This window comes from Eublepharis macularius, chromosome 7 (assembly GCF_028583425.1).
Source record: "Eublepharis macularius isolate TG4126 chromosome 7, MPM_Emac_v1.0, whole genome shotgun sequence".
NCBI lineage: Eukaryota > Metazoa > Chordata > Lepidosauria > Squamata > Eublepharidae > Eublepharis > Eublepharis macularius.
Window position 1 is genome coordinate 96,093,886 of NC_072796.1, and position 288,358 is coordinate 96,382,243.

Consider the following 288,358-nt stretch of genomic DNA (forward strand, 5'->3'; position numbering starts at 1 on the left):
TTTGGAGGTGGCACTCACTACCCCTCCCAAAAAATTCCAAAGGTGCCCACAGGCTCTAAAAGGTTTGAGAGCCCAGCTCTGGGCATTTTCCCTAATATGTATTATTAAGATCACAGAAACAGTGGGGATCCTAGAACATCACTATGGAGGCTGTTTTCTGGCAATTTTTTTGCCTACTCAATTTCTCAAGGGCAGAGGGCCTGGGGGGGGGGTAGAAGTTTATCTAGGTCTGTGAGGAAGCCAGTCTTAAACTCAACATCTAGGAACTGAGGTGTAACTTGCCAAAGCATACACAATGAGCCAGAACTGGGACTCAGTTTATTCTTTATTCGCTCCCATTTGAATTTCCAGTCACCACTCTTCCATGTACTTACAGTGCCCAAATCCCACAATCAAGTTGTAAAAATTTGGGATATTTTGTTTGTGTAGGATTTTCTTATGCCTGTGGCTGCTAATGGCAATGAAACATCTGTCTTTTGCCAAGAACCAAAGTTGAAATGTTCTGCATTGTGACTCAAACCCCAAACTTTAAGCTCATGGTGAACAATTTGGCTGACCCCATTCATCCAAAATAGGTAGCATTATGAGCACAGGAAAATGCACCGGCTCAGAGAAAGAAAATATGAATTCAAATGCACAACCGTCAGTTCAAACATGTGGGAAGCTGGCTATATGAACTAGGAGACCAGAGAAGCGACTTCTGTAGCATGACTGCACATTTTCTAACTACCACCTTCAGTCTCCATAACCTGACACTTATTTCTCTTCATAGTCGTTTCTCCTTGCAGTAAAATTAATGTGCAAATCAACCCTTAGGAATCTGCAATTTGACACCCCTGATCACATCAGCATTGGACTGGGGAGGCTCACTTGGCAGAATGATTTTCCTTGCTTAATGAACAGTTTGGCTTAATCAATATTTGTTTGCTGCATTATCTGTAGCTCACTAATCTCTTGGCTGTTTTCTTCTCTTCCATGGGGAGAATGCCTCTCCTTTCACTCCCCCCCCTCATTAAGTATAGTAGGACAAGGAGGGGCGGAAGGAAGAAAACAGCGGAACATTTGGTGACATGCCGGACTCAGTTAAAGGGCAACAGATGTCACTGGGCTGGCTTTTGTGGTGTCCTACTGGCCAGCCTGAGTTTTAGGGCCATATCACTCTATTGTCATTCATTTATCCCGGGTGGGGGTTCTTTGGTCTCCCTTTACAGCTCCACAAAACATTTCAGATTGCCATCAGCCTCTGGTTTGAATTTAGACCACCTCTCATTTAACATGTCCATGCAAAGCAATTAAATTAATTCCTTCTTTACGCTTAGATTCATTGAATTGTCCTTCTGCTGGCACTTTCTCTCACACTTTTTCTCTCTATTTCTTTGAACACTGAACACTGACTCAAAACCTGATGAGTGACAGTTTTGGGTGGGGAGCAAAACTTCAGTTTAAGTTGATAGAGAACAGGCTCACTCACCCCACTCATCAGGAACAACTGCCCATAATGCACACAAGAAAAGGCAGATGTGTGTTAATTTTGCAAGAGGCAAAACAAATATTCTGTGTGTGAAATGCATCCAGATTTCATAGAAATCCTGCAAATTTACTATAATTGGTTATCCAGTACCAAAGTTGCCTTACAATTCAATTGAATAGTGCCGAGCTAAAGCCGATTAGTAGCATCTTTAGTAGAAATGCAATACTGGGTAAATTCCCTCTTGACTCCAGTCAGGGACCAACATATCAATGAAAATGTAGCAAAGTACAAAACTGAAGATAGACCTCGAAACTGACTACAGGATCAGCCAACAAAGTTGCTAAACTGTGCTTGTGATCCCTTCCAAGCTCTCTGCTCTGCTGCTTCTGCTTCTGTGAGAAGAACTCATCACTTGAATTCACCAGCACAAGATTAGTGATGTCTGATTGGGGATGCTGTTCATTTAGGACCTATGAACAAATTACTGTGGCCATTTCAAATGGTGCCACTTCTTCTGGTATTGGAAATGACTACCCCTCCCTCTCCTGGGCCACCAGAGCATTTACATTTTTTTAAAGTACAAAAATATCACTATAGCATTGTAGCAATAGATGTAGCAGGTTCTCTGAATTCCCAGCTTTCATTTTCTAAAAAAAAAAAAAGACTCCAGTCCCTTGCAGAAGTATGAGGAAAAAGCATATCTCAGCAAGGGAAGGGGTTAGAGACTTACTTGCTAAGTGAAAGACGAGAATTCAGAAAACTTGCTACACCTATGTTACGAAGCTATAGAGCTATAGCACTAATCTATATACATTAAAAAAAAAGAACATGATGGAATTGGGCTGCAAAATAAAAAGGTGGCACTGTTGGAAGTGCTATGGACATTTCAACCAGTACTCTGCAGGAAATGGTAAAGGTACTGAAAACTTAAGCATGCAAAAAACATTTTTTAAATGCTCAACACTGCATTGCAAACCAAATACAAAGAGCTTTGCCAGAAAAGACTTTTTAAAGTTAGCAATTGGAAGCCAAAACAGTTGGAAACGACAGAAAGAATCTACTAGCAACCAGCAACCAAAATCATTTACAAAGACTGTGAAAAGGGTCAAAGCCATAGAGGATCAATGGAACCTCCATGTTCAGAGGCAAACTAACCCTGGATGCCAGTTGTTGGGAGGGATAATAGGAAGGCTTCGATCTTTGCATCCTGTTTGTGAGCCTTCAGAGGGCATCTGGCTGGACATTATGAGGAAACAGGATACTGGACTAGATAGACCACTGGTTGGACCCAGCATGGCTTCCCTTATGTTCTGGAATGGGTAACTAAACAGGCTGAACATATCCTTCCCTTTGTGTAAAAATTGTTGAACAAATGTACCCATCATATAGGGATGTCATACATTACAGAAAGCTTACAAAATCCATTGCTTGGTAGCACACATGGTTAGTAAAGAATTCAAGCTGTTTATAAATGTGATGCCTTTATGTTAGCGATCTCTTTGTATTTTAATAAAAAGGTAAACAATTAAATCAGATTTACTTCATTTTCAGTCACCTTTCTCATATCAAGCAGGGAGAAAAATACTCTGACTCTCTTCTAGAGATCAGAATCTTATATGTGAAACCCTTCACAATCTTCTCCTGCTGTTTTAAAAGGTTGATTTGATAGTACATTTCGCCATGGATTAACAGCTTAACAGCCATGGATTAAGTAAAAGGAAATAGAGAATAAGAATGGATGGATGGGTCTCACAATGGAGGGACCCGAGCAGTGGGGTCTCACAAGGATCAATGCATAGAGTGCAGAAAGTGGATACAGAGAGTTCCCCGCCACACACACACTTCCACAATACTAGAATTTAGGGCACCCAATGAAGTTGATGGGCAACAGATTCAGGACAGACAAATGGGAAAATGTTTTTGCTGAAATCAGGAATTCCCTGCCAGAAGCCAAGTAACGGCCAGAAACATAGATGGCTTAAAAGGGGGGTGGGCTAGGTGGATTCATATAAGACAAGTCCATCAATGGTTACTACCCCCAGTGACTCCAACAACACAACAACAACAACATTCGATTTATATACCGCCCTTCAGGACAACTTAACACCCACTCAGAGCAGTTTACAAAGTATGTCATTATTATCCCCACAACAATAATCACACTGTGAGGTGGGTGGGGCTGAGAGAGCCCGGAGAGCTGACAAAGAGAACTGTGATTCTCGAAAGCTCATGCTACAGTAAAGTTGGTTAGTCTTAAAGGTGCTACTGGACTCTTTTCGATTTTACTACTACAGACTAACACGGCTAACTCCTCTGGATCTATGACCCCGGAGAGCTGTGACTGACCCAAGGTCCCTGAGTTGGCTTCAAGCGGAGGAGGAGGGAATCTAATTCAGTTCTCCAGATCAGAGTCCTGCGCTCTTAACCACTACACCAAACTGGCTCTCCTCACCAAAATGAGCCTCTACACAAACCTGCAAACCTCTGAATTCCAGTGCTGGGAGGTGACATCAGCAGGAGGCCTCAGCCTCTTGTTGGCCTTCCAGAGTAACTGGTTGGCCACTGAGACAGGATGCTGCACCAGATGGGCCACAGCAGAGCTCTTCTTTACATTCTTAAGTATTAACTATGAAAAAAGAAAATTTCAAAGCCAAACACAATTCTGTTCACACCCTAGAAAAAAGGAAGCAGTTTTTATCCGATTGTTTACATACTTTGCAGATCATAACATTGAGAATTTCATACAATTTACAGTATTTTCACCATCAAAGCAGTAAAGACATCACTTACGAGATACAATAAATACAAAGTTTAGTGCAAGTAATTGGTAAAGCATGCCAACATATCAACAAAAACCACCAAATGCACTGCATTTCACAGCAGCCAAGAGTCATACCATACTTCAAAGGCAGTCCTCAAACCACCAGCATCAGCATTCTAATCCATATTTCTTACTCTTGTGCACAAAGCTTGTTGCACTTTTTAAAATGTGATTGAACACCATTTTATCCTATTTATCCTTTCCCACTCCTCTTAAAGTGCAATTATTTGGTAGAATTCATATGAAGACATTTGTCCAGGACTACTTAATCTTGGTATTACAAGACTGAACTTCACACTCTACAATTTTGTTTAGAAAATATGGATTTTACCCTTCCATAAATTCAAGGCAAAACCAAAAAAAATCAAAATCCATTTACCAGAAACTTCAGTAAAACCAATAAAACACAATAAAAAAATCACACTCCAATAACAAGAAACTGAAGACAAATACCTAACAATTATATACATGAACACATTATTATTATAAACATGTATTAGCTGCCTTTCCTCCAAAGGTGCTCAAGATGGCTCACAAAGTAAAACATAAAACAACATAAATATATCAAAGAACAACAATTAAAAACAGTTATAACAGAGTTACAATCCAGACCACATTACAAAGCTGTCCTAAACAAAACAGTGTTCAGCTGCCTCCTGAAGCTAGAGAATGAGGTGGCCAGGCCACCTCCCCCGAGAGAGAGAAAGAGACAGAGAGACAGAGACAGTTTCACAGTTGTGGGTCTGCCACTGGAAAGGCTCTCTTCTGTGTACCCACCAGATGGCCTTCAGTTGGTGGGGCAGTCAGGAAGGCCTCTCCCTGTGATCTTTTCCAACTTCCAGGCAGAAATATACGGGAGAACATGACCCTCCAGATACCCTGGTCCCATGCTGGGCTTTAAAGGATAGAACCAGCACCCTGAATTGGGCTTGGGAGTGGATCAATAGCTGGTGTAGTTGCTGAAATATTGGGGTCACATCTTCCTGAGAGCTGGACTCAACCAGTAGTCTAGCTGCAGAGTTCTTCAAGGATAGCCCCAAGTACAGTGCATTGCAATAGTCCAGTCGAAATGTTACTAAGGCCTGGATCGCTGTGACTAGATGAGACTGAACCAGGAATGGATACAACGGATGCACCTGCCAAAGCCAGGCAAAAGCCACATGGCTTTCTAAGGATCAAAGAGCAGGACTTGAGTCCAGCGGCACCTTAGAGACCAACGAGACCAGCTGAACTCCTTACTCGAGTTTTCTCGAGTAAGGAGGAGGGTGTAAACCTTTGAGTGTCTGAAGAAGGGAGCTCTGACTCTTAAAAACTTACACCCTGAAAATCTTGTTGGTCCCTAAGGTGTCACTGGACTCAAATTCTATTGTTTTACAGCAAACCAACACAGCTACCCACCTAGAGTTGTGTCAAGCAGTACTCCTAAGCTGCCTGCAAATCTGACTTTTCAGGGGGAGTGTAACCCCATCGAGAGAGGGGAGATCTCACATTGCTGGTCAGAGAACCTCTGTCTTGTCAGGATTTAGTTTCAACTTGTTCACCGTCATTCAGTATGAGTTCAGAACGTCAAACTGGACGAAGAAGAAAGGTAGAGCTGAGTATCCTCTGCATATTGGTGACACCGCAGCCCAGACTTCCTGATAAAATCAAGCCCTGTGGGACTCCATAGGCCAATGGCCACGGGCTAGACCCAGAGTCCTGCATTCAGGCAAGGAGTGTGGAGGGGGGAGCAGTTAAAAATGGGGAGGGCTGGCAATGCTCCCCCAGTGCCACCTTCTGAGACCAATCATATCATAGCACCCCTTAGTCCCAGGGTTGAAAGGAGACTCAGAAGGATACTGTGGTCAATGGTATTGAAGGCTGCTGAGATTCCAGCAGGACTAACAGGGACCCACACACTCCTCCTGCCTAGTTCTCCGTAGAGGTCATTAACCAAGGCAACCAGAGGGGTCTCTGTTCCAAATCCCAGCTGAAGCCAGATGGAAATGGATCCAGAAAATTAGTCCAAGCTTCAGCGGCTGAAGCTGAGATGCTGCCCTATATTGAAGCAGATCCTTATTCCACCAAGATCAATTATGTCTGCAAAGACTGACAGCAGCTGTCCAGGGTACCGGGTAGAAGGATTTCACATCACCTGCAGCTGGGTCCTTTTTAAAACTGCAGGTGCTGGAGCCTGGACCTTCTGCATGCCAAACAGATACTTTACCATTGAACCACTCACTCAAACCATATATAATTTGCTGACTGAAGGAATCTAGCTAGGAAAAACCACATACAGATACAGTTCTCTTGTGAGGGTTCCTTGCAGATGCTGCAGTTATGAACACTCCATATCAGAGGGTTTTAAAATAAAAAACTCACCCCAACTTTACAAAGCAGTTTCTGGGTTTGAAGTAAGTCCTGCCTCTCCTGTGCCCATTATTTCCCCCTCCTGCAAGTATCTGTATTCGCTGCATTCACACTAGCCCCTCAAACTGAATGTGGGCAGCAGCAATTAAGAACACCTAAAGAGCAAGCCTGGCCTCTGGCGTGGGAACTACCTGGTCGTATCCTACCCCTGTTCTACTACTCTACTGAGCAAAGCTTGTTTATTTAAAATATTTATATCCCACCTGTCCATTTGGCTCAGTGTCCCTCCAAGCTAAGGAGCCTTCCTCCAACTTACACAGCTCTTTCATTGGAGGAAGAGCTACTTAAGCTGGAGGAAGTGCCGAAAGAAGGCTACTTGAAAGATGGTTGGATGCATCCCACTGAAAGGAAATTGAAAAGCAGGCATTACTCTCTGATAACCAGCAGTACGGTGGTGGAAGAGTGCCATTAGGTCATATTTGACTTATAATGACCCCCGATGGGGTTTTCAAGGCAAGGACTAACAGGTTTGCCATTGCCTGCCTCTGCAACCCTGGTCTTCATTGGAAGTCTCCTGTCCAATTACTAACCAAGGCCAACCCTGCTTAGCTTCTGAGAGCTGATGAGATTGGGCTTGCCTGGGCTATCCAGGTCAGGGCCATTGAGAGATGGCAGAGAAAAGCACCGTACAAGAAGCACTGAAACATTCCTCCTAAGGATCAAACACAAAGGTCATCACAGTACAGCAGGCAATGCTGCCCCTAGGAATTTATCATCCTTTGATGTCTCCCTCTGCATCACACCCTAAGGAGTTGTACATATCCCACTATACATACATTCATATGTTTAGTAGATCGGATTCTAAAGATGCTGGACAGGAAGGACCACATTCAAACATATATACGGTACCATACAAATATATACAGAGTTGGTAAGGATCCTGCACGAGCTTGCTGGCTACAGAGCTGCATGGAACTTCATGTGAAAACGGAATTCTTCTGCCTCTAGGAATGTTTTGCCGCACACTGTACATGTGCGGCCTTTGTCCTTATTGCTGTGTGTGCGCCGCACGTGACTGTCATGGGCTGCATGGGAGGCAAATGCCTTGCCACAGTGTTTGCACTTAAATGGCTTCTCTCCTGAATGCTGGCGGATGTGAGTACGCAGGATACTGGAGGCGGTGAATGCCTGCGAGGAGGTGAGCAGAAGAGGAAAGAGACAGCAGTTAGACCCAAGAAGCAGCCCGGGGCCAGCCAGCTCTTTCCCTACAGGCAAGGGACTGGATTCAGCAGGTACAAAAAGCATTCAGACAAAAACTGGCGTAGCATAGCAAAGGATGGTGCACTCTTTCAAGAGCACAGCAGGAGCCTTACCTTGTTACAGTACACACACTTGTAGGGCCTTTCCCCAGAATGCACCCTCATGTGTTTGTTTAGACTAGAGGACTGAGAGAAGCTCTTCCCACATATAGAGCACTGAAGCAAGAAAGAGAAAGTTGTTGGTTATAGAAATGTTTTGTTCAAGATATGTGCATATTTAAGGTAAGACTATGATAGATGCAGGACACATAAGGCGATCTACTTATCACCTTATGTGATTAGGCATTGAACTAGGCACACTTTCTACATACACACATGACTTTCCACTTACATGTATTATACCACTTTATTGCATTTTAATTCACTTTTATTACATTGTTTTATATATTAATACCATTTTTTTGCATTGTGTTTATTTGTGTGATCTCTCTCGAGTCTCGGTAAGACAGGTGCACTATACGTAAAATCAAGCAGATGAAAATAGACAGTGGGCAGTGCCTTAAGCTGGTTGGAGAAGGCAGCAGAGCCATGCATGCAAACTCAAATAAGTAAAACATTCTCCAGGAGAGTGCAGAAATACTGTTGTAACATGTAAACATGAAGAACAGCAAATATATAAACAAACAGAAGCTTTATAGTATAGAACTCTCTCCAAGAATCACCGGATTAAATTTTAATGGCAAATAACATAAAAATAACAAATGATAAACAAAACTAAAATTAAGACTGAAATAAACAACGATATTTCAATTGGAAACAAACTACTTCTGAATATTTGGGGCAAAAGCTTATCAAGTATAATTTTCAAAAATAAAAACTTTTTTCAAAATTCAGAAATAGTGTGTTTCCAATGAAATATTCTGGGAATTGTTTTGTTTTCTCACAAATATTTGGTTACTTTTTATTGGAAAGATTATAGCCTTGAAAGACATTAGTCACCTTTAAAGAGGAACGTCTGAGTTCAAAGGATTTTTAAAAGTAAAAGGAGACCCTCTACTCTTCTTCCCTGCTGGGAGGGGGCTCTAAAATTATTAAAGCAAAACAGCTTCAATAAAATACCTCGCTAACGGACGTCTCCCCTGTATTCAACCAGCTCGAATTAAAACTTCAACAACTGTGAAATTCTAGAAAACTAGCGGCAAAGACAAGAGCAAGCCATAGTATTGATCTCTAAACCCGCATATTACTTAAAAACCTCAATCTTCCTATGTGAAATTCTGTTTCTAAACATGCGATGAAACGATTCAACGTGAAACAAAAGAATCACGTGTTACAACAATCCCCATCGTTACTTGCAAAGGGCTTACTTTTCGAAGCCGGGACAAGGAAGGGAAAAGGAGCGTCCAGCAACCCGCGGCCACCCGGTTTCCTTCTTAAAGGGACAGCGAGAAGCAGCCAAACGCCGCTCCCCGTTCCCACGTGTCCGTATCGCGCCTCGCTGCGGTGTCTCGGGCCGCCTCGGATGCCACCCGCCAGCGCCCCTCCGAAGCCCCGAAGGCGCGGCGCTTAAACGTGGGCGCTGCTGGCGATGCTGGCGCGGAGAAGCGCCCCTCGGCAGCCGCTGCGGCTGGACCCCCAAGGAGACGGAAGGGCCGCCGCCTTCTCGGGGCCTCCGGTCCGCACTTCGGGGGAGGGGCGGCGCTTGAACGGAGCAACGGCCTCCCGGCGGAGCGGCGGGCGGCTCACCTTGTGCGGGCGGTGCTTCTCGTGGACGTGGAGGACGTGGATGCGCAGGCGGTCCCGCTTCTCGAAGGAGCGCTGGCAGAGGTGGCAGGGGAACTTGCGGTCGCCCTGGTCCACGCAGCGCGTGTACTTCAGGTGCTTGTCGCGGTAGTACTTGTAGGCGAAGACTTTGCCGCAGCGCTCGCACTTGAAGCCTTCCAGGGACTCTACGCACGGGAAGGGCAAGTGAGAGGCCCGGAGGCAGGGAGGCAGCCGGGGCCTTCCTTCGGCAAGCTACGCTGGAAACGGCGCGTGCGAGCCGGATTCCTCGGTCAACTCCGCGGCTTTAAAAATCTACAGGGGCAAATCGCAAACAAGCGTCGCGCCCCCCCCCCTCCACCCAACATGTCCCCCCTGCAAGCTGCCAGTTCGGGAAAAGGGCGCCGCCTTTTGCGCCATATCATGCATTACCTGTCTGAAAGATCCAGAGGCGTCTGTAGTAGCAAAATAGTAGCGTCCAGTAGCACCTTTAAGACCAACCAACTTTACTGTAGCATAAGCACTCCAGAGCCACAGCTCTCTTCCTCAGAGTTGGCGGTTTCGAATACTTTCAAACGGCATCTGATACCTGGATCTAGGCATAGTAGATGCCCAGGGAAGCAAGCCTGAGCAGGTCTACTCAGTAGTAACGCCCACTTTATTTAGTAGGGGTTACTCCTGAGAAATTTCTTAGGGCTGCAGCCACAACTTGTTTCTGTGGACCCGCCGATTTCTGCGCACAGCCTGCCTTGCAGCATTAATCTCAAGTGGCAGGGGGAGCAAATAGCCTCTGGCATTTAAAAGTGGCTGCGGGGTCGCCTTACAGACTTTCGAGCAGTTGTTGGAGGACAAAGTAACTGGGCTGGAGCCTCCAGCATCAGATGCCTGGTGGTGTGACTCCGTTCGAGTCACACCTGTGTTGTTACACCTGACGTTTTCCCGCCTCGGCGTCACAGGCACCACAACTGCTGGTACTACTGAAAATTCTTGGGGACTGCCCTTGGGAGGGCCACCGCCTGCAAGAGAGTAGCTTGCCCCTGGCTTTCCTTATCAATTTTCTTATCGATACAAAGCCCAAGAACCTGGAGAGGTAGAGGATTCCCCGTCCTGATTCGGCGGTAAACCTGCCCAGAAAGTAGCCCCTCCAGCCAGAAACAGATTTGCATTGGTTCTTTGGAAGGGACATTTACAAACAGACAAATCAGACGTTGGCAAGAGAATCGACCCTGCAGGGTGAAACGCGACCCTGCCCTTCAAATAAGAGGAAGTGGAAGAGGGGTGGAGTGCCGAGGGAGGGAGCGGGCCCACCCCGGACCCTGTCACCTTCGCAGCTGTTTCCCACCCAGGGAAATGTACAGGCTTGCTTAGAGAGAGCGAGCGAGCTTTGATTTACTTGGGTTTGGGCGTGCCAGTTGATAGCCCTCTTAGTGAAAAAATACACAATCTCTGTACAGTCTTCACTTGATTTTTCCTTATCGGCGGATGAAGTAATTATCAGGTTACATTCAAGGCATGTACAGCCACATGTGTGATTGAAACCGCCCACTCATCCAGGCACTGGCCCTCGGTTTCATTCTTACAAAGGAATCTACCCATCTACATCCTGCAGGTATCTGCCTTCTCTGTAACATGTGAACAGGGCTGGTGTTTCAGAGCTATTAGATTAAAGCGGCCCGGTGTTATTGGAAGCTTTCAGTGTAAACCATGCATGTCTACTCGGAAGCAAGCTCCGCTCTAATCAATGAGAGCCCCTCCTCCCCAGTAAGCGGGTGCATAGAGTTGCAGCTGTAGCTGGGGGCTTTGCTATTGTCAGTTAAATGGAGGGAGTGCGAATGAGTGGAGAGAGACCGACGCCTAGAAGCCCCCGGTGGCTGAAGGGAGATGCCCAAGCAAGGCGGCGGTCGCCCGCCCTTCTTCGGGACCGCAAGGCTGCCGACTGACCTTCGCAGGGCTGCTGGGCTCGCTTCCCTTCGACGGGGCCCTTCAGGCTGATGGGGATGCCCAGGAACTGCAGGTAGCAGTCGCCGTACCAGACCAGCAGCTCCTGGCCCGGTGAGATCTCCTTGCAGCTCTCGTAGTAGATCTGGCCCTGGCACTGGAGCGCCGTCAGGTTCTGCTCCTCCGGGAAGCGAGCGCAGTTCACTAAGGACATCCAGTTACCGGAGGCGCCTTTGCCGTCGATGAAATGACTCAAGCGGCCGTCCTCGAAGATCTGCGCGGGCAGACAGGGGCACAAGTCCGCGAATGAAGAGGTCGGCAAGCCCAGGGCCTCGCCCCCGGCCAGGGACTCCCATCTCCTCCCCATTGACGCTGATGGGTAGATCTCTGCCCCAGAGAGCAACGCCACGGCTGCTGCGAGATCCTATGCTTTGGGGGTGCCTTCGCCTACGGAGAGCGCTCCCCGCGACGGTCTTGGGAAACAGCCCTGCCGCGGGGAGACGCCTCTCGACAGACGAATTCCGAACTCTTTCCTCTGCAGTTTTTTCGACTAGCGCGGCCCTCCCCCCCACGCCCAAAAGGGTGGGTGGCTGGCTGGAGCCAGGGCACGGCATCTAAAGGGACGGCTGCTGCGGCCAGCCCGAGTCTGCACTAAAGGCGCTGCACTCTGCACGTGCTCCGGGATGGGAACAAAAGGGGTCAAAGAGAACCGAGGTTGACCCCTCGGCCTCTGAGGGATGCGGTCCTTTGCTCGTAGCCTTTAGGGTTACTATCTGTGGCTCGGAGCAAACCCCACTGAAGTCATGCAGAAAGGTCAGACCCGGTCTCCTTGTGTGGATGCCAGCTTTCTGTTTGCTGAGAGTTTTTAACTCCGGAGAGCGCGTCCCAACAGGTCTGAGTTTGGAACGGTGCAATCCAGGCCCCCACGTCCGATCTCTGCCCGCTGACCCTGTCCCCTTCCAGAGAGCAAGCCCGGCTTCCCCACCCCCTTCCAGGGACCGCTGCAAACTGGCAAAGAACTTGGGGTACCTCCCACATCAAGGAGTTGTCATCGTAGGTCTTGATCTCGCTGGTGTTGACCACTTTGCCTTGGAAAGGGCCGAAGCGGACCCCCTTCGGGATGGCCTGGGTGCAAAAGACGCCCAGCTGGGGGCCGTCTAGGAACACCGTCTGCAGCACGGTAAGGCCTGCGGGCGGAGAAGGGGGGGAGACAGCGCTGCAGCCCCGCGGGGGACCCAGCGAAGCCACCCGAACGCCTGCCCAGCCCAGCCCAGCCCACCTACCTTCGGGGAGTTGCAGAGAAGACTTGTCGGGAAACAGCGGCTGACCTTCAACCGAGCCTCGAGGGAAGCAAAACGGGACAGCGGTTAGCCCGGAAGACTGGGGTGGGGGGCAGCGAAGCAAAGGTCGCCCTGATGTCCCGAACGCATCGATCCGGCCCGAGCGCCCTCGCTGCTTCTGCGTGCACAACCACTGGGGCAATGATAATAATAATAATATTCGATTTACATACCGCCCTTCAGGTTGACTTAACACCCACTCAGAGCTGTTTACAAAGTATGCCATTATTATCCCCACAACAAAACATCCTGTGAGGTGGGTGGGGCTGAGAAAGCTCCTAGAAACTGTGACTGACCCAAAGTCACCCAGCTGGCTTCAAGTGGAGGAGTGGGGAATCAAACCCAGCTCTCCAGATAAGAGTCCTGCGCTCTTAACCACTACACCAAACTGGCAAAGCTGGAAACCTACAGCTGCCCCCGGGCGAGTGTCGCGGCTGCGCCGGAATCGAATTCTTGCTGTATCAGAATTTGAGCCCCTCGGATTTTTGTGTACCAAAAGAATGAGCAAAGCAGGATCGAAGTTATCTAAAGCAAGATCAGAGTCATCTAATTGACTCATTTGAAACGGCTAAATACGCGGATTTGCTAATAAATCTCACACAACCCGCAGGTTTATTTCTGAGCAAAAGTGGTTGTGAATGTAGGATTTTTGGATTCTGGCAAAAGTTTTTGGAGACTTGGTGCAGTAGCGGACTCTGAAAGGAAGCGTTTAGGTTTAGATGCCTTCTGGGCATCTGGGGGGGGGGGCGTTTAAAAAGTAAGACCAGGGGGCATCGCTTGGGACATTCCGGTTTCCCACTCCCTCGCGATGCATTTTTGCCATCAGATTGTATAGGAGTTTTTAAAAGCAATTACTTCCACCGCATGAAATTAACACTACACTAATTTCGTAGAAACGACCTTGTGAAACCTCTTGAGCGGAGCTAACCAATAGGCATTTCTCTCAACTAAATTAATGCTGTCCAGTAGTTTAAAGAAGTTGTCAAGCTAAAGAGACGTCGTCGAATTGTTCACAATCCTCGACACAGGTCCAGAGCAAACTGCTCCGAATCTTCCAAAATCCATATTTAAAAGGAAGCTTTGATGGATGTTTCCCATTTCCAGCCTCAGCAGGTTTGCTCCCTTTTTACAGTGGTTCATCTTGTACCCCGCTTCATGCTTGGAGAGGAGCTCTGTGCGGCTTAAAAGCTTGCTACATTCCCCTTTCCACTGAAAACAACAGTCCGCTACATCCCGGCAAATCTCCACTAATCAAACCTTCTTGGAAACAAGTCCCGTTTTATCCAGTAGGGTTTACTTCCAAGAAATTGTTCTTAGGTTTGCAGCAGAAATCAGACTAAAGAAAGGGAGAGAAGCCATCCAACATTTCGCATCCTCAGCAGAGCGCAGGCAAAACTCCCTTCCAACCGGCCACCCTTTTCCACCTCCTCGCTCGACACGCAAAGGCGATCCTAAAAGTAAAATCCTAAGAAGAGTTACTCCAGTCTAAGCCCGTTGAAATCAATGGGCTTAAACGGGAGTGACTCTGCTTAGGATTTCACTGTAAACCAGTCATTCAGCGGAGGGCAGCCAGGCTTCCTCTCCAGGGACTGCAGGCTCAAACCGGCAGCAGCCCTCCGGGTTTGAGCCTAAGTTCCCCAGGTGCCCAGTCAGGGCCATCTGCACACGCTCAGAGGCAGCCTGGCCTGCAGATGTTCCGACTCCCGCGCCGGCGCCTTACCTGGGCTGTGGGGCTGGCGGGCGGCTGCCGGGAGAGCCCCGTACAGGACTGCGTGGAGCTCCTGGGCGGTGAAGCGGTAGCCGGGCTCCGGCGCCGGCGGGCTGCTCCTTCTCGGCAAGGCTCCGTCGGGGGGGCATGGCGCGGCCAGGAGCGGGAGCGGGCGGGGCAGAGCGGGCGGCGGGAAGGGGAAGGGCGCCAGGCGGGGAGAGCCTCCAGCCAGCCTACCCTCTGCGGCCGTCGGGGACGGGAAGGGAGCCGGCGGCGGAGCCTCCAGGAAGCGCGGCGGGGGCCCCACCGGGCGGAAGGACGAGAGCGGACAGCCCCGCAGCAGCAGCAGCAGCGACTCGCCTCCGCCGCCGGCCTCCTTGGCGCTTCCGGGCAGCGGAGAGGCCATCGCGGCCGGGCTGGCCTGGCCGGACCCGAGCGGACCCGCGGAAGGGACCTGCCGGGAGCCGCCGCAGCCCGTGAGCTCCAGGCAGGCGCCTCGGCGCAGCTGTCCGGCCCGGGCCAGCCCTCCGGCCCCCAGCGCGCCCCACATTTACCTCCGGGGGTGAGCTACGTCATCGGGGCAGGGCGAAGACAGCCGCCGGGCCCTCGGGGCCTCTCGTGCACGCGCGCGCGCCTCTCTTCAGCGACCTATAAAAGACACGTGTGCGTGAGTACACATGCAGCTGCCATCTGAGCGCACCCGGCGTGGAGTTTGACCGAGTGACGCACGAAATTTCTGTCGCAATGAATGGGGCTGCAACAGAGTGGGGGAGGGATCTTAGGTATGCTTCCCTAGGAGTAAGCGTTGCCGAACGACAAGGGACTTACTTCTGAGTAGACGTGCTTAGACTCGTGCTGCACCAGAGCTGACTCTCAGGGATCTTTCCTAAAGAGAGCTAGTCCCATCCCACCTACATCGACTGCTTGTTTGTCCCGTCAGTGAAGACGCTGCTGGCATGCTTGATGTCAACGCAGTCGCTCCGGGTTTGAACTACTGCAGGAGAACATTTCTCTCTGCATAGTTCTGTGTGCAAAGTATGCTGAGATTGTTCAATAGAAAAGAGTCCGGTAGCTCCTTTAAGACTAACCAACTTTACTGTAGCATAAGCTTTCGAGAATCACAGTTCTCTTGGTCAGATGACATTCTGAGATTGTCGAGCCTCACCGCTCCTTGCCCTTCCCGGGATCCCTTCAGTCCCCTCCACCCCATTAAGGGCCGCAGGACACCAAAGAACCGCGCGACCTTGGGACGCAGGAGCTCAGGGAGATTCCCCCGCGCAGGCAGCTGAGCACGTGCCAAGCGGGGCCCGGCGGTTCACTCGCCTCTCCGCCGCGTTTGCCGCTCTTGCCTCCTCCCCATTTCAAGGATCGGTTGTGGGTGGAGGGGAGGAAACTCCGCCCCCCGCTCGCCCTCAGAGGCAGCCCCGCCCCCTCCGAAGGGACCCTGGCAGGCGCTCTCTTGCGCTCTCTGACCTACATGAACAGCAGCACCGCGAAGCATCTCAGCTGCTTGCCAGCATCCCGCCTGGCGAAAGCCCCTTCCCCACCCCCAGACCTCTTCTGCTTGCCTTCCGAAGTCGGAGGATTCACTCCCCCTACAGATCTCAATGCGGTGCTTCAAAGGTTCTTTTCCCCCGCGCGGAAAAAGCGCAGGCAGAAAGACGAGGACCCTTGAAATGCCACATTGAAATCTGTAGGGGACTTAATCCTCCGAATTCGGAACGCAAGCGGAAGAGGTCTGGGGCCAAACGCGGCAAAAATCGCCCATGCAAAAGAAGCCCCTACAGTCCTCGGAATCGTCAACAAAAATATAACCTCTAAGAGCATATATTCAAGCTCGACCGATTCCCAGGCATTGCTTATCACTCAACGATAACCACGCCGTCATACAACCAGGACTTTCTGCTGCACGCTACTTCCAGGAAGAAACAGTTTCGCTAGATAATTCGCATTCGCGAATGCTGGAAAAAGTTTGTTCCCTTGATTGCCTCGAGAATCGCCTCCAACTAAAAGCGCTCCGGGCTGTTGGGTGGCGATACTCCCTAAAGCCCTTTCCCAAGGGAGGAGATCTGTAAGAATGCAACTGGCCCAAGTTACATTCCTGCCCCTTTTCTTCGAGGAATGATGTATGTACCAGTCCTTGCTCCCCAGTGCCTACGTATTATAACTTTCCCACTTCCAATTTTTTGAATTTCCTGTACAATTGAATCGTTGGGAAGTCAAATACAACATGCCAGAAACTCTGCTGCGGGAACCACCCGGAAATAAAGAGGGAAGGAAAGAGGAGCTGTATTTGCGTCTAACGAATTAGGCTAATGCTGGAAGAAAATTTTGTTAGTCTTTAAATTGTCTCTAGATTCCCGTCTATCTTTACAGAGCAGAAAATCATAGTGGCTTTAACAACAACAACAACAACAACAACATTCGATTTATATACGGCCCTTCAGGACAACTTAATGCCCAGTCAGAGCTGTTTACAAAGTATGCCATTATTATCCTCACAACAAAACACCCTGTGAGGTGGGTGGGGCTGAGAGAGCTCCTAGAAGCTGTGACTGATCCAAAGTCACCCAGCTGGCTTCAAGTGCAGGAGTGGGGACTCAAACCGGCTCACCAGATTATAGAGTCCCATGCTCTTAACCACTACATCAAACTTTGCTCTACAGCCAAAGAAGATCGCATGCATTTTTATTGTTATAGCCTACCTTTCTTCCCACTGAGGAGCCCAAACGGCTTACATCATTCTCCTTGTCTCCCGTCAACCCCCTGAGGTAGGCTAGGTTGAGAGTGGCCCAAGGTCACCCAGCCAGTTTCCATAGCAGAGCCGTGATTCAATCCTGGTTCTTCCATATACTAGCCCACGCCCTAACCACTACACCACCCTTTAAATGGTACTAGAGGAACCCCCCTTCCTTCAGTTCGCGTTGTTTCTGTTCATAGTTCGCTTTGCCCGCCTTTAAATGTACTGGAAGCGTTGTCAGTTTCTCCAATACCACGTTTCCAGAGTTCTCGGGAACTGACAAAGTCCTGCCAGTTTCTCTGGTGATCGTTTCAGCCCAGTCTTCTAAGACTAACAGGCACTTGAAGTTGAGGAGGCTTTCTCCAGACTTTGGACGGGGGCGGGGAGGGGTGCCTGTCCAGCTGCAGCTGCCCAGAACATGAAACTATGCTACAATAAGTTACCTGTATGTCCATGAAAGGAGGAAAGATGGAAAGGGGACAGGGGAATGGTTCCCAAAGCTGTAAGCTAAAAGCAAGTCCCGATTGATTGATTGGTTGGTTGATTGATTGTCCGCCTTTCTCATTGAGAACCAAGTAACATACAATATAATCAACAGATAGGACATTCACTGAGCAAAATGCAATAGTGATCGTTAGGACATTCCCTGAGGAGATCCAATAGGGTACGTAACAGAAAATTTGAAAACAGCCGATGAAACCCTTTTGAAACTAATTAACACGACATGTTTGCAATGTGGAAACTCCCCAGTATGAACACATCTCCATCAACAGACAGCAGTACCCAGTAGCATAGTCTATAGTCCCTATCCCTACCGAGGCTTCTCTGTGAGCTCTCTGTTATGACACGGCCCTATAATCTGAGTAGAAAGCCCTCCTGAGAGAAGCTGCCCTGGGGGAGGAAGGGCTTTGAATGGGATAGTCATGACCTTGAACTAATGGTAAGCCAGAGGAGTGACAGGCATGCTCAGTCTAGCTCCTGAGAGTAAACGCCCTGCAGCGTTCCGCACCAGCTGGAGTCTCCGAGTCGACTTTGAGGGGAGTCCAGCTCAGTGGGAGTTACTTTAGAGTAGGCAGGTTTAGGATTGTACTGTAAAACACCCTTCAGATATAACACTTGGAGTTCACAGGTGACACAAAACTGCAGTAGGCTTGAAACACCGTTGCGAATCTGCTTTCCCGCACAGCCCCTCGCACATCGATGCAAGAAGCATCTTTAAGGCTGCGCTTTTGTCTCGCACTCCGGCATCCAGCGCCGGCAGAGACGCAGGATAAGAAATGGAGCCATCTACTGCGGCTTTCCAAAACAGGACAACCTATTTCGCCACAAACCCGGCTGCTGAGGCTGTACCAGTTCAGTGGTATCCAATGATACTTCATTTTTTTAAAAAAATGCTTCTATGTCCTCTTTCCAAAAAGGATTACTAAGGTAGCTTAAGCCGCAGGCCCCCCCCCCCCCGCAAAACAAGAAGCCAGGGCAATTAAAAACAGGCTGATGAGATTGTATTGTTTTAAAATGTACTTGAGAAGTTCATATAGTAAGATATAAACACACACCACTGAACTCTTTATTGTCACATCACACCCTGCCTGATACTTTATTCGAAAGAAGGTCCCACTGGATTGCTTTTTTAAATTATCAGCTGCTCCATCAAAATAGCAAAGAGTCCAGTAGCACCTTTAAGACTAACCAACTTTATTGTAGCATAAGCTTTCGAGAGCCACAGCTATCTTCGTCAGATGCTACGTTGTGACTGGTGTATAAATCACGGCCAGTTGCACTCGTTTCTTAAATGGTAAACGAGACCAACACAAGAAGAGAGAACTGAGCAAAAGGAGCGCTTTGCCAACGGGACTTCCGCCCTTGACATGAAAATTGCACGCACCCTCGGGGGGGGCGGGGGCGGCGAGAACTAAGGTCCCGTCTCTTGGTTCTGGGGTTATCGATGAAGCTTTTGGTCGCCGGGGAGACAGGTTCTTGAGGCGGAAATCTTCTACAGACTCCGGCGGAGTCGCTAAGAGCTCTAGGCAGGCTCTCGAAGCGTCCCGAGCCCGAAGCCGCGAGCACCTTTTCAGCGCCGCATCGCAGTCCATGGATGGCCCGTTAATCGCGGCGGCTTCCTGGTTCCTCCAGCCTGGGCCTCGATGAACCTCCGGCTCGCTTCGAAGGAAATTCCGCTGAAATCAACGGATCAGCTGGAAGGAGGAAAGAGGAGCTCCCTTTGCAGGCTGGGGTTTGCCGGGCGGGGAGACGGCAGCGCTGCCTAAGCAGCCTCAGGACCGAATCCATCCCCGGAGACGCTCCGGCGCGACGGAGACCCGCAAGGAGGGGCTGCTGGCCCGCGTCCTCCTGGCAAGTCGCGCTCCGGCTGCGATCGCCAGGAACTCGGTTCACACCCGGGAGACTTTCGGCCGTGAGGCGGCAACGTCCCAGTCCCCTGCCAGGGGCCGGCGGGAGCCCTGGTAGGATCTGTACAGTGGAAACCTAAGCGGAGTCACTCCAGTCTAAACCCATTGAGCTGAATGGAGTGACTCTGCTTACGTTACTCTTTCGCCCGTGTGAACCGCTTTCGGGTGGGGAAAGGCAAGAATGTGGAGCGAAGTCAGGGCGGGTGGTTAAAGTGCCGCCCAGCCTTTGAGCTGCCGAGGGGTCCCGCGCGCTGCGGCGACCGCCCCGCCGAGGGGAAAGGCTCGCCTGAGCACACCCGGCGGGACTCCGCGGTCACCAGAGGGACCCCCCCCCCCAGTAGGTTAGGCTGAGAATGTGTGACTGGCCTAAGGTCACCTGGCAAGCTTCCGTGACGGACTTCAAGCCAGTTCTCCTCCTTTCTAGTTTCTAGGCAGGCAAGGATGAAAGTACTTCCCTTGTACCAGGAGGCTGAAGGCAGGAGGGTCACCTTCTCACCCTCCTAGCAGCCAGTGGGGGCTTGCCTCACCCCTGAAGGGAGAGTGAGGAGATCCCTTATTGGCACTGATGCCCTGAGGCTGTAGGGTCTTCGGACCAAACCAGCCATCTTTGAAGAACATCACAGCGTACTCTGGAAGCTGATGCCGGACGAGGACTGGCACAGGGCCCTAGGCTTGGAATCCCCAGCCTGCTACCATTCAGTGGACAAGAAAGAGCCAAGTTTTGTTTCCCTTCCATTTTCTTGATCTCTGCTGCCCCCGTGGCTTCCTGCAGTCTCTGCTGTATTTGTTTAGGGCCTTCATAATGACCAGCCCTCTTAGGACAAGTTATGATTTGGCTAGATTTCTTCTTTTTTGCATTTCAAATAGTTCTTAAATGGAGGTCTAAACCATTCCACCCCATCTCCTTTTCCGTTGTATGTGCAGCTGGAGTATAAATGCCAAACAAATTCTTGTGGTGTGCACAAGTCGCTCGTAGATCACACATGAAAGTTTCATTGCAACCCGGCCATTACAGAACACACACAGTTGTAGAGTTTTATGTTCAAAACCACTTGGTAAGCCAGAGAAGGAGTTCTACTGGATTAGACCCAAAGTTCATCTGGGCTAATGTTCCCTATCCAAGAGAAGCAAGGCAGACGCTTCAGTCTTTCAGTATATCCCCAGTATCTGGTATGCCTGAGATACTAGCTCTGATTGAGAAGGTCACATTTAGCTATCAGGGATCATAAACTTGTCCTCCTCTGAATATATACAATTGGCTTTTAATTCTCACCATATCATGTTGCAGTCAATTCTGTAAGTTAAGTGTGTATGCCAAGAAATTGCAGCACGGGTGGGATTCCCATCCGCACTGGTAGCTGTTTCCTGTCCTCTAGCTCTTCCCTCCCACCAGGTCTACCTGCCTTCTCCTTGCTGCTGCTTTCTCCTCTTCTCCTCCACCTACTCCTTACTTTAAGAATGGCTGGTTGTCTGAGGCTGGCTGGGCAACCCCACAATGCTGATTGCGATTGCGTAAGAGTCTAGACCTCGGTCAGCACTTGGTCTGAAGTTACAATGTGTGTGCAGGTGCACATACTGCTTCTTCATGAGTAACCTTCCCTTTTAACTTTTGGGTTTGCTTCAGGCTTAGAGAAACATTGGCCCTTTCTGTACATGACCCCACTGTGAAGATTTTTCATGCACCCTCTGCAGCCAAGTTCAGAAGAGAGATATGATAATGTACTTCTTGAACCTACTGGTGATAATTTGTTGAACAAATCAAGAACATGCAGTAAGCATGATAGTCCTGCAAACAAGCACAACAAAAGCAGCACATTTCAAGAGCCACTATGTTCCAGCAATTACTCAGAAAATAAAATATACAGGACATTATACACTCTAATATATCATTTTTCCTGCATCTCTTTGCAACCTCTTGTCATTTCTGTGCAGAAAGGTTCCCCCCGCCACTCCCCAAGCCGAGAGAACAGCATCAGTAGGGCTGTGATGGTTTAATAGGCGTGATTTCTGTGTGTAGGTAGTCTTTAGGCACTATAATGCTGTGAATTGGTGTCCTTGGTGTTTTGCAGTATCAGTTGCTGATGATTTGATAGAGTGAAAATCAACCCAAACTAATCAGATATGTTACAAGAAATACCAAACTAGATCTTACTAAATTGCGTAACTCAGTAAGGATCCAGCCAAAGATAAAGCTTGAGGAGAAACTCCCATTCTGCAGTCACTCCATTGGCTACCCATCAATTACCAGGCTCAATTCAAGGTTTCATCTGCCACATATAAAAACCTTCATGGTTTTGGTCCCGCAGATCTACAGGACTGCCTCTCCCCCTCTGCTCCACAGCAGCAGCTTCACTCATCAGAATGGGGCCTTCAGCAGGTGCCACCCTGGAAACAGACTAAATCAACCACTGCTTGTACGTGCACTTTCCTGCGGACCACTCCCTATACTGAATTTAGGAGGGCCTGCTGAGGTTCGGAGGGCTCCCACTCTCCTGGATTTCTGTGTACTATGCAAAACTGAGTTACACGGGGGCAGGGGTCTGTCCTATACAGGTAGAGTGCTGTACTGTAAGGAAATGGCTCAAAGAGAGGCATTGGGAAAAGGGCAGAGACTGTAGACTATCCTACTGTTGATGTAGGTATGTTCTTACTGGGTAGTTTCCAAATCATTTAATATGTCATGTAAAATTAATTTTGTTGTTTTAGTAATGTTTCATCTCTGTATTCAGTTATCCTTTCCCCCAAATTTATGCAATCCATATCCTATTGTATTGTTTATTGAATGCCCCAGACATTTATCCTCTTGACTTCCATCATAATTTGCCTGGAGTCTCAGTGAGAAGGGCAGACTCTATGGAAACCATGGAGTTTTAGCACCCTGGATGTGGGGGAAGTTATTGCCTTCAAGAGAGGGTGGGTGGAATGGAGGAAGGGATTCAGATGTAGCATGGAGGAGGCAGTGGAGAATGGGGCAGGAAGGGAGGTGTGGGTAAGTGGTCCTGTCCAGGGCCCAAGCATGGGGACAAGGGTACAGTTTACCCAGAGACAGGAATCCTGGCCAGCCCAGGCTTCAACCACATTACAATTGGGGGGGGGGGGGTAAATAGTAGATAATGCTTGAGGATACTTATGGAAATTTATTTCCCTGTATTTGTTACATGAGCATTTAAGAGTGTTTAGCAAGTCTTGTGAGATTTGCTGGTGCCCACTGGAAGCAAACGGTTCTCAACAACAAGCTACTCTCGCTGCTTTGTTCTGCATCAGGCCACAAGTATGAAGTAAGGAAACACAGAGGTGATAGGCAAGGAGGCAAGATTGGCCGGGGCAACAATGGCTGATGGGATCAGTTGTTAATTATCCAAAGACCAGATTTGACTCACAGGCTTCAGATGCATACACACGTACTGCATGTGCATGATAATGTTGAGTACTGGCTCAGTGGAAGCACACATGCTTCGCACACAGAGGATCAGGAAGTGGGTTCTGTGAAAGACCACTACCTGGTATCCTAGAGAGCTGCGGAAAGAGTAGACAGTAGTGACCTTGATAGATCAATCATCTGACTTAGTCCAAGGTAGCTTCACATGCTTTACTTTTATTGAAACTGAAGTTCAAGCCAGATACGATCCACGTACTGATGGATCGCCATGCTGAAGATGCTGTTGGGCTTCAGTCTACTCTTGGTGGGATGGCACTTCTTGTTAAGGAGCAGGGTTAGCAACTTGGGAATACATTTAGATTCAGCTTTGCAGATGAATATGTAGATTTCATGTGAGGTGGGTGATCACCAAGAAAGTACCTTCCATGTTGCAGTGCCTCACTTATTAGGTTCTCTCCCTCTGACATTTTCCTTATTCCTAACCCAGTAGCATTTTGGCACCAGGCTAAAGCTTTTCATATTCACCTAGACATTTGTAAGAGGTTAATTTATTTTTGGATAGTTTTTTAAGATTAGTCTGTTGTTATGTTAGTCTTGAAGCTTGATAATGTTACAGGTATGATGTATTCTGAGGATTAAAAACTTGTTGGCTTACCATTTTTTTTTAGTATATTTATATGGTTTTAATGTAAACCAATGCAGCTCCATGGTGCAGAGTGGTAAGCTGCAGTACTGCAGTCCAAGCTCTGCTCACAACTTGAGTTTGATCCTGGTGGAAGCCAGGTTCAGATATCCAGCTCAAGGTTGACTCAGCCTTCCATCCTTCCGAGGTCGGTAAAATGAGTACCCAGTTCCCTGGGGGTAAAGTGTAGATGACTGGGGAAGGCAATGGCAAACCACCCCATAAAAAGTCTGCCAAGTAAACCTTGTGATGTGGCATCCCCCCATGGGTCAGTAATGACTCGGTGCTTGCACAGGGGACTACCTTTACCTTAATGTAAACCAAACAGAATTCATTGTGTGTGGGGGAACAGTATAAAATGTTTTAAACAACACAAATAACTACTGAGGTCCAGAGTCCATTATTAGAAAAACCAAGCTTGCTGGCTCCAGAGAAAGAAAAGCAAAACTGAGGGTCAGTAAGGAAGACTAGGGATTCAGTTCAAGCCTTCCAGCTCCACACTACCCATTGGAGCGCTTTGATCTTTCTGTACCGCTGTGAATATACACACAGGCTCCATAAAGGAATTGTTGCTACGTCTAAAGCCATGTAAAACCCGAAGGCATTAAAATTTATTAAATGATGCAATAACAGAATTCTTTATTTACAATAGCATTATTTAACATCAAATAAGCAAATAGCATCAGCAAAGCAATATTAACTTGCATAAATGTATTTAAAATTTCTCTGAATATATCTACCTTTGCATAAACTGCTCACACTAGAAATACAAACATCAATGCAGGTGAACAAAGTGATGTTCAGAGTCAACTCAGTTTTGAAAATAAATCACAACCTGAAAACACTGTAAGCTTTCTCCTGAAGAACCATAGTTTATATATTGCTTAGTTTTACCCTCGTATAATCTTTTCATATACACACACTCATACACATCTCAGATGCAACTTCATGAAGAACTGTACAAATAAAACCCACAAATGACAAAGAAAAAAAATTAAATGAGAGTCAAATGTTTGAAGAAATGTGTCCATCATCTCTATTCAACGACTGAAAGCTAAGTGATGATGCGCTTATTCCAAAATTGTACACAATTCACTATACAAATATAATACATCAGACAGCTATGTAGGAATATACAAGACTTAAAAACAGATCTAAGGCATTATGCTAGATTTTAGCATTTTGAGGTTCTTGCACATAGCTTTACCTGTAGTAAGAAACTGAAAAGATTTTGTTTTAGTCTACAAAGAAACACCAGGGAGAAAATTCTAATTAAAAACCAAAGCCACTACAGTAATTTTTCTTTTGTGCAGAGAATGCTTTTGCTCTTAGGCAGCAATACTACCATACAAATACTAGAAAACTTCAAATTCACACCAACAATTAATGGCTTAAGTTGCATTTCAAAACTGATTGTGTATCTTTGGGTTTTGCAAGTAGAGCTGAACCACTCTTTTCATGTGTTAAGCCCATATGAACTCCATTTATTTTTAAAACACAGATTAAAAACACATTGTATAAATGGCAAAAACATTGTTTTCAGTTATTATAGACCAATAGAAAGAATGATGGGGGCTGATATTTTAAAACATTGAGTAACTTGTCACCTGTTAAAAATGTTACATTTCTTGATTTAAACTATCACCTCACCTGAACTCGATTGAAGGGAGCCCTGTGGCATGGAGCTGGCTGTGTACATGTACTTGTCTTACCACGTGCCTTTCACCTTCAAGACACTGATTATGTTTCAACAACATAAATCCCAGTGACTTTGTCTAACAACTCTATCATGTACTGAATAAGAAATACTGGTTTCAAAAAAGAATTGATTTGGCATCTTTTCCTCTTTCTTTCCAACGTCATGAACAGAATAAAAAAAATGCCTGAACTTGTTTTCTTTAATTCATTTCTTTAGATGAAACCAAATTTGTATAAATTTGAGAAATTTGTGATATACATGAATGCTTTCATTTTTCAACTGAACTGAAGAATCTAAGAAAGGTCCAGATTATCTTTGAAAATTACTTGTTTGACTATTTCCCAATATGTCTATTCAAAAATACTGGAAAAATAATAATTAAAAGCATTCAAAGATAAATTATTTTTAACTTAAACCAATGCAGAGTTCTAATTCCTCTAAATTTAGGTTAATTCTTGCATAACTTTGTCAGGCATATAAAAAAAGGTTTTTTCAATGTTATGGAGCTCAGGGCTGATATCTACTTTAGATTTCCACCAGATGGCTCAATGAGCTGAATAGCTTCCAATTTTAACCTACAAAGTGGTGAATGCCGAGAAAAGCATTTCTCCCTGTGTAAGACGAGATCACTCAACAGGAGAAAATAGTTGGAAATATTTTGTATATATTCTCTTCAGCATTCTATGCAAGTCAGATTCTTTGTCTATTTTAACCTTCATCACAAGCGAATGAGATTAAGGTAACAAACCTTCCACTCCCAAAGATATGAATGATGATCAAGATACTATAAAATGCATTGCATTTTAAAGAAGATCCAAAAGTTGAGTTCAGGTATGAAAGTGTGTGGATTGTGGGGACCAGAAACTGGACTGTGGGGTGAAAGAGAAACAGGAAGTTGAAAACAATCAGTTTCCTGATATTTCAAGTCCTTAGGAACTGGTGCCAGTTTATAACAACCACAGCAGGCAACAGTAAAACCACTTTGAGCAGTGGCTTGCTGAATAGCAGTTTCTCTAAGATTCATTTAGAAAGAATATAAACATACAAAAAAGTTGGCTCCTACAGTGGCTGCATATAATATAAGGTTAGATAAATGACTTTTATGAGCAGAATTGCAAGGTTTAGAAAACGAAGAGTCTCAAGCCTACAAATTAGGTCTAATCAAGGCATTGTGATCCTTTACAAAACACGTTTTCCCCCAGGAGACACACACAGCTATGAAGATATCTAATTTAATACTGAAGTACCTCATTTGGAAATCAACTCCACAACATGTATACCTCACAAAATTATACAATTAAAACACTAAAGTTTTCAACTTAAATTATTGCTTGTTTACATAGAAACTGGTTTTTATGTACCTTACAAAACTTCCTCATAGTCCACACTGCTTCAAAAATAATTAGAACACATGATGGTTAATTCTGTAGTGATATCTGTCATAGCTTAAGTCATTGCTTTTCCATTGTGGATACAGGAAAATGAAAAAAAATTAAATCAGATGCCTTTAGATCTGACATTATGCCTCAATCCTGCTACTTTCATCACCAATAGATGCACCCTCAATTTAAAGTCATTCTTCAGCAATTAGTTACCTCCACCCTAGAACACAAGTAACAGATCTAGGGATATGGAGTTGCTAATTTCTCTATCCTATTAGAAAAACAAACAGAGTAAGGGGCAAGTAAAAGCAGGAGGAAAGGGATGTTAACTTTATTTAGTTATTAGGATAAAATCACTTAAAATGGGAACTGAAATTGTGTTTTGATTCATGATTTGAGTCAAAGTAACCAACATGCTATATAAAACAGCCCTCTCAGAGGATATTTTAGTCCCTTTACAAATTTAAACGTATAGAAGACTGACAGGTTTTATTTTCTACCACAGTCTTATCTATTCACTAGATAACTTTCCCCCACACCCATTAGTTAGATGTCTACACTCTGTATTTTGCCACTCACCACTGAAGTCATCAACTATCTCATTCCTCCTGTACCAAAGTGGAGGACATATTACAAAACAATTGATTTCCAGATGGAATTGGATCCTTTGCACCAGACTGAGTAGCTAAGGAAAATTAAGAAAGATACCAGGAATCTAAAACCAAAAGAGCAGGAACAAAAGCATGGTTGTTTTTCTTTAAATACATACATTTAAATACATTCAGTCTGACATGGTTTATGAAAACTGGCTATCAACATTTACTTTGCAGGAGAGATCTAAGTTGCACTAAGGTGAATGCAGTGAACAGACTGAGCAACTGTCTGTACGCTAGCTTCAGACTGTCAAGGAGGAGGCTGCTCTTCCACCAACAACTGTGTTGTCTCCACTGAGAGTGGTCTTCTGTTTGCAGCACTATACTTTCTCCAGCAGAACTGGCTGGCAGAACAGTTGGGGCAAGACCAATATATGCAGCTCTTCAAACTACTACGTAGTTCAGGCTTGGGAGCCCAGTCAGTTGAAAAAAATCAGCAATCTTCAGGGTCAGCAATATTTCTGCAACACACACACACACACACACACACACAAAAAAGAGGCATCAATACCAGTACCGAACTAAGCACACACCTATTTAGCTCCTCTTCTGCAAACCTCAAAAACCCTGTAGAACGGAAAAGGAAACTTTCAAGTTTAGCTTCTCTAGATGCTTTTAAGTGAAAAAGCAGGAAGAGAAACAGTTTTCTAGATAAATAAATATATTAAAAACACAAAAACAGGTACAGAAACATGCATTTGAGGAAAAGAAATCACAAACTATGACCAAGCTAAGTAAATAAATGATAAAGTAATTTATCCAGGTGTTAAATTCAGGATCTGGGCATATAATCTGTCCAGCAAGAAAACCTGTGTCCTGTTTATTTTATTTATATCCTGCCTTTTCTTACCAATAGAGGTGGGCACAAACCAGGAAAAAAATGAACCATGTGGTTTGTGGTTCGTCCCGTTCCACAAACCATGAACTATGAACTTTCATGAACTTGCTCCAGTTCGTGAACCAGTTTGTGGTTAATGGGGTTTAAATACCCTTTTTCTGTGCTGCTGTGAAGTGACATGGAAAGGGGCATTTCACCCCCGCTGGTTTGATCAGCTGCTTGGCGGGAAGATCCCCAACAAGCAGCTGATCGGGGGATTTAAATGCCCTTTCTGTGCTGCTTTGCAGCAGCAGGGAATGCTCCTTTCTCTCCACTGGCTTGGATCAGCTGCTTGTCGGGGAGACCCTTGATGAGCAGCTGATCGGGGATTTAAATGCTCTCTTCCTTGCTGCTTCGCAGCAGCAAAGAAAGGGGTATTGGGCTTTTACATGAACCAAACAAACTGGCAGCCCAGTTAATGGAAGTTTGTGGAAAACGGGCTTCCACAAACCACTGGTTTGTGAAGCATGAACCGTCCCAGTTCGTGACGAACTTATTTCGTCTTGTAGTTCATGCCCATCTCTACTCACCAATGAGGAATCAAAGTGGCTTACATAATTCTCCTCTCCTCCATTTTATCCCTACAACAGACTTGTAATGGCTTGCTTAGTTTTGATACTACCCTGTAATGATTTGCTGTTTCTTTTTAAAACCTTTGGCTTTGGACCTTAAATTCAGCTCCTCCATATATCACTTTAAACTTATACTCCAGGAGGGCTCTGGTCACAGCCAACATACTTTTTAATTCCACTTCCAGAGAGGTTAGATGTTCTCTACTTTACCCAAGCTTATACCTTGCGAACACCTTCCCTGTTTTGTTTGTGTGGCTTATATATTATTGCCTCCCCAAAGGTTTTTACTGCTACCAAAGGCCTTAGATCTCTTCTGCTTAACTGTGGTACTACAGAAAGTCTTTGTTATAGATGGTAGTTTGACAGAATCGTCAGCACACGAGGGTGGCTGTGCAGTAAAAAAAGGATATTTTTTCTTCCTTAAACAAAAGTAGTATTTAATTGTAAGTACGTAAGCATGATGGTTGCAGAGTTTTGATAAGTGCGTTGGTTTCAGAACAGTTCTTAAACTTGATGGTTTCAAAAATATTATATCTTCTTAAAGGTATATTTACAGACTCGGGTCACCCAGAGTAATTTTCCACATAAGTGTTCACCAACAGAATAAACTCTCTTCACATCTACAGACATAGATTCACCCAGGCCTTTCCACACAGCTTGCCCAACCTAAATAGAATATTTTCTCTCTCAGATATACAAACACTGACCTAGGTGCACACACAGTTTGCCTAATGTAGACAAAATTTCTCAGAACACCCCACAGGTTCACTGAATTTGGCACACAGACACTCTCAGACTGCACATATCGCTTGTCTGTTTCGACCTGAATGAACACTTTTCTCTCAGGTCTTTGACTAAAACTGCAGTTCATTCTGCCTCCTAGGGCACTGCTACCGTCCAATCAGATTTTACTCACCCATCCAGCCACTCACCCATCCAACACCTCCCTTTCCTCAGAGGCCTATTTTTTAACTAACAGCAACAGCTTAAAAACCCCACATTAGTAAGCAGAAATACAATCTAAACTATTTAAATGCAGAACATTATAGTACATTAAGTCGAAAGAGTGTGAATGCTCCAAAACCACCCAGCAAACTTCAATGGCAGAGCAGGGATTTGAACCCAGATCCTAATTCAATTCTCCAGCCAACACACCAAACTGGCTCTGATTTTCAAGGACAATCCTGGGTATAGGAATTCATCTACCACACATTACTTGTGAATACAGAACATTATATCCATTCTTGTCTTTTTAAAAAAATTAATAAATTATGGTTGGAATGTGAATGGTTTCCTTACCCGTGATGCTTCTCCCTCCTGCTTTATCATATCCATTCCAGGAAGCTGGTTTGGAAAAAGATTGCCTCCTCTCATAGCAGGATCATTAACCTAAAGTTAATTTGAAAGCTAATCAGTGAAATACTTGTGCCCACAACCCAGTGAAATACTTGTGCCCACAACTCTTTGCTGTAAGAATGAAAGCAGCAAAATAAAGAGAGAAGTCTGGATAAGTGTATTTTAGAGTGCCATGCATTTGCTCAGCCCTCCTCCTTTCTCTTCGTACATCCTTGTGCCACCAGAAAGTTGCTAAAATATGAAACGTCAGTTGAGAAAATTACTTCTGTTGTACCTCCGCATTGATGAAGATTTTGCGCAACACCACTAGGGGGCAGCATTGACCAACTACATGTTAGTAGCAAAGGTGACTGGAGATTGGAGAAAAGCTATTTCTGAGACAGAAATGGTGCTTAGTTTTCACTTCCTGTTTTTGTGTCCACAGCCCAAAATCTCTGAGCAAACTCTCTTTTTGTAGGCTTAACCTCACATTACGTAACTGAGGCCTCAAGATTAGCACAAGTATGTCTGAACTACACTTCCTATCAGAATAACCAGCTCTACCACTCAGTTCCTCTTTGCTGCTGTGCCAGTCAACACTCTTGAGATGGAAACCCAAGTACACGTGAATGGCGACTGATTTGACTGATCTGTGGTGTCAATGTGATGGTTATTTGGGTACTACCATTGAAGTCTGCATTGAGTTAGCGAAGGGACAAGGCTCTCCTTCATTCAGGCACCTAACCAGAAGTCCTTACTTGTCTTCTCAAAACCAAGTAAGAAGAAGATGTCACTAAAAAAAGATTAAAAGGAATTTTTTCAGCCAAGGTCCCTGGTCTGATCATTCTCACCTGCTCAGGACCCAAGGAGGACAACCCTGACGTAGGCACAGAGGTTGCTGAGGTCATGCTGATCTGCCCTGTCATCTGGTTCATGTTGTTCATACCACTTGTGTTGGTCACCATGGATACATTGATGTTCATGTTGTTATTGTACATGCTGGTGTTTGCTTGCTGCCCAAAGTGTGGTGGAGATTGTTGTGAAAACATGCTACAGGATGAAAGACATCACCATGTCAGAACCAAAACAAATCTAGTTAGAAATAATTTGGCCTAGAATAATACTAAAAACTTTAAAGGATTAATAGATATGTATGGAACATTTTCAGTATCCAGAGTCTGATAGCAGTGCAAAAGCACATATTCTTTGCTTGCTTAACTAACAGGATTAGGTTTTTGCAAATCTAGGGGGGCAATTTTCAGGTGTTTTTGCTATTTCAAGTGTTTGCTGCATGGATATAATGCTTTTGTAAAAAGTACAGTTTGGAAGGAAAAATACCACCTTTTCTCCTTCAAGTCTTTTGTCATGCTGAAGTCACAAGAGCACTAGATTGATCTACTGTGCACTGATCATTTATGGGAAATAAAAGCACAGCTATAAAAGTGAGTGTGTGGAAAACTACTACAGACAGAAAGAAGTCTTTAAAAGATGGTCCTGGTAGACACAGTTGTCTAGTGTTCTTCCTAAAATGGCAACAAGAGTGCTCATGGAAACTCAAAACTGAGTGGAACACAGTCTTTAGAAGATGTCAGATCAGAATTAAAAATGGATGAACACTCTTAAAAACAGACTTCTTAACCAATGTTTTACCATAGTTTTATGCACATGGCTCTTAATTATAGATTGCATTTATTTTATTAAGGGATAATTCTTCAGAGACTGAGTCTTCCACAGTAATAAAGGTGAGTTTACTGGGAAAAGCCCACCACAAAATGAGAAATACATACAATTTTTCTGTGATTATGTGCCCATTTAAAAACCATTCCATCATGTTTTAATAGATACAATCATGGGCTGAAGAAAAATTAACAGCCTCTTTGCAGCTGTTTCTGGTTCACTACATGGCAGCTGCAGAAGCACTAATGGGGTTTCTAGCCTTGTGATGAGACTTTCCCTATAGCCATCAAGGAATAGAAGAACAATTGAGTTTCAGGATCCAGGACAGTGGGTGCAATTCATGGGAAATACTTCCTCATGTAAAAATCACATCTATTTTACGCTTAGGACTCCTTTTTTATTTTTGCCCTTGGTGTTTCTGACCGTGATTTTGCTACCAGTCTGCAAAAAGCGGTTTTGTTATATGAATACTTCACAATCAACACTATTCCTTAACCACCACAGAAAGCAGTGCAGAATGATTGCTGAATGAATGTACAGACAAGCTAAGTGATTATAGCCCAAACTGACATGCTGTGAGTTGAACTAATATATTCCCCCCCCGATAACATACCTGTTTCCACTCATATTTCCTTGTGCCCATCCATTCATCTCTGTAGAAGACTGGTAGGCAGGAGTGGCCTGAGACTGCTGAATCATGGGGCTCTGGGTATGGGCCATTCTTGGGGACATCAGAGGGCTTTGGGGAGTGGTAGCTCCAGTGAAGCCAGGATCAGGCTGCTGATTTATTCCTACAGGATTGAATATGTGTTTCAATCAAGCGGACACACGCGTTGTTCATCACCTCCCTCAATGTAACAGTGCCCATAGACTTCTATGCTGAACAAAAAGGGGCTGCAGTCGGGAAGACTGTTGAAATGGGATCTCCATGGCCTTCTACAAGAGGTCTTTTTTTTTGAGAGATCTGAGCCCACTCCACAATTCACCCAGGCAGAACTCAATGACCATCCAAATAAGCCCCCTTCCCACAGTTTTGTTTAAAATGGGAAACTGAACATGATAAAAAACACCATCTTAAAAATACAAAATTAAGCAAATACAAATTTATAAGCAAACATTAAGCTAATTTTAGCAGATCAGTGACAAAATTGGCTGACAAAATGAGCTAGTTTAATATTAATAGTGGAACTAATACATTATTTTTAGGGCTATTAGCTGTCTGAAGTATATTTTAAGTCAACTAAGCATTTGGCTATTAACACATTATACTGAAATAAGTTTGTATATTAAAGATTTTGTATCATTGCTTTATCTGAAGATACCAAAGAAACAAAATATGTTTGTGACTTGCAACTTTTTAATAGAACTATGATTTGGTCATTTCCCCAAAAAGATACTCCCAAAAAGCTCAAGCAGCCCCTAAACTCATAGAATGTTCATGGTTTTCAGTTGTGTGTGTGTTTGTGAAGTATCCTTAATTCACAACTGACTTATGGCAGCCCCAGCAAAGGTGCTTTCAAGGCTAGTGAGAAGAAGAAGTGGTTTGCCATTGCCTTCTTCTGCAGAGTCTTTCTTGGTGGTTACCCATCCAACTACTGATCCTGCTTAGCTTCCAAAATCTGACAAAATCAGGCTATACTGTCCCACCTTCCCTCCCCCGTTTCCAGTTAGCTAGGCTTATCTGGAAGTCATCCAAAGAACTGTCAGAGAAAGTAGTAATCCAGTAGTAGAAGATGTTAGGAAGTAAAAGGTGGTAAAAGGCACTCAAGGTTTAAGACGAATACCATAGTTTGGAGGAAAAGGAAACTGCTGCGCGTTTGCCTGGGGAATCCGTGGGTTGCTCATTGTTGCTGGTATGCCACCAGAGGCCACCATACTTGGTGTCATATTCATGCTTTGTCCTCGCATCATCAAGGTTCGCTGTTGTACTTGCTGCTGCATCTGCCTGTGCCTCAGATGCTGGCTCAATATCTCTCTCTGCCTCTGGGCCAGCATCTGTGCATTGATAGGTCCCTGAAGGGAAAACAAAAGCTGTATCAAAGCACGATTAAATAGAACTTTCCAGATGCCAACTAAGAGCAGAACCACAAGTGACAAAAGGCACAGATTGGACACTTGTCAGCTTCCCTCAAGTTTTGATGGGAAATGTAGGCAGCTTGGCAGAATGTTGGACAAGTGACAGTTGAAAAGTCCATTGGACAGCAGTCAGAGAGCCAAGCTGCAAGAGCAGGATGCCTACATTTCCCATATCACTGCAAAAATCAAATACATTGTCTCTGGATCTGTGAAATTCCAAAACAGATACATATTAACAGAGGTAGCTGAATCAAATTATTAAAATAAGGTGATGCCTAAATCAGATTTTGTTCTTCCCAAACTGTAAATTGAACAAACAGACCACACTGATTCGAATACTGATTCAAATTAAAAAGAGCTTTTCCACTTTCTTCACAAGTTACAATTATTTACAAGTGATGCTGTCCATATAAAAATCTGAGTATACTTGGACAACCTGTGCTTTGCACCTTACAGCTGGTCCATTTTTTTGTGTTCTTCTCCTTTACTACCACACTCTCCCGATTGAAAGGTCACAAGATCCCCTGGAGCAGAGACTTAGTTCAAAAATTTACTCAGCAAAAGACTGACATTTTGAGCTCTGCCTCAGCCTCCTGGAAACAAAGTTTGAAATCCCAAACAAAGTCGTACCAGCCCAGACGTACACAACTTAGGTTTAATTTTCTCTACCAAGTGAGAAGTTTAAAAGCGAGTTTTCAATTTGTCATCCTTAGTTCTCAGCAATTTGTAACATTTTAATATTAAAATTGATTTCTTGGGAGTTTAATACTTTCATATAGAAATGTTTAATCCTGATGTATATTATTTTATTTATCTTGAAGAACAGCTTTCATTGTAAGCCCTGTAATCTGTTTTAATGCAGCCTGCTTAGGAAGCATCTAAGCAACGTATGGAAACAAAGAACACTTACAAAAGGCTACACTGAAGCGTCTGTCAGGTACAGCAACCTACACTATCTGGTGAAAGATGTTGTCTAACTGCCCACTCAACATATAGCCATGCCTCTACAGTATTCCTGAACATGACTACAGAGGAAGAAGTGGAATTGGCAGCTTTGCACAATGTCAGAGTAGAGTGCTGTAGTGGCAGAGCACATAACCCAATTGCAGAGTCAATGCAATTTAATAATATTTAGAACACTAGAATAATAAAATAGAAAAATCTTCAATACCTGTTCCCTCACCTGTGTTGGTACTCCAGGTCTCAGAGGCATGTTCATATTGGGAACATTGCTGATCTGATTTATCAGTGGCTGACGATTCTAGAGAGGAAAAGTTAAGTTATTAAAACTATGTTTAATTCTCCCTCATTTTTTTTCTTGTTTATTTCCCAAGTAGAAAGTCTCCTCCTATACTATGGCTGCTACAGTTCTTCTCTCAGCATGTGTAGCTATGCTTCTATGCATTTAATTGTTTGGGAAGGGGCTGTACTTATCATTACAGTAAATGTAACTGTGAAAAACAAACACATAAGAAAGATAGCTGCAAGGACTGGCATTTGCAATCTTATATCTTTATCAAGGGATATTCAAATTTCTTCATATACTTGCTGAATACAATGGCATAAAGCACTGGAATTCACAACAGTTAAAATACCTTTATATATTATACCTATGAGAATTGTCTTCTAATAATTATATGTATAATCTATAAATGTGCCATGTGAGCTTTGTTGTATCTTCCGTGTGACTGCAAGTTACTGCAATAATCAATTTTAGTGAGTAGGTTTGTAAGGTAGTTTCAGGTGGGTAGCCGTGTTGGTCTGTAGTAGAAGAGTAAGATTTAGATCCAATAGCACCTTAAAGACCAACCAGGTTTCCAGGATATGAGCTTCTGAGTCGGAGGTCTCTTCATCAGATACAAGGAGTGGAAAAAGGAAGGGGTCCTTATAATCCGGCAGAGGGTGGGAAGGGTATTGTAAATCGGTGAGTCAGAAAGCTAGCTATATGTTGTAGTTAGCTTGATGGAGCCTGAGTGTGAAGTGCAGAATACACTGTCAAGCTAACTACTACATGTATTATAGCTAAGTTGTTGGGTTACGAATCAGCACTGAATCCCACTATTGCCATGAGCTCAGTAGGGGGCCTTGAGTAAGTCACTCTTAGCCCCAGCACCCTATAAGTGCAGTTATTAGTGAATACAGTATCTGTTTGGCATGCAAAAGGTCCCAGGTTCAGTCCTCAGTATCTGCAGTAAAAAGGATCAGGAAATAGGTGATGTGGAAGTAGGTGACGTGAAAGATGTCTCTGTGAACCCTGGAGAGCTGCTGCCAGTCTGAGCAGACAATACTGACCTTGGTGAACCCCATGATCTGATTCAGTGTAAGGCCTCTTCATGTGTGTACAAATATTTTTCTCATTCCTTTTTCCACTCCATGTATCTGATGAAGAGCACTCTGACTCTTGAAAACTCAGACCCTGGAAATCTAGTTGGTCTTTATAAAGGTTATCTGTGCAAATTCCCTCAATAAAAACAGTATTAGAAAGTACAGGGATGCAAATTCCTGCAGTTGTCATTTTTTGTGCATGGCTGTATTAATTGTTCCCTCTGCAGATTAATTATGAGAATTTAACTTGCTGCGAGTACAATCTAAGCCTGAATGCAGTTTCAATGGAGGCACCCAATGGGGAATACAAATGTCCACTGAAGACAATTGTTTCAGTGACAATTACAAAAAACCTTCTTTATGATTTCCTTCATTTTTTTGCTAGTCTTGTTAAAAGCAATAACTTTCTCCTGTTTGATATCTGGCCAAAGTATGGATATGTTGAAATATGCATGAAAATAGAAACATAGAAACATAGAGCTGGAAGGGATTTCAAGGGTCGTCTAGTCCAGCCCCCTGCACAACACAGGAAATTCACAGCTATTCTCACCCACCCCCTTCCCTCAGTGACCCCTGCTCTATGCCCAGAGGAAGGCAAAAAACCTCCAGGATTCCTGGCCAAACTAGCCTGGAGAAAAATTCCTTCCTGACCCCCAAGTGGCGACTGGCATTACCCTGGGCATGTAATAAAAGATCCCGAGAGCCAAGTACCAGCTCATCCCTTCAAGCACACCCTTTCCTGATCTATGCACATTCATATTAAGTCAGAGAATCATCTTCTATGCTCAGGGTGATCACTAAAATTTTATTTTACATTTCCCTAACTTTTCCTGACCAACTTTCATTGATTTCTCTGACCACCATTAAAAGATAACCGCAAGTTTAAAATGCACATTACATTACATAAAAGTTTTATTACATGGTTTGAAACAACACAAGTACTGAAATGCAGAAATATTCATCAAGATAAAAGCTTCAATACAATCTTCTTTAAATGCTGACCATTAACTGAAGAAATTCATCTGTTCTGAAATTACACTTAAAACTGTATCAAGATGAAAAGCTTGTGGGGAGAATGAGCTAGAAATCTAATAAATCAAATCAAAACTATGCTAAAGTTTTTTAAAAACTGCACATTATTTTAAAATGGCCTCAATCTAAAGCCTCAATCTAAAGCCTACAATCTAAAGCCTCAATCTAAAGCCTACAGTTTTGAAATTGCAATAAAAATAAGTTAGAAACTAGACTGCAAGTATTCTTTTTAAAAAGATTAAATAAAGATATGTAGCTATCACTTCTACAGTTTTCTCCTTTTGTTTTATATATATCTAAGTTTCTGATCAATTATTTCTTCTTTCATTTCAGCTTCTTTTCTCAGCCTTTTAAAAAGATGCATTTTAAGATGCTTAATTTCTCCTTCAAGTTTCTTTTCTTTCTTTCTTCTTGTTGCTTACAGTGTTTAACTTTCAAGTATTCTGCGCCTCATGTCTGAGCATGGCTCATTGACTCAACATGCTCTTATAAATTTCAAGAGATTTGAGTCCTTTAGAACTCAGAACAGCATCATAAACCCATCTCTGACCACAGTTTCTTCCTGCAAATTCTTTATTAACATAAAATTATTAACTGAAAATCCACTTTCAACCAAAGCATTACCATCATATAGGATAAATACATTTCGACAACATCCCACAGATCTGAGACATTCTTGCTGGCCGTCAAAATACCTGTAAATGTGTCCATTCCAACTCCATCAGTTTGTTTTGCCATGTATGCTTGAAACTGAGCTTTGAATTTATTGCGAGCAGCTGTTTAAAGTGGTGTATTGTCATTTTGTTTTTTCAGCTGTTCTCACTGATTGAATTTGCTGCATGTTGAAGTTCTAGTACAGTGACTATTCCAGTGATTCCAACGTTTGGCTTGTATGTAATGACAGTAGGATCTAATGCTGATAAGCCACTAACCATCCTGAACTTCAAAGGACTTCTCTCAACCAACTTTTCAACAAATTCTAAAAACATGCAGGTAAACTTGCAATTTAATGTTTGGGAGTTTTAGTTCTTCCACATATTACTTGATGTTGTCAGACAGGTAATATTCTCCAACAACCTAGTGGGGCCAAACTTCTGGGGAAATTGTGCACTTCCAGTCATAGCAGTGGTACAATGCTTGCCTAATTGAAAAATCTTTAAACAGATAATACCTGTTGCACAAAACTGAATTCAGGTACCATTTCACTGCATGCAATCCAGTTTTAAACAACCCCATACAACATGAAGGTGCATATTCCAAAGCTGATCATTTCTTTGCCTTCTCTTTCCCCGTCAGATTTGGTTTTCATTTCTTCATTCAGTTTTTTCAGAAAAAAAAGTAATTTCACAAATGGTAAAGACAACATGCCTTCTTGAAACTTACAAAGAAGTTTGAGGAAAAACATTGGTCAGATACCATGTCGAAACTTTTGAGCAATATTCATTCCAAAAATGAACCACTAAATCCATCTGCCCCTTTAGAACCATGGTATTCAAACGCTTCATCAAAACAGATAACAAATGTTCAGCACTGTTTAAGATGTTTCAGTTGAAGGTCAGTTTCCAAGGTGAAACTGCTGGGCTGTTTGGCTATCTGAGAACGTTTGTTTGAATAACGCACTGATGATGTTGCAAGAGTTAAATGACATCTTCCTCATCACTAGTTACAAAACTCACAAGCATTCTGCTGTCCTAACACAGTCTTTGATTTCATAGGCAGCCACATTGGTTTGTGAGGCAGGTAGTTCTTTTCATCACAGCTCAGAGGTTCTCTCTTCCTTCCCTGTGCTTCTACTACCTGAATGTGTATTTGGCTTTGAACCAAAACATATCATAATGGACTATTGACTCAATTTAAATTTCAGTTTCTTCTGATGTAATGTTCTCTGTGCATGAAACTGGACAACTTTAATTCCCATATTACTTAATTCAAAAGTTTTGTAGTCCACTCTACCATATTTGTATTTGTCTTCAGCAACTGGTGATATTTATATTTATTATTTATTTATGTCATTTATAGTCCACCTTTCTCACTAAGACTCAAGGCGGATTACACAGTGTGAGATTAGTACAGTCAGTTTCAAGGACATTTCCATAAACAATGCCATAGGGTAAATAAACACAATTTTACAAAGACATAGCATTAGTAAGAATCCAATACAGAATTGAAGAAATGCTGAAACAGAACATAAGCAATTCTACAGCCGTCATTAGACCACATGAAGCACAAGTAGCTCATAGGAGCATATATTTATGACAACAGGTAGTACATAAGGCAACATAGTGGTGAAGTCTACAGTCCATAACTCATTAGCGAAGCATCTGAGATCCCCTCCCTACAATATAAAAGCCTTTTTGAATAATTTAGTTCTGCATCGTTTGCAGAAAACTAGGAGAGTGGGGGCTCTCCTGACCTCAGGCAGGCTGTTCCACAGGGTAGGGGTCACCATGTACGGGCTGCTGTTGATTTCGCCCATGTGCATGGTGGCACCTGCAGGAGACCCTGTTCAGATAAGCGAAACTGCCTTGGAGGAACATAGGGAGGGAGGCGGTCCCATAGGTATGCCAGGCCAAGGCTGTGAAGAGCTTTGTATGTTATAACCAATACTTTGAACTGAGCATGGTAGCTGATACGTAGCCAATGGAGTGACTGCAGAAAGGGGGTGATGTTCATGCTCTTGCTTGCTCCTGATAGCAGTCACGCTGCAGCATTTTGCACCAATTGGAGTCTCCTAGTTAATTTGGATGGGAGACCTATGTATAGTGCATTACAATAGCCAAGTCTTGATGTTACCATAGCATGGATCCAGGTGGCCAGGTTGGCCATGTCGAGGTAAGAAGCCATCTTCCAGGCTAGAGTGAAATTGTAAAAGGCCTTTTTGCAGCTGCCTTTACTTGTTTTTCTGGTAGTAGTACTGGTCTTAATCACATCTGTGACGGTCAGATGAACTCCATCGAAAATGGGAAGTACAATGTCCTTCAAGAACTCTGCATTCCCAACAAGCATCATATCCATTTTGTCTGAGTTTGATTTCAATTTGTTTGTTTTTAGCCATTCCACCACAGCTGTCAGGCAGTGATCCAAGATTTCAACTGCATTCTGTGGGGACCTGGATAGTGAGATATAGAGTTGGGTGTCATCTGCATATTGGTGACATCCAACTCCATGGCTGCAAATGAGTTCTCCTGCAGGCTTTACATAGAGGTTGAATAACATGGGAGATAAGCTCCCATTCTGGAGACAGGTCCAAGATAGCTTCCATTCTGGAGACAGCGGATCTCCTACAGCAACCCTTTGAATCCGTCCCATGAGAAATGATTTAAACCAGTCCAAGGCACATCCTTTGATGCCCACTTCTGTCTCTAGATGCCTCAACAGGATGGCATGGTCGACTGTGTCAAAGGCTGCAGACAGATCCAGGAGGAGCAACAAGGAGGCATGGCCTTTATTTAGCTGGAGATCATCCACTAACACTACTACTGCTGTCTCTGCCCCATGTTCTGGTCTGAATCCAGACTGGAAAGGGTCTGGGCATGAAGTCTGATATCTAGCCATTCTCTGTTTTAAAAAAACTGTCTTCGTAAAAACTGTCCTCTAATAATGTAGTCCCACAGAATGTAATAACGTAGTTCACAGAAGCACTTGCCTCTCACCAACATATTGCGGATTTGTTTATCTGGGAAGTAGGAACTTTCCAGGGTTGGAGCTTTCTGAATTACAGAACATGTAACTGGCAGATCAGCAGCAGGGAAGGTGTTATATGGCCCAGTAGCCCCTAGTAAAGACCAGCATGGGCATCCCTAAAGCACCTTCAATCAACAAAGGATCCCAAAAGGCAGGGTACGCTCCCTCTACATCTCTCAGAGTGTACTAAATTAGGAGTGTGGGATTGAGTTTCAGAGGCCCCATGAACTCTTGGCCACTGATACCAGCTGCCAGGATAGGATTCCTCTTCTCCAGCCATAAAACTGGTCTATTGATCAAAGGTTCCTCCATAGCAGGCATTCATGCAGTACAGCCACACACAACTTGAATGCCACAGGAAAATATCTGTTCCAAACCGCTCAGATGCAGAGCTCAACCAAATCATTCTAGCTAAAAAATACAACCCATGTTTGACTAGAAAAATAACTAAAGGTATAGGGAATTTCCTTTTCATAAGCAATCTCAGGGCAATACAATCTTTAACTCAAAAAGAACCATTTGGCCATCACTTGGATATAATCAGTCAACACCGACACTTACCCAACTGCACCAGCTGGGAAGCACCACAAAGCTGACAGAAAGCAAATCTCCCTGATTTTGACCAATTTCCTTCTCTCCCTGCAATACATACCGATTTCCATTTCCCTGACTTTCCAGAAAGTGACAACACCATTCCTAGGTATTTGGAAAAAGTAAGAAGAGTGCTACTTCAGCCTGCAAGACCAAAATGGAGACCGGAGGATCACTTATTGCTCTGAACAAATGAAACTAGCCTGGATATCCTGTATGAAGCTGCATATGTAAAGTCAGGAAAACAGACAGCCTCAATGGTACTTTATTTCATACTTTAAATCATGTATCTTGAGAGTCATTTATACCCAAGACTGTTGCTGCAAAGTTGAATGTTGGTGACAGAAAGCATAAAAGTATGAAATACCTGCTGTGCTTGAAGTCTATGCTGCAACTGTAGCCTCAGCTGATTTGGTGGGTTCTGTACTAGGCCAGCAGGCCTCAGACCTGGTCTAGGTTGCATACGTAGTGCGGCGTAACCTGGTCGCTGGGCCATTGGGTGGAAGTTTGGGTCCTGCATTGGTGTGTAGTTGCCCTGGGCCATCTGAGCCTGAGAGGCATACTGCTGTGTGAAGACAGGTGCCTTTTGTTCTAGGATGATGTTTGATTCCTGGCTTGAGAATGACTCCGGATCTACAGCTTGGCTCTGCTGAGGAACACACATGGATGGACAGACACACACAATTAATGAACGTTGATAGGTAAGGATATGTACTTTTGTGTTTATAAAGCACTACAAATAGGTAGCAGTATGTAATGATGTTTATTTTCTCCAACTCATTCTACATTTATTAGTAATAATCCCTGAGAAACTTTACACACTGGAAGTTGCCTATCATACATTAAAGGATTTATAGTCATGTCTTCTGATGGCTCTAATTTGTACAGTTCCAAAGAGGCCTGAGGAGGGAAGTCATGCACCTCGTCAAGTATAAAGCCCTTCTCTGCTTATGCGGAAGGGTAAAATGGCTTGCTCGGAAAGGGTATGAGTGTCTTGAATGTGACAGAAAGCTTTTCTTGGCAGGTCTGTACAACATCTATTGTGGGACTCTATAAAGGCCAAAAAGATGGACCTATAATTCTTAATATGAGGTAGGATACATACATCTAAGAGTGATATAGAACACGTAGGGCTATGCTTCTTACAGAAGCAGCTAATGAACATGTATATTGCTTGTTTGCCTAGTCTGAAGCCTTGGCTGTGTCCATTTACTGAGATGGACCTTAACCTCCCATTCTTTGCAGTGTCACTAATATTAAATGTCTTCTATTATGGTGTCAATGGGACAGGGCACTACCAGGCAGTCTCTTAGCAATGCAATTGGAAGCAACACTGAACTGCAGGTGACCCAGATTTTGTCCCAATGTCTCCCACCACAAGAAGGGCAGGACAGCACTGCTTCAACCTTTTCAAGCTATATTTATTTTAAAAATTGTTAATAATCCACTCACCTTTCCTATTCAGTGTGCAGAGAGAGATGTGATGACAACATAATGCAGCATAGTGGCAGTTAACAAGTTGTCACCAAGGTGTTATGGTCTATCACATACAGACTCGCACTTGTCAAATGAACAGCCCAAAGACTCAGAAGAGGAGGCAACTGGACAGAGAACACCCCTGCAGAAGGAGGCAGTGGGACACCTACAGGAGTCTCCTTTGATGTGCAAGAGAAGCCCCAAGAATCTGAGTCAGTCTCCTCACCCTGGGAAACAGCCCTGACTTCAGACATGGGCCCTGAACCCTCCACCTCAGTGCCTGCTGCTGAATCAAAGGTCTCTCCCCAAACTGATCCCTCAAGTCTCTCAAAGCCCTGAATCACCTCAGTCCCATTGCAGTACTCGCCACTGTAACCAACAAGGCATTAGTGCTGGCAATCTGCTCCAGGAGGGGAGGGCCCTGTATCGCCACCTTCTTGCAAGGTCAAGTTCATCCTCAGCCTTTACTAGAGCAACGTCCATGATACGGTCCTGTTGCCTCGAGCACCTCCTGGAACTCAACCTTGAGCAGGGCACGAGGCTCTCTCTGTCTCTCTCACACCCACAAGGAAATGTGCTCTGGGACTAGAAGTGAGACTAAATGCAGGACACGTTCAAACTAAATGAAGGATCTCTTTAGTGAGGAAGTAACCACCATGTTAATATATGGGAAATTTTTTAGTTTTATTATCATCCAGTTAGCATTTAAAAGGGTTTATCACAGAGAAATGTTTGTTACATCTGAAATACCTTGATACATTTCCAGAAATGTTTTAATGCTAGCAATACCTGGCTGACTAGTTCTGGTATCCCGAGAGCTCTGTCAATTTCTTCTAGACCATCAAAATTTCTTAGCGCCATATAAAGCTGATCGAGAAGAGCTCCCTCGTCACTTGGTGACTCTGATGCAGGATGCTGACACAGCAATTCATCGGGAGAACTTCCAAATGGTGGCCTGGAAGGAAAGAGCACGCAGTTTGGTAAGCTAGTACTGGGATTGCTTCTCCTGAATCTCCCCAGAAATGTAGGGAATATGTTGTGGGATTCTGTTGGGCAAATATCTCTGAACAGAAATAAATTTATTTTACAGACTCTGCCTATAGCATGGAAACACACTTTCTGTATTTATCACTTTTAGCCCCATCAACATCAACATCAACCTAGAGACATAAAACTCTTCCTAAATTTGCTACTGCCACAAAATGGAATGCACTTTTATCGAGAGTACAAAGAGGCAGCTATTTCTCTAAGTCATATTATTTCTTTATCTTAGCTCACATTGTATCTTTACCACATTGTGGTTTTAGCTGCTAAATGCTATCAGTCTGAGAAATGGAATTACTAAATCACTGTAGATGTCAACACCAATGAATTTTGTTCTTATCCAGAATAACATATTCTATTCTGACAACTTAATTTTATAACAAGCTGTATGACTACTGATAACACTAATCATATAGTTTAAATTAGGAACGCAGAAACTGACACTTCTCTCATTTTGTACCAGAAGATCACTGCCTGTTCCCGACAACACACAGCCATAAGATGGTGAAATCAAACATACTTTATCATTACAAGATGATGAAACCAAGCCACCCTGGTGCCAGGAGACTGACAAATAATAAAAAGTAAATTGCTGAGCTTATTCCAGCATGCAATCTCTCCCCAAACAGAATTATTATTTGGTTTTTAGATTAATTAGAGCAATATGAACAAGAATTATAACAAATGCATGATGGGAAACAATTTACAGTAGCAACAGGCAAAATCAGCACAAAAACATTTGCCTACCCTTTATTTATAGCAAACGCTAAACGTACCAAAAATAATGTGGCTTGGCTGCGCATAACATCTAACCCTGCCTTTATGTTATATGAACAAGGCTTGGGCTCATGCGCTCCTTTCTCACCTACTATGCTCCAGTTACCTTCCTTTCAAGGCAAAACATAGTTTGCCATTACTTTCAAGCCAGCAAACAAAAATTGGAAATCATGCCCAAACCTTGACAAGTTTAAGTCATAGCTTGCTAGTTTTGACATAAGGCAAGTTATGGTTTACTGTGAAAGGAAGGAAAATGGAGAGTCCAAGAGGTCAAAAGAAGGGGAGAGGAGAGTATGCAAGTCGGAGGCTAAGAACCATGAGTTTGGCTGTTGCACTGGAACTGGATCAACGCAAGCTAAAATTCACAGATCATTGTATAAAATAATGAAATTGTTGGAATGAAGCAGCAGCCAAATTGTCATCAGCATTGTCTTTGTATCAACTGCCTCATAACCTTGAAGGTACAGAACAGAATCTTCTCATTTATGGACTCTATAGATTGGGGCCAAACTAGATATTTTGAGATATTTCCTGTTCCCAAGCCCATATTTGCCGTCAGATCTCAAACATCTGCTGGGCAGGACAGACAGGAAACCTACTATTGCCTGCTGTTTTTGTCCTGCAACCACCTCCCCAGTTGCTTTCCCTCATAATGTGCCAAACATGTGTCCAGAAGAGAGTGGAAGGTCAAAAGTGACACCAGAAAGGCTCAGATCCTCCTCTTCCCCCATCTCTATTGCAAACTGTATCCTCTTCCTGAAGCTTTTCAGCAGCAAACTGCATTCCCACTTCTTTATTTCTTTCCTGCCATTCCTAGTTAAGATGTTCGTGTTCACCCAGGACTTTCAGTTAATCTCCTATCTGGTCTGGAGTTATTTTTGTGTGTGGTTAATATTTTATTTTGCTATTGTTAAATTTAGATTTTTAAAAACAGTGTTTTGATTTTAAATTTTATGCTGCCAAAAACAATCTAATTGCAAAAGCTGCGTATAAATAATGCAGCCAGATGCATCTATAGGTAATACATGGTAACAAAGATGTTTGCAAGATTTATTCCTGACAGTCTTGCTGTTAAGAACTCAGCGAGTAATTCAGCTCTCTAATTTCAATGATGAAATTAAAGTGACTCCACTTCATTGTTTTCATTTCTCTAAAATACACCTACGGCACAATTCATGATGCTATCCTCTTTCTGAAGTTTTGATTTCAAAAGAGAAAGCAAGGCACCAGAAGTTAAATATCACATGATATATAGTTACAGTGATCTTCAGCAGCTTCAGACAGTCCCACAAGATGTAAAATAAACAGTATTGAAATCGTGTTAGGATATGCGTTATGATTGAGATGTCAAGTATTTGTCAAGGGGATCCCAATTCTTTATGTTCCTATCTCCCCACAGATTGATGAAAGGAATTTATAGCCCTATTCTAATTGTACAAACATTGCATGCCTGAGAGCCCTGTGAAGAAATTTCTTCTTTCCTTGAGCCATGCGACAAACAACTGAGGTTAGCAAAAGTATTAAAGCAGAATCTCTATTGATATGCATCAGTAAAAGCAGCTGGGTGTTGCTCTTCCTGCTTGATCTTAAATAGGTCAAATAAAATGGCCAACAGGTAACACAGAAAATGTCTGCATTATACCTTGCTACCAAGGACTAAAATGAGGACAGTCAATATCATAAGTGAAAGACCTGTTGATCTTCCCCTGATGTATTCAACAATGAACTTTCTTACTTGATAGTGTTGCCTCTGAAATTATGCTAAGCAGTATTTAAGCATATGGCCACTATGACTAAGAAAATATAGTAAAAGACATAAAATGAGCAATGAAGACTATACAAGTTATTATTACAAACAAGTCTCAAAATACTAGTTTCAAGCAAATAAAAACTTGTATCAGTTCACACTTAATGATTGCATATTATTTCTGCCTGGCAAATGCCCAACTGCTGATTTTGATGTTGTTTTAAAATTCAGTTACAGATCCATCAGTTACAGATCCATTCACATTTTAAGAGTACTCATTTGCTTTTTCAGAATATTTTACAAGAATTTTAAAGTACAGTATTCTATCCATAAATTTCTGTAAATTTATGTAAATTATTAAGACACACAAAAATTAATATTAATGCAGGTTTCATAAAGATTTGGCATACTTAAACACAATTCAATTGGGATTACAATTATAGCTCCAACTGGAATTTACCTTCGTAAACAAACCTAGATTGGTTATCATACCATAAGGGATAACCATCTACCAAGGTCATAATAGGACACAACTTTTTCCCCTCTAAGCAAGTCTAATAGATATTGCCTACATTTACTCAATTCAGCCCATTTCTGAACAGTAATGCTGGCCAAAGATGGGCAACTTAATTAGCAAATGAACTAATTAGCAAGTGAGCTAGAAGCCGCAGTAAATAAGAACAATTATCTGGACATAGTGCATAAATTTTTTGAAAACACTCTCCTTTCTCAAGATGTATAAACATATACTGGTTTCTAAATACATATAACAATCTTACCGGTTCTGATTGCCAAAAGATGTCTGGTCTATGGGCAAGATACTATCTGGCCATGGAGCCGTCTGATTTGGAGGAGCTTGCTGCTGGCTATACTGAGGACCTCCCATATTCATTTCAAGTTCAGAAGCTCCTAAGAGAGGAAAACCAGTTGCAATTCAAATCTTACTGGCATTGGTAATACAGTTTCCCTAAGGGCAACATCACCGAAAGGCTGGCTATATATAATACTTTGTTCTTAGGCATTTCTGCTATCTTACAATTTTTAAAATGTAATCTCACTCATAAACAGGTCCTCCAATTTGTTCTCAGATGCAATCTATATAAAAAGTGATCCATATATATAGTGATCTATAAAAGTGATCCAAATAAGTATCCCAACTGCAGGACCTTGGTTTGTGAACATGCCAAGTGTTTGTAGGTTTGAAAATATTATGAAAGTTGCACATTTTTTTGGAAACTATAACAATATCACCACATTGTGTACTTCCCCATTTAAGAACCCTGTACTTACATACCATGCGTCTGATCTAGCTGTACCACAGATGAAATGGGTTTCTCACAGGGCACAACAAAATCTTGATTTCTCCCTTCCAGCTATGGCAAACATATGTGTTCATCATGTCAAGCCATTGCAACAAATGAGAAATCTCTGCTCACTTCCCAGTTCTCCATCCAGCCCTCCAATCATTCAAATAATGAAACTTGGGGCCATTTCTTTGAGTGGTAGTAGTTGAGATGCTGGATGGGGACAAAAGCTGCATGCGCAGGCCTCATAGTCCTTGTAAGGTCTGGCAGAGAACATGTACCAAAGATAGAAAAACAGGAATCCCTTCACTCTATCCACACTGGAACCAGAGCCCAGTTCAAATATCACACAATTGTGGAAGAACTGGAATAACAAGCTGCCAGTTCAAAAGTACAAAACTGTCAGAATAAAGCTTGCTACACACAATATTTTTGTTGCCACAATGAATACGGTGAGTAGTTGTATTTACATCTATTTGAAACATCTATTTACATCTATTATCACCCACTAGCTCAGTGGTTCTCAAACTCCAGCAACTCAAATTTTGATTCAGTTTTTTTATATGGGCCCCTATGGTCAGAGGTCATGGCTGTTGCCTTGTTATTTCTGCTCAGCTGCCACCATGCCTACTCCTCTCTGATCCCATGGTATTCAGGGTCCAAGTGAGGGAGACTGTCTTGAATTTTAACAAAAAAGCAAGTACTGTAGCTCTAGGATGGCAAGGGGCCCCAGGGGAGGTGCAGGTCGCTGGGGGGCAGTGGGGTGCCTACCACCTTCATGCAAGCACAGCATGCACACACTTCCATGCTACTTGCCATGCTAGAAAATGATGTCATGGCACAATGGAGCAGCTGCCTGAAGCTGAGCTCAGTAGAAATTGCATTTGGAGGTGATTTCTACTGAGCTTGGCTTCAGGGCACCCTGTGACTCTCCTATCATGCCAGAAAATGAGCAATACAGAATAATAACAACAACATTTGATTTATATACCATCCTTCAGGACAACTTACCGCCAACTCAGAGCAGTTTACAAAATATATCATTATTATTCCCACAACAGCCATCTCCCTGTGAGGTGGGTGGGCCTGAGAGAGCTCCTAAAAGCTGCGACTGAGCCAAGGTCACTCAGCTGGCTTCAAGTGCACCTGGTTCTCCAGATTAGAGTCCTGTGCTCTTAATCACTACACCGAACTACACCTTTAGCCATGGAAGAGTCCCAGGGTGCTCTGAAGCCGAGTTCAGTAGAAATCACCTCCAAATGAGCAATTTCTACGGAGCTCAGCTTCAACATGCCCAGAGACTTCTCCATCATCGGCATGACAGGGGAGTGCAGGAGCACGTGCACACACTTCTTTTCCCCATGCCTCCTTCCCACTGCCAACCATGTGAGCAGGCTTGGGGCAGCAGGTGGGGGCAGGGGTTCCCCTGCTCCAGGCAGTTGGATGGCAAGCCTACGTAGCACCTTAAAGAGTAAGAGATTTTCTCTCCCCACAGCCAATCACAGGAGTAGTTGTGTCTTACAGTCTGGAAATATAAGAGGTGGCAGAATAAAAACGTATTTCCATTGACTATGAAAAAGGGAGTTTGTTTTTTGCTCCTCAGAAGTTTAACTGTTTTTAACATAGTCCAGGCATTGCTAAGGGAGTGAGGAGTCAGGGGGAGAGATACAAAGGCGGGAATGTTGTTAAAGGCTGTTTCATGGGCTATTCTGGGCACCCTCTTCCTACCCTATGCTAGGAAATTGACCTGACCTCTCCTCTTTTATTTACCTCTTTAAGGTGTGAAAGGGGGCGAATAAACTCCTCATTCTATCAGCTCCATTGCCAGTGCTGTGACAACCAACTACACTGTGTAATTTTTGCCTCATGCATTCTTTTGCCAACTGTCACAGATATGGATGCCTGGAATAGGTTGGGAGGAAAAGAGAAGTCTATAGCCCCCCCCCCCATCTCCAACCATTTCATTGTTCTAGTTGATGATATAACTTCCATAAAAAGGAATAACTGGCTTACCAATATTCATGACTTGAGACTGAAGCATCTGTCTTGGACCAGAGAGACTATTGGGTCTCACAGGAATGCTGGATGTTGGGTTACGTATCATGCCTCCTTGGATTGGCCTGTTCATGGCACTTGTTGTGGTAGCACAAGTTACCCTCACAGCAGCACCCTGGGCTCCCCAGTCCCCTGATGGCATGGTGGGCCGAGGGGCATTACTGCTCATCATCCCTATTAAAAACAGACACATCAAAAGGCTAAATAATCTCTTTAAAAGAGCTCTAAATTCGGTTTAAATAACTTATTTCCTTTAGCATATTTTGGAGAAAGAGTAGATGATGGAATATTGTATTGTGTCCTGACTATTTACATGTGATGAATTCTGTACCCTGACAGCACACAGAGATGAATACCAATTTTAATTCAGATCACTGTAATGACATAAGTCTCTAACAGTTCAGATAAATTGGGTAAAATATCCACACTGACCCAGAAATGCTCTCATAGCAACGATCTGGAGGGAGACCTTCTGACGTTCTTGTAATGATAGATAATATATTCCAGAGGCTTTACGAACACTGCATCTCTTACATTTCTGAAGATTTTAAAAATCTTTTAGAAAGAATTATCAGCACACCTGACTCATAATAAATCCTGGTTATTTCATTGGGGTATTTCCAAGGAAGCGTGCTTAGGATTGCAACCAATGGCAGTTCTACGCACAGTTACATAGGAGGTAAGCCCCTCTGAACTGCTTTCTTTCAGACAAACAAACACAGGATTAGTCTCCTGAAGCACTATTCATCACAGATTCAGCATCTTTGATGCCTGCTTCCACTTACTGCTGCTGAATTCCATTCCTCATCCTATACTTTTATTTTTCCAGCTGTCATCATTCAGAAGTCACGCTCCACCCATGAATTACCGGTCATGGTCTGAGGAACATCCCAAAATACAGTAGTCCTTCCTTACCTGGGCTACTATTCCCTAGATTTCCTTGACTTCCCATCATTCCTTGATTGCCCATCATTCCGGGCTGAGGTATCACTGAATATGGACTGTTGTTTCTTATGGGTGGGAAAGATCCAGCACCTGGTGAGCTTTGCAAAGTGATGTCAAGTGGTAAATTCTGGTTTGGTAACATCCTTCCCAACTGTGCTGATCGTGAGTTAGTAAAAGCTAAACAGAGAAGAAAATGAAAAACAAAAATGATTTTGAGCAGATACTTCTAAACAGTACTTGCAACTCTAACTTCCTGAAATATACTCTAATTCAGCATAGTTTTTAGGAGAAGATGTGAACCAAGATCCCAATTCTAATTTTTATTGGCCATGAATTCACTAGTAGCCATACATACTTTCCCCTTCCCCTTAAGCCTTCAGCTGCATTACAGGAACAATGGTGCTCTTCTGTTTTACAAGGCGCCAGCAAGGATAATTGGGGCAATGTATGTGAAGTACCCTGAACATTCAGAAGTGCTACATGAATGCTAAATAATATTATTCTAATTGTAATTCAAACATATGACAACTGAGTCTATTTTCTGACTTTTCTGTCATGGTACTAAGGGCTTAGTTGCTTCTTTCTCTCTGCATAATTTGTTTACCATTTCAACAATATTTCATAACTAGATTAATGTGATCATTAAAAACTAGTGTGAGACCTTTCCTGGAAGGAACATGGTATAGTTGGATATTGCTGAAGGCATAGCTTATCATGGGCCACTAGCTGCCTACTGCTGCTATAGTGAAACACCTGATGTACTTAATATTAATAGTCCTTAGAGGATGTTACATTAAAAAGATATTTCACACATTTCTTTGACAGATAAAACAATGCTTGGGGGGAAACTCCTTAAATGGTGGTGGAGCTAGATACTATTTAATAAAAATGATCCTCATTTACCCCATGGTGCACACTTTCTTTAAAACATAAGCAAAGCTAAAGTTAATCCATGGGCAGTTTTCTTCCCTTTTCCCTCTCTCTAGAGAGAGGGGCAATAATATCTGAGAAAGATCAGACAATTCTTGTGGGTGCTACAAAAAAGGAGGAGACCTCATTGTGGCAAATGTGAATGGGAAGAAAGGCAGCTGCAGGAAGTATAAGTAAGCAGGAGCAGTGCTTAAGCCTTCTATAGACTCTATACTAAGGTGAATGCCCCATAATTTTTGGCTTCTATCTACATAACAAATATAATAATGTTATGTTTAGGAAAAAAGAGAGGCCACTCTTTTGAGATATGTGGATTTTAATGTAGAAGTAATAGCCAGAAAGCATGTATAAAGAATTCTCCAGCTTGACATACTATACATTTAAAGGAACAATGTCTGGAGTATCTGTGGTCAGACAAAAATTAAACATTTAAAACAAGGGTTTTTAATAAGACTTACCCAAACATATTTTGTAATAGTTTTTAGAAATTGGTTTAAATGCACAAAACTGCAACAAAACTTCCTCATCAGGGTATTATTATTATTATTAATATTGGGATTATTAATATTATTAATAATGGGATGCTGTGCTTAACATTTAATGGGATTCTTGCAGGCCTAGAAAACAGGCCCCATATCCTTATATCCTGCTTTTTGTGGTTTAAAAGTACATTCACTCTCAGCTCCAGCCAGCAACAGTGATCATGAACAGATACAACTTTAAGCACAGAGACAAGCCCCTTATCCAGCAACTTAGCAGCAAAACTGGTATATCTGTCTGGGTAGGTAGGAGTTCTCCTGGTCAACTGCAGAAAAGCCATATGCACAAGAGTAGCTAGCTGTTTGGAAAAATGCACAAGGGGTGAAGGGGACAACTCTACCAACAGTCCAGCACTGTAAAAGGCTCCTTATCGAACCTACTCACAGCACCAAAACCAAAAAAGCCCAGCATACATCTACTGCTACCACCTTTATTTACTTAGATCAATGCTTAGATCAAGTGATCACTTAGCCACTGTTGGTGTGCTAGAGGGGCCACCTTTTAAAGTCTGATCCTATCATGCCAAGCTGATGGATAAGATTTTGAAAAAGCTTTTGTTGCCCAACCCAGGAATTCTGTTGGAACTGTGATCGTAATTGTGATGGAGGGAAATGGCTGCTAGTGAGTTTGTGGTTTTCTGGACTGGAGGTGTTTGCGTTACGTGGTAAAGTATCCACTTCTCCTTAGGCGTAATATAATAGTGTCTGATGAATTATGTAAACAAATATGCGGCAGTCTTATGTGTTATGATTGGTACAATGTAAAACAGCAATAAATACAAATTTTAAATTGGCAGTGACTTTAGATATGGTAAAGCAGTATCTTCATAAAGATTGTGACCCCTCAAGAATTCAGATTGGCATTCCAACAGATTAGAACAGCAGGTGGTGCTGTTCTGTTGGTAGAAATTATTAAACTGCATTTCAGCCCGAAAGACCCAGAGGCACTCTTGCAACAGCAATATTTCTTCTTACCACAATAATTTTACATGCTTTTGTGACCCAATAATAGCTCAGACTCACTGCTTTGCGAGATCCTCATTGGTGGTTTCTGGGTTCCAACAGGTGTGCCAGGGCTGTTTTCACCTGTGATCTGCATGAGGTCATTGATGATGGCTTGTTTGTCAACCGATCCTGCAGAAGCACCTGGTCGAGTGTCTGAGAAAAGCTGCGACAACTGGCTATTTTGCAGATCGTCCAGAATTTCTTCCAAATTATCTAGCTCGCTGCCAGGCTTTAATAAAAGGGGGGAAGCCACATACATTTTTCTTACTGAGGGCAAATGCTTAACTGTTGAGTTCAAATATCATGGAACAGAATTTACATGTTTCACACATTTTTTTTTGTCTTGGGTCTGATGCTGTTCAGAAGCAGATTTTCCCCCCAATTCCCCCCAGCATTGTGGTGCATTTGTGCACCTCCTGGGATTTCCCCAGCTTTTCTTTGATCTTTTTCAAATTTACTTTGATGTTGTTTTGTGAAAGAATGCAGCAAATCCTGGATGGCTGCTCTGTGGGTGGAAAAGTTTGGATTTTTCTGGTCCTGCCCACACAGCAGCCATTTCCCCTGTTTGTCTCCATGGTCGTGTGGGCATCTTTGCCACTGGGGGAGCGTTTGTATTTTCAGTCATCAGTTGAGTATTTTTGTAATGTTATAATGATTTGTGTATCATGTTCTCCAATTCCAAACTTTCATTGAAAAAAACTTTCTGGCCCCTTTTTTAGTGAAGATATAAGGGGAAAAGTGTATCTCTGCAATGAAAGCTAGCAATTCAAGAGAACCTGATACACAGATTGTTGTAACATTATCATAATATAACAATAGTAAATTGTCGAAGGCTTTCACGGCCGGAGAACGATGGTTGTTGGGGGTTTTCCGGGCTGTATTGCCATGGTCTTGGCATTGTAGTTCCTGACGTTTCGCCAGCAGCTGTGGCTGGCATCTTCAGAGGTGTAGCACCAAAAGACAGAGATCTCTCAGTGTCTTTTGACACTGAGAGATCTCTGTCTTTTGGTGCTACACCTCTGAAGATGCCAGCCACAGCTGCTGGCGAAACGTCAGGAACTACAATGCCAAGACCACGGCAATACAGCCCGGAAAACCCCCAACAACCAACAATAGTAAATTGCTTATTAAAAAAATGAAAACAGCCTTGGTGGCACAAGTGGAGGGGGAGAATAGCTGCTGTTAGGAGACTAGGGCAGGGAAGCTGTGGGGAAACCTGCCACGTGGAAGCTCTGTTGCTGCTGCAATGCATTGGCACCCACAGTAGCAACAAGGAAACCACACACGTCTCCATGTGGGAAAACTCCCCGTGGTATTCAGCACTGACGGCAGCATCCATTAGCTGGACTTCCTAACATATATTCCACGAGGAGGTCTTACATGTCCTCTCCTCTTCTCTGACATTTAGAAAAAGCTGCTTATGGGTGTATCCAAATTTCTCAGACTCCTTTTGGAACCATAACGTAGACTAATCAAATGCCATTTCTAAAAGCAATCTGGTAGTATTTTCCCCCCTATGGGATAGCCATGGAATGGCACAGAGATATCTCAAAGAGTGAAAAGGATTTGGATTTTCCGGAATATAACAAAGAATCTTTGTTCAGCAGAAATTATTGTAGTACCGCTTGCTTGTGACAGAAATAAATATATATTAGTAACCAGTTGTTTCAACATAGCTAACATACTTTTGGCTTCTGTGGTCTGTTTCATTAATGGCAGAAAACGGAACAATTTATTTTTTTACATCAAACACACATACAGATTATCCCCATGTAATAAGAAAACCAGAATCTGTTTCCCTACTTAGTTACTAATCGAAACATCACTGGAAATGAAAACCTTCTGGGCTGACTCAAATTCTTCTGAAAGTTAAGGGTATTCTTATGAAAGCTGCATTCTGATGGAACAACAAAATGCAGCTGGAATGATCCAGCATGAACACAGATGCAGAGTTACAGCAATTTGTTTCAAGGAGCACTGGATTGCAAAATTTGGCATAAATAGTGACCAGATTTTTTTTCTTGCAAACACAGTTTTATCCATTGTAACATTACTAAATCTTTTCCATGATCCCTGCACACATGTTGTTAACAATCATCACATGCTGAAGCTTTGCGGCCAGCTAATAATTTTGGGCCTCAATACGTTTTCAAACCAGAAGACTTTAAAATCTCTTGGGTAGTAACAAAAATAAACAATCTGCAATTAATTACATCTGAGTACCTGAAATGGCATTATATGTACCAGCTTACATACAAACACCCATCTGGGCTTCACTGACAGTGGAGATGAAAAACTCCAGAAAAAATATTAAGAACTTATTTTATTGAAGGTTGGTTGTTGTGGATTTTCCAGGCTGTATAGCCGTGGTCTCGGCATTGTAGTTGTAGCCATGCCAAGACCACAGCTATACAGCCCGGAAAATCCACAACAACCATCGTTCTCCAGCCGTGAAAGCCTTCGACAATATTCTTTTATTGAAATTTCATATTACTTATTCCAAACCAATAGTTGAAAATAAAGTATTCAAATTTTGGGGCCCAGCTGGGCCTTAAAGCCTAAGAATATACTGCTTCTTCTGTTTATATATCACTTCAAAATGTTTCATAACTAATTTTTAAATGGTATCTTAATAAAGTATTTACATTCCATAACAAGATGGATTCACATATATTACACACACACAACTTCAGGTATTAAAAGATTCTACTAAATTAACTAAAGCACAGAAACAATGCCACACGAACGATTGCCTGCCATAAGGGTCTTACTTAATTGCTGCCTGCTTCTAGCATGCCTCACCCCTTCCCCTACCCCCACCCCTACTTTGAGTGCCACAGCTTTACCAGAGAAAGACATTAGCTAAGCATGCAAAGTTGAGTTGTCACTGCCAACTCCAGCTTGGGAGATTCCTGGAGATTTGGGGGGGGGGATGCCTGGGGAGGGTGGAGTTTGACAAGGGGGGAGAGCTCAGCAGGGATGATATCTCACACAGGACACCCTCCAAAGCTGCCTTTTCCACCACGGGAACGGGTTCCTGTAGTCTGGAGAGGAGCTGCACTTCTGGGAGAATGCCAGAGCCCTCCTCATGCATGTGATCCTAGGATAGGGTTGCCAGGTCTGACCTGGCAAACAGCAGGAGACTGGGAAGGAGGAGGTAACCATCAGCATGATGTCACTTGCAGAAGAAAACAGAAGCGAAGCCAGTCCTCTCTAGGAATCGCTAAAAACTATACCGCAACATTTCTAGCAATTCCTAGATGGGCATTACATCACATGTGGGTTTTCCTAGAAGTGACCGGCAACATTTTAAATCCCCCCTCCCTTTCTAGCTGCTGGAGTGATGGCAGGCAATGCCCACTATGAAGCTGCCTCTAAAAAGGGTGTTGGTGAACTTTCCTGTATTGTTTTCCTTTGTTTGCCAATGATGTGGAGCAAGGGCAGCAAAATGAGATGTGGGATGCATTCTGCACTGCCTTATAAAGTTTCTATAATATTTATATGATAAAATTGTTTTTATTGTATGTTTCATTTTATGTATATATTACATTGTCATCTGAGCCTGCTTGCAGAAGAGCAAACTATAAATAAATAAATAGCTAGCCTGACCGGTCCATTATATAGTTAATTCTGCTCAAATGTTATGGAGAGAGATGAAAATTTGACATGGGGTTGCTGTTTTCAGTAGCAACTCTTTGTAAGTTGCTATGTTTTGTCCTAAGAGCTACTAACCACCCTAGGTTTCGATCCAACAAAAATTCCTACTGATAGAAGGAGACTTTTTTTTGGTTGTTGCGGATTTTCCAGGCTGTATAGCCGTGGTCTTGGCATTGTAGTTCCTGACGTTTCGCCAGCAGCTGTGGCTGGCATCTTCAGAGTTGTAGCACCAAAAGACAAAGATCTCTCAGTGTCACAGTGTGGAAAAGAAGTTGGCAGGTATATCTACTCAGGAAGGTAAACCCTACCTTCCTGAGTAGATATAAATTACCTGCCAGCTTCTTTTCCACACTGTGACACTGAGAGATCTCTGTCTTTTGGTGCTACACCTCTGAAGATGCCAGCCACAGCTGCTGGCGAAACGTCAGGAACTACAATGCCAAGTCCATGGCAATACAGCCCGGAAAATCCGCAACAACCATCGTTCTCCGGCCGTGAAAGCCTTCGACAGACTTTTTTTTGATAATTTCCTTGCCTCTGCAGCAAATGCTTCTGTTCTTGGGGTTCCCCCTGCCCCAGGAGCTGCATTTTGGAAGGCATTTTGGGCTGCAGTAGGAAATTCTGCTATGTTGATCAAAATCTCTTCTAACAGTAGAGATTTTGCAGAATCCCTAGTTAGTAAAGCAAGACTTCTTTGTGGAGCTCTCATAAAAATTCTCCATCAGCAAGAACTAGATATTCGTATGACTAACAATTCTAACACTGTTAGTACTTTCCACCAATTTACATGGAAGCATTGAAGGAACATGATTACAGCCCCTCTCTCTTTATTATCATCATGCACATCCCAGGTCTAAGATTTGGCTTTCAAAGCAGAGCTGAGTGCTAGCTAGCTAAAACTGAGCCTTGGGCCTTGAATATTCATGCAGGTGTCATAGCATAAGACTGAGTACCTGCAGTCTTACCACTTGCCTCCCTAGTTCACAAATAATTTTTAGGAGAAGACCATGAGTTGGTGTGACTACCCCAGAAATCCAGAGCCTGCATGCCTCAACTAACTTTGCCAGATGTATCATCTACGACAATCATCTATGGGATCATGCTAAGGATCACAGGGACCTCTCAGGTCATCCTAGAATTAGCCCAGGCACTCTAATCTCCTCCTCTGTAGCTTTCTATATGGCTAATTTCCCAAATGCCTTCCAATCCACTATTACAATAGAAAATCATTCCCATAATTAGCTGAACATGTGGGTCAGGTTTGGCAGGGATTACCAATGTTTTATGTTTATCTGATATATGTTAACTATTTAAGCACAGAGAGAAAAGACTATATTAGTACCAGTCAACCGAGCCTCTCTTTCAGCCTTTTTGAAATGCTTTTATTCATTTTACGCAATATAAATCAAGTCCCCAGTCAAGACTCTTCTTTACCAGGCTTGATTTTCTGTTGTTGTTAGCTTGTACACCATTATATTTCTCAGTGATATTTCCCAGGACTTCTGAATCCTAGTGTTCTACAATAATTTGTATTTAGTTAAAAAAAAAAACAAATTTAAGAGTAACAATCTATGACAATGGCAAACAAGCAAAATCTCTGCCAATATTTTGAGAAAACTGGGGATAACAATTTTTACACAAGTTAGCTAACTGCTGTGTAAATACAGGGCTCACTTCTAAGTTGGCAGGTTTGAAAGGCCATGAAACACAAACAGCGCACAGGCCCTGCAAACCAGTACATTAGACTCTTTCTGAGCTATATGGAAGACACATCTTCAGACAATATGCATGTTAATATCCTGTGCACCAAAACTGACTGGCTGACATATACAGGCATGATTGTAATTCACTGATAAGCAAAAGATAAGATAAGCAGTTGTCAAAAAAAGGTTAAAGCGGTTCCAAAATTATAGGGTAACTTTCCACTGACAGAATATATTTTTCAAAATTGTGAAGATTTGTGTTTGTAGGCCAGGAAGAGGACTATTTAAATATGCTACCTGGAATCATGCTATTTTTGGTATTGTATGTGCTTCAATGTGTTTCCTGTTCAGAAAAAAAATCCACTTGAAAGGAGGATAAGTTATGTTTCTTTTCCATCAAACTCTTATTTATAAAATATTTACTCCACCATAGCATTTCATGCCAGTGAAAACTAAAGACTGAAATTGTAGTTATTTCAAAGATACATCATTCAGAGGCAGGGCTTAAACAACCCTGTTCAGTAGGTAAGAACCACAAGAACACAACAGCGTTTGTTTTTGAAGGAGGAAACTGAAGATTATGGAACAATTTAGAATATTCTCTGCTCTACTGTTGTATTAAACTGTTTGTTTTGATCTATATTTAGATTCTACTTCCTGTGGGAATTAAGTGCATGCTGCAGTTTTTTACTCTAGAGCAACAAGCTTCTGCTTTTCACACAGAAGCATCTACGTACTTTTAGAGCATGTTTATACACAAGACCTGGACCAATGCGCCACTATATTTTGCTCACTGGACATTTTCATTTTTCCGTCACAGTAGGACCTGCCTCCCTGCCTCTATTATTAGCTACCTTTCAGAATTCCCACAATAATAAGATGGGCAATGACTGGCTCAAGCAGTGTATATAAATGTCTGCCACTTCACTCCCACACTTCCTCCTCACTCTGCAATGCACGGCTGATGTTGTACCAACAACCAGACTCGAGATCAGACCTTTTTATCCTGCCAACTGTTGATAAAACAAGTAATATCACTGACATGCAAATAGGACCAAGTGCCATATCCTTTTCCCTATCAAAACATCATCATCTGAAAATGTCTGATAATGAACAAGAATGGTTTTATCCATCCACCCATAAATGAACAAAGAAAGACTTATGTCTTACCTGTTCATTAGGCTCAAAGCGCATCTCTTCTTTGTCTGTCTTCATAGCTACTTGCTTTGTGCTACCGGAAGAGTCTGTCTTACTGTCCAACCGTTCCAGTTTCGGGGTAATGTCTGGTAAACCAATATCTTTAGTATCATCTTTATCTAGCAAATAGCGAAGTAGTGCATTTTCTTTCTTCTTGGGACTCACTGGTTCCTGTTTAACAGTCACCTCTGAACCAGGAGCTGTGCTACTGGTCTCCTGGCTCAATTCTTTGCCTGTGGCCTCTGCTGTGAGCTTGGCCAAGTCTACAGGAGAACTACTGTCCTGCAAGAGTCTGTGCAAAATTTTATGCTTCTCCTTGAGCGAGGTTCCATGTGCTGAACCAGAACCAGATAAACCCACGGAGTCCTTGTTAGCATCTCCCATAGCATTAGACAAAGGTGAAGGCTCCATCTGATCAGATTTGGTGGTCAGCAGCTGTAAGAGCTTTGTCTGGCTTTTGCCATCATGTAGTCTGTTTTGTCCATCAGGCCTCTCACCACTGACAACCTGGGGCATGTTATCATTACCTTCTTTCTGCTCTCCTGAATGGGAGACATTCTCTGCTTGTCCAGTTGTACCTTCTGATTGCTCCCCATGAAGTCCAAAGCCATCTTTAGAGTCCAGGCTTCCCATTTTGCTTAACTGGGGAGGATTCATACTTACAGGGGAATTTTGTAAATTACCCATTTTTATGTCAGGCGAAACCAATGATGACCCTAGAGAGACTCCATGCCCCTCACTGAGAGCCTGAAGTGCATTGAGGGAACTGTTGGTATAACTATGGCTATTTCCTGTGCTGCTGCAAACTCCAACAGGTGAATGCAAGCTTCCTGCAGGGGAAAACTGACTGGGTGGGATCCGAGGACTTCCTGCCACTCCAGGACTCACACGATGCCTTGGGGAAAGCATAGAATTTGGCTGACCTGGTGTCATGCCAGGGCTGCTTTGAGAGGGACTATTCATTTTTAGTGCATAGTTACTACCCTGAGGAGTGGATGCTTGTATACTTGACACATGGTTCATTCCGCCTGAACCACCAAACCTGCCCGCTGGCATGCCCATTTGTTCCTTCGGGCCATTTATGGCAAAATTCATATTGCTACTGATGGTCATATCCTGACCTGGATTCCCACTGCACATGGCCTGGGCAGGGTTGCTCGAGCTAATTGGGTTCAATGGCTTTCCCATTGCCTGTCCAGTTAAATCTTGGTTCATTCCACAGACATTCTGTTCCCTGTAACATGAAAAAATCAGATGATAAGACATTATAAATGACATTTTAAATGTAAAATTACAAAAGAAGATACTTTTAACAGTCCCAGTATGCAAAGATAAAACTATTTAATTGTTTTATATTCTGATCTATTCCTAATCCTGCCATAATATGTCTTTATCTTGTTCATACTTTAAACTAGATAATCAATTTAAAAAAGAGAAAATAGCCAATTGCACTGTTTGCAAAGGTCATTATTATTCCCACTTTACAGACTGGAAATATACTGATTAATATGTCACAACAAACTAATTAAAAAGCTTTGTCAGCCCCATGCACAAACACAGCTCATTTACTATTTCCTACTTCTTTGCTTGTTTACTGTGCTCATATGGTCCTCTTGCTCCTCCCTCCTTCTCTAGGCACAGAGAGCTTCTTTTCTGGCTGCTGTGCTTCAGCAAGCCCATCTTGTGCAGATGTGAGGACAACCAACTCCAATTTGCTGTACTGGTTGCATCCAGACATCATGTCATATTGGATCTTGCTCAGACTGGCACATGGTAAATCAAGTTCCCAATATGAGAGAAAGAGGTGACAGCAGAATGCTGACAAACCAGCCCGGCATGACAAGCTGCAACTGAACTCTGATCAAGCATAAACACAGCTTGTTGCAATGCTGACATGTGACCCTTGCCCACCTCCCCATGTGTGGAGCTGGATGCAAAAGTTCCCCTTGGATCAAGCTCCAATTCACCAGGATGTCTGAATGCAGGTATCTTGGTGTGCAGGAGCTTGCTTACGCCACAAAACTGACAAACTGAAACTGTTATTCTTCTTAACAATTCCAAGACTTAATTGCAGCCTGTAACATCTGAATGTGCCAAATATAATTATTTTCTCCAAATGAGACATCGGCTGGAAAGGGAAACCATGTCCTAATTTCATGTCTAAAACGTTTCTGTTTTCACATTTTGGAATGATACACAGAAAAATATAAAGCAGTAACACCTATTTTGACGTTCCAAATGCAAGATCAGAAGTTGAAGTGGGTTTTTTTCTGTTTGCCCCTCCCTACATGCATTCCAACTAACTTTCAACAGCAGAAAGAACTAGAGAGATTATGAATAACAAATCCAAACTTGTACCTTTAAAAAAACAGAAAACCACTTGTTGACATTTTGAAAGTAACTCCTCTTCTATAGCCCTGAACCTATCCTAGTATTTTCCAACCATGTTCACAGTACAAAGCATATTTTAAGTCATTTATTTGAAATAGCAAAAAACCCTGCAAGACTGATTTAAGTATGGGTACTGAAAACAAGTTAGCAATGATACATGTTGAAATGTGTGGAGTAGGCATGGAGCAAAGGGAATGGAGAGGAAGGTGCTCCTCCATGATAAATAAAAATGTCTCTGATTCACATTTTATCCTTTGTGGGACATTCCTGCAAGTGATATATAATAGCCAATGTATGTTTTAGCTGGTGAGCAAGAGGGGGAAGGGGACGTCTAGCCATGCTGCTGGGAGAGACCCATATTTTTATTCAGATATCTTTTGTTTTGTCTCTTGGTTAGATATGTTCTGCAGGATGATGTGCAAAGCCTCCAAAGACTCTGGAGAGTTGGAAGCTCAGGCAAACCCATCAGTGAGGAATATATAGATAAGGTCTGTATAGTATACATGATCTTGTCACCAACTGCATAAACAGACGAAATACTGGGAATACTGACAGTTGATTTCTCAAGTCACCTGTCACACTAAATGGACTGCTTTCTCTTCCCCATCATGCCAGAGAATGCCAAAATTATTTTTTGCTACACATTTCCCACAGTTTTAAATTATTTTTTGCAACCCGTTCTCCATAATTGTTATTGATCTCTCTTCCACACAGCAGTACATATCTAATTAATTGAAGGCATAGCCCTCTCCTTCCCCTTGTCAGCCTTTCAGTAGGTGCAGGTATGAAATACGGAGCAGGGGAAGTGTAACGTTATTCGGCAATGTGTTCAGTCCCACGCAAGGCAAGGGACCCTATCCAGGAATCTGAAAAGAGAGCAATGGTGGACTTCCTGCCTGGAGACAAAAGATACATTTCATTCACAGTGCTTTGCTGCGTAGCTTCTCTCTATGCTTCTAACTCAAGCCTATTCTAATGAGAAACAATAGCCAATAGTTGCCAGTAACATTTGTGGAAGTACCCAAGGAAGAATCCGATTTTTCAGAAACTAGATATTGTGTGCGAATGCTGGAAATGAATGATGACCTATGCACAACATTGAGATAAACTGTGCAAGACAGTTCTTTAACAAATACTGTAGTTTAATTCTGTTTACAGATTTTCTTATAAGCCTTTGTAATTAAAAAAAACTTTAGCAAAGTCCTTTTCAAAGTTGTAATAAAAGGACTTTTCCTCAAAAAAGCTTCTAGAGGATAAAATATGTGCAAAACTGAGTACTGAAGGGAAAGGGCACTTTATAAACTATATTCAATAGCAGTTTTTGGCACAGATTTAGACATTCCTTTCCAGTGTTTGCACTGCAAGTTCTGCAGTTGAAACATTTAAACTTTGCCCTGCTAGTGGCATGAGAACAGGAAAGAAAAGCTGACTAGAAAGAGAAACTGCCTAGTCAACTCTTGTTAGCAAAAGATGAATGAAATGAAAGGGGAAATCACGTTTAAAAATCAAGGAAAATCTGGGTTAATATCCTGTCTCTAGAATTACATTATACTTAGAAAAAAACTTAATTTTATTTTAAGTGTATGATTTGCAGGCACAGCTTCGTGTTTTTAACGTATTGCTTCAACTGACACCCTTGAATTAGCAAAGGGGTTCCTTAACGCCAACAAAAACAGTTTCAAATTGCTGAGGGTTTAGTTCAGTAGGCATATAGTTGAACAATGCTAAGGCCCTTTTATTTCAGTTTATAGCACAGGCTTTTCGTTATCGACAGATAACAGCATGCAATAAAATGTGCTATTTTTAAAAAAACTCCTGCTAATTCAAAATTGAGCCTGACACAAATATGCAAATGGATTCTATTGACCCCAAATAAAGGGCTCTTCTACAAAGTGAACTTTACATTGGGCTTTCTGCGTATTTGACCCATGAGGAACATCCACTTTACCCATCAGTTCGGGCCCCATACTGCTTCAATTCTTTATTTCCACACTTTGAAGGCGTCAAACTGAAGTGGTGCCTGTTTTTTGTTTTTAATTTCTCACTAGAAAAATTCCTCATTTCTGCTGCAGGCTTTCTGGGGACCATGTTAGGTTCATCAGTTGATGGGCTGAGGACATGTCAGTTTTGTTAGCTAATGGGCTGAGGACTGGTCAGTTTCCTCAGCTGATGGGTTGAGGAGACTTGCAAGGTTTGCTTGTTTGTTTTAATGGCACCAACCTTGAACAGTTGTTATATTGATTAATTTTAAAAAATGCTAAAAAAGAATGGAGTAAAAAGTACAGGAAGTGCAGATGAAAACTTTAAAATATCAAGTGGGGTTCAGGGCTCTCTGCAGAGTTTTTGTGTTAGCCATATTGAAGTGTTCTCCCACTCCCAGTGGTTCTTTTTTTTTCTCTAAGGCACACACATTGCAATGTTGCTATTTAGTTTTTTCTTAAAAATTCAGGAAAAAATGGACTGGTTGCTCTTCAACCAATCATGATGCAGGGGAATAAATGGGAGGGTGAAAGGCAGGTCCAAGGCGAGGCCTCACACCAAGAAAGCATTCTGCTCTTCAAAAAAGCCCCTTTGACTTCCCTGAAAAAAAAACACACATTGGGGTATGTACCAAGGGAGAAAAGCTGCAGAAAAGCTGAATAAAAAAATGATTCTGAAGTAGATGTAGCCTTTCTCCATGCAGAACACAAGAAAGTCTTGAGAAGCTGTTTGGAGACTGGATCAAGGTATTTTGACCATCCATGCAGAACTCTGGAGAGAAATCGATGCAGTATGTTACCGGAACCCATGAAATAACCCGTGCGGGAAATACCAAAGTTAGTTCATTGCTAAACTGCATATTCTGCAGAAACCCATTCAGTTGAAAATCTGATCGATCCATGTTACGTGAGTTATGTGAGTATTAGCATATTAATGATTTATGAGGCACAAAAAACAGCCATGTGTTTTGATACAGGAATGGCACTGTCTTTGTTTCATTGTGTACAAAATTACACTGGGTCTAAGACAACAGCTCCAGAGTTCATCAATACCAAATCTCCCAAAGTTACAGGAACGAGCCTACTATGGAGTTATGTCATGACAATGACCAGAGCCTAGACATGAAAAGGGGATCATAAAACATCTAATTTTATGGCATACAGAATAACTAAATTAAATATAAATGGCTGGAACAGAGAGATTGCAATCTGAAGAAGCTTCTTACACCTAACTGCTGTTGTTCAATAGCAGTCTTAAATTCACTTAGCTGGGAGTTCCTGTCAAATGAATAGAATTTCCTTCCCAATAAATGTTTAAGAAGGTGACATTTAAGTTTTTTTTCCTATAGAAACCTATCACTTGCTATTATGCTACAGCCTGCCCAGAAAACTAGCTATCAACTTCCAGAAATGCAAGATACAGTATATTATGTACTCTTTCTGCAGATGTTTCTAGGAAGTGGGGATGATTCTTAAGATAAAAATATTCTAATAAATTACCTGTGAAGCATATGCAAGGATATTACAAGCTGAGGTTCACTAGTAGTCTGAGAACGGATGAGCTTGCTCTTCGTTTGGGCAGCAACTATAGTGCCATCAGACAAGGAAAATCGATAGACAGGACTGAACGCTAGCCCCTGTCTCAGCACTAAAAGCAAATAAAAAACAACAAAGTAGTAGTAAGAAATTCAGACTGGTGCAGAAATGTCTATGTGAAAACATGGACACTTTCCTTCTTGGCTTCTCTTCTTTAAAAGCAGGAAAAATCTGCAATTCTTGTAACAAATTCAGCAAATTTTTGTTAAACGAAAAGTGAATATTTTCAGTTTAAGAACAAATTTTAAGCACAATAAACTGCAATAGATCTTAAATTGGTGCCAAGACAGAAAAAAATCTGCATATTTACCTGTGGATTTCGCCTGCAGTAACAATAGTTAACCTTAATGGAGACATAATATTGACCCACATTTAAAGATGGTGGTGGATAAAGTTGAAGAGAACTCAGATTTGAGGGGAATCAGTGTACAATCCTGAGACCTTTTCCCAACCCATTAACCACAGCTAAGACACAAAGAGTGTAATGTCTAGCCTTAAAAGGTAAATTGGCTAAGTTTATTGTGACCATGCAACATCAAAGACATCATAACAGCTACAGAGGGTTAGGAAGATCATAAAAGTAGCTTGGGGAATCTGACAGGATGAATAAGAGACAATAGTCGAGAAGAAACTTGAAGATAGCAGAATTTTTAAAAAAAACCTTCGTCTTTTTAAAATACCACAGATTACTTTTGTTACTCTTGCAAATTATTTTACCACCTAGTCACCTCATGAAGAAATATTGCTCAATGCCCAGCCCTTTTAATTTCCTGTATATAATTTGCTTCCAGTTTAGTAAATAATTTTAATAGCCCTAGAGCAACTATGTTTCCTTTGAACATACTCTTCTAATTCTAGGTTTTCATATTTGGACACCAGGTGACTTATGTTAAGGGCATGATCCAGCTCAGGTTAAGTACTTCTCAGCCCCACTGGGTTTAAAGGGAAAAATTAAGTATATACTTATGTTCTCTCATTAAAATCTAACCAGGGCTGAAGCACATTTAACTTATTTAAAGTATCTGACATACTCTTTTCATAAAAAGATGGAAATCCAACAGGTAAAGGAGACACCTTTTGATCTGCATTTCCTTTTGCTTGCAGAGTGCTGTCTTCTACTGCAGAGTCAATCTTCCTGCACTGAGCACTTTCTGCTCATGGAAACTGCCTAATGCCTGAGAAACACACTCTACGACAGAGGGCAACCTCCACAACAGTAGATGGAGCTGCACAAACAGAAGGGAAGTATGGTATCCAAGCCATTGATTCTAATTTTCTTGTATGTGTTAATACAAAAATAATTTTAAAATAATAACATTACATTATAACTACAAATGCCTTGTCCTGACTTAAATTAGTAAATAACACAGCAATCCTAAAAAGACTCCAGTCTAAGTCCATTGAAATCAGTGGGCTTAGACTGGAGTAACTCTTCTTAGAATTGCACTGTAAGATACAGAAGGGAAATCTATATTAAAACCAAGGGTCTGGATCCTGTGAACTACAAGAAGAAAATGCTTGTGGATGTGGATTATTCATTAATTCTCCTTCCGGGCTCATAGTCTTGAGACTTTTCAAAAACTGATGTTTTTGAAAAGTCATTAATTACAGGAATGAGCTGAAGACATCTTGGTTCTGGAGAAACTGTAGCTTACTATAGCATCCAAAATGACAAACCACACTAATTCATTTTACCTGATTCGATTGCTATTAAGGTTGTCTGGAACAAAGGAAGTTTCAATATCAGAGTGACAAATGAGGAGGGTAGGAAGATGAATGTGCCTGAATTGACTCAGGCACTGAACTTTTAAATTTTAATCTTTTATTAACTGTAAAACCTGATAAAGTAATTTTAATTCTTGAATTTATGAGCTGGCTCTAATCACCATCAAGCTTGTGTTTAGAACTATTGTAAGGAAGTCCATGTAGAACCTTGTTGGTCTGCCCTGCCCATCCACCCCCTATTCAATTTTTTAAAGAATACCAAATATTTGTTCTTCAGGTAATGTTATCCTTGTCTTAAAAACAATAGTTAAGTTTTAAAGATTTATCTTTGACAAAGTTCTTGTCACTTCCTTTGGTGCACAAAGCCCAGTTTTTATTGCTGACCAATGATGTGTTTTCCTATATCAATCATGTAGTATATCAAGTGACACTCAGACTCTGACAATCCTAGATGAGTTTTTTTCCTCCCAGACTAGTAACACTGGTATGGTTGGATTCTTTCTCTGCTCCAACCTTCAAGTTATCTGTCATGCTCCTACCTTTGGCAGGAGGAAAACAGGAAACACACATTAAACAGCCAGAAGAGTTTATGTAAAGTAAGAATGCAAAGAAAAACAAAGTACATGGTAGCTGTGGAATAATGTCAAATAAAATTTCACACTGAACTTATGTCATTGTTTCAGTTTAACCTTCGGGCAGAACTTTCAGTGGTGGTGGCAGCACTTTCAGAACATAGCAGGAAATTCCAGCACTCCCTTGTCAATAACACTGATGTTAAAGATTGTGAAAGTTAAAGAAATGCCAGTTTGATGAATCACTATTTAAATTTATATACTACGCTTCTAAAATGCTCAGGGAAACACACACACAAATAGATATAAAATAAGCCTTAAGATTAGTTTTCATTTTGATAATATTTGATGCAAAATTTGGGATTGTGTGGTGAAGTATACTCTTGGACACTTCTTTTGACAGAAGACAGCACTAGATGAGACTCTTGTTCCAGGATACATTTAAAAACAACAAAAATACTTTTATTTCTAGGACTGCACTATAAAAACCTTATGTGAGGCACTGAATAGCTTAAGTCAGAAGACTTGCTTCAAATGTAAACTCCTGTTATTTTACACGGACCCAAGGTTAGTTACTTTTATTCATTCTCAGACATTTTCATATTCAAAAGCAGAGGCCTAAACTAGGATCAAGCTGCAGAGGGGTGGGATTTAAATCTTTTTTTTTGTGCATTTTCAGTAAAGGTTCCCCCCATCACTTTTATTATCCATCAAAGGAAAAAAAGGATGGCATCTCATCTTTTGCATCTCTTAAAGCATATATATTTTTCTTTTAGCTCTATTTTAAGGCTACTTTGTTTTGTTCAATTTGAATTGTTTTATTGAGTATTTTCAGTTTTATATTGTTTTATACTGTTAGCTTGGGAGCTGAGGGTGGCATACAAATAATCTAAATACATACATAAATGTCTAGCTAAGCATTGTGCAAAGTGAATTCTGCAACAGCAAGTAAGATTCTAACAAGACAGAAGGAAAAACATTTCTTCTCAAAATGTAGGCCTCAATCTGATCAGCTCCAGCTAGCCTATACTTCAGCTCTTTTACTCTTCCTCCCCACATCCACTCTAATAACCCCTCATATTGTGTTGAATGCAGCCTCTGAGGTTCTCAAAAGGGGGTGTGTGTACTTCAACACAGTGAGTTCCTACTTTTGAAAGAGTGAGTACAGGTGATTACAGAATTGTTGTGAGAACAGAATGGAGGAGAAGAGAATGATGTAAGCTGATTTAGGCCCTTATTATGGAGAAAGGCAGGGTGTAAATGAAATAATATATATAGCTGAAAATGACGGCAGATAAAAGCTAGACAGGTTGGTGGGTTGGAAGCAGAGAAGGAAGCTCGGAAAAGTGAGGATTAGGGGAATGTCAGGAAGAGGGAAAGAGAAAATAATGTGGGAAGGGCAGTACATGGGAAAATGAGGCCCCTTTGAAACTCCTTGCAGTTTCCCCATGCCATGGTTTTCCTGGATAAAGGATGGGAGGGGAGGGGGAAGGAAGGAAAGCAGAAGATAAGGGGACAGATAAAGGTAGGTCTGGCTGGTGGGTCAGAAGGAGAGATGGAGGCAGGAAAAGGGGGAGAAGCTATAGGGGCTTTTAGAGAAGAGTAGGAGAGGGGAAAAATGAGATGTCTCCCACAAATCCTTGCAGGTCCTTCACTTCTTTTCTGGGGTATCACATTAAATAATACAAACTGTTTTAATGGCTCAGTATAGAAACCCACATTAAAATAATTCACAGTATTCACCAGAGGAAAAGGCTATCTTTACAGGGATTGTTTAATTAAGGTGTGTGAATACACTTATACTAAGACTAAGCACATTTTTTTAGCTATATTGTACAGAACAGATGTCTCGTTCATGCATGATGTTTACATATGCAACATATTGAAACTCGAACACCCACATACACAAACACACATACAAAAAGCAGGATTCAGATACCTTCAACTTGCCAAGGGCAGCGCTTTGAAATTAGCATTTCTCTGATGAGTTTGTCTGCCTAATATATACATGTAATGAAAATGTGACTAATGATCACAATGCTTTTAGAGCAATTTGTTCATATACTGGCAATCCAAAACAACAGTCCTTATTTGAAATAATTCCCCATGAATACAGAATATAAACAGGAGAAATGCACTAACCAGAGGTTCAGTGCAAGTTCTCTAAAAGCTGAAGGTTTATATGTGAACCTTACCCTCCTGATGATGCCTTTTGGCAAAAGACTCTCCTTCATGCTGTGAATAGAATCTCTGTATGCATCTTCTCACCACATCTTCCCAGCCAGGTTTCAAAGCTGCTCGCATGGTACTAGTGTCTAGTGAAGTTATCTTGCCTGTGTATACACAAATCTATTGTTACAACAGACACTTTGCACAGTTTTGGTGTTGTTATCATCATTTAATTTCTGTTTTCATGATACCTTGCAAATCTTGGCGAGTACTAAATGTCTCTGATGAGGGCAGAAGTGGCCTTTCCTTCAATGGAACTCTTCTTGCCACACATATCAAGCAAGACTGCAAATCTTAAATAGAACAACATTATTTTTTAATTGAAGACATAGGAAAACAGAGGAAAGAAACAGAGTTTACAATGCAGAACAACACTAAATAGATTATTTTAACAAAACATGTACTTTTGTCAAAATTTCTACATTTAAAATTATTTATTTTGATTGTTAGACTGCTTACTCCAAGAGGCCCTGAGCAGGTTACAATAAGTTCCCAACATATGACAAAACCAAAATTAACATTGAACAGGAAACACTTAAAAATGTGTTTAAAGGTGTCTTTCTCAACCACCCATTTCTGTTTTCTGTTACATACAAACAAAAGGCTCCTAGCCAAACCTTACCACAAGTGCATACTACCTCTCATACATATAGGGCACAACAATCAGTTGTGCATCAGTTCTACAGGCCCAACATTCCCTCATCTTCAAAAATAATAGAATCTTAACTGATTCCAGTTCTTCCTTTACATGCATGTTTGGTTGCACATCTCAAAGCAATTCACGCCAACACTTTCTTCTTTGAAACGGTAATAAAACACACACTTTTCCTGAGCTTTCTGTAATCAGAGCCCCATATGGAGGCTGTATCCATCACAACCAGCCCTCCAGCTGCTGGCACTTCAACACTCCCACCACATAGATGGCAGTTTCTGTTCCATAATAACTGTTTTCCATAGGGTTGCCAGGTCCCACACCCCCCTGGGCAGGAGATTGGAGGCCTGGCACCTACCTTTGGTATTCCTCTCAGACGTGCTCCCGACCTGCGCGATGGCACCACTTCCGAGAAGTGACAGCATTGTGCAGGCCACATGCCATCCTGGGAGTGCTCTTGCGCTGTGTAGAGGGGCTGAATTGGGCAGGATTTGGGCCACATTGGGCTGAATTGGGCTGCTGCAGTGTGCAGGAGCACACCGTGCCACCTGGGAGTGCACCCTGGGAGGCGCGTTGCCCCTCGCCAGCCAGGCAAGCTGGGCTGGGAGGTGGAGCGTGGGAGTGGGGGATCCTCCACCCCCAGCAGGGGACTGGCAACCCTAGCTTTCAATTCTTCTCCTGATTCATGTCCTACACTCTTAAGGTGGGGTCAGGGCAAGGCAAGACCTTGGGATTTTCTAGCCCTCATTCAATGCTTGTATGCATTCCATCAATCCCACAAATCATCTATCTCCTTAATGTCAAAAATAGCACAGCAGGTAAACGTAAGAGGAAGCAGCCCTTAAGCATTCTTCTAGTGGCCAAAACTGTTGATGTCTAAGAGTTCAACCTTTTTACAGCTGCATTCAGTTGTGTTTTTGTCACAGCAGGCCATATAGCAGCTTTCTGGGCTGTTTCTGTTTGGGGAAATGATGTGTGTGGAAGGGACACTTAAATTCTCCTTCCTGTGATCCCTATCTGTTGGGGTCCCAAATACCTGCATTTAAAGGGGAGGGGGATCAAATGCTGTGAGCTTAATTCATGGAACTCTCATCATCATGTCTGGTTTGACCACCAAGTAGACATTTAGATCCACTCAAGCATTTGGTGTCTTCCAATGAAGAAGAAAGCTTTTAAACCTGGATCTTCTACACTTCAATTACTGTAATGTTAACTAACTGTAGATTAACTTTTTGACACTAAAAAAAAAGACAGGAGCAACATTTATTTTCTCTCTCACCCATGGACCATTTAAACATTTTGCTCAAAACATACTCTATTTGTGAATACAGTTATTGATATTTTTATCTGTAGCCATGAAATACTACAGAAGTGCAAATATATTTAATATTTCTGGACAAGCCAAAAAAAGAAGAAGCAATTTAAGTAGACAGAAAGCCATAATTTCTGTGAACTAGGAGGAAAATGGAGTCTTGCCAAAGAAAAGTAACTCGGAAAATTCTGCTTGCATTTTCATTGTTGCAAGCTAAATAGGATCTTGACTAATTTACATGCTAATTGCTAAGCATACTTGTTTTGAAGTAAGTTTCAATACAATAAGCAGGGCTTACTTTCATGTGGATATGTTTAAGGCCACATCAGTGTGCTTTGGATTCAGTCATTTCCAACATATAATTATGAAGAGCAAATTTCTACATGCATATCTGTACCTACTGGATGCCAATAAACCAATATATCTAATTCCCAACTCTGCCTAATCTGAGGATACTTAAATCTGGAGATCAGAGCCATGAATGGAGAAGATAGAGCTTTCTAAAAACATGAAAAACACCCCAGGTTTGCAGAAAAATATGCAAACTAAAAAAAAAAAAAAGCAAACTGGGTGTTTTAAAAACCCCAAACAATAAAAGGCCTGGCAGCAACCACCAGGTGACTTTCTACCAGCTGACTTGCATGATTCATCCAGGTCTGGCTGCTTATTACTGATCCAACGGCAGCCACCTCATGTAAACCAGTGTGGTGCATAGTTTTCCTCAGTGGAGGCTGCCAGAGTGAGGAGAGCTGAAGACAAGTGGATGGGCAGATAAAGTTTGGGAGGGTGATGGGTGGGAAGAAGAGAAGGAGGCAGGAAAAGAGGAGAGGCTATGAGGGCATCCAGGGCAGGAAGGACAAAAACAGGGGCAGGGGAATTGAGATACCCGCTGCAACTCCTTGTGGATGTCTGCTTGTGTTTATCTAGTTTTTGAAAGGAACAAGGAAGTTTGAATATTGTACCTTATAATGAGACATTTTACAAAGGAGAGAGAGATCAGATATTCAGATAACCTGATATTAGCATAAACAGTAACTGCTAGTTCCACTGGGAAGCTCCATTAATTCAAATGAAAAATGGTTAACTGAATATTAAAGAAATTCTATTTTATTTATAAAGGCCAAAGGAGAACATGAAAATCATCACATAAAATGCTCTGGTTACCTTCACCATCTTCCTTGATGGACTTTGGTTGAGAAACCGCAAAGCACTGCATAGTTTCATATTTCTGATGTGCTTCCTGGTTATCATGGCCTTCTTCTTCAGAATCAGTTAAAGGTTTTACCAGCATCCGACAGTTAAAGGTATGGCTGTTTCGCCTAGGAGCTTCACCAGACCAAGGTCCCCCATTCACTGAGTAAAGCAAAGATCACAAACAATAAAATGCTGGACAATATTCTGAGGGGTCATTTTTAAAGTTATCAAAGGGTGATCTGTACCTTTACTGGGTGCAAATCCTGTACACAATACTAACTATTCTCAATTTCAGTGTAAGTAAACAAGGCTGCTGACTTTTGCCACAAAGCTTCCACTTCCTGACCACAAAATAAATACCCATGATGTGTGTCACGTGTCAGTCCACGCATTTTTCATACGTTGTGATTATTTCACTTTAGGGAAAAAAGATCATCATGTAAAGCAATCTTTAGGAAGATCATTCTCAGCCACAATGTTCCCTTTAAATTAAGCAGTTTAAAGAGAGACTGAGCAATATACTAATGCAAAATGCTAAATATGTGCAAATAAGGAAACAATAAACTTGCTTCTCAAGGGATAAGGTGTCTTCATGGGCATTTCAACAAACTGTGTCTTATGTACTAATATTTCTGTCAATAGTACAAGAGAAAGCCAAATGCGCTCACTGCACTTTAAAACAGCTTTAGGTTAGATTTTTTAAAAAAACAGAGGGACAAATAATAAAACGCTAAGCTTCTGATAGCCATATATACCTCTATTGGCCAATGTGGTATAGCTGTTAGAGTACTAGGATAGAAGCTGGGAGTCCCCCACTTAGCCACAAAACTCACTGGGTGACTGATTTCTCTCTCTAATCTATCACAGAAGGTTGTTATGAGGATAAAATGGGAGAAAGGAGAATAAGGTACACCGCTCTGAGCTCCTTGAAGTAAAGGCAGGATAAAAATGTGCAAGATAAAATGTGTCACCCAGCATGATAAAGAGTTCTTCAGAACAAAAACATTTGCACAATATTACAGGGCTTTTGTGTTTGGATTGTAATATGGATCAATACAGCTACCTACATCTTTTATAATAAAACAGCTTCAAGATTAAAGGAGGGAAAAATGACAATGCTATCTATGCTTATGACGAATCACATAATATGCTGTCAGTTGCTGCACGAACCTATGCAAAAGTCCCAAATAAATGAACAAGTCATGAACCAGTAAATGAACAAGTCATTTAAGAAACTATTTTAGAGACAACAGCAGAGGTAAGAACAGCACTCCTAACAGACATTAAGCTTAAATGACATTAAATGCAAACAATTACAGAGCTAACTTATGAAAGAAAGTCTAGCAAAAATACCATCATAATGAATACATATTTAGAGTTTTGTACCTAAAGATTTTGGCAGCAGGTTTCTGACAAATTCATTGTGGTCCCCTACATGTAGGATGCTATACACACTTGTGTTCATCAGTTCTTCTTGGTTGTATCTTAAGAACTGTGTCACATTCTCTGACACGAACACCACGTTACCTTCCAGGTTCACTACGAAGAAGAACCCATCAAGGGCCTGAAAGATATATTTTTTAAAAAGAATACACACATTTTAAAACACTGAATTACTGCAGAAAACACAGACTTTAACATAATGTTAAACCCATGTATCATTCAGTATGTTGTTTCTCTACTGAGTGAGATGTCGAGAAGAAAGAGGAAGAAAGAAAGATGTAGAGAAGAAAGCAATTTAGCCTTATCAGAATACTTTTTAAAATTAGTAAGAAGTTTTCATACAAAAGAGCTGTTCAGTTGCTTAGTAGTACCTGCTATGCTGATGAAAATAAGACTGAGCATAAAAGCCTAGGAACAACTAAGAACTAGACATGGGCACGATCCAAAAAATAATCCCGATTTAGCTGATCGTGATTCCGTGGCGTCGCCGAACACAGGTACCCGATTCTAACCGATCAAGTCTCACTTCCGGTCCAAAATCGGATCCAAAATTGGAAATCAGGGAGGCCCGCACCCAGCAACCGTAGTCAGGCTGTTGCACATGCGTACGCGCTCCTGAGTTGCTCCTGCCCACGCAGCAAGCTGGCTGTCCCGGTGTGCTGCGAAGCTGGCAGCAGCGCGAGTGGCTCGGAGGCTGCCTGTGCCATTCACCTGCCCCGCAAGACAAGGAGTGGCCAGCTTGCCCGTGCACCCCTTGTCCTGGGGAAAGGTGAACGGCACAGGCGGCCTCCCAGCCTCCCGCGCTGCCTTTTGCCTTTCCCCAGGACAAGGGGCAGCTGGCTTGCCCACGCGCCCCTTGTGGGATGTACTAAAACGAATGACAGAATTGCCCATTGAAAATAATGGGAGAGGCTTGAATGCCCATTGGAAATAATGAGAACCTGGAATGCCCATAGACTTGCATGGGCTCCATTGAAACACATTAGAGCAAAAAAAAAAAAAAGTGCAAAGAAAACGTGGAATGGATTTTGAAGGAAACTCTCTGGGCCCAGATAGACTGTTCTGGGACTGGATTGACAGGCCCCTGAGTGCAATGACAGCCCCTGGGTGTCTCAGAAGGGCTCTGGGACTGGAATGACAGGCCCCTACCTGGAATGAGGGCCCTTGGGTGTCTCAGATGGGCTCTGGGACTGGAATGACAGGCCCCTGACTGGAATGACGACCCCTAAGTGTGACAGAAAGGGTCTGGGACTGGAATGACAGGCCCCTGACAGGAATGATGACCCCTAAGTGTGACAGAAGGGGTCTGGGACTGGAATGACAGACCCCTACCTGGAATGACGGCCCCTGGGTCTGCCAGAAGGGCTCTGGGACTGGAATGACAGGCCCCTGACTGTCACCCAGGGACCATCATTCCAGTCTCAGACCCCTTCTGACAGACCCAGGGGCCGTCATTCCAGCTTGGGGCCTGTCATTCCAGTCCCAGACCCCTTCAGGCCGTCATTGCACTCAGGGGCCTGTCAATCCAGTCCCAGAACAGTCTATCTGGGCCCAGAGAGTTTCCTTCAAAATCTATTCCACGTTTTCTTTGCACCATTTTTTTGCTCTAATGTCTTTCAATGGAGCCCATGCAAGTCAATAGGCATTCCAGGTTCCCATTATTTCCAATGGGCATTCAAGCCTCTCCCATTATTTTCAATGGGCAATCCTGTCATTCGTTTTAGTACATCCCCCCTTGTCCTGGGGAAAGACAAACGGCGTGGGTGGCCTCCCACACTGCCTTTTGCCTTTCCCCCGGACAAGGGGCAGCTGGCTTGCCCACACGCCCCTTGTCCTGGGAAAAGGCAAACGGCGCAGGTGGTCTCCCAGCCTCCCGCGCTGCCTTTTGCCTTTCCTTTGTGTCCACCCCCTTCCCCCTCCCTCCCCTGGGTTGCTGCTCTGTGGTTGGAAGGAAGCCTGCTAATCAAGGAAAGCTGGGCTTCCATTCGTGTTTCAAGGGCGACAGAAGGAGGGCAAAGACAGCTCATTCCCCCCCTGACTCCGTTGCCCCGGGAATTAATTACTAGCGCCAGAGTGTCTGCAATTCCAAACAGAAACCGATATATCCGATCAAGTCCCAAACAAGCAAACTCCCAACTGCTGGATCAGTTGCCGTGGACAGAACCGATTAGCTGAGTCACGATGGAGCAAACGCCAAAATCAGGGACTTTTTGAAATCGTAATTCAGATCGTGCCCATGTCTACTCAGAACTTTCCTGGTTTAATTTTATATGTTATGGAAGAGAGTACAAAAATGAACTAAATTCACACTATATCTGTTAGGTACAAGTTTCACAATAACAGAGTCTGAGAAGTAAACCCAAAAAAGGTGAAGAGGGAAGACTATATCACCAGAAAGCCTTGTGGATGAATTAAATGATAGATATCAACACAGTATGAAAAATCAGGGGCAAGATATATCTGAAAGCTCTAAAATACACTCAGGCCATATAGAGATCAGAACTGGGAACTGCAGGATCATATATTAGTCATCTCTGCCCTTTATACAAAACCCCATGCTGCTTTCATTGCAGCCCAGGTTGTTCCTAAATTTGTATTTTGAACTCTTATTAAACCAATGCTTATATTTAAAAGATACAGAAAACCAACAGCTTTTAAATAGCCACACAGTCCATTACACTAAATTCTGATTCAGTCTGGCTTGATTCTGCTCTATCTGGCATCAAAGATGATCATAAGTAATTTTTTAAAAAACTGAAATATTGAATGGGAACCTAACAGGGCTTTCCCCATATTTTCATTTGCACTTCTTCACCACTGACATCCAAACTCCGAGTCATCAGCACTGTAAGTATGTACTTCTTAACTCTTCTTGCTTACATGCAAATGGAAAATGTTATTGCTCTCACCCGTGCAACAAAATGGTAATGAAAACATGTAGCACAACTTTTCTTGCTACAGAAAAGTTGCATAAATGAACTCAAAAGCAAAAACTAATAGAACATGCATGAAAAGCTTTATTCTGAGAGCCAGTTTGGTGTAGTGATTAAGAGCGTGGGACTCCAAACTGGAGAACTGGGTTTAATGCCTCACTCCTCCACTTGAAGCCAGCTGGGTGACCTTGGGTCAGTCTCAGCTTCTAGCTCTCTCAGCCCTGCCCACCTCACAGGGTGTTTTGTTGTGGGAATAATAATGGCATACTTTGTAAACAGCTCTGAGTGGGTGTTAAATCATCCTGAAGTGCGGTATATAAATTGAATATTATTATTACTATTATTATTATCTTTGTGTTTCAGAGACCCTACACCGAAAGACTCTCAGTTCAACAGCTCTGTGCACAAATATTTATAAATAAACAAGATACTGTTTGACAGTTGGTCTAAGAATTCAAATTTGTCTTTTTGCTCCATCAAACTTTATCTGCATAATGTAATTAACCATATAAACAGAAAACCTTATGCACCTCCAGCATCATTGGTCCAAGGGCATCCTTGTCAATGACACTCTGACCTGTAGATGACACATCAGCTTTCTGCACTTCATCCTCATTAGCTGCCGCTGCCTTTTCTGTTCATAAAAACAAGGAAAATACACCACATTAAAAATTAAAGAACATAGCAGAGAATTTTTAGATTATGCTAGGCACTCATAATAGTAGAAATGCACAGCACCAGACATGGAACTAGCCCTCATGGTCAGAGATGCATGGACATAACGTTCCCAATTCATTAACAAGGGTAAGAGAGCCTAAGTAGGTTGTGTGGGGTTCCATACTCCATTTTCCCCCATCCTCTTTTCAGCACAAATCCCTTTCAGAAGCCTAGAGTTTTGCTCTTTACCAGAATATGATGCTAGATTTTAAAGCTATTATCAATTTTTAGCCCTGCAAGGTCAAATTCTTGGATTTTAGGTTTTTTTAAAAAAGACAATATACATAGTGGATATTCAAAATTACAGAACGTTCACAAAGAAACAGGGCTTATAAAAATGATTTTTTTAAAGAGTACAAATTGTAGGAACGTTTGCAATTTCTTTAATGTATTCTCATGGATTCTTCATTCTTGGAAAATTTCCTGAATCACTACATTTTGAATTAAAGTAAATAAGCTCGAGGTTTGAGTTACAGGCATAAACGTATTTACACACAACTAAAGAGACTATCAAAAGGAGAATAATATTCCTAATTTATAAATAAAGCATTTGTCTGTATCTCAGAACTGAATAAGGGTACAAAAATGAGCCACTGGGAAGGGAGGGATACAAATGCTTAAATGAAGAATAAACAGTATAAAATAAAAATGTAAACACCTGATAATGTGAATTTAGAAGGAAATCCTAACACAAAGATCCATAACGGGATGTTAGACAGCTGTGCTCTAATACTGGACTATGGATTGTACAGACTGTGTTTGGGGCCCACTATTGTCCTCTTCTGATATGCCAAGTAGGGGATCAGCATGGGCAGAAGACAACAGGTTTATGAACCGCAGAATGAGCACATTCATTACTTGCAGAAAGCTCATGAACAGTTGCACTTTAAAAGTTTTATATTTGAAACTGAATGCTAGCAGAGCTGCGCAAGATGTAGCTGTGTACACTGAGATTCTGAAAACTTCTTTATTGCCATTGTGATAACAGCTAAAGAAAGATATTTAAAAATAGGTTCTTTTCTATGAAAAGCAAACTACTGCTATTTAAAATAAATGTGAGATCCCACATGCCATTTTTGGAATAACTGACAAATCAAAGCTTATTTAAGACTGCTAGTTGCATCAACAATTTACACTTCCTACATCTGTGGACAATCAGAAATTCCACACTGTTGATAACGAACATATTGCTGCTTAGGAAACATAATGCAGAAACCAAGGTGATAGAACCACATCCAGGGAAATATCAATAATCACAGTATCAGATCCAGTTCTGATGTTAATTTTATGATATAATCAATCTAATAAAGTGACTTCTAATAAAGTGACTATGTGCATTCATAAATATCATAAAGTGCTGAATATTCCGAAGACAATTCCTAACACAGAAATACAATAGTAAATACAATAAATACAATAAGACTCATGCATAAATAATTCTATATAATTCTATATAATGTCTGCAATAATTTAAACAGACACCCAGCGTTGATATGCCATTGAAAACTCTGAGCCGAACTAAATGAGACAAGTTACTCAAGTTCTACACGTATCTGCTTACCTCAAGGTTTGATGGGAAGTGTAGGAAGTGCAGCTTTAACTTTAATGTTTACAGAGTGGCAGGGAGGGGAGTGCAGGCATTGGGCTCTTGCCGGGCATCCCCCTTCCCCCTGCTGGGTGGGGTTTTGGGGGGCCTCTCTCCTGCCCCCTATCACCACACAGCAGACAGGGCACCTGGCCGCTGTTAGCTCGTAGTGCAGCTTTGGGAAGGGGCCGGGTGAAGAGGTCAGCAGCCAGGGTGCCCAGAGCATTGCTGCATCTTCCCCCTTGCTCATCTGGCCCCCGCAGAGCAATGCCAGGCTATGCAGCTCCAGGCCATGTGGCACGGCTTTGGGCAGGGGTCAGGCGAGTGTGGGGGGAGATGCAGCAACGCGACATGTGCACCCAGACCAGCGCGGTGTCGGGTCGTAGCATCGCTGCCTTTCCCCCTGTTCGCCCAGCCCTTGCCCGAAGCCACACCGCACGACACAGCCAGGAGCTACATAGCCCAGTGTTGCTCAGCAGGAACCAGGCGAGCAGTGGGGGGGGGGGGGAGAGATGCAGCAACACTCCAGGTGCCCTGGCTGCTGACCTCTTTGCCTGGCCCCCACCCGAAGCCGTGCTAGCAGCTAGCAGCGGCCAGGCACCCTGTCTGCTGTGTGGAGAAGGGGAGGCAGGAGAGGGGCCCCCAAATCCCCCCCCACATGCAGTGGAGGGGAAGGGGGGCACCCAGCAAGAGCCCAACACCTGCACTCCCCTCCCTGCCACTCTGTAAACATTAAACTTAAAGCTGCAAAGATGCCGACACTTCCTACACTTCCCATCAAACCTCGAGGTAAGCAGATGTGTAGAAATCAAGTAACTTGTCTCATTTTTTTCTAAGAGAACAGATCACTGTGGCCTGCAGATCAGTTGTAATTCCAGGAAATCTCCAGTCACTACCTGGAGGTTGGCAAATCCTGCAATAAACTGTTTTTCACATAACAAAAATAGCAAACTGTAAAAATAATATTTGAGCTTGACAGTGTACTGAAGAGTTTAAAGTATACAGACTCAGGGGTTAATAAAGCATTAAGAATAACTTTTAGTTTCATTAAACATAACACTAGCATCCAGGATTTTGAATCTATGAAACTTTGATTGCCTTGTACGCTAGAGGTTAAGCATGTCCTACTAATTCATTCAACAGGAAGGTGTCTATCAAAAGGATTTATCAGCTTTTCAAAACAATACCTATCAAATTATTAACTATAACCAAATACCATCCCTAGGTACGTTTTCCTTTTATTTAGAAAAATAGTTATAAGGAGAGGTCCCAGCTACATTTTACAACATATAATTGAAAGCGAAAGGAGCCATTAGAACAACAGGCACATTTATAGCTAAAATTGAAGGTAATACAGGAAAAGATTCGTATCACCACAGAAAAGGTTTTAGGAGGTAAAACAAGGGAGAATTATGCGTCTACACTGAACTAAAATTAGAAAAGCTGCCATATGGCTTTGTGAAACCAGCAGCACATTCTTATTCATTAGGAAGCATTCTGCCAACATAAAAATACAAGGCCCTTCCTGCACTCTCCAAATGTGTTTATCTTTTCAACATTAATGCACGATATATCATCAGCTTGCTGAAATCTCCTGCAGTGCATATTTAAAAAGCACAGCTGCACTATTTCCCAGCCTGTTTACTCACTGAGAGCGCCTTTGGAGCGAAGACTTGCTCCACTCCCTTCCTGACACACAGCCCTCTTGTCAGCAAATGAGACCTCCTCATAATCCATTGAGAGCAACAGCCATACTAACCAATCCTGAAGCACTAATGGTATCACATTTCTACTCCTCCCCTGCTTCTCTTTCCCCACTTGAATGCAGAGTACAGAAAGTGGACTTCAGTTTCACTTTTACCCCAGTTATGTTTGATTGTACCAATTTGTTAGTATATAAACAGACTGAAGTAGCAGATTTCCAAAGGCTGACAACTGACTTATTCACTCCAAAGTCATGAATATTATCTTTGAAGCCAATGTTACTTTATTTGTAGAATGCTTTAAAAGCTGCCGTAATACTAGATTGGCCTCTTCCTCCTTCCAGATTGCAAAACCCCCTTTTCAATCAAGAGGCACTATATCAAGCCCATATTTACACAATGCATAGAACAGAGGAGGAATATATTGTAAGCATGTAATTATTCTGGAAGAAAAATCATTCTAAATCTAGTGCACATTCAGACACTAAAAATAAAATTTTAAAAGTATTCAAAACGTCTTGGTTAGATTACAATCATTTTCTTAATTTAAAAAAATTATTTGGTTCAGTTATTAGTATTATTCATCTTTTCCAGCTAGTACATCTACTTCAGACAAGGGCATGCAATTGTTTTGGTTTGTTTCTAAAATTGCAATCATTTTCTGGCTGTAAATTATGTTTTCCATTTAAACGGAACAAGATTTTAGGTACTGTACCCCTCACCCAAAGTATGTCCCCTACCAAATGTATTATGAGTGCCAGTTTTATTGGCATTTAAGACAAAACATAAACCAGAAATAAAATATTTTATTCAGAGTACAACTGCTTCCTGTTTACATAAAAATTCCCTTAGTGGTACAACTATGTCTTTACGTTAAATTGCTAAGTGGCACTCCAGATGCTATAGCACCCATTTAAATTTAACATTCACAAATCTTTAAACTGATTGCTGGTAAAAGTAGAACTCCTGTTTGCATGGAAGTTGAAAGGCCAAGTTTGTTTAGTAAGTACAATTACTGAAAAAGTCATTCAAATTGGAGGGAACACAAAAAGTCACAAGTGGAAATAGGTTTTTGGCCCAAACCATTTGTTTTTCTTTCAAAACAAATGAAAAATAGGGCATTTCCTGTTGATTTTGAAATGAACGCACATCTGTCTTTAGCTCCCTGATTTTGAATTTGGAATCCTGACTAAAATCCAAGTTAGCATTAACCAGGGCTAGCATTAATGCAGATATGATACGGGGTGTGTGATCCAGGAATCGTGAACCAGCAAAACGACTGGATTTATGTCAATCCAGCATACTCCAGCTATGCTGGATTGCACAAGAGAAGCCTGGACCAGATCTGAGGAACCAAACTCTGCAGGGCCAGATTATTTGGCTGCAAGCAGCTGCTGGAGGCAGCTGCAGCAGAGGTGGAACAACAGTGAGTGAGAAGGCAGTGGCCCAAGTGGAGGCAAGCTCTGTGTTGCATCAGGAGAGTGACAGGAGGCTGGTAGGGTGGGGGAAGAGGCAGCAAGGAGAGTGGATTCTCATCCCACCCCTTCACCCCTATTTGAACTCCAAAAAAACCACTCAAACTGCAGTTTGGGTCTAGGATTCTCTGGTTTGATATTGGGGTTCTGTGATTTGACACCAAGATTCTCTGGTTTGCAGGTGGTTCCCTTGCTTTACTTTGGTTATGCTGGTCTCTGTTGGTTCAAATTGCATGGGAGTGGGACTTGCACTGGGGCTGGCCAGGGGTTGCCACTGCCTTAAGGTTTCCCTTTGCTGCAAATGTGGCTCCAAAGTAAACAATGGAGTGGCTGGGAGCAGCTTGTTCAGGGACCCATAGAACTGGACCTCAGGGTCCAATTTTCCTTCAGTTTGGGAGAGGGGTCTTTAGTCAACAGGAGTAACTTCCCTGCAAATCTGGCAGAGTTTGCTTGAAAAATGCACCCTCCCAGCCCCTCAGACAGTTTTCCCCATAGAGAATAATGGCCTGATAAATTTGGGATTCTCTAACTGGAGAGCCAGTTTGGTGCAGTGGTTAAGAGCAATGGAACTCTAATCTGGAGAAGTGGGTTTGATTCCCCACTCCTCTGCTTGAAGCCAGCTGGGTGACCTTGGGTCAGTGACAGCTCTCCAGAGCTCAGCACCATCCACCTCACAGGTTGTTATGGGGATAATAATGACATACTTTGTAAACCGCTTTGAGTGGGTGTTAAGTTGTTCTGAAGGGTGGTATATAGATAGAATGTTGTTGTTATTAGAGAATCTTAACTAGAGTTTAGAGGTGCTGATTTGGGGAGGGGGGTAACCCTTAAATATGAATCCAAATCAACATGATTTATCTTGCGGGTGCACACCACTAGATATAATGCTCAACCATGTTAAAGCCACCAAGGGAAAAGAGGGAGGAATTAACACCAGTAAGGGTGAAAAGGATGTAGAAGAGGACCTAAATTCAGAAGGTTGGTTCTCTTTTTGTAAATTCCAGGTTACAGGAATCCAGCATTATGTCTGACCTGAACCACAGTTGCAACATTAGATCTATGTAAAAATGGAAATGAAAGATAATAACATTAATTTTTTTAAAGGACAGCTTGATAAATCCACTTCCAAGAATAATTAAATATATGGTTTTCTACAACTTGAACCAAGAGAAAAATAACCACTATAATATCACTGTAGTTTAGAACAGTGTTTCCCAACCTGTGCTTCAGGACCTAAAAGTGGGTGGCAAAGGTTCTGAAAGTGGGTTGCACACCAGCCATCCCTAATTTCTCTCTTTTTTCTTGCCAGCTTCTCACATTTTCGCTATGCCCTTTGAGACAATAATGAGGGGGGAAAAGCTTTCTGGCAACTAGTAACTTTACAATAGTAGCTGGACAAAGGGATGGAGAGGCTGGAGAGTAGGTGGAAGCTGCTCAGTGCATGCAAAAGTGAAAGGAGGAGAGAAAGAAAGAGTGTGCATGAGCAAAGGCTCTGTCTTTACACTGTTCCTTATTAAAGGATTTTTTGTCTTATCCCTATGTAGTTTCTACATAGTTAAAGAGAGCTCTATATCCTTCAGCATCCTGACCTCTTACCAAGCCCCCTGCAGTGCCTCACTGCTCTCTATCTGCTGTGGGAGATGTAATGTTGCACTGAGCCACCTAACACACATCTCCCATGTTCCAGCATCTTCTCAACCCAGCATCCACCCCCCCCGCCCCCACCAGCACCTTATTAATCCCTTGGGCCAGTCCTGGATGCGTCACTATACAAAGTAAATTTAGACTTGTGGGTCACCATAAAGAAAAGGTTGGGAACCACTGGTTTGGCACATTTTATTCTGCTTCAGTAGACAGGTTTTTTTTTTAAAGATATCTTTATCTTCCTGTGCCTCACAGTTTTGTGATTCATTTATATAATGCCACATTTGATGTGCAAAGTAAATGATCAGACCTTTTTTAGGACGTGTACATAAAGTTTAATCTTAGTCTAGAAAGCTGGCGATGTTGACTATTTGACTGACACTGCCTCTCAAGAATGTATAAAAAAATAATAGCCTCCTTTCTCAATGCCTTTATTACACAGAGATTTTCGCTATGTTTGGGCTTGATTTGGCCCCACTGAGACCCCGTTACTTCTGTTTTTTCAACCAGAAGTGACATCATCAGGGTCTTCAGAGCACATGTGAGGAACATGGATTAGGCCCCCTGTGGCTGCCAGTGGAACCCGCCCCCCATCCCGTTTTTGAGGCAAGATGGATGCTGAGCAGGCTTTTGGCATAATACATTCAGAGCCAGTGTACACTTGAATTGATCACATCTGTTGAAAAGATTGCTATGTCATCAGCAAAGAGGTTTATCTTGTAAAAATATAAAGACATCTCTTTAACAGGAATTGCATTTCTAATAGCAATAGCTAATGATTCTAAAGAAAAATTAAACAAGGCTGAGAGTGGATAGTCTTGTTTAACCCCCTCTACTTAATGGGATGCCCTGATCTAGATAGCCCAGGTAAGCCTAATCTTGTCAGATTTCAGAAGCTAAGTAAGGTCAGCCTTGGTTAGTGACGGGATGGGAGACCTCCAACGAAGATCAGAGTTACAGAGACAGGCAATGGCAAACCACCTCTGTTAGACTCTTGCCATGAAAGACCCTCCAGGGGTCGCCATAAGTCAGCTATGACTTGAGGACACTCTCCACACTTAATGGGATACTTTCTGAGATGTATTATATATATATAGTCTGGCTTCAGACTGGGTATAGATTATATTTGCCCATTGAAGGAACTGATTCCCAAAGCTGAATAAGCCAAGACTATTTATCAAAAATTTGTGTTGAACACAGTCAAAAACCTTTTTTGGCATCTAAGAATAGCAATAAAGCCATTATCTCCTTCCTTCTTACTATGTCAATTATGGTTATGATTTTCAAACATTCATAGTTGAATAACGATTTAGTATAAAACCATTAGATCCATTGAGATATATATATATATGTGCAATCTTTTTTAATCTGTTAACTAAAATGGTTGTCAAAATTTTATAATTGTAATTCAACAGATGGATTTGTCTACATGAGAAGACTAACTGTATATCTTTGCCAGGTTTTAGTATTACAATGGTTTTAGATTCATAGCATGTGGGTGGAAGTATTTCCCCCCCAAAAAAGTTCTTTAACAGTTGCCAGAGACAGTGATGCCATATCATAGCAAAGTTTTTATAATATTCAGGAACAAGACCATCTAAATGTGGTGCTTTGTTCATCTTCAGGTTCTTAATTGCTCTTAGCGCCCCATCTAGTTGAATAACGGAATCAAGGAAATTCCTGATTGAGATAATTTCAGAATATTCAGTCCCCCTAAGAATGTTAATATATTCTTTTCTTCAGGTTGTACTGGCACTTAAGTGATACCGATCACTCTTATCATTCATGACAGAATTAAAGTCACCACTTACTAACAAATCTTCCACTGCAAACTCAGATAGTGTTGCTGTTAATTCATCAAAAATTGGTTTGTTTCTTATTAGGGGCATAAACATCAATAGTCATAATCCCACCTTTAATTTTAGCAATTAACAATACATACCACTTAGATCAATATAAGAGTTTATATCATTAATATATGGATCTTGATAAACTGCCATACCTGTACTTTTCTGTGGACTGAAGGCAATGTACAATTAACCAAATCAACAAATCAGTATGTGCTGAAGTAATGTGAGTTTCCTGAATCATATCAATACTAGCTTTTACGTAAATTAGTCTAATGGTAAATTCCTCTCTTACAAGGCTTGTTCAGTCATTTTACATTCAAAGAAATAATCTTTATTGAAGCCATATTATTAAAGATGGAAGGGAAGGCAGCATGGAACAGCCTAATCTCGCCAGATCTCGGAAGCTAAGCAGGGTCAGTACTTGGATGGGAAACCACCAAGGAAGACTCTGCAGAGGAATGCAGTGGCAAACCACCTCTGCTTCTCACTTGCCTTGAAAGCCCCTTGCTGGGGTCACCATAAGCCAGTTGTGACTTGATAGCACTTTATACACATTAGCATTAAAATGTTAATTAAAAAAAGAAAAGTAGAAGAAAAAAATTGATGCGAGAACAGAGATTTCTATATAAATTGCTTGTATGCATTACTTAATTCTTCAGGGTCAATTAACAGTAGCAAAAGGAACTCTCAGATAACGGAAGGAGACATTCAGGGCCATTCTAAGCAGAGTTGGAGTCTCCTGAGCTCCCTGAATTCAATGAACTTAGAAGGGTGTAACTCTGCTCTGGATGGCACTGATTGGTACATATATGTATTTCCTTCACGTACAAATAAAATGTATGCAACTGAGATATGTCAGATTTTAAATATGTCATTTCATATAATGCCACTTGACATATTAAATGGGAATGATCTTTCTCCCACAAAGTACTCCAGAAAACTTAAGCAGTTCCTAAGGAATAATTCTTCTTCTTTTTTTTTTTTAGAAAATTTTTATTAGGTGAGAATATTAATATACAACTTTCAAATAGCATCTCATTATCCTTTCCCCCACCCTTTCCCTCACCCCCTTTTCCAAGACTTCCAACAGCTTTCCAACCCTATAGCCTAATCTATTCTATTCCCAATCTGTCCCCTTTTTCTGTAACTCCTTATCTCATGTTTACTGACTTTTATTCAACTAAACCCTATTTATTAACTTCAAAAATATTGTTATAAACTTAAAATCTATTATCTATTACTTTATATTAGCTGACTCTTTTATTCAACTAAGCCCTATCTATTAACTCCAAAAATATTGTTATAAACTTAAAATCTATTATCTATTACTTTATATTAGCTCCACATATATTTAAATTTAAACTAACTAACAGTCGGATAAAATATCTACTTTAGTAATTCTAACAATATCTATTAACTCTAAGTCCACTTACATTTGGGCTAACAATTAGCTAATACTTCACTTCATATGGTAAAGACTCTATCTCTTCTAATAACAAATCCATTCTAATAATTTTCAAATTGCCATAATTCCCCCTTTACGTCCCACTTCTTTTCTAAATATGTTTTCAATCTTCCCCAGTCCGTAAAAAATTCTGCTGGATTCTGATCTCTCAGCTTCCTTGTCATTTTATCCATTTCCGCCATGTACAGCAATTTATGCATCCAATCTTCAATAGTTGGTATTTCTTGCACCTTCCATTTTTGCAAGTCTTGCTGCCGTTGTCATATAAAATAGTAATGTTCGGTATTGAGTAGGAACATCTTCCATGCTTAAGTTCAATAGCAATAGTTCTGGGTTCTTCTTTATTTGAATCTGCAATATCTCATTTATTACTTCTATAATATCTCCCCAGAACTGTCTGGCTATTTCACATGTCCACCACATATGATACAATCATCCTTCATGCTTTTTACGTTTCCAGCATTTATCTGACATGTTAGCATTTCCAAGCGCAATCTTCTTTGGCGTTAAATACCATCTATAGATCATTTTATAAACATTCTCTTTAATACTGGTTCAAGTTGAAATCTTCAGTGTAGTTTTCCATAAATATTCCCATGATTCCATTGTTATTTCTTTATGACAATTAATTGCCCACTTCACCATCTGTACTTTGACCGTCTCATCCTCTGTATACCACTTCAAAAGTATTTTATAAATCTTAGATATCTTCTTTTTGCTTTCTTGTAGTATAGTCTCTTCCAACTCCGAGTTTTCCCATTTAATTCCTTCTTTTGAACAATCCGAATTATAAAGGTCTCTGATCTGTCTATATTGGAACCATCCGTAACAAGAAGATAACTCTTCCTCCGATTTAATTCTTATCATTTTCTGTTCCATAATCAATATCTCTTTATATGGTAAACATTGTTCTTCATTGTAGATAGCTCTCGGATCAATCACTTCAAACGGTACCACCCAAGAGGGGATGCCTTCACCCAGATATTTTTTATATTTTTTCCAGATCGTGAAGAGGCTCCTTCTGATATAATGATGCAAAAACATAGAATCAGCTTTTATTTTATCCTGCCACAAGTAGGCATGCCATCCGAACAGCTTCTTATAACCTTCCAGTGTTAAGAGCTTACAATCTTTCAGTGACATCCACTCTTTTAACCAAACTAAACATATTGCTTTGTGGTATAGTCTAATATTTGGCAACTGCAGTCCACCTCTTTCTTTAGCGTCACACAAAACTTTCATTTTTACTCGTGGTTTCTTGCCTGCCCACACAACGTCAGAGATCTTCCTCTGTCATTTTTCAAATTGTTTAGTGTCTCTAATAATTGGAATTGTTTGTAATAGAAACATGATCCGTGGTAACACATTCATTTTAACTGCCGCTATTCTTCCCAGCCATGATAGATTTAGTTTATTCCATTTAATCATATCTCTATCAATCTGTTGCCATAGCTTTTCATAATTATTCTTAAATAAATCAATATTCTTCGCAGTTAACTCAATTCCAAGATATTTAACTTTATGTGTTACTTCACAATTGGTAATTTCCATTAATTCTTGCTGCTTTTGTTTAGTCATATTCTTACATAGTATCTTTGATTGCTTCTTATTAACATAAAATCCAGTCAGATCTCTGAACTCTTTTATCTTAGCAAGCAACTTTGGCATATTTTGTATTGGATCTTCCACTATGACCATCACATCATCTGCAAAAGCTCTAACCTTGTAGGTAAATTCTTTAATCCTTATGCCTCTTATAGCCTTATCTTCTCTTATTTGAATCAATAACAATTCCAAAATCAAGATAAACAACAATGGAGATAATGGGAACCCCTGTCTTGTACCTTTTCTTATTTCCAATTTTTTTGTTCCTAAGGAATAATTCTTATCTTCATATATATCAGCCTATATAATTTCAAACACTGGAGCTGACTCTTTTGCAAATGGCTGAAAAAGTAAGTCACTACAATAGAATCCACAACTATATTTTTCTAGTTCAGATCGAAAAAGTAGTATTTTCTAGTTTCAGTAACCACCTGAATAGCAACATCATTTAGGCAAAAACAGAAAATAAACTGAATGAAAAACTCTCCATCCAATTCCATAGGGCCTTTTTATCATTTTACCTTTGACAACAATGCTTTAATTTCTTTGAAAATGAACAGGATGCCATCAAATGAAAGGACTCTTTTAATCACTATGACTCCTGATGCTAAAATGGATGTTAAGATTATATCCTTTTTGCTTTGGCTTCATAAGCAGAACAGCTATTCCTATTACGAACAGCATAGAAACTTCCGGAAGAACAAAAAGGAAAGCAAGAGTACCCAAATGCCTGAGAACCAAAAGAAATAAACAAAAGCATCAGTCAGCGAAAGGAAGGTCTCCCAGGCATTGTTTCCCAGTGGTTTGCAGCCTGTAGAACAGCAATATGCTGTCAGAGGCAGCTACCGTGGAACACTGCTAAAAATTAACTGCATATTGAACAAAGCTTACCCAAATCAACCATGTAAATGGGAATGAGAAGAGGTTACTTACCCATTCCTCCAGTCATATGAGATCAAATAATACCAGCAATTAGCAGGACCCCAAGCAGAATGTGGTGTATAAAATTTTGGGGGCCTGGAGTCCTGAGGCCCTGGGGAGCTGGAGTTCTGCTACTTTTCAGCAGCATTACGTTCCAGGACTCTTGTTCCCTTCTCTCTTCCCTGCAACACTGGTAGTTAAAATCCATAGCTGAGATAGGGGTAAGTGGCATTCAGGGGCAAAGCATCTTGCAAAAGGGAAGCAGCAGAAGCAGGAAATTTTGAAATGATCCTGTCTGAAAAATGGGATGACACTCACTAGGCTAACGAATAGGGGTGTGCATAACGGAAAAAACAAGCTGAAAATAACACACAGAGCTCACTGGTTCGGCTAGTTAAAGCAGCTTCTGGAATACTGAACCAAATACAGGAAACTAAATTGTAACGAGTTCTTCCTGCCCAAAAGTTTGTGTGTTTTGTTTCAATTTGTACCTTCCAGCAGCAGGCAGGCACTGGGCTTGTCTTACAGGGCAGCAGCTTGTTTTCCTGAACAGCGCCAATCAGAACCCAAGGGGAGAAAGACCATATAAATTAAATCTGTTGGCGGGAAGGGGGAATGAGACCAATGCATGCGAGTGCATCTTCCCATCACGCGTGCCCTGTAGCTACCTGGGAAATGCCATTCTCTGCCTCCCTGCTGATTGGGTCCTTGGAAGGAGAGATCCCCCCCCCATATCAGCTTTGGAAACATTTGGGAGATTTCAATCATAAGGTGCAATTCGAAAGACTGGGAGTAAGCACTGCTGAATATCTGGGACTTATATCTATGTAGATCTGTTTAGGATTGCTTCCATAGTCTTTCAGATCTCTCTCTTTTTCTGAGGCAAATGGCAAATGCATACCTCTCCCCTTTCCAAAACAATCCTGCCTGTCCTTAGAGCAAAAGGAAAACTTATGGGGAAAACATAAGTGTGTGTGTGTGGGTGGGGATTCAGCCAATCATTGTGCCCGCCTGCACATGGGCAATGGAGAAGATTGGCAGCAAGAATGCCCTGTTTTGCAGCAAAACTCTGAGCATCAAATGGAAGGATTTGGATTCTCCTCTCATTGTGGGGATTATTTTTAATGTTGCTGCACTACACTGGTTGGAGCACTCTCTTACTTGGGAGCACGCCATTGCCACTACCTCACCTGCTGAAACTTGCATGTTATGGGTCTGTTGTTGTGTGTGTTTTTTATTGAGTTTGAGGAAAAACTCAGTTGATCAATGGTTTAGACTAGGAAAGGGACTAATGGTTGATGTGGGTTTTGGTTAAGTGTGAAAACAGCTGCCATAGAACCTCTTTTCCCCACCCCCACCCAAAAGAACAGCATGCGTTTGTGCATGTGTAGCTAAGTACCCAATGGGCTGAAACTCATGAAAATAAAAAAACCCAAATGTAACAGTTCCAAGTCAGCAGCAGCTGAGCTGGAACAAACTAGTAATGGAACAGAGTTATTCCAGAACCACCACCACTCTCCAAACCAAAACCGAAACTTTCTTGGTGCCGCAACCCCGCTAAGGAAAAGCAGTTTTTCAGTAAGAGACAGAGAGAGAGAGATCTGGTTGTTGCTTTCTGTTTTTCAAATATTCAATACCCATTTAAGCCTATGCATAGCTAGTAGTCGCTCTCACAGTATAGATAACGCACATCTCTGTGTGGAGGAAGTGAAGGAAAGGTGAGTAAAGGGAGCCTCTATTTAAGTTCTGTCCAGCATGTGGCTTAGGGCCAAAATATGCAATATGAAATCCATGTGTCAGGGCATACGCTCCTGATTAGACAAGGGCACGAATGAAAAACAACAGCGCACAAGCTGTTCGTTGTTCGTTGCCATCCACGAACAATGAACAGTAAACATGACCCTGTTCACAAACATGTTCATTGTTCGTTGTCCATGGCCCCTTAAATATCCCTTTAAACTATCAGCTGGCAGGTGGCAGGGGGAATTCCACCCTGTCGCCTGCCAGCTGATAGTTTAAAGGGCCCTTTCCTGCCACGTGCAAGGGGCATGGCCCTTTAAACACCCCACAAACTGACCTTCCCAATGTTCAATACCCACCAAATTTGCAGGGGAGATAGTCCTCACTGTCCTCCGAAGACCCCCGAAGTTTCAAAGAGATTGCACCCTGGGAAAGGCATGATCCATGTGCCCCCCCTTTGCTGTAATTTTCTCTTCACAGTGGCAAAAATGGAACTGCCTGTTGGAAGGCAGCTACTTTGAGGGGTCACAGACTGACCTTCCCAATGTCCAATACCCACCAAATTTGCAGGGGACACAGCCCTCACTGTCCTCCGAAGACCCCCCAAAGTTTCAGAGAGATTGCACCCCAGGAAAGGCATGATCCATGTGTCCCCCTCCTATTTGCTGTTGTTTTCTCTTCACAGTGGCAAAAATGGGACTCTCTGCTGGAAGTACATTGAAGGGTTAAAGCCAGAAGGAAACCCCGAAGTTCAGACAGAGTTCAGTCCCTGCCATTGCCAGGGGAATTGATTGAAAGGCCCCAGATTGTCTGGCTTGACAAACAGCTGACCAAGGCAATGAACGAGGCTCGCAATGACCACTTGTTCGTTTAGAATGGAGCCTCACGAACGGCTTGTTCGTGAACAGATGAACGGGCTGTTTATGGTTTTTTTCCGTTCGTAATGCTGTTCGTGCCCATGTCTACTCCTGATCAAACTCATGTTTATACATTCAAGAGGGGACTTGCCTTTAAAAGAATCTCCATTGGCTGCAAATAGGGCATAAAGGAGGGAGGAACTTCCTTCTTATGGCATTTTTGCCCAGAAGCTATTTGCTCCTTCCTTTGACACCACATGTCCCTCCCAGGGCACACAAAGTCACAGGAGGGGGCCAACAGGGCGGGAGGGACGTCCCTCCCTCATGTCCTGTTTGCAGCCAAACAGAGAAATGGGAAGCTTATTCGAAGATGAGTCCCCATTTGAATATATAAGCACTATCTGGGTCATAAACCTGTGCCCTGACCTGTGGATTTCATATCATGAATTTCGGCCTTTTTTGTGTGCTTTTGAAAAATGTGAGAAGCTACTGAACAACTTCATAATTTCTTTAAACCTGTTATATATTAGGACCAACTGAAGTGAAGACACTTGGAACAGTGGTAGGCTTCAACTAGCAAAACTATAATGAAGGATTAATTTGCGAGACTGTTCTGCCTGTGGTTAACCTGACCATTTATTTTAATAAGCCAAATGTAGGTCTGCCATGGACTCATATCACAGCTGGGCATGCCAGGAACTCAAGATACTTTCTAAAGATTTGCTACAGTTTGTAAACTTGGTGAAAGCTTCACAGAACTATTTCCTCTTGGGCAAAACAATCTGGATCAACAAATGAACACCATGAGAAACATGGCCATGGGAACCTGTCAAGTATCTATGAAAGGAAGAAGACTGTTAATGTAAACAAACACCTTAATAATGTGACACGCAAATAACTATTAGGTATACTGGACGTAACTGTAACTTTTTTATGGCACACCTATGAAAAAACCTAGTCTTGCATTTGAGTAAAAACTGTAAGAAGCTGAACAGCAGAAAGGATGATGGCATCAGAACGATTGTAAGTATTCTCTGAAGTATTATTGGGATCTGGAGCTAATAAATAACCTGGTGGCAGACCAAAAGCCTTCAGCAAAGGTTCCTTTATGCCTTAACAGAATATGAGTTTCCTAAAGAAAGGACTGAAATTGGCAAAAACACAAGCCAAAATGGACTCAGTGTGCAGATACCCCACTGAAGAGCAAGAAAAAAATACATTTTAGAAAGAAAATATGCCAAAGAAATCTATGGGAAAGCGGCAATAACAAAATCCAGAATGGACAGTGCAATTTTAGCATTGGACTGTAAGAAACCTCCTAACCTAGAAACAGCAGATGGATACATAACTGCAATCCAGTCTGCTCCCTTATCCCCAAAAAGTCTTCTCATGAGATCTGCAGTATAGACCATTACCAAAGTTTTTTTTTATTGTTATGCTCTTAGGCTAATTCCACCCTCTTGAGCCACACATAGGTCAAGAGTCATTTAATCCTCTCCTGCTCATTGTGAACAGCAACAAAAATCTCTCATTTTTATGTGCCCCAGATAATCCAGGATAGGTAAAGTATGCTCTTTAAATCCTTCCTCCACCCCATGAAAGCAGCAACAGAAGTCCAGAACAGAATCATGTTCCATGGCTAAGGGATTAGAGAAATCTTCTTCCCTGGGTTTGCTGTAACCATAGTTAGGTGTTACATCTGCTGTCACTAACTATAATTAACGCTAGCCAGATTTTCTTGGTTCACTGGAGTTTGAAACTGGTTTCAAGCTGGTTTGTAACTTTGGTTACAAGAGGATCTTGATAACATGAATGTAGATATAAAGTTACAATGTGAATAAAGAAAACCAGAGGAAGACAGATGCTGGGTGCAAAAGAGGCACTGGGACAGAAGCTTTGTCAAAGTAGCAACAAAAGGGGAAACATTATTTAATAATGAAAAAAAGAAAAGAAAAAAAGGGAAAACGTTTCCAAGGCCTTTATTGCTGCTCATATGAAATCAAGAACATTTTAATTACATATCAGTGCACATAAAACTGGTTCAGTTTGTTGGAGAAGCGAGTCTGCTAAGAGTCTAGTTGCTGAAAATACAGCTTCAAAATTAGCTTAGTCCACTTGTACTTTAGGGGGAGCTGTGGAGCATCCTCTAGTCTTTAGGGTTTATTAATTGTTACCTCTTGCAGTTCAACCTACCTCTTGTTTTTTTCTCTCGATGTGTATCAGTATGTGTTAGTGCTTGTGTTCTGAAGAACTCTATGTTGCATTAATGGCCTACAGCTAGTTATTGTCTTCTGCAAAAATCCTGTTGTAATTCATTGAAAGCAAATTCCATTATTTCCTGAACTCTACCAACACAGTTGGCAGAGCCAGTGCTGGAAGTATGGTAAGTCCTTTTTTGCTCTAATTGAAATAATTTAACAACAGACAAAATCAAAAGCTCTTTAAAATGTAAACAATGTGATGTCAATCCTGAATTCCAAGTCCAATTCCAACTAATGTTTAAAACAAGAAAATCAACCAAATATTTCACCAGAAAACCAAGCTATGAAGCTCTGTCAACATCTGGAAAGCATATGAAGTTTCATACTTGTTAAACTTTCTCTAGTAATAATTAATTTTTTTCCACCAGTGCCAGAAGAAAAACCTGAGATTTTACATTTAAACAGAAGTCAAACTCATACTGAATTAGTAACTCCTGATGCAAGGGAGCTGTGCAATCAATCTAATTGGAGAGCTAACCCTAAAACTACAGAAGATTCAAATCCCCTTTTAATGCTCATCTAAATGAAGACCGCCTTTTGGGGTTTGTGTGTGTGCATGCACTGACCAACTGCATTGCATCCCAGAAATGTACGTAATTTAGAACTACACAGAAAGTTAATCATCCTGTCAGGGAGAAAACACATGTATTTCAACAGCAGCTTTGAAATATCTTTATTACTAAGGGAAAGAAAAAAGAATGCATATATAATAATCCAACACTGGAATCTTAATATGGTTTCTTTAAAGCAACAATTATCCATTAAACAATTTCCATACTTTTTTAACATATGCACATTAAAGATTCAATTCAGTAGTGTATAATTAAAATAGACCTTAAGATCTCTAACTTCCATAAGAAACAAAGATTAGTAGCATAAGAACGTTTTGCATTACATTCTTAAGTCATACAAATGCTCCTGGAATCCTTAGTAGTGTCTTTAAATAGGAAAGGTTCACGTGTCTAGTTCCAAGAAAGACTAGTACTGCTAAGTCATACTGCTAAGGATTCTGTACATGCCAGCTCTTTTCTTTGGAAGTAAACATGCAAACACTGCTATATTACATTTTTAGATTAGACAGCACTCTAAATACTCAAAGAGTAAATAAATGAGGTCTCTCAAGCAAAAGAGTTGAAATATTAGTATAAATTAGAACTATGGATGTGGACTTCAGGAGTTGTTTACTATAATGTGGGGTGGCACAGAGGCTGAACAAGTCCCAGAAGAGAGGAGAAAGGTTGCTTAAGGAATGTACCATAAATGCATTGTTAATTGATCTAGGAGAGCCCAAGATTCATGACTACTTTTTTAAAAAATACATCCTCAGCTTCTTGCATTGCCAGTATGGTGAAATCTCTAAAGATCAGATAGGATCCCTGAAAAGGCATTACATTACACAAACACCACAGATTATCCCTAGATGTTATACCCATGAGGAAAAAGCAGAATGCCTCTAAGACAAAGTGCAGTAGGAGGAGGGTGAGTTGACTGAAAAGGCACCAAAGTGCTAGGAATTTACTGCATTAGACAATATCTTATTCCAACACAGAAGGCAACATTCTGAGAGTCAGTAGTGGTTAACCTGACAGATAAGGCTCTGGGAGACCCAGGTTTGAATACCTTCTCTGCTACAGAAGCTTTCAGGATGATCTTGGGCCAGACACACATGCTCAGCCTAGCCTACCTCACAGAATTGTTGTGAGGATAAAATGGAGAACACAATGTAAGCAGATTTGGTCTCTACTGGTGGGGAAAGGCAGGGCATATATGAAGTAAAGTAAAATAAAATAAAATAAAAATTCTTTCAGCAGATTCTGGTGATGGGGATTAATATGTTTATGTGTTACCCTTATTCTTTACTTCTATGATGTTCCCTCATTATTAAACCACAGAAATGGCACCAGAGGTTTTAAAATTCCAAATATAACTAAGTAGATTATTTACATTAGAAGGGGAAAGTCAGGTGAAGTTAGAGGCTGAAAGTTTCTGAGGTAAAATTCAACATATATAACTATCACTGAGATAAAATTCAGAACATGCACAGACTTCAGTTCTTATGCTCTTCACTGTTACTTAAGGCTTATGTTCGGAGGCTTTGGTTCCCTTGTTTTTCCCCAAGCACTTGACTATATTTTCTCTTTAGTATTCCCTTTCTCTTCTGGGGTTAGGAATGCTGGTACCCACTTTCTGGTACCCCAAGCCCCCTCTCTCCCCACACCAGTGCTTTCCATCAGTCATTAACTGAATCTGGAGGTCTCCATTGGCAGTCTTCAACTCAACCACACCAACCTGACTAGGGCTTTCTCCACTTTCCAGAGTTACCTCCCTGTTTGACTAGGTAGAGAAAACCTCCTCTCCTTAGAATATCCACCCCTTTCTTTGACCTGTTTGGGAGTGTACATCAACTTCCCAAATGTCCTTGACAACACACTGGATCTCTCTTGGCTAGGACTGAAAAAAGACCTTCTTTCAATGCCTGAATCAAAACATAACAAGCAAACACTGGATGTCACAGTTTCTCCTCCAAAACAGTAAACAAAGAAGTATCAGTGCTATTTTCCAAACTAGAACTATATGCTAAGGCTCATATCCCAAAATTAATGTCCATGGAAAGGAGGTTGCAGAAGGGATCTTTGCTAACCCCTTACAAGTTCCACCCTCTCAGAAGCAGTAAAAACATGAAGAATGTTTGGGTAGTATAAGATACAATGCAGATAGCTCAAAGGGATGGGAGAAATAATCAGCCCCCTTTGCTCTTGGACAAACACAAGGCTTGCGGTGGGTTTATCATAGTCATGACACTTCAAACTGCATCAAATGTAGAATGAAAAATTGACTGCTGTGAAAAGGGGCAGACAGACAACAGACAAGAGAAAACAAACAAGTTGGTTTCTTTCCAGTAGCATCTATAGCTGCTGGCACTTCCATCACTAAACAGCATCCTATCCTGGCAAGACAAAGGAAGCACACATGCGTAAGCATCACATATAAGGTGTTAAGGGGTTGTTTCAAGTAGAAATCCTTCCCTTCTTTGCCTGCTAGCCCATTTAGACACTATGTTGTAGCACAGTGGTTAAGTGGTTGGGTTGCAAATCAGCACTCTGCTGGTTCAAATCCCACTACTACCATGAGCACAGCAAGTGGCCTTGGGTAAGCCACTCCTCTCAACCCCAGCTCCCCAACTGTATCGTGGGGATAATAACACTGACTTTGTTCACCACTCTGAGTAGGCACTAATCTGTCCAGAATGGTGGTTTAGAAACACACTATTGTTGCTATTGTTATTGTTGTATTTAAAAACTGATTGGCAGATGTCTTAAACCTATATATGGATCTCTATTCCAAGGAGCACAGGTTATTCAAGTATTACAGCAAATACAACTAGTATCAGAATACACTTTAAAGTCTAGAATCCACAAGTGAGTGATGAATAGGCAAGGTTCTTTTCCAAAGCTGCACAAAAGTGCAAGAAGATAGAGGCCAGTTCCCTGCTAACCACAATGAGTTACACCTTCTAGAAAACTAGTCCCTTTTTCTGTAAAGATTTTTTTAAAAACCTTCTAGATTGGTGACCATTGTATCCATATGCATTAAGGTAAGAGCTATGAAAAGCCAATCAATTTAACCCAGTGTAGGAGAATTAACTCTCTTTACCATGCTATTTAAAACTGCAGGAAGATATACTTTCCAGCTCTTTGGACCAATATGACCAGGTATTAGAACACTTATTCTAATTATTAGAACACTGCGAAGTGCAGGGGTGCTGCCAAAAGGGCCCTGGAGAGCTTCTGCACTTCACAGCGGCCAATTTAGGCCCCAAACGGACCCGGTTTGGCCCAAATTGGCCCACTGCACAGGGTGGGAGCATGCACGGGAGCTGCATTCCTCCACTCTTCTCCTGCCAGCCAGGTAAGCAGGGCGGGAAATGGAGGATGAGGAGCGGGAGATCCCCCTCTCCCAGTGGGGGACTGGCAACCCCTAGTATGTCTCCAGTGTTTTCAGGTCTCAAATTTCTAAACCCAGAAGGATAAATATGTTTTTTCTAAGATTTCTGACCAATCTTTGACCTATAGTGCAAATTCATCTCCCATACAATTTACTCATGTCTCCCACTATTTACTTATACATTTATTAGATGACTTTTTACTAAAAAAAGGCTCACAATGGGACTCCCATAATTAAGGTTCTATCAACATTACTACTTAAAAAGCATCAGGTGAAATGGCTGTCTGTTAAAAAGTCACAGCTGACATATTCACCTGGCTCTTCTGAACAATGGTAGAATTCAAAGAGTGACCTGCAGTCTCTCCAGAACTCTCAGGTGGAATGGCTGCCTGTTCAGTATTATCCCTTTAAGCAAAAGATAGGACAAAAAAATTAGTTCCTGCTAGGAAAACCAATTCCTTTTGGTAGAATAGGTTCAGATAAGCACCTCCAGCAGCAGTATTTGGGAGACTCACACATTGTGAAAGTTGGGGGAATATCCCCTGTACCTGGGATTCAACAGTGCCCCCACTGAGAGTTTCTTGCAGTCTTGCTCTAGTTTTTTGTTTTGTTTTTAAATACTACCTCTCCCAGGCAACAAAGGTGCAGGGAATGGCTATCTGGCTGTAAAGCCAGCTGAAAAAGGAGGGGCTATTGTTATTCAGATTTGTCATCACTATATTAAAAGAACTTTACAAACAATTCAGGTTCCATAATTTATGGAAATTATCCTGTTATAGAAATTGGCAGCAGTATCAAAATGATCTTGAAGGAACTGATTTGGGACTATATGCTGCAATGTTAATATGGATGTATAATTCAGTTTGAATCCTATATACTAATTTTTCTGTACATTGCCCCAAATTTATACATGAATAGTGGCTCCATTACATACATATGTGTGTATGCGGATTTCTATTTGAAGCCATCTGCAAATGTATGTCCAAATTATAACAGACTCTGACATTATTAATTAACTGAGACATTTAAGATATTGACAATATGGATATTTTGGTCACATCAGATGTTACCACACTGCATACAAATATTCTATAATAACAAGTTCTTGAGCTTGAATTTCAGAACTGATGTCCTTTCATTGGCAGTGACTGTTTTATTAAAAAATCCTACTTTTTATCAATCAGAATATTTTTCAGCAATGTAAGGGGACACTGTGGGTTCTCTTGTGATTTCAGAAGTTATTATTTTCTGTGGGATAGTTCGATGACCTTCATGTATATAGAACTCTAATCCTTGATTAGATATTGGCATAATTATATTAAATTTCAAAGTTGGCATGGCAGCCAGGAGATGTTATATGAGTTGTACATTTTTACTAGTAAAAACAAGCATATTAATTTCATAATTGGATTGGAGTAATGACATATTGGCTCAAATAACCAGGAATTTTCTTCTATAGCAGATAGAAGGTATTCTAGAGAGCAACTGAGGGTTGCTATAATAACCCAACATAAGAAAAAAGAGAAGATCTAGTGAAAAACAAAGTACCAACTGGGTGAGTACCTGCCTTTAAAAATCTGTTTTTAAATACTTGCACGTTGGTTCAGGATAACCACAATGCCATAATAAATCAGACTGAAAATATTTCTGGTGACAATTCAATACAGGGTCTGCAACTCTTGACTAGATCAAGTCTGCCTCCAGGACATGTTTTCAATTGGCAATTATAAATATTGTTACTACACAACCAGAAAGAGTTTTAAGAATCCAGTCATTGGGGAATAACAGACAAATTGCAGGTAGACAAGTGGGTCTACCAGAAAATTTAAAAACCAACAACAGTATAATACCTTTTATAAGGATCAACTAAAATGTCAAAAAGCAGTGAGAAAGCTTTTGAGTTCCCTGTAATTCTTCTTCAGTCAAAAAAGAAGTGAGAGGAAGAGAAAAAACTGTTTCAAAGGATGATGCTAAACTCCAATAGTCTGCAGTTTGCAATAGTCTTAAAATGGCAGTACTATGCACATCTAAATAGATTAGACTATGTTAGGTGAAAAACAGATTTCAGATGACAACAAGTGCTACTGGTACAGAGAAACGAACAATGGTTGTTTGCACTTTGAAGCATAAAAGCCAGTGATTATTTAGATTTTAATAGTATTACTATTAATAACAACAACAACAATAATAACACCATAAATAAAAGGTGGTATTATTACAATGACTGCTGTTGTTTTTATTGCTGATTATTATTTGTATTATTTATTTACTTCATTTACGCCCTTTGTTTCGATCCAATGGGGACCTAAAGTGGTTTACATTGTTCTCTTGCCATCACTTTATTCTTATAACAGCCCTATGAGGTAGGTTTTGCAGAGAATATGTGACTGGCCCAAGGTCATCCAGTCAGATTGCATGGTAGAGTGGGAATTTGAATATGAGTATCTCAGAAAGAGTCCTGTGGTGTAGAGTGGTAAGCTGCAGTACTGCAGCCCAAGCTCTGCTCACGACCTGAGTTCGATCCCAGCGGAAGCCAGGTTCAGGTAGCTGGCTCAAGGTTGACTCAACCTTCTATCCTTCCGAGGTCAGTAAAATGAGTGCCCAGTTTCCTGGGGGTAAAGTGTAGATGACTGGGGATGGCAATGGCAAACCACCCCATAACAAAAAATCTGCCAAGAAAATGTCATAATGTGACGTCCCCACATGGGTCAGTAATGACTCAGTGCTTGCACAAGGGACTACCTTAATCTTTACCTATCCCAGACCAACACTCTAACCACTATATCACATTGACTACATATCTACTCCTTGAATCAATGGCTACTTCATACATCTTTGATTCAATGGCTATTTCATATACTTTTCTGTAGGCCACAGAAACACATGCGAGAGTAAGTCTTAAAGGTACCATAAAAACTCTTAATAAAGAACTCCAAACCTAGTGCTGTTCAAAATGCCAATTCTATAATACACAGAGATATTTTAGTAACCTTAATTTGTACAATGAATAACAAGAACTGGAAAAACAAACACATAGAGCCCTAAACTGTTGCACTGTAAAATCCAACAAGTGCACTAAACTTCTCTTTCTACAAATGCTTTAAAGTCTATGATAGCTGGAGGAGGACACTGAAGCTTCATTCTAATCAACTGAATATTCTGAGACTAACTATGTTCCTATCAATGGAGGAGGACACTGAAGCTTCATTCTAATCAGCTGAATATTCTGGGACTAACTATGTTCCTATCAATGGAGGAGGACACTGAAGCTTCATTCTAATCAACTGAATATTCTGAGACTAACTATGTTCCTATCAATGGAGGAGGACACTGAAGCTTCATTCTAATCAACTGAATATTCTGAGACTAACTATGTTCCTATCAATGGAGGAGGACACTGAAGCTTCATTCTAATCAGCTGAATATTCTGGGACTAACTATGTTCCTATCAATGGAGGAGGACACTGAAGCTTCATTCTAATCAACTGAATATTCTGAGACTAACTATGTTCCTATCAATGGAGGAGGACACTGAAGCTTCATTCTAATCAACTGAATATTCTGAGACTAACTATGTTCCTATCAATGGAGGAGGACACTGAAGCTTCATTCTAATCAGCTGAATATTCTGGGACTAACTATGTTCCTATCAATGGAGGAGGACACTGAAGCTTCATTCTAATCAACTGAATATTCTGAGACTAACTATGTTCCTATCAATGGAGGAGGACACTGAAGCTTCATTCTAATCAGCTGAATATTCTGGGACTAACTATGTTCCTATCAATGGAGGAGGACACTGAAGCTTCATTCTAATCAACTGAATATTCTGAGACTAACTATGTTCCTATCAATGGAGGAGGACACTGAAGCTTCATTCTAATCAACTGAATATTCTGAGACTAACTATGTTCCTATCAATGGAGGAGGACACTGAAGCTTCATTCTAATCAGCTGAATATTCTGGGACTAACTATGTTCCTATCAATGGAGGAGGACACTGAAGCTTCATTCTAATCAACTGAATATTCTGAGACTAACTATGTTCCTATCAATGGAGGAGGACACTGAAGCTTCATTCTAACCAACTGAATATTCTGAGACTAACTATGTTCCTATCAATAATTAAAAATCTGAGATAAGAAGATAACAGAAACTCTGGGAGGAAAAAATCCAGGGCAGACAAAAATATGAATGCACTGGAAAGCACTTTTCTTACCTTGTTCTTTTATTTGACGAATCTGCTTCACAGTTTCTTTCAAGATTGCACATTTGTCGGGTTTGAAGTTAAAGTTGTCAATATCATTAAAATTAGCAAAAATCAGCTCTGCCAGCTCTTCTATGTATTTATTCTCTTGTTCACGATTACGTTTTTCAGTGCTTCTTTTAGGACTGGAAAACATTTAAAATTAAGACTTAAACTGCCAAATCTAAGCAGAAAATAGAATATTTAACCTTTATTTTGTTGTTATTATTTAACCAAAGTAGCAAAATGTAGAACAGCCCAGTTTACTCCAAATCTTAAAATGCTGAAAGAAAGAAAAACTATATGTTTATACTTCTCAATGGATACCTCAACACAGGGATTGGATTTATAGACGCCAGCATTGATGTTAATTCCAGGGTTAAAGAGAAGTGTGCACACATGAGCCTGACAGCACGTACACACAAAATTATCTCAGAAAACTATTACATTCTTTGCCCTACTTCTATGAATTAGTTTTGAGCTATGCTTTAATATTTCTCTGTATCCAGGGCATAACACTGTAACTTGGGAACATAATTTAAACCACAATAATTTTTTGCAAATTAAAAGCATTTTCAAAATTAATATTGTGAGTGTATAATATTATTTTGGGGAGCATATATTCTGCAAGCTTTTTAAAAAACTGCAACTGATTCTTAGATATTATTCTTGTCCAGATATATGATTTTTAAGATTCCCTCCCACATACACACAAATTCTTATATAATGCTTTCGGTTATCAAGTTTCGGCATAACTTTCTAACCAACCTGGGTCCAAGTTGATCAGGACATTCCTTGCGTTTTCTGGACTCTGCCCTCGCCGGGTCAGAGGAGTTTTCACCAATCCCACTCATCTTAAACTCATATCAGCAACTGAAAAAGAGGAAGGGATAATGCATAGCTTCAGAATAAATGCTTCTTTTTTGCCCCATGAGTGTTTTAACAATTTTACATTAGTCTTTTTGTCTTATCTTTTCAATAACCCCACTATCTTATAAGATGGCTGCCAGTTGTTTAAGATGTAGGCTGAGCTTGCTTTTCCTTCATGTTGCAGCTACTGAAACCTGGCTTGGATTCTTCTAGCCTTGATGGACCACTTCAGTCAACGGCAGTCCAGTCCGCACCAGGATGATTAGTGTACCTTTCCCTCCTATTTACATGGTATTTTGTGAATTTAAATTGTATAACTCACTTGGGTCCTCCCGGGGGAGAAAAGTGGGATAAGAAATACCTTAAGATTTGGTACATATTTTTCCTTGCATCACAATTAAATGTGTTAATGTGTTTCATGAGAATAATTTTTATCCCTTTCTTTCTGTGTTCTAGTAAAATAAGGAGGTTATATATCAAGTAGGAGGTTCATTAGAAAGGGTTTTAAAAAACCTTCATGATCAAGTTCTGGACTGTCACTACTAGAACATGACTACCAAAAGCAGAAGTGAGGAAACATTCAGTGCTGCCTTTTCCTGCTTAGCTGAAGTTGCCATTTCTCTGGTTTTCTATGGAGTAGAGATTATATGAGTTTTTGCCCTACTTACTCCCCATATATACGGATCTGGGAAAACTTGAGAAGGGTACCTCAAGTACAAGTTAAGCCTTTGAGAGAGCAATCTTGTACGGGTCCATTTAGCATCCTGCTCATGTCTATTCAGTAAAGCTTATTCTCAGAAAAGTCTTCTTAGAATTAAACTGTTAGTATCTCTTTTATATTCACTAGTCCCTAGTCCCTAGCATTTTCTACCACCACCCCATCTTCCAAAAAATACAACAGAAGCAGAACTGAGACACATTACCATTTGTACATAGGAGTGATTACAAATAATAACCATGTGTTTATATACCGCTCTTCTGGACAGATTAGTGCCACACTCAAAGCGGTTTAAAAAGTCAGTGTTATTATTATCCCCACAATACAGCTGGGGAGCTGGGGCTGAATGGAATGGCTTACCCAAGGCCACCTGCAAAGTTCATGGCAGTAGTGGGAGTCGAACCAGCAGAGTGCTGGCTCAGAGTCCAGCCACTTAACCACTATGTTACAGCAGCTCAATTAATATAAAATATTAAAACAGTTGTATTTTGGAAAACAGCCAAATCACAATAATTTATACTAAAATTAAATAATTTATACTTTCTTCACAGATTTACACATGCTGTAGGTTTCTATGAAAGTTTCCCAGGACTACTAGAGTCACAGATTACAAGAGATAAAACTGTAAATATCCATAAATAGAAGCTACAGATCCAACAACTATAGAAAATCCTCTTGACAAGAAGCAAATTCTTAAGTAGCGAGAACAGAAGTCTTCAAGTCACGGAGGGGTCAATTAAACAGAGCAACTGAAGGTGACCAGAGAAGTCAAAACTAAGGGTTTCATAGGAGAACATGTGCTTGTTTCAGAAGCTTTATAACACTACAGAGAATTGATGTACGCAACCCAAAAAAGCAATCTGAAAACTATGGCAGAGGCTCTTCAATCTGAAAAGGATAACATTACATGACCCAAAATATTAACTCCCAAAGGACTAGCTGCGTTAGTTCACTGCAGCAAAAATAAACAGGAGTATTGTGGGCGACTAACTAATTGTAGTAGACTAGAATTTTAATTTTAGTAGACTAGAGCCCACTAGGGTATCTAACAGTGAAATCCTAAACAAAGTTACTTAAGTGGGCTTGGACTGGAGTAACTCTGCTTAGGATTTCACTGAAATTGCTGTTTGTTAAGATGCCATAAGACCTCTTTATTAAGATCCAAAGTATCTGTGCTCTTACAAGACTACAGAGAACACGGCAGCAAACATGAACTTCAAGAACAAATCACATAGGCTAACTATTTTACAAAATGCTAGATGAACTTCTGAAAGATCAGGAGGTGCTGCACCAGACAAGTATACAGCTGAAATTAAAGAAAAAGTAAGTAACAGTAGAAAAGTAGTTGAATAGTAATAAGTAAAATATTTAAAGTTCAGTATTATGCACAATCTGAGGTGACAGATCATTTAGTCTTTATAAAGACCCTGCTTGTGATATATGTGCAGCTTCTTGAAGACGTCCAGCAAATCAGACTCTGCCTTTAATTATGATTTCATTATTGATTCACTGTGTTTTTAACTGCACAATTTTAAAAAAGGATTTTGATTATTTTTACTGTGTTACTTTATGGGCCTTGTCATGTTGAAAAGTGCATTAAATATAAAATAAAATCTCTCTGTATGTTTTTATCCTGCCCTACCAATAAGGAACTACAAATATTTTTTGTGCTTCATTTCTGACACATTTTTGTATCTACAGTAAATATCTCCATTTAGCCCTAGGTCGATAGCAAGTAAACAGGACAGACCTATCAGACTCTGACATTTTATCCTCACAACAACCACACTGTGAGATAGGTTAGGCTTAGAAATTGCGATTGGCTCAAGAATTTAGTAAGCTTCCATGGCAAAGGAGGAATTTGAATCTATGTCTTCCAGATCCTAGTCTGACACTTTAACCCAGTGGTTCCCAACCCTTTTCTGACCTCCGCCCCCTTGATTCCATAAACTCATCCCCAGTGCCCTCTACTCTGCCATATAAAAAGCACAACCCGCTAAGGAAGATAATAACAATAAAATTCAAAACAGTAAGAATTAATTGCACATTTATTCAAAATCCAATTAAAACATTTTAGTTTAATTAATTCAACAAAATTGATGGAACAGTTGATGACAGTTTCTCAAAACGTGGTCTACTGGTTTGACTAGAGCTCTGGTGGCTTACTAAAAATTCTGATAGTTGCCACCAGATTTTTGCATCGTGCAGAGGCAGAAACTCAAAGCAAGGAAGGTTTTTCATTCTAGGCTCTAGCCTGGTCATTAATAAATAAGCAAACAATACTCTCAGAATGGCCGACCTCCACAGCCCCCCTGCCTCTTAGTGCCCCTAGGTAATCCCACTGCCTCCCAGGTGGTATTGCCTACTTTGGGAATCACTATTTTAACCACTACATAATACTGACTCTATGAAGTGCTAATGGGAGGCATACAATTTTTTGTGTATCATTCCAGCCCCACCCCACCCCCACCCCCTGCAGTCCCTTTGGACCCATATTGACAACCAGCTGCACAGGTTAAGAAGATGCAATGAGGAAAGAGAAATTGCTCCCCTTCTCTTCAGCAGAGGTTGAAGGATATTGTGCTAGGAAAGTAATTGTGGGAGAAATCAGAATTTTCATTCAATTTTACATTCAAGATATATTCCAGCATAACAGTTATAGATTTTTAACACAGGACAGTCAGAAAATGCAATATACATGTCCATGTTTGACCACTAATATCATTAACATGTCATAGTGTTCCAGATTTGTATGAAATTAGCATTTCAGTAAACAGGTACAAACCTTAATGACAGAGACTCTATTACCAACTATAATCCCAACCCTCATCCTTCATTACTGCATTACTGAAACCTCTTTTCATTTTAAAGCGCTCTGTGTGTGTGTGTGTGTGCGTGTGCATGTGTGTGTGTGTGTGTGTGTGTGTGTGTGTGTGTGTGTGTGTGTGTGTGAGAGAGAGAGAGAGAGAGAGAGAGAGAGAGACTGTGTACTTAATTATTCTCTTACGGTAAATTCTCACGGTGACCTTGGGGAAGTAACTCGCTGCCTAAACTACCTCACATGATTGTTGTAATACTGAACATTTTTCTAAACTCCAGAGGAGGGGGGGGGGAGAGAATTAAAAAAAACAAGCCATTGTGCATTACAAGACAAACTGCTGCCCCTGTAAGAATCTAATAAAAAGGTGTCAAAGGCAGGTCATCTACCAGATTATGGAACCTGTGGTAACACTGTAACATTGACAACTTTTCTTCACACAAGATATTTTGTTTCAATTTCTACACCAACAGCATCATCTCCTAAGGATTCTAAACAGAATATTCAGCCTGTCCAACAAAAGAAGTACATAAAAGTTAACTGAAAAATGAGACAATCTATACGTAAAGATAGCAATGGAATGCATAAAGTAAGTTTATTTGTGATTTAAAATATTTATTTTTCCAATAAAAATGTTATTTTTTCAATGTATATAAAAAGGGTTACAAAATGCAAGTGACAAATTCCTCAGAGAAACAGCTATTTTGACCTTATTACACTGAGTACGGCAAGCAGCATTTAGCTGGAAGGCCTCCTCTTCTGCTTCTTGCTGTTCCGCTCTATTCCCAAAAAACTCTATTTAAAGGTTTTAAATTGACAATTACAGTTCATTTTCTTTAGGACTAGCGAGCATCCCTAACTTAAAATGTTCCTGTAAAAAATACTAGACAATAAGTTCCCCACTACAATTTAAAACAACACATTTTGGGATCATTTAAAAAGAAGAATTATACACCCTGGATTTACTTCAGAGATGTAAGTAGCAGAGAGTTCAGTGGAACTCCCTGCAGCCCATTCTATGGCAATCCACACATTCCTTCTCTTGTTCAGTTTGAGCTGGTATGGTGTATCAGTTAGGGCTGCGATCCTATGCATATTTTTACTTCAGTGAGATTGGATTCCAAGTTAAAAAAAGGCATAGGATTGTGCTTTGCACGACATGAGAAATCCCCAGTTCAAAATCTCACCTCAGCCATGAATACTAGATAGGTTTGAGGAAGCCTGTCCTCTGTCTCAGTTCTCATCTGCAGTACAAGGATAATGTACCTTTTTATCTGTTTTTAACTTGCAGTCTCTACTTGCTTTTTCTATTGTGTATACTGTAAATGAATGGAATATACTGGGTACACTGCAAATATATGGAATATAGGATCCCCAAGGCAGCAAACATTAAAACATTTGAACATTAAAACAACATTTTAAAAGATGTATAAAATAATTCAATAAAACTTATAAATACATAACACCAACCTAGAGAGGAGGACCAGTAACAGATATTGGGAATATGCCAACCAAAACAAAAGGTACATTATCTTCACCTGCTGGCAGAAGACAGTGACAGAGGGATGGACAAATCTCCCTAGGGAGGGAGTTCCAAAGTTTTGGCTCCATTGCCAAAAAGGCCCTTTCTTGGATTGCCACCAATCTAGCCTCAGATGTCAGCGGGACCCAAAGCAGGGCTTCTGAAGATGACTGGGATGGACAGGTTGGTTCATATGGGAGTAGGAGATCTATGCTTGCCCCAAGTATTTTAAATTTTTTAAGAGTTCAAAGTGCTTCATGCATTATTTCAGTAATCCATATTATACAATTGTACAATGTCTGTATTATAATGAATTTTAGAATAGCACTGGGTATTTAGGGAAACACAAATAGTAGAAAGACATAAAAGATACATCAGCAATTGAGGAAAGTATTTCACCAGCACTTAACAGATCACTGCACTTCTCCCATCTAATCCAGCAGTAAGTCTTTACTTTTGTAAACATGTAAAACATGTAAAAATGCCTCTTCAACATGTAAAAATGAGAGCCTTAACACATGATTCACAAAAGCTCCCCCAAAACTGTATGAGTAAATTCTCAGTAATTCTAGTTATTGAGAACCATCTAGTTTCTACTAGAAGCTGGCAAAAGGGACTGAACTACAAAACTGTTTCCATTTTTTGTCATCAGTAACAAAACAATAGTTTCTGCTTTCATTGTGATAGTATACTTTTATTCACATTCTCTAGAAACATGCACTGTTAGAAGATTATAAGACAGACCTGAGAATGTACAATCAATTATAAATCATAGAAAATCTTGATTTTTTTTAAAAAAAGTGGATAAACATATAATGAAGGAAAAAGGGGCTCACAACTAATGCATCTACAGAGGCCAAGGTCCTACTCTAATGCTTCCCATGTCCTATAACAGCCTCTGAATATGAGGCAGACAGTGCTGTAATTCCTCAAGAAGAGCAGGATAGTAAAACTCGAGAGAAGCTGGCTTGTCTTTTAGAAAGAGTGGGCTCAAGCGTTCTTGCTCAGAGAAGCATCAAGTAGAAGCTCACTTGTATGACTTGGGGAACAGCAGAATCCCCCTGAACTCAAGGTGCCAAAAGGGTGTGGCAGAGTGACCTTGTACTATAAATCAGAGGACTTGCCCCAAGATATAAGAGAGGGGTCTATGGCTCAGTGGTAGAGCATCTGTTTGGCATGCAGAATGCCCAAATACAATCCTTGAAATCTCCATTTAAAAGGAACAGGTAATGCGAAAGACCCATACCTGAGACCCTGGAGAGCACTCCCAGTCTGATTCTGTCCTTAATGGATTGATAGTCTGATACAGTATAAAGGCAATTTCATATATACGCCATATATACGTTTGAGAATTTGCATCTTATTTTACACCCTCTCCCAAACAATACCTCTCAAACTGCAAACAAGATTAGTCTGATAAACTTCCCAAATCTGTGAAACAAGATACTGGTATGCAGCCTGATAGAACAGTAAATTATCAGTGTATCTAGCAGTCCATTACTAAAAAGGAAAAGGAAGATCACATAAAGTCTTTTTAAGAGATCTCATAGAGTTACATATTTAAGTATTTAGGCCATTTTTCTATCCAACTTTGCAGCTACAAAACGAATACTGTTGAAATGATCATGACTCTATTTTTAGTACTATAAATAAATAAATAGTGTGACTTCTGCAACAATGCTATAGAAGTTCCTTGATTCTAATTTTACACTTCTTCAAAGCTTCTGAAAATATGTGTATAGGACGTCTTTAAGTAGCTTCTGCAGTTCCATTAATTTAGGAGACTATGCAAGTTTCTTTTCAAGTTAATGACAAAAATAGAAATAATCAGTCTGTTGGCCTGTGCTTATGATAGGGCAGGGGATGTACGTATGACTAACAGCACACTTTGTCAGAGCTCTAACCACATGCCTGTACTCTCAAACGCTGAGCTGATTAAATGGATTGAGTGGGGAGTTGGACAGCAGCATACTTCAGAATGAGGAACTGGATGTAAGGTACAACATATTAAAGCATTTACACAGAGAATTCACAGAGTGTATACTCATACTTGGTAATGTATTGGTCACAACAGTTGAACAGTGTAATTTCAGTATAGTTGTGATCCTGGACATGAATCTTTTTAACAATCACCATGAGAGTTAATGAGCAAGAATTGTTACAGCATATGTGGTATTCCAACTGTGTAGAAAGCAAGCACCTCTTTATCTGATCACTAGTATTATTGCAGGCATGTTATCTGGACAGAACCTGACAACATGAAGAATACATGGCCACTACTGAAAATACCAAGAAACAAACAACAACAAAAAGTGGTGCAGTGGAAAAAGTAGTTTCATTCCAATATACTAGGGGCAGTATATTGGAATATAATTACTTTTTACAGTTTCTGTTTGCTTCTTGCTCTGTACTTGGCACGGCCCTTTTCTCCAGTACTGCTGAAAATAGACATTTGGTGTCATATTCTTTCTGTTAACATCTAGTAATGGACAATATATGACAAGATTTTATCATGTTGAAATTTTTTTTGTCCTGGCATATAGCACCCAATAAATGGAGTGGAAGTTCTTGCCACAGCATCATCATATAATGGTTTTATTTTGCTGGACACTACCAGACAAGGAGGAGGCATGGAGCAACTCCTTCTGGCGGCAGCCATGCATTCTCTGAAAGTTCTACTCTCATCAACACTGTTTTACACAGCTGTAAGATCTAACATCAATGGAATTAAAAAACAAAAAATAATAAAAGCCAAAACAAACTATTATGTTAAAATTAAGCTAAGAGCTAAGCTAAGAAGAAGATCTCCAATGGCAACATAAGCTAAAAAGTAACAGAAAATAAATATAACAGAAAATTTCATTTGATGCATTGTTTTATTTGAGCTGTAATGCTGCCAATATAAGCATAAAATCTAGTACCAAAATTTCTAGTATTTCCCTCCACATCCCAGGATGATTATTTAATGTTTTTAAATAAAACAGTCAATCAATTTCCAGAAAACTTTAATATTTTTACAACATCTGTATTCAAAACCTCCACTCTACACAATCATCACTATTCAGTGCATGAAATAAAGGCTCTTTACTAGTAGCTCATGTCTACAAACACATTTGTAAGTACACACGATGTTACCCACATTGAGAGTAAAAGTTTAATGCAAAGTCACAGAACACGGGTTAAGAGGTTAAAGTGACTTTGAAAATATGCAGATTTAAACACAAAAGTGTGTTGTCACTATTGGTTAATTAATGCTATACATTTAATATTTGTTGCTGTAGAAGTGGTAAAGTAAAAGGGATATACAGATCAGGGTTATGAAAGAATGCTACCTAGTTACGTAAGATCTACTGCATTTAAGCCAAATATGGTGTGCTGGTGACCAAGGGATCTGATGTGGCTCCCAAATAAATTTATATAACGTGCATGTTATATACAAATGTATCTATGTTGCCAGGTCCAGGTTGGAAAATTCCTGGAGATTTGGGGGGTGGAGCCTAGAGAGAGTGGGGTTGGGGGAGGGGAGGGACCTCAGCAGGGTATAATTCCATAGAGTTCACCTTTCATAGCAGCCATTTTCTCCAGGGGAACTGATCTCTTTGGCCTGGAGATCAGTTGTAGCTCCAGGAGATCTCCAGCTACCACCTGGAGGTTGGCAACCCTAGTACTGAGTGCTGTGCTTGAGAACATATGTTCCATAAATATTGTAAGCCTTAGCATGAGTGGAGAGTGGACACAAACACATACACAGTTTTGGCACTAAATCCATTGTTTAAAGAACTGAGTGTGTGGATGTGAGGGCGATCTGGCTGCGACATCTGTCACCCCATTGATCACCAGGGTTGATTCAGCTGATCTGGCTGGCTAGGTGGGTGTCCCCTCCCTCCCTCACCGCTCCATGTGCATCCCTCCCGAAGCTGCGTGTTCGGTGGAAGAAGACAACCATCCCAGATAGGAGTGTACCCTTCTTCGATCAAGGGTATACGATTGCTGTGCTCCCCTGCTAGAACCTCCAAACAAGCTCAAGGTCTATTTGTAGGAAAGAACTGAGTGGTGGCCAGGGATGCCATGTCCCCTGCCGTGGCGGGTAATCTGTCCCTGCTGCTGCTGCTCATCTGGCTGAGGGGAGGTGCATGGGAATAGGAGAGGCAGGCTGGGAAGAAAACACATGCACCCTTATGGCCCTCTGCAATAACATTCTTGGCAAGCCATCTCCTCTGGGTCTTTAAAATCAGTCCCTATATGTTTTGGGCTGATATTTTTTAAAATCAGCTCTGGCGCAAACTGCCACTTCCAGGCCATGCCAAGAATCGCGGGGAGATGAAGGCACACATGCGTGCACACAGATAAAGTGCCTACGGTTTTCTGCGCTGCCCCCCCCCATCCCTGTTTAAAGATGGGAGACCTCACAACCCTGGCAGCAGCCCAAGAATATAGAAGTTGGTGATCCCTGATCTAGGCAAATCCACAGATAGAACTAAGACGTGACACTGAAGGGGAGATACTACCAAAACCAGAAGCCCTGTCTCTTCCCTAAATGATCAAGTAAATTTAGTGCCAAGCCTCCTGCTGTGCCTGAACAAGCAATGGACACAAGCAGGTTCTCCCAGCTCTTGTGTCGTAACTTATATGCAAATCCCTCCTTGAAGTACTAAAACGCATTGGACATAAAGCTTAAATCAAGGGGAGATGGCTGGAATAAAGAGTGGGCAGAGTACTCTGTGCCATGGACAAATCTACACCTAAGGCCAGGGCTTTTTTTCAGGGGGAAGGCGGGGGAACGGAGTTCCGGCACCTCTTGAAAATACTCAGCAATAGTGCTTGAAAATAATATGATTTCAAAGAATCCCATGTGTTTCTTCCTCATTTTCCTCTTGGGAGTTCCGCCACCTCTTTTCCCAGAAAAAAAACCCTGCCTAAGGCCACAGAAGAAAAATGTGCTTCACTCTCACTACACGGCCCTTCCTCAGCCACCATCAATTTAATTTCATTGTGCCATGCATTTTCAAACCAGGACTTTCTACTGCTGGCTGCCACTGGAGCAGGGAAGCTATTTAGGTAAGTTTGCCTAAGAGGTTGGTGAAACATGACATTTTTACTGTATTTTGTTAGTTTTTATTGTACTTTAACTGGATTTTACTGTCTTTTATTGCCTTTTTGTTAATTTTATTGTACTTGTTATCTTGTAAGATGCCTTGTTGGGACTTCTTTGTTGAAAGGCAGTGTACGAATGCTAACAAGAGGGCTGCTGGTTTCTGCCAAACTCATCTACTTCATGGGGGGAAAGACTGCTCTGTTAAGAAGAGGTGCAAAACAAAATTTCCACACCCAGAAACTACCTTTAATCCCCACCTGCATCATGGCTCTATTTTTATTATATGTTATTTTCACTATGTTCTTGTAGAAATATCTTGTTCTACCCTTCTTATTCTCCTGTCCAAAATATGGTCCGGGATGGAGTGACCCAACAGCTGAAGACTAACTCCGTAACAAAATGCAAAAGACTGGTAAGTGAGGGGTTTATCTCACTTTACTGTTTCTCTCATACTGATTTTTATTATAAACAGCCTTAAAGTGGTGTATTACAAAAGGGAATACGCCTTCCACTGCCTGACTGAAAGCCAATAATGCTCATTAATTTTTAAGCTAAAACACAGATGCTACTGGGAAGACAATGTAATAAACACATTAGGCTGCAAATGGGCAGCAGGAGCTCTTTACCACATATTGTAACTTATCCAGATACGTTGCTAAGATTCATGATAAGGATTGCTGATACTTAAAAGCACATGCCTTAGCATCTCTGTCTGTATAGTAAAAGACTTCCTTTTAAATACGGAGACCTTCAGCTCTGCCAATCTAAGTATCATTTTGCTGCTTTATGCTATAACTACAAGCAGGGGGGGAAATTAGCTAGTCTGACATCAACAGCACAAAATGGCTTCTAGTTTCTGTATTTCTATAGGCTAACGTTCTTAATATAGCTAGTCACTGAGCTGCTTACATATTAGAATACGTCAGCCACCTCTAATAAGCCCTTCTAATAAGCCCCAGAATAGCAAGAGAAGGTTTCAACAAGGCAAGAGAAAAGGAAGTTGCATTCTTTGAGTAACATGGAGGCATTTTGATTTTGCCATTTGTTCTGCAACTGATGGAAGATGTTTTTTAACTTAAACATCACAATTAAAGTAACTAGCATAACGTTGTTAAAATGATCAGGGGAAATGACAAAGGCACAATCACCCACGAGTGACAGAATTTCATGAAAACCTTTCCCCATTTCAGGTTCCCATTACTCAAAATTACAATAACTATAGCCCAATGAAAGAAGGTTATTGGCTGCGAGGCAAAGAATACTATACATTAAACACAAGTGGTACTTATACCTAGGGAAGTAACTAAGTATTTTCAGGCAACTGAATGCTATTCCCAATATTTTCTACTTTGGATTTACAACTAGCTCTCTCTCTCTGTTATCTCTGTTCCCTACATGAAAATATCATTGAACAACTGAATGGAAAGAAATTAATTATGCAGAGGAAACACTAAACAGTGTAACCGACTATATAAAAAGAAAGGTGTATAAAACAGATCAAGTGACTGACAAGTACTCTGTTGAAATCGAACAAATTCAAAATGAATCCATTTTAATTTATAATTTTCAAACAGAATATGTTCATACTATTCTGCTAAATAAAAGTGGAGCAACTTATCTAACAAAAGTCAACCCCCCCAAAAAACACACTAGTCTGTTTTAGAAGCTGTCCACAAATTCCATTCTAACTTGATTCATCTGTGCCTGACATATGTCAACTGCACATACCATTCTCAACATTATTTTATTTCTAACGCACAACTTATAGCAGACTTTTCTGTACGTTATGTGCAGCGGTGTGTACTTTACATGTTTACTGACAGTGTCTAAGATGGAGAGAACTGACCAATAAAGAGATCTTAGGGGCGTGATTGATAGCTCAATTAAAAAGTTCACTCAGTGTGTAGCAAAGATAGAGCAAGCTTTATATATAAACTAGGAAAAGGATTGAAAATAAACCACAGTACATCAATGCCCCACAAGATGTATCTTGTAGTCGCATTGGCATACTATGTCTAGTTCTGGTTTCCCCATGTCAAAAATGTATTGTGGAAATGGAAAAGGCATAGAAAGAGTATTTCATAGTTGGGAGGAAGAGAGATCCAGCAGAGCAGAGGGAGGGGACCCTATTCAGCAGTGGTTCATTAGCATTAATCTATTACAGCCCATCAGGTACGCAACTTCAAATATCCTCCAAGCCACAGCAAAAATCAGGGGGGAAACCCTGCACTTTAGACAACTTTATACAAATAAGCATATTTATGATACATGCATATGATACCTCAGGTATACAGTCCATGAGACCCTTGTGCCTGATGGCCATCAACTAACTCGTTAAGGTTATGTTTGAGTCGAGCTTGCTAAGTGTCACTTTTTAAAGGCTAAGGCAGGTGTGTGTGTGGAATCTAAGATTTTATTCACAGGATGAGCTGAGCAGCATCCATTTTTTAAAAAGTAATACTTTTTGTTCAAAACAGTTTTTATATTTTTGTAAACTGCCAGGTACCAGTACTGGTGCAAAGGTACGGTATAAATGCTCTATGTTTTAAAAGATCATTTTTGACAAAACTTGTTCCTGACATAGAAGTTCCAAGAAATAACTATGAAGTACAAGATAAGTGTGAGATATGTCACTCATTACACAGTTTGTAGTACCGTCTGCAGCACAGTCCATGGTACAGCCAATGAACTTGTATTAGAAATAGTTTCTTTCACCTCTTTCAATCACTCTCCAAGAACTCTGCTGAAAAAAAGGTATCTTATAGAAGCATGTACATTTTGTTTGGCACCATACAAATAACTTTCAGCCTGGCATCAAATACCTTTAAGGTTGCATCATTCTTTTAAATGATGCTAGTACAACAGTCCTGAAACTGTGGAAGATGCTGAATGTAATATTTTGGAATGCATAACACTGACATCAAGTTTTCAAACTGTGTGATGAATACGCACATTACAGCGTTTTGCAAGGGTATTTCATGAGGGTCTGCAAGTCCTTTGTAAGAAGAGAAACCAAACTCTTTTCTGCCACCTATTCAGGAAATGTGAAAACGGATATTCTCTCAGTTTTCTAGGAATGAGAACAGGGATTCCCCACTTTGAAGGAAGTAAAATGAATCAGCTTCTCCTTCTTTCAATGGTTGGGAGCTTGTAGAGTTGCCATCACCTACCGTCACTGAGCTTCAGATCAGAGTATTAGCCAGAACACCCAATGGTTGCTAAGAACCAGCAGCTCAGTTTTAGGAACTCTAATTAGCTAAGCAGCACCAATAATGTATAGTTCCAATATAGTCATCATACTTGCTTCTGACACAAAAATGAATTGCTTTTCACTTTGTTTTTCAACGCACAAGTTTTACACCCATCTCATGGAATGACCTGCCTGAAAAGGTCAAGGAAGCTCCCACTCTCCTGGCTTTCCACAAACTATGCAAAACTGGAGGGCTTTTTTTACACATGTAGGAGAGAAGCACTGTAAGGAAATGGTTCAGAGAGATGTTTTGGTTAAAGGACATGGGCTGTGGACTATGCTACTGTGTATTTACTGAGTAGTTTCTGTGTCACTTAATATGTCATGTCTAATTGCTTATACTTTGCTAAATGCTTATGCTTTGTTTCAGCTCTGCATAAGATTTCTGGGTATATTCAAATTTCTGCAATACCCTATTGCATGTTATTGTATGTTTGAGCCATTGATCATATTAACTCACACTGTGTAATCCACCTTGAGTCTCACTAAGAAAGGTGGGCTATAAATAATGTAAATAAAATAAATTCATAAATCTATCTACAGTAATAGTGAATGGGTGTTTCCAGTTGAATACCAGCAGTCCAGTCTTTGTGTGATAGGTCTGAAAGATTTTGCAGCCCCCTTCATACCTCAGCTAGCTTCTGGCTGGAGGTCAATAAGGAAATTGTCTCTATCAAAGTGAAAGAGAAGGGAAACTTTTAAATGTTTATAAGAAACCAGAAGTTTGACCGATTTACATGTTAATATAACACTGAATTAAAATAAAGATGTCTTTAAAAATATTTCTAGAGTTTATCTGCCTGCTTTTCAAGAGTATTTCTGTTCATCAACAGAAATTCTCCTGAATCAACATGTCATAGGGAACTTGTATGTGAAGAAAGAAACGTTAGCATACAATTTTACATAATCTATATAAATTGAGAGCCAATATAGTGTAGTAGATAGATTATCGGACTAGTATCTAGGGTTGCCAGGCCCCCTCAAGCTCCCAGTGGGGGATCGGGGCCTGGCTCTTACCTGTGCCCTGCTTGGGGGTGTGCATGCGCAAAGTGCGCTCCCACAAAGCATGATGACGTCACTTCCAGGAAGTGACATCATCACGCTGCGCGCGCGCACACCCAGTGCACCCACGCTCTGCAGGGGCTTGCGTTGGGGGCTGCTGTGGAGCGGAGGAACACTCCTGCACTCCACAGTGGCCCAAAACGCGCCTGTGGATTGGGCCTGTTTTGAGGTGCTGTGGAGTGCAGGAGCGCTCCTGTGCTCTGTAGTGCCTCAAAACGGGCCTGTTTTGGCCTGGATTGGCCCATTTTGAGCTGATGTGGAGCACGGGAGCGTTCCTGTATGCTGCAGCGTCCCAAAACGGGCCCAATCTGCGCCAAAACGGGCCCGATCCATGGCCATTTTGGCACAGATCGGGCCCGTTTGGGGGTGCTGCAGCATGCAGGAGTGCTTCCGTGTTCCACAGCGGCTCAAAATGGGCCCAATCTGGGCCAAAATGGGCCTGATCTGTGGGAGCGTCCAGCTCCGCAGGGGAGCGTGCACGGAGGGTGCGCGCCCTCCTGCTGGCCAGGTAAGTGGGGGCGGGGTGTGGGGGTGAGGGCGGGGGATCCCCCACCCCCACTGGGGATCTGGCACCCCTACTAGTATCTGAGAGACCCAGGTTCGAATAATCTCTCTGCCATGGAAGGCTGCTGGGTGACCTTGGCCCATCAACCATTCTCAGCCAAAGCTAAACCACAGGGTTGTTGCAAGAATAATATGGAGGACAGGAGAGCAATGTAATCCACTTTGGGTCTCCACTGGGAGAAAGGTGGGATAATGAAGTAAATGAATAGCTTTAATAGTTTAATAAATAGTCATGTTCAGAGAAGAAGGCAATGAGTGGGGCCTGCAGGGCCAGGAATCTGTGTATTTATATAGCCCACTCAAGGGAGCCATCACACAGGACACAAGGATGGGGAAAATACAATTACAATCATGAGGATCTCTAGCCAGACAATAAAAAGGACCAAATATTTTAACCCATGGGCTGCAAAAGAGTTCTTCCATCTGCAAGGTATCAGCTAGGATGTGAAAATGAATTCCTCTATAGAACCTCTATAGAAACCTCTATAGAACAACAATATTTGTGTTATATATAAAGGATGTTTTGGAGGTCTTTCCTTCACAGGGTTGCCATAGGTTGGAGGCGACTTGATGGCACATAACACACACACACTGACTATACACCTATTTCCTTTGTAAGACTTTGACACTTTCAAACTACAAGACCTCTATCTGGGCTGTATCACTTTAGATGGCAAAACCGGAACTTATGTGATATGTGTGCTCCATGACATCTAGTTTTTTGTATAGAGAGAAACTGTATGATGCATTCTATTCTGTGAACCTCTGACTGCAATTTGAAGTGGCACATTCCAGACAGAGGTTTATGGCTTCCCAAAACCTACAGGAGGATAAAAATTTTGAGGTTGTAAACAAAGAGTCCCTCATTGCGGATTCATATTCTCCCTATGTAAACTTGTTCTCTTAAAAAAGCCATTTTTATATTCGCCTCCACTTTTTCCTTTCTTCCCCAATCCCAATTAAAAGTTTTCAGAAATGCATTAAAGAACATGCACATTTACAATGAAGTTCCACAGAGGCTACTGTTGATGCATTTATCAGTTGTTAGCATCAATACAGTACTAAGTTGTTTCCCCTTAAGCAACTTTAAATCACATGAAACCTACCTGGAATACAGCAAATACAAGAGTCTAGTACAGCCTTGCAACTAACAGAAAATGCTAACATTTTTTACTAGCCTGGCTTCTTATTCTTATAGGTGTTTAAGGCCTAAATGGGCAAAGAGCAGTGAAGGAAAGAAACTCGCAATTTTAATAAAGTTTATTATGTGCCTGATCACCTACAGGCAATTTTTAGGACTGGATCCAAAGATTTTCTTCTGCCGAACAAAAACCTTCCTCCATCAAAGAAGCCTTCTTGTATTGGAGGAAGACAGTTAGTGGAAGAGAGACTGAGATCCAACTCTTACTGTTACAGTGATCAAGTGAGTGGCTGAACTAGCTCAGAGTAAATACTCTATGGGGATGTATGCAAGGGGCAATTTAAAAATTACAAAAATATGGGCAACTTTCATACAAATCTAAAGCATCCACATGACAGGCTGAAAGCACAGAAAGGATGGTTGACTGTACTAAACAGAATAACAGACTTTTTAGAAGCAGTAAATAGAGTGTTTTTCTCACCAAGAAAATGATTATTGATCAGCAGCATTATATTAAATTATATTAAAAGAAAGCTCATGACAAGAAGAGGAATTGGTTTTCAGATATAACAAATCATGCTTCTCTGTATATAACAACAAACCAGAGTTTGTCATTATGTAGATGAGCCTGAGGAATCCTTGAGATCCCCCACCCTTCTACATTGTCCTCATGCATATTCCATAAATAAATCATTTTTGCTTTTTTGGGGAACCACAGTTTATAGTAATGTCCAAATTACAAATTATAGTTTCTCTTCTCTACAAACTAAGATTCTGAGCCACAGTTTATACCATAGGTTGTGATTCAAACATAGCCATATGTGATGGTTTGCCACAAAAGTAGACACAATTCACTTCCAAGCATCCCATGAGAGGGAGGGGGAGGGAGACTGCTTGCTCAAGCACCCTCAGGTTCATTTCTATAATAACAAATCATAATTTACTGTTAGAAATAAAGCACGATAGAGTGTCATTTTGGCCACCAGCGTGTATTTTTTGGGCAAAAGTAGCATTGTGTATTAATTGAAACTATTCATAAACCTTTTAATTATAATTCATACCTAAAAAAGGTTCTCGCGTGCAAAATGGAACAAGAGAAGCCCTAAAATGTTGCCTTAGAGAAATGTTTGAAGTCAGGGAAAGAATAACAAATGGTCAAGATAACAGGAGGTATTAAGTGCCTACTGTAGAAGACAATGGAACCATAACTTGCTAGTTTTGGAGAAGAACAATATGGCAGTGAGGTATAAGGCAAATGGGGAAAAAAATTAAAGATTCCAGAGACTCTTTCAAATTAGCCATCTGAACTAAGGGCACCATCCCTTAATTTTGTGTTGCTCCATGAATTGGCAGAGATAGGCATATGGCTCAATGGACCCCTCTTTTCTCCATCTTCCATAGGAAGCTTCTCTGCAAAATATATATTTGAGTCCTACAGCAGCATGTGGGAATCAACCTATTTAATTCTAGATGGCAGGGAGGGGATCCTTACAAGTCTGAAAAAAGAACAATTTTATTAGATATATATCCTGTCATATCTCCAGGATTTGGGATATGCCTTTCTTTTTATTTTATTTATTTACATCATTTATACCCCCAAATTTCTATCCAGTGGGGACCTAAACCAGCTCGCATCAGTCTCCTCTTCTCCATTTTTTCCTCACAACAAGTCCTGTGAGGTAGGTGAGGCTGAGAGTGTCATATTGGCCCAAGGTCACCCAGTGAGCTTCCAAGGCACAGCAGAGAACTAACCTGGGTCACCCAGATCCTAGCCCGGCATCTAGCCACTGCATGACACTGGCTCTTCTTGTCCAATCCGTTAAGGACAACAATTTTAGATGAGTTCATTTCCACATGCAGATATGACAGCAACAGTCTCCAATATAGTACCAACAGTTTCAATGCCACCTGATGTTCTATTATGGAACAAAGAACCACCTTTCCTTACAAGTACACTCGAAGTGTAATTGTCTCATAGCTTTTAACGTGCCTGCACAGCTGAAATATTCAGGTTCAAACAAGGATTCAGCAGCTGACGGTCAACTCAAAGTATATCATCTTCAAATGTATACAATATTAATGCTTTAAACATATACTCCCTTTTCTCTCTCAGATTCTCATGCGCACACACACACACACACACACAGACTTAACATAAGTGAAGGCATTTCCTGTCTGTATGGAAATTAATTATTAAAGAGATGCTAAGCATTAGAGCTATTACCACCATTTCAGTATGTATCCAGCATAAGTGGTTATATACTACAGTAATGGCTATATTCTTGCCTTTAATTTTAAAGGAAATATTGTTGGATTTAGTTAGATTTGAAACAGTTTGTCATTCATAAGTTTGTTTGGAGGGGGAAGATTACTATTATTCTTTAGGGAAAATACACAGCACTAACAAAAACATTCAGCACTATGCAAGATGCTAACTAGACAACGCCCACCTTCAAAACACTTGCAGGGATGGGGGAAAGGCATCTATGAACACTATTTTCACAGTTACTGATACATTGGACTAGCTAAGAGAGGAAGCTTATTGATATTTATCAAGCTGAGATTTCAAATTGTCTCTCTCCTTCAAGGTTAAGAGGAAGGTAAGAACTGCCAACATGGTTGTACAGTATAACACAAATATACAGTATGAAGTTTAACTGTGTGCCTTGTGTACACAAGATCACAAAGAGTGAAGCTCGGAGAATTAGAAAACAAAGTTACAGAATTATGTCTAAATTTGTCACTACAGTATATTTGACCTATTTTTAGTCCAGGGCCAGCAAGCATAAAAATCAGAACAAAAATTATGTCCCTTCCCTTTTCCTTGGATCGGTACATAGGAATTACCAGTTAAACACAAGATGCTGCATTGTAATTACAGCAATACAAGAACAATGCATATCCTTCAGCTCTTCCTCCTCTTGAAAAATAGAGCTTATATATACATGAGGCTTAGATTATTTGCTGAGCTTCCTAAACACACTTAGTAATTGAAATTGTCTACTATATGCTATATATACATACATTTAGCCTTAAATCTAATTATCATAAGGCAATGACAGTAGTTATTTTCAAAAGACAAACAAAATAATTGAACATGCTTGGAAATCCTCTCTTCATTTGTTAAGGAATGCCATTGCTCAATTGTCATGCTCCGCATCTTACACACACACACACAAACAGGAACATACCAAATAGGATGTCAAAGCACTTCTAAAACACACCTTGTAATCTTCCACAGACTTGGTAATTCAATATAAAATCTCATCAGTTATTTCTCCTTTATCTTCAGCCTGTGATTTTTTTAAAAAATCCACATTCCACATATTGGCTAATTAAAGCAAGCAGCAATGAGCAGACAAACATATTAGAATATCTTCCCTGTGTTAAGTTAAACCAACATGTAAACTAAAACACATGCTGAGTGAGGCTGTGCACACGTAGCGGCTTATCTTCTCTCTCATCTGCTTCTAATGACAGCTGATAAACTAGCCACAACTAATCCTTCAAGCTGCTGATCAAATAGACAATCCAGCATGGTGGAGCACTCGAAAATTCCTCCTGCTGCTGTTGTACTGCTGCTCTAAAAAGCAGTTTCCTTTTCATTGAGATAATAGCCTTTTCTGCAGTCACATGACCCAAAACCTACATTAGCACAGCGTTATGATAATAGATCCCCCCCCCCATTCTGCTGCTATTAAGAAAGGCATCTTTCCTAAAAACCCACTTAAACATTTTGCAGAGTAAAGTGCCAACACAAGGTATATCAGCTTGAAGAAAAAACAATGGAAGCATTCTGATATTATGTTTTCTCACACACACACTCCATACACAATGGAGTATAAAATGAAATAAAAGATTATGCATGCTACATATCATTTAGCAGTCATTCTTTTGCACACACTCCATAGATTCCCCACTTGCCAAAGCTGATATTCACTTTTCCTCTTACTTCTTACAAATAAACAATTTGCAAATAGAGTAGAACGACAATTTTTTAAAAAGTTTCACTTCCCCCTTCCCCGTTTCTCCTCTAGTAAATGTCTTATACACCTAACTTTGTAATTGAAACTCAGGTCACTGAGCCTGTTTCAATTCAGTGTGTAGTCCTCTCAGAAAAGATGACATTTTAGGACACAGGGACTCACTTCTTCCTTCCAATTAGGAGGCCAAGGCAGGCTCTAGAGTTAAAAGCAGACTATAAATGACTTCTTTAACATACAGCAGTTTACAAGACCCTGAAATCAGCAATGTCAGAGAGCCATGTTTATAGAACTTGAGAAGCAACTGATAGTTTTATTTAAAGAGTTTTGGTTTTTGATGTTCTAATGGTTTGAGATTCAACTGAGTCACAAATTGAAATTGTTGGAATATGAATCAAATGTTATCTTTCAAAAACATGAGATTTACTAATATACACTGGAGACGGGAATGTTGAAAGAATTTGCTGCAAAGTGAACTCTACCAAAATCCTGCACTCACAAAATTATCGTCAACCTACTTTTTTTCTCCTAGGCATCCACGTAAGTATACATGGTTCTTTTTATCCTGTTCACTACCACATGAAGTATGATAGAAGATGATCTGTTCAAAGCCACCCAGTAGATGAATGGGGATGTAATCTTGATTTCCCTCTCTCTTAATCCATTGATCTACCATACTGGTACTCTCAAATGTGAACAAGTTTTATGCTGTTCCTAAAGAAACTACAATTACCATTGACATACTTTCACTAAAAGATACTAAACACTTCACCCACATTGTTTTGTTGTAATCCTTAGACTACTCAGGTAAGGCAGGTCAGCATTACTATATGGTGAAGCTGAGGGATTATGGCTTGCCCAAAGTTGCTTAATAAGTGTACAGCAGTAACAACATTCAAGCTGGGGATAGCCCAATTCGTTTTTTCTACTATGATATACCAGCAGTAAGTAAGATTTGGAAAAGGGTTTAAATTCCCAAGAGCCAACACCAAATTTTTAGGTACAAGTCCTACTCAGAGTGGAAAAAATAACAAATTAATAGGCACCAAGCAACAAATTTGCATTTGGGTTTTTTCAAGCTTTAATGTAAAATGTCTCCCATTTCAGGAGGAAGGCTGTCATGCAAATGAGTGAAAGCAAATCATACTTTAATTTAAGGATACCTTCCACACTCTCAGGAAATTAAACAGTAATATTATTTTCTACATATCCTCTATGTTGTATCTCAATATTACAGTATGGGGGGGATCATGGAGCCCTCTGACATTGCTGCAATTTGTAAGCACAAAAGAACTGTTTAGCAATATTAACTGTCATTTTTCTTTTATCCATGCAAATCACTTGCATTCCAGCTTTTCCTCATATTTATTCCTTACCCCGAGAAAAGGATGGCAACCACACTGATTAAATTTGCAGATAATATGAACATGGGAGGAATAGTGAACACTGCTGAGGCAGATCTAATATTCAAGAACAGAAAGAAAGATTAGAGAAAAGACAGGCAGCGAGAAATAAAATGAGCTTTCACAAGGACAAATGCAAAGTTACCCACTTGGGAAGTAAAAATTAAATGTACATGTACAAAACGAGGACATGCTGGATAGACAATGGTACTGAATGACAGACAGATACAGAGTTACCAGATCTACAGATCTAAGACACTGCAATGTAGTAGTAAAAGCCATACTGGCAGTACTGCAATGGAAAATAAAAAGAGCAGAAATAACACATACAAAAGGTGTGACACAAATAAGAGGTACTAGACTGCCAATGGACCTGGAAACAAATAGCCTTCAACATCATATGGGTGGCAGCCAGCAGGACTAGGAGAAAGCACAACTGAACACAGGAGAAATTCCCACCCTACATATGTGCTTTTTGTTCTTGCCACATTGTATTATCAAAAAGTACATTCCCACACTTTATTTAGCCTTATTTGGCCCCCAAATGGTAATATAATCTTCATTAATCCAGGACTGTAGGATATGATGCCAAACCATCCCCTGTGTGGTACAGGCTAGAGAACATGCTGCAAAGGAGTATTTTTGGGCTCATAAGTTCACACCATGGTTTAAAAAATTAACCATTAAAGATGCAGGGAGGCATTTACTGGAAGAAGTGGTTAAGAATAACCTACAAATCTAAGTCCAAGATGGTCATGGCTCTTATACTATGCACATCACCTACTACAAAGAGCTTCTAATGTCTACATACATTGAATGAACACAACAATGTGTCATGGCCCATCACACTGGTGCCTAACCATAGCTAGGAAACTGAGCCATGTTATATTTGCACAGGGCCACTGTGCTATGAGTCTCTCTCAAAAGAGGTTAGAAGAAGATACATACTCATGTAACTACCATGGACCAAACCTGCAAATATCATAGCAAGTAGTGTTACGGTTTTGGATTGGTCAAAGCAACTTTTGAATGGATTATATCACAGAGAATAGTGAGAGGACGGTTTGAAAATTTCTTCCTTTTCTTCAGTATGCATCAAGCCAGTAAGAGAAAACGAGATTACTTTTCCCTCCCATAATTTCCTAGTGTATGTAATTATTGTAGTGGCACTTGCAAAATCATTTGAGACTTCATATTTTAAACGGGTACTGATTAAGCATGTGAGATTCATTTTAAAATCTGTATTTGAAGCACATGCATTGCATAAATGCTATACTACATTACTGAGACATGGCTCTAAACTGGATCACTTTATCCAATGGGCAAAATGGACAATTGCCCAGAGCCCCATATTGTCAGGGGCCCACCACCACACCTGTAGCATTATCCACTCCTAGCAACAGTGCTACTACCTCTTTTGGTTGCCTTTAGAAAGGGTAGAAGGAACAAGTTTCCCAACCCTGCCTGTAATTAATATATACATATGTTATGTAATTTGGAACAGCGTGATATAACGATTAGAACATTGGGCTGAGTGGAAAGTTTAGTTCATATTTTTCCTCAATTACTGGGCTAACCAACCCCATAATCACTTTTAATTTTATCAGTCTTCATCAATTTTAGGCATGGGCACATATCATCTAGTAAATTTTTAAATCAAACACGGTACATCTTTCAGTATCACCTGTTTATACTGCATCAGAATTTTTCAGAATTGGGTTTAGGCAATATTCACGGGGCAATGACTTTTTATTCTTCTTTGGTGTCATAATTATGGCATATTTGCTTTAATGTTGAAATGAATCTGTAGCTGAAGACTGGGGAATTTTTTTTAGGAGCTGGAATCATTTTAACTCTCTGTGAGAGCCAGTACCAACATATCATGCCAGTCAATTCTAACAGTTTTAATATGTGTGCAACAGATTAGTATTTCATAGTGCACTTGCTACTCAGATCTTACTACTATCTACCTACAACAACAACAACATTCAATTTATATAACACCCTTCAGGATAACTTAACATCCACTCAGAGCAGTTTATAAAGTATATTATTATCCCCACAACAATCACCCTGTGAGGTGGGTGGGGCTGAGAGAGCTAGAAACTGTGACTGACCCAAGGTCACCCAGCTGGTTTTAAGTGGAGGAGTGAAGAATCAAACCCAGTTCTCCAGATGAGAGTCCCGCCGCTCTTAACCTCTACACCAAACTGGTTCTCAGGGAGCCAGACAGGGCTAACTGAAAAATAACCCAACCTTATGAACTGAAAGGCTACTTCATTTTGAAATAGAATACCACACATGACCCTGAAATAGCTTTTAAGTCCCTCCTCATTCAGCCACAAAGTCAAAACAGCATTGGATAGATTAAATTTTCCTCCAATACAATCATCCCTTCTGAAATTATTTATATATATATATATATATATATATATATATATATATATATATATATATATATATATATATATATATATATATATATATATATAATTGAGGCACTAAACAGTTATGGCCAGAAGAATGTTTACTATGAAATTTTAAATACCGATGAACAAGCGATTACAGAAAACTAGAAACTTCTGTTTCACTGACTGGCCTAATATTGTACACTACATTAGACTTTGCACATTCATGGTGTTTAAATTTCCCCAACTTCATGCATTAACCTTGCAGTCAGTGAGTTTTTGCCACTGAATCTATACTACAGGACCAACACTTCTGGTATTGAGTGAGCAATATTTGAGCTTATGTTAGGCACACAAATTTCAGTACGATCTATTCCAACTAATTTGGGGATAAGTGAATTCAAAGGCACATCTATTGCAACATCTGTGAATATACAGGTAAAACTACTCCTTTAATGTAGTAGTAGTAGTAGTAGTAGTAGTAGTAGTAGTAGTAGTAGTAGTAGTAGCAGTAGTAGTAGTAGTAGTTTATTTTCCATGGTCAGTGACCAGCAATTTACAAAAACACCAATAAAAGGTACCACAGAAGAAAATAAAACATCAATAAAACCATTCAGAATACCTGGGTAAAATCATTCATGATACAATAGTATAAACTTTAAAATTCTCAGTGGTACAATAAAATCATTCACTTAGACACTAAGGATTTCCTGATCCTTGAAGCAATCCAACCAAATCTGGCCACCTGAAATGTGATCTTAGGATGTCTATCTGAAAAGAAACCCCTCAGAGTGCATATCCTTTGGCTACGGGTAAGGGGCAAAGTTGAAAAAAGAGGAAGAGATTTGCGAAGATTGTTATACACCTTGCAATCAAATATAATGTGTTCTAATGATTCTATCCCTTCCTCACAGCAGGGACAAATCCTTTCCTCATAAGGGATTTTTTTAAACTTCCCTTCGAGGACAGCCGAGGGAAAAACATCCAGTCGCATTAGTGTGAAAATTCATCTGTACTCCTGATTTGATAGGTTGAGGAGATAAGGCATAGGTGTTACCCTACTGGGGGGCTCCAAAAGATCTCACCATTTCTCTATTCTGTTTATATCATGTTGCCTTGCAATATCTAATATCCTCTGTTTTACTATGTCTTTAGCTTTTTCATAACCCATAGAGCAGAGATGTTGTTTAGAAAGACCGTATGAAAGTAACTTCTTATCCAGCACCCTGAGCCATGGGGGGGGGGGCAAAGAGACCCAATATTATTAGACTTGTGAGCCCTTTGGGACAGAAAACTAATTTTAGCCAGTACAGGGTTACTGCAATCCACAACCTTGCCTCTACTGTAATCATGCCAGCTTCAATTCTGATAAGTGCATTTGGGACACCATGGGGCACTTGTAAGATTGTTCTCAGGAATTTAGATTGAACGGTGTCCAGCTTCTTTAAATTTGAGGTGACATTTATTGGGGCTCCATAGGTAAGCTGAGAGAGGGATTTAGCCTTGAATAGTCTGAGGGCTGCAGTCAGGCATCTCCTTTAATGTAAATCTGGCCATGTTATTAACATTAATCACAGGTTTTTTTTGTTTAATTAGCCAAAAGCTCAAGGTACAAAAATGCATTCAGTTTCTTGATAGTCTTGTTAAACAGAACAAATTCCAATAATTAGTTAGCAGTAGGAATGTCTTCAGCACTCCTTTCTATATATTTGAAAGCAATTAAGTAGTTAAAAAATTGCACAGACACGTCTGTAGTGGACTTCGTTCTTTGTTTTGCCTAAGTTCAGAAGTTCTGTTTACTATGTTTGTGTGGGTGGGACTGTTTCTGGTGTTGCAACTATCTCTAGTTATGACGAGACTACTTTCGCAAAAGAAGGGCAGTGTTGATTGTTCCTAACAGCCAGATTCAAACTCAGATATGTCCTTAATTTGAAGCCCTTCTGAAAGAGTACTTCCCGACTCTTAAGGTCTCGGCTCAGACACATCATCAACTGTACTGCTAACGAAAAAAACAAGAGGGCCACAGCAATCACAGAGATTAAAAAGTAGGCAAAAAAGCTGATGGTACAAGTAGGAAAAATTGTTTATTCAGATTAAAATTCCCTATGTTTTTCCAAAAAGGCTTCTTCAGGAGAATCTTGTCTTTCAATATTCTTTCATTAAGAATGTAAGTGCTACATTCTCCTGAGAAAGATTCCCTTGAAGAAGCCTTCTTGGAGAAACGCATAGGGAATTTTAATCTGAATAAACAAATATTTTTCCTACTTGTACCTAGAGATGGGCACGAAATGGGAAAAAACGAAACGAGTGTTTTGTCGCATTCCATGAATCACGAATCACAAACTTTCACGAAATTGTCCCGTTTCACAAAATGATTCATTAGTTTTGTGATTTGTCAGAACCCAGGGCACTTCAATGGCCCCCTTCATACCCAGAGATGCCAAACTTGAAGGGAGACTTCAGCAGGCTCTACTCCACCCACTCTCACCCAATGAGCCAGCAAGAACAAATGCTCTAAAATAAGAATATAAGCAAAGAAAATTAAAGGGAAAAAAGTAGGCCTCAGTCAAGCTAGGCCCCAGAGCCAGGCAATGCCCTGAGACTGGGGTTGGGTGGGGTGGAGGAAATAAGGCACCCTCACTCAACAACCTTCCCAGCAAGGTCAAGAGCTGAAAATAAGAGCCTTTTAAAGCAGCAGAAAATCCAGCCAAAAGCTCCCAATTCCACTCTCTCACTCAAAATCCCAGCAACAGGTCCTCCCTCTCCCTCTGTCTACTGGAACTGAAAAGCACAAGGCAGAGAGCTGTGCCTTATATAAGAAATGCTCATGTGGAGCAGAATAGGAGGTCTCTGGTTGGCAGACAGACCTGCCTAACAGGGTTTGGAGGGATGAGATTGGTGTTCCCATGGCTACAGAAGGCCCATCTCCTCAGTTGCCTAGGGGACTAACCCTCCTGCTCCTTGCTGTATAGGACAGAATGGAAGCTTTCCAGTTGGCAGGGAGCGTTGCCTATCAAAGTTATGTGGGCTAAGATTGGGGTTTCTATTGGCAACAAAAGGTCTGCAGACATTCCGGGCCTATGTTGCCTAGGGAATCAGCACCAGCCTGTCTGGCATCATGAATCATTCACGAATCAGCCCCAAAAGTTTTGAATTTTGTGAAAACCACGGCCCCACGAAACGCGTTTTGCGAAACACAAATCAACCTGCTTTGTCATGAAATTTGATTCATATTTCAATTCGTGCCCATGTCTACTTGCACCATTGTTTTTTTTGCTCACTTTTTTCCAACTGTAATTGCTTTCAGAATACAACTGTTTAAAGGTGTTAGAAATTTAGACCGGATTTATAGTTTGGGAAGATCCTAAGGTTTCTCCTATTACTAATAACATATTCTTTTAACTAATAAACTATTTTCCCAATGTACCAACTGTACAATACAGAAAAGTTTTGCAACAATGGTGTACATAAAACTTAGTCTGGCAATGCATCTCAATAGCAGTCTCAGCCTCTGAAGTTCTTTGAAGAGCCTGCTTCAGATAGCCACAGGATGTTGGTAGGCCTGCAGTTCTACAAAATGAGAAAAGCAAGCGATTTGCCTGTCTCCAACAGGCATATCAGGGACTCATTGTAAATTTGAAAAGAACTGGTTACTTTCCCCCTTTTAGGCTATTGTTGCAGTACAAATAGCTAAGAAGTGAAGCAGAGTAATTTTTGTGGATTGGTTCATCAGGCTATGATAACTTCTACCTAATTACATATAAGAATATTTCTAAACACTATAGTGCAGGCTCCTTTTTATTGATTTAAAACATTTATTAGCTGCCTTTCTACCTTGCAGGAACATAACACAACTTATAATATAAATAAAATAATAATAGCATGAATAAAAATAAAGTTTAAAAACACAGGTTAGGACTGCCAATTAATTTCAACACAAAGTGAATTGAAAGGAATCCTAAATAAAACTTCTTCAAGTTGCAGTGAGGGGGCCATATACACCTTCCTGGGAATGCTGTTCCATAAGCACATAGTCCACCTTGTGTCATCCCCCACCAGACTTGTTCACCTGGCCAGCAGGACAGAAGAAGGGGGATGCCAGCCGAGAGCCTCAGAACACATAGCAAAATGGTGTGAGAGCTCCAGAGGCCCTGAAAGCATGACTTTTAGTGCAAAACCGAAAGCTACATGGTCTCAGGGCCCAATTATTATGTTTGAGGCCAATTTCACATCAGAAATTACATCTCTGGAAACCCTCCACAGCATGCATGCAAGAACCTCTGATTGGGGACTGCTATCCCCCATCTCCCACTGTCAAGGTAAGGGGACAACTCTAAGAAGAAGCCAGCTTGGTGTAGTGGTTAAGAATGGTGGGACCCAATCTAGAGAACTGAGTTTGATTTCTCTGCTTGAAGCTAACTGGGTGACCTTGGGTCAGTCACAGCTGTCCAAGGCTCTCTGAGACCCACCTACCTCATAGGGTGATTGTTGTGGGGATAATAATAAAATACTTTGTAAACTGCTCTGCATGGGCATTAAGTTCTTTTGAAGGGCAGTACATAAATCGAATGTTGTTGTTGTTGTTTGAATAACCATGCCCCACTGTAGGTATAATAACAGATTTCCAGAAGAAATTCCTGATGGCTGGAGGAAAATGCTTTTGTGGTATTACTACCAAGAAGGCTTATCTGTACCCATGGAAGACCACATCATGTCTTAATGTTCTTCATGTAGATACATCCTATAGGCAGGCAGGCATACTTGTTGAAAGAAGACTAAAAATTCCATTTGTGTTAAATTTCCATTGTGTATGTCGCTGAAATGAACAAAATAATACCCAGCAGGAGTAAACTTGCAGCAACTGACAGTACATAGTACTGTTAATGGGACTCAAGGCAGATTACACAGTGCAAATCAATACAATCAATGGCTGGGACAGTCGATAAAAATACAATAGGGTACAGATTAGAGAAATTTAAAAACAAGCAGAAATCCAATACAGAGCTAAAACAATACTGAAAAAAAACATAAGCAATTTAGCATGACATATTAAAAGACACAAAAACTACCCAACAGGAGCATCCTTGCAGCAACAGATAGTACATTGTAGTATATTTTATAGCTTCCTAACCCTTATCAAAGCATCTCTCTGAACTGTCTCCTTACAGCACAGCTCTATTACCTGTGTAAAAAAACCTCTCCTGAATCATTCATCTTTGTATAGTTTGCGGAAAGCCAGGATAGTGAAAGCCTTCCTGACTTCTTCAGGCAGGCCATTCCATAAGATGGGGGGTGGCACTGCTGAATATGCATGCATACAAGCAGCTGTGGATTTTGCCCATTTGTAGGGTAGTACCTGCAGAAGGCCCTGTTTAGAGGAGCAATGCTGCAATGGCAGAACATAGGGAGCGGGGTGGTCCTGTAGATATGAGATACCAAGGCCATGAAGATCCTTGTATGTGATAGCCAAAACCTTGAATTGAGGCCAGTACTTGATGGGTAGCCAATGGTGTGACTGCAGAATGGGAATAGAATGCATGCTTGCCTAGCTCCAGATAATAATTGAGATGCAGCATTTTGCACTAATTGGAGTCTTTGAGTGCCTTTAAGGGGAGACCTATGTAGAGTGCATTACAGTAGTCTAGTCTTAATATTAACATGGCATGGATCCAGGTGGCCAGATCAGCCATGCCAAGGTAGGGGGCCATCTTTAAAGCAAGACTGAATTGAAAGAAGACTCTTTTTGCAGGTGCAAGTCAGAAGCAGCTAGAGAAGTCAATTTGCTTCTCTGGCAGCACTGCTGAATCCAGTATAACCACATGGTTCTTAAATGAGTTTGCAAGGGTCCCATCAAAATTAGGGAGCACAAAGGCCAAACAACATCATTTCCATCTTGTATGGGTTCAGTTTCAATTTGTTTGCTTTCAGCTATTTCATCACAGCTGTCAGACAATAACAGACATCTCCTGCACCACCAGAAGATTTGAATAGAGAGATACAGAGCTGGGTGTCATTGGCATATTGATGACATCCAATTCCATAGCTAGAAATGTTCTCTCCTAAAGGTTTCACATAGAGACTGAATAACATGGGGAATAAGATTGTGCCCTGTAGAATCCCACAAGGTAATTCCCACGCTGAATTGCTCCAACAGCAAACCCTTTGAGTCTCTTCAGTGAGGAACAGTTTAAACCAGTCCAAGGCACATCTTCTGATACCTACTTCTGCCTCAGCAGGATGGCACAATCTACACTATCAAAGACTGCAAACGGATCTAGAAGAAACAATGAGGAAAGACAGCTTTTGTCTACATTCAGATGAGGTCATCAACTAAAGTTATCGGAGCTGTTCAATATTTGTGTGCTGAAACTTAACAGCAAGAAAACCTATTTCCTACTTTAAAAAAAATGAAAAGATCACGTCATTGGAGGGGGGGGGATAGAAGAACTAAACATTCTAAGAGAATATTAAGGTAATGAAAAGTAATAAATTGAATTAAGATTTTTCTTCTTTTTATGTTCTCATAAGAAAGTGAATCTTTTTTCCCCTCCTCAACATTTAAAAAACAGTTCAAAGACACAGTCATTGGTGAGAGAGGAGAATCACACCAGGGATGGCATAGACAGTGTCCAATAGGTGCTAATTACATAACCAGTTGCTTGCCTCAGCAGGGTGGAGACCTCTGACTTTAGGAAGTACGTGAGTGCTTAAAGAAGTTCTTTACCAGTTTGCCTATAAAAAAAGAATATGTACCATGACAACAGATGTACGGTTCTTTGAAAGCTGGGCATGAGGGGGAGTTGATGAAGCACTCGTTGCTGTGATCAGTTTGCAAAACTCTTTGCAAATCTGTCAGACTTGATATTAGTAACACTTCAAGTAATGGATATTCCTGAAGATTTGACTTCTTGTGTTGATAGGGTTGCCAAACGCAGGGTGAGAAATTCCTGGAGATTTGAGAGTGACTTCTAGGGCTGCCAGGTCCCTTATACACTACCATCAGGAGGAAGGGGAGCTGAAACTTACTTCGTGCCTTCTATGAGCAGAACCACAAGTGACAAAAGGCACAGACTGGACACTTGTCAGCTTCCCTCAAGTTTTGATGGGAAATGTAGGCAGCTTGGTGGAATGTTGGACAAGTGACGGTTGAAAAGTCCATTGGACAGCAGTCAGAGAGCAAAGCTGCGAGACCAGGATGCCTACATTTCCCATCAAAACTTGAGGGAAGCTGACAAGTGTCCAATCTGTGCCTTTTGTCACTTGTGGTTCTGCTCTGTATGTCTTTTGGTGCTTGCATGATGACGTCACTTCTGGAAGTGATGTCATGCCAGCCATGGGAGCACTCCTTTGATTCTTTGAGAATCAACCTGCTTGGAGCTAAAATTAGCCCCAAACAAAGTGCAGGAACACTCCTGTGGCTGTCACAACGATATCACTTCTAGAACTGGCAGACAAGGGGGCAAACTGGCAGGCACATGGGATCTCTAGTGGAGCCTGGGGACAGCAGAATTTGGGAGAGGAAGAGACCTCAGTAAGGTATAATGCCATAGAGACCACCCTCCAAATCAGCCATTTTCTCCAAAGGAATTGATCTCTGCAGTCTTTAGATCAGTTGCAATTCAGTTGGAATTCTTGGAGAATTCCAGGCCTCATCTGGAGGTTGGCAACCTACAAGTTAATATGGATATACCTTTCAATGTGTGTCACATGTCGACAGGATTCCTGCAAAACTGTCATTCACTATATGTTGCTGACCCTTGCCCCCTCAAGCAAAGTACATCAGCCAAGAGGTATAAATTCATGAATTCATTGGATGAGGTGGATAATAAATGATTAATTGTATTAAGGATCCATTAAAAACATTTTGAAGTAGAACCAGTAAGACCTTCATTTTATAAAAGCTACTCCTGAGATTGAAAGAAATTTCACCCTGAAACAAATTTGGTATTATTTCCTGAAGGTGTTTTAGGGCTTAGATTCTATTGCTGATTGACTCTTTTATTATTTCATCTCTGCTTCTGCTAAAAATGTTTATTACTATTTTTATTATTGTTTTATTCTACTTCAGGATATGGTTTTGAATCCTTATTATTTTTAATCTATTGTATAATATTTGTTATATGTTGAACTGCTTTATGTGCTGTTTGTATGACACAAAGGTGAGACACAGATCTTTTAAATAAATATACTTCCACATTCCTTATGAAAATGTATCTTCTGTACAGACCTTGGTAATCTCAGTGCAATGCCCTGTCAGCGTGCACATACAAAGCAAGTGTTTGTTAGAAATATGCATTTGCAACTGTTTCCAGAAAAACATTTGTATAAAGCTTAAGAACTGTGTGGGGAATGGAGACAGAAGTCACCTCACTGAAGCTTTGTTCTACCTTCTACAGGAACAGCTGAAAAACCTATGTTTGCTGGAGGGACAAGGCTCTGGTAAGAGCCAAAAGAATCTTGGCCTTTGGCTCCCAGTGTAGCTTATAGTCTAAGACCCCCCCTTGATGTAGAGCAGCAAGGACAACACCAGCCTGAAACATTTCTTCAGCTGCACAGGACAAGGTGTCAACAGTGGAAGCAATCGGTGGCAACGGAAAATCTGGGACTGAACATCTATGTTCTCTAGAACTATTAGGGTTTTTGATCCCCTGCTGATCCCACACTCCCAGCCTCCTCCCCTGCCCCACCGCCACTCACCTCATCGGCAGAAGGAAGGAAAGGCATGGGAAAGGGTCCTCCCAAGATGCATTCCCGGTGCAGTGTGACGCCACTCCCAGGAGTGACGTCATCATGACGGCCCTGGGAGCACTCCCGGGCTTTGTGCCAGCCCAATTTGGCCCCGTTTGAATTTTAAAACTACAAATAAATTCTGAACACCTACTAATATCTCTTTCTATGAGCCAGGTCCTTCAGTCAGGAAAACTGGGTGCTAATGTCATCAAAAATTCCCTTAATGTCTTTAATAAGAAGTTGTCAAACTACTGAAATGTATGCCTAACTGCTACAATATTCAACTGTAATGAATAGAGCAGATAACACATATCACACGAGCTCAGTCTTTGATATACTATAAGCATCAAGGGCAAACATAAACAGATACTGTAGCTCTCTTGGTGCTTATATTTATTTAAGTTATAAGTGCTAGACCTGAGTCACAGCCGTTCTACACATTTACTGTACCGCTTCCAAATTGTACCCTAAAGCACCTCCAAATTTTTTTACTATTACTTTTACCATCTCTGTGTATACAGAGATACTTGGACATTATTATAACCTTTTTGTCTATATGTGGCCAAGTCTCCAAACATGGCAATGCTTTCACCAATCAGCTTTTGCTAATTTGCACTACCAACCAGTAATTCTTGCTGTTCTTTGGAACTGACAGTCAAGAGCTCCAACACAGTATTTCCCCTCCCCCCACAAAAACCCTGAAGTGCAATTTCTTTTAATTTCTTTTAATTTCTTTTAATGACTTTGAATGACTAAATTCTGCTGATTTTTAAAATTATTTTGCAGAAATGCAGTATTTTCAAATACATTCCTAACCTTACACACTCACTGATAGTTACCCAAATGGATAACCTATGTCTAAAGTGAATAGAAAGCAAGGTTTGGAACATACTCAAGATTACCAGAAAAATATGATGTCTACCTCCTTGCCTTAAAACTTGTGACTTTATGCTTGCCTCCTAAGAGCAGCTAAGGGATAGATGACAGAATGCTGGGTTTCAAGAAATCCAGATGACTCTATGATCCAAAGGGATTAATGATTTGTGAAAGCCAGAGTTATCTTACTACTTGCAGAATAAATCTGTATATACAAGCAGAGTATTATCTGTACACACTTGTTACTGATAAACACACATTTTCAATAGAAAACTTGGGAGGTTTATGGGGTGGCTGTAACATAATGAAATTGGATGCTGCATTCTGCATCAGCCAGCGCTTCCAAAAGTTCCTCCTGTGGACCACTTAATACACTGCAGTAGAAAAGCTCAGTGGTTGCAAGAACACAGTTAAATTTATTGTTAGATGGGATGGGTTTTCTTCCCAATAGAAATCAAGTTTTGGAAAAAAATCCACAAATATAATAACATGAACAAAATCAATAGCAGAAACGTGTATATTTCTCAGCTGATACCATCTGGCTCACTGCCTTCCAGACTGTCTGTGTGTTTTAGTTTCAAAGCCATTTTGACTGACTGGAAAAGTACAATTTCAAAGACTGCAGTCCAATCCTAATATTGCTCCCAACATTCAATGAAGTGCAGGTACAGACTTGGACAAAGTATCTTGATTTCTTTCAAGAGAAGTGTTTACAGGAATTAAACTAAGCTCAGTACAGGCTTCAGCATGACTTTTAAACAACCTTTTAAAATCTTGTATCTGAGGATATCAGCACCATTATTAGCTGTAAAATAAACTATTCAGTAAAACCTAAGGGGAAAAAACTTCTAAGACCGTGTGTGTGTGTGTGTGTGTGTACACCTGCATGACAAAGTAATAAAGAAACTGTGGGCTTCTAATTTTGTAAAAACTGGCAACTTGACACATGGGGGAAGAAAAATGGTTATAGCAGCATTCCATATCAAATCAGCCAATTGTGCTACGAGTGTTGCATCATAGTAATGGATTTTGTTGAAATTCTGCCGTGCCAGTATGCATGTTGAAATCTATCTACGGCCAAATGCTTTTAAATGATTCTATCGCTGTCCTTCCAAAAGTTTGTTACATTGCTCATAAAACATGCTTACTCTTGTTGCCACAGAATAAAATGTCATTAAAGGTCTCATTTTGAAGCTCAGAATGTACAGTGTGCTTAGAATCTAACCCAATGAGTTGAACATGCAAATTCTACTAGATAAAACATTTGCCAAGCATATAATTAGCTTAGATGAGTTCTTTCATTATACTTATTTTCAGACAGTCCAAATGTCACATTGTGCAGTGTCCAAGAATATTATTTTTACAGTGACTCCCAATTTACAAGAAAGACACAGTAATTTCCAGGAAGTTACTTCCAAAAGGTCCTTAGCATTTTAACAATGGAGCTGTTTTTTATATATATTAACTGCTCTCTTGCACATGAGACTAATCACATGACTAGACTACTCATTTGAGTAGTACATTGCAGGAGGTAACTCTCAGAAAGTTACAGTTCAGCTTTGGTAAGCCGCAATCTCAGAGTCTGGAATATACATTGCTCAAAGAAAGTGCTCCTCAAACTTTTGCTAACATCCTGCAGTGGTTAAATAAGCAAACAAAAGCAACACATGCAACAGCTCATAGGAAGAAGAGTAATTTTTATAATCTTTTATTAAAACAGAAAAAGAATAAAACATGACTATATTTTAAACTTCATCAGGCCATTCTAGTCAAAATGATTTGCAGTTTAGCATATTCTTCTATTCAGAACTGAACTTGGAAAGCCAGCCAGGAAGTCTTCCATCCTTAAACAGTGCAGGGTTTGGGGGGTTTTATGGTTAATCTTCTTACTGGTCATATAAACATTAGTATAATTTATGTGGCAATGCAAAACTTTCACATATACTGTGTTATTACCTTCTCCTCTTCACATGGAATAATATAATTGTGAAAAGGTGAAAGTATGTCTGGATGAGGGATGCAGCAACACTTTTAGGCTTGGTAGGTGATCAGCAAAATTGCCACAGAGTTCTTTTGAATGAGAAAAAGGACCAAAAGAATGGATGGGCACAACATGCCAGTCCCTTCTTCCACTTACTAAGCCAGTTCTTTCCCCTGCTCTACCTCCATCTGCCCACCAGTATATCAATAGAAGTACCTCTTGGTTCTCCTCCCAAAATGCTACTCTGGGATATTAAAAAACCTGTCCAGAAGGCTTGGCTATATGAACCACCAAGAGAACACCTTCTCTCCTGGGCACTTGGTCGTCTGCTCTGAGTGCTCTAGTCTGTAGACACTGTTCTCCTAATGCTGGTGTACTGGCTTTCCAGTAGGGAAGAACAGGGACTGCTGGACTCCAATACCAATCAGGCTCTCTTTTTTTCTGCCACCACAATGGCATTTCTGCTGCTACAGTCCAATGTGACCCAGGGAGCAAGCCACGGGCTAAGAGCCCGACAGCCAAGAGCCCTCTGGTACTGCCCGTCAGCTTCAGTCAAAGGCTTGTGCCCTTTGCAAATTGGTTTGTTTAAAAAAGCACAGTCGGTTAAAAGAGGGAAGGCAGTCATGCCCAGCAGGTCTTATTATATACAAAGAACTTAGGGTTGCCAGGTCCTCTTACCCTCCTGGCAGGAGGGCAGGAGGGGACCCCAACAGTTACTTTATATGTTCTTTGTATTCCTTTTCGTGTTTGCACAATGATGTTACTTCCAGGAAGTGATGTGGCCACGGCCATGCTCCTGTGCTTTGCATGGGGCTAATTCTGGCATGTTTGGGGGCCAATACTGGCCTCAGCAAAGCACAAGAGTGCACCCGCAGCCAGCATGACAATGTCCCTTCAGGAAGTGGCATCATTGCGCTCCCCGGGAGCATGCTCTGTACATATTCCTGGGGTGCCTGCCACTGGCGGGCAACCTTCAGGGGGCTTGCCACCTTATAATGATCACAGCCAGATCAGCAGGCAAAGGGGCAAACCCCCAGGAGTTTGCCCACCACCGGTAGGTGCCTGGGAACCCTAAAAGAACTGTTGCTATATATAATCTTTGATGAACTGTCAAAAACATTTTTGTGTAATATTGGAATCATAATACTAAACAGAAACATTATACACAATATATTAAGATACATTTTTTGTTAGCTAGCTTTTAAAAATTATTGTTCCTGTATTTAACCACTGGACTGAACATGCATTCCAAAAAAGCAGAAAGGGTGGAACAGTGTAGAAACTTTCATAATTTTCCCCTTAAATTATGAGGGTCTTAAATAATTCTGAGTGTTGGTCATTGTAGCATAAAGATATATTTCACAGTTAGGATTAATGATGGAATAGCTGTGAAACCAAATTACATTGCAGATCTATGTATCGCATAAAAGCCTGGCCCAAAGCAAATATGCACACAATACCTTACCTGCCTGAATCTCTGAACCTGAGAAGGGAGGTTTATTTGTAGTGGCAGTGTGTAACGGGTCAAAACAGCAAACCAGTGTTTCACCAGAGCAGAACCCATTACCACATATGGCAAGGAGGACAGGATAGGATAGGAATGGAAACTCGGGGCTTCATCATATAACTGAAAATTTAAAGGGGAAGTCTCCAAATGAAATGACAAACAAGGGGAAAAACCCAAGGAGACTGAATACAACCTACTCACTAAGTCCAATTAGTCATAAACATTTATATACAAAGTGCAAGTGCTCCAAAGAGCCAAGATATAACAATAAATTACAATGTATCCTAATAATCCTATTGCATCATTTCATTTGCAACCATTCAAGAGGATATCCACCCCATGTAAATATCAGAAATCTGACTCAATGCAAAAATCCAAATTCATTATTATTATTATTATTATTATTATTATTATTATTATTATTATTATTAGTTTATTAAATGTATAGTCCACCCTCCCTGCGAATGGGCTCAGGGCGGATTACAGCATACAGATAAAAACACATTAATAAAACAGTACATTGAATAATAGTAAAAGCCAGATTTAGCAGCATAAAAACAAACTCTGCACCATGTTCCTAATATCCCAGGACGGGATTCACTCCACCCTTCCCTGCTAACCATAAGGGGAAGAGAGGGGTGAAGACGTGAGTTGGGGCAGATGTCTCATATAGCCCCCCACTAATAGGAGACAGGCAGGGAGGCCAATCGGTGGATCTCATATTCAAAATATTCAAAATCAATAAGTAAAGTATATAGAGTAAGTTCATGAGTTTTCCTATTAATAATGCTACGTGTTCATTTCACAGGCAAACCGTTGTCGCAGAGAAAGAAGTCTCGTCCAATGTCGTCCTGGAATGAAGTAACCAGACGCTGGAGAGCAAGCAAAGGCAACAGGTGTGCTAGCTACCAATATAGCCCATTTGGAAAGCTTCTTCATAAGCCTTAATAAATTTGCCTGAAGAGCATAAAATACATATCATATAAAACCATCATACATATAATAAATACATCATAAATATTAATAAATATTAATGTTTAAAACTTACTCTTTCCTTTATAACAACCTATTCAAATGCATTGGTCATATTCCATATGTTCAGGTACTTTGACAAGTACCTGAAGTACTACGCACCCAGTTAAAATTAGGATACAAGAGCCTCTTTCTAAAATACAAAATCACAATATTGATGCTCCACTGTTTCACCATTTTTCTCAACATCATCATAGTGAAAGTGAGCTTAGATACTCCATGTTACAGGTAATTTACTCTGATCAGCAAGTCAGTATACAGTATGCTTTAACAAGAGGAGGCTCAATGGATATTTAGACTTAGTCTTACCCCCATGGTTTAAATCAGGAAATAGATTTTTCTGTATTCTTATGAATATGTGAATCTGTACCTTTAACTGTCTGTGGCAGTTCATGTGTGATATCTCTTTAACTCATCTGCTTTGGACCAGTGTTTTATATTTAAATCCCGTCCCAGTATTGTCAAAGTACCTGAACATAAGGATTATGACCAAAGCACTCGAATTCAGGAAAGCTCCATGTCTCCTGGTTTTCCACAAACGATACAAAAGAGAATTATTCAAGAAGGGTTGTATTGTAAGGAAATGATCTCAGAGGGATGCATCATTAGAGGGATAGCAACCATAGACATTACTACTATGTGCTACTGTGTGCACATAACATAAACTAACATAAATTAAATAAAGAAATGGAAAGCCAGTGTAGATGGGCCATCACTGGAGTGATATGGTCCCTACAATCCACTCCAGTCAACATCCAGGCTGCAACAGTCTGCATCAATTAAAGTTTCTAAATACTTCTCAAGTGTAACCACACGTAAAACACACTGCAGTAAACTGATCTAGCTGTAAACAGGGCATGCAACATAGTGACAAAATCTTTTCTTCCCAGGAAAGGCCACAGTTGGCTAACCAGCTGAAACTAGTAAAACACACTCCTGGTCACACCTGTCACCTGCTTATCCACCACTAGGCTTGATCCAAGAGCACCCACAGGCTATGGCTTGTTCCTTTAAATCGAGTGCAACCCCATCGAAGACTGGTGACACCTTAAATCCTCAATAAGACGTTCTGCTCACCAGTAGCAACTCCACCTTCTCTGGATTAAGCTTCAGTTTATTAGACCATATCCACTCCAAAACTACCTTCAGGAACCAATTTAGGATTTCTGCGACAGTAAAGGTGCAGTAGAGCCCCAGGACCATTTTCTGAAACCTACTCTTCAGATAGGACCAGAACCACCGCAAAACAGTGCTTTCCCATCCAGTGCTTTTATCCGTCTAGAAGGACACATAATACATGATATTGAAAGCCCAGGAGAATCAACAGGGTCACACTCCCTCTCTCCATTTCCCACAGCAGGACATCCATCAGGGTGAGCAACACTGTTTCTGTCCCATAACCAAACCTAAAACCAGATTGAAAAGAATTTAAACAAATTGCCTCATCCAGGAAAGCTTTAAGTTGTCTCGCCACCACCTGTTTAATCACCTTGCCCAAGAATGGAATGTTAGAGACTGATCGATAGTTATTGAGATCTGTTTCAAGGCTAGGGTGATCATCCCTTCTCTCAAGAAGAAGCTACATCTCAGACTGAGTCAGCTGGCACACATGCACACGTGGCTGATTTAAATAAGGTTAAAGGTCATACTAGCAGGTAATACGCCTCAAATGTCCAAGGATCCTGTCCACATCCTCAGACTGAATAAACTGGAAAGTATCCTAAAGAACAGGTCAACACCATGGCACCATCGGACCTGTCACTGCTAATGTACAGTCCAAACTGAATGGATGTGAGAGATTTTTATCTGCAATGTGCTAAACAAAACCGCCACAGTAGGCCACCGAGAAGGCCACACCCTCCAGCAGGCCAGATCACAACAGGCCTCTAATCACACAGAACAGCTAAGCTGGCCTACACAATACAGATGCAAAGGTAACAGAAAAGTGTTGTTTCTTAGCCACCGTCACTGCTACAGGGCATACTCAGAAATAGCCTCAGATACAGTGAAGAGGGGCAGACCCTCTTGTTTCTTCAGTAACAGAGTCCCCTGCTCATCACAGGCATTCCTGTTTTAAAGTTTACAGACACTTATATAAACAGCAAGCAAATCCTTATCAATTAACCGTCTGCAAATTTAATAATTTACATCCCTATGAGTCATGCTAAATACATATCATAGCCAATAATTCTGAAAACATTACATTATCTTCTGAACTACAGCAAATATAGGTAAACAAGTGGGGACTCGCAAAGACTTGCAGGGGCATCTCATTTCCCCCTCCCCTTCCCCCCCCCATAGGCTCTCCTTCCCACCCACCTTGGTCTGCTTTCCTACCTTTCCCCGTCTGGCATCCTCTCCCCTATGGCCCAGCTGCATTGCTGTGAGTACTTTGCTTCCCCCTGCATTCCCTTCCTCACATTATTTCCTTTTTCCCTCCTCCCGGCAGCCCCCATCTCTTCACCTTTCTCTACTTCCTTCTTTTCTTCAAATCCATTAACAAACCGATCTTTTATCTGTTCCTGCATCTTCAGGTATATTTATTAACTTACTTCATTTATATACTACCTTTCTCCACAATGAGGATCCAAAGCAACTTACATCATTCTCCTTGCCTCCATATTATCCTCACAACAATCCTGAGAGGTAGGTTATTCTCCCAATGAGCTTTGACAGCAGAGTGGTGATTCAAACCTGGGTTTCCCACATCTTTCTCTGAAATTCTAACCACTACATTACACTGGGTGCTGCTGTTGAACAGTAACAGGCAGCCAGTCCTGGATGAGTCATGCAAGTTGCATGGTATCAAGTCACCTAGTTGTAACTTCTTGGCCTGGTCCCAATAAGAACTCCCTCCAAGGCCAAAACAGTGCTGGAAAGGGCCCTGCCCCCTCCCCCTGTCTTTTACTGATAGAAACCAAGCCTAGAATACTGGCTGAACTGTTATGGTTGCCTAGCAACTGCCACTGAGGGAATGTGATTAAAGGTACAGGTTCTCCTTTAATCATTTGGGTGTTTTAAAAAATATATATTTTTAGATTTTAGACTTTCTGCAAATTTGGGGCATTTTTCAGGTATGTAGGATGATCTGTCTTGTCTGTTCATGACGCCGATCTCTGGTTTTAGGTATCCAAGAACAGAGCCACTTGGCTATTAGTATATAAGATACTCTCTGCTACCACAATTTACTAGTATTTTATACTGGTGAACAGCAGAAGGCAAAAAGACCTGACCCAAGAATGGGAAAATGCTTTTCTGTCTTCCATGTCTAATGAATCATCTAGCACAAATTCTTCTCCCTTCTATATTGTCATACCCTCTTCATTGCTGGTCTTTGCTTAGCATGTTCTTCCTCCAAGAGAGCGTAAGAGCAAGTGCACAAGACTTTAAGCAAGCATGTGTTTATATGACTGACCCAAACCCAGCAACCTTTATGAGAAAGTGGAGAGCTGAACCTGATCCTGGTCCAACATTCTAACTATTATTATACACCAGCTCTATACGTCTAAAAGTGGACTATAAGTCCACACATGCATTTGTACATAAGCTTTATTGATATGACAACAGGGGGGTGGGACCTTTTTTGTGCAAGGGAATATTCAAATTTAGATTTCATCTTGAAGGTATTACTTCAGAAGTTCAGAGCTATGATTTAAGTAGTACAACTGAGCCCACATTTGGGTGCCACTTATTATATTCGTACCCAAATAGAATACTGTATTTTCTAGTTTTTGGAAGAGAAGACTAAAACTTTGCATGACTGTTATATAAAAGGAAAATGTCTCTGGGGAAAGAAAGAGGATAAATGCTGTCCATCGATTTCCAATCCAGAACATAGTTATGCTGAAACAAAATGAAGTTAAATTTGTAATGTAACTTTTACGTATATAGAAAAAAGAAAGCATCTCTCGGCTTTCAATAGCTACATTCTCCAGAAGAGAATGGAGTCTGAGAGGGGATTTACTGGCATTTAAGCAATAAAATGGGAAACAATTATTAAAGTAGTAGTAAGAAATCAACTGGCAGAAAAAAACCCACTATTTTGGTAGATGATTTCTCAGGTAAGTGAATATATGAGTATACACAGCATGAAAATTGAGCATAACCAAAAATAATGCCAAAGAGAGATTGGCTGTGGAGCACACTGGTGCTGTTAACACACAGTATCAGGGTTCTTTCTTTATTAAAATGTAAATAGGTAAAAATGTATTCAGTAGTTTAAGTGCATTGGTATGTGCATACTTAGCCACTCTGCATACCAGACTGTAACAATATACAGACCAAATTATTAGTCAGAACCAGGATATTTGGGGGGGGGGGGGGACAGTGGTATGTTGTAAACAAAAGTGCAAGTCAGAGGAAGAATCTTCTTGAGTGAATCCTTCAAGAAGAGAATGCTGTCCAGCAAGATTCTGTATAGCACCTTTTCTCTCACCCCACCCACGGGAGCAGAGTAACAATTACAAACAGGCTACTGCCCTGAAACTAGGACAAAGCAAGACCATATTACAATTAGAGAATGGAGAAGCAACATCAATCAATCAATCCGTGAGAGGTACAAATAAGAAACCGATTTATAAGCCATGTTATCTAAACAGCATTGTGAATTAAAGTAAATAGGAAAGGGACTCGAGAGATTTTGGGTTCTATTACCACCTTGTTTGGTGACTGAATTCTCAAAACAGATATACATAAAAGAAAATATTTTATCCTTGCTTTCTTCTTACAGGGTTAGGAATGAGAGATTAAATATTTTAAACCCATGGAATCTGTCCCCTTTCTACTGACTCTTACTAGGAAGGATACAAGGAATTTTCCCTGCTAATGAGATCCATAAAGATCAGCTTCACAAACAAGAATGTTATGAATAAAGTTGACAATTAAGACAATCAGTGGCCCATACTTCATTTATTTCATTTAATTCTGTTATAACTACATAAGTGATGCTAGGTAAACTGCCACCAAGTTAAAGGGGAAAAATTAAAGGAAATTAGTCTGCTCAAATTAAAGGAAATTAGTCTGCTCAAACCACTGCTCCCACCACTCACCTGGCAAGCGGGGCGGGGAGGGAAGGCAAGGGAATAGGCCTAATGCTTTGCACTGGGCCGATTTGGGTCACAAATGGGCTGAATTGGGTCTGTTTGGGGCACAAATTGGCACTCCAATGAAGTGCAGGAGCACTCTCAGCCCCTGTGTGATGATGTCACTTCCTGGAAGTGACACCATCTCAGAAGCACAAATACACAAAGTACCACATGAAGACATTGAAAAATTTGAGTGCCAGGTCCCTTCTCCTGCCAAGGAAGATAAGGGGACCTGGCAAGCTGGCAACCCTTATCTGTATCCAGTTCTCAAGGACACATCATCAATGAGAGAAAAATAACTCAATTAGTATGGAGAAATGCCCTAGCTACAATAGGTACTATTGGCTCAATGAATTAGCTTTTTAGAATGAAACCCAAATATGAAAAAGAACCCTTGGGCTAGGTAGGAGGGCAGTTTAAAATGAACCTGTTTATGGAGTTGCATAGAGTTGCAGTGATTCCTAAAGTTACTTATTGTCACTCCCTGGTACAACCCTATTGTCACTTCCATTCTGCTGACAGCTCATCCCTCCCCCCACCCCCTTGCTGGATGGTTCAGCTGACAATTCAAAGAATCATGAATAGTAAAAAGTACTCATAGTCAGCACATTAAGGTTAATGACTTGGACTCTTTTGTTAATGCTGATCAGTCCTAGAATGTCATCAGAGCACAATCTAGTTAGGTTTTCTTGAATGTCTTTCAGTTGTTGTATTACAAGAAAATGGATAAGTTATTTGGTAGTGTTAGGCCTACACTTTTATGTTCAACCCCTGCTCGAACTGTAGACGTCTCTCAGAATGAGAGCTTAGAGTGGTCAATTGTCCCTTGAGAGACAGGATGGTTCCAATTCCAATGAAAGAGACATTTCTCAGCCCTCTCCTTAAGCATCTCAGACCACCAAATAACTATAGTCCAGTGGAAAAATCCCCTTTCTGATAAATTGGAATTGATTAAATTGGAATTCCAATTCTTGGAATTGATTCCAAGCAATTGGAAAAGTTTTAAATGGGGCCATTTTGGTCAATCACTTGCTTGAACACTATTTTTAGGCCTATTTTTAAAAATGAAACTGCCTTGATTTCCCAAGACAGAGATTAAGATTTCTCACCAGCTTTATACCCATCACCAAATTCTTCTGGATCCATAGGCAGAAAAGGAAATCCAGGCCCCTATTTTCCTTTAATTTAGTTCCTACCTGACTAAAGAGTTCCAGAAAGCACTGCTGGAGTTAACTGCTCGGCCCTGGTAACTGAAATACAAGGTTTTGTAAGGTTCCACCTTGTACTCACAGTTTTTTTTAACATGTACATAAAATTGTTGGGAGATTTTGAGTGAACACCATCAATATGAGGATGACTCCAAAGTAGAAGTCCTCTAAGGCTAGATAAAAGACAAAAGCCTGAACAATCAAAATTAAACTGAGATATTGTTGGCTGACAACAATAAAACTCATTAGGGTTTGTCAGGTCAGCCAGCTACCCATTAGGGAGCACATTCACAGCGGCAGCATGCTTCTAGATTCAGGGCTACAACTGAAGGTGTGGATCTCCTCAGAGGCATTTAAATAAGTTTGGCTGGTTTGCTAGTTACAACCAATCATCAAAAGGTATGATCTGGCCACAGTTAGAGATTTAAAAAAAATTTTTTTAAAGAATTAAAATAGATGCAATACTTTCTTTCCAAGACAGAAATTATTTTAATGCTTTAAACTGTGTACAAAATTAGTCACATTTGAACAAGTATCTCTAAAAATAGTTTAAATACAAAAGATTATCTGATACTGTAGACCGTCTTACATAAAAATATTCATACTATACATCCTGAGGAAGACTTCACCTTAAAAAGCAATTCCAAAGAAGACCATGTTTCATAGGAGTTTGTCCCTCCCCCCTTCCCCTGCCACCTGCTTTCCCAAATTTCCAGTTTTCCCACTGAAAGACTGAGGGAAAAGTGACTTCAGAAATGTCCGTTCCCTCACAGCCTTCACATCTCTACAGTTATGTATGCAGTGATTACATCTAGGTTGTGTGGGACTGACTTTGAGATCTATTCAGAAAGTTTAACTGGTCCAAAATACAGCAGACAAATTGCTTCCTGGTGTCAGTTACAGGACCCTATTATAAAAGTACTTTGAGATTTGCATTGGTTCGTAAACATCTTATACCATCGTGGGTACAGGATATTTCTTCTCCTATTTATGCTTGCCTCTGGTTGAGATCTTTGTTGGTGACTTGCTTTCTCTCCACTAGAGGTGGGCACAGACTGGAAAACGGACCAAATTTTGCATGGACCCAGCTAGTTCGGCGTTGGCAAACTGGCGGGTCGTGGGAGGCCCATTTTCCATGGATCTACGGACTTTTTGCCAGTCCATAGATCCATAATCCATTAAAGCCTTTAAAGCCATGGTCCACTTTAACATTACATCCCCCCACTTGCTCCAGCTGACTGGCAGGCCGCTAGTCAGCTGAAGCTGTGGGGTTACAGTGCTCACAGCACTGCTCCCAGTGCCGCGGGCCAGCTGGAGTTTAAAGGGCCCTTTCCCTGCTGCACAAGTGGCAGGGAAAGGGCCCTTTCTGGCCTTCAGCTGGCCCGTGGAGAGGGGATCCCCCTTCCACAGGCCAGCTGGCACCCAGAAAGGGCCATTTCCCTACCGTGCAAGTGGCAGGGAATGGGCCCTTTAAATGCAAGCTGGCCTGCACATCCATCCTCCGCAGGCCAGCTGGCCCCAGAAAGGACCCATTCCCTGCTGCACAAGCCACTGGCAAGCTGACTGGAGCAAAGGGGGGTTAGAGCACTCCCAACGCCACTGGCAAGCAGCACCGGGAGCACTTTAACATTTAAATCCTCCCCTTGCTCCAGCTTTATGGTGGCTGACAGTCAGCTGGAACAAGGGGGGGTTAAAGTGCTCCAGCCATGGCCCAGACCAACGAACAGGTGGGTTTGTGAACCAGGCTGGACCGTGAAAAGTTTGTGGTCCATGGGTCCATGAAACACCACAGACCATGGACTGTGAGTTTTTCCCAGTCCGTGCCCACCTCTACTCTCCACCAATAGAGTTAGTGTGTACCAGACACAGGCCCTTTTCTGCTGTGGTGCTTAAGTTACAGAACTTCCTTCCTAGTACCAAAATTACAAGATTCCAGGTGCCAGGTGAAAACATTCTTATTTACCATAGGCTTTTACATCTGTCTTAAATTTTATCCTGGTCCAAGTTTCAAGTATCCCAACTCTCCCTTGATGAAATTTTACTTTCCACTGCAACTTTTATTAATTTTCGTGATTACCTAGATATGAAATTCTACAGTCTCCAAACTGTTTTGAACTGCTGCTAGCCTGCTTTAATTCTGATTTGATTTTGAATGATTTTTACTACAGTTTTACCACTGGTTTTTATTATTAATTTTCATTGCTTGTATTCTTTTTTACAATATATCTACCAATGTGGTTTTATTTTGCTCATCTATTAGTTTTAATTTTTTTACAGTTATTTTATATATTTATTTACAATATTTATAGTTTGCCTTTCTCACTGAAACTCAAGGCAAAGAACACAGTGTGAGTAGTACAGTCAATTTCAAGGGAATTTCAATAAACAATATAACAGGGTATATATGCCGATTTGCGAGATTTAAAACCAGCAGAAATCTAATATAGAGTTGAAGAAATGCAGATACAGAGCATAAGCAATCCTAAGACTGGTATATAAAACAACACAGAACTACTCAGTAATATACGTAAAGCAACAGACAGAACACAGTAGCACATAGTAGTAAAGCCTATGGTCCCTATCTCTTTATTGATGCAGATCTTTGAGACCACTTCCTTACACAGTACAGTTCTGCTATGAGTAAAAAAACTTTCTTGAATAATTCAGTTTTGCTTTGTTTGCCGAAAGGCTGGAGACTGGGAGCTTTCCTGACCTCTTCGGGTAGGTTGTTCTATAAGGTAGGGGGCCACCACAGAGAATGCACATTTACAGACAGCTGTTGATCATGTCCTTATGTGGTGGCACCTGCAAAAGTCCCTGTTCAGATGAGTGAAGCCGCTGTGGTGGAACACAGGGAGAAAGGCAGTCCTGTAGATATACTGGACCAAGGCCATGAAGAGCTTTGTATGTTATGAGATAACATACAACTTGCCTACTTTTTCATGAATCTGAAATATATAAAGTTCAGTTTCAGAGATCTTTAGCAGAGATCACCTTTAAGATAAATCACAGGAGTACAAGAGCATGAAAATGAATTGGATGCTTTTTTAAAAAATTGTGAAAGGGGTTCTCTTCAAGAGTCAGTCAACTCTGGAAAATGATTAGATATGCATAACTAGGGGGAAAGAGTTCCTAGGAGTCTTGCCCTAAGAAATCATCTTTGCTAGGGGTGGGGTAGCATGGAGATTTAAGAAATTCTGTTTGTCTCAGTTTAAGAATTCTTATTTATTCATTTTTTAAAGTGACTGTTAAGAAAAGATTGTCTGCTTCCTTTTCTGCTCACTAACAGCCCTAGGAATGTAATCAGTTTTGCCATGAATCCCCAAAACAGACAACAAAAATGCACTGCTAGGCTCTTATCAGTGTTTTACAAGAAACTGTTTCCATCCAGTGTCATTCACTTTATCTGTAGTGGGAAGGTCAGCAAGGGTAAACATTACAATGGGGATTGCCATTACTTCCCACTATTTCAACTCCTTGAACATCCTTTATAAAAGCTTTTAGTAGCACACATATATATCTATACTACTAGGCTAAAATTAGATCACCAGGGTGGTGTAATGGTTAGAGTGCCAAACTAGGATCTATGAAATGCAGGTTCAAATCGCCACTCTGGAAGCTTGTTGACTGACCTTGGGCCAATCACACACTCTCAGCCTAACTCACCTCACAGCTGTTGTTAGGATAAAATGGAGGAGAGGAGAATAATGTAAGCTGCTTTGAGTCCCCATTGGGAAGAAACGAAGGGTATAAATGACATATAAATAAAATAATCATTCTTTATAAACGCCTTCAGTAACACACATACCTCTTTACTACTAGGCTAAAATTAGATAGCACACCATATTTTCAGTTACAGTAGTAAAATTGATTTTTATATGTGGAGATGGTGGGTGTCCAAACTGTGTGTGTGGCGGGGAGAAGATGGAAGGAAAGGGAGGGATAGATCTGTGCTAATGACAGTCCCTTTCCAGGAAGAAACTGGATGTCAAAAGACCACTTGCCCTTCTTACCTCAGAGGAGATTAAGGTCTGTGCATCCTCCTAAATGGAGGATGACAATCTTGTGGCAGTATAATGTCAGCAGCAAAGAGCGCAGACAAATATGAGCCTTCAGTCAGCCAAGGGCAAGGAGTTAGGCTGAATGAAAAAATCAGCTGCTCCAAAATGATAACCATAAAACTCTGCCTAACTTACCAGCCTTTGAATATATTGTGCAAAGTTATCATATACCAGTAAGGAGATAGGCAGAATAGTGGAATTGAACGGGAAAACGCTGGGTTTGAATTCCTTGTTTACTGTGTGACACAGGATCACCCACTCTCATACAAAATGACCTCACCAGTTTGTTGAGAAGACACAATGAAATAGCCTCTCATGTTTGCTGCCTTCAACTTCTTGGAAGGAAAAGCAAGATACAAAATGTGATTGCCAGTGAATGCTCATCTCAGTTTTAAAAACTCATTAGATACATAATATATAGTCTTGGACAAATATTTTTAAACTGCCACTGCAGAAGCATCATAAAATGCAGCTCTATGTTCTGGTAAAATATACAGACACCTAGCTGCAATTTTAAAGAACACTTAGGTTTCTGTTCTTTATGGTTAGAAAGCTATATTGGCTAGAATGATGCAAAAAGCTTGGAAACAAGAGGAAACAATTTTATTTTCCAACTCCTGTGAAACTATTTCCCATCTAACTGAGACCAAAACAGTTGCCTGAGGGATTTTTTACAAGTATATAGTCAGATAAAGCATGTATCCAACAGCAGTATTTTAGGGTATTCTGAGATCACAAAAGAAACAGGCTTAGGTCCTAAGGTTCTATTCCACTAGTGCAACAACAGGTCCTGCAAAAGAATAGCCTGTCCATTTGCAAAGGAGGGGGAAACAATTTCTTTAGTTCTTGTTTATATCCTTCATGCAATGCAAACCTCTTGTTCAGTTTACTAACATCAGCACTCAAGAGAAACATGCTGCAGAGCACAACAGTTCTACTAGAATATGAAGAGAACAGATTTCATATTTAATACATCTTCAATGGATATTATTTCCTTCCTGGCTCAATTCATGGTACTTTTTTAAAAAGCTTAGATGAAGAAATGCCTTCTGTTTCTTCCTGCTCATCTAGATTATCTGAGAAGGCTTTGCTTCACATACTTTCTTCCACTGTGGTAAGATCAGAGCAGACCTTTTTATAGGGGAAGAGGATTTATGAAATGTCCTTAAGAGATTTAATTGGCACCTTACTTTGTATTCTCTCTTTTTAACTGAAGAGAGCAATATTTACCAAGACATTGGCAGGTGCTAGCCAACGAAGAAACATCTATGATTGCTTTCATCCATGCTGAATTATAACATTTATTGTTAGAGCCTACGAACCTGTTCTGTCTACAACAGAAAGACCCTTCTTCTAGCACAAGAAACTTTGCTCTGACAAAGATGCATGTTGTTTAATTTGAGGCGGAGGAGGCGGCATCCTTGCACTTGTACCGCAAGTCTGTGTTTAGTGGAATAGATTCACAGGATTGAAATCCTGTTTGTTATCACTGTGACATTTCAAAGAGTTTTGCTTTGATTTTAATTTAATTTTGTCGTCTATTTGAGTGCTCAGTTTGAGCAGGAAGGTGATTAATGTGCTTTTAATAAATAACCTAGTTGGATCTATTCCTACTGACAGCAACAGAGTTCTTTTCCAGCACTATTATCAAAAATCACTTTTAACAGGAGAAGCCAGAGGCCAATGCTTGATCATGATTATATAAAAATTGTGGGTTAAAAAAGCTTTGTCAATCTCCTCATACATGATGTCTGCTGCTAACACCAACCTCTCACAAAACCAGCCAACTCTTATGTCTTTTCTTCTTGACTTCTAGTTCACAGACATTCTGGCTTGCAGTTTCTTTTCTGGCATTATCTGATGTTATGCTTACCTATTCAGCTTTCCTGGTATCATTGTAACCCTTCCACCAGCCAAATAAGCACTTCACTCGTGGTCTTTCCATGCCTGTTTCCTTTTAGTATCTTGAATACTACTTACTTCCTATGTGATAACATTCAGTTTTGTGGTGGTGGTGAGGGGGGGGGGGAAGGGCATCCAGAAAAGCTCCCTGCTTATACATAGCAGATGCAATTTTATATTAAACATCTAATTTACAGGTAATAACTTACCACTCATAGGAAAGAATAATGTGTGCGCTAAAAATCTGAGGTCTACCTACACAACTATAAACTTAAATGTCAGCAGACAGAACATAATGAAAATACTCTGAACCAATCTGGATATGCATATAGCTAGAGCTAAAGTGGCAGTGACAAAGTACTCTGACTTTGCCCCTGAAAATATTTACCAAGCTGTAGCAATTGGATTTTAAAACTCAGTAACTAGAGAAATTGGGAGAAGTTAGTATTTCAGGAAAACAGTCCTTTGACCTCAGAGCAGTCTTTGCTGTAGACTGACTGAACTTAATAGAAAACATTCTGTGTCTAGTCCAAAGATTTTCAGTCTTCATGCAAGACTATAAACAAGGACTAAGTAATTAGAACCTAGACTATATAAAGTGTTCCTGCATTCACATGATAAAGTGGTAGAAATGTTCTATACTACCAGTAAAAAAAAAGTCATGCTACAGTAGGATGTACCATAGCACATTGCCAGAGCCTTTTCCCCAACCTCTTTAGGAAAGGCACTGCACTTTGTTTCATTGTTGAATAACATACTAAGTGCTTCACGGGCAATTTTTTTTCAATCTAAGGTATGCTGTAAAATACAGGGTGACTTTTCCTTTTAAATTTCTGAGTGCCAGCTCTCTCTGCTAGGCTGCTGAGATGCTTCCACTATAGAAACAGCACATGCACACAGCAGCATTGTCACAGGAGGTACCAGAGGATCCCAGATTCCCTTCCTTCTCCAGGTATGAACTTTTTGTATCATCTCCAGCCCATTCTCTCCATATGACTGAATGGCATATACAGGTCTGCCACTTGCCTGTAAGAAGACATCATAGTACCTTTGTTGCTAGTCATAGGGTTAGTTAGGCCTTCACCCATTAAGTGACATGTTGGTGATAACTGGCATTCTGTTCTTCAGAAGACCTGTCTTTAATTTAGCATGTAACTCCATGCTGTTTGTGGCAGGAATATGCCCAAGTTTAAGTATTCGGATTACTGTCCTAAATGCTTTATAATGGCTTGTGATTTTGTGTTTACTGTAACTTGTTCTAAGACAGATGTGATCAGATATACAATTGTAATTTGGGCTGTTTGAAAAGCCAGGGGTTTCCTAAGGTTGAAAAGCCAACCTTAGGTTTCCAGACTGCTTGGGCTAGTGATAGCAGGGAACATTCATGAACCTCAGCCTGTGTACACCAATAATGCTTCAAAATTGTTCAGGGTATTTTGGTCTTCGATGTATTGTCGAAGGCTTTCACGGCCGGAGAACGATGGTTGTTGTGGGTTTTCCGGGCTGTATTGCCGTGGTCTTGGCATTGTAGTTCCTGATGTTTCGCCAGCAGCTGTGGCTGGCATCTTCAGAGGTGTAGCACCAAAAGACAGAGATCTCTCAGTGTCTCTCAGGTGACACTGAGAGATCTCTGTCTTTTGGTGCTACACCTCTGAAGATGCCAGCCACAGCTGCTGGCGAAACGTCAGGAACTACAATGCCAAGACCACGGCAATACAGCCCGGAAAACCCACAACAACCATTATTTTGGTCTTGATGAAAAAGGCTCTGTTTCAATTTTGTGCTAGCTGAATGATGATAGTTTGAAGAAGGGGGCAAAAGTACTGTATGAATGCAAATGATATAAGATGCTGGAACAGGACTAAAATGAATTGCTCTAATGTAAATTGTAGCATTATATGCAAAAGTAAACAAACTATAAAATTTGTTTTGAATTGAATGCAAAATGAAACTTCTAATTAGCTTAGGAAGGTAATTAGTGAAAGAGGATTTAGCTCTTCAAAAGCTCTAAGAGTTTACATTAGTTTTAAAAAGCTGCAAGGGGTTCCATTAATGATTAATATGAACAAACGAAATAATTCCAGCATTGAAAGCTACAAGCAATGTAGTTCCAAGGTCATTAATTGTACCTATGTTGGGGGAGTGGGCAAGTTTACTAAACAATTATAATTGTACATTTTAACTAATGCCATAGTAAGACCATACAGGAATTACATGCTATATGCAATTAGAAACTAAAAGAATCACTGTATGTTTTTGCAGGACACAGTTTGCTCAGGTTTTTGAAGCTAAACAGATTTAGTTCTATTACTTTGACAAGAATAGACTGAAATATTTTATTATTAAACTTATGTATATTAAAAATTGATAGATCACCTGTACTTAACAGCAAATAAGACCAAATCACATAATACTCAAATTCTGTAATATTTCAGAAAATAAATGCAAGTCAGTATCATATGTTATGTGTTTCAGTAAGCTCCTCACATAAGCAAGTCATTGTTTCAAAGAATGCTTACATACATGTATAAAGTAACATAGCTGGCAATTTAATCCACCTTCAGGATTTAAGAATTGGTTGAGCCATTTCCTAGACGAGGTCACTGGCTGTAAAGTAGCCAAGTTTACAAAAACAGGCCTTTTATAGTTAAACATTATACAGCTTTTAGCCAAATTTTTACAAAGACAAAACTACCTTTACTCTCAAAGGATTTCAATGGAACTTTTTGTAAAGATAACAACGAGAATATTTACACAAGGGAAACAGAGAGTAAGCCAAAATAGTCCAATGGATGCTACATGCAATCAGCTATACCTCAAGCACTGCTTGTTTAAAGTTAAATGATAGCTAATCATACTTAAAAACACAGGGGAAGGCCTGAGAATCTTTAACTTGAACGGCCAATATTTCAAATATAAGATACAACCAAAGGCTGTCTGGAAGACTTTTATTTGTATGTGCCAAACAGGTAGGGAAGATCTTGTGGCACAGTGGAAGGACAGAAATGAAAGGTACTCATCTACACATCTGTATTATTCATGCAAGCACACTAGGGAAAGTGTGTCTGCAACAAGATAATTGTTTATAGCTATTTGGGTTTTTAAAAAATTTGGTTAGTGGCACAGTACATTCTGTCCTAACACATTTTCTGATAAAAGACAACTTGGGATTTTACCCTCATACAGTTCCACAACTTAAATGCAGACAAGAATTGAAGTGTATTTTTCTGAAAGCCCCAACTACAGAGAAAAAGCTTTAACCTAGGAAAGAAATTTTTACTTGCATATCTCAACTTGTAAACTGTATAACATAACCAAATCCCTTCAAAGTGTTTTTGTCTGACTAAAAATAACTTACGATGGGGAAAGGAATCTTGCTGCTTAAACTGCAAATTGGGTCAATGTGTAGGGCTGGGACACAGGAAGCCCATGTTGAACCCCCTCTGCCCCCATCTCAGCCATGCAGCTCTCTAGATGATCTTTAGCAAGTCACATCCTACCTGATAGTTATGCTGCTAAAATAAGATATTCTCATGCATATTGCTCTGAGCTCATTGGAAGATGTACAATACAGTTATCACCCCCACAAATCCCAAAGCAACACAGAATGTTCATACTCGGGTGTGGAAGTCCATCCTTATTTTCTCTTGTAGAAAACGTATGTGTACTGTGCAAAATGCAAACAAGTTTGGCAGTCTCGTTTGAAAACAATAGTTTAAAAGCAGGTTAACTCGCTATGCTGGTCTTGCAGTAATTTTGTTTTAATCAGAGCAGATGAAAGGCACCCTGAAGTATGTCTACAGTGTTATTGCATTGTTTATGATGGCAAATTGATTAGTTGTGTTTTAAAAAGTAAAAAGGAATACAAGGGTTAAATGTACTGATCTGTGTTATGTCTTCAATGACAGCCAGTTTTCACACTGCTTGGCATGTAAATGTCTGATTTTTCTTTCTTCACCCACCTCCCTAAAACTTTTAAAGAACATTGTTACCTTGAATATCATGTATGGCTGTGTTGCAATTTAAAATTATCAGTGTATGTATGCTAGGCATACTTACTTTCTTGCCTTTATGAACAACCCCAAAAATTTAAAAGCCAGACTTATTTTTCAGCCTTCAGAATTTTATATTTTAATGACCGTACTTTCTAATTGCCCTGGCCTGGATAGCCCAGGTAACTCTGACCTTGTAAGATCTCAGAAGCTTAAGCAGGGCCGACTTTGGTTAGAAATTGGATGGGCGACCTCCATCAAAGACCCAGGTTGCTATTCAGAGGCAGGCAATGGCAAACCACCTCTGTTAGTCTCTTGCCTTGAAAACGCCAGCAGAGGTCACCATAAGTCAGCTATGACTTGGAGGCACTTTCTACCACTACCTTCTAATTATTTGCTACCACAAAAACTAATTCTAAACTCTTATACTTTTAAAAAATGACAAGGAACTGAGAAGTGTTGTTGTAGTGAATGAATAAATATGGGGTAATACTGTTTGTCATCACAACAAAAATCTAACCTCTTTGCTTTGTACTTTTACTGAGAATCACAAAGATACTCTTAAAATAAATGGCTACTGAAAATGCTAGGCATCACAATGAAATTTCTAGGCACCATGGTGCCTGGGATTTGTCAAGCCCTGATGTATACCAAAATCTCTCTAAACTTTAAGTTACAGAATCAGCAAATTTAAGAGACTTGGAAGGCCTATTTTCTTTGCTTGTTCACTCTCTGAATTAAGGAGATGAACCACTATAGCATTAGAAACTTAATAGTAATATGTCCTTTTTTATTTTTACTCTGCTTCTTTGCAATCTGCAGACAAGTTGTATTCCATTAATAATTAACAAAGTAAACTGTTTATGTATTAAAGATTTGCATAAAATGGATTACCAATACATATACATTCAATGAAATCACACTAGCCACAATGAATAATCATTAGAACTAAACAGGATTAGAACTAGCAAATAGGGTTGTCAAGTCCCCTTACCCTCCCAGTGGGAAGGGGGACCCTGCACTTACATTTGTAGTATCTTCGTGCGGTCTCCTGCAGTCTTCCAAGAGTGAAGTCATTGTACAGAGCTTGGGAATGCTTCTGGGCTTTGCACTGGGCCAATTTGGGCCCCCAAATGGGTTGAATTGGCCAGCACGAAGCCCAGGAGCACTCCTGGGGCCTGTGCCCTGATGACATCACCCCTAGGAGTGACATCATCGCACTGGGAGCATGCCCCAGGAGGCCCGTTCCAGTGCCTCTCCCCCCACCAGCCAGGTGAGTGGTGGCGGGTGGAGGAGGTTGGGAGCAGGGAATCCTCTGCCTCCACCAGGGAAATGGCAACTCTGCTAGCAAACAAAGTAACCAAAAAACCTAATAAGGTTGAACTGCTATTTAAATTTTGCTGCTTTTTAGAAGCTTAGTGAAGCAAAGCTCATCTTATTGAGTGAAAAGTTTGCACCTAAGCAGTTCAATAAAAGAATTCAGATGACAACTTCTGGATATCCATTTTTCTGCAAAATATCAGAACCACAAACTATGTTTTTGTTTCTTACCTACAAACCAGGATTAAACCATGTATTAGAATCGTTTAAACAGTTTGAATAGTTTAGAATAGTTTGGTACTGGTTTGTAGGCAAGAAACATTTACTCTGTTTCTTAGTTTAGGCTGTAAGTTACTGATTGGCCCAATGTCAACCACTGAGATTCAAAGCCAAGAAGGAATTTGAACCAGGACTCCCTAGTTCTATGAACCATGGTTAAAGGTCAAATATAACAGTTGCACTTTTTTAATGTTGTTTCTAAAGTTACCATAATAACTCTGACTTTTTCATGTTTTTACAGCTCTGTTTATGAAATAACCCTTTTAAAAATACTTTTGCTTAAAATGATGTCTGAACACAGTATAAACATACCGAAATCTAGAAACCTGAATTTTTCCAAGCACAATGAATACACCATGGGAAAAATAACTCACATTATACAGACAACATTACTAACATGACATGTATTATAGTTATTAATGCTTGTATAGTTATTATACTCTTCAGCCAAACAGAATACTTTCTACATCATTACAAGAAAGATCTTGGCACTTAGATGCTAAGCAAGCGATCTAGCCTTGCATGTATAAAGGGATCCAACCAGAAACCAATTAAGTTGACAATAACTCTCCTAACTCAACAAAGGTATGCATGCTGTGTAACCAGATTCTGTCCTATTTTGGATACATAACGGATCTATTTAGCTAGAAAGTTATGTTGTAAACTTGTAATTAATAGTCACCAATTAATATCTGTGTTCCTTTAAAAAATATATTTATTTATATGTTTACTTACTTCATTTAAACCCCACTTTTCTCCCTAAAGGGGCCCTAAATTGGCGTACATAGTTCTCTTCTTCTCATTATATTCCCACAACAACCCTATGAGGCAGATTAGACTGAGAACATGTAACTGTCCCAAGGTCACCCAGCCAGCTGCCATGGCAAAGTGGGGACACCACACTGTTATAAATTAAAAAATTGATCTAAGTCACAGAAGACATCTTAACTTTTAGATGTGATGCCTGTAGCATCTTCAGCCACAGGCTTGACTACAGACCATGAGACCACAAGGTAGTCAGAGAACACTTATCGCCATATGCTGAGTCTTTCATATTTGCACTGAAACAAAGTTTGCAGCTTCAAGGAATCAGCACTACTGTATTAATTCAAAAATACGACTTGCATTACTTTTGAGGAAGTGGCTTTGAAGCAGACTGCAGATGGAAATGCAGACTGTTCCCCCATGTCTCCCACAGAATGTTTAGTAGAGATTTTAGTTAAATTCTTCACCATTAGCTTTTAAACTGCTGGTTTTTAAGGACCTGCATTTAGCTTTTAAACTGCTATGCATTATTGTTTGATACATGCTTTTACTGAGTTGTCTTATGATCCATGGAGACCACTTATATAAACTGCTTTGAGCCCATTTGTGTATGGGGAATGGCTGTCTAGAAGTATTTTTTTTATATTATAGAAGGTCCATTGAAATAAACATGCTGTAACAGCGTGCAATGAGGCTACACTGAATATACAGAGTACAAAAAAAGTTTATATAGTGGCTTTTTTCTTTCAATGCAGCTGCCCTTTCTTTCATTGCAATGTGGGAACTTGCGGGGGTTGTACTGTCAAAATCAGTAGCTTAAGTATCTCTTTCACATATATAAATGTGGCCAACTTTATTTCACAAAGGCACTGTACCTTTTTGCCTTAACCCTTTTCATTTTATTGGTTTCCATCTCTAGCTCACTCCATCTTGGGTGCGTGACCAGCCAGTCTTATGCCACACTGAGGGCTCTGCAAGTCTGGCTAGGCCTATTATTAGTATGAGATAAGTTGGCAGAAGAATACATGGGAATGAAATGCCATTCTGTGTGCATTATTGGCATAATGGTACAATGCCCATCCTATAAGATGTGCCCCAACCTCAGAGAAGGGGCACAGTGGAAATCCAGAGAGAAAACTGAATCAAACATTGAAGACTATTGGACTATCATGGGTATCTTAAGCATTTTCCTGTGTTGTCTTGTCACATTTATAATAAGAGTAGTAACAGCCTTAAGTAGTACTATGTTGGTACGATATAATATCAGAGCAGCTCTAGCGCCCCCAAAGTGCGCTCAGAAATTTGATATTGAAGTGATCTTGTTCTATTGTGTATGTTGAACCTTAGCCCCCTTGGTACAGTCAGCACTCTCCATGTGGCTGTTTCCACATGCTTCTTCCAGAACACTTGCCTAGAGTTCTTTCCTTTGGATTTTAATGGAACTGTTGCTTGGGCCCCTGCTTGGGCCTGGTAAACTCATCAGGAAACTCCAAACCTCCCAGTTTCTGCTGGTCTATAGATAAGCAGCTGCAAGACACTTGACACTTTCCCCAGAAGAACCTCCTAATTTAGGACAGGCAGGGCTTTTTTCAGCAGGAACGCGGTAGAATGGAGTTCCGGCACCTCTTGAAAATGGTCACATGGCAGGTGGCCCCGCCCCCTGATCTCCAGACAGAGGGGAGTTTAGATTGGCCTCCACGCCATTCAGAGTCGCGGAGGGCAATCTAAACTCCCCTCTGTCTGGAGATCAGGGAGTGGGGCCACTGGCCATGTGACCATTTTCACCAAGTGCGATTTAAACTTTAAAAAACTCCCCCCTTGTTCCAGCGGACCCAAAGTGACATAATTGTGTGGTCCTGAGTTCCATCACTGAGTTCCACCACCTCTTTTCCCAGAAAAAAAGCCCTGAGGATAGGTAATAATAACTGTGCTTATATACTGCTCTTCTAGACAGATTAGTGCCTCACTCAGAGTAGTGAATAAATTAATGTTATTATTATCCCCACAATACAGCTGGGGAGCTGGGGCTGAGAGGAGTGGCTTACCAAAGGCCATCTACAGAGCTTCTAGCAGTAGTGGGATTCGATCCAGTAGAGTGCTGATTTGCAGCTGAACCACTTAATCGCTGCGCTACAGCAGCTCTCTTCTGGTGAAACCGGCAGTAATATAACCTGTTTCCCCTACTATAGTCTCACATTTCTTTTTACTATACATATCTAACAGTATGTGACCATTAGGAATATTTACCTTACTGCAGGTATTCTAGAGTCCGGTACCAAAGATGCCCTCAATATTATCTTGACTTATGAGTTTATGTTAAATTCTAATTTTTAAAAAAAAAATCCTCTCTGGTTCAATATTCCAGATGTCATTGTTCTATTCTAATTTGCCCAGGAGTTTTCTTAATATACATGTCTGTCTGTCCATCCGTCCGTCTTGCTCTCTAATGCACACACACACACCTTTCACACTTATCTAAACCTGCAGCTCCTCCAGAACAGCAAAGAAAGATAGTGGAATGGAGATCATTCATATTCATTGTTGTCACAGTGCATATATATTTAAATGTTAAGACATTATTCTCAAGACTTCTTTAAATGTAATACCTCAAAATGTGGTTAATATTGTCTAAAACAAAATATTGTCTAAAGTAAATGAACAAAAAAAAAACCCTTTATTTCCTATGGGAAAGTTGTATTTTTTTTGTTATAGCTTTCCATAGGTCCAGGAAGTAATGTTTTATACATAAGCATTCAAATTTTTAACTATTGTTATTTTATACACACACACACACACACACCAAGATCTCTCTCTCTCTCTCTCTCTCTCTCTCTCTCTCTCTCTCTCGGGCAAATGAGACCTGACACTATTGTTTTACACGATAATTAAATCACTGCACCTGACAGCATTGACACATCTACAGAATGCATGACTAGAAACAGAGTTCCAAAAATCAAATCTTTGAGACATGACCAGGAGGATCGAAATAAAACTGAATGTAAAAATAACCACTTTAAAAATCAGTCAGGCAATTTTAAATTAAAGTGTATCATAATATGCATCAAAAGACTTGACAAATAAGAGGAATTCTAAACAGGGCTGTTCAGAATCCTACGCAGGTCTATTAAAAGGGGTTTAGTACCATGGAAGTGTTCTTAGGATTACACTAAGTATATTGATGCTGTTAAATAAAGAAGCTGCAATTTTTAAAAATGTCTTTTTGCTAACATACCATTCTCCAAAATTCCATATTTTAACATATTAAACTTTAAAAGACAGAGCATCCTTTTAAAGCTGATAGAATGTTGGAGCGCACTACACCTGTGATTCACTATCCATACAAACTCCAAGCAGCTTCCAGGGAAAGCTCTATTTCAGAAGCCATAAATTATTTCATCCCCATATATTCTAGGAGCACCATTTCACTTTCTTGCCATCACAATGGATACATCCAATCAAGAAGACATCCCAAAAGTCTGAGCCTTAACATATTAGCTTTTTATATTATTTATTACAAATAATTATATTTGTAATAGCGACAAATAAATACTGCATATCTTAGTTGTTATATGCCCTAAAGATAGGGGCAGCTTTGAAATGAAATCATACATATTTGTAAAGTATTGTTTTTGCCAAAAGCTTTACAGCTTCCATTCTGTTCTAAAGGTATATATATTGTTTTAATTGTGAGATACTTAAATTTTCCTATGTTCAAGGGCCAGTAAGATTCCAAGGCACATCCACATTTGATATGGCAGAGAACTATACTTTCAACAGTTAACGCATTACTGAATAGAACAGAACTATTAATTCACATCTGCAATATTAACATAAGTATAACAAGTGTATTCTCCTCCAGCTATCCATTACTTATTAACTGTATGTTCAGTAGATTTATCTCCTGTTATGGCCTACTACAAAGATTGGGATTCTTATTCCCATCCACCTGGATCGAGGTGGATCGGCACTGCTGATTTTACTAGATCTCTCAGCAGCGTTTGATACAGTCGATTATGATCTTCTGACCCATCACCTTGCTGACACGGGAATACAGGAGACAGCACTACAGTGGCTTGTCTCCTTTCTCCATGGTTGGGGACAGAGGGTGGCACTCAGGGAGGAGTTGTCATCCGGCTATCCACTAGTATGTGGTGTGCCGCAGGGGGCAATACTCTCCCCACTATTGTTCAACATCTATATGCGCTCCCTTGCCCAGCTAGTGTGAAGTTTCGGGCTTGGGTGTCATCAGTACACTGATGACATCCAGCTATATCTGTTGATGGGCGGATGGCCTGGATCGGCCCCGCATGTCCTGGAGCATGCTTTTGAAGCCGTGACTAGATGGTTGCGACAGAGTTGGCTGAAGTTAAACCCCTCGAAGACAGAGATCCTGTACTTGAGTCATGGGAACATGGACTCAGGGCTACGGCTTCCTACACTCGATGGGGCGTGCTTACACCGGCCCTGAGAGTTAGGATCCTGGGGGTGATTCTGGATGCATCCTTGAAAATGGAGGCCCAGGTCATGGCGGTTGCCAGGTCACCATTTTTCCATCTTCGACAAACGAGACAACTCGCCTTTCAACCCGTGACTTAACTACAGTGGTCCAGACAATGGTCACCTCTAGGCTAGACTACTGTAGCACGCTCTACGTAGGGCTTTCCCTGAACTTGATCCAGCAGTTGCAACTGGTTCAAAATGTGGCAGCACAGGTCATCACCGGAGTGCCTTTTACTGCACACAAAACACCGGTATTGGGCCAGCTGCATTGGTTACCGGTGGAGTACCAGATCAGATTCAAGGTTCTAGTATTAACCTATAAAGCCCTATGTGGACTGGGACCGGTGTATCTACGGGACCGCCTCTCCCTATATGAGCCCCAAAGGACACTTCGATCTAATGACAAACAGTTGTTACTGGCCCCCGTCTAGCGTTGACCAGAGCCAGGGCCTTCTCAGTCCTGGATCCAACCTGGTGGAACGCACTGTCTAAAGAGATCAGGGCTCAGCCCAATCTGCTATCTTTCTGCCGGGCCTGCAAGACAGAGCTGTTGTGCCAGGCATATGGTTGATGCCCCTGGGCCTCTCTGCCGGCCATCTAGAGGAAGCTGTGCCCCTACAAAGGATACCTACCACCTAGCCTTTGCCAAATACTTCTGGAGGTGGTTAGGTGGTGGTCGCTGGAGAAATCTGCTGCTATATGTCCTTAAAATCTGCTGCTGCATTGTTTTATGTGTTTTTAAATATTTAAGGAGTTTTATTGGTTTTAAAGTTACATGTATTTTATACTACTGTATTAATTGTAATCCATCCTGAGCCTGCTGATGCGGGGAGGGCAGAATATAAATCAAATAAATAAATAAAATAAATAAATAAATATAGCTGTAGTGATAGTTAACTGTAGTTGTAAAAATGTCCTTTTAATTAGATTTATTGTAGAAGTCCTTTTCTGCAGAAAAAGATTTCAATTCTTTAAAGGAAGGACTCCAGAATGTTAAGCTGGCTTTTGTGCCAATCACATATAGGGGTATTTATATCAGAACAAATACCTGAATTAGAGGTTTGAAGTTACAGCATTGATGTTCAGACTGTTGAAGACCCACACATTTCCTTTTAAATCTGCTACTGACATCATTAAGTATCCCAACAGTGACTACTCCAGTTTGAGCCACCGGTTTGTTTTTTAATAGCAATTCATATTGTATTGTATTCAGTGTTGAACAAATGAACTGTTTTATACCAAGCCAACCCAAACTGTGGGTGCTGAAAGAGTGAAAAAGTTGCTTTAAAATCTGGATCTTGACCATGTTCTACTTTGATCAGGTAACCTACATATAATGGTGACAGTGCAGAAGTGCCTAGGTTATTCAAGCCATGCTAGATCAACAACATCTGGCACATCAGGCTGCATCATAGCCATTGATTTTGCTAAAGATTTGCAGAGTTATTATATAAGTTGAAATACATCTACAGCCGTTTTAAAAAATACACTGAAAAATGTGTGTTCATTCTTGTTTCCACAGAATGAGATGATTCTCCTGAAATAAAGTCATCTCAGTCTTTAGTGGTAGGATGCAGCCAAACTACAGTTCATCTTATGGAGGGAGAGCACCAGGTCAGTATTTTTGTGCACTCAAAAAGTCTCCAGTTCAATCCCTAACATCTCCAGTTCAAAATATCTAAGACTGGGAGAAATCTTTGACAGCCAGGGCAACTTGGAGTAAGCTGGGCTCCACTAAGCATGGTCAAAATCAGAGTCAGGCAGTTTCATAACTTAATATAATTCTCACTACTTTATTGTAAAATGTTTTGCATTATAGATTCTGTAACACTGATCCTTATTCCTTACAAGACAGAAGAGTATAACTGCATATGTATGCTTCTGTTTTCATTCTTTTTTTGGTTTGGAAACAAATAATTTAATCATCTAGTATAAAAATATATAAACATGATGTTTGGCAGTAAGTCTCTCTTATTTAGGATTTTTTTTTTTACTTCACGTATATCCCACCTTTCTCTCCAATGGAGATCTATGGTGGTGAATGTGATTCTCCTCTCCTGCATTTTATCCTCACAACAACCTGTGAGATAGGTCACCCAAGGTCACCCAGTAAGCTTCCATGGCAGAGTGGGAATTTGAACCTGGGTCTCCCAGACCCTAGCAATGCATTTCATAGGAACAGTCAATATGTGAGCACTGAACACCATGCAACTTTCTTTTAATTAAGTCAGTTAAACTAAAACAACGCAAGTTAAGAACTGCCAGTTAGATATCTTATATTGAACATATGGGAAAGCAAAACTACAGGCTGTTTATTTTGTTACTGTGAGAAGCTCGTATTATAGGAATGAAAATACACATGGTACAAATCACTATCTTGATTATGAGTCTGTCTAATTTCAGGTATTTTGTTCCTACTAAATTCACAAATTAAACATAACTTTATCTTTAAAGTTAAAGTATTGCCAATAATGTGTGCAATGTATTCTGAGTAACGAAACATCTATCTTTCACAAGTCAGGAAGACCACTAGAAATATTAAATATATTCTGTTTGGTACATCCCCTGCTTATCTTCTTCATTACTGAGTGACCTAATGTGCTGTCCTGAAGCGAGGAGAGCCTCGTTCTCCTTTGGGCTAGAAAATATGATTCCATACTTAGACAATCGGGAGCAGGCCATATATATTCTCTGTTCTAAAGCACAAATAACCCCACCACATTTAACAGTGATTAAACTGTGTCTATAGCAACGTGGGATCTGAATTCTAGAGAGTAGGTAGAACAAACTCTTTAAAACTGTGCTTGAAAAGATGCTAATTTTCAATTGATGTAATCAACGGTGTACATACTGAAAAATTCTATAATAATTAAATGTTAGCATTCTAGAGAAAAACAGAAAAAGGAGTTTAGGAAAATCCACTTTTTAAAACATACATATAACGTTTTCCATACCCCCCTGTCACAGAACACACATTTTGATCATTAGTGGTTGCTAAACAAGTCTTCTATTATGAGGCTTGTGAGAAAACTCAAATTAATTTCCTTTTTAACAGCTGCACTATTTCAAAGTCAGCGAGCCAATGAACAGCCCTATTATCTAGAACTTAAGAGGTATGGTATTATCTTAGAAAGGTAAAACCAAGTGGGGAAGAAAGAGACAATATCAGGTCTGATTTTTCTATTAATACTTTATGTAAATAGTTGGTTCTTCTGGAGCCACATAGGAAATATTAGAATTCAGAGACAAATGTATGATATAAGCTTCAATTGACATGAAGAATTCATAGATATTTTAGAGTTTATAGCATCAGCCAATTAATAGGTTTAGCCCAATATCTAGTAAGAAAATGGTAGATTTTGCCACACTTTTTATTGTGTTTAATTTACAATTGTATAACCGGACAGTAAACAACATTAACTTGATAATATTGACTCTTAATATGGCTTTATAAGTTAAAATGGAAATTATATTGATTGATATGAAGTAAATACATCTAACTCTACCACAATGTAGGATAACGCAAATGGCAATATAAAGGCAACAAAATGCCAAGGACTAAGGTTGACCCATGAAACTATTATTAATCAGTTAAACATATATTAGGAGATCCATTTGGACATAATATATTCCATGGCAGAAAACCAGCTTAGGAGAGAAGTACAGACCTGTTAGCTATGAATATAATCATCTCAAGTTTTGAATGTTCACAAGCTTATACTACTTTACTTTAGTATAAGCTTAGGTGATGCCTTCTTCCATTTGACCAGCACTAACAGAATTTAGCAGTAGGTACAGAATTAACCTAGATGCTTTCAGTAAGTTCTAGAGTAGGTAGATGACAAGAGAACAGCTGAACAGGGTCCAGTAGTGAAAATTTAGGTCCTTGCTTCCTACTTAGCAGACACAGAATTGTACAAAATATTTAGAAACCAAGGAGTTTCGTTCAAAGTTTTGGGGGAAGGCAGGAGGGCGACAGCAAGGAGCAGAAGCAGCCCTCCTGGATCCCGATATCTGCCTCCCTAGTTAGGTGGTCCTGTAGCATCTGACCAGTATTTAAAAGGAGCCATGTACAAAGCATGAATGACTCTCAGCCATCACGTTGATAGTAAAGATCCAGCACCACCCCAAGGCTGTAATTCTCAGCAAAAAATAAACGTTGAACAAAGATTTCTTCCTGGGAACTATCATTGTTCAGCCTTTCTGACCTCATCCTATAACAGTGATAAATACCTGCCACATTCCCAAGCCGTGTCACTACCTTCTCATTATTCAAATTCTGCTTCAAAAGCCAATCAATATTAAAGGAGTATATATTTGCACTAACAGACTGCTTTGGTAACAATTACTGGTGGTGAGCTTTGACTCACAAAAGCTTATGGTAGAATTCATTTTGTTAGTCTTCAAAGTACCAATGGACTCTGGTTTTAAGTCTAAGTATCCAGCGTAATTAATGTCCATCTGAAGTTTCAACCTGACACACTTCATTAACTTGCATAAAACAGGTCAGAAGGAAATCTGCATTAAGGGGTTTTTTTCCCCAGCAAGAGCTGGCCATTTTTTTCTCAGATTGCCTGACAACCTGCTTTTCTGAAGGAAAGCACAGCAATCACAGTTGACAGTCCCAGCTTCTATCCTGCATGCTTCCCAAATCAAAATGGGCCTTGGTCCATTATAGGTCACTCCCACCATCATCTCAAGTACTTTCTCTCAGTGACCCGGCAACAGTATTGCACATATATATGTTTAACTCAATCTTTTCTACATACCCATGGTCTGACTTCAGGTTAGCTAGCAAAACCTAAATCAGGCTAAACATAAGAAATTTAACCCATATGAGTAAGTTCACAACAGGGTTTTTATACAGGTCATGGTAGAAGCCATCTGGACTGACCACAAAGTTATATTCTATACACTATTTTGGAACAGCTCCTCCCCCAAAGCCCTTTGGCACTAAACATCCCCATAGCTACAGGAAGTGAGAGCACAGAACTACTATTTGCATGGTCACCTTGGTGAAACAGCTTAAAAGAGCAGCACTTATCTTTTAAATGCTAGTCATACAGCAAAAAATAGGGGAAAATGCTTGCTCCTCTTTCCCCATTAATAAGCAAGAGCTTATGACATTTCTCCTAAAGTCCCTCCATATACTTAGCACATGCAAAATGCGGTATTTTGTTAGGAATGTTACAAACACTTTTAAAGTTTCCTGACACTGCATTTTAGCCCTCCATCTGTTCTGTAGAACAAACAGGATGTATATTTAGAGAGAGAGAGAGAGAGAGAGAGAGAGAGAGAGAGAGAGAGAGAGAGAGAGAGAGAGAGAGAGAGAGAGAGAAGGGGCCCAAAGAAAGGTTTGTAGTACAGTCTCCATTCGTCTTCAACAGTAAACCATATTTACCAACAGTAAATCATGTAGTACAGTCTCCATTAATCTTCAATAGTAAATCATATTTCCTTCACAGCAACAACTATGTACTTACACAGAAAATAATCCACAGAACACATTTAACAAACAAGAATAGAATAATCAGATTATCATGATTATTAAAGCAAATAGATAGCAACACTATTCTAAGTGCAATCTGGTTATCTTTGTTTTGTGTACACACATGCTTTTAGCTAGGCATAATCATAATTTAATTAATGCATGCACTAGGCACAACATCAATGTTTTTTTCTTCTTAAAGTATGCTACTATCACTGATTATCAGTCTCCTATTTATGTCAAACTAGTCAATGTTAAACCTGAAACCTTTCTTGGATAAGTATATTTGCTTTTCAGTGGTCCTGGCTGGCAGGCTTTCCTCATTCAGATAGACCCCCAATCTAAAACAGCTTCTGACCAACAACAGTGCACCAGGAACCAAACCATGCAAAAACCTATATGCCAACTTTGTCTGTTCACTCAGGCAATGCTACTAAAGGACCTAATATCAGCTGTACCCTCTTGGACACATCCACCATTGTAGGATATGCCATCACCTCTCAGCAATGCCATTCTTCTCTGTACCTTGGATGAACAAGACAGTCGTACACAAGAATAAATGAATACAAATCTCATTGTTAAAAAACTAAATGTATTTCCCAGTCGGAAATATTTTAATCTCCCTTTACATTACAAGCCATACTGCTTGTAATGTAAAGATTCTCCTACAAAAAGGTTCCAAAGGGAGAATCCAACCTGAAAGTGTTGAATTAGGATTCTCTTGGAATCCTAATTCATCAACTAACCAGGGCACACATCGATGGCCCAGACTAGCCTGATCTCATCAGATCTCAAAAGCTAAGCAGGGTAAACCCTAGTTAGTACTTGAGAGACTGCCAAGGAAGTCAAGGTTCACTACCCAGAACCCAAGGTTTTACTAAACCACTTCTGTTCATCTGTTGCCTTGAAAAGCCTAATGGGTCCTTGGCTGGAACTTAATGGTTCAGTCACTATACATGCATACCCACCCAAGCTTCAGCAAAGACTTTCTCTACAGATGTGAATAGCTCAGTGTGACCTATCCTTTACAGATGTTAATCACTTCTGCTTATTTTATTTCACAGTGCCCCTTCCTGAATTAGTTTTATGTCGTTGTTTTTAGGTATTTCTCCCCAGACTCGGGAGAGTAAATTTCTTTTTTTTCTTTTTATTTTTTTTAAAAAATTTCAAAACAAAGAGGGGTACAGAAGAAAGAAGGGAGGGGGATAACAGGGTCCAAGGAATGGTGAAATTTTGCACCACAAGGGTTGTCAAAACACAGCATACACACAACATACCTTCATCAGAGTTCATCAATGTTAAAATGAAGATTGCATCTAATATTCCAGCTTCTGTGTACCTTACTAACTAAATACATTCTTTTTCTACCGAGTGTTCACTTTTAGATCAACTAAAGATCATAACGAGTGGTCTCCATGCACATTCTTACTGCTATATCTTAATATAGTCTCATGCTTCTATACATATCATTTCTATTTCTTTTAACTATTATACCAAAGTTTCCATATCTTGTGTTCTACCTCATCAATGATATTTAAGCATTTTCCATCTTATTGGATCCTAACCTTATATTCAGTCTAGAATAGACATGGGCACGATCGGAATTACGGACTGAAAATTGCCCCGATTTTGGCGTTTGCGCCATCGGGACTGGGCTGATCTGCTCCGTCCACAGCTCCCGGTTCAGCACTCGGGTGGGGCGCTCTATCGGGTCTCGATCGGATTGATCGGTTTCGGGATTGCAGTCTGCAGACAGTCTGGCGCCAGCCATCTGTTCCCGAGGGAACGGAGCCCCGTGGAAACGGAGCCTGGGGAATGCCGGAGCTGTTTGCCCTCCTTCTGTCACCCTGGAAACGCGAATGGAAGCCCAGCTTTCCTTGATCAGCAGGGCTTCCTTCCAACCATGGAGCAGCCAGAAAAGCGCGCACCCATCTCGTCCATTTGGGAGAAGAGAGGGGAGGGCGGGGGAAGGGGGTGTTCTTCTGTAGCCATGGGCACTCGAATCTCATCCTTGCAAAGCCTGAGAGGCAGCTCTTACGGCCAAACACAGCCCTCCTGTGTAGCAGACCCAGGCTTTATAAATAGCCATGTGCTGTGCAACAAAGTTTCACTTTCCACTCGCGGGTGGAGTGGGACAGAGGCGAGCTCTCGCTTGCTGCTTTTGGAGAAAGCGCGCGCGCGAGAGAGAGGGAGCTTTAGCTTTGGGCTTCAGCGGATAGGGAATTAGGGAATAGGGAGCTATCTCCTCTGGTTCCCCCCCCCCGTGACAGAACCGGCACACTCCCGTGGGGACAGACCCCCCCCCCCCCGCCCCCTGAGGGGAGGTGGCTCGCTGCCGCCTCCACGGGCCTGCCGGGCCTGGCGGCTGCCATCCTCCTCACCCACCATTCATTTAGCGCTGGAAATCGCAGGGCACCCTCCCGTGTCGGCCTTCCCAATTCCCGATTCTGTATCGGAAACGGGACTTGATCGGTGAGGTTCGGGTACCTGGGTTCAGCGCTGCCGTGGAATCACGATCAGCTAAATTGGGATTATTTTTTGGATCGTGCCCATATCTAGTCTAGAACAATATATCAATATACTATCTCATTCAGATTTCTGAACTTAAAACATTTTATGCATTTTCTCCTTTGTAAGTAAAATAATTCCCCCATTTCTCTTCAAATTCATTCATTCTGTTTAAATAGCTTGTCAGTTTTGCCATCACTGCGTATTCTGCCATCTTGTCTTTCCAGATTTCCCTAGTTGGGCATTCTTCTTCCTTCCATCTTGTTGCAAATACCACCCTTGCTGCCATCAGTAAATATCTAAATAGTTCGTGTAGTTTTCTATCTACATTTTATGGTAGTATTCCCAACAGCATAGTTTGTGAGTTCATGGAGAACTCAAATTTTAAAACCTTTTGCATCTCAGCATGTATTTCTTTCCAGAAGCTTTTGCTTTTGTGGCAAGTCCACCACATATGATAAAAAGAACCATCAGTTCTTTACATTTCCAGAATGACCCCACATATTTCTTATCCATTTTCTCGATGTCTTTTGGTATAATGTACCATCTGAAGAACATCTTGTACCAGTTCTCTGTTAATGTTTGACTTGCCGTAAATTTTATGCCCTTTGTCCAAAGATTCTCCCACTGTTGAAAAGTTATTTCTTCTCTGAAATTTTGCATCCACTTTATCATGCACACTTTAGTTTGTTCTGTTTCAGTATCATATTGGAGTAAAAGTTTATATGTTATACCCAGGATGTGTTCTTTTTTCTGCATGATTATTTTCTCAAAATCGGTAAGATTCCTTAACTGTCCTCTGAGTTCCTTCAGGGTTTCTTGCATTCTAGAAACTACCTGAAAATATATCAGCTATTGTATTTTTTCCCCTTCATCTTGAATTTTTTGCCATGATTTTATCTTTCCTCAAGGGTTTGTCATATCTTGGTACGTTATAAAATCATTATCTTTCCTCTGATTCTTATCATAAAAGGCATCAATTGGTGAAAATAGTGGTGATACCAATGGGCTTATTCTTCTTCTAACCGAATCTCAAATTTGAATGAGGCTGTCTCTTATAATATGACTTTCTTGTTTTTTTTCTTGATCTTTTTGCCACCCAAAGGAGGGTGGAATTAGTTTTATGTTGATCCAGCTCTGCCCATCTTCTGCAATTAAGAAGTGGGCCTCACCCACTTTACTTCGATTGATTTTTCTCCATCAATTCTTCTTTCCAACTGTCCTCTCTTTATAAGATATCCTCCATACCAACCTGTTACATGTAACCAGGGGTCATTTCGTAGAAAAAGAGCTGGAGGAGCTCATTAGCATACCTCATTAGCATACCTCATTAGCATATGCCACGCCCCTTGCCATCACCGGAAGTGTGTCATTAGCATTTGCATATGCCACACCCCCTGACATCACCTATCCTGGCTGTTTTGGACCCAATCCTGGCCATTCAGGGCCAAAACTGGGCCCAAAATGGTCAGGATCAGGCCACTGCTGAGTGGGAGAGTAATCCACCATCCATCAGAATAATCCACCACCCATCATTTTGGCCCCAATCCAGGCTGAAACGGGCCCAAAATGGCCAAAAGTCAGGTAGGTGGGGCCACCTGACATGTGACCTCTTTGGGGAACTGCTGGAACTGTGTTCCAGCGCGTTCCCCCTCGAAATGAGCCCTGCATGTAACCCTTTTAGGTGCCACTGGACTTGTGTTTTATTTTCTACAACAGACTAATATTTGGAATTAGTAGCAGTCAACAGCTACCTCCTAGATACGGTTCATATGTGTACACAGTGTAGTTACTTCTATTCAATGATAGCATGAAACAGTCATTAGCCCAGCAATACTGTTGCTGGTTCCAGACATTGCCACAGCATCTTGTGTCAATAATGGATGTACAAGCTAGCCCCAGCAACTGAAAATTAGGAGACTGTCTGCAAGCATGGTTTAATGCTAGGGTTGTGAACTCTGGGTTGGGGGAGATTTGGGGTATAATACCATAGAGTCTAACTCTGTTGTTTCCTCCAGAAAAGCGATTTCTGTCATCTGAAGATCTAGGAGATCTACAGGCCCTGTAAATTGGCAACCCTATTTAACACACAACAAAGAACTTCAAAATACTTTGAACTGAATGTAATTTAATCGCACTATACTGGTGACTGATATTCATAACTTCCTGATCAGCAGTTCAGAAGAAATACTGGGAGCAGAGAGAAACATTCCAATACAGTCTAGAGCATTCCAATACATTATTACTTGAAAATGTTGCCCACTGTGACGGACTCCGCTTCAAATGCTGGGATTGCTGGACAGTAAAGAGGGGAGGATGATTGACATCCCACCCCCCTTTGTGGCTAGCCTGAAATGGCAGTTGGTGATGGAATATTGAGGGGTTGATGGAGTAAACTGAAGAGTGAGAGAGTTGGAACCTGGCTTCTGACCAGAGAGGGTCAGCCAGAGAGTCATCTGTGTGAAAAAGGAAGAGGAAGGTGTACCCTTTAAGGAAAAATCATTACATTCAGGAAGGTCTTGTAGTCCTTGGACTAAAGTGGGAAAGACAGTACTAACTTCTGTGTAGACAGAGGAGATCTGGAAATTGTAGCGGGCCAAGGAAGTGGATAGAAAAGAGTCTCCCCTTTGGCCACAGGAACAGGGTTATAGCTGGGGCATAATGCCTGCCCAGTATCTTGAAAGGGTTTGACTCACTGGAGTGCCCTAAGGTCTGCAGAAAAGGGGAAGTTGTGCTCTCTCTCTCTCTCTCTCTCTCTCTCTCTCTGTCTTGTGTGTGTGTGTGTGTGTGTGTGTGTGTGTGTGTGTGAGAGAGAGAGAGAGAGAGAGAGAGAGAGAGAGAGAGAGAGAGAGAGAATAGGAGCACCTAACTTGAAGGAGTGCCCACCTCAGAAAGAGCTTACTGTAACAACATTTAAGTCTGATAACAACAAAGTCTGATAACACCAACATCTCTCATACAACAAAGCAACTTAAGAACCATACCAAGTGTTTTGTGCTTAACACTAGTGAAGTGTTCAGTTCATAAACCTCTAAGTTATTTCACTTTTAAACACCTGCCTACATGCCTTATTTTACCTACTTGTAAATAAATCTGTTTCATTTTGAATCTCCACAAGCCTTGTGTGCCAGTTTCTGTTAAAAGGAAGAACAAACCCTTGATCTTTTCCCTACTTGGACTTGGCTGGGTAACCATACCACTTATATGTTCCTGAAGGGTGAGACAAGAATTAAAGTTGAAGCTGTATCTCAACTACGCTACTGAAGGCTTCGCAGCCCAGTATTCAGCTTCATAGGCTTAGAGAGGAAAAGTTTTACTTCAGGGTAGAGGAAGGTCAGCCCAAGCCTGAGTTAGACGAGAGTTTGTGACACTCACAACAGTCTAACATAGTACCAAACGAATAAGCATATGCATACTTATACTTCTAGGATCAAAAATACATTAAAGGTTATCAGTTAAAATTTGTTAGTAACTTAGCAGCAACTTAAAAATAGCAAAGTCAGGTGCATAATGATACAGAAGCATGTTTAGATCTTTTAACAAGCTGCTAGATAAACAGAATTGGAAAATTAAATTTTCTGAAAGCAAAGACAAATCTACTGGCATTCATCCAAGAATCAGTGTCATTGTCAGGGCCTGCATTTAATTAGCACTATTTACTGTCAAGCAGTCAGTTGGTTTGATCTTTCACCATCTTCAGTTAGTATGGCTAACAGCAAACAGGGAAAAGATTAAGTCATTCCTGAAGATGCAAGTGTTTGGTTGTCCAGCTCTTGGTCCCAGTAGCATTCTCAGGCTCCAACAAACACTACAATAGCAATATGATTTTAAAATATTGATTGATTTGCCACAAATGACAGTAACAACACTTTCAGCTGCCAGTGTGTATATACACACAGCTGCTCTCTCCACATAAAAAATGGCCATGATTTAAAGACTTTTCCAATTATAACCCTTTTAAAGTTTTACATACATTACTCAAAGGTTGCCATGGGTAAAATATTTAAAGTGAAGTACATAAAATAAGACAACATCAAATACTAGGTTTTTATCTACTCCCATGTCAACTGGCACACTCAGTTTAATCAAGAGTTCTTAGAATGCAATTTATTTATTTGGGTATTCATACCACACCTTTTGTCTTCAATGGGGAACTAAAGCAGCTTATACCACTTTCCCCCTTTTACTGTGCTGAAAAAAACTGGTTGAAGGTCATTCAGTGAGTGTCCACAGGAGAATATGCATTTAAAATAGGTTTCCCAAGTCCTAGCCCGTCATTCTAAGCACTACCCCACACTGGATCTTAGTTGAGCTAAATACTTTGATCTAGAAATGTCTGAAGTAAGATAAGATGACCTTTTCATTTTATTTCATTCAATAAGCAATATAGTTACAAAATTCCACATTTCAAGTTTAGGGCCTGAACCACAGAAAGTAATACTGGTTTATATAAGTTAACAGGAATTGAAATGAAAATAGACTTCCAAACATAGGAGAAGTGGGCAGGGGAGACAGCAGGAAATATATTAAATTCCACTGGCTTGGTTGAACCTGCATATCATTATAGGTTTCAATTAAAAAGAAAACAAAACAGAAACGATTTCTGGCAAGAGCCAATAGTCCTTTAATGCTAGAAGAAAAGGTTGTGGGGGATAACCAAATGGTGAAAGCAGAGAAGACCAACTGTGCCAAATCTGTTAAGATTGCCAACACCATTTGTAGCATCCATATTATTTCTCATACATAAATGTATGCAAAAATGATACTGATTTATTTATTTCATTTATATCCTGCCTTTCTCCTCAAGGGGGAAACAAAGTGGCTTATGTTGTTCTCCCGTTTTATCCTCACAACAACCATATGATGTAGGTTAGGGTGAGAGTGTGTGACTTTCTCAAAGTCAACCACCAAGCCTCAGTGGTAGAGTGGGGATTTGAACCTGAGTCTCCCAGATCCTAGTCTAACATTCTGACCATTCATTACACAGTAAATGGCATCAGGTGGCTCTCATGAAACTTTGCAATAGGGAAAAAACTTATGCCATAATACCTTTGTTAGCTCATAATCTAGAAAAAGTTAATCACACCTGTCTCATCAAACTAAACAGGGCATGTTAGTCACAACTATTTCTGCTCTATTGATTTCAACAGGTTGTTGTCAGGATAATATGGTGACTAGAAGAATGATGTAAGCTACTTTGAGTCTCCATTACGGAGAAAGTATATAAATGAAGTAAATTAATAAATATAGATGAAGATGAAGTAGGGATTCCAGTTCCCCTGGTGGAGACAGAGTATCCCCTTCTCCCACCCTCTGCCCCCGCTTCCTCTCACCTGGCTGGCAGCGGGAGCAAGGTAGGGGAAACAGGGTTCCCAGCCTCACTCCTGGGGCAGTGTGACAACTTCACTCGGGCCCCCCATCCCTCCTGCCTCCCCCTGCACCTGTGCGATGAGGTAAAGAGAAGGTGAGTGTCATGTCCCCCCCTCCCACCAGGAAGGTAAGGAAGGCAACCCTAAGATGGAGGGCAGATAAAATGAAGTTGTTACTGGGTTTGAAGGAAAGAAGGACGTAGAGAAAGGTGAGCAAATGGAGGCTGCCAGGAGGAGGGAAAGACGAAATGGGGATGGGGATACAGGGAAAGGTGAGGTGCCCCCCCCCCACACACACACAAGTCCTTGCAGGTTCCTCACTAAGCATCTGGGCCTGGGTCAGCCAGCCAGCACCATGCAACTGGACCACAGATGGGGGGCTGCCAGAGGAAAGGGGAAAGGGGAAGATGGGGAAGACAAAGGTAGGTGGGAAGGGGAAAGTGAGATGCCTTCTGATGTCCTTGTGAGTCCCCCCTTGTATTATTCTGTTATTCAAATTGAGTAGTTTGTTATTCTGACATAATATTGCAAGACAATACTTTTCATAATGTACAAGATAAATCACCTAGGGGTCTCCATATGCCCAAATGCTTAAGCAGCTACTCTTATTATCTTTAGTATTTGTACATCTTTATCTTTTACATTAATGATTAGATGGAGGGTAATCTTGTCAAAAAAATATTACGCCTACTACCCAGTTTTTATCTTGAAACATATTCAAGGTATCCAATGTAATCTACACAATTTCGCTCTTCTGTATTGTGTCTTAGATTGGATTCAAGTTTGCTGCACAGTTACAAAAACTAGCTATTATATTATGTCTGGGCCAGCAGATCTTCTGTAAACTTAAAAGAAAATAGTGTGAGCAGATTGTATAATCCATGCTGATTTCCACAGATTTTAGCATGCTATTACTAGGTTCTGTCAAAGAATGTTTACACCTTACATAGGCAACGCAATCCTTCCAACAATTATACTGAACAGAAGTCTCACAAACTGTTCTTTAGCAAGTTCCTTCAAGGTATTCTGTTACTGTATTTTGCATCCTTGCAGCCATCCCATGTACCTATTCATAAATTTATTTTAGCAAAAGCCATACAGTTATTCCACAATTCCAGATACCTTTATAATTTTACCTCTCTTGTGTGTCTTACTGCAAGAAATGTGTGGATTGTGCATGGTCCAAGTGCACAAATCCAGAATGAATTTACCTTTACCTTATAAACTGCAAAATGAATTGTTGCCCTGAGGATTTTATTGGTGGACATGAACAACCCTGGAGTCTTTAAAGGGTTCCATTTGCTCCTAATCCAAGTGACTATATTTACATATTTTTATAACAGAGATTCTCCTCACTTTGATTACATTGTGAATAAACTTCACGCTCAAAGAAGACATTGAAAAAAAGTTTCCACCAACTACAGCTGAATCTCCAGACCAGACTGTCAGCTTCCTTAACTAAACCATTCATATCAACCAAACCCATTCACATGTAGAGCTTGGGGGTGGGGGAGGTCCCAGACTACGTTCTACACATTGTTCAGAGCATGCAATTCAAAATGTTTACCCTAAATAAAGTACTGTGCTTTTAAAAGTAAGCTGCAAACTCCATTAACAAAATTAAACCCTGCAAGCAAGCTGTCTATGTGATATTTAAGTTCTTTATGGAAGTAATTTTTGTAACAAGAATTGTTCATGGTAGTTTAGCACTCTTAGATGACAACTAAGTACTCATAATCTACATCAAAACATAATGAATTAAAATCTGTTTTTCTACATAAGAAAAATATTTGAAATATTGGTCACAGCCAAGTTTGAATATGACTAGAAGATTTTAATTATATTTCATATAATCATATAATATATTATTTAGTTGCAGAACCAGTAGGTCCCTTTTCCCCACTAGGAAATGGCACTGCTATCGTCACAAAAGAAAATGGCGCCTGTCCCCTGCATTAGCCCTTCCCACTGCAGAACACCATATTGCATCCCACACCATTCCAGAAGGTCCCTCAGGTCTCCAAGATGCTTTTCAGGGAATTCAGAAGATGGCAGCAGAAGAGGAGAAATGGGATAGATCTGTTCTGGGTGTGGAGTTCTGCTTGTGGGTCTTTGGATCAAAACCAATGTTTTAATTGTCGGAGCTACCAGTCTGCATATTAAACTTTTCCAGAAAATGCATGATTTGTCACATGGTAACCTTCATTTTACACTCAATCATTTAAACTGCTCTTTAAAATTGCCTTGATTTAAATCAATGCATTTTTTTCAGTTAGCAAGTTTTCTGTTAACAAATCCCAAGATTAATGGCAAGATCTGACTTGGTCTATATAACTTCGCAAGTGACTATTGTCTACTCAGCCTCATGTACATAAGGAAACACTTAATTATTGCAGGAAGGATTAAGGGGGGGGGGAGAATCAAGAGCAGCCAATCTAATTTCTTTAACATTTATTTATGTGGCTCGTTATTTTGGAGAACATAATTATTCTCTGTTCTATGGCTCCTGGGCCACAGAATACAAATAAGACATTCACAACAAAATTAATTGCTTTATGAAACTTCCACCCAAAGCTTTTGGTTTTACTTCCATTGGCTAAATTTGAAACTTGTCCTATACAAGCATAGGGGCTGTTCTTTTTGAGGGGAAGGGCATTTTCACCAATTAGTCTTTTAAATGCAGCTTTCTGTGTGACATACGATATAATTCCTGAGAGTCTCTTTTTGCCCAAAGGAGGCATTTCAGGGAAGGCAGGGAGGCAGGAAAGAAAGCTTCTATAAGCAGAGCTGCACTTGCAGTTCTGAGATCTAGTACTGAATTTCCAACCTAGATCTCAATATAAAGTGATCTGGAAAAAAAAGTTTCATAATATTATTTTTGTGACTTGCCATCTCTATGCTTTTTTGCTTTTCAGTTCTAAACTATGCCCTCAATGGTTATAATGGGAAAATCCTAGTGGGACAGTACATATAGATAAGAAAGCATAACTAGTAAAAATGAAATTTCAGGGTTTTAAAAGTTCTGAGAAACAATACACAAAAATAGCCCTGAACACTTAATAGTAATATGCTCTGAAGAGCTATCTTCAATGAGTATGCACAGTGAAATCTGGCAGTAACTCTATGTCATATTATAAACCTTTTTAGAGATTCCTCTCATTTTCAAAAGTATTTTGCCATGCAAAATTAGGGAAAGGAGCGCTGCTATGTGCAAAACACAAGCCCACTTGGGCACATGATGTTTTATTGTCACAGAAACCAAAAGCAATTCATATGTCAAAACCTGAATTTCCTGACACAATGAGCGTAACTGTGCAATGGCTCTCTGGTAATCTACAAAGACACAGTTATATGCTACATCAGCTCAAGCTATTCCTCATTCTTTTGCTCTGGTGTAACATTACCTAACATGTTTTAGCTAATCCATTACTTGAATTTGGTAGAATTCCAATTAGAGAGGACCTAGTATGAATAGAGAACCACTGTCTTAGATCTGTGCAACATACAAACTGAAAACCACATTTTTTATTTATAGGGTTATTAAACATGCATTATTTGAATATAACTTACCAAGAGTCAGTGAGGCAGTCAAATCAGTACTACAGGTTATGTGTCTGAAAGCTTCACTATTCAAATACATCTCAAGCCAGCTATAACAAAAATTAAATAAATATTATTTTAAAATATTATTTATGGTAGCACCACCATTTAAGTATTTCCCACCTCATTATATAACAATGCTCTTTACTATTTTTCTCTAAGCATTTCTAAATAATGGATGGCTGATGAAGCAGAGCCTGAGATAACAGCCTTAGTGGATGAACAAGAATGCTTCAAGTACCCTGGTCTCAGGACAACGAGGCTTCAGCTTTCAAAACCTTTAATCAGGCCCAGAAACCAAGTGGAAACCCATTCGACTCAAGACCAGTGTAATAGGTCCCCTATTCACACACACACACCCCAGCAATTTGGCTGCTGCATTTTTCATCCATTGCAATTTCCAAACCATCATTGAGTAGGCTTGCTGGCAGATGGGCTTTGGCTCAGTGGCGTAGCATCTGCTTTTTAATTAGAAGGTCCTAGTTTCAATCCCTAGCCCTTCCAGTTTATGTAAAAGACCTTTACTGGAAACCCTGGAGAGCTGGTACCAGTCAGAGTAAACACTACTGACCTTAATAGACCTATGGTCTGCTTCAGTATAAGGCAGCTTCATGGGTTCATATGACCCATGTGAAACACATCCTAGCAGTCCATCCTGGATATGATTAGAGAAACTGTGACAAATGTTGCTGCTGAAAGAAAGGCCAAAACTGACTTAACAGTCAAAACTGGCAAAAGTACTACTAAGAAGATTGCTCTTTATCTGCAGACCTGGATCTAATAGCACCCACAGGCAGCAGATCTGCTCATTCATAGGGAATACAAGCCCATCCAGAACTATTTGATATCACAAGCCCTGTTAGTTATACTACTGATCAACAGCAATTTGGACTGAGCTTCTCAGTCTTCATCCTGACTTTTAACCACCACCAGGCAATGGCTCAGAACTCAGATGAAAAGGAGAAAATAGAATGTGTGTGTCGGGGGAGGGTGTCATTCATGTACTGATGACATCACACTCCCCCTGGATATTCACTCAGTGGCTTCATGCATATGTTAAAAAGCATAGGCAAGTATTAGCCACAGCTGTGCCTGTGCCAGTCATCTCCCAGCACTACTTTCTTGTACAGTTGGCCAGACAAATCCAGATCTACCACAGCATGATCTCCCCAATCCCTATCAATCAATTCAGATGGAACCACGGTCCAGATGAATACAAAATTAAAAGGAAACTCCTCATATAAATCCATCCAGAAAGTCATTTAACATTTAGGTGATTGCAATATGAGACACCAAAACAGCTTATTCTTATCTTGTTTTTCACAACAAGGGACAATGAAATGGCTTCCTAACAAACCCCATGCAATATTCCATAGTAAAAGGAATATCAGACTATAGTAAGTAAATGACTGAATACACCATCTAACCCTCATGCATATTTATTCAGCAAGTCCCAGTGAAGTTAATGGGGCTTACTCCCCATTGACTTCCCTAGGCCTGACATATACTGGGGAATGAGATGACCGAGAACTGAAGTAGAAGAATGGACTGCACTAATTCAGATGAAGAATCATATTTTAGTATAATCCTATACATTAAAAAGTCCCTACCATCAAGAAAATCAACATAGCAAGGAAAATAGAAATTTTTTTGCTTGCTGTGATAGTTTTCTATTTTCCTGGAAACATTTTGCAAAGGAGCATCCTGATAGGAACTATATCACCTGCAGCCTTCAGGGGAACAATCCATTCTACCACCTCATTCCAATGAAGGTGTGAACAAGACATCTGTTCAGAAGTTCAGTAATTCTTACGAACACAAATGCTGTCCATTTTCAAAAGACCTAGTCTACACATTCATCAGAACTAGGAGGTAAAATGGGCAGTTCTACAGAAGCACGTGGGTGTGGTCACCTTTTTGATGCAGGGGAAGTTCTGAACGTATGATCCCTTGCCTGGTGTCCTGTCTACCAACTCAACTCTCTGCTACAACATTATAGCCATTGTATTATCCTGCATACGTAGACCAAGCCATAAAAACAACGTACTTCAAAATTCTACAGAGCTCTTCCACAAGCAAAAATACAATGGGATGAGAGTTCTGAGCAGTCAATGGCACCAATATAACTGGGGAAGGCCTGGCTTATACAGGACTTCCAGAGGGAAATTGCAAGTGTGCCAATCCAAATGTTTCAGTTACACTAGACAAAAAAAGTAAGTGAAAGTAATTTTAAAGAGTAAAAACCATATGGTAGCAACCACTATATAAAGAATCATTCAACTGATAAAATTTCCATTCCCTTACATACACAAAAGTGATAACACTACAGTAATACTTGTAAAAATGGCATTTGGGATACTTATATACCCCACCTTTTCCTGACACAGGCCCCAAGGTGGGTGTCAAGACCTGCCATGGCCCACTCTCAATATGGCAGAAGACTCCTTAGAAGGAAAGGAAGACTCCTAGAGGGAAGAGGAACTCCTGTGACCTGGCCTGAGGCTTTACAAACCCTGGAAACTCCAAGAGAGAGACCCCTACCAACTCTCCAATAACAGACTCCCATTCAAGATCCCATGAAGCAGGTATACCATGAAGCCCCAAAGTGGAATTGCCTCCCAGAGTCTCTTCCTGGAGAACAAAAAATTCAAGAAAGCCAGATCTCAAGCAGGAATGTTTTGGGACTGTCTCTAATTGCCTGTGAAAAAATCCATTTATCATTCATAATGTATCAGGGGTCAAGCTAATTTAAATAAACCTGTTTAGAACAGACTGGTGAAGTCCTAACCGATGTGGAAGGTATGAAGCCAGAAGTACCGCTGACCAAGTCTGAAGCTGGGGAAGACTTGCCACAAGTTTTGGTAGGCCACGTGCCAGCAACAACTTGCAGTTAGGATCGTTTATTAGAACTACAAGTGAATAAATAAAAACATGTATTTGCCTAATTACTTATTTTTTAAAAGTCTTAAATATAAAAACAGAGTGGTAAAAACTGAGATGGGCAAGAAAACTTGGCAAGTATCTTGAAGTGTTTATTGATGAGGGGGATCCACCTAAGCCAGTCACTTATTAGGGGCATGATGAGGAGGTCATGGTGCAGGATGGCCTGTTGGTGCCAAATAGCATTCAGCTGAACTCTAGCTGATGGATGACTTAGGGAAGGGAGGAATGATGCACAATTCTGAGCAAGAAATTTTTAAAAGCCTTAAACATCTGAGACCAACCTATCTTAAGGTTGCTCAATGAACTGAAATAAAGATATTGACCAACATGAGGGGCCACTATACCATGTAGGACCGCCCCCCCCCCCCCAGATCCCCAGGACCTGATTTTGCATCTTCCACTATCACCCTTTGAGTACAATCTGCAGCACTGAACTAAAGGCATTTTAATAGTGCTCTACCTCATCCTAACTCCTCTTCTTGGTGCTTTAGCGTACTGCTGTGGTCTGCAGTGTGGAAAGCTAAAATATATAACATAAGTAGTGGGTAGACATTTCCTTATCCATATGGATACAAAGATCATCTACTAGTGCTATTAAAGCAATCTCTGTCCCAAAGCCATATTCATTAGCCTATCAAGGAACTTTATTCCCAAGAAAGAATTTTAAACGTGTTTTGCTCTATGACAGCGTGCTTTGTGGTAGTCATTCACACATACAAAAACACAGCTTAACATAAATTAAGTCAGCTAACTAACTCTTTATAGATCAAAAGAATTAGGAACAAAAGCAGGAAAGAAGAAACATGAAAATGCCATATTAGGAAGATTTCAGACTCTGGACAAAGTTGTGAAATAAGACTGATATTTGTGTACACTTATGAACTTTCAAGTCCACACAAGTAGAGGTTCCAGATGTTAGGACTTTAAAATCTCTCCTGTTAAGACCTTTAAAAAACCCATCATGTTAACCACCAGCCTGTACATGGATATAGTATAAAAGTTACAAAGACTTTAAGCACCAGAAAGTAATATTTAGTACTCTGACTAGGAGCATGGGATTTTCTGGTCCTGCCAGAAAGATTTCCTGCTACTACAATACCCTACCTATATATTTCTAGCTCGAACATGTAATTTGCATCCACCACTGAAACATCATGAATGCTCTGCAGGCAGAACTAAGTCAGGCAGATGGAGAGGTAGTAAACAGCTACTATGCATACCACTACCCTCCCTTCTCTCCATCACAATCCTGCATAGGCTGAAGACAAAGAAAGAAAGAAAGAAAGAAAGAAAGAAAGAAAGAAAGAAAGAAAGAAAGAAAGAAAGAAAGAAAGAAAGAAAGAAAGAAAGAAAGAAAGAAAGAAAGAAAGAAAGAAAGAAAGAAAGAAAGAAAGAAAGAAAGAAAGAAAGAAAGGCACATGCATGCTCCCACAGAACCTTAGCAGCAACAAGGTCCTCTGACTGGGGTTTTGTTTGGGAAACCACAAGATAAGCAAGAAAGGCTGCATGTCTAGGCTACAGATTTTATATTAGAAAAAGTAATGGTACTGCAATGGGGGAAACACTGCCACAAGCTTCATAGCAGATTATTAGCAAATATGTCCAACAGATTAAAACCTAGGTTTTGATAGTATTACATAATTTTTCCTATTATCTAAATACCCAGACAACATTATAACTGAATATTAAAGTACGATGTGAAGAGAAACTCAAAGATGAAAACAAAAGTATTACAGAGAAAAAACAAAATTTTACCTCCACAATCTTCAATCTATACGAAAGGAACCTATCACTACTAGATTCCAGCTGCACTTAGTATTTTTCCCCACTAACTCATCTTTAAAGTTTGTAATCAATTTGGGACATTCAAGGTCACCCTCCTACCCATCTACAGACCTTTAGAATACTTAATGAGCACCTTAAATGTCATCATCAACAATGAGTTAAATGTACCTGACAAGCTAAATAGGTTTATCTCTTAAAAGGTGATAGATTAACAGCACTAAATCAAAAATGTGGCTGCTATCCCAAAGACATCATTGTCATTGATGTCAGTTGGACACAATGATAAACGCATGAATATTAGGAAGTCTCTTGATCCCAGGTTTCATACATTAAAAAGGGAAAGCTGCATACTGAGGAGTCTCACTGCTCTCTTTTGCAGGGTATAAGTTAAAAATCTCAACAGCAACCATTTTTTTCACACCCAGCTACACCAAACCATGACCCAATTATTGTGACAGTTCAATGTCCCAATTATATTACTGCAGGACCAGCAGATCTTACCCTAAAAATGTTTTAAGTCCATTCTTTACTGAGGTCTTCTTATGGGAAAACCTTTACCCACTAAAACATCCATTTGCAACAATATGCGCCCAAGACAGTTCCATCTGCTTCCTCCAAACAGTCGGTCTTCACCATAGAACAAGATGTAGTATACTAGTGGATTTCAACCACTGTGACAGCATGAAACTTACTGAAATGCAAACATGTGTCAGGAAGAAGTGAAGCCAGAGTAACAATATCGTTATTTGGGAGAGCGCTTTGTGCCACAAGCATACACACAGCATTACCAAACTAACTGGTGAAGGCACTGGGCAAGGAGACAATTAAGAGTTGGGGGGGGGACCAGACGGAAGGGTCCTGTGCTTATTCCGTGCTTGACCCATAGACAAGGTGATTTACATGTAATTTGAACCACTAAATTATTGATTTACTTCATTTACATCCCACCTTTCTTCACAATGGAGATGCAAAGTAGCTAACATTGGTCTCCTCTCTTCCATTTTATCTTCACAACAAGCCTGAGAGGCAGGCTTAGAATGTGCGACAGCCTAAAGTCATTCAAGCATTGGGCTCCCACATGCTAGTCTGACACTACACCACATGTGAAATGGCTGAACAGTTCAGAGATGGATTATGTCCATTAATATCACAGTACTAATCACAAATTTCATTAGAAGAATAGTATAAGCCCTAATATTCAAACAAATGGAAGCCTTACATATACTTCAAGAGAATTAGAACTACACTCAGTGGACGATGATAAACAAACTACGTTTTGAAGAGACAAAGCAATCTGACAACCAGTAAGTTTATCTGAGTTTAAATTGAGTTAAAAGGGCTTTGAATCAGGATGTTTAAAGATGTTTATTGAAAGCTGTCTTAAGTTTTCCACTTAATACTTTTGCCAACCCTTAAAAAGACCATGTTCTCGTTCTATATATACACACAGAGATGGGAAAAATAAATTTTACACACTAAAATGAGTGTTTTCAATTGGAGCCACTACATTTTATTCCAATTATCCTTCAATCATGTGAATCCTCTGCTCATTATAGACAAACAATGAACTTACTTTCATTTAATGTCTGGGATCCCAAAAGTTTGATGTTCATAAGTACTTCTGCACACTGGGACTTTCCAATTTTTCATCTTTGAAGTCCGCAGCTCTCGTAGGCTGCTTCATAGTCGGGCACCATTCAAGAGGGCCAGAAATGGGGGGGTCCCCATGCAGAAGTTAAGATGAAGGGAAATTTGTTTAAGTTCCCGCAACCTCTCTCCAAACTGATATTCCAAACTTAGAAAAAACATAACACAATTTTACATTTCAAAGTTCACCATGTAATCTGAAACACTAAGCTATTGACTCTTTAGCTCATGGTGTGTTTGTGTAATGGATACGTTGTTAATAAGCCATTAATAATATAACTACTGATTAAACAAAGCCAATATGAAATATCCTATTTACCATATTAATAGCTTATTTAATATGTAGGAAAGATAACTGCTAAGAAATTCACTTGCACTGACCTATTAATGTGGTAATGTTCTAGAAAATTAATATCATGTGTGCATTATTAGTTTGCTGCTTTAAGCTTCATTATCATTACATCTTAAAGTCAAAAAATTCCTCTGTAAGATCGAAATCCCCAAGAGGAAAAATAGCTCAGTTTCCTATCTGAACGCATACAATGGAACCACAGCTGACAATGCAGATCTTTCTGGTTATCTCCATATGTTCAAGAAGTTCTTTCCCACCCCCAACAGCATTCCCTCCATACACTATACAAAATGATCAAATAACATTTTCAAAGAACAACCGAAGAGAATGAAACAGTGGTGTGCTGCCTTTCTAGCCCTATTAAAAATGTGAGGGCACATAACAACAATCATTTGCAATTTAATTATTTTTAGTATGGGTCTGATTAGGGAAGACTTTAGTAGCGTATGCACAGATACACAGAAAGAACAGTTAAGAGAAACATTCTTCACTGCTTAATACCACTTAATTTCAGTGTTATAGAAAATTTGTGATCTGTAACAAAACACATGTATATTTGAATCCTTGAAAAAGAAATACTAGAAAATCACCTCATCATGTATTATTAGTATTTCTTTTTAATGAAAGAACAAAGAAAGGAACACAATGAACTTGCCAAACAACAATCAGATTTTAGGTTTTGTTATGCTAAACTCTCAGTATCTGGAATAAAGCAATATGAAACAAAATTCATGTGTACAAGCTCAGGCCAATGTTATTTATTGTACAATGTACTAACAAGAAAATATTTAAGAACTCTCCTATTTTTCTCAGGCACAGCTCAGATCTTTAAAACGTCTTAATTGAATCCTCCCTGCTTGAGTTTTAGTTTAGCATAGGGAATGCAGCTTATGCCAACATGTCAGTGACATCATCAACAAAAGGAAAGAGCAGAAAACAGAGAGCAATGTAGTAGCAGCTGGCTTTCCAAATGACTTTCTTATTCCTACAGAGTAACCTGGACTCTTTACAGATGGAGAGGCTCACTGCTATTATGAAGTAAAATGCAGCAAAGCCAGTTAAGGCAATTTAATCATATTGCACCTAACAGTAAAACTTGCTCTTTTAATATACATTTTACAACATAGTGCAAGAGATGTGTCTGTCCTAAATTGATTGTACCAGTCCACTTCAGTATACTTACTTTAAACAAAGTTTGTTTCCAATCAAACATGTTGCCCCCATTATTATCCCAGTAGAAAGGGCCCTATTAACTCACCATATACATAGCTTGCAAACATCAGGATTATTCAAAATTTAAACAAAATTAGCACCAATTGTGGCAAGTTGTATTTTTTCATGCTACTCAAAGAAAAACTGGAGAGCCATTCACACAAAATCTAAATGTTTGTGTGCGGGGAAGATCATTTTTAAAAAAAAACCTAGTCACATTGCTAAGGTTGAAGAGCAATAATTTCTAAAGCAAACCACACTCAGTGGAATAGTATAGCTACTATCACAAGAAGTACAACCAACCAACAACATCAGATTTCTGATCACTAATGAAGTTTCATCTTGTTTGTCCTTGCCATCTATAAAGCCACACATATGGTGTGTGAAAAATTTAGTTGCAAAACTCAAGTTCCTGAACTGTGACATTGTTTCCAAAAATACAATGTTTTCTTTTTTAAGTAACTCAACAAGGAAATCCTACCAGGATTTCTCCTACCAGGAAATTTAAATTTTTCTTAACGACTAGATATTCCTCACTGTTATGGTAAATTCTGCATTTGAACTGAGGCAAAAACATAAACCATAACCCAACTGTTTACTGTGTACTGGCCATTTTTCAACACTTGCATACACCAGATGGGAGGGACACTGCTATTGGTTTTTACACCAAAAAGAAAGCCCTCAAAAAGATGATATCTCAGGCAGCAGCCTTCAATAGGGCCAAAGTAAATAGCCTCCACTTATTCAAATTATGAATGACCATTTACTTATACTACATACTTACACTGGTTTTGTAGTAGTTTTAATTTCATACCTTTCCCCAAAGAAACAGAAGTCTGAAGGGGCTAAGAATTTCTAACTCTTTTTAAAGAACCAAAATTCTCAGGATTCTCTGGTGAGACTAGGGAACTGTTAAACAGGCTTGTTTTAGCCAACAACTTTCCACACATCAGAAACCTGGTTGTTGTGGGTTTTCCGGGCTGTATTGCCGTGACTAAGAGATCTCTGTCTTTTGGTGCTACACCTCTGAAGATGCCAGCCACAGCTGCTGGCGAAACGTCAGGAACTACAATGCCAAGACCACGGCAATACAGCCCGGAAAACCCACAACAACCATCGTTCTCCGGCCGTGAAAGCCTTCGACAATACATCAGAAACCTGCATCCAACATATCCAATATGAACATTCTCAAAAGCTGACAGGAGCAGATCAAAATATTTTCCCAAAAGAGGGGACTGGCTATCCCCATCACCAAAATGTCCTGTTAAGTTATGAACCAGCAAAGTAGCTAGTTAAGTTTCTTCTATTCCCACCCCCTTTCTTCTTATCAACCTATTTCTGTCCACATTAAGAGTCCGCTTCACGACCCTCAGCACTAGATCGATGACAGAGCATATGGAAGAAGGGTCTAGATGAAAATACATATTACAGGAACAAAGTCAAAGTTGCCAAGACAACCAATAACCCTTGGATACCTTTGCAACAGTACTGTCGGCAAAACCCTGAACACAAGAGCGTCTGTCTGTAAAGAAAAGAAAACGCCATCACTGTGCAAGATAAAAATCACTGGCCTGGGGATGAAACCCCCTCCAGTTCAATCGCCAGCAGAAATCTCCGCTCGGCGAGGAGACAAGGGAGAAGAGGCAGGTTGTTTGTGTTTGATGCACACTGGCGCGCACCCTCCCCGACACAAGGGCAGCTCGGGGAGCAGGTGGAGAGGGGATTAGGCGCGCACCCTCGCTGGCACACTGGGGGAGGGAGGGAGGGAGGGAGGGAGGAGTGTGTCATTCGCCATCGACAATGGGGGGGAGGGAGAGGGAATCAGGCGCTTCTTCCCCACTCCCTTTGAGGAATCCCCCAGCCTCGCACAGAACAAAAAGGGAGTCCTATGCAGAAAGGATAGGGGGAGTCTCCCCCTCCCTTAAACCCACACACAGAAAGAGAGTTCCATCGATCTCTGAGCCTCGCCCCCGAGGAGTTACAAGGAAGAGGCTGCAACCCTGGCTCCCCGGGGACGGAGGCGCGCTGCAAACCCGCAGCCCGCCCACCCTGCTTCGGCGGCTTCCAGGCCATGGCCACCGTCGCCCCAAACGCCAGGCACCGGCCAAGCGAGCCCAGCAAGACTGCGAAGGCGCCGCCGGGCCGCCGCCGCCCCCTCCCCCCAGCCAGCCAGCCAGCCGGGCGCACGCAGCAGCAATGCGGCTCCCCAGGCTGCGCTCTCGTACCCAGCGGCGGGCAGGGCCTAGGCAAGGTCCTAGGAGGGGGGATTCCGAGGGCCGGTCCGCCGCGTCCCAAAGTTCGGAGAAGTTAAAGCCCCAACGGGGGGGAAGAGGCTGCAGCGAGCGCCGTCGCCGCCACCCTGGCCCGATTTCGGAGGCGATTGTCATTGAGGCGACAGCCCACCGCCGCCTCTCCGCACGCCAGTCTCCTTCCCGGGATCATCATTCCCCTCACGCCCGCCGGGGTGTCACCAGCCTGTCCCCAGAGGAAGCCAAACACCGTTCTCGCCTCGGGAGAGAGAGACCCTCTCTTCCCCTCCCCACTGCCGCCCCCCACCTCCGGTCCTCATTGTCAGAAAGGCAGCTGCCACCCCTGAAGTCCTTTCTACCGAGGAGCGGTCCTCCTCCCTGCTGAGACGGGAGGGGGGAGAAGGAACAGCAGCCAGCCTTCGCCATTAACACCCCCTTCCCCGCCAGCAACATTCAGCCCCCCCCCCTTTCTCTCGCTCTCTTGCCTAGGAGGCTTTTTTCTCACCCTCTACGGGACACCTTGAAGGGGGAAGGGGGGCAACTTTAAACAGCAGATTTTATCTACGCCCCCCTCCCATTTCCATTAAGCAACCACACGTCCACTAGTGATAAAAGAATTGTGGGCACTCAGACTGTCTGGCTGACACCCCCACCCTCCGCCGTCTCTACTCCTGAAAGTGGAGGGGGACCACAACTTGCTTCTTCTGCATGGGGGGGGGAGAGCGATGGGGAGCAGAGCACGCCAAGTCGACAGCCCCCCTTTTGCCTCGCCTGTGTGGCTCTCAAAACATCTGCTCTGAGCTCTCATCAGCCATCGCCAGCAGCACCACATACAACCCCGATTATTATACAACATACTACCGGGGAGGGACCCCTTCTCCTACACACTCCCAACCTGATCTGCGGAGTAAGGCCTAGTAGCTAGGCGAGGGGAGGACGTGGGCGCCTTCTTTTACCGAGGTCAGTAACGTCTCCGGCTCCTGTCGCCCAGGCTGCCGCCAGCGCTGACCTTCGCTTTGTAAGAGGAAGCTGGAGCTGCCGAGTCCTCCGCGGCCGCCATGTTCCCGTTTTAATAACTGGCTGCTTGTTTATTTCAATGGAGACCCTCCCACAGCTCACCCTCCTCCTTCTCCTCCTCCTCCCCGCGCTGCTACCCAGCGAGAGAGGAGGGACGGACGGGGAGGGCCGAGGCGCATAGACAGCGACGCCGCCACTGCCACTCCCTGCCTTCGCCAGGCGCAAAAGTGGCCTCAGAAGCGAGTCCTTTCCCTCTGACGGGAGGGAAAGAGGGAAGGGAGCTCGCGGCTGGCTGCTGCTGCGCCCCGTAGTGAAAAGGAAACTTCCTTCCCGGTCTCTGGCTGGAAAGGCTCCTTTTCTAGCTCTTAGCGAGAGGTGAAGAAAAACGAACCTAACAGAGCGTCAGCTTGAAGCCAGTAGAAAACCCACTTGTTATTTAAGAAAAAGAGAAAATCCAGTCGCTCGAATGGCACTCGCTTTCAGATAGTAGAATTGCAAGCGTGTTTTTTAAAAATACACAGTAAAAAGACTGGTGATTAAATACGGTGCCAGTTTATAGATCACACAGTGCAATTTTAAGAACACTTTCATGGGATTAAGCCTCATTGGATAGTCTTGAGTCGAATTCTAAGAAGACCTGTTTAGGATGGCAGTCATTGACAGAGAGATATTATTTTATACCAGAGAGTCGATTACTCATACAAAATAGAAAGTACCACATGTCTGACAAATGTTCAGAGATTCACCAGTAAAGAAAACAAATATGGCTTTCAATATATGGGTTGTTTTAGTGGTTACACTTCCTGGGCATGTAAATTTCTGGATGTATCTCTGATGTGTACACCAATACTCTCCACAAATGGGTAAAATTCTGTCCCTGGCTGTATCCCACATTCCATGTTATGTTCTTGGCATTGGGGGGAGGGAGTCTGGATATACTCTCTAGTGTTGTGATGTGTGCACTGCTAAATAATATGTTGTATGAATATTTGAATTCATTTTAAACAACCATCACAATTAAAGGGCAGATTAAGGGAACACTAACAACTTTATTTATTTGTATGAATCTACAAAATTAATTACACTGTAGCAGGAGACTAGTTCACTAAGGATATCTAGTTTAAAATGTAATGGTTAATCCAGCCTGAGAGGTTTTGAGGTTAACTTCGCGCATAGTGAGTGATTTATATGTGAAAGAATGAATTGAATTATATGTTTACCACTAAATAAGGGAACCTAATTTAATCTAGGATAATCTGGATTTAAAATCATGATGATGAACACATATCGGCTTCCACTGAGACCCATGCAACTAAATATGGCACCCTTAAAGCTAGACTGGCAAAGTCCACCCTGGATTTATGTTAATTTATTTACAGGACAATATAAAGTGCAGTGATGTAATCATTCATTCCTCCCATTCATTCTGGCTTTTAGAGCCCCAAGTTCCAAACTGATCTATACACAATGGTAATGATACTGGACATCACTGCTTGTGAATAGGATTACAAGGCTGACCTTTCAGAGGGTGGTGGTGAGTGGAAACTCAATTACATTTTTATGCCATCCTTCCTCCAAAGAATTCAGAGCAATGCAGATGGTTCTCTCCTACACTTCCTCTCTAGAACACCCCTGTGAACTAGGTTAAATTAAGGAAGGAGGTTAAGGAAAGAGTGACTGGCTCAGAGTCACCCAGAGATTAGAGATTTTCAGTCATAGCCAAACATTCTAACCACTAGACCACACTGCATTGGCACAACAAAGTTTGAGGGGTATAAAGGACTCCTCTTAACAGATTCATCTTTCAGTCTTATTACCTGCAAATATTTGAATGTCTTTTAGCACTACCCTTATTCAAAAACCCATATTGATCTGAAACTTTGAAGTGCCATCCATGAGTTACTGTATTAAAACTTTTAAGACCAGGCTATTACATACCTTCATTTTCTCTTTGCTTGCTGGCTAATAATTTCTTTACTATCAATGGGACGTTGTTCATCAGAAATTCAACATTTGCTCCCATGCTAAAATAATTTTTTTTTTTACAGTGCATGTAAAAGTCTCTGCTCTTTATACCTTTCCTCTGGGGAAATGAAATTCATTAATACATAAAGCAAAGTCTTGATTATAACACCCATTTTGTGGCACAGTGTCCCTCGGAATACCCACCAAGTTCTGTCACTGTACACTCTTTCCCAAAGTGTAAAAAAAACCCTTTTGAGTCCCTAAGTGATGCCCAACCTTACTGAGGTTGTGACCACCTTTGGAACTGGAAGAAAGGGTGGCAGGCAGTGGCACCATGATCAGGTGAGCAGCAGCAGGCTGGCCTGGCTTCCCAGTTAATTGGCAGCATCATCATTAGCTTTTCCTGGGCAAAGTCTGCTAGGAAAAAGTAGATGCTAAGAAAAACTCCAGCGGGCACAGTGGTGCCCATGGGTACCACACTGGGATCATCCCTGATGGCTTTGTGTAATGCAATGCTAAGCAGGTCTTTTCAGGAGTAAATTCCATAGAGTTCAATAGGATTTACTCCTAAGCCATTTTGGTGGTTGGTTGTTGTGGGTTTTCCGGGCTATATTGCCGTGGTCTTGGTATTGTAGTTCCTGACGTTTCGCCAGTAGCTGTGGCTGGCATCTTCAGAGGTGTAACACCAAAAGACAGAGATCTCTCAAATGTTTTCAAATGTTTTGGTGTAAGAGGATTTGTTTCAGGGCATCAACAGGGAACAGGGAACAGGGAACTGAGAGATCTCTGTCTTTTGGTGCTACACCTCTGAAGATGCCAGCCACAGCTGCTGGCGAAACATCAGGAACTAGAATGCCAAGACCACGGCAATACAGCCCGGAAAACCCACAACAACCATCGTTCTCCGGCTGTGAAAGCCTTCGACAATACATTTTAGTGGTTCTTATGAGGATAGAAAAGTGGTCCATAAAATTTGAAGAATATGTGTGCAAAGGATTGCATCTGATAGTGTGCATGCTTACGTAGAAGTAAATGCTACAGAGTGCCATGACCATATTTCCAAGAAATAATGCATAATGTAACATCCTTACAGGGCAATCCAAAGCAAAGTTACCCTTCTATGTCCATTGATGTCAGTGGGCTTAGAAGGGTGTAAATCTGTTTAGGATTCACTGATTGCAAGCTATATTGTTTTTGTTCCCATGATGTGTTTAATGTTGCTGATTTATAGGTGGAGACCCATCTAGTTGTTTAGATACACTCAGTGGCTTGTAATTCTTTTGTGTGCTGCAACATTGATGATTGTGTAACTTTGAGCAGCACACTTTCATACTATCTTATGAACTGCTTTTTGAATTTGCATCAATTTTCATTGTAATTTGCTATACTGTGTAGGGTGGGATAGGTGTTGGCAAAGGGAAGCAGCTGCTATTCAAGAATGTACATTCAAAGCCCAAAGTGGATCCTCTTAAACACAGTGATTATCTGATTTAATTTGTTTAATACATTGTTAAGTGGTCCTTATGTTATCTTGAGCATTTGGGCTGGGGGAATAAATCTAAAATTATAAATTAATATGTAGCTTGAAATAGTGTATAAATTTCCATGCCACTGTATTTTAACAAAATCATAGTCTTGCATTTCTGGTGCCTTCTTCCAAATATACAGCAGAAGCGCATTTCCTGTAGTGAAGTATCAGGCAATAACACTGCACCCAGCATGTTTAAGACGGATGTGCCAGCAGCGACAGCAATATAATCAGAAAACAGGTGCACAAGTGGCACCAATTTTTAGGTGGAGGATTCTGGTAGTGCTCTAAAAATTTGTTCCCTGTTGATGCCCTGAAACAAATCCTCTTACACCAAAACATTTGAAGTCCATTAATTCCAGGCGGCTTCCAGGCAGTTGTGCTTGTTTTTGCCTCTAAGACATCTTAGAAAGAGTTCCATGATGATTTGCTGCGTTTCAAACGGCCTCATGCATAATCCTTAGGCCTGTATACCTTCCCCAAATACCTAAACTGAGTCTGAGTGAACTGACTGAAAATCTGAAAGAGCTATTTAAAATCTTGCAAAAAAAAAATATTTCGGTCTTTCAGAAACAGGATGTTCTGCTATTTCCTGTTGTGTGCTATCAGCTCAAATGTGTACTGGATCTAGATATTGAATATATTTTACAGAATAGGCACTTTCAGTTTTACCCTTATGCCCAAATTATAAACACAGTGGTTGTATTCAAAGGAGACATACATAAGAAACTTTATTGCCACATTTCATTGCAACTATTCTCACTGCAAAGTAAAAAGTAACTGTGCATTTTAAAAAGTGAACTACTACAGGAAGGAACCAGGAGTCAGTAGTACCACAGGTTAAAACAGTGATACTTATTGGCTCATGAGCCATATGTGGCTTTTTGGCATGACACTTGTGGCTCTAGGGTTGCCAGCTCTGGGTTGGGAAATTTCCTGGAGATTTAGGGGTGGAGCCTTGGGGGGGGGAGTTGGGGGAGGGGAGGAACCTCAGCTAGGTATAATGCTACAAGGTCCAGCCTCCAAACCAGCCTTTATGTCAGGGGAACAGATCTCTGTCACCTGGAGATCAGTTGTAATTCTAGGAGATCTCCAGGTCCCACCTGGAGGCTGGCAATCCTATGTGGCTCTTCTGACCACCATTCCCCAATGTGGCACCTGCACCATATTCTGAGACTGCGCACAAGGCCATTGGCAGGTGGTTCCCACCTTGCAACAGAGGGACTGGAGGACATGTGAGCTTCAACTCTCATGCCAGGGATAGAAGTAAAGGACCCAGAAAATATCTGGATGCAAGTGAGGTTATAATTATATATTTAATAGTTATATCATCTGTTGTTGTATGCATGTGTTTGATGGGTAGTACATAGGGGAAACAGTGGTTGTATGGCTCTTTTGGGTTATAGCAATTGTGGATGTGGCTTTTTGCAATCCACAGAGTACTACTGGGTTAGATACTGGGGCCTTTATCACTCCCCAGCCTTTTCCCCTCCCTTGCATACGCTGTCACACTTCTACCTCTACCTAGTCCTCTGGTAGCCTTGCTTACTGTTATTTGTCTGCCCATGTGAGAAGTGATGGCAGTCTGAAGTAGCTGCAGTTGCCCGGGGGGGACAGGTAGGCAGGCAGGCATAATACTACCCACTTCTCAGCATCATTGCCACTCACTTATTATTCTATGTGGGTAAATAACTAAGCATCAATGGCAGCTGGGAGTACCACTAGTACTCATTCTTCTGCCTCTTTCCTTTTATTGGATGCTGCTGTAAGATTATTTTTTCTTATTTATTTTAAACACACGTGGTCAGCAATTGCCAGCATATTGTTAGTGCATCCTCCACGGCAGCTTCACTCATCTGAACAGGGTCTCTTGCAGGTGCCACCCTGCACGTGGGCGAAATCAACAGCAGCCCGTACCCGCGCTTTTTCTGTGGTGGCCCCTAGGGACTCTATGGAACAGCCTGCCTGAGGTGGTCAGGAGAGCCCTCACCCTCCTGGCTTTCTGCAAATGAAGCAAAACCAAATTATTCAAAAAGGCTTTTGTATTGTAGGGAGGAGATCTCAGATGCTTTGCTAATGAGTTAAGGAGTTGGATCATAGACTTCAACACTATGTTGCCTTATGGACTATCTGTTGTTTTAAATATGTGCTTCTATGAGCTACCTGTGCTTCATGTTGTCTAATGTCAGCCCTAGAATTGCTTATGTTCTGTTTCAGCATTTCTTCAACTCTGTATTGGATTCTTGATAATGCTATGTCTTTGTAAACTTATTTTTATTTACCCTATAGCATTGTTTATGAAAATGTCCTTGATATTAACTAAACTAATCTCAGATTGTGTAACCTGCCTTGAGTCTCAGTGAGAAAGGTGGACTATAAATGACAAATAAAATAAATACAATAAAATAATCAAGAAAGGGAGAGAGAGAGAGATACTCAACAGGAATAAAAAAACATTAATAGGAGATAGCAATAAGGTGGGGAGAAAATAGTTGTCTTTGCCTGGCACCTAAAGCTCCTATTGATTTAAGTGGAGTAGTTTGTAGTTACGTTAGAACTTTCGCCAGCGTATTATTATGCTGGAGGTTTAGGATGACAACTAATCCCACTCTCATCTAGCACACGCCCAGCACTGGCCATTTGCAGCCCCATGTGCTTGTGTTATGCCAGGATAAGTTGCTGCCCTAAGCAATTCCTGGATGACTTTAGGATAGTCACAGCCTTTAGCTGTACAGGATGTGTTCATAAATAAGCCACAGCTTCATCAGCACACTGTACCCTAGAAACATTTTGCACACCAGAGTCAGCAACATTGGGACAGCACCAAATGCCCAGTATTTAGTAGCATTTTATAGCAGAATTACCCCTTAAATGCTAACCTAAAAGGATGGATTTACCCACCCCCTTCCAAACACATTGTTAACACGAGCCACTCTATGTGGCTCCACAGCTGTGCATATCAATAGGATGAAGATGCCAGTATATTTGCTTGCTTGCTTAGAAGTCAGCTAACATTTGTCCTTGCTTGAAATTCCAGCTTTCATAGACTACATTGCAGGTTGCTGTATACACGGTACGCTGAATATGATAAAAGTCTGTTCTTTCTGACAAATACCTTTTACAATAAAACACATCTTCCACCTTTATTTGTGAATATATATGCAGTTCAAAGTCTGCATGTCAGGGATCTATTCTCACAGCAGAATACATTCAAAAGCATATTTTTTGTGTGCGAAAATAAAACATCCGTAATCTTCTGCAGCCATAAGTTCCACAATATATAGCACAACTCCTTTGTTATTACTGATATTCACACATTCTAGAAATGTTTATTTCATTGTCAAATAAGACATTTCTTCCTTGCTATCAAAGTTTTCTGATGATCTAAATATTTTTTTCAATTAATTATAATTGGCTATATATTATTATAAAACTGCCGTGGCCGCAGCTCAAAAGAGCAGAGGTTTTTTTTTTTAATTTAGAACATTCTTCAGCCTTTTCTTTAAAAATGCTAAAGGTAGATCCCAATAATTATAATTATGACAAAGAGGAATTAACAGCATAGCACAATAAGATTTTAATAGACAGGCTTTAAAACTAAGGTAAGAATCTAACTTTAAGAGTCCTTCCAAAATAAATAAGAACTCTTCAGGTGATATCAGAAGGTCTGCATCTAAGGGATGATCAGAACAAGTCTAAGAAGGTATACTCAGGTAAGTCATATTTCATTCAATGGAACTTAGTCCTAGGAAAGTATTCTTAAGATAACAGCACAAACATAGGAAATTAAAGGGGCTGTCCATTCCATCTAAGTCCACTAGTGGCTGCCATGGAAAGTATCTCTAGTTGTCAGTTCTTGCAGCAGTGCTTCCTCAGATGACTTCAGAATACTGGCAGGTGTATGTGGGTGAGAAGTAGTCTTAGACCAATCAAATACAGATGCAAAGGACAGATCAGTGCACTTGGGACTTTCACCTTCTTTGCTGCAGCATCTGATAGCAAATATTATTAAAACAGGTTTGTGATGCACAACAGTGACCTACTTTAGCAAAAGGAGATTCTGCAAATGCACACTCTTTTCTTTTAGATGTGTATTATCCTTCCACTATTTAAAATTATTGTTTTTGATCTATCTAGAGTTATTGTCATTCTTATTGTTATTGAACTTGCAAGCTAGTATAAATTATTTAATGGGCAGGGACTGACCACTAAGTATTAGCCAATAAATGAGATAGAAGAATGTACCAAGAGTTCTTAACCTGGGGTCCATGGACTCCCAAGGGATCCATGGATAGATTTCAGGGAATCCATGATCTTGGATGGAGGACGTCTTTTATTTTCACTAATCTAACTAAAATTAGATTAGAAATTAGATTAGAAATTAGCCCCATGGCACAAAGTGGTAAACTGCAGTACTGCAGCCCAAGCTCTGCTTATGACCTGAGTTTGATCCTTGCGGAAGCCAGGTTCAGTTAGCCGGCTCAAGGTTGACTCAGCCTTCCATCCTTCCAAGGTCAGTAAAATGAGTACCCAGTTTCCAGGGGGTAGAGTGTAGATGACTGGGGAAGGCAATGGTAAACCACCCCATAAAAAGTCTGCCAAGAAAACGTTGTGATGTGACGTTCCCCCATGTGTCAGTAATGTCTCAGTGCTTGCACAGGGACATTAAAGGACCTTTACCTTTACCTAACTGAAATTATGTATTTTATTTTATGCAGAAGGGGTTCCATAGGTTTCACCAGACTGCCAAAGGAGTCCATTGCACAAAAAAAGTTAAGAACCCCTGTCCTAAACCAAGACTGCCTAAGAGTCATTGATATCAATGTACTTTAATCAGCTTGATTATGTACAGAGAGCCAATGTGGTGTAGTGGTTAGATTGTCAGACTAGGATCTGGAAGAACCAGGTTGAATCACCACTCTGCCATAGAAGCTCACTGTGTGACCATAGCCCAGTCATTTCTCTCACTATAATTAACCTTACAGGATTGTTGTGAGGATAAAATGAGGGGGGAGGAGAGCAATGTAAATTGTTTTGGAGCTCCAGTGGGGAGAAAGGTAGGTATAAATGGCTTAAATAAATAGGAATTGCGGACTGTGGTTTTATTTAGAGGGTGAAAACTGGAGGAGATAGGAATTAAAAGGCCCAGTTTTTAATGATGGAGAAGTGATGACCATTTATTCTGAAAGAGCTGCCAACATACATTTGGTCTCCTATTTGCAGAGCACAACTTTGATACAGTGGAATAGTGCTTTGTATTTAAATTGGTTATTCTCTGCATTGGTGTATACTCTAATTATCACCACTGGATTCAGCCTTCTAAAGCTTCTTAATTACCAGCAGTACATATGCTCAAAGTAGTATTTCACTAAGATGGAGGGGTTCTCCTTTATTGTTTTTGTTCAGTAGAAATCACCCCTTGAGACAAGTCAAAACACAAATAAGATAAAAGGATTAGGGATGAAAGGAGAATTGGTTAAGTTGGCATCTTCTCTAAATATTGTCATCTTGCCAGATTTGGCATTATCATTTCTCTGAACATTTTGAATTGGTGGCAAGTTCCAAAGTAAATCTAATTGCTGTGGTTACAAAGCTAAATGTCCACTACAGATAAATGTTTCACAAAAAATAATTCAGCGCTATCAAAAGTTTATTGATCTTGAAATAATGGAAGAAATGATCGAAAACAGTGGTCGGTATCCAAAAAATCCCAAAGCTGTTCTGGTGGTGCAGAGTATTGTCAAGTCATATCTGACTTATCGTTGCCCCTGCTGGGGTTTTCAAAGCAAGAGACGAACAGAGGTGGGTTGCCATTGCATGTCTTTGCAACCCTGGTCTTCTTTAGAGGTCTCCCATCCAATTACTAACCAAGGTCGACCCTGCATACTTCCAAGATCGAATGGGATCAGGTTTGCCTGGGCTAACCAGATTAGGGCCAAAATTGTTCTCCCAGTTCCATAAAATCAACATCTCTGACAGTAAATTGCTTTGAAAATATGGGAAGTTTTAAAACCAGGTTGTTATAGGCTACTGGGGCAAGGTGGACACATTATTTAGGCTATATTAAATGTACAACAAATTAATTTAATTTAATTTAATTTATTATATTTATATTCCGCCCTCCACACTTTCGCAGGCTCATGGCGGATAACAAATACAAACATCACCCAACCATTAAAAACATTTAAAAGCATTAAATAATACATTAAAAACATTTAAAAGCATTAAATATTACAGTTCATACTGCATAGTAGTCCATACATGCCTCTGTGTTTGCATAGGGGCGATGTTTTAACCCCCCCTCCACGGGGGGGGGGCACCGCCCGGCGTCAACCATATGCCTGGCGGAATAGCTCGGTCTTACAGGCCCGGCAAAATGCAAGCAAATCTTGCTGGGCCCTTGTCTCGCAGAGCATTCCACCAGGCCGGGGCCAGGACCGAAAAAGCCATGGCCCTGGTCGACGCCAGGCGGGCCTCCCTAGGGCCAGGGACTACTGCAATGCACTGTATGTGAGGTTACCTTTAAAGACAGTTTTGGAGTTTCAGCTATATAGCAGCAATATAGCAGCAATATAGCAGCAAGATTACTATCTGTTATGAATTACAGTGCACATATTTCACCTGTGCTAAAGGATTACATTGGCCATCATTTCACTTCCAGGCTCAAATCAAAGTGCTGGTTACCTTTAAAGCCTGCATTAGTGGCACACTTTCCACTTCAAGCTCTGCCCCCACCAGCTAATAGGTTAGCATGAAGCAGAAATCTTCAAGCTCTTCCTTCCGAGTAGTCTCCTACAATAGGAGCCCAAAGTGTCCATCCTTCCTATAGTGTGGGCCACTTGAATGGGGACAGCAGCCCTGCAAAAGGAGGTCTGACACCTCCCTTTACAGTGCTGCTAGCCAGCTCAGAGCAGGGAATATTTCTAGCATACACACACACACACCCATAACAATCTGTTGTTTAAATTGCAATGTCTATGCAAGTGCAGATGTTGCTTTATCGGCTTTGTATTTTTTTTCAATTGTCCTATTTTTTAAAAAAAAGTTGGATATTTTCCCCCTGAAAACTTGGAGATTCACCAGGGCTGTAAAAATCCAAATGATACAGAAATGGTACTATACACTGGTCAAGTTATATTATATTTCAAAATCGGGGAGTAAAAATTGTTGGAGGAAGTGTGGAGAATTGGGAACGTTCAGTCACATGTGGTGGGATTGTCCCTTAGTAAAGAAATTCTGGGATCAGATTGGTATGGAAATGTCGAGGATAGTGGGAGGAAGGGTAAGAATATCTAAAGCAATGGCACTTATTAATTTGGATGGAATAGGGTTAAGGTCAAGAGAGGAATCTAAGTGGATAAATTTGATGTTAGTAGCAGCAAGACAGGTGATAGCAAGGAATTGGAAAGAAGCTGAGGAATTGATGATTAATCACTGGAGGGATAAAATGAATAATATAATAGTTTTAGAGTACCTTACGATGAAGATACATAGAATGAATGGGTTAAAGGTTAGTGAACAAGAGGAGAATTGGTTTAGAAGGATAGTGAGGTATTTAGAATCGTTTCAACAATTTGGGATGATTAGTCGGTTAATAGGAAATTGAGAAGTATATTTGATTGTAAGGTTATGTGGAATGATGTATAGGGCAATAGAGTTGTATTGGGAGTAATTGTGAATATGATACAATATGGTATGGAATAATATTTATGTAGCTACTGCCTGGCTGTCCCTACACGGGTGTTGTGGTGATGGGGTTTTTTTCTTGGAATATAACAATAAAGATTTTACAAAAAAAAAAAATAAAAAAAAAATCTAAATCCTGACCCTGTTGTGCTGATTTTTGGATTTGTACCCTTGGGAATGCTGCTATTCTTTTTTGAATTTTATTTTATTGATAAATTTTAAATCCCATTAAAAAGGGGAAAGAAAGGAAATTAAAAAGAGAAAGAAAAAAAGAATAAAAAAGAAAAGAGAACAGAAAGTAGAGGAAAATGTTACATATATAAGAAGTCATTTTAAATTTTCTCTACAACATCTCTAATATCCCTTACATTATACTTGTAATCCTAATACCTCAAAATGTACCTTTTCTATATTACCCCCCATTTTATTTAATTTCTCCCAATTTTATCTTCTTAGAAATCAAATACACAAATCATCTGTTCATCTTTTCCTGTTTCACACAGAAAGTCAATAAGAGGTTTCCAAATGGTTAAAAATGTAGACAATGTTTTATCTCTGATCAAAGCTGTAAGTTGAGCCATCTCAGCCAACTCCATCATTTTCACAATCTAGTCAGGAATGATGCTACAACTTCTGAGAATATGAAGGATGAATCAAATTTGCATGATGTTCATTTAGTATGACTATGAGAATAATGAGTAGAAGTGCTGAATGCAGGAGAAGTTTTAGATATTCATCACCACTACTGAAAGCAGGTCTGAGGAAAAGAACAATTAGAAAAAGATGGGGTATAGGACTGAGAAAGTATGGCAACAAAATAAAAAGCCTCCATAACTTATATTTATTAGTTCTGCCATTCTGAAGCTTGGGAAAGGCTGTAATTTAAAATGCACATAAAATATCAAAACATTAATTGCATATTTCTTGTATTTATATGGTTTATTTGGAACTACATTGCAAAATTGAAAATAAAGAATGAAAAAAATAGACTAAATATAATCTATGCAAAAATCTCTCTGTGGAGAAAGAAAGAATGTAGTTACTAATATAAATGCTTGCAGTGGAGGAAAGAGCCCTCAAGCCATAGCTGACATGGCAACCCCCAGCAGGGTTTTCATGGCAAGCAACAGAGGTGGTTTGCCATTGCCTGCCTCTGTAACCCTGGTCTTTGTTGAAGGTCTCCCATCCAATTATTAACAAAAGCTGACCCTGCTTAGCTTCTGAGATTTGATATGATCAGACTCACCTGGGCTATCCAAGTCAGGGCAATATAGATTCTTACTGTTGATAAATTACTGATAAAGCTGAAAAACCTGAAACAGAGATATTGCAAACGAGCTGTGCATTTGGACAAATCTCAGTCCTCTTGTTCTCCAGAGATATTGTTGTAATAATTTCCAAAGGAAATGTGGACGATTTTAGTTAGCAGATAGACTGCTAAAGTCAATATTTCATCCCTGAAAGTGTGTCTTCACGCAGCCCCTTTTCTCTGCTCTATATGGTAGCATTAGCTTGAAGCTCATCACACAGAGGTAAAATAAACCTTTGAAGCAGTACATATTGAGTATTTGTGTGTGTGGAAATAATCCAGAGTCCTTTAAAGCCAAAGGTTTATTTTACACACAAACAGCTAATTGGGGGAATTTAAAAGGTGAAACTACAAAAAGCAGAAAAATAAAAGAAACAGTTGTTTACTAACTAAAATTAAAAGACTTCATTCATCTCTCTTTGGAGACTGATCCCTTCTCCAAAGCTGACATAGGCTTGGCAAGAAAGGTACAAAGGCTTTATGTTCCTGGCCTACATTTCAAAAAGTTTCTCAGGAGCAGCGTGGGTTTTTTGGGAGTCCAGTCCGAAAGTGGGGTGCCAATTTGAAACTCCCATGAAAGGAAGTTTTAACCAATGAATGAGTTCTTTATGATTCTAGGATGTCTTTGGACTCAGTCCTTTTGGTGCTGGGTGCAAAAGAGTACAGAGAGGAATTGCTGGGTGTTGAGTAGCAAAGTTCTCCATTGATTCCATCCCTCCACAGGTGGATAGTTTGACAATTAATTGACAGAAGGTGTGACATCTGGATGCTGATCTTCCCCCCACCTAAAACCAGGGATCCTTATGTTCTGTGCCCTCCTAGTGTGATTGAGTTTGTGGCTCAACTGAAATCCCAAACAGGACAGGACAATTTCCTCTCTAAAATATAGTGATCATGCCATGGTAAGCAGAGCATCTTGGCTTTAATAATACAGTGTAGTTTTGTTCTGCTTTGGGGAAGACCTGAAAATTATAATCATATGCTCCATTATGCATTTCCCCTATGAAAAGGGCTTCTTAAAAGAACCCTAACAATTGCATGAAAAGTAATTTATAGTTGTGTGCTTATTTCACATGTGTGCATATGTGAAAAAAACCAAAAACAATTGGAATTGCTGTCTTTTACTGTGAGCGTGGTCTGTCAGGTATGTACTGTAGTCCATTGCTCTAGACAAAAAAGACTTGCTATCACAAGATTGTGTGTGTGTGTGTGTGTGTGTGTAAAATGCTGTTAAGTTGCAGTCAACTTATGGTGGCCCCTGCTAGAAACTAACAGAGGTGGTTTGGCATTATGTGCCTCTGCACAGACATCTGGTTTTCCTTGGTGATCTCATATCCAATTACTAACCAGCACCGATCCTGCTTAGCTTATGAGATCTGAAGAGATTGGGCTAGCCTGGGCCATCAGGGTATCACAAGACTTACTTGCACAAATTTGTCAAAATGGTAACCAAATAATATAAGTAGTTATGCTGGTCCTAGAAAACTGCAGAAACAAAACTAATATAACAATACCCCTTTATTAGGATCAGCCAAAATGACAGAATGTAAAGTGCAAGGTTATTGGTTTTCCAGAACTCTTCATCAGGCTAGATATTAAGGATGGAGGGAAATCTTTCAGGACATGATCTTAAGGCCTCTTCATCATCAACACATTTATTTAGAAAATTTTGTGCCACTTCTCCAGGAACCTGCCATTCTACATCCTGTGTAGAATGTTTTGCTGACTGCATCTTCAGTATGCCGCAGTAAAGCAGCAGCAACCACTACCACCAATACTGGATCAAATGTACCCAAAATACCAAGAGCAAAAGTAAAATGTATTAGCCATTGTCACAGGCTGCAGTCTGGCCTAGGGTTGCCAGCTCCAAGTTGGAAAATTCCTTGAGATCTAGGGGGTGAAACCTGGAGAAAACTGGAGAAAGTGGGGTTTGGGGAGGGAAAGGACCTTGGCATGGCACAATTCCATAGAGTCCACCCCCCAAAGTAGCCATTTTCTCCAGGTGAAGTGATTTCTGTGGCCTGGAGACCAGTTGTAATTCCAGGAGATCTCCAGCCACTACCTGGAGGCTGGCAACCCTAGTCTGGCCCCACAGATGAGCCTGCTAACCCACCGCCAGGGCCTCAGGTGAGGAGGGAAGGGAGGTCTGGGTAGGTTTGTCCACTCTTGCATCTCTGGAAATTTGAGAATGGAACGTGGGGAGGGGGGGAGTTTAGGGAGGGGGGAACTCAGCAGGGATGTGATGCCATTGTGTCCACCCTCCCAAGCTGCCATTTACTCTAGTCCAGAGATCAGTTATAATTACCAGAGAACTCCACCCACCTGGAGTTTGACAACCCTAGTTCTCCAGATCCTCCTCTACTTCCCTGACCCAGCTTGGCCTTCTTCCTCTCCACCATATGAAGGAAACATTGGAGCTAGTGCCTGCCTCCAGGCATTGCCTGGCTCCTCCAAAGCAAACCCGCCTCCCATGATTGCTTTTGTTTAATGGCTATGGACTGCAAAATCTCCCTGCCATCCCACCCCAACCCATTCGTTAGCAGGCACTAGGTGTTAGGCTGTCATGTTGCCATTCACGTATTTCTGTGTCTAAATTTAGTCTTTGTCTCCTGCATTGTGAATATACATCCATAAAACAAAAACACAGGTATGTGTGTGTACATTTGTGCACCCTCCTCCTCTCTGAACAGTAATTCTGCTAAAACAGTGAGTGTCCACACTTCTGAACAGCTCTTCCTTAGGTTTTAATACCCAAAAGGATTTTCAATCCTTCAGGACAATCCCCAAGAGCCCTGACATATCTTTTGCCAGGTAAAACTGCTCTAAAGAACGGAAGACCAAGAAAAGTCTACCTCTTCTTCCGTTAGTCCTTGGGTACATCATGTGGGTGGTTAATTCACAATCAAACTGAACAACACCATTGAGAGTCCTGTAAAAAACCTCCCTAAATATTCCTAAATACCAAATTATTTATAATTTTCCCCCCAGGATATCATGTTTACAGTATTCCTTCTCCATCTTAACTGTGTGTCTTAAATCACTGAATTTTACATCAGCGCTATTGCCTATTTTCAGTTTTCATTCATGTAGGGCAAGTCAAATTCACATTTAAATTGTATTGCTCTGTAACTAAACATTTTTGTATAAAAATAAGTAGGACTGAAGCTATAGTCAGTATTGCAACAGAAAACAGCAAAGGAAAGCTGAGACAAAGGGATCTATTTCAGCAGATTCAGGTTTTTCTTTCTAGAAGCTAACCTGCAACCTGCGCTGTGTTCAGCCATACATCATTTTCTTCCTAGGACAAGCTGGAAATTGAGTTTATTTTAATATTTCCTGCCTTCAAATTATATGAAACACTTTATATTTAAACCATAATCCCATTTCCAACTAGGGCCAGCAGAACAACATTTTCACAATAAGGAATGCCTCCATTTTAGGCAGCTTAAGCTTAGAAATCTCTTAATGTAAACAACAACAAAAATCTCTCTCTTGTGAAATAATGGGTAGATGAACACAGAAACTTCACTGTGGAAAACTGATGGGGGTTGTATCCTACCATCATTCAGCTAATGGTAAAGGAAGGAGGGCTGATCTTATTTGATTCCCATCCTTCAATCAGTAGATTTTTGTTTGAGGGTGCCACTTCCCCTCAGAAATGACTTTTCATGGTTCAAAAAGGGCCACTGAGAGAAAAAGAAGGAGGGGTATCCACTTCTACCAGCAGAGCAATAGTAAGATACAACATGCTGTAACTATAAAGACGACCAAACTAATTGATGGTGATGTTGCCATATGGCATGGGATTTCTTAAATTCCATTAAGAAATGAAGAACAGTGATGTAACCATTGTAGCAAAACAATAACGCACAAATTAGATTTTTTTTTTACATTCAGACTATAACATGTATATTTTGATACAGTTGAAATAAGATTCCATGTATCAGAATATGAAACCCAAGAAAGAATTGCCTTTTTTCTGTCATTTTGAGATCCAGCTGATGATTTTTCCCCTGTGAAAACATTCTATAATAAAAAATAAAGACTCATCAAAAATAAAATTAGGTTCTTCGAGAAAGGATTTTGAACACATGCCTATTTCCCCAAGTGTAAACTGAACTGCTATGAATAAATTAAATGGAAATGCTACATACCTGTCAAATATTAGTTTGGGAAGCAGAGTGGGGGGAGAAAACAGATAGAAAGGAAGGTGGTGTCACACACTCATTTCCCCAATATTTGTTTTTTTAATGTTAGAAATAACAAGCATAACAGTAAATAATGGATAACATTTAGCTTATATATTTTAAACCAGGTGAAATGTTAAAAATGTTACCTTACAAAAGCAATAGATAAAGCAATCCAAGCTTCCTGAACAGATGATTTTGCAGAGGTCGGAAAAGCGACAAGAAAAATATCTATATTGGTAATTTAGTCAGGTTAAGTAAATTCACAGCTGCTTCACACAATCTATATGCAAGTGGCCACAACCATCCTCAGGCACACACACATGCTGGGTTAATGAGTGAGCGAGCATGGTAGTGCAATGCCACAAGCAATTCCTATAACCAGAATGCCACTTTTTTCAAGTTGCCACTATTATGGAAATCATAATCAGAGAAATGCCAGCTAACCTTTAGCATTGTCAAAAAATCCAATCAGGCCACTGGGGCATGGTGGTGTTTCTGGGGCAGCAGGAAAGCTCGTTTACTTTTCTTCCTACAGCTTTTAAAAAACTTCCATCCATTTCCTTTTTTTAAAGTGTTGGATTATGCGCACATGTACACAAGGGGAGGCCTGGAAATACCCAAGAGTACATATGCAGCTGTAGGATAGGCATAAGGACCTTTGTCAGCTTTCTCTGTTCAACTAGTTCCCTGACAAAGCCAAAGAGAGGGAGAGGAGAACTTGATTCAGGTGAGAAGCCCCACCGCTTGGGAACTCTTACAAGTTATCATTGAGGAAATTGGTTGGCTGACAGGGGAGGGGGCTGCATCCCCAAGTCTCCAGCCTATAAACAGCAGCGAGACAATCTGAGAACGTGGATTGGTGTTTTTAATCAAATCAAGCCAAAATGGCAAGCAAATGTCACCCAACAGCGCCTTTTGGGTCTTTCCTCCAGGATAAAAATGAACGCTTCCAAGCAAAGTGACCCAATGGAACGCACAACCTTGTCTTTCACTCAGTGTAAGTCATCTACCAAAAAACTGGCTTTGTTCCAAAACCAGAATATAAATCAGACAGGAAAGGCTCCATAGAATCAATATTGTATCAAAATATCTGATGTTAGGTCACTTCTACATGGACAAGTATGTTGCCATCCCAACAAAATGTGACCAAGTGGCTAAGCTGGAGGAATCTTTTAAAAAGCAGAGGTATCATTACATCTTTATTTATAAAGCCTTCACTTAATTTATTACCTTCTTTGTTCAACTAGTCAGTTCTAATTAGCCAGAAAGGGCAACAGTTGAGAGGGCAAGGGATGAATTTACCCCTGCAAAGATCCACAGATGTGCAAGTGCTGTACTGCTTTTCTGTCAGACAACTGTCATCTCACCCCTCCTCCCTCCTCTCGCTTATACACCTTAACATGGTGAGGGAGTTTGAATGAGACACTGAAGTGGTGAGCAATACCATCAGGAGCACAGCTTCAATCGAGAGTCTAAACTCCTTGCAGAGTCACTTAAGACGGAATGGTCAAAGCTGAGACACCAGACTGAGATGCATCCACCCCCATCAGGAATCAATGGATAGATCAGCAGAAGAGAATTGACTGTTCCAATGGTGTTGGGAGCAGAGGAATTTTGAGGGCTAGCTACTGGCCAGCAGCAGTAGTGGAAGGTGACATTGGCAGATGATCTTTCACAGATAACAGCAGTGACACTTCTGTTACCCCTGGCTAGTACTGTGCAGAAGGAAATGGTAAACCACTTCTGATAATCTCTTACCTTGAAAACTCTATAACGAGACAATCCAAAATGAATGAAGACAGGACCCTCCTGGTTGGGCAGCACTCAATTGGCTACTGTCTCATGCTTTTCCCAAGGACTTACTGACCCCAAAGTACTGATTTTCAAATGTTATATCGGGATTCCAAACAGGGAGAGATCCATAAATGGAGTTGCAGTTCTTATAATCCAATTCATGGATAATAAATTTTATTCTTTCACAATTCCTTCACAAATGAACAATGCAGGATTCAGGACACACCTATTGGGTATACACCTGCTTGAGTTAGTGAAACGTCTTGATCACATAGACTAAAAGAACTTGAATGCTAAAACATATGCAGAAGTCATCCATACAGCAACATTATGGGGTTATGTGATGTCCAGAGACTGAAGCATCACAGAACAAGTTTCTGAGGTCATGACTCTATTGCCCTTCTAATATGCTTGCCTACATCCTTAGACTGTAGGCTGGGTTTTTCTTCTGAGAGCCAAACTACAAGTGACATCTTACACAGGTTGGACACTAGTCGGCTTCCCTCAAGTTTTGATGGGAAATGTAGGCGCCCTGGTTTTACAGCTTGGCTCTCCATTACAGCTGCAAGACCAGGATGCCTACATTTCCCATCAAAACTTGAGGGAAGCCGACTAGTGTCCAACCTGTGTAAGATGTCACTTTTAGTTTGGCTCTGAGTTCTTTTGTGTATCATACATTTGCAATTTGCTTTGCTCTGTTCCTCTGGTACTGCTGAAATAGAAAAAAATAAATAGTAGATTTCTATCCTGCAAGAATGTTTGATAAGAGGTACCTTAAGTTCTTTAGCATAATGCAGTTAATGTTTCTGTATGTTTACTATGTCCCTATATATGATTAATGGTGCATAAGAAAGATGGGAGAGAAATTCTGATAAAACACACAGAATGCTGCCAGATTGCATGACCACAATTCAAAATGATATCAAATAGTTGATAAAGTTAACTTCCTTTAGTCCATTTCCCAGCTTTTGAAGCTGCAAAAAAAGAAAAAAAAACCCTCCTGGAGTAGCAGACCATACACACAAATTGTTTCCCCCCCTTCCAATTCTGAAATCAAAGAACAGTGCACAAACATACATCATGATTAATTTTGCCACAAAGAAAGAAAGAAAGAAAGAAAGAAAGAAAGAAAGAAAGAAAGAAAGAAAGAAAGAAAGAAAGAAAGAAAGAAAGAAAGAAAGAAAGAAAGAAAGAAAGAAAGAAAGAAAGAAAGAAAAAGATATGCACAGGCATATTGTATGTCTCTAAAATGGTATGATTTTTAAAAAGAGGCAGAAATAGAAATAGAGGGGTGGGAACAACTTACTAAGAAGAGCTTTTTTGTCTGGAAACACTGTGACTAAAGATAATCTTTGTTTATCTTGTATGTTTAACTAGTATCTAGTATATCCAAGGTGTTGGAAAAAATGTGGAATTAGAAGAGAGTGAGTGAACACACCCATAATAGGGTATAATTTCTAGTCATGCTGAAGGCAGGAAAAACAAACTCAGCAGCTATTATGGCATATTATTTTCTCTGTAATCTCTCCAAGACTTGTAGTAGGATAATTTAGCAGCTAGAATATACTTTGACTAGCAATTTTGTATCATGAAAGAAATTATGCTACATTACTCATGCGAGCTTCCATACTTGAAATGCATCTTCACTACAGTTTGATTCTAAAACAATTTAATGATAGAAGTTGAAGAAGAGGAGGCGGGGAGACAAGATGGTAGACTTCTGGCTGTAGAAAACTGAGAAGGCTTTAAGCATTTAGTGTCAGCCAATCAGTGCAAGATGATTAATTGAGCCTAAAGAAACACTGCTTTTGGTGTTTTGGGTTTTTTATTACAAAGTAGACCCAGAATTGGGAAGACATATTGAGCTTTTAAATGAAAAAAGACAGCAAAATTCTGTACAGCTCAAGTACAAGTTAGAGCACAATTGCTTATTTTCCTTGGTGTGATTATAGCCTCCCATTTCCCTCATTACAGGCTATATATTATTGAAGCCAAGCCAACAGCAAGTTAGCAAGCCAGCAGGAGAGCAAATTGATTATATAGTTAGCTGTGGAAAAACTGCGATTTTTTTATTAAAGGAAAATGAAATACAGTCAATTTATGCTTCATCTCAACCCCTTCCAACGTTCCACTTACTGCTTTGGTTCTTTAAGGGCTTTTCCAGATGGTAGTTTCTTCCATATTGAGGTTCATGCTGTAGTACTAAAGCTGAAAGGAGTGAAGGGGAGGAGAAGGTATTTCAAAAACATAACATGCAGAAGTGGGTTTTTGGACTACGATGCTCTTTATACTAATCCTCCCTAATTAGCAGGAATCATTACAGGAACTGGCACAACCTCATGCAGGTATCAGGTGGGCTTAAAGAGTCAGCCCTGGAATCTAGAAGCACCTTTTGGGGGGTTTTAATCTACCAAAAAAATTAAAAATGGGGGGAGGAGCTCATGACATTAAAACTGTAAACATGAGAAAGGCAATAAAAGTGACCCAAATAATTATAGACCTGTTAGTAGGGATGCCAGATCCCCGGCGGGGGGGGGATCCCCCTCCCCCCACACCCCGCTCTCACTTACCTGGCCAGCGCAGGAGCGCACAGTTTGTGCGAGCTGCTTTGCAGCACTGCATGCTCCTGTGCGCAGCAGCCGCCTGGATCGGGCCCATTTTGGCCCGGATCAGGGCCACTGCAGAATGCAGGGGCGCTCCTGCACTCCGCAGTGGCCCAAAATGGGACCATTTTGGCCCAAATTGGGTTCGTTTTGAGCACCTTTTTGGCGTGGATCAGGCTCATTTTGGGCCTCTGCGGAGCGCACTCCTGCGCTCCGCAGCAGCCCCAATCCGAGCCCCTGCAGAGCATGGGCGTGTTTCCAGGGGCTGTGTGCATCACACTTGCAGGAGCGCATGTGCACACTTTGCATGCTCACACACCCCACCCCAAGAGGTAAGTGCAGGGAGCCAGTCCCCTGCCACTGGGAGGTTAAGAAGACAGGCAACCCTACCTGTTAGCCTTTTAAGCATAATAAGCAAGTTGTATGCTAGTCTGAACAAAATAAGATTTTAAGGGAAGAACAGGCTGGATTTAGGTTGGGATGTTCCACCTTGGATCACTGTGTAGTTTAACATCATCTTATTACTAAATACTCCTCTAATAATATCTAATAATGCCCCTAAGATCACTGGCAAGCATGTCCCCCTTCTGTTATATGCAGATGATGAAGTATTAATTTCTAGAACTCCCACTGGTCTTAAATGAGCTATGGACATTTTAGCTCGATATTGTCAGGCCAACCATGTTGAAATTAATTACCAAAAATCAAAGGTTTTAGCCTTCACAAACAGACCGCGAACATATCAATGGAAGATTAACTCAGTGGATACTGAGCAAGTTTGCTGTTATAAATATTTAGGAACTGTCTTCCAGGCTTCAGGCTCTAGAGAAGTGCACGTGGACCATGTCATAAGAAGCGTGGGTGTGTTTGAGAAATATTACTGGTCTTCTGGGGCCGGAATGTAGCAGCAGCTGTTAGGATTTTTAAGGCCAAGTCTCTTGCCCGATTACTTTACGGGGCGCCTTTGAGTATAACACCATATTAGTCCTATTGGCAGTCGCTGGAAAAAGTGCAATCAAAATTTTTAAAGCATATCGATGTATTGTTGAAGGCTTTCACGGCCGGAGAACGATGGTTGTTGTGGGTTTTCCGGGCTGTATTACCATGGTCTTGGCATTGTAGTTCCTGATGTTTCGCCAGCAGCTGTGGCTGGCATCTTCAGAGGTGTAGCACCAAAAGACAGAGATCTCTCAGTGTCACAGTGTCACAGAGATCTCTCAGTGTCACAGTGTCACAGTCTCTCACACAGTGTGTCACAGTGTGAGAGACTGTGACACTGAGAGATCTCTGAGCAGAACCACAAGTGACAAAAGGCACAGATTGGACACTTGTCTGCTTCCCTCAAGTTTTGATGGGAAATGTAGGCATCCTAGTCTTGCAGCTTGGCTCTCTGACTGCTGTCCAATGGACTTTTTAACTGTCACTTGTCCAACATTCCGCCAAGCTGCCTACATTTCCCATCAAAACTTGAGGGAAGCTGACAAGTGTCCAATCTGTGCCTTTTGTCACTTGTGGTTCTGCTCTCTGTCTTTTGGTGCTACACCTCTGAAGATGCCAGCCACAGCTGCTGGCGAAACATCAGGAACTACGATGCCAAGACCACGGCAATACAGCCCGGAAAACCCACAACAAGCATCATTTTTAAGGCATATTTTGCAGGTCCCCTTCTGTGCCTCCAATGCACACATTTGCTTGGAAACCAGTATGGTTACCTTAAAAGCACGCTTATGGATTGCTGTCATTCTTTATTGGTTTAAATTAACAACTAAACCCTTTGGCTTAACCAGTTTAATAGCAAGAGATTCAAGTGTACCATATTGGATTAAAGAAACGGAGCTTAAATTGGGTTATTATGGTATCTCTAAACAGTTTTTGCTGAATATGGAACATGGCTCTGTCAAACCTTTTCTTAAAGAATCCTGGACATTGAAAGACAGCATAGCCTGAGTCAGGTTAAACGTTATCTTCTGGGAATAGAAAACATAAACAAAGTTACAATGATGCCATATTTACAAAATTTGGAAAAAGCTGACTACAGGAGAGCAGTTACCCTTCTTAGAATGGATATGTTACCATCAACGGTCATAGAGGGTAAATACACAAAGCAACCATACGAAGAAAGAGTGTGCATATGTGGGGCTGGGAAGATAGAAATGGGGGGGGGGCATGTTCTTTTTGAGTGTAAACTTTACCAAAACATTAGAGTAGCCTATATAATTCCAATTTGCAATCAGTTCCCGGGAAGAAATGATAGATTTTATCTAGATAAGCTTTAAGCCGATAGGGATCAAGAAACCACCTTAAAGGTGGCAAAATTTGCTGTGTGGGCCATAAGGCTCCGGAAGTATTTTACAGGGAGAAATATTTAAATATTTTATTAATTTTAACATTTTAAATATTTAAGATTTTGTGCAGGAGAGAGATCTCGCTGGGGTGCAATGCCATAGAGTTCACCCTCCAAAATTCCCGTTTTCTCCTAGAGAGCTGATCTTTGTAGTCTGGATATCTGTTGTAATTCTGGGAGATTGCTAAGCCCTACTATCACAATTCTGGCCCTCTGAAGGGGCATGCCAGCTAGTTTTTCACAAATGCCACTCTCTGTACAGTTTGTTTTCTTCTAAGCTGGCATGCTGGAACTCCAAGGAAGGTCTAATTTTGCCTGGAGATCTCCAATTGCTGGTTACTCTTACTCTGGCAAAGGCCTCCTCCCTACATTCTTATGAGACCATCAGAAATAAAGGAGACTGCAGCCGAGCAACCAGTTTGTGCGCAGACCCAGCTCCAACCAAGAACTCTCTCTTTTAAAAATGTACACTGCTTTGAACACATTTTGCTGAAAAGGGACATATAAACTCTAGTAATGAACAGTTGCTCCAATATACTGCTATGTTTATTGGATCTTGGAATCTCAGGGGCTAACCACAGGCATAAAAGGTATAACTGAACATCCATGCACTTTTCAAAGAAAAAGATAGACAGCCTACTTTGAGATGCAAGGCAGGAAATTTGATGTGACAAAATGGCAGGGGATTCTTAACCCTTTCCTGCCCACTGCCTCTTCACAATCTCCTCCCATAGATACTTTAACATGTGTTTGAAATCCTGCAGGAAGAAAACCAGCTTGAAGTCCAATGGAGTGTACCACTGGTAGACAGGGAAAGGATTAACCACCCCCTTCACTATAATCTCTCTGCTCCTCAGCAACTGTTTTACCTTTTATTAAAAAATGCATTGGTACATGGTTACATGCAAATACATGTAATGTGTATTTAGGCCTTGAGGTGGCAATTTCATACTGGTTGGGCTTCATATTTACTGGCTTTTCAACCCAGAACATTGGTTCCCTGCAAGAATGTGGTTTTACTGTTGGGATAATTCAAATATTGGTCAGCTGACAACCTTATGTAAAAGAGAAGTGAAAGTTTGCAAAAGGAAAGTATTTTTCAAATACTGCATCCCTGTTTCATATAAAAACTACATACGTTCTTCTGATATTGTTCCAGATCCTTACATAATATGATGTTGACACTTTTCTGATTGTTTCTTAGTAATGTAGGCTAGGAGGGTTCTTTCAAATTGAGCAAAATGGGTTGTTTTGTGGGCTGAGCATTCAGCACCAAGATCTTGTTTTGTGAAACAATAATACTAACCTGTAACTAGCTAATCCTCACTGATATCTCTGTGCACCATTCAGAAATCAGGTGTGATGATTGTGTGTGTTTGTGTGTGTGTATAGATCCAGAGGAGTTAGCCATGTTAGTCTGTAGTAGCAAAATAGAAAAGAGTCCAGTAGCACCTTTAAGACTAACCAACTTTACTGCAGCAGAAGCTTTCAAGAATCACAGTTCTCTTCCTCAGATGCATCTGACGAAGAGAACTGTGATTCTCGAAAGCTTCTGCTACAGTAAAGTTGGTTAGTCTTAAAGGAGCTACTGGATGCTTTTCTGTGTGTGTGTGTAGTTCACTTAAAATTGGTTACCAACATCATTAATTTTTGCTTAAACTTCAGACTACTTCCCCCTGAGTTGACTTAATCACCTTGCTTATCTATTTATTTTTTATTTCATTTACACCTTGCCTTTCTTCCTAGTGTGTATCCAAAGCAACTTACATAGTTCTGGTGTTCTCCATTTTCTCCTTACAACAGCCCTGTGAGTGTTACTGGTCCAAGGTCACTCAGCAAGCTTCCATGACAGAGTGGAGATTTGAACCTGGGTCTCCAGATTATGGTTTAATCACTATGCCACACTGATTTGTAACAGCTAATATTGCTTGGCCACTACATAGGGATTTTTTTTACTTGAAAGAACTAATGGAAGAACACCCAGCCTCTTTATTCCAACCTCTCCCCCTTCTAATCTTCCCTATAATGAGAACTCCCAGTTTGATTTCCCTATGCATATCTGAGGAAGAGAACTGTGACTCATGAAAGCTAACAATGAAATAAATGTTGTTAGCTGTTAAAACTTTTGTCATACCAACGTAAGTCAGTGAAATGTTATTTGTGCTGCAACTGCCACTTGGGAATCTTTGTCTAATGCAACCCTGAATCTTTGGTGAGAGGGCAATCCCATTCTGAATTGGCTGAATATCAGTTTCGTATCTTCCTCACATCTTTACAACAAAGCCATTATCTTGTTTGGATTTAGTGTCAATTTATTGCCCTTCTCCATCTCATTTCATATTTCAGACACCAGATAAGAATGCCCATTGCCAGATAAATAGGAAAAATGAATCTGGGAATCATCTGTGTACTGAATGAACCCCAAACCTCCCAACCCTATTCAGCAGTTTCATGTATAAATTAAATAATATGGGTGCCATAATGGTCCCTGGTGATTACTCAAAGTAAATGTTATGATAAAAGAACACAACTTTCCTAGTATCACCTCTGAAATGATCTGCAACATGGAAACAGAACCACTGGAGTATGGTGATCCCATTTACCATCAACATAACCTTATTTGTAATGCCCATTTTGTTTCAGCTTGAACACCCATACCATGGTGATGATATTGAAAGCCACTCAGAGATCCAGGATCACAGTTCACCTGCTACAGAAGGTCATCTACCAGAGTGACCAAAGAAGTTTTAATCCAGGTCCAACCCAAGGATTAAAAGAGTCTAGACAATTTGTTCTGTCCAGGAGCGTCTAGAGCTAAGTCTTACCTCCCACTCAAGATCTTTGTCCAAGAAAGGTTGGATTAACAACGTCAACAGTGAGGAAAAATCATTAGACTCCAAAGAGAGTTTCTTATGATGTCTCCTGGCTGCTTCCTTCAAGACAACTAGGGGCCAAGCTACACATGACGAAAGACACTTGCCTGGCAAGTGGATTGAGTGGAGGGCAAGTGAACAGGGAGAAATACACTTGCCATTCAAGTGTCATTTGTCACTTGTAGCTTGGCCCTGAGACTGTTCGCTCTCACACCAAAGGATTAATGACCTCTTTGAGCAGTCACCTCTCGCCCTACACACACCACAGTCAGTTCTACCTAGAGAGTACCCGATATGGCTTACATCATTCTTCTCTCATCCTTTTGATTATCCACACAACAACCCTGTGAGGTAGGTTAGGCAAAGAGTGTGTGACTGGCCCAAGTAAATCCTCCTTATGCTGCCACTCTGTGGGCAGGCAGACGCAAGGGGTGCTGCTGCTCAACCAACTGTGGGCTGTGAATTCAAATGTCACAACAAGCCACAATTAGTACAGGCAATTAGCTAACAAACCAGCTACAAACCCTATTTTGAAATCCCAGTTTGGTACCTACCCAGTTTACTGGGTTATCTGGATTCATACGTCAATACTAATTGGGAGTTGATCAAACCACATGATTTATACTCACATCTGAAAGCAGTCTCTATCAGATGTGTTTTGCCAGTATTTCAATTCAGCAGTGGTAGAAGTAAAATTAACACATTTAAGTGGTACTTTTCACTTTCTGCTTTCACCATTAGATCAGTTCAGAGCTGGTTTTGCACAAACAATGGCGAACAGATAGAGGGACTTCTCTATGGATTTTTCAGGAACATGTTCTTTATTTCTCTGCTATTTATATGCAAGAGTACCATTCACCAATGAATGTGATCTTCCTTGTGTGGCACAATCTCTCTGCTCTGTCCAGCATCCTAGTTCTCAATGGACTGACAGATGCTGCCAAGAATTCCACACACAAGACATGAAGGCAATAGTCCTCTATTATTTGTCCCTCAGCAACACGTTCTCAGGGGCATACTGCCTTTTGACATGTAGGCGCCATTTAGCTATCAATGTACTAGGTCTATATGAATGTAGAACTAAGTTGGTAGGAATAACATCCTACAACAGCAAATTCCATATGTTATTTATTGTTTAAGGAAGTATTTTCTCCAGAATTAGTCACAGGGTTGCCCTAATTTCCAGGGTTATGTAAGATGAAGAAAAAAACCCACCCCATCCACTTTCACTAAGACATTGGCTCCCCCATTCACCGACAAATTTTGCTCCGTCTAAATGATACCCCAAAATACCCCTTACTTCTGATAACGCAATTTTTTGAACTTGCTCTCACTCTCTGCTCAAGAAAACCATAGGTTAAATTATGATCAGAGCAATCCTACACAATTAGTCCTAACTAATTCTGCAGCATTGGATTGCACTGCAAGAGAAAACTAACACCTAGAGGCAATAGAAGAGGAATTAAAATATATTAAGGGTTTGTTAAATAGAAATCAGTGAGGTGTAGTGGTTATTGGGGGAGACCCAAGTTTGAATCCCCACTCTGCCATGGAAGTTTACTGGGTTATTTTGGGCCTGTCTCTACCTCAAGGCCAGCTGGGAGGGGACAGCTGCAGGGTAGGGCCCTTTTGGTAGGTGTTCTTCTCCACCCATCATGCCCTTTCCCTGCCTGCTCACTTTAGAGCATTTTGTTATACTTGCTCACACTCTGCCTAGGACCATCATAGAATCATAGGTTTGGAAGGGACCTCTAGGGTCATCTAGTCCAACCCCCTGCACAATGCAGGAAATTCAAATATACCATCCTCACACACACACGCACACCCATGCCCAGAAGATGGCAAAAACACATCAGGGAAAGGGCTGCAGGCAGTGCAGATGATTATGAACATGTGCACTGTGAGCAGGGCACAGGAAGGATGTCCAAGCAGGTAGTGACATATATGGGTGAGTAGGCATGAAGAGGGCCCCTGGGAACTCTCTGTCCAGAGCGCGCCAAATCTGAAACCAGCCCTGTTCAGCCTAATCCTACTCACAGGGTTGCTGTAATGACAAAATGCCCTCTCCCCTGTAAATTATCTCAAGATTCTCAATGTGTAATCAAAACAAGACTTGCTCATCTTCCTTGTCAGTATCAATTCATAAAATAAGTCACATATTGTCTAGATTTTAAATCTAGGAAATAACACTTTGTAATAGGGTTGAAATGATAGGTATGACTGGCTGAAAAGTTTAAGTAAATACTGTGCACAAACAAAACTATTGTTACGTGTATCAGCTTAAGTTTATCAGTAGAAATCCAAGCACAGGTAAAATGGGGGGGGGGAGAGGAATGTCATTTTAGAGGAGTGTAATGCTTCAGTGAAACTGTTGTATAACACAAGCTCCAGGTGCTGGCTTTCTGACACATGGGGAGTTGCCTACACAAGGACTCATTACATAGGCATACAAGGTTGAGTAATAAGGAAGAGTTTCAGATGTGGAGCTGATCAGGTTTCCTAGAGGGAATACAGGAAATTCTACAAAAACAGGTATGCGGTAATACATTGAAAGAGGATGGCTTCACACCCAGTACTTACAGTGCTGGGGCACGTTCCGAGCCAGGCTGATTCTCTCTCCTCCTCTGTTATTTTGTTGGTAGTTTTTGTTTAACTGATGTGTCAGCGCTGGCTGGTCTGTTGTTGTCTCTGTTCATAAGGCATTAGATGTGCTCTGGTCCAAGTGAACAGGACATATTTATTTATGTATGTATTTGTTCCCTGCCTTTCTGCTCTCACAAAGGCCACCAAGATGTCAAATAAATCAAAATATACATAATAAAATCACATTTTAAAACCAACTCCCAACACATCATTTCAACAATTAAAAGCTGAGCTAAAAAACATATCAAAGCATAAAAACAACAATTGATACATTAGGGAGGAAGGATAGATTACCAAAGGAGCACCAAACAAAACAAAAAAAGTCATCATCCACTGCTAGATGGCAAAGGGTACAGACCTGGGGAGTGAGTTCCAGAGCTTTGGTGCTACTACTGAAAAGGCCCTCTCTCAGCTGGTCATCCGTCTAATCTCAGAAGGGAAGGGCACCCAAAGCAGGGCCTCTGAAGATGACTGTTGCAGTAGGGAAGGTTCATATTGACTGGGGGGGGGGGATGAGATTTTTCTTCCTTACGTATGAGATTATAATTTATTGAAGTCTCAGCCTGGATCCTTGAAAGCTTTGTTTCTTTATCTCAGAACAATGCTCTTCTCTGACTGCCAGTCTTTGATGTTACTAATACCTAGAAATAATACAGTGCTCAGAGGTGGGGAAATGGTGATGCTGTGAGTAAGGTATTTATCAGATAGGGCAGGCAGTTCAATTTTGACATTTTGATCAATTTAACAAAACAAAAAAGAAACCACATGGGATATAAGAGCCTTGCTGGACAAGACATTCCTTGCTGGCAGCCACGTGTCTGGAAAAGGTGGACCTTCTTGTCCACGTGTCTGGACAACAGCCATGTAGTCCACCAGCACCCCCTTTCTCACAGTGGCTTACCAGATACTCCTGAAAAGCCCTTAAGCAGGAAAAGAATTGCTCTACACCGCTATTATCCCCCCCCGGAACTGTATTACATTTATTAAAATATTTATAAGCCCACTTTTCTCCCAGTAAGCAGGGATCCATTGTGAGTAAGACATTAACAATAAAACACTATAATTAAACTTCAGCCAAAAACCAGCAGAACAAATACACGAAAAACTTCATACTGTAAATTATCACCACTCTACAAAATCCCTAATATTCTTTGAAAAATATGGCCATACAGCCTCTTCTGAAAACTCCCAAGGTGTGTGTGTGTGTGGGGGGGGGTCAATTGCTAAATTCTATACATTACTGGTGCTCTTTGTGGTATTTTCTTTTGATTCTATTGCCAATCAATCTCATTGGGTGAGCCAATTTCAAACTCTGTAGAAGAAGGAGAAAAGTTCTTTTAGCTGGCTTCCTCCACATCATGCTTAATTTTATGAATGTCTATCGATTCTCATCTTATCTGTAGGAGAGTGCTGACTCTAGCCCCCTAATCATTTCAGTTGCTCCTTTTGCACCTTTTCCAGACACGTGGCTGCCAGCAAGGAATCTATGAGAGAGAAATGGTTATGCTTCAGATGGGTTCTTCAGCAGAAATCCATACTAGACAAGAAAGTTTCCAAGACAGCATGAACACATACCAAGACCCTAAGGAGCGATTCACACACTTGTTCCTAAGATATGGTGAAGTTAACAAAAGCTGACCTTTCAAAGGATTTTGTCATAATGGATCAATCCAGGTTATACATCCATTTTATAGTTGCAGTGCACTGCTCAAAGAATTTAATTTCTTTTTCACATATGGGCCAGAATGAAAAATTGAAAAAGCCATTCACTCATATGATAATGATATAAAGAACATGTCTATTTGGGATAATGGCTTGCTGTTAGATAACCTTTAAACAGGACATTCTGGTACACAAGTACCAGACTTAGTTATAGGTTGTCATCTCTCCGAAGTGGGGGAAGGGGGAATTAGGACTACCAACCTCCAAGTGGGGCCCTGAGTTATTCCACAATTACAACTGATCTCCACCCTACACAGATCAGTTTCCCTGGAGAAGATGGCAGCTTTGGAAAGTAGACTCAATGATATATAATCAAGTCTAGGAGAAACGGAACTGATACCACATCCCCACTGAATTTCTTCTCTTCCCCAAATTCCTTCTTCCCTAGCCTCCACTACCACCATCCCCAATCTCCAAAAATTACCCACGCTGGAGTTGGCAACCCTAGGTGGAATGTGGTGCAAGGAACAGCCACAGCTTGTCTGTTTAAGTCAGTTTAAGATTGCTCATTGCATAAGGGCCTACTGACACATGAAGTCATCCCCCAGGTAGAGAGATCTGTTCTGAAGTTCTGCATGTCCTAGTTATTGGCAGGCCCACTTGTACTGGGACAACAGCGAGGGCAGAGCAAGTGCTTAGAGTTGCAAATAGTCTGGAGATCATTTGCAATTCCAATAGAACTCCAGGTACCATTTGGATGTCGGCTAGTTTATATTTGTCCCATTGGCGTCTGCATATGAACTGTTGAGATACCTGTTACGTTTCCACAACAGGGCTAATAGATTTTCCCCAGGGCTCTCTCAGATTGAGAAAACGGAACAGGGGAAATGTCTAAGTCCCCTCTCTCCACATGCCACGGTCCCAATTTGAGACAAGCCTGTGAATGCCCAGGAAGCACAGAACTTCAGAATATGCCTGTGCATCTGACCTAGGAGGACCCCAGGAAACATGTAGCATAGTTAGATCTTTATGAATTGAACAGAACTGAAAAACCAAAACATGAAAATACATGGTTAGGCCAAAAGAAGAATTAGATGAACATATTTCTGATTTACCCATTAGAATCAAGAATATTTCTGTATATTACCAAAGAGATTAATTTCATGCTACAACATGTAGCTATGTGACATGGCTGATCTGGCACCTGGATTCATGACACAGTAACATTGAGTGTAGACAACTGTAATGCTCTCTACATAGGTCTTCCATCAAAGTTGACTCAGAGACTCCAGATCATGCAGAATGCTGCAGCTCATTTACTCTCAGGAGCTAGACAGAACATGCATATCGTTCCCATTTTTCAGTTACTCCATTGGCTTCCAGTCAGTTACCAGGGCCATTTCTAGATGGCTTACCTGCCTCCGGAACGTTGTGCCATGTTGCGGGGAAAATGCGAAATACCGCGTTTTCTCACGCGAGAAAACGCGCTATTTCGCGCTTTCCCCGCAACATGGCACGACGTTCCGGAGGCAGGTAAGCCGTCTGGAAACGGCCCAGGTTCAATTCAAGGTCATGATGACTATCACATTCAAAGCCCTTCATGACCTTGGCCCCTCATATCTTTGCGACTGCTTCTCCCCCTATTTTCTGCCATTGCAGCTTTGCTCATCTGGGCAGGGCCTTATGCATATACTGCTCTGCAGTTGGGCAAAATCAACAGCTATCCACACATGTGCCCCCACCTTATGCCTGAGGCGGTCAGGAAAGGTCTAACTCTCCTGGGTTTCTGAAAATGATGCAACACTGAATTATTCAGGAGGGCTTTCTACCCAGTTTATAGAGCTATGTCATAAGAAGTAGCTCAGAAAGATGCATTGGTAGGGACAGGGACTATATGGTACTCTGTTGGGCACTGTCTGCTGATATATACATGCTGTGTAAATTAGTTGTGCTTTGTTTCAGAAAGATTTCCTCTCCGTGCTTGACTTTATGCTTGTTTCTTCAACCATGCCTTGTTGTATCTCTTTTGCAAATGTCCTAACTGTTGCTTATTATTGTACTTTTTTCAGTGAATATCCTAGCTGTTGATTATATTGTATTTTTGCTTGCACAGTGTAATCCACCTTGGATCTTAGTGAGAAATGTCTTAGTGAACTAAATATTATGCTTCTGTGCCTCTAAAAATAATTAGCAAAAGAAAAAAGTCTTCAAAGAGCCCTTTGCAAGTCCCTAAAAATGTTTGCTAATATATGGTTTTGTTCACTGTTCGTCAAGCACTGTTTAGTGCCAGTATGAATAATTTCGTATCCTAATAGATGCCGGTGATTTATTTGCTTGTGTTAGGTTACAGGAACTCTCAACGGAAAAACTAACTTTGATTATTACACATACCAGAAGAGGAAACAGGAATTAAGAAAGACAGAGCAAAAAGAAAGACAGGTGGTAATGGAAAAGAGTTAAAAAGGGGCAAAATACAGCCAAAGTTAAGCAACTTAAGGCTATAAAGTAAAAAAAGACTTCTGTGTAAAATATTTAACACGGTATGCTACACGATAAAGAAACTGAAATCAAGAACACTTAAAGTGCTTCACTTTGTCTGGATCATGCCCAGAGTCTGTGTTCTGTGTGCCCTTCCTGTCAGAAACATTATTTTTTAAAAAAGAGCATCATCCAACTCAAGACGAGCCAACTGATTCAGTGTAGAACTCCATGGTAATTTTCAAGGCCTCCCCCCTCTTTTACAGCTGCTGAGGTTGCAACTAGAGATGGGCACAAACTGAAATATGAACCAAAGCTCATCACGAACCAGGCTGGTTCATGGTTCGCGAACCAGCAGTTTGTCAGAGCCCATTTCTGACGAACTGCCACAAACTTTAGGGCGGTTCGTTTGGTTTGTTTTTTTGGTTCGTCACTGCAGACAGCCTGCTGCCAATCAATCAGTTTCCTAGGCAACGGAGGTTGGGCTTTCTGCAGACCTTATGCTGACCTGGAAGTGATCTTCTGCTGACCTGGAAGTGACCTTCTGTTGTCCCAGAAGTGACGTTTTCATGAACCAAAATGAACTGGTTCGTGAACTGAGGCAGGTTCGTGAAAGTTTGTGGTTCGTGATTCGTGAAACGTGACAAACCACGAACCACATGGTTCTTTTTTTCTGGTTCGTGCCCATCTCTAGTTGCAACATCGAGAGTAAGAATAGTACAAGAGAGAAGCTTTTTAATCCTTACCAACTATGCTGTCCCCCCCCCTCGCTGGAAAATTGTCACCTACAAACTGTTCTTAAATACACCCACTCCCAAAATACCTGCAGTTTTTTTGATCAATGATTAAGTAACTTGCAGCGAGCAGTTTTAAGAGTGTATATGTGTGTGTGCACTCACATGTGCATATGTGAATAGCATGAGGAATGGGTTAGAAAGTCTCTCTTTCCCATCTGCCAGTCCCTTCCTAGAAATTGCAGTGTCAGTTAAAAGGGGAAAAACTCTTTAAAATGATCAGAGAACTACACAGAATATGTAGTTCCACCTAAGCAGGCCAATAAAGGAGTCTTTTGTGTAAAGAGTTAGTGTAGTAGAATATCATACTCACCTGATAATGCAGGAACTGAGAAAAGTTCAGTCTGGACTTTGAGGTTTGACCCAGGAGAAAAAAATGTGAGTGAGAGAGTTCAGAAAGCAGGTTTTGGAACTTGTTACCAGAAGTTGTCCTGGAGCATATGTGCTGCAGTAATTTTGGAATTAGTGCTGCTTCCTGTTGTAACTTCACCTCTACCTGCTTAACCTGTATATCTGTGGTCTGAAAAATATTATAAAAGCAGTCTAAGGTTGCAATCCTGTGAATACTTTCCTGGGAGTAAGCCCCATTAAACAAAATGGGATTTATTTGTATGTAGACCTGTTAGGATTTCTCCATTGTTTAATCACCTCCAGGAAACTGACTCTGCTACATTCAGACATCACACCAAGCTGCAATAAAACAACTGTGCACAAATTCAGCTTGTTACTGTGCTCCTTTCTCTTCTCACCTCCTTTTGTTTTGCTCTAACTCCAGTTCACCATAACTTTTGCATGCAAGTACCTCAGTGGGTTGGAGTTGGAGTGGTTTAACTGGGATTATGCAAAGATTTACAGTTCTGGTTTGTATGGAATAAACAGATTCCAATCCACCAGCACACCAACACATATATTTAACAATGAACTAGAGTGTGATCAGATGAAAAAATTGTGCATTGAGCTTTGTGCATGAAGGAAGGAGAGAGGTGAGACAGAGAAGTCTCTGCAAGTTCAGGTATGTTTGTGCACAACTGGAACTTTTCCTGATGTCTGAAGGTCACTCCTGGAACCTCCCACTGCTGGGGCAAGTGATAGGGATAAAACAATAATTTACTACCCCAAAAGCATCCACTATACCAGCTTTATAGACCCAGAAATTGAGGGAGAAAAATTCACAGGAAAATATATTCAGCTCCCAGAAGAAGGTGCTTTTCTGCCTCTAGTTGTCAGTGAAGCAGGCTGAAAAGGGGAAACAGATCACACACCCATAGTTTCCTTTCTGAGAAACAGGCCCTAATTTTCTTCCATAACAGCATGTCCCTTCAAGTTGACATGAAACAAATACATGAGGCTTGCTATAGGATCTTATCAACAGTATTGCTACCCACAAGCCAGAAAATATTAGGGAGCACCCACCTAACATGGTAACTTTAAAGCTTCTGAGCAGCGTGCAGAAGAGCTATGGAGCCTAAAGGTCACTTAAGGCCTTGTTTCACAAAAAGCTGTTGAGGTGGTGTGGAGGCTCACATGTCTGAATGCTCGCTGCTCCATCTGAAAAACAATGCCCTTCACATAGAAAGTTTTACACGCATAAAAGAACCATTGCCACATCGCGGATTCAAACTCACCATGTTCTTGACACATTCAGGGTCATTCTCAGGTAAAACCAGCTAATTTGCAGCAGCAGGAAGTAGCAGGGAGCAGCGCTGATTGGTTGGCATTTGTATCATCAGGAGCCCCATTGCCTTGGAGTAATTTTGCAATATTTTAAGAACTTCTGTTTTCAAAAGACCAATTTACATTTTGATTGTTTAAACACATGAATGACACTGGTCAGAACACATGCTTGAAGGTACATCTGAACACTGTTTCAGGAAGAAATGGGCTGAGCTGGTTTTCTGCCTTCCTCTTATCTAGTTTTTTTATGCACAAGCAGGTTTTTTAAAATGGAGGAGCAGCATTCAATCTACCACCTGCAGATTAAATTGGCGCAGTTCAGACAGACATAGGCTTACTGTCATCTGCTGTTTGGAGGCTCAAATACAAATTAGGGTTTCACTTTTATTTTAAATTGCATTTTTTTTGCAATGTTAGCTTCCAGGAATGTTTTATCAACAGTGAGAACAGCGTGGGGAGAAGAAACTAACTTTTTCCTGCCCTGCCACTTTTCTCTCTGAAAATGGCTACCTTGAGAAGTTTTGATTCCTGCTGGAGAAAACTATTTTTAAAAGAAAACAACTTATCAGAAAAGTGGGAAAAGGCACTTTTGAAGCCCTTTCAATAGCATTTGTGTGCACAAGACCAAAGAGAGCACCAGGCCCCAAACTCTCACTCTTCTCTCTTTCCCGTACCAAAAAGCTTCCATTGAAGTCCAGAGCTAGCTTCCTCAATCAAAATAGGCTGAAAAGGACACAGTTTATTGTACATGCATCTCATTTTACATTTAACATTGAAACTCCTGGAATAAAATTCAGATTGGCGAGGGGGGGGGAGAGGTGTCAACAAATTAATATAAAGAAAATCATTTTATGCCACTTTCTTTTTGTCCCTCAGAAATTTAGATGGCTATGAAATCAATAGGGACCCTTTCCCCCAGTGGGGGCTGGGGATCCCCCATTCCCAGCATCCACCCCCTGCAACTTCTGATTGGGGCTGATTGGGCAAAAAGTGTACCCCCCAAAGTGACACTGACATCACACCTCTCTAGGAATCACTGGAAACTTTATGGCGTTTCCCCAGAAGTGATGTCAATTTTATTTTTCTCCTCAACCCTCCAGGTGGTTGAGAAGGACAACATATCTGTGAAGTTTCAGCTTTTGATATCATAGATACTGTTATTGTGCTCAAAAGGGGTGAAAAGTGGGTGAAATGTGTTGCTTTGATATTGGCTTGTTGGGAGGATGGGTTTTTCATGGGATACTCAGCAAAAAGTCCCCCCAGAGCTTGTTAGGCCTCATGGAAGGAAGGAAGGAAGGAAGGAAGGAAGGAAGGAAGGAAGGAAGGAAGGAGCAATGATGGAAAGTTTGCTCCAGGCAGCACCCTCCTTGATATGCTGCTTTGTGTGGCTTGCGCAGACAACAGCCCTAGCTGCAGGTTGCAAAAGAAGGCAAAATGTTCAGAGGACTACTTGCCAATTGTATGTGAGTGAAAACTGCTTTCTGATCACATACAAGAAAGCAAAATGCATGTGTGTCTCTTAGGGTTGTGAACTCCAGGATGGTGGGGTTTGAGGAAGAAGGGGCCTTAGCAGGGTATACTGCCATACAGTCCACCCTCCAAAAGTACATTTTCCTCCCAGGGGAACTGATCTCTGTGGCACGGAGGTAATTCCTGAGATCTCCAGCTACCACCTGGAGGTTAGCAACCTGAGTGTCTCTCCAAGGCAGAAAGTTGTCATTAGGTTGGCCTACCCCAATATCAGATCTTCTGCTGTGGTCATTTTGCTTATTTATATCTATGATGGATTGTTTTTCTTTGTTTTCCTGGATGTAAGTTGTCCTCTTGTATTTTATTGTTTTATTGTAATCCATTTTGTGGATAGGCTGACCAAAATGTAGTCTAAATAAGTAATTCCTCTACTGGAAAAGGCTGTATCTGAACAGATTCCATCATCCTCCACCACCCATGGTAGACACTAGGCTGTGGGGTATGACTGCTAAGATGATCCTGTTATTTAAGGGGGAAAGTGATGATAACTAGACATTCAAGAAAACCTTCCTTCCCGTATACATACACTTTAGGAAAATAATGCATTATCAGAACTGTGATCAATTGTTAGAAGCCTTCATCTCTTGAAGAACATTGTAGTTTACATTTTTTGTCAAGTATGTAATATATATATTTAGGATTTAAATTTAGAGGATTTAGAACATGTTTTTGAAAACAATTCATTTATTTACAAATGAGAAACACTGAGGTTGAACATTTCTAGTTCAAAAGATGATCGATAAATCCACAGCGGAATTCAAAACCCATGTAGAAAAGATCTCTCAAGAAAGCAAGCCATGTTGCAGAACCATTACCAAATTTCTGACATGACTAGGGAGGCTTCCACACTTCTTTTGTTTCATAGAATGTGCAAAATAGAATTGTTCAGAAGCTTATTTTTTCAAGGGTACAGGAACGTGGTAAAGTGGAATTGTGCAAAAGGCACTTTTTATATTGGGAATAAGGTCATCGTTTTAACAGTCTGTGAATATTTTAGGCAGTTATCTTTTTCCTCCCAGTGATGTCATCCAATTTTATTGCATCGTTTATTGTATATATTATATAGTTGCATTATTTGCATGATTCTGTAATTTGCTTTGTGTTTCGGTAAGAAAGGCAGACAATAAATGAATGAGCAAATGAATGAGTGCATTCAAAATTCAGCCAAAGCAGGAGATCATTCAAAAAGTTAGCCAGATCACAGGGCAAGTGAGACAATTAAAAAAGTAAGAGATGCTGGGCACTTCAAAGAAAACACAATTGCTATCTGAACATACTTCAATAAAATTATTCATTTACATGTAAGCTGTGCTCCTATAGGATTGCCTTGATGTTGTTGCTTGATGTTCTAGTGCCATGTTGTGCAGCTTGTGTAGTAAGTAACCACTCATGTCTTGGTGTCATGGTAGGTCTCTGTTGTGCTTGCATAGTCTGTGAACTAAATTATTTATTTATTTTATTTTTTCAATTTATATACCGCCCATCCCCAGGGGCTCTGGGCGGTGAACAGTTAAAATCGATAAAAACAAAAACTAAAATCAATATACAAATAATAAAACAAATTAACAAGGTGCAGTGGTAAATTATCTTGATCATCAGAGCAAAAGGCACATACTCCTCAGGGTCAAGATTAAAATAACCTACTTTTTAAGTACCGAGTCACTCACAGTTTGCCCCCTCTTTGTCCTTGCAAAGCTGGATACATTTCATTGAATTTCCATGGACACATGGCCTGATGTTTTTGTGTGGTTGGCAACATGTGGCTCCTAGCAAATTGAAGAGAAGGGAAAGGGTCAAGTGCATCCTCCTGTCTGTCTACATCTACATCTATAGCAGTCTTGGAGCTCCATTACATGCATTTGCTTGTTTTCTAGAATCAACCTTAATTCTGAAATACCTTATTTTCTCTGGGACACTAGTCTCCTTCCTCCCTCTAGTGGTTAAAAGCATAACTCTCAACTCAAGATAGCTTATGGGGATTATACAGCTAATGTGGTCAGCATTTTCACCAGTTTCTATATAAGCCTTGAGGAACTTACTATTATTGCTATTTTGTAGGGCTGTTATGAAGCTGAACAAAATAAAATGCACATAATTCTGTGCATTAAAAATGCTTCTTAATAATAATCAGATTGGGATACACTCATGCACAGTATTTTGATCATGCTGTTATTTTACTTAACACTTTGAATCACCTGACAGCAATACGTATATTCATTATTTTATTAAATGCACTTACTGCTTCATATCACTTGTTGGCTACAGGCAGAAATTTATCTGTTTAGTGATAGCAGCTGTTTTTGCCCAACAAATGACAGCAGATGTTATTAAAAATGCATTCTATCCCATCTTGGTAATCTTAAGAGGCAAGGTGTAAGGACCACATATGGTTCAGGACCCAATGGCTGCACTCATCAAATGTTTATCTAGCTGAAACAGATTTCCTTGTGGACACATTTATGACATGTGAAAGTGCTGATATTTTTAAAAGCTGTAGACATCACAAGTATTGGCCATACCTTTAATTAGCAACCTGGAGTCTTTCTACACAAAACATCTTACACAGGGACACTCAAGTGACTTACTTTCTGTGTGACCTTATATTCTTCTCTGTCTCCTTAGCAGTGCATGTGTTTTTCCAGATTCAATCACTGGGTTTTGCCAGATTCATCTTTTCATAACCTGCGAATCTTCAGTAAAAAAGGGAGCCATGAGAGAAGGTCCATAGTGTCAACTGCCTCATTGCAGAGGTCAAGCAGGGCATCAACAGGAATGCCACATTAGCAGTCAAATCCCCATAAGCCATCAGAAATCCATTTGGATCCATTTAGTTTTGGAGGTGGATCATCTTAATCTTTCAGCCCTGCAGAATCTTTTTTTTTCATGTTTCCAAGGATTATTTATTTATTTTTAAAGTTACTTGTTGATGGAATAATTGGCTTTTTCACCAACATGACTATTTAGTGTTGCCCATTTAGGACTGATAGATGATCCTGAATTTTTGATTTTCTGTTTGAATAATGAGATATGTTGCACCACTGAGAGCAACATATCTCATTATTCAAACAGAAAATCAAAAATTCAGGATCATCTATCTATGTAGATAGAAATTAAAAGGAATACATTTTTTCTGGATCACTGGCTAAAAGAAAGCTCATCATTAAAGCTAGTCTGAGGAAGAGACAATCAAGAATCTAGTGTCACCTTAAAGATGTCAACACTAGGTGAGGCATAAGCTGTCACAGGTCATAGTGACGTCTTTAAGATGCCAGAAAGCTGTCTGTGGTTTTTGCTATGAGACTAACATGAATACCATTCTACAGTCTGTAAAAGAAAGCAAATGGTTTCTTCAGATTCTTAATTGTCTCATTTGGAAGCCATATTTATGCTAACAGCTTTCTTGACTAATTCAGGCAGTTCTGAAGCACACACAAAGACTGTGTTCTGCTGAACATTTAAAAATATGAGACATGTTGCACCACTGAGAGTAAATTTTTATAAGCACTTAAGGCTACAGCTTGACAACATTTCTTTGTAACTGTATCACACAAAGCTAAAAACGAGCATTGAAAGGTGAATAGTAGATTAGAAATATAGACCCCACTCCATAAAGCAGAAACAAAAAGTGCAAATGTGTACAGCATGGCAACACCGTGGAAAGCAGTAACCTGGAATTGCAGAGGGCTTAACAACCTTATAAAACACAAAAGAATCTCAAATAAGTTGAGTAAGGCATGCCCTCATTTTGTATTTCTGCAGGAAACGCATTATAGAAATCTAGTTAAGAATGTGTTAAACTCCAGCTGGTTTTCTCTTTCTTTTCAAGCCCTTGGTACCTCTAAGGCTTGGGGGTGGGGGGGGGGTAGCAGTACTCATAGCTAAAAATACACCTTTCCATAATGCAGAAGTCTTAGCTGACCCGAAAGGACGCTACATATTTGTTAGAGGTAATTTTGATGGCTCCCCTCTAACTCTAGCATCAATCTATGCACCAAACAATGACCAATTAAACTTCCTAAGAAATACCCTAGAGGAACTTACTAAATTTCAGAAGGGGGATGTTTTGATTGGGGGAAACCTAGATCATATAATTGACTCACCCTTAGACAAAACTCACAAAAAAACCAAACCAAAAAGAAAAAGAGGGGAAACATCAAAGCTAAAAGATATATTAGACTCTTTTAATTTGGAAGATGTTAGGAGAGCTCTGAATCCCGGTACTAAGGAATTTACTTATTTTTCTGACGTGCACAAAATTAATACTTGTATTAGATTTTCTTTTGGTTTCCAAAGTCTTATTACCACAAGTTTATTCATCTGACATAGGTAGCAGAAATTGGTTAGATCACTCCTCGGTATCATGTCTTATCACAAATAGGGTATTGGATGGGAAGGGACCCAATTGGTCAATGAATAAACTTTTGCTACTGAACCAAGGCATTTGCACTGTGTCTAAAGAAATTTAAATCTACTTTGAGCTGAACAATAAACGTGGAGTAACTCTTGACATGGTATGGGATGCTTTTAAAGCCATGCTAAGAGGGAAATTTATTTCATTGGCTACTGCATATAAATTAGAAAGGCAAAAACTAATATTGGACCTTAAAACAAAAATTTCTAATTTGGAAAAGAGACATATGAGATTTGGTGGAAACAAAACACTAAAAATACTAAACATTGAACGCAAAAAATTGCAAGTATTGGAAACATCAAAAATCCAAAAATACCTACAATTTTTGAAACAATCATTCTTAATGAAAACCTCCAGTGCTGTCCATTGGCTCCATAGGAGAGCCAAACACAGGGTCTCTTCTAATATGATTCATCAAATAAAAAACCACAAGGCAAATTGATCACTACTACAAAAGAAATTGTCCAATCTTTTTGGAACTTTTACCAAAACCTTTATCAATATGGCACCCTTGATGAGAAAAATATAAAATATTTCAATACTATTAAATTTATACCAAAACTCTCCCAAGATCACTTAAATTTCATGGACCAGCCTATTACAGCAGAGGAAGTCTTGTCCACTATTCAAAACCTAAAAAGAACAAAACCCCGGGAAGGGATGGGATTCCTATTGAATTTTACAAGAAATTCAAAGAAAAACTGGTGCAACCCATAGTCAATACATGTAACCTTGTGTTTCTAGAGGGTGAAATGCCTAAAGCATGGAGCGAAGCCAAGGTTATAGTGCTACCAAAATAGGGAAAAGATCCCACAAAAATAGAGTCATATAGGCCAATTTCTATTCTGAATCATGACCTTAAGATTTTCTCTAGCATCCTTGCACTCGACTAACAAAATTATACTAAACTACATCTATCCTGATCAAACAGGATTCATGCTAGGTAGATTGCTTTCCGATAACATTAGTAAATCATTGAATATAATCAATTACGGCCACCAAACTAAACTAGAATCTGTTATATTGGCATTAGACGCTAACAAGGCCTTTGACAAATTAGAAATACCCTGCCTAAAAACAGTGTTGAAATATATGGGTTTCAGCCCTAATTTCCTAAAAGTAATTGAAGCCCTTTACAGAAGTCCAATAGTTCAACTGAGTATTAATAATTACAGAACAGATGACCTAGTCTTAACCCGAGGAACAAGACAAGGGGGCCCCTTTCCCTTATCCTGTTTGCCATATCAATTGAACCCCTCACATCAGCCATCTGCAACAAGCAAACAATAAAACGTTTTACAATTGGTACAGTCACCCCAAAGTTAAGTTTATTTCCAGACAATGTAGTAGTCTACATCAGTGACCCTATTCCCTCCCTACACAATCTAATAAAAATCATTCAAGATTTCTCTGACATCTCTGGCTCTTCCATCAGTCCTTCAAAAACTGACCTTTATCCAATTTACTTGAAACCTCAGACTCACACAACAATTTCAGAATCGTTTTGGTTTAAACAAGTAACTAGCAAATGGAGACACTTAGGGATTAACGTCCCTATCAAGTTAAAGGACCTTTTCGATATCAATTATACACCGTTATACAAAAAATTAAAAACACTCTAAAAAATTGGGATCAAATAAATCTATCCTGGCTAGAAAGAATAGAACTGATTAAATCAACTATACTTCCTCAATTTTTATTCCTCTTCCAAAACCTACCTGTTCCAATCAAACAAAATGAATTGAAATCACGGCAAACAAAAATTAACAAATTTATTTGGTCTAACAAGAAACCAAGAACTAATTTTCTGTTCTTAACCAGCCCAACTAAGTTAGGGGTCTTGGATCTTCCCAACTTGAACATGTACTTTAATGCAGCGCAACTTAAAAACATCTTAATATATACAGCTGAAGACACCAATAAGCATTTGGGACTCCATAGAACAAACCTACGCCTCCCCCTCTTACCTAAAAGAAATACTTTGGAATAAACCTAAAGATAGACCAAAAAAGACATCAACTAATCCCAGCCCAAGCCCTCCTAGGACAGAAATGGTTTGTCCCGGGAGAAGCCCATAGCACCTTTAAGATATAGACAGACAAAGGGGTTTATAGATTACAAGATATCATCCACAATAATAAAGTCTCCTCACTAGCCCAAATAACAGAGACACTCAGAACTAGCATTCCCTGGATACAATACCATCAGATCCATGATATAGTGGTAGAAGAAGATCGCCACACATTAAGGGACAGAGAACCAACTACTTTTGAATCCCTCTTAACGAAAAACAATTACACAGCCAAAGGAATGACATCTATTATTTACAAACTGATAAATAAAACAACATGGACAACATCTACAACACAAAGCATGGAATGTAGATTGTAAAAAAGAACTCAGTGAAAACGATTGGAAATCAATTTGGTTGTGAGGTCTACGCATCCAAGCTACTATACATTAGAATACAAACCTTTAAACTAGTAAACAGATGGCATGTAACACCTCTGAACTTATATCATTACAAATCCAACAATAACCCCAAATGTTGGAAAGGCTGTAAGGAGAATGGCTCTTTTATCCACTGTTGGTGGTCCTGTTGTAAAATACAAGCCTACTGGAGAAAGGTCACAAATAACATTGAAAAAATAACAGGGTATAACATACCACTAAATCCAGAACTCATTTTATTAAATCTTTGGAACAATTTTCCTGTCCCACCACTGAGAAGAAATATCATTTCATTATTACTATATGCAGCCAAATCTTTAATTGCACAGAGCTGGAAATCGGATAAAGTCCCCTCAATTACACGGTGGATACAAAAAATATGGGATGTAATGGCAATGGATAAGATATCTGAACAACTAATATTGAATGACAACTTCAACTTCCAACCATGTTTCTTGGAAAAATGGTTCCCTTTTTTGATTATGTAACTAGTTATGCATCATCATACATTTCTTTACCAAAAAATACTCATACTATACTTTACTAATAAGGTGTAATTCAGCTCTCTACTTCTCCAGTACTTTAATGGATATTGTATTTATTATGGCTGATTATTGTACTGTTAATAAATTGTTCAAATTGTTGTTTGTATAAATATTTGGAAAATTAAATAAAAAGTATAAAGGTGAATAGTAGCTGGATTATACCTCTTTTTAATGTAGGATTCTAGATTTGGTCCCTGCCTAAAACAACCAGATTGAGTACTCCTGTAGCTGAAACTATGGCAACACAACATTCTGCTTAACAATATAGCTCCAGTGGCATCTGTGTGGGGCAGGCTGTTCCTGCTAAGCAATATATGCCTTACCACCAAACATTAGGCATACAGGGCTGCCCAAACAGCATGGTCCCTGAAATTTGCTCAAGGCTCTGTATAGGCATGTTATTTATGTATTTATTTATGTATTAATTTATTTATGTTATCATATTGTGTATTTCTCACTGAAACTCAAAGCAGATTACACAGTGTAGGGTTAATACGGTCAATGGTTGGGAAACTCAATAATAATACGATAGGGTATGGATAGCAGAAATCCTAACACAAGCATAAATCCAAATACAGAGCCAAAATAGCACTGAAACAAAACACAAGTAATTTGATATGACATTAAATGATGTGTAAACTAACCAGGAGGAGCATATATACATCAACACACAGTGTAGTATACTCTACAGTCCCTTTATCATAACCATCTCTCTGAGGCATTTCCTCTCAGCAGAGTCCTATTACCTGTATAAAAAAGCTCACCTGAATAATTCAGTTTTGCATAGTTTGCAGAAAGCCAGGAGAATGATAACTTTCTTGACCTCCTCAGGTAAGCTGTTCCATGGGGTGGGGGCCACCATAGAGAATGCAGCTGTTGATCTTTCCCATTCAGGATGGACACTGCAGAAGACCCTGGCCAGATGAACGAAGCTGCTGTGGAAGAGCATAAAGAGAGAGGCAGTCTTGCAGATATGAGGGGCCAGGACTACGAAGGGCTTTGTATGTGATAGTTAAAACCTCAAACTGAGCCCAGTAATTAATGGATACCCAGCGGAATGACTGCTGAATGGGAGTACTGTATACACTCTACTTAGCTTCTGATAATAATAGAGCTGTAGCATTCTGTACTAACTGGAGTCTCCAAATGGACTTCAAAGGAAGACCCGTGTAGAGTGCATAACAGCAGTCTAGTTTGAATGTTACCAAGGCATAAATCTAGCTGGCCAGATCAGCCATGTCAGGGTAGGGGGCCATCTTCCAGGCTAGTCCGAGTTGGAGTAGAGATGGGCACGAACAGCAATACAAACTTAAAAATGCCACAAACAGCCCAATCAGCTGTTCGTGAACAAGCTGTTCATAAGGCCCCATTCTAAACGAACAGGTGGTCATTGCAAGCCTCGTTCATTGCTGTTCATCAAGCCAGACATTCTGGCACCTGCAATCAATTCCCTTGGCAACTTAGGCAGGGATTGTCTGAAATCTGTCCGATCTAAGCCCAATTTAGCTTGATAGGCAGGTCTTCCTTTCAAGTGTGGAGCTCCAAATTTGTTACAAGGAAGCAAAGAGCAGAGGGGAGGGGGGCTCCCAGCTCTGGTTTTGCAGACAGTGAGGGAGAGACAGTTGCTGTTGGCATTTTGAGAGAGACAGAGAGAGTGCATTGGAGCTTGAATTTTCTTTGTGTGTGGTGGGATAGGGATCTACCTCTTGAAGTTCCATGGCTGCTGCCAGGCTCTGGGCCAAGCTATTATTTATTACTGTTTCCTTTCCTGCTGCCTGCTCAGGTAAGGTTTCTGGGAGTGGTGCGGTTGAGATCTACCCCTTCAGGTTCTAGGGCTGCTGCCAGGCTCTGGGGCCAAGCTATTATTTATTTTTGGTAAATTTCCTGCTGCCTGCTCAGGTAGGATTTCTGGGAGTGGTGTGGTAGGGATCTTGATGGCTGGAAGAGAGCCTGCTGGCCCCCACGAACAACAAACAACGAACAACAAACATGTTCGTGAACAGGTCATGTTCATCAGTGTTCATTGCTCGTCGTTCTTGGATGGCAAAGAAACAATGAACACCATGTTCGTGGTTTTTTTTTTCCTGTTTGTGTCCATGTCCAGGGAGTAAGCCTTTTTTGCAGCTACATTAACTTACTTCTCTAGCAGCAGTGCTAAATCCAATATAACTCCAAGGCTCTTAACCAAGTCTGCAAAGGTCAACAATCCTGTCCATCACGTCCTTCTTTCTACCCATCCGAAGTTGGAATAAAGGCAACTCAGCATGCCTAGACACTGGAGGGGGGGGGGCTACATTTCTCTTTACATTGGAAGCAGATTGTGTGTTTTGTGAATATGATGCCTCTCCTTGCCTAAGAAGGAGTTCCTCCAACTCCTCCTTTTCTTCCTGTGCCTGTGCTCTCCCCTTCTCATAGTTTTGCAAGAGGCAAGTAGGCTATGGTAGGCAAATCCAGACTTGCTTGAGCATATCAAATTTGCCCAAATGAATCACTTGCATTCACTCTATGCTAGACAAGATAGCTGGTTGTTTTAGGGAAAAGTATTCTTTAGATTAGGCTTTTGCCTACCTCTACCTACAATGAATGTTAACCTGCTTCAATAAAAGTATTATCTTTTAAAAATATATTTGTTCTGCATGCTTATCTGCTGTGTGTCTTTGCTACAGAAATGAATATCTCCAATATCTGTCACTTATGTGATGCTACTGTGCTGTGTCTGGTGCTCTTGGTTATACATGACTCTTGACAGAACAACATGAGATTGTGCTCTTGTCTTACACCAGTTGTTGCACTTCAAAATTCAACTAATCAACACTCCCAAGCCTTTTCATTCATATTACCTACATGCCAATGTAGACCACCACCACTTTATAAACCATATGTATCAAACAAAAGGATAGAGGCAACCTAATCTCTACCAATAGGATGGACCCTATGATTTGCTCCTCCCAAGGACCAAATGACACAATACCTCTTCTCCCCATGCCATGGTCTCAAGCCAAATCGGGCACTGTGCAGACTTTTTATATGATGGTCTCCGGAACTGCTGTGTAGCTCTGGGGAAAGTTATTTAACTACTGTAGCTGGGCCTTAAGTGAGGCGACTTCCACTCATGGAGCAAGATTCCTTGCTTAGGGAAGGGAGATAGGATCTAACCTATTCTTTTTGGAGGGCTTTTAACTGCTATTAGGAATCCTCTAAGTAGACTGACGTATGTGAATAAATCTGTTTGCTGTACTAGCATAGCTCTTTATAATATTATAAAGCTATGTTTATATCTAGATAATTCTTTTTAATTGTGGCAGATACAGCAAGATAGTAGTGTACTGTTTTTCTTCACTGAACACCCACATAGTTCAATTTGCTTCTTCCTCCTCTTTCAAGTTATTTTAACATCAGTAGATTAATATACTGCTGTGCTGGGGGAAGAAAGAGTTCTCCTGAATCAAGGATAATGATATCCTATTAGGAAGAAAAAGCCAGCATTGGCTTTGAGAGGAGGAGGTATTCAATACTGTAATATATTTTACAAATTATCATGAGCACATCAGATAAATACGAGAGAAGCAGAATCTGAGATTCATGCATATAGTCTCTTCAGTGCAAAGGTCAGCAGACAACATAGACAGATATCTGACCAATAACCTGCTGGGATGATAAGAGAATACCTATTCATCTAGTACAATTTTATCCCAATTGCTACAAGAAGCTCAGAAACAGGGTTGCCAACCTCTAGGTGGGGCTTGGAGATCTCCTAGAATGATCTCCAGACAACAGAGATCAATTCCCATAGAACATGGCTGACGGGGGGTGGGGTATACCCTATGGCATTATAATCTGCTGAGGACTCTCCCCTACACAAACCCCCCATCCACACACTCTACTCTCAAATCCCAAGGAATTTCCTGTTCCAGAGTTGACAACCCTAGCTCTCATCCTGTGAGGCAGGTTAGGTTGAAAGTAACTGGCCCATAGTCACCTAGTAAGATTCTCAACAGAGTAGAGATATAAACCAGAGTACTTCAGTTCCTTGTCCATCACTCTAGCCCCTACATCATGCTGGCACCCTAAGATCTTGCCGTTTTTGTGATTCATATAAAGGATTCTTAAAGAACATCCCAGGAAGCATGATATGGCCCCACAGGGATGCAGAGAGCTTTGTCCGTATGACTTAGATTTCCAAGTGAGGCCTACCAAGACTGTGTAATGCATAAGGACATGCTAGACCTTTGTGGTAGCTTCCTCAAGACCCTCAGATTGTGACTGCAGGTGTCCCTGTGTTGTTTTGTCTCAAGCATTTGGAAGATGGCAACAATAAACAATCATTAATCTATGCATAGTTAAATAACTGGTCAATATTTCCTGCTATCTGGAATGCAAAAGTAGTTTGATATTTGAGAAAAATGCGTCTTAATGTGGGCACAGTGAGAGTTCCAGTCATAACAATGAAAGTGGGAATTTGAAAGCCCAACTAATTGTATCATAAAAAATATTTCGAAGAGAGAAGTTGAATTCTCTCTTCAAAATATTGGTGAAAAAGGAGGCAAACTCCATGTTAGAGTTTAAGAAAAGATTGAAAATAAGATGATCATTATTATAATGCCTTTATGCAGATCTATGGCAAACCCTCATTTGAAATAGTGCACATGGTTCTGCTTGTGGCTCTCGGTCACCATTATGGACCTCTTCATTCTTTGGTGCTGCGTGAATTTGTAGAGTAAATTTGTGGTATATGCTCCACCGCCCAAGGAGGTTTCCATGAAACATCAGGAACCTTGCTAGCCCTGAATGTCAGGTGGGAAGACTTCGTATGCTGGGTATTTCTTTCTTCAGCACACCACCTGTAAGGACTACAAAGGCTGAGGAACAGATATTGATTTATGAGACTGCAGTTTTTGCAAGATTGACTTTTTTGATTGACTTACCTTCAGACGGACTTTTTCTCACGTTGTCCTTTGTTGTTCTCTGTGCACCTATTCTTCAATGGTCTGTGGGTCCAGGAATTTATATAATTTATCTTGATTGTTGACTGTTTATACATCGAGTTTATTATTGTCATTTACTTTTCTTTACATATGAGATATATTGTATTTAATGTTATCGTTTGCCTTCATTTGTGGTTTTCCACCGTTATCAGTTTCGTGTTCTAATCAGAGGCGCCTCTCTTTGTTTTTTGGGTCTTACATATTCCCGGGCCAAGATGCCTTCAGAAAGTCATTATCTACCAACTCCCAGACCACCAGCCGATTGGCTCAAAATTATGGACCAAGGAGAAAAGGCTAATCACTTACGACCCCTTTTTGGATGTCTGTCCACCTTTCTATATCAAAGCCTTCTATGGACTACTGTAAATCTGTTACTAATTCCCTTGGTTACTGTAGCTATGAAGCAGCTGTGCTGCTTGGCAAGTTGCCAGCAGAGGCCTGCCTTAATTTGTAGCCTTATAAAACCTCTGCTAGTAGTAAAACTAGACAACTTTTAGCTTAGAACTTTAACCAGTCTTATTCCTTGGCTTACCATTTCCATATACATTCACACATTTAATAGGCACTTAACAAAGTATACATAGAATTATCATGGCTGTTTCTCCGCAGTAGGTTATAAGTTAGAACAATAGGTCTGGGATACAAGATACCCCAAGAACAATTCTCTGCACACCTACAACCTTGCAGGCTAGCATTAGACAAATCAATGTATCTGACAGTCTGCGTGATATAGTAGTTATCTGTTGAAGTAGAAACACTCCCCCCCCAAAACAAACGAAACTTGATCTTGGGCTAATCTCCCCCACCCTTAGCCTAACCCAAACCTTGAAAATTTTCTTTGGCTCTTAAGAGCTAGTACAAAAAATTCAGAGCCAGACTCATTTTTCAGCCTTAAGGGTTTTGTATTTTAATGACCTTATTTTCTAATTAGTGCTACTACCAAAAACCTAGCCCAACTCCTCAGTTTCTCATAATTTAATTAAAGCTATGACAGAAGTGTTATAGTATATAAACGTGGGATAACCCTGGTTATCACAACAAAAAGCTAACCTAATCCTAAAATAACTTCTCCCAAATTTCTCATAACTTCATTATTGCTTTAGCAAGTTAGATTTAATTGAATATTGAAGCCAGTATAGAAAAGCCAACAGGTTAAGAAATGAATTCATCTACCACCACTGAACATAAATGTATAAACAAGAACTATATGCACATGCACTTTTATCTCATACAACAAAACATTTAGATTTTAGTAAGTTTTTGTACTACTGAGGATCACAAAGACAGTATGATAAAATCATTGCTTAAATTTCTAGGCAGTTTGATGGCCTGGGTTTTGTTGAGTCCTGACCTAACCTACCTCATAGGTGTGCTTAATGGCAAATATGGTACACTATTGGGCGAAGCAGCTACATAAAGCCAAACTAAGCTTTTTGAGGAGTTTGAAAACTCTTCTCAGAAATATGGATTGTAAGCAAACACAAATTTGTCTATGGCAGCAGGACACAGAATAGTCTTGTGGCACATTGATGACTAACAGTCTTTAGAAGACCACTTAAGATAACGAAGCAGGAAATAGTCCACCTTTCCTTATCCATGGTTTACTGGTTAGTGGCTAATTTACTCCAGACAATTAATTGCTAAGAAAAATACAGGCAGCCAAGAAGATCCTTGTTTGTGTAGTTCCCTCAAGTTCTTCCCCCCAGGTTTTGGGGAACCTTCAGAATTCTCAGTAGGCAGAGCCTTTGCTTCACATGGCCACTTTTCATATTTTTAGGCCCTAATGCCTAACTCGTTCTCAAAATGTACATGCCAATATGTTCCTTAGATGCTGAAGTAGTGTCAACACTCATTTGCATGCAACTAGTTACAGAAATCACAATACAAAATGACAGAGGGGGAAATTATTGTAAGTGGAACTTTAAATCTATGTTTTGGCACTTTTGGAATCTAGAGTCAGATTTGGCTTTATATAGAAAGCACTATTTTTTTTAAAGAAGTCTTCCCACAGAAGCAAGACACTTGGGGCACTACTAATCAGATGAACATTCAAAAGGAAGTTGCAGTTGTTAATTCCAGTTCTAGTATCTTCTCAAACAGGTACTTACTATCTGAACAGAATATGGGTTACAAATTGTAAGATAGTAACAAAGTGGTTTAAAGTTTCATTTGCCTTTTACAAGCCCACTCTCCCTTCCATTAAACTGCTATGTTCTTGGTGATCATATTAGAGCTATCCATTCTTAGGCAAAACATAAAGGAGACACAATGTCATTGTTTTATTAAGAATTTATTAGAAATGTACACACTCTTGTTATTCCCAATACATCTTGAAAAAATCCTTCCAGAAATTTAATCAGGCACGATCTCATTTGTAGAAATAAAATGTATACCTTTGCCATTATATTTTATTGGAACCATTTCGCCAGGTTTGAATTTTATAGATCTCTGCTTTAGGCTGAAAAAAAGCTAAAATTAATAAAAGCTTTGCATGAAACACAACTGAACAAAGTAATCCAGTTGTTCCAGCTAGGAAAACATTCAAACACCACACTCCTAGTCCAGAGTGCCATAAATTATTGTCTTAAGGGCCTTCAGATATGAACATACTAGTGCCAAAGGATGCAGACAAGGCGGCTGTGAGAAGCCTGAATATACTGGGTTCACTGAGTGTTTGGAATGTATGCTCAAGAAAGGGAGTGGCAGTGGCAGTCACTTCATAGGGACAGAACATTAATTTACCAAATCTATTGCCAGGGGAAGGTGAGAAAAGAATAGTAATTTTGTAAGTCATTCACATTCTAATCCCTTACATGGTCTGTGTGGCTCCTTTGGCATGCCTGATGCTGGATCTTCCTGCACAAATAGACCATACAAGACACTATATCCCTAAGAAGAATGTCTTACTTTTAATTTTATATATAAGAAAGATCTTGTTTCGACTGTATGGCGGTGGGTGCTATTAAATGCTCTGACTCTTATTGTTATATCACTTTTAAAACCAAGTAAAGGACATGTGGAAAAGGCTGGGCCTTGTTCCCTTCTCAAAGATCAGAGGTGAAAACTGCTCTGAGCTGCTCTTCTCCCTAACACAGCAATACCCAGAGATCTGGGTCAGATGATCAAGGCTTGCTATGAAACCCCCATTATAGTACCATTACTTGTTCCTGCTCCACTTAAGTGCTATCTGTGTGAATAAAGTAAATTAGCTAAGCTGGGGAACTGTAGTGGCCCTTCAGAGAACGCTTCCCTCCTATACATGGCAACATCCTGTGGAAGGACTACACTCAGCCTCCACTCTGAAGCAATTATCTGGCACTTGCTAAAATTTACTGGAAGGATATAGTCAGGCCAAGCCATTTGTTATTCCTCAGTACTGATTATTTGGTGCTCTAACAGCTTCTATCTGTTAAGAATTCTACCTGGTACATATTCACATATAGTGTAATTAAAGCAAGATAATCCTCAAATGATATTCTTACTGAGGTTTATCCCACTGATATTTTGATGATGAAAAAACAATATACAATTCACAATCAGTTATTCTAAATTATTGTTTTCAAACCATTCTCTTTATGCATCTTGTAGTCAGATGCTTTTTGTAGTCAAGACAAATCGCTATCCACCACAGAAATACCAATATTTAGAGATAAATCCCAGGCAATGCTTCCTGTCATTGGACTGGGAAAGAGATGGATGGCAGTAGACATGAAAAAGTATGCTTCCCCCCAGCGGCTGTAACAGCAGTCTAAACTCTGCTTGCACTGGGGGATCTTTATCAAGCAGCACTGTATTTTTAGTACCATCAACTTTTCACAACTACCTCTTTTAATATATGGCGCTAGAAAGCACCATCAAGTCACAGCTGACTCATGGCAACTCTGTAGGGGTTTCAAAATCAAGGACATTCAGAGGTAGTTTGCCAATTGCCTGCCTCTTCATAGCAACCCTGGCCTTCCTTGGTGGTCCTCCCATCCAAATACTGACCAGAGCCAACCATACTTGGCTTTTGTGATCTGGTGAGAGAGGGCTAGCCTGGGCCATTCAGCCAGGGCTTGCAATACACACTTGGGTGTTTTATGTGCTGCTGCTAATTGTATGCTGTTCTAAAGACATCATGGTTCAAGGAATCCAGCTCTCACTGGCTACATCAAGATAGCCGAGAGCCAGAAAAATCAGGTGGAAGAAAACCAAAAAGGACAAGAAGAAGTTACCATGCCAAATTAAAAACGGCTGTAGGAGCAACTCAGTATGTTTTTTAAGATATAAACTGGTTCTCATGGTAGGATGCCCTATACCACAAAAACTTTGATCTCTCTCTTTCTCTCTCTCACACACACACAGAGGAACATTTCAGTCAGTCTTAACTGTGTTTTAATAAAGGAATTTCTTGAACCGCTGTAGATATTACTTACAAAGTAATGATTATTTTGGTGCTTTACAAATTCTGTTCTGAACTGTAAAATCATAATATACACTGAAGCATTAGAAAATATCTAAAAACAGATATGGTATTACTTTAAATGTCAAATTCTCAAACAAACTTCAAAACAGTTTTGGAATAGGCTACATCACAATTGTAAAGCTGGAAGGAATGAGAGACTTACTGTTTTTTGGCAAGTGAATTTTGATTAATACTCAAAAACATTTTTTTTAAGATAGCAAAAGTAATGCGGCCCCTTTTTCAGTTAAAATGTTTTTAAAAGTTGCACAAAAACCATTATGGTAGCCATAATAAAAAATTAATTTTTATTTGTCAACAGTAAGAACTCAGGTGCTGAAGGACTTTCCAACTTGTAAAAAGCAGTTCTCTTTGGGGATATTAGTCAATTAACTTAATAAAGTCCTGTTTTAAGAGGATTTTTCTTTCCTGCTACGAGGCGAGTCTGCACCATTTGAGGTTAACGTTCCATTTATTCCATTTTCTACAAAAAAGAAAACACACAAATGGTCAGCTTTTTTTCTCCCAAATATCAGACCTAGAGAGCAAGAAGGCTTATTATTCTTTCTTTAAGAAATACTTTTAGAAACGTCAATTAAAAAGTCAACATTCAGAATAAAGATCACAAGTAAAACACTCCACCCCCGCTTGCAGCATGGGGAGTAGATGCTCACCCTCCAATGAGCCCAGCTCACTGTTTTGCTGGCTACTGTTAGGCAGCAAAGTAATCTAGGATCTGTGTAGAAGGGGATGGAAACTTCCTCCTCCATGGAGCTAGCTGTCTGCTGAATAGGAAGGAACAGTAGCATGTGCTATGAGTCACCAAATCGCTTCTGATTTACGGCAATCCTATGAATGGATGCCCTCCAAAACACCCTATAATTGACAGTCTCGCTCAAGTCCTGCAAACTAAAAGCCGTGGTTCCTTTATTAAGTCAAGCCTTCTCAGGTTTGGTCTTCCTCCTTTTCTAGCATTGTAGTCTTTTCTAGTGAATCTTGTCTTTTGCATGATGTGACCCTGTCAGCTTTCTTCGTTGTCATGCCATAGTATTCCCCCTGTTAACCTAGTCTTTTTATTGTTTAAACAGTTGCTTTATTAAACAGTCTTTACATCTGTACTCTGCATACTTGGAAGCCACTGTTGCATGAGGTTAGAGGACCACAGAAAGATCACTTTATGGTCACAGCACAGAAGAGGCTTTTAAATCCTTAGGGACCACTCATTACTGGTACATGTTCTGTAAAAAGGAGTAATACCCAAAACAAGAGATACTGATGTTCACCAGTCAGCCATACATGGTTTTGTTATAAATAAAATATAATGTTGGTCAAAATGTTTTTGTTGGGTCTTTGATCTGCCAGAATCAGTGAAAGAGAATCAACAATGAAAAACTCCTTCCAGAACTGGCAATTATTTTCTCTACACTGCTTTAAAAGTTATGCCACTATATCTGCAAGCAAACTGCTAGTGTTTTGTAGGCTCATTGCTTTTGTGAACCTGTTGCATTTTGCAGAAGAAACAGAGGGTATAACAGCAACAACAAAAGCCCCTATAGGCTAGCATCTTATCCCTAACAGTATGCTTGTTTATTCTAACATTTAAATAAAAGGTACATATAAAAATTATTAAAGCTCATGTAATGCCAGTATCTCAAAACTGCTAAAACATTTATGTTACAATAGAACACTTTAGTCTATAAACCTGGCTTTTGGCAGCTAACTATCAACTTACACATCTGATGCCACCACTTTATAGAGATGCTAATGCTTCTTCCTATGCGTTTAACCAGTATCTTACCACATAACCAAATAAAAGCACCTTTTTGCAATTCAGGGAAGTTCACAGCAGGATAATTCATACAACTAAAGGTATCACAATTTTACATTACCCCAAATCCCCTTCCCTCTTCCAAAAATGAAGAATAAACTATTGAAGCACAAACCTCTTTCTTTTTTGGATGGCTTGCCTTTAGTTGCCACAAACTTCTTTTTTACTGGTTGGGGAGGGGAGGAATGTTCTCTCCACCTTCTTAGCTGAAAATTAATGAACTTCCACATCATAAAGGCCTGAGTTAAACAGATAGAGGCCAACACGCTGATTCTACAAATGAAGAGAAACTATTAGGATTCCTGAAAAGTATCTAAATCTAGAGATAGCATGGCTCAGGAAACCTGTTCCCACTGCAGAGATGTTTCCTGAAAGACCATTTTAAAGGTTTTATCACTGCACAAGTCAAGACAGGCTTAACAGTAGCAGAGCAAAGCTACAGTATCCTAACATTAGGCAGTAATAGCATAGAAATGCAGAACACAAAAAGCATGTTCTGAACTCACCATAATGGGGAGTTCTTCCTTTCATAGGCAACTCCCAAACTATGCTGTTATGACAGAGGATAACATCTCATCCTCTAACCAGCAGTTTGACATTTATTGATACTCTGAGGGCTACTTATCACTGTACATTTTGTACTGTGGTACAAATAAATGAACACAAAATATTCTTCACTACACCACAGTGGCACACACCATAAGGCTAGACAGATAGCAGATCATAATCTGTGCTGCATATAACAGCATTCTTCCAGAAAATAGAAACACAATCAAAGGGTACTGCTTTCTGATTGAGTTTCTGTAGATCGTACAATCAACAGAAACTCACAATCTGAAAGCAAGACTGGACGCTTTCAGAATGTCTGGAGTGTTTTGAAAGATTGGAACTGCCTGGAAGACAAATAGACAGATATTTTAAAGGACACAAAAGTCCCATCCAAATTAACACAAGGGGAGGAAAGCTTGTGGAATAGAACTTTCCTAACTCATTCCACCTACTGCAACCCACTGAAACGAGATTTGTTTTATAGTATACAAGGTCAAATGTGCAAACTGCACATTTAATACTTCTATAATATTAATACTTGAATAGTTAATCCAAATCAGCTTTCTAAATTTACCATTATACACCCCCAACACGGCAAAATCCTGCATAAATACTAACAATTTACCTTCCTCCCCATTGTCTGGGCATGTGTCCTATTCTAGCAGGACAATTCAAACAAGTCTAGCTTATTTATAAGCAGGAAGTCAAGTGACCTGACCCCTAGCCCACAAATTGGTTCAGAGGGTTTTTTTTCCCTGTGAACCAGAACTGAATCTCAATCTAAAGTCTCTTGGTTGCACTGAAGTTCAGCAGAACCTGTAAACAGGAAAAAATGAGTTTGGGTCAGGTTCAAAGCCATCAAGAGATTTTAGGTTTGATTCAGCTCTGGTTCATGAAAAAAAGAAAATCACACCTCCTGCAGGTTTTGGGCTGGGTAGGAGGTTTAGATTGACTCCCTATTTTAAAAAAACTGTAAGAGATACACTTTGTTCAATCTGGGAGCATCCATTTAACCGAGCATCCTCCTAACTGTGTGCTCTTGCTTATGGGCTCTCCAGAAATATAAACAGTGTGACTCTCCAAGCAAGAGGAACGCAGAAGTACACTGCATTTGAACATGGATATCACATTAACTACAGTGGACAATAGCCAACGATAAACAATAAACCTTTCTCTGGTTGTTGTGGATTTTCCAGGCTGTATAGCCGTGGTCTTGGCATTGTAGTTCCTGACGTTTCGCCAGCAGCTGTGGCTGGCATCTTCAGAGGTGTAGCACCAAAAGACAGAGACCTCTCAGTGTCACAGTGTGGAAAAGAAGTTGGCAGGTAATTTATATCTACTCAGGAAGGTAGGGTTGGGCTGAGTTATCCTGTTCATCCATTTCATGTTCTTTTATTCTTGTCTGGATGCTACGCTGTGTGGTCCTGATGTAAACTTGTCCACAGCTGCAGGGTATGCAGTATACTCCTGCAGAGGTGAGGGGGTCTCTACTGTCTTTTGCTGATTGTAGCATCTGTTGTATTTTTTTGGTGGGTCTGAATACTGCTTGAAGGTTGTGCTTTTTCATAAGCTTTCCCATCTGATCAGTGATTCCTTTGATATATGGCAAAAACACCTTTCCTGTGGGAGACTGTTTTTCCTTGGTTGTTTGATTTATCCTTGGTTTAATTGCTCTTCTGATTTCATTTCTGGAGTAGCCATTTGCTTGAAGTGTGTGGTTTAGATGATTAGTTTCCTTGCTGAGAAAGTGTGGTTCACATATCCGTCTTGCGCGGTCTACTAATGTCTATTACATGAAAGACACTGCAGGCTTGGCCATCCGGAAAAATCAGCAGTGGCTGAACATAGCCTAACTCAAACAGGACACAGTATCCTATTCCAGGACACTAAAATACTGGACAACACTTCCAACTACTTCATCAGATTGCACAGGGAAGCCATTGAAATTCATAAGCATAAGCACAATTTCAACAGGAAAGAAGAGACTTTAAGAATGAATAGATCATGGTTTCCAGTCCTGAAAAACACCAGGCTAACAAAATACTCTATACCTGACAATAGCCCTGCAGAGAAGATTAGCATATCAAGCACCAATCCATATGCAAAAGAACCTCCTCAGGATACAGTGAAAATCCACAACAACCATCGTTCTCCAGCCATGAAAGCCTTCGACAATAAACCTTTCTCTGTTTTACCTGATTGGCAGCACATTGAAGTTTCCAGTACTAACATCCAATGTCTGATTCTCTGCTCTAGCAAGGCCAAATCCAACGGTAAGGACAGAAAGAATCAAGGTCAAAAGTCTTCCCAACACAAATAGAATTGCCCAAAGTGAAAATCTAGAAGGAAGAAGCAAATCCAGTATCAGCATCTGATTACTACACTGATACTCCTTTCGTTTTTAAATATAAACACTCCTTAAGTTTTTAAATAAAAATTCAGTGACATACAATGCAGTTTTTATCAAACTGAACAATTACCACCTGAGCAGGCAACTGGTATTTCCAAAAACCAGACACCCTAGGCACATTTTTATGTGATAAGTTATTCCATGTACTTACCCTTTTTGGTACTTGTCATCACTGAAGTAAAACAGCCTAGAGATGTGGAAGAGAAATTCCACAAAGTAATGCAACACAAGGAGAACCAGCCCAAGATGGGTTAAACTGTTAAAAAAGAAAAGCAAAGCAAGCTGGTAATTAGTCAACTGCCTTTGGTTTTCACTTCTCTTCTGTACATTCCACTTCTTTATACTGCAATAACTTCACTGGATGCTGAGATATCAAAATGAAATTAGGTATACTCATTCAGGGCACAGTTCTATTCAGCTTGTAACTACAATGAGAAACACACATCGACAAGATCAGAATGAAATATGCTATATTAATTTATGATAATAGTTATATGTCACTGTTCTATTAGAACCTCAAACACCTATTGCCAAAGATGGGGGGATTTGTTTAGGATGATAAGCCTACTATGGAAATTTAGCCCTGACCTAGTGGTCAAAGTGCTGGACTAGGATCTAGGAGGCCCAGCTTCAAATCCCCACGCTGCCATGCAAGCTTGCTGGGTGACCTTGGGCGAGTCACAACCTCTCAACCTAACCCACCTCACACGGTTGTTGTGAAGATAAAATAGAGAGGAGAATGATGTAAGCTACTTTGGACACCCACATGGAGAGAAAGGTGAGGACAAGTAAAATATAAATAAAATCTTGTAAGATCTCAGAAGCTAAGCGGAGACACCTGGGGTTAGAATATGGATAGGAGACCACCACAGAAGCCCAGGGTCACTACACAAGGCCAAGCAATGGCAAACTACCTCAGTCTCTTGCTTTGAAAACTCTATGAAATTGTCATAAGTTGGCTGTGATTTGACGGCACTTTGTACCCATGGAAATTTAATGTTAGCTGACTTGGTGGTATGTGAAGGCAGAAAGGATATAAATTTTGTTAAATAAAATTCAAGACATATTCTAAAACCAGTATTTAAATATCAGCTCGATTTCCATGTTCGCTTTTAATAGTACTAGAAAATCCCCACTGTAATGTGATATTCGATACAGCACAATGAAACTAGGTATATAAATTTACCACATAATTCTGTTTCATTTTGAACATCAACTCAACTGTATTTTGTTTGTTTTTACTAAAGGATAGGGAAGGGAAGACATGTAAGATGGCTAAGAGTTCAAAAACTACATAATACATATTGTGTTTTAACAGCATTACAATTATTAATAATCGTATCTGTATCCAACAATTTGTACATGGAAATGAAGACAGCATAAGTCAGTCACGTTAACATGCATCAAAGTTTGTCTAAGTCACTTACTTTAACAAATAAGCTCCGGAGATATGGAAAAGATAAAGCCCAATATAAACAAGCTGGCGAGGAATGTCCTCCTACAAAAAAATAGCACAACAGGGAAACATCAAGTGCAACTACCAGTTGCTGGATATTGTCCAATCACTACAGTGAAATTTCTCTTAGATCTTTTGGGAATTTTTAGAACCATGAAATTTACTAGATGGTTAACCGATCAAGTTTTGTTGTACACAGATCTTTAAGACAGGCATGCCCTTAAAACTAATGTGTTCAATTTAATTTGACATCTTCTTCAAAAAGTATGATGTATAGTCTGCTTCTAGTTTTGAGTATTGTGTTATGATTATCATCTTTAGGCTGTCAAGTGTTTTATTATTTACAATTTTCAAGTTTTCGGACACAGATCTTCCACATGCTTTAAAACACTGCCATCTGTGAACAGGCTGCTTGTAATCAGCTACTTTAAAAATAGTTTCCAAGTTCCTCTTCCTCTTTACCAGCTAAATAAAAGAGAATTTTTTTGTCTGCTTACTTTTTTTGTCTTCTGGAAGTACATTTCTGGAAAAGCATGGAACCAGTATGCCAATTGTGAAATGTAGAAAAACTTCATTTGAAACCTGCATAATACAACAAAAAGATTTAAAATTCAAACAAGTATTTCAAGGAAGAGTTAACACAAGAGATGTTACACTGAAGCCTAATCTGAAACATCTCTCATGAAATTAACAGATTCAAGAGTGATGGTACAATGGCAACTGCTTGCTACAGACTACCAATGCAGATAAACGTAATTTCTGAAACTTACATTTAGAAACCCAAAGCAACATATTTTATCCAGTATATTAATACAGAGTCAACAGACTAACTTTAAGCAGTTTATTTGATCTGATAAATTAAAAAAAAGACTTACGGCATTGATGTATGTGGGTAGTCTCTCCAGAGTGAGGTTGGATCAGATACATAGTTCTCCTGAAAATATTGATACTTTTTATTAGCTATAAAAAGCAAACCCTCCTCTCAAATGACGTAACCAAATTGTGACTATTTACCACAAGAAAAAAATTTTTTTTAAAGCAACACACTGAAGGAGAGGTTGTAAGACTTTATAGTTTAATGAGACCAGCTCCCAGAGTGACACAAAGACAAAGATGTTGCACAAAGTTTGACTCCCAAGAATCATTCTGACCCTATCCCAACTTCACACATACAGCCTAGAAAGTATATGTAATCAGTTATGCTTCACATCTTCTTAATTTATTCCTCTTTAGAAATGTGTTATCCTTGCACTACTTTTGATACAAATTTAAATGTTACAACATGAACCAGAATTACACTGGACGAGTAAATCTTTTAAATCAGTTTTTATTATCAAAAATACTCACAGACAGAAGAATGCTGGTTCCCCAAACACTGGAGAAAAGGTAAAATGCACTGAGTTGTCCAGATTCATTGAATTTGCTGTGCTTTGTTTTGGAAAAGTGCATCCGCTTGTTAATTTTCTAAAAGGAAGAATCATGTAGGTTATTGATATGCACAAAAGTTTGGTAAGAACCTATCTGGCATGTCAGGTTCTCTTTTTAAAGTTTAAGTCTACAAATGCATCCGTGCAATCACTTACAATGGCAGTAACATACTTTATACAGTTCGCAACATAAAATACTTACATCTAACACATATTCTTGAATAACAGCATGTATAATTATTGCTACCAGCATGTAGAAGAAAACCGTAGCCAGGTCTTTGATGCCATAGTGATAGAGTGTGGCTGTTTCCATAGGCTGTTCTTCTAAAAAAATAAAAAAAATTAAAAGATTTTTTCAACCTTACCCTCAGTCTAGTTTACACCTGGGAATGAGGAATAAGAAATAAATTGTTAGCACTTTGTACTAAAAAAAATAATTTATGCTTTTTATTCCTGGTCAATAAACAACACTGGTGGTATAAACAGAACTCAACCCAGTCACTGCAGTCCTTTATAATATTAAAACAAATCAACCCTCTGAAATCTCAGACCTCAGACTCAATACCTGGTTTAGGTCTCAGAGCAGCAGAGTTTACAAGTAGATGAGTATTGACTTTGCTGTCGAATATTTACTACATGGTCCACAGGCTACAAAGTGAATGTCTGGATCTACAAACTGTGAGTGAGGTATAATGGCGCTGAGCTCATGGAACTGATCTTCTCCACCCTCACTTCTTGCAGCCTTCCCTTGTCTCCTAAAATCCACTCCTGAGTTTGGGGTACTCACCCTTGAGAATATGCAGAAAGCAGTAACTCAAAAGATGAAATCTGCAGGGACCCCACACAAATCTTTAGCTCACAAAGGACACATCTGGATCAAAGTCCATCTTGTTACTGACCAACTGCCACTATGAACTATGTTTTGCCCACATTTCATGTTTTGTAGCAATTAAGGGTCTTGAAGGGGTATGGGAGATCACAGGTCAAATCCCAGCTTCAGGCATGAAGCCTGCCTTGGGCCAGTGACACCCGCTCAGCTTAATCAACCTTACAGGATTGTCATCTGGATAATATGGAAGAGCACAAAACAATGTATACAATCCTGAGCTCCTTGGAGAAAGGGCAGGAAAAATGCACGAAAGTCTACAAATTATTGTAGCTAACTAGCTGGGCCAATGTAGCATTTGGCTCATCATCTCATGGAAAGATATTTGAGGGTGCAAAAAAATCACAGAAATGGCTACTGCTATTATGGCACAACCTGACATCTTAGCAATATTAACATGACCTACTTCATAAGGCAAACATCCAAATATCTAATTTGAATTTTACCTGTGGCAGGAATAGTAACATTGTATTGAAGTGTAACAAAGACAACAGCTGCTTTTGCTGTAACCTGAAACAAAATAAAGCAAAATAAATCAGTACTATAGGAAAAAAACCACACGTACAGTCTAAGGTACTTTCCACACCTCTGTAAACCATTCTGGCTGCTAGTTGCTAGTGGATTTTTAAAATGTCATTTCAGACGCAACTGATGTGCCTGCTGGTCGCTAATGGATTTTTTAAAACTTTTCCACACAAAGCTGCCTGTGCATCATTTGTAATGTGGGGTCAAGCTGTTTTTCTGAAAACACCTTTCTCCCATTCTCAGTTGTTCTGCCCACTTCCGATTCACTACATTATTTGAAACTGCCTTTTTATAGATTGTGGTATAGACCAATCAGACACATCCTGGGAAAAGATTTGGAAATCTGATATACTAAATTCAAAGGTTGTTGTAACAAAACTACAGACATTTAAAATCATTCATAGGTGGTATTTGACCCCTAAAAAATTATCTTTGATTTCCTCATCAACGCCCCCGCTTTGTTGGAAAAACTGCAGAAAAGAAGGCACATTCGCCCATTGTTGGTGCGAGAGTCAGTATATTGATCAGTTTTGGAAAGTAGTACTAGGTGAAATTAAGACAATTACCTGCTATGATCTTCCTTTTGACCCTAAAGCAATTTTCTTAGATCAATGGGAGAATTTAAGCATTCCAAAAATTAGAAGAGAACTTATTGCCTCTTTCTTTATAGCAGCTAAAAGTGCTATTGTGACGCTTTGGAAATTGAAGGAGACACTGACACTAGAGAACTGGTTTGAAAAAGTATAGAATCACTTTATTTTAGAAAAAATAAATAACAACCTTTATAAAGCAACACACTTTCCTGCAGAAACAAATTTTGTTGAAAAATGGTTCCCCTTTCTAGAACATATAGAGAAGAAAAACATTCAACTAAAATCTAAAATGTTACAGTCAATAACAAATGTTGGTTATGTTTAATTGCAATGAATAATCACTAGATTTATCAAAACTTCAAACTTGACTGTAAAATTGTAAAGTTATGTAAGTAAGTGTTTATAATAACTGTTATCGTCATAGATGATTTGTTATACAATAAAATTTTTATTTTTATTTTAAAAAGTGCCTTTTTATAAATGCCTTCCCCCCCCCCCCGGCTCATTTCCAATACATTTCCCCCACCCCTTTTGAATGGATAATGATTTTCACTATAATGTTACAGCTGTGAACATAGGCATCACACATATGGCAGGGTATTACTATATTAGCGCACTGACACTATAGCACTAAAGTTAGATTACTGTGGTAGTGCAGCACTACCACAAAAAGCAGTGCTGTTTCAAATGTTCACAATTCACATGATTCATAAATGGATGTAAATGCTGTTTGAAACCACTGTCCCTACATTGTTTTACATGAAGCTGAGGCAGCAACAGATTAACAACCAGGTTAAAATGGCAATGTGAAAGGGCCCCACGACATAGAAGCAGTATGCTATAGGGATAAAAGAAATACTTTTTTTTAGCCTATATGAATGAACCACATATGACTATAACCTGAGATAGAGCCAATTTGGTTAACTGACTGGAATGCAAGAATACTGAACACAGGATCATGGGGAGCAGTTACAACAATGCTTTGGTGGTTCCGTAAAATACCCAGTAGTCCAGAAGTCCAGGTGATTGCCCAGATCAGAATTCTAACAACGCTTAAAAGAAACCAGCCCATCCTTAAACCCCCATGTCCGTCATCTGTAGCCAAAAGAATCATGTCTAAAAATCTTCCTTAAGATTCCAGCTGGACCACCAGGCAAGTGGTTTATTTACATGAACAGAGCAATCAAATCATTACAGTGAATATACTAATTATTGATAACCATGCAAGCCAGTTATTTCAACCAGTCCTTGAAATTACATCTTTTAAAAGTATATGTGGAGTCCAATAAGGCACCAACAGAAAGAGAGAACTGCTGCTGCCTCTCCCCCTGTCCCAACAGTCATCATGAGTTCTTATTACCAAGAACAGTGGATAACACTGGCTACAAAATTCAGTGAAGAGAAACAATAATGAGACTTTGTAATTAAAGATTACAATATTTTAATTGTTGTCTAAGCATTCTTTGTTGAGCTACAAAAAGTGTACAGTAGAAAAATGAAGGAAATGGGGGTGGGGAAGAAAAAATGACTGCAGGACGGAGAATCCCTTAGTGTGCAGTTTACAGTGCCTTCAAATGGAATTTAAGATCTGATCTGGACTCAAGTCCTTTTTAAGCATATCAATTCTTTCAGCTACTCAGAACTTCCCTGAAGAAATAGGGTTAGCATTTTTGCAGTAACACTTTCAAGCTCTGTCTCCAAATCTTTCACTCTGGAGCTTTGGAAAAGAAACCTGTGAAGCTTAAAGACAGAAGCCTTCCATGTCCCTCCTTGCCTCCAATCCACAACATGCTCCTAGCTGGTAGATATGGGAGAAATCATTAACTGTTTTCTCACAGGTCCAAAGGTGGCGTTTTCCTTTTAACCCAGATTGCAATCCGGAGCCCCCATATTCACTTTGAGGGTGAGGCATAGTTGCACATCTGGGGATGGAGAAGAATTAGTGGCCGCTTACAGCATATGGAAGCCCTTCAGTCCACTGAGGGTCCAGGTTCTCTTGGACACGTCACCCTCCACTTCATCTTCCCTAGAACGGCAGGGAGGGGGGAAGGGGAGGAGCTTGTAGTGGCACACAGAGGAGAGGGGCCCCGGCAGCCCTCCCCTCCATCTCTGGCAACCAGAGACCGGCCCCTCCGCCCCCACCGCACGCTTCCCCCTCCCCGCCCCACAAGCCTCAAGCCCAACTGCTCGCCCTCCCCCTCTCCCGCCGTGCTTGCGCTCCGAGTGCCACGTAACCCTCCGGAGCCCAGGAATTGCTCGGCGGGCAGGCAGGCAGCCGCGCACGAGAAGTGACGGGGTGGCGGGCGCGGCGGAGCCCCCTCGGCCAGGTTCAGGGCGCCACGCCTGTGCCCGACCGCCCCCTTCTCACGTTCCAGCCTCGGTCACTGGGGAAGGCAGCTGAACAAGAAAACTCCGGGGAGGAAAGCAGAGCCGCCGTTGCAGCCTGCCCCGCTCTTCAGAGGGGCTTCGGGTCCCCCAGCCATGCTGGACAAGAGACAAAGCACCGCACCGGCCACTCAGCCGATCTGCCAGCACGGCTACCTCCGAGAAACAGGCTCCGTCACGAGGGATGGCTCCAAAAGGCCCAGCAAGTCGCCAGCGGGCCGGGGGTACGGGGAGAGTCAGGCCCCTCTGGCCAGCCCCGGCCCCCCAAGCCTTCCCCCTGCAGGGCGCTGCCGTTAAAAGAACATCCCCCCTCACCCACACGGAGCCGCCCTCCACTCGCACTAACCTAGGCGAGGAAAGGGGGCGTGAGAAAAGGCTCTCTTGCGGTGACTCGTCCGCGCCCTGCTCTAGTGTGCCTCACGAGGGAGGCTAGGAAGGGACACGTAGCCGAGAGCCCCCTTCTGTCTGACCCCCAGCCCCAGCCTGGTTGCGGCCCCAGCGGGAGCGCCTCACCTCGAACATGAGCCCCAGCAGGAAGACCATGGCCATGCAGGAAACGATGTCCGCGTGGTTCTGCACAACGAACTCATGGCTCAGCACGGGCGGGTTCTTGTTGCTCTTCTTGCGGATCCCCATGGCGGGCACGGCGGAGAGCAGCCAGCCCCACCACAGCCCCGCTCGCGCTCTCTGCCCAGGAGGAGGAGGAGGAGGAAGCGGCCCAGGCCACCGCTCCGCCCCCCTCCGCTGCCGCCTCAGCAGCCTCCGCTCGAAACCGCGACTCCGCGCTTCCCATCTCCCAGACCCCTTCCGACGGCTGCGGGGAAGCGGGCAGCGCCAACCTGCGCGTCTAGTAAATAAATGCGCGCCTCGGCTGCCGGTGCTTCACGCCCTGCTTTAGACCAATCAGGGAGCGCTCGCGCGGACGTTTTGCCCAGTAGACTTCGCCGGGTTACCATAGAGACCAAAGGCTAGAGTAACACATACACAGAAGAGTGCGTCCGTTTTGAGTCGTGAGCTCCTTTTTACACCGATAGGACGGCAAGCTGCCAATGCGGCTGCAGGGAAGAGGTGGGAGGAAAGGAGGGAGGTGGCAGTTTCTGTAGACGAACGGTTGCTGCAACGTAAGGTATTTATGTGCGTATGCGTTGTACGTATTATCGCTCTTGCTAGACGGTCTGCAATTTGAATGGGTGGCTGAACGTTTCAGGAGATTTAGCAAAATGAGCCCACATTCTCTGTGTGTCCCTTTACAGCATTAACCTACATGTTGTTAATTTTAGCAGATGCTCGCCAACCAATAAAAGTCGCTCTAAACAACTTACATTCCTCCCCCGCCCTAGTCGCTGGATCCTCTCTATCAACACCCGCAGTGCAAGTTCACATGTCTCCCGACTAGGCCATGTAAAACGTGTTTTATATACGTTCAGCCACCACTCACACACGCAACAAAGAGACGATCACAATTGTCCAGGGAAGAATTGAACCCTGTAACTGTGACATAGTATTTCACTAACAGAGAGCAAGGTTACAATTCTTAAAGCCTTTGTTAGAGACATATTCTGGAGGAGGCTTTGTAGAATGCTGTCACACTTGACACCTGCTCTCAAGAAGGGATATTAACAAAGAACTGCATTATAGCAGTCACCAACTGAAAGTCACTCTCAGTCACCACCACCACCACCCCTACCAGAATGCTAATTCTAGGCAACAACACAGTATTCAATACCCCCCAAATTGTGCTTTATACAGGAGAAAATATGGGGATAACACATATTAGTTATGAAGACCCAGAATTAACCCCCCCCCCAATATTCTTTTGTAGTGTTCGTGAAATGCTTTTTGAGGCAAGGTTTAACATGGTTTTAGGTGTTCTTTGCTCCCTCAAAATCCTCTCATAATTATGAGAAACCATATACAACAGTAGGTAATTACAGTTCATATATACTGTGGACATAGAGAACTCTTAAATCCTTTGGCCACATTCCTCTAGCAGCTTATGAGAGAACTTGCTCTTTTTAGCAATAATGAGATTTTACAGATACAAGTAAACAAGAACCCAGAATTGTTGCTACTGAACTTGGGAATGGAGACAGTTCCAATGCAGCATAGAACATTGTTATTTTATATGACAGCAGCGGCAAGACTTTTGTCTGCGCAGAAATGGAAGAAGCAAGAAATACCAACTGTAGAAGACTGGATTTACAAATTGCTGTACATGGCAGAAATGGACAAAATGACAAGGAAACAAAGATCTTGACCTAGGACAATATATTGTTGATTGGGGGAAATTGAAACAATTTTTGGAAAAAAAAGTGGGATGTAAAAGGAGAACTGTGGCAGTTTGAAATTTTTTTTAAAAAACAATGTTGCAATGAGAAGAGAGAAGGGATCTTACCATTTAGGGGGAATGTAATTATAATCTAAGCTAATATAATATTTAAGGGAACTTTACATTGAATATATGAGAGAGGTATACTATATATGATATATAACAAAATAACGGGTTAGTGGATCAGACTTTACATTATAACATATTATGTGGTTATGCTATATGGTGTTGTGTGCTGTGCTACATTGGTGGCATAGCATACAATATATATATATAATATATTACTATAATATATACTATATTGATAATGTATTTGATGGAGTATATGCCTAAAAGAAAAGAAATAGAATAAGTTTAAAGTAAGAGATAGTGCGATCCCTGCTATATATTATACTATATTGTTATGTTATATTGATATGAGATATACTATATTGATAGTATGTTTGATAGCGTTTATGTAAAAGAATAAGAATGTGCTTAGAGTAAGAGATATTATGATTCAAAGTTGGTAGGAAAATATAAATGAAATAGATTTAAGTAATAAGAAGGGTTAAGGGTTGGAAAGCTGTTGGAAGTCAATAGGGAGGGGGGAGGAAAAGGGTGGGGGACAGAGTAAGGGGGAAAAATGGGATTATATGTGTTAAATTTGGGAAATTTTCTTTTGTTTCCACTCACCAATAAAAGTTTATTTAAAAAAAAGAGAGAGAACTTGCTCTTTTTGTGGAAGCAGCCAGTAAGTGAATTTGGGAAAATGTGGCACTTACATCATAACACTGTAACTAGTATTTACATAACTATGTGCAATCTTAGTAGCACTTTTTTCTTCCTGTATTTTTTTAAACTCACAAAATATTAAGCAGTAAACATTGACCTCTGACATATGAACTCTGACCCGAATGGCGCAGATTAGCCTTATTTCATCAGAAGCTAAGCCCTTGGTTAGAGTAGGACCTGGTTAGTACTTGGATGGGAGACCACCAAGAAAGTCCAGGGTTGCTATGCAAAGGCAGGCAATGGCAAACCACCTCTGTCCATTTCTTTCCTTTAAAAGCCCATAGGGTTGTCATAAGTGAGCTGAAATTTGCCGGCACTTTACATAAACACAAACATTGATGCTAAAGAAGTGTTCTAGAATAGCAATGACAGTTCTTGAGGATGGGCTCTTATCCAATGAGCCCTATATGAGTAAAGCACCACTAGATTTACAACAAAAGTTTTGTTATCTGGCACTTGTGGGGACTGAGGATTGTTCATTAATCAAGCATGCTGAATACTCAAGTTTATTTTGCTCTGCCCTGCCTCCTCCCAGAGGATTTTGCAGCAACTCATACCTACCTTACTGGGAGTGTACTGACAACAGCCCCAATGACTGGTAGGACCCTTTGGTAGACAAGTGGGTTAGATACCTGAACACACTCTGGCAGAGGTAGCTGACAGCTTGAGGCAGGCTGAGGAAGAAGGAGGCACCGGAGGATGACATCAGCTGGCAGAGCCAGTTCTTAATAGCTCAGTAATGGTTAGAGGCCATCAAGCTGGATGGCTAGAAAGGTGGGAGTGGGATGCGTACACACTCAAAAATGCAGAGGTATGGTCGCTGAAGGGGAGGTGGTTGCACTGTGGGCAATGCTGGTTAACCACGCATTCCAGAAAATCAAGTGCCAGATAACAAAGCTTCTCCTGTTTTATTCACACGTAACTACTGATGAGATACTGATACTTTAAAGAAGAGCAATTTCATTTATTCAATCATCATTTAATTCTGCTTTGTAACAAAATAAATCTTTCACAGAAAATACACTTAAGCACTCAAGCACATTTTATTATGACTTTATACCAACTTGGTGATTTCAGAGTTTTTAAGATCACAGAACATAGAGAAACAGATATACCTCATAACCATACTGCTTGTGCATCATATTTATAAACTGCTTTTCCACTTCAGGTTGGGAGAGTTTTCATATACTGTAAGAAAACACAAAGATGACTAAGCAAGCCTCTACCATTTAAACAAACTAGTCTAACAGCCCAAACAAAATCTTTATACACACATGAGTCTGAACTCAAGGAAGAGAAACTTTGAGAAACCCTGTAATTAAAAATTACTGGAGAAAAGGAATATTACTGAAGAGAAAGCAAGGCACAGATATTTCCAGAATCCATTGTGTATACAAACTTGGTAAAATAATAATCTTTCAGAACTGACATGTGCATATCAAGGACAAAACTACTTACGTGCTTTTCCTTCTTTTTCTAATTTCTTCAAGTGATGTGTGAGATTAATTTCTGCTGCTTTATGCAAGTGTTCAGGTGTGTCCTAAATAGAAACAACATACAATTTTGCATTTAAAAGCAACATTTTACACATATGTAACAAACATTTTACACATATGTAGAGGGTTTTTTTTGGCTGTCTTATATGAAGAAGACATCTCTCTCAATATGAACTCATGCAACAATTATGCTCCTCAGAACAAATTCTAGAAGTTCCTTTGCTTTCAAGTACATGGTCTATGATGGTCATGCTTTCTCTGCTGCCGCTGTGCTGTTACGGAACAGTCTCTCAGAAGGGGTGAGGAGGCACAGCCTTCTGGCGAGGCTTTGAGTGTGTGTGTGTGTGGTGCCCTCAAGTAACAGTTGACTTATGGCGACCCCTGGTGGGGTTTTCATAACAGAATCATTTAAAAGAGCTTATGGGATAGCTTAAATGTGCTTTGGCTTAACTGTTTTAATTATCTGTTTTAATTAACATGTTTGGGAACGGTGTTTAGAAAGGTGGGGTATACTCATGTCCTAAAATAAAACTTAAACAGTGATTGCTTTATAAAATGATTTTATTCTCCAAGCCACTTTGGTGATACATCATATTAAATAAAGTTTACTTTACTTCTTACTGTTTTTACAACTTGAGTCATAAACAGCAAGCCCTCATCCCATGGGAAGAAACCCTAAAAATTATCATGTAACTGAACAACAGATGCCAAAAATTTCACTACACATAGATTGTTTATCTTTGTCTCTAAGGAGCCAAGATGATTTCGGTTCTGAAGAAAGAAAATTCTGATGAAATAATGGATAGATCAATTTAGGACAACTGAAGAAAAAGTGGTCTATGGAGTCAATTTTATTGCTACCACAATTACAGCGTCTCTCTGAATAGGGAATTCCACTGAGTCTTCTTAGCATCACAACTGAATGAAGGGCATTTAGGCACGCTAGCATAAAAGCCCTTCTATTGGAATACTTAATTCAGATAAATAATTTGGCATTTTTGTTGAAGGAAGAATGCCAGCTAAGAAGGATGAACACACTTTGCAGGTTCTAATCTTTTAAATAAACAAACAATAACCAAACAAGCCATCCAATTAATATAACTCTAGCATGTATTTTTTAAAAACACTCTTGCTAAGTTAAGCACAGAACAGAGCCACAGTTAAACAAGTTAAAGCATTTTTGAGTACCTAACTTCTTGACAACAAAACGAGAGGGGGAAATTGTAGTATCAATTCCTATAATTGGTTAAAGCTGACATTGTGGAAGCCCAAGTGGACATGTTTTTTCCTCCTTTGAGTAACTGATTTTATGCCATATCATTAACTGCTTATGCCAAATCTCTCCCCACCTGCTCTGTTTCAAAAGCTGTAAGCAATGTTACCTAGAGAAGACTCTTCATGGCTCCCTGGATTCTGGCTACTGCTCTTATGTAACACTTTTTTGCTTACTGTCTTACAACAATGTGTATTTCCTTTCCGTTTCTCACAGCATTAAATAATCCCATTATGATTTATAGACCTCATGAAACCACTTTTTTTTCTTTTTTTCAGTGTATGGGTTGAATCCAGACTACATTTTCCATCAGGGGAATGGAACTTTCCTGCCTCTTCCCTCCCACTGATCTCCACAAAATGCTGCTGTTGAGGGATGGGGGGGGGGGGCGTTCTGCAGTGAGAAAACGGAATAGGTGGAAATTTCCAGTTTACTCTGGATCCAGCTCAATGTGTTAGACATCCCCTTGTATAAGTAAACTCAATCTTCTTGTTATTACAGTCATATTATGGAAGCACCACAAAGCTCCTTGTTCTCTTTCCTGACCTTCAACTGATGGTGGGTGGTAGGCTCCACAGTTTTATACCTTGTCATTATATCCAGATATTTAACAATTCTTCTTATGTTATTTGTTATAAAAATAGAACAGAAGTCCCAGCGCTCATTTTAAAGACTAAAAATGTTTATTTCAGTATGAGCTTTCATGAGTCAGAGATCACTTCATCTGAAGAAGTGATATCTGATTCAGGAAAATTCATGCTGGAATAAATGTTGTTAAATCTTTAAAAGGCCACTGGATTTCTGTTTTATTTTGTTACAATAGACTAACACAGTTACCTGTTCGGAATTGTTATAAATCCCTTGTAACTTAACTATAATGTCTTGTATTAACATCATGACTTGTGAGATATGGTTACACATACCAGAAGGTATGCTGAAATTGAATATTTTGGAATCAGTTTGTAAGATATAGATAAGGCTATAAGACTGGCAAACCACTTATCTATAGCTTTCTTACCTATGAAAGACATATAACTTCTACTTTTCATTTCTTTTTCATAGAATGCTTATCATTATATTAAGTGTTTCAGTGCAGCGTGTTTCACCTAATGTGAAAAGTGGACCATATGAAAAACAGCGAAGACAAAAAAACTATTGGTGGCTGCCCAGTATAAATATGTCTGGCAAAGATAAAGTTGTATGTGTTCTGAACTCTGAAACTTTTGTTTATGGCAAACAAGCAAGACATTTCCTAATGATTATTGAACTTTTATCTTTTTATATACTTGAGTTAAAAAAATCCTTACCAATCCATTGATAATTTGCCAAAAATAATTTGGTTTGTAAAAGTTAATAAAGTCATTATGTCCTAGCAAAGCAAAATATATAATATAATAATATAACATTTGACATATATACTGCCTTTCAGGACAAATAGCAGCTGGCCAAAGTAACATACCCTGCTCTGCTAATTTTCTAATATTTGCACAACCTTCTTCATCCTAAGAACTGTTCCTCATGTAATGTTAATTCTACTGCAAAACAACCTACAGCTTTTACTTCAGTAGACTCTGGCAATCTCGTCCTAAGTAGAGATGGGCACAAACAGGAAAAAAACCGAACACGATGTTCGTTGTTCGTTGCCATCCATGAACAGGGATTCACGAACATTGACGGACATGACATGTTCATGAACATGTTCATAGTTGGAGGCTCATGGTAGCCATAACGGCCCCCTTGGGACTTAACTGAAGTTGAGCTGGGGAAAGGAGAGTCCATGGGTCTCCCCCTTTCATGTCATTTTCTCTTCACAGTGGCAAAAACCGGACTGTTTGCTGGAAGCTAATTGAGGAGTTACAAACTGACCTTCCCAATACCCACCAAATTTGCAAAGGAAATAGTCCTCATTGTCCTCTGAAGACCCCCCCCCCCAAGTTTCAGAGAGATTGCACCCCGAGAAAGGCATGATCCATGGGTCTCCCCCTTTCATGTCATTTTCTCTTCACAGTGGTAAAAACTGGACTGTCTGCTGGAAGCTACTTTAAGGGGTTACAAACTGACCTTCCCAATGTCCAATACCCACCAAATTTGCAGGGGACATAGCCTTCACTGTCCTCTGAAGACCCCCCAAGTTTCAGAGGGATTGCACCCCGGGAAAGGCATGATCCACGGGTCTTCCCCTTTCATGTCATTTTCTGTTTACAGTGGAAAAACTGGACTGTCTGCTGGAAGCTACTTTGAGGGGTTACAAGCCAGAAGGAAAGCCAGAAGGAGTTCAGACAGTCCATGACTATGCTGCCAGGGGAATTGATTGAAAGGCGCCAGACTGTCTGGCTTTACGAACGGCTGACAAATGGCATGAAGAGGGCTTGAAACGAACACATGTTCACCAGGAACGGGGCCTCACGAACAGCTTGCTCATGAACAGCTGATTGGGCTGTTCATGGCTTTTTTTTGTCTGTATTGCTGTTCGTGCCCATCTCTAGTCCTAAGCAGTATGTCACATAAAAAACTACCTTGTATACAATTTTCACAAGTTCCTCTGTTGTGAGAGATTTCCCAGCATTTTCTTGCAAGGTATTCAAGATTTGTTTTTCACGAGCATTTCTGTGAGAAATGTACTCTTGGATTTTACTTTGTGCCTCATTTACTACTGGACCATGTCCTATAAGAAAAAAAAGACGTTTACAAATTACTGCTACATAAATAAACATCATCCCTACTTGAAAAGTATGTTCCATTAAAAAAAAATACAATGAAATCCTTCACATAAGGCAAAACCAGGAAGAAGTGGCATATCTATCACATATGAATCTGATATGTTCTAATTTTGTTATGCAGCAGAGCATAAGTGAATTCAAAAGTATTTGCCTCATTTCACAAGAAACTGTTTCCTTTGCAATCTACAATACCATGTTTAAATGCAAGCTTCTATTACAGATTTATAGCAGACAAAGTCTTCACACTGATGGCTCTATTACTGTAATTTCACATTCTAAATGTAAGACAAAGAATCTTTAACTATTGAATTGTGAGCAGAAATGTTTTGGTTCAATATGGGAAAAAATAAATGCCCTCTAGTGGCCAAAGCAGTTTTCACAACTTAGGTAGTTAGATGCAAACTAATAACAACATAATAACATCATTTGATTTATATACCACCCTTCAGGATGACTTAACACCCACTCAGAGCAGTTTACAAAGTATGTCATTATCCCCACAACAAAACACCCTGTGAGGCTGGTGGGGCTGAGAGAGCTAGAAGCTGTGACTGAGCCAAGGTCACCCAGCTGGCTTCAAGTGGCGGAGTGAGGAATCAAACCCAGTTCTCCAGATTAGAGTCCTGCGCTCTTAACCACTACACCAAACTGGCTCTTATGCAAAAACAAGTATAAATAAGCTCCACTAGCTTTTTAAAATCAAAAGCAATGGGAGGGGCAGTGCATCGAGTAGCAGATAGGGAAAGGTGGTGGAGGAAGGTCTGCTCAACCCTTTTGCTATATTTTTTTCCATTCCAAATTCCCTCGTCCAATGCTTTTCCCCTTGCAGTGTTCCAGATGCTTGTTCACAAGGATAAACATGCATCTGGCACATAGCAGAGGGGATCAAAGCAGTTTTGAGTATAAACATAGCCAGCAGAGAAAAGATTAAACATCCCCATCCATCTCCACTCAAATTCTAACCTCTCTTCCAATGTACTGTTCATTAGATTTCCTTTTTTGTGTTTAACAGGTAGTTTGCTCTTCAGTACACTAAACTCAGTAGAATGCAGTATTTGTATCACATTGTGATCCTCATCCAAGAAATTCAGGATGACATACATTGGATTATCTCACTTGACCCTCACCAACAAAATCTGGGGGATCTTAAAGGTATTTTATAAAAATCCATGTCGCATGTTTCTCACATTAGAATTCATGTGCTGCATTCATTTTTCTCAAGGTCAAATGACAGGAAGCTTTACCAAAACAAGCAAAGCCAGTCCATCTGCACATACATCTTTTTAACAATTTTAAAATAGTGGCATGACAATGCATTCCCCATTTTTGTCTGTCATTTATTTTACAAGTATCTGTAGAACTATTTGTGATAGGAGTTAGATCTCATAAGGCTGAAATTTAGCTCTGTGCAAAATCTTTTTCAGGAGGCAAACGTGCATTTATTCCAAATGATAAACTAGAGTTTAAGTCTGAACAAAGAGAGCTCCTTGTAAACATATGCAGGAGACTTTTCCCATACCTGCTACTATGTGCTATGAATTTCCAATTGCAGGTAAAATCCCGTGCATATTGTGTATGCAAGATATCATTAGGAATTTTGGCCTTGGAAGTGAGGATTCTACAAGTGGAATATGAGAACTGTTGGTTTACTTGTTCACGTCAAATGTGCCACTCACCAGGATATATTAAATCAGTTTTCATTGCCAGTAGATTTTCCAGTGATTTCAAATAATCATAAAGGTCTTCAAACACTGCTGTTCCTTCTCCTAAAACACAGTCACCAGAAAATACAGCATTTTCTTCTACAAGATGTAAAGCCATGTGATCATCTGTATGTCCAGGTGTATATAATACTCTACAAAAAAAAGTACAAATTTCTCAAACACCTGCCATTATGCATCACAGACGACGTTAAAGCCACATTATGCATAATATTTTATAAAAGAATATATCCTGCAGAAGAGAATATCTATAGATTTACAAAAAAGAGAAATATATTAAACAATTAAAAATAACTTGAATAATCTAAACTCTCATATATGTACAATAGAACAGCACAATATAGACCCAAGTTGTCTTCTGTGTGATATTCTGTATGGTCATCAGAGCTATGAATGAGTGATCAATCCATCTTTGCGTGAACGCGCATGGCTTTGAAATAGTAACACTCATCGGTTTTAAGAATCTTACAGATGAAAGACTGCATACACATAGTAGTCAATGTACAAAATTAACATTTACCTAAGAGTAGCTCCCTCGGTCTTGAGAACATCTCCATCTTTCAGGTATGAATATTTTTGCCTGGTTTCTCCTATTACTTCTTCTCGATATGGGTTACGAGGAAGTTTACTTATGCAATATTCAAAAGCTATTTAAAAAATCATACCATATTTAACAGTTGTTTAGTTAACTTGCATTGTATTAGAAAGATTTCTGGGAAAGGAAACCACACTCAGGTTTTAAACATGGAAATAAAAAATGTTATGTTTTATATTTTGAAGAAATGATGTTGCTTTTCAATTATGCTGTTTATATATTGTTCCATGCAATATTATATAAATAGTTTATGAACATGAAAACTTCTGGAGTGGAATAAGGATATGTCATGTCTCAACAGCGCAACCAAGGGGGAAGTAGTAAAACTTTTGGTTCCTAGCATCTAGCCTAGCATCAGACAAAGGGAAGAACTGGATTTACTGAACCCCAGGATACAGCTCAGCAGCCATTTAAATACTTGGACCGCTATCGAGCATCCCATACATTCAGAGGCCTCTTGTTCACTTTCAGGAGAAGGCAAACTTTGCAAAGACATTCACCACTGTATATGGCAAAGACGTATTTATTAAAAGGAGAATGAAAGACATAGGCAGATCTCCACAAGCCAGATGGAATCCTGGAGTGTACACAGACTCGCACAGATGCATTGCATGTGTATTGAAGTTATCCCATGAATTTCCGGAGCATGGAACATAAGCTGCTTGGGTAAAAAGACACCTTTAAACTACCCTGTTCCTTAAACTTGCCTGTTATGACTGTGTACATGTGGATGAAAAGCAACCTATTAGAGGTTTTCCCTTCTGTGTAACACTACAGCAGCCTCAAGTATGCACACAAGTCTCCTGATTGCAGCCTCACTTGGCAGTCTTTGTACAATATGAGACAGAGGAAAGTGAGCTCCTTTAGATGTGTGGCTTGTCAGCATCCAGCAGTCTGTCAGATATATTTCCCTATGCTATACTGCAAATTGCTCTTGAAACCCCCTCAGTTTAAACAGTAATTTATGATGTGGTATAAAGAGGCTGTTAGGAGACAGGTCAGGTTGAAGATGTAACTTTGAAAAAAAAAAACAATTTTGCATCATTCTGAATGTACATTTTTCTTTCTAGGCTCTATTTCCCCCACCCCCTCTGTAGGCTTTCAGTTTGGGGAAAGCAGAAATGTGGAAGGTGCCCATAGTTTCATGCCTATCCGCCTCCTTACCAACATGATTTTTTTTTTGCATCTTTCTTAAGACATAAAAAGAGCAAAAGAAGACTGAAAGACAAGGGCCGATTCCAGACGACTAACCTGAAGGCGCTGCATGCCGCCATGTTCCAGATTGCGATGGGGAAAACGCGAAATATCGCGTTTTCTCACGCGAGTTTGGCGCGATGTTGTGCCAAACTCGTGCGAAAAAACGCGGTATTTCGCATTTTCCCCGTTGCGATCCAGAACATGGAGGCATGCAGCGCCTTCAGGTTAGTCATCTGGAATCGGCCAAGGACTGATTTTTGGTTTAAGAGCCACACATACATCTCATACATGTGTCTTTAAAAAAAAAAAGACTGCCCATCTGAGTCATATGGGAAGGGACAAGGCAAAAGTTGATCAATGTTTGATTTTTTTGGTATGCTGCATTTGGAATGCACGTTGTCATACCTGGGGTGAGTTATGCTCACACTGGCTGCAAAAAATGCTTTACAGGAGCATGTAAATTTGTCCATGACACTTTTTAATAGTAATATTTAAGATATTTCTATGTCGTCTCTTCAGAGTCCTGAAGTTGCACAGTTCTCTTCAATATTGTCATGAACAAGGAGCACCAGTATTAGTTTACAACTTATTTTACTGTTCTTTTTTCTTTCTGTTTCAATCACCCCTTAATTCATTGTCATATCAATCTACTTACAACTGGGAAAGTTTTTACAGATATCAGGTATGCCTCCGGTGTGGTCATGATGCCAGTGTGTCACCAAAATTTCCTGGATTGAGATGCTGAATTCTGTGAGTGCTTGTTTCAAACAGGCAATATATTCAGGAACAGCCGGCTCTCCTGTATCAATAAGGATCCTTCTGTATTAAAGGCAGACCCCACCCCAAGGCATAGATGTTAATAAAAAAAAGGTGCAGTTACTAGAAAAGCAGACAGTGATCTACCTTTGGATCCTGTTATAAAAGTATCACATCACAGAACCATGAACTTCCTTACTCCTGGATATCACAGTATCTTTATAATAAGGGGTACCATATAGAGACTTCCCCTTAAAATGCGATTTGACAATATTGCATAATTCAAACAAGCCTAAAAAGGCAAAATTTGGGCGAAGAAATGTCAGAAAATAGTGATAAAGACTGTCAACAGTGTAAGAATGATGGTAAAATGATTTTGGGAAGCCAGAGCACATGATTCATGTAAACAGGAGAATGGTGCGTTATTAGAAAATTGCTGGTCTTATAGGTAAATGGAAAAGTACAGTGTATACAACATGGTTACAAAAAGGGATACGTTTACATAAAGGGAAGACAGGGAGAAAGTATTCAGTCCTTTTGTGAGCACGTTTGTGTAAGTTATTGTGCTGCCAAGTTGCTTCCAACTTATGGTGGCCCTATGAATTAATGACCTCCAAAACAGCCTATTAATTAACAGCCTTGCTCAGATCTTGCAAAATGAAGGCTGTGGCTTCTTTATTGAGCCAATATCATATTGGGTCTTCCTCTTTTCTTACTGCCTTCAACTTTTCCCTAGCATTATTGTCTTTTCCATTGAGTCTTGTCTTCCCATGATGTGACCAAGCTATGATAGCCTCAGTTTCATCATTTTAGCTTCTAGAGACAATTCAGGCTTGATTTGAACTTGGACCCAATTATTTATCTTTTGGGCTGTCCACTGTATTCATAAAAAAATTCTCACAGCATTTCAAATAAATCAATTTTATTCCTGTCAGCTTTCTTCATTGTCTAACTTTCACATCCATAACACAGTAATGGAGAATGGTGGTGGAGAGTGCCCTCAAGTCATGGCTGACTTATGGCAACCCATGGTGGGGTTTTCATAGCGAGAGACAACCAGAGGTGGGTTTCCATGGCCTGACTCTGCAGCCCTGAAGGTCTCCTATCCAATTACTAACCAAGGTTGACCCTGCTTGTGTCTGAGATCTGACAAGATCAGGCTCCATAGTATAAATTATCTTTATCTTGTCGCTCAGGGCAATTCTAGGCAAAGTTACTCCAGTCTAATTGATTTCAATGTCTTGGACTGGAATAATTCTGCATAAGATTGTACTGTCAAGCTCCTCCTTATTTCTTGGTTGCAGTCTCTCCTTTGGTTTGATAATTGAGTCGAGCATGTTTTGTGCCGTGTACAAAGGAGAAAGAGTACAAAGCAACTAAGCTGCAAATGTGTAAGTTTGCACAGACTGTGTACTTGAGAAGTTGAATTTTGAACAATTTGAATCAACGCTTTATAGACCTCTATCCCCTTTTGTAAATGCAACAAAATGAATATAGCTTTATTTGTGGCCCCCTCCTTAGAGAATGGCCGTCGTCACACGGGCTTCTATTTAGCGCGAAAATGGCGCAATTTCCCGGCAAACACCCACCTTATTCCAACACTGATGCGATTTTCTCTCTTCTGCTTTGTGCTTGATAGTCGCGATATTTTGCACCTCAGTGTGAATGCCTCACATCAATGTTTTTCGCCACGTCACGCCATAGGCCCACCCTTTTTTCTCTCCTCAATCCCAGAATCCATTTCTCCCGCAACTCCCCCCTTTTTTTGTAATAATGTCCTTATATCGCTATAACGACATCACACAATGAAAATTTTCTGCTGAAGAAAACAAGTAAAAATGACTGAATTGCCATTAGAGAAATTTTTATTTTAACCCAAAACCACACCTTGCTAAAAATGGCCGTGTTCAGTCATCCCCCCCCCTTTTTTTAATTATGATGTTATAGCGATATAATGCCTTTATTTTTTTTGCGCGGGAAAATTTTAAACTCCACAACCGTTCTATGGCAGAGTCTTCAGCGATGGGGATCATGTCAGACAGGGAGTTTTTGGCGGGCAAAGGGCTATTTATATAATTTCGAAACTGGAAAAGTAAAAGGGTCAACCAATGTTCTGGCCACTCCATGGGCGGGAAAAAAGGGCAACCTATCAATGTCGTTCTGGGTTGGGCTACCGGCATGTTTATCTAATGTTATTCCGTTATAGCGGAATTAAACGCCAAATTTTTTTTTCAAAAAGGGGGAGGAGCTGCTTCTGCACTCATTAGAGAGAACGGAACAGAGCGCTTAGGTGTGGACAGCTGGGAGCACGAAGAAACGCGAGGTGACCCAAAGAAACGTTACTGTGCCGATATCAGCGATGACGCTATATGCTGTAAATTTAACGGAACAGATGCCCGTGTGACGACGGCCAATGGCTTCAAAAGAGCTTTTTAAAATTCAGATAGGAAGACTACTGTAAGGAACTGGTCTCAAAGAGATGTATTAGTAAAGGGAAAGGGACTATAGACTTTATTACTACGTAGAGGAGCTACTGTTTGCATCTACTCCTCCCTCCCCTCTCCACCTATATATCTGACCAGTTTCTTCTTGCCCTCCATGCATCTGACGAAGAGAACTGTGATTCTCGAAAGCTTATGCTACAATAAAGTTGGTTAGTCTTAAAAGTGCTACTGGACTCTTTTTGATTTTGCTACTATGTACTGTCTGTTGCTGTAAGTATAATCTTACTGAGTAAGCTGCTGTGTTTACTGTGTCAGTCTCAGAATTGCATGTGCTCTATTCCATCATTTCTTCAACCCTGTATTTGGATTTCTACAGGTTTGAATTTATTGATAAGTCTCTGAAATTGACTGTACTGACTCACACTGTATAATCCGCCTGAGAATGGAGAAAGGCAGACTATTAATACCTCTCGGTCCACCTACTAGACAGGACTCCAGTTCCTTTCAAAGCAGACTGAGACACACAACAGGTGCAAGGGATAACGTGAAGTCTCTCCCTGTTGAACTGCTTCCTGTCTTATAGTTAAAAACATGCCAAGCAGCAGCAGCAGCAGCCTCTCCCCCCTCCTCCCCCCGTTTTCCAAGAATGCATCTAAACTCGCAGTAAACGTTCAGCTACTCGCTGACAGTCTCTGAGGCTGAGAGGCTGGGAAAGGGGGGGGGGAGAGAAGCCAGCCCTGACAGCACCTGTGAGTCGGATCCCCGCTTTACAGCTCCAGAATGGGGGTGGAGGGCCACAACCTGCTTTAGAAAGACCATCCTCCGTCCTGCCCAGAGGCCGCTGTCACTCCTACCTGGGCCCGGTGCCCACCAAATACGTGTTGGTGCCCTGCAGGGTCATGGGCCCCGGGTTGCAGCCCAGCACACGAATCACCCGAGAGGACAGCCTCTCCACCCGCGGCAGCACCGACACCATCTTCCCCAAAGAGCAACGCCTGCAGAACCCAACCACTCCGGCGGTTTGCCCGCTCCGCCTCCCTGTCTCGGAAGGATGGTTCCGCCTTTCCTTCCAAGCACGCCTACAAGGGGGGGGGCGGGGGCGGAAAAGTCTCCCGCAGAGCTCACTGAGCATGTGCGAGTTCCTTCTAACAGTCCTACGGCTGTGCTGCCTTTTATAGATTCAGAATCTCTTTTTACTCCTAACGAGCATCACGGGGTCAATTTCAGGTGTTTTTTTAAATTTTTTAAAGTAATCCGGTACGTCTGGAGATTTTTTTTGTCTTTTAGGTGGCCAGATAGCCATGTAAAAGAGAAATGCGCAGGAGTGGCAGCAGTAGGGTTGCCAAACTCCAGGTTGGACCTGGAGATCTCCCAGAATCACAACTGATCTCCAGATTACACAGATCAGTTCTTCTGGAGAAAATGGCTGCTTTGGAGGGTAGACTCAGTGGGAGTATACCTGACTGAGGTCCCTCTCCTCCCTAAACATCCTCTTCCCTAGGCTCCACTCCTAAATCTCCAAGAACTTCCCAGCCAGGAGCAGGCAGCACTAAAAGTCAGACAAAATATAGCTTCTTGTAGGCAACTGTTAAGGAAGCTCTTGTTTCCCTTGCATCTGAGTACTCACCACGTTTGCCCTTTGTGCCTCTTTTAGAAAAATAGAAAAGCTGCTCCAGATTGTATTAGGTGAGTGCATATCCGGGACAGGGTAAAAGCCCGAACGGGCACTAAAGAAATGCCAGTGCCACAAAAAAGAGGGGGATGTGTTAGAGACACTCCAGAACAATATTTTAGAAATGAAAACTCTGGAATGGCACCCTTTAATTAACCCATTCCATGCCAAAAAGCTCCCGGAACAGCACAAAACAGCCCGGAACGGGCACTAAAGAAAGGCCAGTGCCACAAAAGACAGTGGGATGTGTTAGAGACACTCCAGAACAATATTTTAGAAATGAAAACACTGGACTGGCAACCTTCAATTAACCCTTTCCATGCCAAAAAGCTCCCGGAGCAGCACAAAACAGCCCGGAACGGGCACTAAAGAAAGGCCAGTGCCACAAAAAACAGTGGGATGTGTTAGAGACACTCCAGAACAATATTTTAGAAATGAAAACTCTGGACTGCCCCGCTTTTATTAACCCGTTCCATGCCAAAAAGCTCCCGGAACAGCACAAAACAGCCCGGAATGGGCACTAAAGAAAGGCCAGGGCTACAAAAAACAGTGGGATGTGTTAGAGACACTCCAGAACAATGTTTTAGAAATGAAAACTCTGGACTGGCACACTTTTATTAACCCGTTCCATGCCAAAAAGCTCCCGGAACAGCACACAACAGCCCGGAACGGGCACTAAAGAAACGCCAGTGCCACAAAAAACAGTGGGATGTGTTAGAGACACTCCAGAACAATATTTTAGAAATGAAAACTCTGGACTGCCCCGCTTTTATTAACCCGTTCCATGCCAAAAAGCTCCCGGAACAGCACAAAACAGCCCGGAACGGGCACTAAAGAAATGCCAGTGCCACAAAAAAGAGGGGGATGTGTTAAAGACACTCCAGAACAATATTTTAGAAATGAAAACTCTGGACTGTCCCGCTTTTATTAACCCGTTCCATGCCAAAAAGCTCCCGGAACAGCACAAAACAGCCCGGAACGGGCACTAAAGAAAGGCCAGTGCCACAAAAAAGAGGGGGATGTGTTAGAGACACTCCAGAACAATATTTTAGAAATGAAAACTCTGGACTGCCCTGCTTTTATTAACCCGTTCCATGCCAAAAAGCTCCCGGAACAGCACAAAACAGCCCGGAACGGGCACTAAAGAAACGCCAGTGCCACAAGAAACAGTGGGATGTGTTAGAGACACTCCGGAACAATATTTTAGAAATGAAAACTCTCGACTGGCACCCTTCAATTAACCCTTTCTATGCCAATATGCTCACGGAACAGCACAAAACAGACTGCAGTTTTCTGCAGACTCGGGACTGAAAGCACACCCAGACCATGTTTTTCGCTTCCCTCCACCCCAACAATTATCTGTTGGTAGCCTGGGACTTAGCCTCAGGCGAAGAGGAGTTACCTGGCTGGATGCTCCAAGTAACAATAAAAAAATATGTCCTATTTTTTCAGTTATTTATTTGTTTATTTATTTGAAAAAAAATTAAGAGATGTCCGATTAATATATATAATAAACCAAAAAAAGGAATCCACTTTAAGGATTGCTTCCCATAGACCAATTCAGTTAGAGGGTCAAAATGAAGGTGAGTGCAAAAATGATGCGAAGGGTGTGTGTGTTTGTACAGTGAACAGTGGATTAATGTGAACAAAATCAGTGATGCAAAAATTCGTGACAGCTTGGTTGGAAAGCTGCATGAAGTATTAGTATCTGAAGAGGGTTTTGACTAAAGTGTCAGCAGGTGCTTGGAGAGACGGTTCAAGCATACAGGAGGGAACAGCAGAGCTGATTTGAAGAGAAGGAGACTGGGTAAGGTTGCAACCTCCAGATAGAGCCTGGAGTTCTCCTGGAATTACAGCTGATCTCCAGATAAGAGAGATCAACTCCCCTGGAATAGCTGCTTTGGAGGGAGGACTCTATGACATTATATGCCACCGAGGTTCCTTTCCTTCCTAAACCACACCATCCTCTGATATTACCCCTAAATCTGCTGGCACAAGCAGGAGTCAGCGACTGTAAGACTGGGGAGGCTGAGGATGGCGAAGCAGCAAATATCATACTCTAGAATGTAACAGATAAAGGGCTTCTAAGCAAGATCAGGTTTGCCATTATGGGCTCTAGGAGAAAATTTCCTATGGGATGGTGGTCTGGGGTACCACCTGTCTGCACACAACACACACACACGTCAGTGCCCAGGCAGCCAGGAGGGCCAATAAGGCTGGCTAGGCAAGAATCAGCCAGTGGTCTAGTGGTGCAGAAAAGCCTGGTGCTGCAGCTGCTGCCTATCCTCCTCACTTGGCTTGCCTTTGCCTCAGTTGCCCCATCAGTGATCCCTCTTGATCAGAGACACCAGCCACAGATGACCAATGATGAGGCAAGTGAGGCAAAGACGAGCCGAGGGAGACAGGCAGCAATAGTCCTTGGCTTCACTGTGGTGCTGCCTCCTGCTGCTGGCTTGTACTTGCATATTAGCCCATTATCTGTTGGATCTCCTCCAGATGAGGCAGTGTTGATGGAAGAGGGATGGGACCAATGGTGAAGAACCATTTTCCATGGCTTCTTTGGCAACCCTGTCCACCCCCGTTGCCACGTCATAAAGATGATCCATTTCAGTCTGATTGTTGCCCTCATCATGGCAGACTAAGATCATTTGTTGCCCTGATGAATGCCCTACACTGATCCTCTTATTTGGAAACTGCATCCTTGTTTGTTTTCCTGTACTTCTTAGTGCCTTTTGATATCATTGACAATGCCATCCTGTGACAGCACAGCATTCATATTTGCTAACACTGTGACCTGGAACCAGGTATTTGGGACACAGGGAAGTTTATATCCCAAACATCTGTCTGCCATGCAGCCACAAAGAGGTAGGTAGATAACATGCACAAATGATGTCTTCTTCACCCACTGGTTTGTAAAGTGTGGGTTGGTGAACCCCAAAAAATGGAGCCAGGGCATCCATTGTAGATGTCAGCACTCAAAAGGCAAGGATTGGTGGGGGGGTTTTACCTCCCCGTCACATATGTGGAAGAGAACAGCTTCTCACATATGTGAAGGACAAAGGCTTTACATTCAGTAGACAAATGGCAGCTTTCTCCCTCCCTCCTCGACGGTATCTGAAGACAGCCCTGATCAGGTGAGCAAAGCTGCTGTGGTGGAACATAGAGGAAGAGGTTGTCCTACCGATATGCCAGACCAAGGCCATGTCACGGTCAAGAACTTGAACTGAGTTTGATAACTGATGGCGGAGGCGGGGCGGGGGGCGTCGGGGGGAGCGGTGCAGCCTCGACCCCCGGGGGCCCGGCTGTCTCTGTCTCTGTCTCTGTCTCTGTCTCTGTCTCTGTCTTGGCATGGGCATGGGCATGGGCATGGGCATGGGCATGGGCATGGGCATGGGGAATTTTATTTTTGGCAACCTCTTCTACATGCAAAACTTTTTTGGTACAAAGTTGCAATGTTATAAAATGGTAAAAATTTCATAAAATTGTAATTTTACTAACAATCCAACTCAAATAAGTTTATTGATAGTTCAAACAGTATTGCTTCTATAATCATATTAGGCATAAATATTAAACATAACTTTTAAACATTAAGTAAAAAGTATTAAATACTCGGTAGAGATGGGTTGAAGGTTTTATCTTAAATCCTGAGCAGCTTGAAACCTTCAAGTGAGAACTGAAAACACGTTTCTCTGTTTTAGACAAACTGCTTTTCAGTACAAAATAAATGGGATGTATGTTTTTGTTGCACTCTCCCAACCAGGAGACAGACTCCTCCTAAGAGTTTAATGGCTTCTTTCATTAACAAACGCTAGTCGTTTTCATTACGTGAGGTATCAAAATATAAATGTTTATTTAAATAAAACATAGAAAAATAGAACAGATGAACACAACAAGAATTAAGTTTCCTAACATTTCTTAATGAAATCTAACTCAGTCAGATTAACGATGAAATGTATTCAAGTTACCGTAGCACATATTACAAGGGTAAGTTTCCTGCCTAGATCTTCATGAGATTTCTTTTGGCCAAAACCCTGATCTGCTATTTGGATTACCATTTTTATATATTATCTTATGCAGAAATCTAAGATCTTTTCATATGATAACAAAGATAAATATCAAACCAATCATAATTTAATTCTTTTTTACTATTTCCAATCATGTGACATTCTACCTAGCCAAAAGTACCACTATGCCCAGCTGCAAGATAAGAGATATGGATAGTAAAAATGACAAGAAAAGTTACATGACCAGATCATCCTTGGTCTCTGCTAACAATTACAGAACATGTATCTGATACTGTTCACTATTTTAAATTGGCTGTCAAAGATAAAGCACCAGTTATACACCATACTAGAAAAAGAACTACAGTGATGTTCATACAGCGTTATTTAGAATGCATATGTTTCATGAAGTATGTGTTCTAAACCATAATCAGCAGTCTACTGGTTTGAATCCCACTACTGACATGAGCTCAGTAGGTGGCCTTGGGTCAGCCACTCCTCTCAGCCCCAGCTCCATTGTGGGGATAAGAATAACACTAACTTGTTCACTGCTCTGGGTGAGGCACTAATCTGTGTAGAAGAGCGGTATATAAGCACAGTTATTATTATTATTTATATTTCCATGACACCATCCCTTGACCTGTGAAATTAAGTATTTTGATAAATACAAAATATAAATAGTGATACAAAATATAAATGCATTGCATAATGTGTGAGTGTACATATACAAACTTTAAAAATTGTCTTGGATAATACCGCAAAGCATGATTACTGAGAAAGCTGCTTTCACTGCTTTCAGTGTGGAGAGCTGCTTGTAGATCAAAACAACCTGACGAGCTGTCTTCATGCAGAGTACACTCGATTCTCTTGGCTTTCAATTCTGGCTTTCAAGGACAAAGGCTTTACATTCAGTAGACAAATGGCAGCTTTCTCCCTCCCTCCTCGACGGTATCTGAAGGCAGCCCTGATCAGGTGAGCAAAGCTGCTGTGGTGGAACATAGAGGAAGAGGTTGTCCTACCGATATGCCAGGCCAAGGCCATGTCACAGTCAAGAACTTGAACTGAGTTTGATAACTGATGGCGGAGGCGGGGCGGGGGGGCGTCGGGGGGAGCGGCGCAGCTGCGGCCTTATAAAGGGAGTTTCTCCTACAGGTGAGGCTGGGTTCATTAAGCTTCTTTCTCCAAGTTGACTCATCTCTGCTACTCAGGAGGAGTAGCAGCTAGCATGGGATTAGCTAGTCACAATTGTGGTATTCTGGACTTGGCTGTTGGTGAGCTCTTCGGTTCTGGCTGCCTGAGCCTTGGTGAGTCACAGTCTTTAATTTTGGAATCTGTTACTTGACCATGGAGTTTGACCTGAGAATCTTTGTTGTTGGCCCTGTTGTTGTCAGAACTTGCCTCCAACCTAGTGAGCAGGATACTTTTAATCCTTCTGTTTCTATTTGTTGCTCTCCATTATACTCTTAGATTATGTTGCTGCTGTTTCTGTGGGTTTGTCATGAAAATATGGTTTAGAGCAAATTATACTAAGTGATACATGTGTATTCTAATGAACTTTGTTTTAGAATTTCATTAGGCTGTCTTGGTTTGGGGCATAAATTGAGCCAAATGTGTAAGTTTGGTTTTCTATAGTGCCTTTAATAAATACGAATCTGCCTTTCGGATCTTTTAGCATATCTTTATGTTGGAAGGGTAAATATTTTTACTTTACCTTTTCAACATAAATTTTAAATTTCAGGCATGGGAGAGATGGAGCTCTTTCAAAGTGCTATCATTCTCTTCAACACTGACACCACACCCTCCGCTTTTCTCTATTTCTCAGCTTCTTCTGGTGGTAGCTAGGATATTTCACCCCATGAAGTAGGTTCAGGTATTTCTGCTGTTCTTAGTGCAGAGGTAGTCAAGTCAAGTTTATTATTACAGTCTGCGACCAGTACATATAAAACCATTTGCAAATCAGTTTAAAAGCAGTTGAGACTGGATCCCGGGGAAGAACGATGAATAAATATAAGAGTAAAAAAATAAGATCATCATAAGTTAGTTGTTTAAGCTGCCTTATGTGATTTACGTTGCTTGTAGACCTGGGCACAGGATCTTGCTACTTGACATGGTGTCTGGTGATTCCGATCAGACAAAAGATAATCAAGTTTGATTTTATTTGAACTTCCAGGGAATCTTTCTACTAATGGACTGATGGTTTCCGCTCTAATTTTACTATGACTTGGGCAGTTGAAGAAGATGTGCTCCGTTGAGTCAATTTCTCTTAGGGGATAGGAGCAAAGCCTAAGAGAGTAATGGACAGCTTTAAACTTTCCTTCCAGAACGGCAGAGGGTAGAGTTGAACTTCTAGCTAAAGCAAATGCCCTTCTGGAGTTACTGGAGTCAAGAAAGTAAAAATAGGCTGCAGGAGCGGCAATATATTTAATAGTATCTGAAGAAATAAAACCTGGTGCTCTAAGAAAATTTGTCTTTCAATGTCTGTCACTCTCTGCTTAATGAGTGATTTTGCTCGGTCTAACCCCATGACTAGCAAACTTTGAGGGGAAAGACCCAATTTTCCCAGGGATTTCAGAGTCACCTTTTGCCAATTAGATTGTCTTGGAATAACAGAGGGAGCAGACCTTGCGGGTTTAGACGTCCTGACAGCCATTTGAAAATTGAAAGGGTGGTGATTCTGGCCTCTACCCTTAACATTCCTGTTTCCAGTCTAACCCATGAGTTAGGCATGCATTTGGGCACTTGTAATAGAGCTCTAAGGAATTTGGAGTGCACTCTCTCAAGTTGAGAGAAAGAGGAGGATGGCAGCCCCAAGAATGATCCGTATACTAATTGGGCCAATGGTTTGGATTTAAACAGAGTGCAGCCGGTACATACTGCCCCCCTTGTGATCGATAGAATTTCAGTATACCGTGTGCTGTTTTTTCTCCCACATCAGCAATGAAGCTGCTATGTGTTGTTTTGGTACCTGAGGCTTGCAAAACTACACCCAAATATTTGAAGCTGGTAAGTTGTTCTAACTGATGCCCTTGAAGCTCCCATCGTCTGATCTTTGGATTTTTACCGAAAGCCAGGATCTTAGTTTTTTGGTAATTAGTTAGAAGGTGTTCAGTATCACAGAATTGGGAGAATTTTTTTAGGGCTCGTTTCAGCCCTATGGGGGTCCTAGAAAGTAATACAGCATCATCTGCATAGAGCAGTACGTGAATGTGCCTATTTGTTAATTTGGGAGGGTGCAATCCAGGGTCATTCAAAAGGTTTACCAAATTGTTGATGTAGAAGATAAACAGAAAGGGGGCTAGAAGGCACACCTGCCTGTAAGTTTGAATGGGGTCAGTCAAATGCCCAATTCGGCTGCACCTTACTCAGGGCAGTTTGCTTGTGCATAGCCCCCAAAAGGGACAGCAGTCGCCTATCAATAGAGGAGGCCTGCCGTTTCCTCCAAAGTCTATTTCTAGAGACTGTGTCAAAAGCTGCTTTTAAATCAACAAATGCCCGGTAAAGTGATGCTTGGTCTCCTGTAGCGTATTTCTCTACAAGGTGTTGCATTAGTAGGCAGTGATCTATTGTTGACCTGCCAGCTCTAAACCCAGCTTGCTCATCAGCAATTATATCCTCCTGTTCTAGCCAGTCTAAAAATTTCTTCAGCAGATGTTTTGTAGACAACTTGCTTACAATGCTTAGTAAGCTGATTGGTCTATAATTGGATGGATCCTCCTTCTTTCCCTTCTTATGGAAGGGGACTACTATAGCCATTCCCCAATCATTGGGGATGTAGCCAGTTTCATCAATATAAGTAAATAGGGAGGCTAGGAAAGTTTCCCACCAGTCCTTATTTGTTTTTAGTAATTCTGGAGATATTCCATCAAGCCCAGGGGCTTTTGCATTCTTTAACTGGCTAATATGAGCTTTTACCTCTTCGGCATGAACTGGGGTGCATTTGGCCAGATTTTCTATTGTTAGGGCAGGAGGGGGTTGAATAGGATCATCATACATTTTTTGGAAAAAAGAAGTCCATTTATCTGGGGGGATAGAGGAAGCCAAGGGGGAGGCGGCTGTGGAGGCGCGGTTTGACACTAGTTTCCAGAACACCACTGAGTTTTTGCTCGTAGCTGCTTCAGTTATATTGGCCCACAGTTTTCTGGTATGTTCTTTCTTACAGCGGGCAACCAGTGATTTATACTTCTTTTTTAAAAATGAAAGAGAACGATATTCATCTTGTCTGGTCCTTTCATCAGCTCTCAGTGCTAGCTTATAGGCATAGATTAAAGCATTTTTAGCACAAATACAGCTTTGATCAAACCAAGGTTTAGATGACAAATTGGTCTTGACCAGTTTTCCCTCTCGAGCACCTACCAAAAGTGGCCTTAAGGATTGGACGAGGTCATCATAACTCTTTAAAGGCTTTTCAGATTTTGAGGAAACCTTAAAAGCTTGGCTATATAGTTGTAGGTTCTAGTGCAGAGGTATTTTTTCCCTGCACTTGTTCCTCTGCAGCAAGTATGCTATGCGCATTGCTACAGCAGAATTTCCCTACTTTCTTCCCTTTTATTGCAGCCATGAAGCTGACTTTCTGCCCATTTCTTTCCAGACACAGCAGAATAGCTGTGAAGATTTTAGTGTTTTCCACTCTGCCTCTTCTCTTGGTGTTGCTGGGATACAGTTTGCTCTAAGAAGTGGGTTTTTTTCTTAGCTCTGGAGGCAGTTTCCCACCTTTTCCCTTTTGTTTTCCTTCTCACTTCTTGCTTGGCTTCCTCAAGTTGCTGAAAAGTTTCTTTTTCTAGCATTGGAAGCTATTTCCCCACCTTTTTCCTGGCTGGCACAACAGAGTGTCTTCTACTCCCACCCCCTTCTCATGTTTGCTGTGAGACAATGAGAGAGAGAATTGTGTTGTACTTGAAAAGGAGATACTTTTGTCTGCAGTTACTTAATTTGTTTGCTTTCTTCTTTTTAGCTGGCTCTCTGGAGAGCTAAAAAGGAGTAGTTTCACTAAGGATTGTTCCTCTCAAGTTGACTGAGACTTCTGAGATAACTTTGAGTAATTGAGAGGGCGGTAGCAGAACAGCTGCAGGTATACCTGGGTGATGCCTCTATCCTGGATCCATTCCAGTCCAGCTTCAGGCCTGGCCATGGTACAGAGACGGCTCTGGTTGCCCTCACAGATGATCTGCGGCGACACCTGGACCGGAGTGGGTTGGCACTGCTGATACTTTTAGATCTTACAGCAGCATTTGACATGGTCAATCATAATCTTCTGACCCATTGCCTTGCCGATGTGGAGATTAGTGGAGCAGCCCTGCAATGGCTGAACTCCTTCCTTCACAATCTAGGACAGAGGGTGGCACTCAGGGAACAGATGTCTGCTTACCATTCTTTGGTATGTGGCATCCCTCAGAGGGCGATTCTTTCCCCGATGCTATTTAACATCTATATGTGCCCCCTTGCCCCGTTAGCCCGCAGCTTTGGGCTAGGTTGTCACTGGTATGCGGATGACACTCAGCTCTATCTGCTGATGGATGGTGTTATGACCTTTACTTTCTTTAGGGTAGATTTTTCTTTTAATCTATCCCTTAACCCTCTGGGTAGTCTGCTGCCACCCAGAATATTTTATTCCAAGATATTTTATTTAAATTTCCCCTTTGGTAACGTTCCTAAGCATCAGGCTCCTTCGTGGTTCTATGTGGCCCTGAAGATAGGAATGGGATATAGCAATGACAGCTACACTGGGATATAGCAAAACAAAAATAAGCTTTTATTTATTCGAGAAGCGTATCGGTTTCATAAACGTAGTTCTCGGTTCTTAAAGTCACTTCATTTACTCTCATTCACACAGCTGGCCTCTCTTTCCCTGACTGAGTGTCCTTTCACAAACATGCTCAGTTCAGGTTCCACACAGGTTATATTTCTCTCATAAACACTTCAGCATATTCAGGCAGCACACAGCTAGCCTGCTTTCTTCTGACTAAAAATTTTCTCTCTACTCTCAGTCTCAAACTGCATTCACTCCACCCACCCTCTCAGTCCTCAACCACTCATATTGTCAGAAACTGTTTTAACCTAAGTAACGCCATATTTAATCGTGTAGTGTTTAGATTTCTTTCCCTCCAGGCAACACCTGCAAGGAGCCGATTCCATGGGAAAGGATCCTGTCTTATCTGCTGTTTCGACCTTGGCCAGCTCAGCGCACCTCTGAGAAGTATTGCTGCATGAACTTGGGGGGGAGGCTGGGCTCCGGGAGTGTGAAATGTAACAACCTTTGCTCTATGATTCATTCCTAGCAATGCTTTGCTCGGCCAGGATCTCTAATCCTGGAATATGCACATCTGGGCTTGAATGCTGTCTTTCACAATAAACCTTTTGAAATCAAAAGACCTCGTCTTCTTGCAGAAGGGAGTGAAACAGACTATCAAGTCTGGAATGCCATAGCCTGACACATATCACTCACTCATCCATCTCCTTCACCCCCCGCTCTTCACCTATCTCATCAAGCATTTAAAGATACATGCACACATTTACTTGGAATCATTACAGATGGCCAGTCCGATCTTGCTTTGGATTCCTTGGTCAAGGGTCTTGAGGCTGTGACGGTATGGTTACAGCAAAGTCGCCTGAAATTGAATCCCCTGAAGACAGAGGTTCTGTGTCTGGATCATGGGGCAATCGAGCTGGGAACCGGCTCCCAGCTGTTGATGGGGTACAATTGAAACCTTCCCTGATGGTGAGGAGTCTGGGTATGACCTTGGATGCTACACTTTCAATGGAGGCCCAGGTCATGACTGTTGCCAGGTCTGCCTTTTTTCATCTTCGACAGGGCAGGCAACTGGCGCCCTATCTTTCACCACAGGACCTGGCCACAGTAATCCATGCAACGGTCACCTCCAGGCTAGACTACTGCAACTCATTCTATCCTGGACTGCCCTTGGGTCTGACCCGGAAGTTACAGCTGATCCAGAATGCAGCGGCACGCATCCTTACCGGAACGCCCATCCAAGCGCACAT

At 40.8% G+C, this 288,358-nt stretch overlaps 4 protein-coding genes across 10 annotated transcripts; all 4 read right to left on the bottom strand.

Annotated features, from left to right (window-relative positions):
- Positions 1-7,598: 7,598 nt before the first annotated feature.
- Positions 7,599-15,197, bottom strand: PRDM14 (PR/SET domain 14). Its single transcript, XM_054985887.1, has 7 exons — positions 14,660-15,197; positions 12,883-12,939; positions 12,629-12,786; positions 11,603-11,873; positions 9,647-9,849; positions 8,015-8,116; positions 7,599-7,829 (listed from the first exon to the last, which is right to left on the bottom strand). Exons 1-7 carry the CDS (start codon positions 15,195-15,197, stop codon positions 7,599-7,601), a joined length of 1,560 nt encoding a protein of 519 aa, XP_054841862.1.
- A 9,243-nt stretch (positions 15,198-24,440) lies between these two features.
- On the bottom strand, positions 24,441-194,494 carry NCOA2 (nuclear receptor coactivator 2). Of its 6 annotated transcripts, none has more exons than XM_054984490.1 (23): positions 194,359-194,494; positions 183,185-183,264; positions 104,947-105,051; positions 104,152-104,324; positions 78,695-78,798; positions 75,175-75,352; positions 73,759-73,947; positions 70,822-70,923; positions 70,597-70,734; positions 66,009-66,156; positions 60,112-61,372; positions 53,600-53,810; positions 51,078-51,284; positions 50,121-50,336; positions 47,583-47,712; positions 44,025-44,190; positions 42,127-42,405; positions 35,311-35,388; positions 33,836-34,064; positions 32,665-32,842; positions 31,226-31,424; positions 30,339-30,428; positions 24,441-28,051 (listed from the first exon to the last, which is right to left on the bottom strand). In XM_054984490.1, the coding sequence occupies exons 3-23, from the start codon at positions 105,030-105,032 to the stop codon at positions 28,040-28,042; spliced, it is 4,374 nt and encodes a 1,457-aa protein (XP_054840465.1). In that variant the 5' UTR covers positions 105,033-105,051; positions 183,185-183,264; positions 194,359-194,494; the 3' UTR covers positions 24,441-28,039. The 6 variants fall into 6 exon arrangements, with proteins under 6 accessions (XP_054840465.1, XP_054840463.1, XP_054840464.1 ...); XM_054984488.1 differs by having other exon boundaries at positions 35,299-35,388; XM_054984489.1 differs by having other exon boundaries at positions 42,127-42,408.
- Positions 194,495-246,158: 51,664 nt separating this feature from the next.
- TRAM1 (translocation associated membrane protein 1) lies at positions 246,159-261,247 on the bottom strand. The gene is made up of 11 exons (XM_054984767.1): positions 260,898-261,247; positions 257,328-257,391; positions 256,198-256,319; positions 255,916-256,032; positions 255,444-255,502; positions 255,066-255,150; positions 254,540-254,610; positions 253,264-253,368; positions 252,898-253,041; positions 250,269-250,426; positions 246,159-248,809 (listed from the first exon to the last, which is right to left on the bottom strand). The coding sequence occupies exons 1-11, from the start codon at positions 261,018-261,020 to the stop codon at positions 248,736-248,738; spliced, it is 1,122 nt and encodes a 373-aa protein (XP_054840742.1). The 5' UTR covers positions 261,021-261,247; the 3' UTR covers positions 246,159-248,735.
- A 3,264-nt stretch (positions 261,248-264,511) lies between these two features.
- On the bottom strand, positions 264,512-276,715 carry LACTB2 (lactamase beta 2). 2 transcript variants are annotated; one of them, XM_054984351.1, is made up of 7 exons: positions 276,544-276,715; positions 273,145-273,305; positions 271,218-271,344; positions 270,653-270,831; positions 268,773-268,921; positions 264,946-265,027; positions 264,512-264,675 (listed from the first exon to the last, which is right to left on the bottom strand). In XM_054984351.1, exons 1-7 carry the CDS (start codon positions 276,663-276,665, stop codon positions 264,632-264,634), a joined length of 864 nt encoding a protein of 287 aa, XP_054840326.1. In that variant the 5' UTR covers positions 276,666-276,715; the 3' UTR covers positions 264,512-264,631. The 2 variants fall into 2 exon arrangements, with proteins under 2 accessions (XP_054840326.1, XP_054840325.1); XM_054984350.1 differs by having other exon boundaries at positions 273,145-273,308.
- Between the last annotated feature and the right edge of the window lie 11,643 nt (positions 276,716-288,358).

Coding starts and splice junctions, on each gene's coding strand:
- PRDM14 (XM_054985887.1), bottom strand. CDS start 15,197: ATGTGGGGCGCGCTGGGGGCCGGAGGGCTGGCCCGGGCCGGACAGCTG. Junction 12,940..14,659: donor CCGCCAGCCCCACAGCCCAG/GTAAGGCGCCGG, acceptor GCTTCCCTCGAG/GCTCGGTTGAAGGTCAGCCG. Junction 11,874..12,628: donor ACAACTCCTTGATGTGGGAG/GTACCCCAAGTT, acceptor CTGCCCGCGCAG/ATCTTCGAGGACGGCCGCTT.
- NCOA2 (XM_054984484.1), bottom strand. CDS start 105,032: ATGAGTGGGATTGGTGAAAACTCCTCTGACCCGGCGAGGGCAGAGTCC. Junction 73,948..75,174: donor CCTGCTGCCAAAATCTTTAG/GTACAAAACTCT, acceptor TGCTTTACTCAG/TGAATGGGGGACCTTGGTCT. Junction 44,191..47,582: donor TCTTTTGGCAATCAGAACCG/GTAAGATTGTTA, acceptor CTTTCCTTCCAG/GCCACCATTTGGAAGTTCTC.
- TRAM1 (XM_054984767.1), bottom strand. CDS start 261,020: ATGGGGATCCGCAAGAAGAGCAACAAGAACCCGCCCGTGCTGAGCCAT. Junction 256,033..256,197: donor TTCAAGAATATGTGTTAGAT/GTAAGTATTTTA, acceptor TCTTCCTTTTAG/AAAATTAACAAGCGGATGCA. Junction 254,611..255,065: donor ACTTCCAGAAGACAAAAAAA/GTAAGCAGACAA, acceptor ATTTTTTTGTAG/GAGGACATTCCTCGCCAGCT.
- LACTB2 (XM_054984350.1), bottom strand. CDS start 276,665: ATGGTGTCGGTGCTGCCGCGGGTGGAGAGGCTGTCCTCTCGGGTGATT. Junction 273,309..276,543: donor TTGGTGGGCACCGGGCCCAG/GTAGGAGTGACA, acceptor CCTTTAATACAG/AAGGATCCTTATTGATACAG. Junction 271,345..273,144: donor CTGTAAAAACTTTCCCAGTT/GTAAGTAGATTG, acceptor TTTTTTAAATAG/CTTTTGAATATTGCATAAGT.